This window comes from Varanus komodoensis, unplaced genomic scaffold, assembly GCF_004798865.1.
Source record: "Varanus komodoensis strain SLA01 unplaced genomic scaffold, ASM479886v1 scaffold126, whole genome shotgun sequence".
Lineage (NCBI taxonomy): Eukaryota > Metazoa > Chordata > Lepidosauria > Squamata > Varanidae > Varanus > Varanus komodoensis.
The window spans coordinates 378,671-581,006 of NW_025335363.1; the positions used below are offsets into that span (position 1 = coordinate 378,671).

The following is a 202,336-nucleotide window of genomic DNA, read 5'->3' on the forward strand; positions in this document are numbered from 1 at the left end:
ATTTATATCCCACCTTTTCTCCTCTTCCAAGAAACCCAAAGCAGTCTACAATTATATTCTCAAAACAACAACCCCATGAGGTAGGCTATGCCAAGAATGAGCAATTGGTGCAAAGTCACCCAGTGAGCTTCATGGGAAAGAAAGAACTAGACCAGTCCAACACTCTAACCACTATACCACATGCCCTGCTTGTGGCCTTTCCACATCCATCTGGCTGACCACTACGAGAACAGCACACCAGACTAGATGGGCCTTTGGCCTGATGCAGCATGGTTATAAGAATCATTAAAACACAATTAATTAGGGGCACAAGATTTTAGCTGATGGACGATGTAGCTGAGCTGTCTCCTCAACCCACCAATTAATCAAAGAAGGATGGTAAGGGGCAAGTTATATGAAAGGGCCCATCTCTCTTTAAGATAAGGGCTAGGGTTAGGGTTACCCTAACCCATAGCCAGAACTCTGGAAGGGGGCCATGTTCAAAAGCAGAGCACCAGAGTTGTAAGAAGAAGGTGCCAGGTTCAATATCCAGGTAGGGCGTGGAAGCCACTATCAGCGCCACTGCTTCTGGGCGAGTTGAGTCAAGGGCCTTTCTTCCTACATTCCTGACACAGGACAGGGATTGCTCCATTCAGAGCAATCAGGCAAACCATTTCCTTCCTGGCAGCTCTAAATGAAGCCCCCAAATAGCCTGAATTGCCTGATCCCGCCTAATCTTAGAAGCTAAGCAGGGTCCAGCCTGTTGAAGTAAGGATGGGGGACTGAAATGTTCTGAACCTCCCAGAGAGCTTCAGCTACAGGCTGTATAAAAAGGTAATGTAATAATAAATAGTTTGGGCAAACTCCTCCAATCTAGTGCCCTCTGGATTATCAGTGGCTGCACCAGCTGAAGATGATGCGAGATGTTCCCTGACACATGAGGAAGGCAACTAGGTTGGAGAAACCAGATGTTGCTACAGTGGGGTTGCAGAGCATCATCTGAACCTGACTACTGTGGGTTATCTGATGGTCAAACAATAGGATTTATTTATTTATTTATTCAGGCATTTCTATACCATTTGATTAGCACAACACTCTCAGAACAATGTACGGAAGGCAATTAACAACAATGTACAACAGAACATCCGATTTAAAAATGGGTTCAAAGCAATACATCTGGTGTTCACTGTGGATTAAACAACCACACATGGCGAGCACAGGATGTCATGCAAAACATGCCTCTCTCCAAAGGTCTCTCAGGTCACACAGTCTTGCACAACCTCTCCTGGTTCAGTTCACAACGTTCTTCACACCTAACTATTAGCATCGCTCCTTAATCCTCAGCCACTGCCTTTGCTTTCCACATTACATTGCGGTGAGGTGTCTACAAACGAGTGCAGGGCCATGTTCCTCCTACGCCATCCCTGAATTCCAGTTCCCTGCAAAAGACTTGCATGTAAAAGAAGAATTGTCCCCAGCGATTTAAAGTGGGGACACAGGTACCAAAGGCAAGAGATTAGGCTGCAAGGCGCCACGACAGATGCTGGATTGATTTCCCAAAGAGGTGACCACAGAGGAAGAAATGATGGTTTGACAGGCCCAGACCCAAGAAGGCCTCTCTCCGGTGCAATGCTATATCCTTACCATGAAAGCAGGGTGGATAAAAATAAATGATTTTTAAAAAATTGATTTCTAAAATTTGAAATGGATTTTTCAAATAAAATGTGGTTTTTTTGGTGAAAAAATAATCTAAAGATAGTTTTCTGTTTACGATACATTATAGTCCAAAGGTATTCATCATGATATAAGGATTAGTTTTTAATCATGTAGCATGAGGCTGTATTGTTGTTGTTGTTAGTCGCGAAGTAATGTCCGACCCATCATGACCCCATGGACAACATTCCTCCAGGCCTTCCTGTCCTCCACCATCCCCCGGAGTCCACTCAAGCTCACACCAACTGCTTCAGTGACTCCATCCAGCCACCTCATCCTCTGCCTTCCCCTTCCTCTTTTGCCATCCATTGTTCCCAGCATCAGGCTCTTCTCCAGGGAGTCCTTCCTTCTCGTTAGGTGACCAAAGTATTTGAGCTTCATCTTCAGTACCTGGCCTTCTAAAGAGCAGTCAGGGTTGATCTCCTCCAGGACTGACCGGTTTGATCGCCTTGTGGTCCAAGGGACTCATAGGAGTCTCCTCCAGCACCACAATTCAAAGGTCTCAATCCTTTGGCACTCAGCCTTCCTTATGGTCCAGCTTTCACAGCCATACATTGCAATGAGGCTGTATACTCATGCAGTATTTATTTTTGATAAATGACTTTCATTAATCCATTCACAATGGCACTCTCTTCCAGAGGTTTACATAAGATTGAGCAAATTTTCTCTTAGACGATATTGGCACAAATGCTTGGTTTCACAACTTTCAAAATGTGAACTTGTGTCTACGGAGACTGCCTCTTCTTTACAGCAAAAATGTTGTAAAATAAACAGAGTAAAAAAGTTTAATCCATTGTTCCTTTGCAAATCAATGTACAAAGACTCAACCTCTTACATCTTTTAAATGCTAAGTTTCACACAATTCAATAAATGGGAGAAGATTGTTGGGAGTGGAATAGATCTGCACAAAAAGCAAAGTATGAGGAGCAGGGCAAACAATAAAAATGAAAGTGAAACCTATTGAGCAGAATATTCCACAAGTCTTCTGGTCTTTGTGTAGCCTGAGGTTTATCATATTATTCTTTCGCTGGAGGAATAAACCTATAAAGGCAGCAGGCTGCAAAAGAGAGCTAACTTGGGAATATTTTACAGCCCGAAGTCCAAACATGCAAAAGTGATAACAACACTCATTACCTCCATGCCCAAGAAGTTTCACTCAATGATCTTAGAGACTAAAGCAGGACATTGTTCAGGACTCTGGACAAACGGGCTTTTTATACTTGGTCACTGAACAACCCCAGGCCCTGCTCTGGATACCTGGCTCAGTTTGGTCCTTTTAGACCCTGGGCACAGGGCATATTTGCATACCATATATATTGGCATATAAGATGACCTTTGAAACCAAAAACAGAAAAGCAAAAATTGGGGCTTGACTTATATGTGGGACATATGATAAAAAACAGAAAAAGAGCCCCACATAATGACCTCACCTTATATTCTGATATATACGGTATTTAGATGGCAATATCCTGCAACCATGAGCATTTCCCAGCCAGTGTCCATAGCCTATTTTGGATTTCCCGCTCCAAGGTCAGAAATGGCAGTCCAGCCTTGAAGCTTGGAGAGGTATTTCACTGGGTTGAGAAGGGAGTTCAGGATACAAGCCATCCCAAGGCCTCTCCAACTTCTCTTTGTCCCCCTCCAAGACTCCCCAACTAGGCAGGCTAATAAACTGGTGAAATACACAGGAAGGTCTCCCCCACTGCCCTGCAATCTCAATCTGGCTGTCTAAAGAGAGGCCCTCACAGTGCTTAGAAGCCCCAAACCCAGAATTACCTGGCTGAACCTCTGGAAGGGCAATGGCTACGACTCAATGGCTTCCCCTTCTCTGAGAGTGGATGAAACCAAACCTTTTGTTAACAAGGGAAATCTGGTCCACTGATTGTATCCTTCTGTATGATGACAGTACTGCTGTTGCTACTGTTGTATACTGTCAAGGTGTAAACTCTTTGCCCAAGTTTTTAAAAGTAACTATCGACAAGTAATGAGGCCCTGTGGATTTCCTGCAGTATTCCACACCCTCCAGATGTTTTGGAGTACAACTGCCATCATTCCTGACCCTTGGACCTGATGGGGAGTCCTCCTCCAAAATATCTGCAGCATGCCAGGGATGACTACCCAGGTTGAGAATACCGAGGACCGAACGTTCTCAACATTTTCCTATGCAAACATTTTTAACCACACATAACACGGATTTGTCATACCGAAAGCCCAGTTTCTGTCCACACACCTACCCTGCCTTTTTTAGCTAATCCAAGTTCCTCAGACCAGGAAAAACCGTGGGCTGCTTTTGCACTTCCAGCGGGCTGAACGCATTCCCATGACTCGTTGAAGCCAAGCTGAGTGCCCTGGGAAGGGGTGTGTGGTCAAAATGGGGGAAGCAGGCCTTCTTGGCTACAAGCCTGAGGACTGCCACGGAATGGCAGGGTCACCAGGGCAAGTAGGATTGGGAGTGAAATGGGGATTCGGGAGCAAGCGGAGGCGAAGGTCCGTTTACCGGCAGCAGTGGCGGCCACACCTTACATGAGCAAACAGAGCGCTTTCAGGGGGCGGCACTCAAAAGCACCCAGACCAGGCCCGCACGGCTTGCTGGATGCAGAAACAATCCTCCAACAGCCCTACAAGCCCATGGGCTATTTGAGGGCAGTTTTCCTCTCTGACAAGCCAGGCTGCTCCGGGTCGGATGGCATTACCACGCCCAGAAGCGACACTTGGCTGCACGCCTGGGCACGCCGCGCGAACACGCGCAGGAGGAGCGCCCGCGGGCTTCCCACGGAGGCTTAGGCAGCGGGCGACCACAAGGCCGTCGCTCTGCCCAGCGCAGCGGCCCCTCTGGCCCGCTCCCCCTCTGCGCTCCCCGGCAGCGGCTCCCTTACCCTCCCCTCCCACCAGGAAGCGAACCCTTCTTGCCGGGGATGCGCCGGCAAAGGCTGCCCAGCAGGATGGCGGCAGCTCCGACCTTAAGTGCAACTTCCCCTCCCGCGGGGAGGCGGTGCAGCCCGACGTCGCGGAAGCGCCGCCTGCCGCCCACGGGGTCTCCAGCGGCGCTCCCCGAGTCCCCGAAAAGGCTCTCCGGAGCTGCGGAAGCGCACACCGGCCCTTTCCCTGACACGGAAGCGAGCGCACAGGCGCTGCCCGGAGCCTGGACTTCGTCTGGCAGGCGTGGCCGCGAGGCGAGGGCGGGGGAATCGTGGCAACCGGCGATCAAGCTCCCGGCGTGGCGTAGCACCGCGGGAGGCAGAGGAGAGGCCGGGCGCCCGGGCACGGAACCCAGGAGTCCTGCCGCTGCGCCCTTGTAAAAGCTCTCGGGAGCCCCGGGTCGCTCTGAGCGCCCCGCCTTGAAGTGCTCCCATTGATGGTAGGGTCGTGCTCCGTGCCCCACCGGAACCCCCTATAGGTGAGACGGGGCGAACGGATCCCCACTTCCACCCCATCCCGAATCGTAATTACATGCCATTTATTTTATTTGGAAGGTAAAGCTGCCCTGCTTATTCCATCACACTCCGTGGCAGCCTAGGGAAGGCCTGCATCCCCTAATTTTCTTTTCCCCTATTACTTTCTTTTAAAAGAAAATTGAAAAATGCACAGTTTCATTAGTAAAAGGCCCCCAAAGCAAAAGAAATGCCCCATCTGAATTTTTATTTTTGCAGTCCCCCACTTCTAGGCCCGGCAGGAACAATCTACCTTGTCCTTTCCCAACCTCCTGTCCTACAGAAGTATGGAAGACCTCCAGAAGTGCCACAGTCTCAACATTGCCCACGTTCGATCACAGATAGGACAACATCACTTCCCCGTGGAATCCATTCCTCGCTCCTTATAAAGTATTCAGAACAACGCCTGTGATAAAGTAACGTTTAATCAACTTAAGCAGAGTGAGCTGAACATGGGCAGAAAAAAACTATAAACCTCGGGGTTTAAAGGATAAGGTTCACATCGCTCCTTCATCTCCTTTCCAGTGAGTTAGATTTCACAACGCTTATTTTGCATATACATTTAAGGTGAAATCCAATGCAAGTTTAGACTGAAAAAAGGGCCTGCAAGCACACTGGATTGTACCTTGAACTGCCAGTATTTAAACATCTGAACTCTTCCTGTCCAGCCTAGGAACTCACTTTCTGGGTAACGGCCTTTTATTGTTGAGCTTTCACAATTTGCAGGGCTTTTGTTGTGTTATTTGTCTAAACCTAACATACTAAGTTTCTGCATGTCAAAGACAAAGCCACACCCCTGCACCAGGCTAATAAACTGATGCAGTCAGATATGTCAACTGATAGATAAAATTTTATTAGGGTCAAAGATCAGCTCGATTCAAATAAATAAATGGATTTTAAAAAAAGAAGATACATTAAAGGTTATCTGTCACAAAATCTGGATTGCAAGGCTGCCTGTTGACTAGGAACATACATAATTAAATAAATTTCATGAGCTAACATCTTTTAATCATTGTTTGATAGACATGAATCAGCAGTTTTGGGTTTCACTGCTTGTGTCTGCAGATTAGGCTGTTATTAAAGGCACAGCTACAGTGGATATCTGAAAAGTTGGCAACCCTAAAGTCATGTGCCTTACACATTGCATTCACTCCAATTACATGCCTAAAACAATTCAAATACACCCTACAATAATTTATTTTTAAAAGCAAAATAGGTTAGAGGCCATAGTTCACAGGCTTTATGTAACCTGCTCATTAATACTTTGCAGCTTAGCTTAGCTGAAAGGCGGTGCTCATGCCAACTTTCTCGATTTGGATTGTTTAATTTCTTGTTAACTTGCTTAAGATACCACAGCCAAAAGGGGGGCAGAAAACCCACCCCATCTTATTTGACAAGTTTACTTCTTCCTCACAGAGCCTCTGTCCCTTTAACAGCTATAGAACAGGCAGAAATTTAACAGATACAGTTTGACAAGGCAGTGAAGGGGAAAACTATTTTATTTCTGATTCCTATGCCTTTGTTAAAAGCAGGGCTGGTTCACACATGTTATGATTGCCAGTTGATGCCTGCAATATCGGCTGGTGGTTGATGTTTGCAATGGGGCTGCCCTAGATAAAGAACCACAAGCAGAATCTGGACATCCAATGCTTCTTCTTTGCAACTGCAGAGAAATGATACAAGCGATCTAAAACCTCTGAACGCATTGAAGTTTTCTGCAAAGTAGCAGCTGGGGAGCCTTAACTGTGGCTTGGATGTGGGGATTCAGCTGAAGGATCCGGAGGGATTTGCAGGCTGGGGATCTCGGAAGGCAAGGCCTCCTTTCCCCGCAGGGAGGAAGGGACGTCCAAGATGCAGGCCCTGAGGTCAGCATAAGCCTGGGGTAAAGTCCCCACATTGACCCACCGGTCGTGGCTTGGGTTGTAGCAGTGGATCAGGTGTGTGTCGCGATAGGTGTTGTGGCTGTATCCGCCCAGCAGGTACAGCTCCCCCTGCAGGACCGCAGAGCCAGCAATGACATGGGCCTGCGGAAGAGGGCTGAGGGCAACCCAGACGTCCAGGCCGGGGCTGTAGACTTCGCACGCCAGCTGATCCGCGTAGCCCCCATGGCCGTCCCGCCATCGCAGGCCGCCAGCCACGTAGAGCCGCCCGTCCAGCGCTTCCATGGCGTGTCCCGCACGCTCCTCTCGCATGGCGGCCAGCGGGGTGGGCGGGCCGCCCGGGTGATACTGGAACAGGGTCGTGCGGCAGCGGCAGGTACCGTCGCTGCCCCCGGAGATGTAGAGGGATCCGTCCAGGACGCAAGCCGCATGGCCACAGAGTGGGGTGGGCAGAGGTGTGCACAGCCTGGGATAAAGGAGGGGGGGCACAGAGGAAGGAAGAACGTACGATTAGGAACACAAGAACATCAGCCTACAGGTGTAACTGCTTTGGATGGACCTGAGCAAAGGTGTTTAGTCCATAGAATGACCAAGAAAGAGGAAGCATCAGGGCCCAAAAGAGGTGTGATGAATCTGCTTTGGGGGTAGGAATCTGTCCGCTTCCTCAGCTCCTGGCCTCTGGGGTGCCGTGTGTCTCCTCTGGGGCCAAGCACACCATGCATTCCCATGGATATCTACCAGGAATCTAGGTTATGTAAACATGGTGCAACCGAGTCTCTCTTCCACACATGTGACTTGCGGGTTTTGTGGGTCCTGCACATGCTGTGGAGGAAGATGGCTAGGCTGTGCAACAGGACTTTGGCTAATGTTTGTGGACTTCATCTTGTGTTGGCTTGCTTCCTAAGCCAGGGCTGAGCATGAGAAGGAAGTCCAGCAAGCAGAAGAGAGCTGGATTCATTGTAACCCTAGTCACACATCATTTGCCAAACGTGTGTACATGCTAATCTATAGACATCCTGCTCCCTAAGATCGGCAGCAGAGGCCCTCCTCCGGGAACCCTCTTTGAAAGAGGTCAGGAGACAGTCCTTGGAGGAGAGCCTTCTCTGCGGTGGCGCCCCGACTATGGAATGCGCTCCCTAGAGAGGTCCGCCTGGTGCCATCATTATATGCTTTTCGGCGCCAGGTCAAGACCTTTTTATTTAACCAATATTTTAGAGTTAATTCATTTTAATGGTATATTTATTTATTTAATTCATTTTAACCATGTTATTTTATACTCGGTCGTGGTGTAGCCAATTTATTTATTTTAGGATTGGTGGGGTTTTAATGTTTGTAAACCACTCAGAGAGCCCTCTGGCCTATTGGAGTGGTATATAAATGCAATAAATAAATAAATAAATAAAACATGCACTTTTAAAAATAATAGCTAAAGTTTAACTAGAAATAGAAGACACTTCACTGTAGTAGGTAGGAATAGTGTGACTGCCTGTGTCATCTACCAGCTCAGCTTCGACCTAATGACTGCTAGCTTAGTCCGCTGTCCAGGGGTTAACTGTGGTTGGGAAGAGGCAAAGCCCCTGCCACTTTCTCCACGTGCCACTGGGACACTTGGGGAGTGGTTGGCACAAGCACTTCTCCTGCCCTTGCCAACTGGCCTGCTAGTGGTTTGGGCTGACCCACAATGGGTCACATTGTCCATGTTCAGTCAACCTGACAACCCATCCTGGGTGAAAGAAACCCATCTACAAGCCAAGGATGGTCAGGGTGTTTTATAACCAGACTTAAGCCCGAGAAACCTATTGTGGGTTCAGACAATACTATAACCCATAGTGGTTTATCAGCCATGGTAGGTTGTCATGTCATGCAAGCCTAGTCAGATGATTCAACTAGGTGACCTGAGAGGAAAAAAGGTAGCAGGAAATGGTATACTATTCAGAATAACACAAATCAGAACAGGGTAGTTGGTAGGGCTTGGGAGGCCACCGAGCCCAGTGCCCCTCTTGGTACAGGGAACCCAGAGCTAAAGTATCCCAACAAATAACTACCCAGCAACCTCCAGTGAGGAAGAGATTCTTCCCAGCCTCCCCAAATAAATGGTTCCGTTATCAAATGGTTTTTATGCTGAAGTCACCTGTCCCGATGTTCAGGTGCAATCTACGCCCCTATGATGTTAGACCATGGTGCATGTGCTGTTGCTTTCCAGGACAACAGAGACCAAGTCTTTGCCCTCTTCTGATATGAGAAGAATGTGTTCCTGTCCTTTGCCCTGCTGTTCTCTTCTCAAGCTACCCCAATCCAGTTCCTTCACCCTCCTTCCAATGCAGCGTTCCTCATTCGGCACAGCAGTCCAGATGAGGTCTGGGGCAGGAAGTCCCCCATCCCTCACCTCCAGGCATTGCTCTGGGGCTCATAGCACTCGACTGAATCCAGGCAGTAAGCATCATTGGAGCTGCCCCCCAGAGCATAGAAAAAGCCATCCAGAAAGACTGCTGGGAAGTAGCTCCGGTAATTGGTCATGTCAGCCAGTCTCTCCCAGGTGCCACAGAAGGGGTCATACCTGCAACAAGGGAAGAGTCAGAGAAGAGTGATGCTTCAAGGAGGCAAAGGCCACCGATTCTTCCTCCATTCCTAAAACAAAGGGACAGACGTATTCCTCTGAATACTTGCCCATCTTTCCACTTTTTTCTCTCTGCGTTTGAAACGGATGATGCTTTGGCTTAGGGTTCCCATGGCCTAGTCAGCATAGCCAGTGGTATGACTGATGGGGACGGTAGGCTCAAGCATCTGATGGGCCGCCCCTGGTTTACAGTATGCACCACCCATAGATCTCAAAGTCCTAGACAGTCAAACATTGCAAAATGTTCCATTTGGTTGGAGAAGCCTGACCAAAGAGTCAGGAATTCCTAGAAAGGTAAGGCAATCACATTGCATTTTTCGTTCTCCTGGGCCCATGCATTTCTATCAACAGGCACCTCAGATGCCAGAACCTGCAGGACCAAAGCCAAATACAGCAGCCCCCAGATGCTTAGATCTTAATGGCAGAACCATGGCCGGTAACCATTTGTAAGAAGACTCCAAAGGAACCTTCTGTCTTTCCACTGAGATGGAAAATCCAGATTGTTCTTTCCCATTCCCATCCAAAGCTCTTCTCACCAAATGCAACTAGGTGGCTCCCCATCCCTTCCTCCCCCAATGTAAGTGGCAAGACCCCCATCTCACTTGAACACGGAGCAGATGGTGTCCCTGATCCCATAGTAGTGCTTCCCCCCAAAGATGTACATCACGTTGTCCTTGACCACCACAGCATGCCGGAAGCGGGGCCCTTCGGGGAGCTCCCCAAGACGCCGCCACTCCACCTGCTTGACCAACCCGATGCCACTGAGGAAGCGGTGGCTGAACCAGAGGTCCTGGCTGGGTCTGCGAGTGGCCATATTCACAGCCAGGGTATCTCCACCACTAATGACAATCACCTTCTCAGGGTACCTCACCCGGCAAGGGAGTTGCTCCATCTTGGAAGGGCCTGGAGGGAGGCGTGCTAAAGATTCAACCATGAGGTTATAAAAGCGGCCTGGGGAGGCCATCATGTCTTCTGCCCGCACCTGCTTGAGTTCCCGAGTAGACATCAAAGGGAACCTGATACAGCACAAGACCTTCTCAGCATAATGCATCCGGCCTGCCCGGTCAACATCCAGCCAGCGAATAGCTCCTTGGAAGGCCTCCAGTTCATTGAGGATGTAGAGAGCATCCGAACTGAGGAAGTCCACTAACTCATTGACGGGGAGGTCCAGGAACTTGGGTGTGCACATGACATGAGCAAAGTTCCTTAACACAAAATTCTCCGCGGTGTTTTCCAGATCATGGAGGCCATAGGCCCGGGCAAAGGAGAGGACATCCAAGCAGGCTTCAGGATTCAGCTTGTGATGGAAGTGATCCAGGCAGAGTTCCAAGATGCCGGAGACCTGGTATTGCAGGGCAGCCTGGGCAGCATCAAAGAGATAATCCCATCCACCCACCAGCATTCCTGAATATGCAAAGGAGATGACCAGGCCCAGGTCAGTGGAGGTGAAGTGGGTGCAGAGAGGGGCACCCCCCTGCCGAGATTCCTTCATGCCGCTGGTGAACATGCCATGGAAGAACTCACAGCCGCAAGCCAGAGCTAGGCGGTGAACTGGAAGGAGGGAAGCTGAGGTCAGAGGATCCAGTAACCATGTCTCAGTCAAGACGCCACAGCCCCAACCCCCAAGCATCTGCCAACCCAAACATGGACCTCCTATTTAAACCCAAACCACAGACCCCTTTCTATCTGTATGGTGGACTTCCCACCAACATTGCCTTGTTCACCTTGGTAGGTATCTCCCTCAGCTTTAAGCTCCAGGTCCCAGCCAATGGCTTCTTCATAAAACTGCTCCAAGCTCCGTAGGGTCTCCCATTTTTCTTCTGCTGGACTCAGTCTGTCCTCTGTCTTGGTCCCAGTCAATACCAACTTGCAAATCACAGCCACGCGAGGGACACCCAGTGCTTCAGCTGCATCCAAGACCTCCTCCGCTGTCTCTGATGTAGCTTCTAACTCCCCAGTGTAGGCAAAATTCAGAATGGCCTCCCAGCCACGTGGTGTGGTCACACCATCGAGCTCCATCACACCTGGCTCCCCTCGTTCTAAGCGCTGTCGGAAGACGGAACTCACTGCGGCAAGGAGGACGGCGTGGCCTTCATAGTTCCTTTGGCCTAGGGTCACGGTCAGGTCCACAAGATGGTGCTGTTCTCTCAGCTCCAAAGCTGCAGCAAAGAACCGTTCCACATGGGCCTCGTTCCGCAGCTCCAAATGCTGCTCCCTTGGGGATTCCGAAGGACCTTCTGGGATGGTGTCCATGTGTGACGTTGTCCCCTGGAAAAAAGATACCTGTAGGATGAAAGAACATGAAAGCTGGGAGACAAAACAGGAGAAGGAATGTGGTCAAGCTGGAGGAGAAGGTGCACAAAGGACACCCTAGAGTTACCCAACCGAAAACATACCCAGAGGGCTGAGACCACTCTTATGTCAAGTGATCATCTGAATGCGCACAGAGCAACTCCTTTTTCATAGCAGCAGCAATTTTGAATGCTTAGAAAAACTGAAGCATCAGGTGGCGACTTCTATATGTTATTTAATTTATTATTATTAGGCATACCTAGTCCTCTTCCTCTCCATGTAATCCTCACAAAAACGTTCCTGTGAGGTAGGCTAGCCTGAGAACCAATGACTGTCTCAGAGTCAACCAAGGAGCTTTACAGCTGAGTGGGGACCAGAACCTGGATCTCCCAGCTTCCCAGTCCAACGCTCTAACCACCATGCCACACTGGTCCTTATAGGATGGAGATCTTTTTTGGTGGTATGGATATGTCATTTTAGCACCTGCTTAATGGTCTTAGCCTGTCCCACCTCCCAGCTGAGAAGGCTATGGAGCACGCAATTTCACCTCTGTCTTTGCTCCCCGACACCACTCTGTGCACTTCCGCTGCTTCTGCAGCCCCAGTGTGTGAGAACGACCACCACAAAACCATTTGTCAATCCCAGTATTAAAAAGGACAATATCCTCAGTAAGAAACACTTTGCTTTTGCTGTCCACTGAAATCCAAGCAATATCTGATTCCAGGAATGCCATAAAGTTGGCTTCTGCTGCCCAGATCATCCCGGGTAGTCATCTGCAGTGGGGCTGTGCTATGGGACAAAGAGGGAGAGAGCAGCACAGACTTGCAGGCCTGAGATGACAGCTCCCCGCTCCATGAACCTTCCCAGCCCACCCAGCCCTGCTGACCCTCACTGAAGCCCACCAGAGACCCCAATCAAAACCTCTCACCTTTTGGGCTCGCTCAGTGTGGGCCTTTCTTGAGCCTGCGGGGAATCGTAGCTGCAGTGTGACCTCGGGGGAATGTCAACCCGGGTGCCAGGGAGTGAAGTTAATTATAGCCAGGCTGAAGGTCTCAGGGATGACGATGTGGCAACAAGGAACCAAACCATTTGGATAATTTTTACAGACGTGGCCTGCACAACTTCAGAAAGCAAAGAAGGGCTTAACTGATTGTGCCTGCATATAAAAACATCCCTGGCTTTCAAAAGATTAAAATATCAAGGGCCATGGCACACTAGTTTTCTATGACAAACAAGATTCTGTGCGCAGGGATTTGGTTTATGCATCTGTGTGAGCGTGTGCATTGACAAGAGAAGCAGAGAGCAGGTCACTGGGAGTGTACAATTTAAAAAATACAGTTTATTCAGACATACAAATACGTGCATCACGTAGGCAGTCCCCAAAAGGACTACCAAGATGGGGTCTGTACAAGAAGCTTTTATAACCTGTTAGCTACATGCAAGGTTTGGCAGAGGGGGAGGGTGGGGACCATGTGGGAGATCACATTATGGTAGAAGCATATTGAATAAAACAATAGGGATGGATGGGATTAAGGCAGCACAATACAAAAAGAACCTTCAGGACAGGTAAACAATTAGCAAATCTAAGAATGTTCCTGAGCAGGACTGGAAACATTAGCATGCATAAGGTGTATGTGGGAAGCAAGACTTGCAACATGGATTCCTTTAAGTCTAACGTTGTTCATACAGTGTCAGGCTTTTGGCAGCCATGTTATGGCAGAGTTTGGCTCATTTTGTCTCGACACCTTGCACCCCTACAGGCACATCCCAATTCCTGAGCCCACTTGCAGGCTGTCAGGAAATCTTGAGTAGCAGAACCAGGAGAATGTACACTCGGATTCACAGGAAGACACTGCACTTAGTCCCAGCGGTTTATTGACAGAACACCCAGGAATCCTGCTCTGACAAAGAAAAAAACATCAGCCCTGCTGGGTAGCCAGTATACCAAACTGGCTACAAGTTTCCAGAGCACAGAGTTTTTTATAAGTTGTGGGTCATGTACACAGTTTCAGGGCAGTGATGAGATTCTGAATGGGTGAGAAGGCGCGGACAATGGGGAATAATACAGAAACATTGAGAAATCGTTATAGGCATCAGGAATGACATTGTGTCCCATGAAAAGCTTGAGTAACAGATAACAAAACAGTCTGTAGTAATACAAATCTGACAGGTTTAAAATGTGGTTTTTGCAATCAGAGATACAGAATTCTTTAAGACAAAGCATGAGCTCCCTTTGTGTTTTTACATTGCAAAGGAAGCCCGGCTGGTGATCAGCCAGCAACATTGTCTAAACTGTTTGGGCTGGACAATCAGAAGCTGAGAGCTCTTAGATCATTTGCATAGCTGGGGGCTGTTTTTCCTCCCTCCCCTCCCCACAAGGAATTAGGAAGGAAAAACCCTGCAGTTGGGGAAGGAGAGTAAGGGTACTGCTTCCAGATTTTACATCAAAGGACAAGCAAAAGCATAACTTTTTATTTTAACTTTCCCAACAAGGCATACCTGTGCATTTGAGCCTCAGGTCTCTGCGAGGCCACCTGCCACATCAACCTGCACATGGGCAGGGACTGAAAGGAAGGTCCAGGAGCCCAGTGGTTCTCTGTTGCGCTGGATCCTCCTAGCTGAGCTGGCTTTTTGCCCCCACAGGCTTCACCACCTGCTGTTTCCCCCATCTTTCTGCCTGAGGTTTTATCCTAAAATGAAATGCCTTCTTTTTCCCTACCCTACCTGTACATCCTTTTTACAAGCGGGGTGGGCTTAAGAGAACAGATAACACTGGGGCATATGGAAATAAATATGCAAATTTGTCCTTTTTGTCATCCTGTGGGCCTGAACCCTGGATCTTTCTGGTACCTCACACAACCCCTAGTAACAGGGATGCCTTATTACCCAACATCTGGCCAGCCAATGAGGAGACCCGACCACACACAACAGCCATGGCAGGATCACTTCCCGTCTCATTTGTCCTCACTCTGCAACCTCTAAAAGATGAGGGCACCCAGAAGACGGGGTGCTCCAAGGGAATAAAATAACTTCCACTAGACGTTGTTTTACTGTTTTTAGCCCAGAATACTGTGCTATTCAAACAAAACATACGTAAAACAAACTTAATAAATAAATAAATAAAATACGTAAAGACTGGCAGTTTCTCCAGGACTCCACACCAGCAGAAGCAAACTATTTTATAACCGTATTTTATTTCTGTCATCATACTATGTTATCATTTAAATGAGTTTAAAAGGCAAAACTGCACATGCTTAACATATTTCTTCCTTTTTAAAACTGGGGGCTGGCAGACAGGTTTTTGTTTCGTTGCTCTAACATACCCGGAAGATAGCGCCAGTTATGATACATGGAACGTGGAGGAGAGAAACGTGTTTCATAACTGAGTAGACATGACCGTTGAAAGGGAGTTCGGTAAGAATTATGACGTCCATGGTTGAAAATAATTGAACGGTATCGCTTCAGACAAGGCTTTGACGGCATCATCACTACCTCATTCATGCCATGTTATGAGGTGGCCCAAATGCTGCCTTCCACTCTTTTTTCCTGCTGCCCTTTCCTGCTGTTCCTTCCATCCCTTTTTCTTACTGTAGAGTTTCCTTTCTGAGTTGCAGAAATGGAATGGGGTGTTTCCCTTAAGGACAGGGCAACACCCTTCGAAAAGGGTACTTTAATCCCTTATTTCTAGGCCTGATTGCATCTCAGGGGAATCCCCACGATGGTCTCGGAAAACTTTTGTTCAGACTGGTTTTTCCACTGGACCATAAAGAAAATGGGAGGGGAAGAAAGGGGTTTACAGGGGTAGCTGAGCTTTGAGGTGAATGGCCAATGGGGAAAGGGAAAGAGTCGGGGGACCCCTTGCCAGCCTTTGGAATTACAACTCAGTTCCTTGCTCCTTCCACATGCTGATGCCCAGGCATTGTGAAACAGCAGGAGCCATGCTTCCAAGCAGTGGGTGGGTGTTGCTGAGGCTGAGCCTAATCTATGGCACGCATGAAATGCCAATCGACTGAGATGCTTTTCTTCAGGGTGACAGCTTTCCCTGTGGCCTACGAGTTCAGTCCAGTAGTCTTGGAGTGCAGAAGTTTCTATGGGGGATTCCATCCCTTTTAGCTCCAACTGTAAGCCATCCAGAGACATGTAGTAATTGGACAGGTTAGGAAACCCGAATGAATGAATGTTTTCATCGTTCCCTTATTATTTTGGAGTCGGGTTTGGATACTATCAGAAACAGCACCGTGGATTGCTGGGTGTGGAACCACACAACGCATGGTTTCAAAATCTTGGAGATACAGCAAGTAAATCACCCGTTGGATGTCCATACTCTCTAAGATCTACCTATTGAATGGTATCTATTTTTCCCATTCATGGATGTTTCAGCCCCCTTTCCCCACTCTGCCTATGATTACCATCAGTGCTCTGCATTCTTGGGAACTTCCTGGGGAACACACCAGAGTGGGGGAGCCACGGATGTCTTGACCTCCAGCCCTGCTCTCCCCTCTTTGAGCATGCAAACGGGGACAAGAGCGAGGAAGGACATCCCAGCCCTATTCAGCAGATGGGGTTTTCAAAGGGAAAGAGCAAGCAAACCATGTTGCTAAAGGCCCTGGGACACCATACTATCTAGAGCTGATACCGGTCCTGTTAAATATTGCACAGACACCTACAGCACCATTTTCTTTCTCCCAATTATTAATGAACTCCTGACACCCCTTTAAGGCTGAGCTTTCCCCACCACCACCTTTCATACCTAGCAAAGTTCAGCCAAGGTGCTTGGAAGCATTTGGGTCTCATAAAAACAGAGAGCGTGTGTGGTTAGCACCAAGCAAATGCCAGCAAGGCATTCTCCACCTCCTGTTTTGCAGAGTCATTACAGTTAACGCAGCAAATTGTTCTCTCTGTACCTGTCCAGGCATCGAGTCTTCTGCAACCCTGAATGTCCAAGTGGATGTTGTAAGAAGGAAGCCTCGACTTGCTCGGGTGGGGCTGGAGTTTCGATGGTACATGCGGTGGCTGGCGCATGGCCTGGTACATGGCTTTGTGCAAGAGCATGGTAGGGGAGGAGATTCAGTGCAGGATGAGGCATTGCTGCATGCATTTATCAGCTGGCACCGAGCGCATCAACTGGGAACACGTTGCCATTTGTCCCTCTGGATCAGAGTGCAGCAGCTCAAGGAGAGGAACCAACGCCGAGCGGTGACCTGTGTGGCATCTCGTGAGTGAGAAAAGAGGTGGCTTGGGGTGCAGCTTCTGGTTCTTGTTCAACTAAGGCCAGGCTTGGAAGTGTGTTCCTCCCTGGACATTGCAGCTACAAGGCAGGGAAAGGGGCCTCTTGTTTGCAGAGCCACATGGTAAATTTGCATCTTCCCTGAGGAATTTAAAAGCTGGTGCTTATGAAAGGGAAGCGGGCGTGCATCTTTCTCTCTGTTCTTTCCCTCTGTTATGTTTCTGCACGGGAGGCAGAAACGTAACTCAGTGGTGTGCTGAGGAAAGCTGAACCTGATCAACTTGAGCCGGTTGTGCAGCTCTTGGAAGCAAAGGAGCCCGAGCAGAAAACATGTGAGGTCATGGGAACCTGGAGTGTTCACGTGCCCTGGAGTAGTCCTTAGCGCTCTCTCTGCCAGGGCCTGTCTTTTCTTGGTTTTGGCTTATTTGGATTCTTGGTTTTGGATTATGCACCACGACTCATCGTGGTGCATGGTTTGCCCATTTCTCCATAAGGAGTAAAAGGGTGCCTATTAAAGGCTGCTCACATCGACGGGGGCGCATCGTATGAAGGTGCCCTTTCTCTTGGTTTCTAGAAGCCATAAAATCCCTTCTAGCTGGGAAGGCAAAAATATGCTTTTGTGCATGGCAGGGACAGAATAGACTGTACGGCTGCCAATCGGCCAAAAGCTGCTGGTTTCTTCTGTGCTTTAATAAGAGTTCGGTACACAGAGGAGTCACCAGGTTGACAATCTTAGACAGCATAAGGATAATTAGTGCTATCACCTGCTCCTGTCTGCAGAACAAGTTCTTGTTCAAAATAGTCCTGCAGGCACCTTTCCAATTCCCAGGATTTTAGAGGAAATTCAAATGACTTGGAACCCTCCCATGTTTCCCCAGAGCTGCTTCTGCCTTTTTTCTTACTATGGAAAACCTGTTCAGAGGGCCGGGAGAGAGAAGATGGAATGGTTCATAATGTGTTCTATTTGTGCAAAGAGCCGTACGGTGCTGTGATTTAAGTGAATTTTACTGTGAAACAGTATGTGCTCAGGGGGTTTGAATCAGTGTTGGCAAACAGCTTTTTGTTTGGTTGGCTTGCTCTAAGATAACAGGAATGTAGCAGCAGTTGTAAAGCATCAAAGGCAGGGACAGAAGGAAAGGTGAGCTGTGTGTTTCATAAGTAATGCGCACAGAAGTATAAATGCACAGGACCATTAAGACCTGGGTCGAACACTTGACCGAGCGTCTCCCCAGCTGCAGTCTGCTCAGACATTGCAGTCAACACCCAGGGCCTTCCTCCAAGGGCCAGCTCCAAGGGAGGCTTGGGAAGCAGCAACAAGGAAGAGGGCCTTCTCCATGGTAGCCCCCAACTTTTGAAAAATTTCCTAACTGCAGCCCACCTGGTGCTGACTTGTCATCCATTGTGCGTCAGATTAAGAAAGCCCTTTATGCCAAGGCATTTAAAGGCACAGAAGGATATTCAAAAGCAGGGCTGCACTGTATAATGTGCGTAGCTGGCTTTAGTTGGATTTTAAATGTTTGCATTTTGGGAAATATTACTGTGTTTTCCTATATTGCCTGTTCTATTAACTACTGTAACCTGTTCAAAGTGCTTTGGCTTTTAGATGGTAGAGAAATGAAACAGGTGAAGAAATAAATATTATTACCTAACACAGCACTGCATGGGAAGTACAGGAACAGATGCCAGAGGAGTTGACAGTCTTATATCTACGCCTTCCAGTTCATAGTAAACACACTCCGAGTAAGGTTATTGTTATTACTGTAAATGCTGCTTTCAGTTACATCACTAGCTGGTATACATCTCATCCTGGAACAAATATCATCAGCTCGCTGCTTTGCATACGATTGCAATAGGAAGCAAACACGTTTGCTTCCGTGCGGCCGTGCTAGCAATTAGCAGGATCTTCTGTCTCAAACAACAGATCCTGCAGATGTTGGCAGAAGGTAATACGCATCTGCAGACCCAGAAAAGCTTTACTGGGTGATTCTTCCATTGGCAATACTACTACTACTACTGGAGCGCCAGTGTGGTGTAGTGGTTAAGAGCATGGGACTGGGACTCAGACGATCTGGGTTCTAGTCCCCGCTCAGCCATGGAGCCAACTGGGTGACTTTGGGCCAGTCACAGACTCTCAGCCCAACCTACCTCACAGGGTTGTTGTTGTGGGGATAAGATGGGGAGGGGAATGAGGTAAGCTGCCTTGAGCCCTTTGTAGACAAAAGGCAGGATATAAATCGAAAAATAAATAAAAATGAAAAAATAAATAAAATACTACTACTAATAATAAAGGCAAACCTGGTTCTAAAGGAGAAATATTCCACAAGAGCAGAAGATATAAAAACAGTTGACTGGAATTGTTGTCTGGGGGTAATAAAATGCTAGGATGGTGTCACTCTGATTTGATTTATATCCTGCTTTTTTCTTACAAAGACCTCAAAGCGGCTTACATCATTCTCCTCTCCTGCTCTCAATCTTATACCCACAACAACCACCCTGTGAGGTAGGCTGGGCTGAGAGTCTGTGACTGGCCCAAAGCCTCCCAGTTGGCTCCGTGGCTGAGCGGGGACCAGAACCCAGATCACCTGAGTCCCAGTTCCACGTTCTTAACCACTACACCCCACTGGCTCTCTGATTTAAAAAACCACACTTGATTTTCTTTATTTGTACAAGTTCACTTCAAACCTTTCTCCCATGGACGGTGCATGCTTTATCCTCCTGGGGTGGGAACATACAACCAAAGAACATTGACCTGTATAGAATTTGCACAGGCTAATTGCTGTCTCTGTGTTCATTTAGAAACAATTGCTATCATTTAAGCAGTAAATCTAAGACCAGTGTACCCTTTCAGTTTGCTGTCCAGGTACTTGCTGTTGACCAGTGACTTTAAGCTCCCTGCATTCCTTCCTCACGGGTCTTTCCTGTTAAACTGGACTTAGATTAGATGACCCGTCAAGCAATGACAGGTCATCTTCGTTCTTTTACTGGAACCCCAAATTTCACCACGGGGCCCAATGAAAACCAGTTACCACCTGCTGCTACTGGGAGGGCCAGTGTAGACAAATGCAAAATTAACGTCTATGAGTGATGTAGTTTTTATGCCGTGATATACCTGCAAGCAGCAACCATGTTGGTAAATACTTTTCTTTTTGGTAAATACTTCTATTAATGATAATGATCTTGCTTAAAAAGTGTTGCCCCATTAAGAGGGGGCAACTTTCTAGTCCATCAAAATGGCTTTGATCCATGCATTTAACTAATTAATCAATGCACAAAAACTGCAAGGCTTCATCCCAGGAACATTTGCATGGGATTTCAGCCTGTGACCCTCTTGCTGGCATCTGCTGGATCGGTTGTACTGTAAGTCCCATCATCCCCAACCAGAACTGGTCACAACTGTGGTCTAACACATTAAGAGTGGGGCATCAAAGAGTCTGTGCATTGCCCTTGTTTCTGAGTGGTGTAAATGGCACACAAAAGCAGAACCCGGAGCAGCTTTCTGACAAAGAAACATTGTGAATTCTTGCATTACATGGTTGTGTTTACAAGTGAAATTTTATTTATTTATTTATTTATTTATTTATTTATTTATTTATTTATTTATTTATGGAACTTGTATGCTGCCCCATTCACTGAAGCGGCTCACAAACATAAATATAATAATTAAGAGACATAGTCTTGCTATAGTTTTCCGAAGAGATCTTTCCAAGCAGTCAGTGGACCTACTATGGAGATCAATATGCTCCAGATTCCCTCTCTCATGTTTTATTCTGAATCTTCTTGAATGAACGACAGTCCATATTTCTGAATACACAGACATTCCCAAAAGATTATCAAGCTGATGGGTGAGAGGTTTAGGACAGATCAAAGGAAGGACTTCTTCACACAGTATGTAGCTAAACTATGGAATTTGCTGCCACGTCAAGTGGTGGCAGCTGCCCATCTGGATAGCTTTTAAAGGAGACTGGACGGACTTATGAGAGAAAAGGCTACCCGTGGCTACTGGCCTTGCTGGCCATGTGTTTCCTCCTTCACCAAAAGCAGCGTGCCCCCATGCAGCGGTTGCTGGGGAGCTGGGCAGGGAGGTCTTGCATGGATCCTCTGGCAGCTGGATTACCACTGTGGGTACAGACTGCTGGACTGGATGGACTCTTGGCCAGATCCAGCACGGCTTTTCTTACGTTCTTAGGATTCCTATTATTTGAGTGTTTATTATACTTTTGTTCTGCCTGATGGCAAAAATCCTAGCATTGTTCCTTTCAAGTTAGGAGAAATGCTCTACCTGTGTGCAGAAATGCTCTACACACACACACATACACACAGAGTCTCTCTCTCTCTCTCTCTCTCTCTCTCTCTCTCTCTCTATATATATATATATATATATATATATATATGCATTATATAATTTAAAAGATATGCATGCTACTTTTCACTGTCAAAGTCCACAGCAGGGTACAGAAATGAAAAATAGCCCAACCTTAGTAAAGAGTTCAATGTAACTAAAAACTAGAAATGATCACCAACTCTGTCTACTCAGAAACACCGGCTACTAAAGGTGTGATGAAAAATCGTCAACTCGTTTCTGCAAGTTGGAAGGGGAATGTGCAGGCCTTCCCGGGAGAGCACTGAAGAGATCGGGGGCTGTAACAGAAAAGACCCTGCTCCTTATGATGGCAAACTTGGCCTCCCCAGAAGAGGAAACTTTAAGTGGGGCTCCTGGTTAGTTCTTAAAGGCAGTGATTAAAAAAGCATTAACAGCAGCACTAAAGAGGGAATTCAGCAGGGGACCGTCTTTGTCCTTCCTAAATATGGAAGTTAAAAGCCAGAACCTATAACAATCACGCACATCTGAGCTCCACAAAGCATCCCAGGTCTGACATCTGAATGTTCTATTTTCCCCTTGAGAAAGAAGCAAGCCTCCGGCTCTAACACAGACAGAAATATCAGGAAAAATCCTTGGGGTTCTATTCTCCCAGGTGTACTGTAAGAAATAAACCTATTACAGGTTTCTACGGAGTAATAAGCACAAAAGCATTGGTGTTATTGAAAAACTCATCACCAACAGTTTAAAAGAAACCATGTTGTTAAAATCGTATTTGATAGAAGCTGTTACTTAACTTTTATTTTACCATTTTACCTAACCCTAACGGGGAACCTGAAGATCTGGGTTCTAGTCCCCACTCAGCCATGAAGCTCACAGGGTGAGTTTGGGCCAGTCACTCCTTCTCAGCTCGTGCAACCTTACAGGGTTGTTGTTGTGAGGATAAACCTGGAGAGGAGGACTAATGGCTTGGATTCTTTGAAAGAGGAACATGGTAGGATATAAATTCTGGCTGGCCACTGTTTGAACCGGACTCTGGGCAAGATGGTTTTACACAGTTACATTTTTTTTTCACAATTTCCTGCTCCTCTACCTTTTACCACTGCTTTGCTTGAGGGCAGAGTTAGGGTCGCCCCAAAGAGCTTCCCCCAAGGACGTCTCCTTACCAAACAGGCCAGGTTTTTGCAGCTTTTTGCTGCAGGCAATTGGCTACCGCTACACTTTGGATGACTGGGCCTTCCAAATATCCCACTTTTGGGGAATGGGAGACTGCTTTTTGTCGCTCTTTGCCATGGCACCCCGATCCTCTTTTGAGGAAGATTCTGGGGCCCACTAGACCTCATCACTGCCCTGTTTGAATGAGGTGCACCCCAGCTAAGCCTTTGTTAATAGACTGCTTGGGAATCTGTCAAGTTTGCAAATTGTTGCAAAGCGGCCAACGTTTTCATTATCCCGCCTTCCGATTCTGTAACATGAGCTACAACAAGAGCAAAGCTGTTAAAAAAAGTCTCAATTAAAACGTGTAAGTAGAATTGCTCTTGCATGTGCATTGTTGTTGCTCCATTGCAGCTATGTCTTTTTTCCTCTTGCAAGAAACCCAAATTGGCTTACAAATTTCTCCCCTGAGTGGGTTGGGCTGAGAGTCTGTGGCTGGCCCAAGCAGTGCAGTGGGGACTAGAACCCGAATCTCCCGAGTCCCAGTCTAACCAGTACATCGCACTGGCTCTTTGTGGCTTATGGGATGCAATGGGAGGTAACTGATTCCAGCCCGTGCTGTCACGTTGTGGCTGGTGGCAAAGATGGCCCACACGGTCCTAGTGAAATATGTGTGCATATTTGCAGATCCCGCAAGCCTGACCTGGAACAACGCACTGTTCGCATTTCTGTTGCAAGATAAAGTTGGCTGGCAGAGAGGGGAGAAAGTGTCCCGCCTCCTTTCCCATTGCAAATTCCCTGCGTGGGTTTCTGTGTGCCCCAGGGCGCCCGAACTAAGTCTGCATCCTGCTGCACTGTTGCATTTAGCCGTACCAAGCCTCTTCCATCACTTCACCGGATATTTGGCTTAGTCGTGGCATTGAATTGAAATTGCAAGGCCAACCCATCTGAAGCAAGGTTCAGCTCGAGGCTGACCCCTTGCCCGCTGGTCACCTTACTCAGGGACACCGGTGACCTTCGCCCTTCCGCCGGTCCGTCTGCACGGGCCCAGCATGTGCATAGCCAGAGAGATCCCTGTGGCTCCGGGCTCCCCATTGTGTTCTCAAGTTTCCATTGTCCTGTGCAAACTGGCCAGTGGAAAGAACCCTACGGGGGGCAGAAGATAAGCCGAGCAAACAGGCCGCTGGGGATGTTCTTGCAAACTCCACCCATCCCCCCGCTGGGCCCTTGGAAAGTTTGTCTGTTTGGAGAAAGAGGAGGAGAGGGAGGGGATGGATGGAGGGATGGATGGGCCGGAGGGAGGGAGCGGGGCGGCAACGGGCTGCTAGGTCCAGTTCTGGAGAGCCGGGCCTGGCTTATCTGGAGCCTTTATAAGGCAAGGGGGAAAGAGTTGAACCTGTGGCCTGGAGAGAGATAAGATACCAAGGGCCGGTGGAGACACACGGGAGGAGCAGGTACAAAGGCCGCAGGGATGGCTACTCATCCACCTGTCCGTCCATCTCTCCTTCTTTCCATGTATCCGTCTTCCTTGTCTCGTTCCCCGTTGTTGCATCCTGCAGCTTGGTCCGTTTTGTCCGCCACCTACCCATTCCTTCCCGCCTGTCTTGAGCCTTTCCAGCCAGTGTGATACTGCCTCTTGCACCATGCCTTGGGCTGGGACCTCTCTTCTAGCCCAGGCTTTGGAGCAGCACGCCAACCCTGTGAGGAAAGCCAGATCTGATCTCTTGTCATGCCTATTTACGCATTGATGTTCTGACTTCCTAAATTCTGGAGCTGGTTGCATGGGTTAGATACAACGGAAGATGCACTACTTTGTCTCTGCTGGGTTTTTGGTTTGGTTTCTTAGGTTTTGGCCCTAAGATGTAGGGCATAGAAAGGAATAGGAAGATGTAGCTTTTTCGAGTTAAAACTAGAAAATTAATGTGTAAGATGTGCTGCCCATCAGAATTCATTGGAGGAGGAGATGTTGGCTTGCAAACAGAGGTAACCGATCGTGAGAACATAAGAATTGCTTTTGCTTGTTGGATCTGGGGTCTTCCAAAGTGTTCTTTTTCTGGCAGGAAAAAACCAAATGTTTTGGGAGGTTTGCAACCCTAATAGGGTCTTTGAAAGTACCAATACGCACATGGGCAGGGGTGAACAGTTAGGCACTTCTGGACTTCTAAAAGTCTTGATGGGACCTCACCAAAGGCTCTTGAGCGAGCTAAGCAGTCAAGGGATAAAGCCACCGGAGGACCTCTTATGGATCAGTAACTGGTTAAAAAATAGAAGGCAGAGAGTGGAAATCAATGATAATTTCTCCCAATGGAGGGATGCAAGACCAAAACTTAGGACCAAAGCTTTTCAACCTATTCATAAAAGATCTGAAATTAGGAGAAAGCAGTCAAGTGGCCAAGTTTGCTGATGACAACAAACTATTTAGCGCAGTTAAAAACAAAAGGGATTGTGAAGAACTCCAAGGAGATCTCTCCAAGATGGGAGAATCGGCATCAAAATGACAATGCAATGTAAGCAAGTGTAGAGCAATGCATATTGGGGCAAAAATCCCAATTGCAAGGACAGGCTGATGGGATCTGAGCTAGCAGTGATGGAAGAAGAAAAGGATCTTGCCTGGGGGGGGGGGCGGTGTTTGAGGACAGCTCAGGCAGCCCAGTGTGCAGCTGTTCTAGCAGAAAACAGACCTTCCAAGATTGTCCACCCTGCATGCACCAGTTGCTGAGGAGCTGGGCAGGCCGAGCTGGAGGGATCCTCTGGGTAGCTGGGCTGGATGATCCATGAGTCTGATCCCGCATGGCCGTTCTCTTCTTACGCAAATAGGGAATGAGGGTGATGGATAAGCTCCCCTTGTTGTCTGTCCCCAGCACCTGATGCTCAGAGGTGTCTCACCTCTGTAGGTGGGGATTCCATTCTTAACTATCAAAGGGCAGCCGGCCATGTTAACTTGCTGCAGCCAAAACAACAAGGAGGTTCTTTGGCACCTTGAAGATTAAGGGATTTATCACTGACAGATGCTTTTGTGGGCCCAGAAGCTTAGGGGCATGCAGATGGCAGATCAAGATCTACTGGTAGAGTCCTATGGCAGACCAGCAAGGATTTCTGGCTCCCAAAGGAATGAATAAAGTAGATCCTTCAAGGCTGAAGTATGCCCAGTCCTGAATGATCCCAAAATAGATGTGTGTAGTCTTTAAGGCTGAGTAGGATGCCTGAAAGTACTAATAAAATGGAGCTAGGTCAGCTGCCTTGGACTCATCACAAGGATATAAAAGCAAGGTAAGAACACTAATACTGATGATGGCAATAATAATAGCCATCGAATCTGTGGCATTAATCTGTCTGGATTTAAATTTTTCCAAAGAGCTGTAAGTAAACCTGGGAAACTTAGAAAAAATTTAGCATTGTGCAGAGTTCCATTATGCCGTTGTGTAGAGAACTTTGTCCTCTGTGTAATTAGCTGTTTGGGTTTCATTTGAAATAGCCATGTTGCTAGCTCTTAAATCCTCAAAGAAAGGGTGTGTGAGATGCCAGGTTCCTTCCACCTCCCCAAACTGAATCAGCAGCAAAAATGCAAATATGACTTTGAATGCGCTTTTAATTTTCCTTCACCAGTACACCTATTTCTGTTTTAATATGTTTTTATTTTTATAAGTAAAACAGAAAAAAACAAAAAAGACCTAGAAAAGTAACCTGGGAAAGATACTAAGGGACCTTACAGAAAAATTACAACCCAGTCCACCTATTTCTTGGTGCAGAATTCACAGTACATCTTTAGTAAAAAACTTAAAAGCACAAAATCTTCTTTCCTCCAAACTGTTTCCTGTTCCAAGATTGGGACTCTAGATTGGTAAGGATGAGGCATCTGCATAAAATCAGGGATACTCATGTCTTGCTTATGAATTCACTTATTCTTCAGCTGAAGCTCTTAATGAAAGCATCATTTCTGGGTACCAAAATGTATTCCATGACCCGTGACTAGAACTAAGCTCTGCCATAACTGTGTAAAGCTAGCATATTTTCTTCTTTGTGCCCACCAGGTGAGAACAATCCAATTGGACAATGGAGGATTCCTCCTCATATAAGACCGTCTTTTCAATCGGGAGGTTCAAGATCCGGAAGCTACAGAGTGGGGTCTCCTCTGAACAAGCCCCTGGTACCAATAAAAGCCTATCAGGGGTGACAGCTCACTCACAAGCGGCGGAGGAGAATGGATCTCTTTCAGCCCCACCGGACTATGAGACCACGATTGATGCTTTGCCACGATATGAATTCTATGCCCTCTCGGCACCGCCTGGACGTCGGAAGATCCGGCCCTCACTGGACATGCTCAGAAATGCAGACCCGGTGAGATACCTTGCTAGCAGGTGCCCTTCCGTGAATTAGCTTTCTTTGCCGTGATCAGCATGGACTGGAGGAAAGCTGTGGTCACGGTGTGAGCTACCTTGGGGCTCTTTTCTCTATGCAGCACAGAAGGGAGTTGAATCCCGAAGTGGCAAGGCCTGGCTGCTTTGCGAACGGGTATATGTGAATATCACTTTTGCTTGCAAAATGGGCAAGTGTGCCCTGTTCAAAGTGCCAGAGTTGAACACGAGTGTGAGCACATGTCCGTCAAAAATGTTTGCCCATATTCATTTGTGCAGAGCTCCTCCGTGGACTGAATCAGCCGTGAGGTTTGCTCAAATGTCAGTGGCTGTTCAGTTTGTGCAATTTTACGGTTTGCACAGAGAGAGTAACAATTGGAAATGCAAACAGGAATCGGGTATGAGACAAGTGGCAAGATGGTGCCTAGGGAACCCTGGTGATTGCAAACAATGCTTGTTTGCTTCTCTTAGCTTTGCAGTACTGGAGGCTGCAGGGAACGGCTTTGCGTTCAGATGTCCCCCAAGTGGAATAAAACAAGCAAAAAACCTTAGAAGTAAAAGAAGAAGAGGGTTGTCTCCAATAGAAATGGTTCTAAGCCATCTCTCCCACTCCTCTTTTTTAACACTAGTGCAATAGGGCAGGGGGAAGTGGTTCCCCCGCTTTTGTGTTAAAATGGTACCATCCCTCCTTAGCACCTCAGGACTTGAATGCTCGCATGAGCACTCATTCTGCCGCGTGGGTGGAAGAGGACTAAGATTTGTGCTAGCAATAAATTGCCACGACACTTGTTTGAAAGGCTGCAACGAGGCTTCATTTATGCCAGCTGTGGGGAAGCTTTGACCATCCAGATGTTCACCTCTCAGCTTCATCAGGCCCAGCGGGCATGACCAGTGGCTGCTGGGAAATAGAATGCAACTATATCTAGGGATGGCCCAGTTTCCCATGCCTAGGAGCCAATTCACCAGCAGATCCATGGCCAAAACATGGGACTGCCTGTAGGAAGTAAGAAGTACAATGTCCCCAGTAAATATAGAGACTGGAGAAATATATTGTCATGTATTTGGGGGTCATTTAATGTTTATATTTATTGTAATTTATAATTACTTTTATTTATTGTAAGCCGCCCCGAGGCTTCTGCGAATGGGGCGGCATAAAAATGTTTTAATAAATAAATAAATTCAGTATGACTTTCCAGGGATCCCTTACAGCCTAATAGTTAGGATTGCAAAGAGATTTGGGATCCTTTCCAGCTACATCTTTCTTGATGCTTGTTATGCATGTGCCCAGCTCTTTATTTTCACCTGTGCATTGTTGGAGCATGTGAATATAAAACTAATAGGTGGAAAATGCAAAGAGTAGTAAAAAGGAAAAATAGGAAACACAAGACTGAAGCCTGACCACCGCTAGAGTTCTGGACACCCTCCTTTGCTTTCTGTGTAGTCCAAAGTGGGTTGCTTTCTCCCTGGGATTTGAGCAAAGGGTGTTTATTCCCAGGAGAAACCAGTGGCCAGCTAAGTGTCAACCAATCTCCCAAGCTCGGCTCTTCTGGTTGTCAAGTCAGCTTCCCCTATCCTGGTGTGTGTTGGACTACAAGGCCCAGGCCTCTAGCCAGGTGGATGGGTATGTTGGGAATTGCAGTCCAACATGTGTAAAGCGTGTGAAGTTGGGAAAAAGCTGCATGCAAGAGTTACAAAACAGCCGAGTTTTCCTCCAAAATGTGAGAAATGTCATACTGCCCACAAATTAAAAATAATGGCTTTAGCATTTTTCTTCCTCTGTGTTATTTATTCAGGGCAAGGGGCAAACATTTCCTGGAAGTTCGGACTCTGGAGATCCAGGTGCGGAACCTGGTACGAAGGATGGGGAGGAGAAGGACGTGGAAGCGGACGAGCCAGAAGCAGAACCTGTCCGGTTCGGCTGGGTGACGGGTGTCATGGTAAAGTCAGAGAATGAAACCAGTGGATGACCCAGAGGGGTGGAGTGCTCATCCTCTTCCAGAAATACGAAGCACCTCTGGGAAGAAGCACGTTGGGGCAGCCATCTCTTTGCTGGTCTTTTCTCCTTCAAGTAAAAGTACACATGATTATTATGAGTAAGTGCCTCCTTTCTCAAGTTTTCGCTTCTGTTTCCCAAGATCCGGTGCATGTTGAATATCTGGGGTGTGATCCTTTATCTACGTCTTCCATGGATAACCGCACAAGCTGGAATAGGTAAGATGATTTTTCTGCACATGGGTAGCTGGGGGCCGAAATTAAAGCCATGGATGGGAACCTTCCTTTTTTTTTTTTTTTTGTGGGAACCATTTTTAATGCTTGTTGTTAGAGAGGGCTGCCTGGTGCTGTCATTATATGCTTTTCAGCACCAGGTCAAGACCTTTTTATTTAACCAATATTTAAAGTTAGTTAATTTTAATGCTATATTTATTTATTTAATTCATTTAACTATGTTATTTTATACTGCCGTGGTATAGCCAATTATTTATTTGTTTAGGATTGGTAGGTTTTAATGTTTGTAAACCTACCCAGAGAGCCCTCTGGGCTACTAGGGTGGTATATAAATGCAAAGAAAGAAAGAAAGAAAGAAAGAAAGAAAGAAAGAAAGAAAGAAAGAAAAGGAAAAAGCAAAGCAAAAAAGCACAGTTGAGCTTGGTGGACTGAGACATCACACATAATAACAACATTAACAAGGTGGTTCTGGGTTCAAGACCCTCACCTAGTTAATTTCCTGTAAACACACACATTTTTGCCTGTACTCTGACTGCTGAGGGTGCTCAGTCCTGATTAGGGGGTTTGTGCCTCCCTTGGCACCCGCTTTATGCATGTTAGGACAGAAATAAGTCCTGGGCTTCCAGCCAGCTTTGCTGGACTTTGCAGACTTTCTTCGGCCTGAGCTTGCATCGAATTGAGCCTTTAGAGAGTTTTTCCCCTAAAAGTGCTGCATGGCTGTAATTTTTGCATCGCTTGGACTTTGTGAAAGGGTGGTTCTCTTTCGGATGGATTTTGCTTGAACGACGGAAATTGAACAAGTTGGATCCAAGATCTGCTTGCATGCCAACTCACTCCATTCAGCAGGTTCTGTTGACTTTCTGTGTAGCATTTTTAGGGGCATAAAGGGGCTGCTGTAGGAAGGAGGAGATGGGACGAGTTACCCCCTTTGTGTGTGTGTGTGTGTGTGTGTGTGTGTGTGTGTGTGTGTGTGTGTGTGAGAGAGGGAGGGAGGGAGGGAGGGAGGGAGGGAGAGAGAGAGAGAGAGAGAGAGAGAGAGAGAGAGAAATTAAAAATGACTAAATCCAAACTATGACCAGCCTCCTATGCCTACTTATTTATAAGGCATGCCTAGGGTTGCAGTGCAAATTACTTTAACATAATTCCTGCCAAAATCAAAATGACAGTTCACAATTAATGACCTGCACTGGTTTCAGTGAGTTCTCAGTTTGTTTAAGTTAGGATACTTCCAGGCAAAGGGGTATTACTAACAATCAAAAAATCTTGTGCACAGAAATCTGCAGCAGAATCAGACTTGTTTGAATTTCTAAGAATCCAAACTGCAGATTTTGTGGAGGACCAGTTTTTCCCCGTGTTGCTGTAGATTTACAGACTGTTGGGCTTTTAAACATTTTTCCATAGTTTTATGCAAATTTAGTTGTAGAGAAGTATGAAAAACTAAAAAGCACTGACCAAAAATGTATCTTTCTGCCAAAGGCTGACACAAAGCATTTTTCAGGGATTTGTGCATTTTGGATGCGTGCACACATTTTTGAGAGTGTGAATATGCACAAGTGCATAGGAATGCATTTGTGTGAAATCCAGTGGCATTAGTGGACAGATGATGGAACAAAAGCAGCCTGGTCATTCACAAAAGATAGATATAATGGGTTTTACAATGTCTGAACATCCTTATGCAGATACTCCTTTTTGTCTTCCTTAATTTATTCTTTCCTAGGCAAGAAAAATGAGGAAAAAGCAGTAGGGAAACAGCATTGTCTCAACTCCTGGTAAAATGTGGCACATAAGGCAGTTCAATTGCACAATGAAAGCCTTATTCACCAGATTCCGGGTAATCTATATCCAAGCTGATAACATTATTGCGTTATTCATCAACAATTAATATCCATGTCTCCCCAGCGAAGCTTGCCTCATGCTTACATCATTATTTTTCATGTGCTTGGTGTGAAAGATTAAAAACAGAATCCATGGCTTTAATGGTTGAAGTTTCTTAACAGATACTTCTAGTCTTGCTAAGGGATTTCTGGTTTTGCCTACCAATTTAACATGTCCACTTTTGTATTGTGTATTTTACTTCTTTTTAGTGTTTTGCACCATCCTCTCTGAAGGTTTGTATCAAAAGGCTACATTTAAGAACTCTTTAAGGCACAATCCTATGCTTGTTTAGACAGGAAACAAATTGCAACACTCCCAGCATTCCCCAGCCAGCTGGGCTAGCTGGGGCATTCTGGGAATTGTAGGCCTTTTTTCTGTCTTAACACGCATGGGATTGTATCCTTAAAAAGAAATAAACCAAAGGAAATGATATGGTTTTGCATGTACCCCTTACAAACAAATCTCTGAAGCAAAGATTTAAAAGGATTTTCAGATACAGAGAATCTGACTATATGAAAGTCTGTTGTTTCAAATCTTTCTGTGAAATGTTGCTACTTTTTTATTTTTATTTATTTATTAAAACATTTTTATGCCGCCCCATTCGCCGAAGCCTCAGGGCAGCTCACATCAATAAATTAAAATAATTATAATATAAATTAAAATATAAATATAAAATTAAAATACAGCAATACAGTATAAAATAAGCCGCCCTGGCCAGATAAAACCAATAATGTTAACAGTTAAAATGCCGCTTGATACTTCTCCATCCTTTACTCCTCTACTGAGTTTTCCAGTAACTTTTTTTTCTTCTCAGTCACATTTGAGTGTACATGTTCACCCACTTTCTACAGGAAAGAAAAATATCACACAAAACAGTTTAGCTAGTTACATATCTGGCAAAACAAGAAGTGGTGGAAGGGGTTGAAACATCTAGGCCTCCAGGATCACGGATATTTGGAGACGGCTGCTGAATGATGCCACAAGCTTCTAACTCGCATGGCTGTCTCTTGCCTCCTCAGGGCTGACCTGGCTGATCATTCTGATGTCCTCTGTGGTGACCAGTATCACTGGCCTTTCCATCTCGGCCATCTCCACCAACGGCAAGGTCAAATCGGGTAAGCGATCTTTTCCTACTCAGCAGCCCGTCCTTGTGCTCCCAGCAAGGTCTGGACTGTATCCAGTGAAAAAGGAGGAGAGGTGATTCGGTGGGAATTCTAAAGGCCTGAAACCAGTATTTGCATGTGTATTGAGTGTGAGGAGCTGTGAGGTCATTATGCAGAGCTACACGGACACATGCTGGGGCCTCCATCCCCGTGCTCATGCACACCGACCCTCTGGCCCTGCTCCTCCTCCTCCTCCTCCTCCTCCTCCTCGCTGTTTTTGCCTGTCCTCCAACCCTCTCTTAGCTGCAGGAGCCAAATGGAGGACTTCCGCCTTTACTTGCTGTGCGTTCCCCTTTGCGGCAGTGACCCAGGTTGTGTCTGCTGGGACAGGGAAACGAAGTGTGACAGTGACAAGGAGGTGGGGCTGCTCAGCAAGGGCTCCCCACCAAGACTGTCATGTCCACGGGCTCCCCAGAACTCAGAGCCAACCCTGGGCTGTGAATCCTAGAAACTGCATGGCAAAAGCCTTTGGTACCTTCACGGGAGGAGATGATGGATATGGATCTAGTTCTGGAATTCCCATAAGGCGGTTCATAATGGGAGCTTTTGGCAGACGGCAGGCAATGGGACCTCCTGGTTCAGATCAGGATGATGCAGGGAACCAAACCTTCAAGCCCCTTCCTCCATCCTTCCAGAGCCTCAGTTTAGTTTGCCCCCAAGGCTAGCTTTTCAAAAACAGCAGCCACGCAGGGTCCAGGATGTGCAAGCGTCACATCTCATTCTGCACGGAGCCGTGACTCGCACGTGCCTCGTGGCCGGCCCGGCCCTGAGGAGTAGACGGCATCTCTCGAATCGCTACAGACCCCCCAGAGGGCTTGGCAAGGGGTGGTGCAGAAATGAAATCAAGGACAGGAACCTGAATCGTCGCTGTTGTGTCTGACACAGGGGGCACCTACTTCCTCATCTCCCGCAGCCTGGGCCCGGAGCTCGGGGGCTCCATTGGGCTCCTCTTCTCCTTCGCCAATGCCGTCGCTGTCGCCATGCACGTGGTGGGCTTCTCCGAGACCGTCAAGGACCTCCTGGTGGTAGGCGTGGCCTCGCTCCCTCCCTCCCCACCCTCAGAAATCAGCCCCCGTAGCCATTCCCTTCAACACGACTCAGCCGTTCCCGGGTGGCCCTGACGTGCTTCCCAGTGCGAAAAGGCGTCTTTGCCACTGATTTCTGCCCGTCTGATCTCTGCCAAAGCGAGAGGCCAGGTCGTTGCCACAGAGGCCGTGCGAGTTGTTTCCTTGCGGGCCGAGTTGGCCTCACTGCACAGGCCTGCTGCCTTCCTAAACCCGCAGTCAGCACCCACCCCAGCCTTCCCGAGCTGGGAATAACAGGAGGAGGAAACGAAACGCAGGTGGAGGTGGGACGGAAGCAGCAGGCCTTCGGATGTTCTAGTGGGCACGCGTCGGTTGGAGGCGATCCCTGGGTGACACAGCGCTGCTTCACGTTCGTGTGCGCCGTTGTGTTCGCTTGCTAGGCCTGCTTCTCAGCATCGTGCCACGTCCCGCAGGCCACGCTCCTCTCCACGAAGGTTGGACGGCCTCCCCGGCCAGCTTTTGCCTGTGGAGTGGGAGCGGGGCCGCCGACTCGGCAGTGGGCAGTGAGCTGAAGGCCAGTGAAGCGAGCCCCGAGCCCTGGGGGAAGGCACTGCTGGGGACGTCGCCCGCATTTCTCCGCGTCCCTCTGTTCCCCAACAGGAATTCGATGCCGTGATGACTGACCCGGTGAACGACATCCGGATTGTGGGCGTGATCACGATCACCGTCCTGCTTGGCATCGCCTTGGCTGGCATGGAGTGGGAGGCGAAGGTAATGGGAGGAAGGCAGCGGTTGGGTTCTGGCCCACTCTCAAGAAGGAAGTGGAGCTGAGCGGTTAGAGCCGGGCAGAATCAGGATTCCAGTCCTTGAAGCGGTGAAGAGAGCGTATGGGCAGTGCCTGTTAAGGCTTGCCAAGTGACTGGGGAAAACACAACAGGCTGGGCTGCTTTTGTGGCATTAGTAGCAGTCTGAGCTGCAGATAATCATCAGGGCAAGCGTTTTGTAGCCAGAGCGAGGTGTTATCATTTGCTTGCACATCAGATCAAGCTGCCATTCACAGGACAGGAGCAGGGAGCAAGAAAGAAATTGGCAGCCCTAATTCCTGGCAGGAAGGAAAGAGGTTGTGCAAGATTGCTAGGTGCATTTGTTAATTTCTTGTTCCTTCCAAAGTAGAATCAATTATGCAAAGCGGATTAAAATCTGCACCACTAATTGCTGTTGTTTTGCTTTTTTCTGAACTCCCTGTGATGCAAGTCTTAGTTTTAGGAGAGAGGAAGGATCAGAGTGCTAGCTTGTTCTAGCCCATAGCCATGCCTGCTGGGGATGAGGGGAACTGTAGCCCAACACATCCAGAGGGTGACAAGTTTGGGAAGGCTGCTATAGACTCGACTACCTATGCTGTCTGCCCTGGGGACCCCGGGAATTGCAGTTTTGTGAATTGTGTGTCTTGCATGGAACAGGAAAGATTTCTAACAGTACCATACTAAACTACAAGCCCCAAGATTCCTGATTGGCCACGGCTACCTAAAGTCTCCTAACAGAGGAGAAGCCAAGGGTTGAGAACATGGCAATGTTTGCTGTCCCACTGAGCTTTGGCCTTTGTGGTGGTTAAAGGGGAGGAAAACCAAGATAGTGTGGATAAATTGCTGAGAACCGGGATCCGAGTTGGCATCCCGCTAGGTCAAGAAACAGATTGCTCCCTCCTTTCGCATTGGCTGCCCACTCTCTCCTCTCCTCTCAGGCTCAAGTGGTCTTCTTCTTCGTTATCATGATCTCCTTCATCAACTACTTCATTGGGACGTTCATCCCCGCCACGCCAGAGAAAATGGCCAAGGGCTACTTCAGCTATCGTGGTAAGGGCCAGATGCCCCATGATCCTTTTGGGGAGCAGTTGCAGAGCAGTTGTGCTCCAGTCCAGGAAAGGTCCCACTCAGTAGCAGAAAGGCAGAAAGGTCCCATTTTCGATTCCTGACTTTCCCAGGAAGAGCTAGAAAGAAATCCCAGAGTGCTTCTGCCAATCCAAGCACACAATACTGACCTGGTTAGACCAATCAGAGAGTCTTTGGACTAGTTATAGTGGAATATAAGTTGGGTGGGTGGATGAATAGATAGATAGATAGCCTCACTCCAAGTAAGACAATGTCATGAATCTAGTTTCAGTCCGCATTTAAAAAAAGCCCCCAAATTGGGATGGGTACTTGCAACTCCTCAAAAACAAAGAAATGCATCACCAGGAGAGGGAAACAAGAGGATATCAGTTTCAATACAGGCTCAGAAGCGGACAGGAATATCGGTGTGCTAATGGATATGCAGAGATGCATCTTTAGAAATAATGATTTTAATTGAAATACAAGTGCAGCACCTCTCCATACAGTGTGGAAGACGCGGCCAGTTTTCCTTTTCAGTCTGTTGCTTAACTGCGGAAGGACAACGCTTTTTATGGTTCTAGATCTAGGCAGGACACCCTTTCAAGTAGGGGACAGTCCTCTGGCAGCCCTTCCAAGAGAGGATTGTCCTATGTGAAAGAGTAAACATGGCCACCCTGTGAATGCACCACTCTGCTCTTCCTCCATTTCATCTGGGTAGATCGCCAGACTAATTTCCTCCCCTTTTTGAAGGTGACATCTTCTTGGAGAATATCGGGCCTGAATGGCGAGGCGAGTCCGGGAGTTTCTTCGGCATGTTCTCCATTTTCTTCCCATCAGCCACAGGGATCTTGGCTGGAGCTAATATTTCAGGAGACCTCAAGGTGGGTGGTTTGGGCCCCCTGTGATCTTCCTGCATGGGGGAGACTGATCACGGGCTGCACCAAAGTGCTGGAGGGGACCTGCTGGAGACATTCTTCCCTCAAGTGGATTTATTTTAAAGATTTCCGTGCCACCCTTCAGTAAAATACTTCCAGGATGGCTTAAATGAAATGAGAAAAAAAACCTGAACAAAAAGCAGCATAAACCATACAGGCAACAGTAAAATCAAAATGGAAGAAAGCAGTGTTAGAAAGAATGCAGTCGGATTGGTTAAAATGGTGGGAAAACAGAAAGCCTGCTCCCGGCCTTCACAAGTCTTCAGAGAAGGTGCCAGACTTGCAGAACGGCAGCCCGGCTGGTGATGAGGCTGGCAAGTCCCATTTGGCCCTCTCAAGCAGCCCAGAGGGAAGCCCTTGAGCCACCCCGAGGCCGTGGCAGGTGCAGGACGGAAGGCAGCTGGGGGTGGTCCCTCATTTGCCCTTTGCTTTCCAGGACCCGGCTGTGGCCATTCCCCAGGGGACACTGATGGCCATCTTCTTGACCACCTTGACGTACCTGGCCATCGCTGCCACCATAGGTAAAGAATGCGCAGTTCAGCACACGGGGCCATCATGCTCACGCCAGGTATTCCGCTCTGCCATTGTTTTCCGAACCTCTCCCTCCCTTTTGCCAGGGACTTGTGTGATCCGGGATGCCAGTGGCAGCATGAATGACACTCTGGGGACCTCCAACTTCACAGGCGGGGACTGTGTCGGCCTGGGCTGTCTGTCTGGGTGGAATTTCACAGAGTGCACCGAGGCCGGGACCTGCGAATACGGCCTTGCCAATGACTACCAGGTAGGAGAAGCTGGCACTCCTGGGTCCTCTCCCTCTGCCGTTGGCGGTGTGGCTGAAGAGCCCCTATCATAAAGTTATCAAGATCTCCCCCCAGTTGTAGAAAGAGGCTGCAGCGTGGAGAAGGCCCTGAAGGTTCAGCTGAGCCTGTTTGACGGGTTCCACCACCATGGACAAAGGCCAGAGGGTTCCTGCACAGTATTTTCTGGCCAGATGGTCACTGCAGGACGTGGTCTGATGGTACACGATGCAGCAGCTTTGCAGAAGCTAAGCAGGTCCAAGCTTGGCCAGTGCCTGTCTGGGAGACTATAGTGGGTCCACATCCATGCTCACTCCCCACTGGAGTTGCATAGGATGGATGGTGGGATAGAAAGAGGTCAAGTCGGCTGGCAGATGATGAACCCTGTGAGCACTGTGGCTAGTGGTCAGGGAAGATGAGACTGGGAGTCAAACTGCAGCAAGTGAAGGGACAGAGATTCCCCACCACCAGAACACTCACACAGCTTGGGACCTCAGTACCTGAGCAAGCACCACTTCCGGCCACAAACGTCCCACGTACAATCATCAGGAACTGGGGCCTGCCTCTGATTGCCACCTCCAAGGGAGGCTAACTTGGTGGCAACAAGGAGAAGGGCCTTTTCAGTGGCAGCCTCCCAGTTATGGAACAGGGTGCCCACTGAGGCCCACCTGCTGCCAACCTTAACAGCTTTCTGGCTTTTGGCTGAGACATCCTCTACCTCAGGGCATTTAGTTAGTGTCCTGAGAGACGGTTAGCTGCTTAGATAGGTCTTAATATTTACTTTGTTTAACTACTGGAATTGTTTTATATTTTGTTGGCTTTAAATGTTTGTATGGTGTTGTTTTGATGATGTTTTAATGTGGCTTGTATTTTATACTGCATTTTTAATGGGTTGCTGTTAACTGCCCAGAAAGCTTCAGCTATGAGCAATATAGAAATCCTCATCCTCATCCTCATCCTCATCTCCCTGCTTGTCTCTTAGACCATGAGCATGGTGTCGGCATTCAGCCCCCTCATCACAGCTGGCATTTTTGCGGCCACGCTGTCTTCCGCCTTGGCCTGCCTTGTTTCTGCTCCCAAAGTCTTCCAGGTATGTTGGGATGGGGAAATGGGTGCCGATGCCCCTTCTGCCCAGACTATCCCTGTTCGGAACAAGGCAATTCAGGCCAGAAAATGCCCAAGTTCCCAGTCTCTGCTGTCACTTCTTCCCGTGAAGCCACAGATCGTCTGAGGGCTGCAGAACTGTTTTCTCAGTCTAGGGGCTAAATTCCCATTCCAAAAACCTTTGGAAGTCTCAGTCCAATAACAGGACTGGGCTGAAGCCAAAAAGGGGCTGACCCAGAATGCCAGAAAGTACGGCATGTTTCAGCTCAAAGCTCTTAGTGTTGTGATGCACAAATCAATGGGTAGAGCTTTCATTGGTTAAATCGGGCAATTGTGGACACATAACCAGGCCGGAGGAAGACCCTTTTTCCTAGAATGAAAGAAAAATGTAATGTACGTTGCAAATGTACATTTGCAATGTAGCTGACACTGACCAGGCACCAATCCAGAGAAGGACAGTCGGACAGAGAACAGCAGCTCAAACACAGGGCACCAGCCCACCCCATCCACCTCCTCCCCTCTCCTTCAGAGAATCTTTGGCATGCAAGTGGGGAAGATCACAGCTTTGCAACTTTTCACTTCTGTAACCTGTTGGAACGTGTGGGCTGTGTTACGTGAAACTCTGAAATGATCAATGTATAAAAGGGCCAACTGAGGACTGCTCAGATCCTCCGTCCGGAAGGATTCGTCGGTTGCCGGTTATTCTCAAGAATAAATCCTTGAGAGGAAAACCTTCCCCTGTTGTGTATTTTGGGCATATGCACACCAGGGCACGGACCTTTTGCTGAGCAGCTAGTAAGCTGCTTTGAGTTCTTTGTGAGAAAAAAGGCGGGATATAAATCTAATAAATAACTCAAACGAAGCCTTTGGAGAGGTGTTTCGGCCTTGTGTAGCTAGCTGGGAAACCATCCAATGAGTTGTGCTCAGAGAGGGGGGAATGGGCCAGGGGAACAGGGGGGCCTTTGGGGGACTCCAGACAGCCAGATTGGGACCCCCCATTGGCCAGGCCTCTCCCGGGGTTGCTATAGTAACAACTCCAGCAACTCCTGTGTCAGTCAAGCTTCACTTATGGGGCCTGGCTTCCGGGTAGACTGTTGGTTCAGGAGGCCACGTCTTCATCCTTCCCATGTTCCAAAAGTGAAACAACGTCTTTTACAACCCGAAGAGAGCACACGCTTCAGGGGGAGATGCCTGCCTATGTGGCAAGACCTCCCCTCTGTTGCCTCTGCCGAGCAGCCAAAACGGCTTGGCATGCTGCTTCTGAAGACTGTGTGTCCGCTGAAGCATCATGACTGATTGCCGGCCGGGCCCCAGTTTGGGGAAGGGGCCTCTCAGAGGAAGACCCTCCCATCCCATGGCTGCAAATTCCTTAAGTTAATTAGGGTTAATTGTGGAAAAATGCTTTCTTTTTTCAGTCCTGAATCTGCTGCCTGGGCCAGGGATGCTGGAGAAATCCACACAGAGTCAAAGGAGTCCAGATGTTAGAAAGCCAACCTATGGTGGACTGCTTTTTGATTTCTGTGTTGAGATTCGCTGGTGCTGAAGTGTGTTAGCACTAATTCTCATGGGTGCGCGTGTCTGTTCGTGTGTCAGCGTAAGTGCGAATTAGCACACGTGCAGCCAAATTCTGCCATTTCCCTAAAAATAATAAAAATGCATTGATGAGCAGATGACGAGCGAGACACAAAGAAGGAATTTGGCAAGCTCCAGATGCCCCTCCTTGGTCCCCAGTGAGAGAGGGAGTAAAAGTGCTTTCTACCCCACTCGAGCTGAGTATTTGCAAATTGGAGCTCGGAGCATCTGCTGACCCCAAGGCTGGAGGAAGGTTTGATGTGGAATCAGGACATTTTAAAACTGCTCCTTTGATGCGCACACTGAAACAGCACTCCTCTGGGCTTCTTTCACCGAGTTCCTTTCCTCCCTTCAGTGCCTCTGCCAGGATAATCTGTACCCCCTCATCGGCTTCTTTGCAAAGGGGTATGGAAAGAACCAGGAGCCTCTGCGGGCTTATGCCCTGACCTTCATCCTGGCCATTGCCTTCATCCTCATTGGTAAGTGAGGGCAGCTTTCCCCATCAGCCGGGTAACCCACCCTCCATGCCCAAAACATGAATGGCTTTTCAGACGAGGTCAAAGATAAGAATATGTCGAATGGAGGTGGTTTGAGAGGGTGGAGCTGGAGCAAAAGTGCATCTTGCCAATGAATGTGAATGAAATTACTGCACAGCCTTAAATAAGCCAGGAATTAACATTGGTGAAATTGACTTAGCGTGGAAGTGAGACCCCTGAGGACTAGCCTCTTGAGTGGAGCACCCAAGACCTCACCGTGCTCTGTGCTAGTATATGAGGCGGCTTTGGCTAACTCTCTCCTTTGCATCTGCAGCCGAGCTGAACACCATTGCACCCATCATCTCCAACTTCTTTCTGTGCTCCTACGCCCTCATCAATTTCAGCTGCTTCCATGCCACCATCACCAACTCCCCCGGTAAGGAGGACGGGGCAGATGCCCCATGGAGGATGCAGGGAAGAAACATGCATGCATGCTGGGGCAGTGCTGCCTATCGGACTAGTGATCAGACTTGGCTTTGCACAGCTTGGAAAATTCCTTAGTATTAGACACTGACGCTGCCTTGCAAATTACGGAGTTGTCAGGTTGAGGCATTGTGCTGGCCCAGTCGGAATTCAGCCATTCCATTCCCGTTGGCTGGACTCTCTCCTGCTGTGGGGCAGACCTGCAGCCCCCACAGCCCCCGCTCTGTTCCCTGGTGGCTTACCTGGAGGTGGGCAGGTGCAGAGCTCTGTACTTTGTCCTTCTAGTCTCTTGTGGGTCAGGCTGCAGAGACTGCAAAGTTAAGGAAGTTTGCTGCTCCAGGCTGATGCAGTTCCTGATGCTTTGCTCCCAGAAACACATATAAATTAAAATGGATGAATGCGTTTTAAAAGTAAAGTAACTCCAAGGTGCATCTTAGAGCGCCCTCCATATGTGTGCCGTATTTCGGGTGCTCTGTGCTCTAACAGATGGATTCTCCCAATGCTCTTTGTGCCATCATTTGTTGTTCTTCTTATACTGGAGTTATACTGTCCTGCAGGACAAGTAAAACCCTCAAATATTTGGTGCTCCAAATGTGCGCGGTATATGTTAGGTCATCGATGGGGTTCCTCACACCTGGTTCGGGGCTTCCTACGCCTGCCGCTTTTCACACGATCCTCCTCCTCCACCCCGCCCAGGCTGGAGGCCTTCGTTCCGCTACTTCAGCAAATGGACGGCCCTCTTTGGCTCCGTCGTCTCTGTGGTCATCATGTTCCTGCTGACCTGGTGGGCCGCCCTCATTGTCGTCGGCATAATCATCGTGAGTCTGGCGTACGTCACCTACAAGAAACCAGGTAGGGCTCCTGGGCTTCCCCCGGGGGGCTGGGTGGGGGCCCGAGCCAGAGCGGCTGGAGCTTGCCTGGAGTTCTTGTGCATTTCGCTAGCAAAACGACCTGTCAGGTACAAGCCCCCAGTTCAGTTCCTCTCAGACTTGCCCTCTTCAAGGTGCTCATCACAGTGGCGTGGCATCAGCCAACCAAGCTGTGGAGAATTTGCTTCTTAAGCTGTTTGCCCCTGCCTTTGGAGCCCGCGGAATCTCAAAGGCGAATCGCAACTGCTGGGTTAGGATTTGGGGCATTTTCAGAAGTTCCATGAGTGGGGGGTGAGCAGACTTCTGGGATGGGAGAGACCGTAGCTCAGCGAGAGAGCCCTGCGTGGCATGCAGGAAGTCCTGGGTTTGGTCTTCTGGTAGACGGAAGGACTCCAGGCAGAAGCCCTGGGCAGCCCCTGCCAGCCAGAGTCAACAATACAGAGCTAGGCAGACCAAGGGCCTGGCCTGAGGATAAGGCAGCTTCCCAGGAGATCCCTTGTCCTTTACCTGGAGCCCTGGAAGTCACCACTCCGCAAATCTTCAGTTGGGATGATAGAGCCAAATGCAAAAGAGCAGCTCAGGGTGGGGCCAGGTCCCTCTTGCATGGTGCCCCCCCCCCCCCCCCCGTGGCTTGCATCTCCCTCAGTTTGCTGGAATGGAGAAAACCAGGACTGGCTTTTACGTGTGGAAGGGCTGTGAGCTCTTGCCATCATGGGCACGTTTAGGCAGGAGAAAGGTCTTCAGCCCCCAGCATGACCCAGCCGACAGTCGCTTCTCGAACCAGTGCAAGGGAGCCAGCTACGTAGGGATGGAGCCCACCTCCCCTTCCTATGCTCCCCATCTCCTCAACGTTCTCCCCCCTGCAGAGGTGAACTGGGGCTCCTCCGTGCAGGCGGGCACCTACAACATGGCGCTGTCGAACGCAATGAACCTGACGAATGTGGAGGACCACGTCAAGAACTTCCGGTGAGGCAGATGCTGGTGCTTCTTGAGGGGAAGCAGGGGGCCCTCGGAGAGAGAGATGCGCCTGGTTTCTCTGTGCCACCTTCTTTTGAGGGGCTGGTAAGGACCAGGGAGGGACAACCCCATCACAGGGACACAGCTCCCACCATGCTGAATGGCAGCTGTTGTCCTCTTGCTACCGGTGTTTCGGTCTTCCATGCAAACGCTCTCTTGGAGCAACAGTCTCGATGGGTGCAAACTTTCAGATGTAACCCCTTGATTGCCCAGAATTTTTTGTGGGCGCACAGGGGGATTCACACATGCAGATGTGTTGCCTGTCATGTCAAGCTGTGGCAGGTCAGCCTTCCCCAAGCTGGTGTCCTCTAGAATTGTTGGACTACAAGCCCCATCAATGCCAGCAAGTACAGCCACGGTGCCTGGGTCTACTGCCTGGGAGGTTGTGGGGCAGGAAAGTGCAAGGTCCCGAGTTTGGGGAACGCTCCTTCAGATGACCCCAACCATCCAGGAGTTGAGCACAGCACTGGTAATTGCCTGGAACTCAGTCCTGTAAACATGCCACTGCGCAATGAATCAAGCATTACAGATCCTTCCAGAACAGCTTTTCCAGCTTGGAATTTCATCGGCTGCAGGGATCAGGCCCATTTCTCCAGCAAAATTGCCTGCTCGGAACGTGGGAACAGATTCTCATTCCAATGAAGAGCAGGGATTGGAACCTGCAGCTGGGATGCCAAGGCCAGGGGACCCTGAAGGAGCCAATGTATTTCAGATTTTGTGGGAAGCCATATGAATCTGTAAAGAGGAGACGGGAGGACCACCATCACGAATCCTGGGCCCAGCATCAGTGAAAGAGGGGAGAGACCTCCGTCTAGCCTAGCAATCGGCTCCAAGACACATCTTTGAAGTGCACGTGTAAACTGGAAGGGAAGAGAGATGTTTGTTTTGGGAACAGTTTCACAGCCTTGTCGCACTTCCTGAATATTTATTTATGTACTTAGTTACAAAATGTGTATGCCGTCCGATTTCTTCTCTGGACAGCTTACAACATAAACTATAGCTAGTATGCTTTTGTTACGGGCTTCTGCAGTACATTTCCTTTGCACTTTGAAGCCACTCTGATTGGCTTGCACTAACTCAAGAAATCTTCCACTTGGAAAGTCATTGTTGCGGCCAACTTGGAAGGAGAGAGAGCCTTGATAGCAGAGAAGAAGTTGAGGGAACTCCTCAATACGGAAGTTCCCAAATGTTATCCCCATACCCTCAGACTAAGCTGTAGATGTTCAGGCTTTGAGTATTTTCTGGTCACCTCGGCCTGGTGGGAGAATGCATGTGCGGAGAATGGCAATTAGTGCCAATTCTGGGAAGACTCGGGATGTTGTCAATCACATCTCTGTGATAACCCAGGATGGTGTTACAGGTGCCTGTTACAGCTCACCTTCTGCTTTGATGACAGAAGGGAGTCTGCCGGTTGTAAATTAACATCAAAGCAAGCAGATAAGATCTGCTTTTGTTAATGGGTGTACCTGCCGTTGCTGGCACTGCATTCAGTGGTAATTGGATAGGTTTCAACTTCACTCTGTATAACCCAGGAATACTATTCAAGCAAGGGGCTTTTCTGGGTGCAGCGAGACGATCGTTGCTTTCGGGGGACGCTCGGATAGCGTCAGTTCTCCCTCTGCCTTCCTTGGGTGAATTCAGGTGCAGCGTGAAGCTCCATTTCTTCAACAGTTCCAGAGAAGGCTGTGAAACCAGATTGGCTGTTTTGAGTGGGCACTTCAGTTGCAGAATGATACTAGGTTGGGTGGACAAACAGATCAAGGCACGGGGAGGGCAGCATTGCATTATTGTGTGTGTGTGTGTGTGCACTGCATTATTGTGTGTGTGGATTGTTGCGAACTGCCAAGTGAGGTTCAGCCAGTGGGTGGAAGAGAAATGCGACAGTCAATAAAAGCACTACGCCGTGTAGTAAAACCTCCACATCTAGTAAAATCTCAACCAAGTGTAAACACTCGGCCTGTGGCATCGCAGCTTCTGCCATCCCTGCCATTCTGGCCACGTGCGCCGTGCCAAATTGAATCGCATTTCCCAGCGAGGCTCCGGTGTGCACACAACTTGCATTGAGGTTCACTAGAGGCTCACGATAGGACCCCAAGTTTGGAATTCACACTGGAAACACTTGTAAAGACTGAGCCGATTCCGAATCAAGCTGAAGGAGGTCATTTACCTGCCGCTGGGGCCCACAAATCAGGTGGTGTTGCAGGTGGGAAGAGCTATCCCATAATGACACGGCTCTCCCCCGCCGCAGGCCACAGTGTTTGGTCCTCTCCGGCCCGCCCAGCTTCCGCCCAGCCCTGGTGGATTTCGTTGGCGCTTTCACCAAGGACGTGAGCCTCATGATATGTGGGAACGTGGCCGAGGTGAGCGCTCGCGGCCGGAGCGGGGCCTTGTGGGGGGGTGGAAAGGCAGTGCTGGGGGGCCAGTCTGCAGCACGGGGAGCCGTCCTTTCAGCGGAGCCCCTTTTTGCGCCGGCAGATTCGGGAAGCGGCGTGTGCCGAGAACTACACCGAGCAGCTGCAGTGGCTCAAGGCACGCAAGGTGCGCGCCTTCTACAACTTCATCACCGTCGGGGACCTCCGATCCGGGGCCAGGAGCCTCATGCAGGTACAGCCCGTGCAGAGCCGGCTGCAGCTCTGGCTGGGCGAGGCTGGGAAACGCTCTTCTTGTGGAGGGCCTTTAATTTTGGGGGAGGGTGTTCTTGGGGGAGGCTGGGGCGGTTGGGGGCAGAAGAGTGCAAGAGGCCCGCAACTGAGAACATGGCCCTGAGCCTCCAGCACGTGGTCCGTTCGGGCCAAAGATGGCGCCTCCTCTGATGGTGTCGGGGCCAAGATGACAGCGAAGACCCAAGGTGGTTCTGTGTCCTGGGTGGGCCCTTCTCTTTCTTGCCTTTTGGTTTGTTTTAAACTTCTGGGTGTCAACTCTCAACATTTCAGTGAGGTTTCTAAGGACCACTTTGACCCTGGCTTCCCCCAGAGAAGCACCGCAGTGGGGCAAGTCCGTGTCATGCAGAGCAGATAATAATGCCTTCTGCCCTGGCTGAGTTGCCTCCTCCTGGGTGACGGGACAAGCCATTCCGAGGCTCAAGCCAGCCTGGGAACATCTCACCGTCTGTCTTGGAAGTCCTGCCCCTAACCCCAGATGGATGGGGAAGGCCCTCTGCAGGACCCAGGAAGGGGCTGTGCCACATTGGCAGAAGACATCCTTGGCATGCAAGAAGTCCATTTCCTAGGAGCTCTCAAACCTTCAGAGCTCAGATAGGAAGGCTGGGCAAGGCTCTGGAGAGCCATTGCTGCTCTCAGTTTAAAATACCTGGCCTGGATGCAGTAACCATCCATCTCAGTCCAGAGACATTTTAGTAATGGGACGGCATAGAAAAACTTTAAATAAACAAACAAACAAAGCCCTAGGTGTTCACCATTTGGGGCCCTATCATTATTCTTGACTTAAGATTTGATGCCTTCAAAACAGGTTTCCCGGCGAAACTCTGGCTCAGATTAAGCCCTGGTTTTATTCCAGCCCAGCTGGTCATTATACAAATTGTAGTTCTGAGCTTGACTCTTTCCTCCTCCCTCTTCCTCCCCCTATCCTTGTGTGTCCCGTCTTTTAGATTCTGGATCAGCCTACAGGGACTGCTTTCTCTTGTTCTTTGGGAGCTTTTCTGGATCAAGAGCAAAATGCTCTGAAATGCACTTGTAACTGTAGGGTTGTTGGCCTCTGGTGGCCAGAACAAGTCTTGTTGACCTGATTGATTTCCTGCACAGTATCTTTCTTGCGTGTCAAGGTAACAATGGTTTATCTCTGCAGGTCTCGGGCCTGGGGCGCCTCAGACCCAACACTGTAGTTCTGGGTTACAAGCAGAATTGGCAGACCGACTCTCCCCACAATCTGGAGAATTATGTCAGCATAATACAGTAAGGACTCCTTGCATGTGGGGCAAAGAGAGCTAGAAAGGGGATTGTATATAAGGGTTGTGTGAAATGGCATTTGGCCAGTTTGGGGCAGAGATGCTGAAAGTTCGTGCAAAAGTGGCCAAAGAGATTGACAACTGTATACCAGACATAAAAAGGAATGATGTAAACATAAAGACAGTTTTGGGCTTGCATATCTGAAGGAGCATCTCCTTCCATATACACCTGCCTGAAGTTTTAAGATCTTCCACTGAGGTCCTTCTCTTGGAGCCCTCTTAGAAAGAGGCTAGACGAGCAGCTATCGGGCTTTTCTGTGGTAGCATCCCAGCTTTGGAATCTGCTCCCCAGAGAGGTGTTCCTGGTGCCAATGCTTTATTCTTTTCGGTGCCAGACCAAAACCTTTTTATTCACCCAGTATTTTGATGGTTGAATAGTTTTTTACTGTATATTTCCATATATTGAAAACTATGCTTTATGTATGTAATGGTTTTTTTTATTTTTTATTTTTATTTATTAAAACATTTTTATGCCGCCCCATTCGCCGAAGCCTCGGGGCGGCTTTTTGTCCTTTTGTAAGTCATCTACAAATCTGTTCCAGATAAAAAACAGTATAAAAATGTTTTAAATAAACCAATGAATAAAATCTGTAAGTTGCAGGCAGGCCAGAGAGCACCAGAACTCATTGGATAGAAGATACTTTGCACATGTTCAGAAACACCCTCTACCTGCCTCACTCAGTACAGAAAGAGCTCCTTGTCAACTGTGTCAGATGGAAGATTTGGATATCTTGTGTTGGCTGGGAAATATGGTTAAGGCACAATCCTATATAAGTTCAGACCAAAGATGCCTGTAATTCTAAGCATTCCCCTGCCATGTCTGCTGGGAGTTACAGCCCCTTTTCAGGTTTAAACCTGCAAGGGATGGTGCCCCTATAATCTTTGAAGTGCCACAAGGTTCCTTCTTGTTTTGGATGCCACAGCCCAGTGCAACCACCCCCAGAATTTCTTTCGGGATCTCCTGGGAGGACTCGGATCCACATGAAAGGCTAACCTTTTTCCCCCTTGCAGTGACGCTTTTGACTTCAGCGCTGGAGTCTGTGTCCTCCGGATGCGAGATGGACTGGATATGTCCCGGAGAGTGAAGGCCCAAGGTAGGTGTGTGTGTGTGGAGGAAAGGAGCTGGGTGGACAGGGATGTGGGAATGCCGGAAGCTACATCTGTACGTGGCACCAGTTCTGGGAGAAGGGAGCGGGGCCCATGGACAAATATGGCTGCGTTTCAGAGAGCTGTGACCGCAATGCAAAAAATTGAAAACCTGTTTTTGCGCATGCACAAAAAGGCACACAGCCCTAACTAACCTCCTCCTCTCTCCTGAGCAGTGAACTTGGGCTTTGAGGATCCAGAAGCGGCTCTGAGCAGAGAGAAACCACAGCGTAAGTTTGTGGCTGGAGTGTGGGTTAACACGGCCTTCCCCAACCTGGAATCTGCCAGATGTATTGGACTGCAGCTCACAGCATTGCAGGCCACTGGATATGCAGACTGGGGCTGATGGGAGTTCTAGTCCAGACCCTCGGAAGAGCATCAGGTTGCGGGAGACTGGGTTGAAAGGACAAGACAGGACGATGCCAACCCAGTAGCCGCCACCTCCTGCCAAGGACCTTTTCGTGCTCTGGCTGGGCAGGGATCTGAACGAAACCGTTGCAGGTTCACACCTACGGAGCTTCCAGACTTGAGGCCCGGAAGCTCGCAAGCAATATGGGAACCCTAGCCAAGACTCGCTGTTGACTCTTGCCCACAGGTGACGCGTTCAGAGTAGTTGGGGCCGAGCCACACCTGGAGACGGTGTTCCAGGGCAAGCAGAAGAAGAAAAATATTGACATCTACTGGCTCTTTGATGACGGCGGTAGGGGTCTTTCTTTCCTAGAGGAAGGTGGCGACCTCTGGAAGAGGGGAGGGCCTCTGCTGTTTTAGGCTGGGCAGGCACTGAGAGCAGCTCCACTGCACGAAGCACCAAGTGTGTGTGTGTGTGTGTGGCCATCACTTCTTTGCCAACCAGCCAGCCCCTCTGACTCGCTTCTCCTGCTCCTGCAGGCCTGACCCTCCTCATACCCTACCTGCTCACCCGCCGGAAACGCTGGAGCTGCTGCAAGGTCCGAGTCTTCATCAGCGGGCAGATCGCCGACGCGGAGCAGCACAGGGAAGAGTAAGGGAGCCGAGCTGCAGCGGGAGTCGCGAGCAAAACCGCGGGGATCCCGGGCGCGGGCTGGGAACGTTCTAATCGGGGTTGGATGAGAAGGTCACAAGCGGCGGATGTGCTGTGCGGAGAAGAGCCCTGGCACCCGCGGCTGGATTCCTCACAGGCCCAATGAGAGCGCTGGGGGAGAGGGAGGGGCCGTGGCACAGTGGCCCTTAAATTAAATGCACCCAAAGCCTGCCCAGCGGAAGGCAAAATACAGCCTGAAGTGCCAGTGCCTGCCCAGTCTTGGAAGCTAAGCAGGGTCCAGCCTGGCTGAAATCTGGATGGGTGACTTAGACATTGTGAACCACCCACAGAGCTTCGGCTATGGGCAGTATAGAAATGTAATAATAATAACATTCCCATGTTCCTATATCCCTGTTGAGAAAGGAAGCCCAGCTAGTCTGGCTGGAGCTTTTGGGAGCTGCAGTCCAGCACAGCTGATCCGGAACCTCCTTTGAGGTTCTTCTGTATGATAAAATCACAGAGTAATGACTTGCTGAATTAAATCGGTAACAACCAGCTTGCTGTTCTGTCTTCTCCCTCAATGGTTGGTAGGGGAATGTTCGCAGCTTGCTTTTTCCCACCCCTACAATCTTTTTCTCCCCACCCTGGGCCTGCAGGATCCAGTTTTTGTTGAACAAATTCCGCCTGGGCTTCAACGAGGTCGTGGTGCTGCCTGAGATCATGTGGAAGCCAGAAGAGACAAGGTACACCTCCTGAACTCCCTCTCTTAGAGGTCTCAGTCCCATCATCCCCCATCTCCAGCCTCTAATAGACTCTCCTTTTAGTGTGGATACCTGAAATCCACATTTGTAGTTTGAGTTACTGTTCTGAGTTCTGAAACTATCCCTGACCTGTGCTGGGAGTGTAAATCCCACTGTGCCGGCTGAGGCTGATGGAGGCTATAGTCTAGCACATCTGGAAGGCCCCCATTTGCAGCTGTGGTGTCACAGCTGGCACTGAGCACTCCACTCAGAAGCTTTTCCTCACTGCTGTCCCTGGAGAATAAAAGCATTTCAGGATCCATTTCTTAGGTGAAATACCAGATTCCCTCAAATTCAACCTGCTGCTTTCTTCCCTGGTGCCCATGGTTAATTCCGCCTCTGGACTTAATGGTCTTTACCAACATCCCAGCTCTTTTGATGGAAATGTGTACATGCTTCACCGATTTCAGAATATGTTAAGCCATCCTGTTGTATTCGGGTGTTCTCCTGCCCACTCCGCCAACTGAACCCCCAGACATCTGCCCTCACATCCTGCCCAGTGGCACCACTGCAGTTTTCTAACAATACTTCTTAGATGAGCCAGGACAGGAAAAAAAATCCTGTTTAATGAAAGATACCAGGATCATTCTCATCAATCACAAGCTAGTCAGAGGTAGCCACTGTGGATTCCTGCAATCCCCAAACAGTGCATTTGGCCTTTCTTTCTTAGGGGGCTGATCAGCTGGCTATGAAATGCTCTTAAAATAATTCCACCAATATTGGCTTGTGCCCATGCTTTCTGCCTTATCTCAGAGTCCCTTATCACCTACAACCCCTCCCTCCTATTCCTCTTTGCGGCTTCGTGCCCCTTTCCTGCTTTCAGCTTGACTTCTTTATTTCCCGCCCATGCCAGTCAGAAAGAATTTGAGGACCTCATAGCCCCGTATAGGCTCCATGAGGGCCAGAAAGGTCCAGAAGCCACGGAAGGGTTGGAAAAGGAATCCCCTTGGAAGATCTCCAGTGAGGACCTCAGAGTCTACAGGAAAAAGGTGAGAGGTTTGGGAGAAGAGAGGTAACATCTTATCATGCAATGCTAGCTCAGTAAGCCTTTCAGGGAGGAGAGCTATGGCAGATCTAGACAGCATACTAAAAAGCAAAGGCATCACCCTGCCGACAAAAGTGCGTGTAGTCAAGGCGATGGTTTTCCCAGTTGCAATGTATGGCTGTGAAAGCTGGACCATAAGGAAGGCTGAGTGCAAAAGGATTGAGGCCTTTGAATTGTGGTCCTGGAGAAGACTCCTGTGAGTCCCTTGGACCGCAAGGCGATCAAACTGGTCAGTCCCAGGGGAGATCAACCCTGACTGCTCTTTAGAAGGCCAGATCTTGAAGATGAAACTCAAATCCTTTGGCCACCTAATGAGAAGGAAGGACTCTCTGGAGAAGAGCCTAATGCTGGGAACAATAGATGGCAAAAGAAGAAGGGAATGGCAGAGGATGAGGTGGCTGGATGGAGTCACTGAAGCAGTTGGTCTGAGCTTAAGTGGACTCCGGGGGATGGTGGAGGACAGGAAGGCCTGGAGGAATGTTGTCCATGGGGCCGCGATGGGCAGACACGACTTCGCGACTAACAGCAACAACAATTTTAGATTGTTGACAAAGCTCTCCCAATTAACTAGACTGGTTTCTTTTAATACTGTTTTGAATTGCTTTTAGCTCAAAGACTAATAAATACTGCAAGGAGAAAGCAGGAGCAAAAATTCCATTCTTGAGAGATAATACTTTTGTTCATGCAATATATCCTTCCCTAAACTGCTATGACAACTCCCATCATGGCAGTGGATGATTGTTTCTAGGTTTCCAGGTCACAGCAGTAAACACACACATTTGTAGCTTTTAAAATTCTCTGCTAAACTGAGGAGTTTGGAGAACTGTTCCTAGGGTGTTTCAAGGTGCACACAAGCTCTCCGGGTGGCGAGCGAATGGGAGGTGGGGCTGGAGCAGAAATGGTGAGCGAGGCGGGCGCAGCCGATTGCCCGTTCTGGTTGCAAGTGTCTGTTGGAGTAAAACAGAGGCATTGAAGATCTCCTCCATGCATCTCTTGTCCTTGTTTCCCACCTGCTTCAGTCTGAACAGCACATGCGTCTCCATGAGATTCTACAGGACCATTCCCGCAACGCAGCCCTCATAGTCATGTGAGTCACTCCCCGCTTCTCTTTCAAGGCGTGGGCATTTTGGGATGGGTAGCTGGCAATCTCATATAGCTTCCTGTTTCTCTTCCTTTCTAAAATAAATTTCACGCCAGCTGGAAGGGGATCGTTAGGAAATGGTGCCAGTCACCTAGGAAAGCCAAACTTGGCTTTACAGCCTCGTTCGCTTGCTGCTGTCATCAGAATTCTGCAGCCAGTGGTGCAGCAGCTCCCGGGGGACTGAAATGAGCCCCCAGAGTTATGAAAGAGGCCCTGCTGCACAGCAGAGCAAGCCTGGCTTAAGGCACCTTTGGGATTTCGCGGGCACTCGCAGCTGCGAACCACGGCTCAAAAGCGTTTCCCCACTTTCCCTCTGCGCCCCGCTCCCTGATCATGCAGGAGCCTCCCCGTGGTGCGGAAAGGGGCCTGCCCCAGCGCCCTCTACATGGCCTGGCTGGAGACCGTCTCCAGGGACCTGCACCCGCCTGTCGCCTTCATCCGAGGGAACCAAGAGGACGCGCTCACTTTCTACTGCCAGTAGAAGGCAGGGCTCCGAAGAGCGGGCGATGCAAGAGGCTGCGGGCAGCACCGGATTTGACAGGAAAGCCGCACGGGAACGTGGCTCCTTGCCCGAGCCGGTCGGTCCCCGGCTGCAGCCGGGTCCCCACTCCCTGCCCTGCCCTGCCTGGTCGTGAGCCCAGGGGCCGCCTTCCAGGGCAAGGGATGCTCACACACTGCAGGACTGTTGTGCAACTGTGCTGCATTTTTCCACGTTTTGCTGCATTGTACCCGATGGAGCGATGCAGTGCAGATTCCTCTAGTTGGTGTTGTTTAAGTTTGAGCCTATCTGTAAATATTAAAATTTTAATAATGTTGTTTAATATCAGTGCTCGTGACATTTGTGTTAAAGCTGCTGAACCTCCTGCACTGTAACTGAGATGGACTGTGTGGTGTGGTGGGTACAGCATTGGGCTGGGGATCAGGGTCCTAGTCCCCACTCAGCTATGAAGTTCACACTGGCTGACTTTGGCCCAGCTGAGCCTACCTCACAAGGTCATTGTTATGAGGATGAAATGGAGCTATGTAGCCACCTCGGGCTCCTCACAGGGAAAAAAAGGTGGGATATAAATTCAATGTAGTGGCACTAATAATTTCCCGCAGTTCTCTTATTCCCATCATGTGTTTAGTACAGTTTTAGTGTAAAGGTCAAGAATACAATGCAGAAATTGCAGCTGGGAGACTTGTATAGCAAAGTGGAGAGAAAGCTGAGTTTGGCAAGAACGTTCAAGTCAACCGAAAGGGCTGTGACTTGCTCCCATTTAAGAGAAGAAAAAAATGGGAATCCAGGAAATTTGCCGATGCCTCACAAAGAGCCCATTCCCTCTTTACCTCCATACTTAAATTTGGTGTGTCTCCCCCCGCCAGGCCTTCCCGCATTTGCCTCCCCCCTGCAAGTCACACATCTGCCTTCCACAAGCAAGAAAAAGTTGATTCCAGCCTAGCGGCTTTAGGTTAGCACCCAAACACTGCAGCCCTCTAAAAAAGCAGTGCCTTTTATTCCAGCTCAATAAATTTGCCATCAAACACCCACTGGCATTCCAGAAACCTTGGAAGTGCTTCCGCATCGCCACTGGCTGCCTCCAAGGAAAGGGATTAGTCACGCCACGTCACCTCCACTTCATCTGTACGATACCTGCAGGGGGGAAAGCACCCAGCGATGGTGTGATCCTTCCCAGAACACCTGAGAAGAACCTTCACATTAATGCAATGGAACTTAGCCTGAGTTAACATGCTAGGATTGGCCATATTGGCAGAGGATGCTGGGAATTCGACAGCTAGGCAATTTTTAGACTCTGGGCTGGATGGTCTTAAGGGAGGTGGTAGATTTTAGGTATGTATCATTCAAGTTGTAAAGCATGGCACTGGTGGGGTTTAGATGCTTTGCAACAGTTTCGACGTTGCTCAGCTGTTAAAATGTTTGGCAACCCTGATTAGAAAAAACACTTGGTATGTGCGGTTTTGCATTTACAGCCAACTGAAATCACTGCAGCTTCAGAACACCAGGAACTTACCGTACTTTTCCATCTATAAGACACCTCCATGTATAGGATGCCCCCCACTTTTCTTACCCAAAATTCAGAAATGAATATTTTTAACATTAAATAGAAGACATAAATAGAAACCCGAGTGCACCTGTGATCGCGCCAATCTCCCCCGTCTCCTGAGCGCACCCACGATCGCACCAGTCTCCCCCTGGCGCGCCTGTGATCCTAACCCGAACCCTTTCAACTAGCCCCCTGTTGAAAAAGTTTGAGGACCCCCAAGCTACACGCTCTCTGCAGCATCAGCTGAAGTCAGTTACATAAGGCTCATGACTGGAGGAAACCTGCTGGCTTGTCTCCGCAATTGGAAGTTTAGCTGGTGAGTCTAGTTTGCAGAGATAAGGTATTGGCAGTTTCACAACTGGTTCTCCTCTGCCCCCGCCCCGTCCCGTGTATAAGACGCCCCTCCCTTTTTAGGAAAGTATTTTAAAGAAAAAAGTATCATCGTTATACACAGAAAAATACGGTAATCCTGTAAGTCTGTCCTAAGGCTCTTGCTGCCAGACACTCTCTGGCTGGCCATTTGGGCCTGGGCCTCCCTTGGACTGCACCCCCAGAGCTGTCGGTCAGCCCATCCAGAACATACCAGATAAGGGAAGTCTGGGTTAGATCCACCTGCTATAAGAAGGTGCCTTGTATCAAGCAACAGATTCCCCTGAAATAATATTGTTACTAGAAATCATGCTTTTTAAAACCTCCAACATGGCAAGCACTACCTTAAAAGACATTTCTCCCCCTTTCTCTTACAACTGTATTGGCACCTGCAGTAATTTGCTGTCTCAGCCCAATTTATTTAAATATTCAACATAAATAGGCTGTTGGTTCCTCTTCCACTTCGTGGAAGCAGGGAGAGCATACCAGAAATGCGCATGCTTGGAGTGATGTTTGAACCCCGGTTTTTCTCTTGTTGCTCCCAAACAAGCCAAGATGCAGAAGCCATGCGAGTGTTAGCTTACAAAACCCCTCTTGTTTGGGAGCAACAAACCAGGATCCTGGACTTGGCCATTGTGTGAAGCTTTCCAATCCTGGTTAGTCTGCCTTGTTTGGGCAAACTGACTCGCTTACAATAAGCTAGCTGACGCCAGCCATTCCACTGATTACACGCAGGTGCAATCATGCCTCTCCCGAGATGCTGCTTTGCACGATCCATGCATCCACTGGAAGCAGAGAAAGCATGCTTTTCCCTTCCAAAACTGGTTTTTACTCACGAGCACATTTGAGCTACAAGTCCTCATTAAGATTTCAACAGGGAGGTAGCCTTAATAGATTTATAGCCCACAACAGAAAATTATGTGGCATTGCAAAATGGAAGGTGTGACTCAAACACACATCAAACACCAACCCCTCTGCAGCAGCCTTCTCCTGTCTTGCACACCCAGGTACAAGCTCCCTGCACCCTCAGCCCTTGCTTCCGATCGGTGACCATCTCTCCTTTGTCCAGAAAACACAAAAGAATCACCTCTGCGTGATCCACGAGTCCTCAAGCGCAGTGACTTGCCCTGATCGGAACATTTCCCAGCCAGCTTGCGCGATCATGGCCCCATTGTCGATACAGAACCTTTTGGGTGCAAAAGAGGTCGTGAGGAAGAACAGCTAGCAGAGCAGTGGGGAGACTCGCACAGACTCTCCCTGTAGCACTGAGTTCTGCTCTCCTTAGGCAGTAAACAGCCAGGCCAAAAAGCCATAAAATCCAGAATGTACAGCCTGTGATGCTGCTTCACACTGAAATAACATGTTCAAAGAGCTTTGATCTTGAGAGGTGGTGTGGTATAGTGGTTAAGAGCACGGGGCTGGAGCTCAGGCAATTTGGGTTCTAGTCCCTGCTCAGCCAGACTCTCATTGCAACCTATCCCGTAGGGTTAGTGTGGGGATATAATGGAGAGCAGCAGGAGAATTATATGAGCCGCTTTGAGTTCTTTAAAAAAAGCAAATGGTGGGATAGAAATCTAATAAATGGATTTGCAGTAACATCTTCCTAGCTCATTATGCTACCTCAGCACTTCTAGTGGGAGAGGAAACCCTTATCTCAATCAAGGCCCAGATAAATAGAATCAAAGTTAAGTCTACACTTCATGCACCTGCAAATGAGTGTCCAAATTCATGAAAGATACTGCCCCAAAAAATGCCAGGTTTTGAGATGCCACAAGACAACTGTGCCAGTTATTAACACAGCTCTCTCAATCAAAGCTATATTGCATGTGTGGGAAGGTGAATGGGAAGGGACAGAAGTCCCAGTCTGAGAGGGTCTTCGGAGGAAGGCGAAATGGGCAGAGAAAATCTTACCTCTCATCTGTGGCAAAAAGCTTTGCTCCTCTCTCTTTGCACATGATCTCCATCATTTTCTGCAGACGTTCATTACCTGGAGAAACACTACGTGGTGAATACATGCTAAGAGACTATCTCATTCAAACAGCATTCAGCAAAAGTTGACAAAGAACATTGCCGAAAAGCAAAGACGCCTTTGTATGTTGGCATCAGCCATTGGTTCATCCCCAACCGGGAAAGATTGTCACTTTTTGGGTGGGAAGCAGGGTGGTTGGCAATTTATGGTTTGGGGGAAGATTGTAATTCCCCCACCCACAAGTTCTTCCCAGCAAGTCCACCCTCCTTCCTTTAAAATCACACCTCCAAATATTCTGTCTGAAAAAGCAGGTTGAGAGACACAGAGGAAAATCTCTGAATTAAAAAGGGGGGTATTCAGAATTGACAAAAAATACTCTGGATGGTTTGGAAACTGACAGAATGGAGATGAGAAGGTAGGACTGCGAATAGGGAAGAGCGGAAGGGGGATGACGGAGGCATCATTTAGGGGAAGTTGAAAGTGGTCTTTGGTTCTGGGTGTCTTCTGTGAGCAAAGAATAGGCAGCGGTGGGGGTCGCAGCACCGTGTGGATCAAATAGTTCGAAAACCTGCTTGTGGAAGAACAGCACGGGCAGAAACGTCAGTCCTTCCCACCTCGTGCACTTACAGCCAACGCCACCCACGATCAGTGCCTCATGGGAGCCGGTGTGCGCCATGGCCCGCTCGGTGATCTCCACCAGCATCGCGAACACGGTCTCCTGGAGGAAAGATCAAAAACAAAATCAACGTCAGGCCCTGTGTGGAATCCCTTTGGATTTTCCCAGTGGCCCCCAGTTTTGAAGCGACCAATCCATGTCAGAATGTGGAGGGGGGGACACACCATCCTAAGAGCCTGTTGTCACACCCACCCTCCCTCCTTGTCCAGGTGAAGGCCAAATGGGGAAAGAGACCATTCGCCCTTGCTAGACAACCTCACAACAGCCCATCAGCCATTTCCGGGGGCTGTTAAGCCTCTTTCAGCAAGAGGGCTGGGCTGCATTCTGAAAAGTTCTCGAGGGCCACATCCATCGGTTGGGGAGGGCTGGAGGCAAGACGGAGGTGGCCAGAATGCCCCGGTCACCATTTTATTTGAGCCTGGAACACTCCCTGCCAGTGATGAAACCCTGGGAGAAACCACAGAAAGGGCGCGAAGTGCACACGTGCCAGAAAGCCACCAAAAGATCAGACGCGGAGGGGAAGGGGCAGGCTTCTCTGCAGCAAGCCCGGGCGCTGGGATGCGGCTCCGGATGGGCCAGGTTGGATCTGCACACCTGAGAACCTGAATTCAGCACCCTGGGGTCTAGAGTAGCCAAGGAAACTGGTATTGTGATTACTGCACTGCACTTACATCCCAGCTTTTTTCCTTATATAACAACAACCCGGTGAGGTAGGCTGGCTGGGAGCCAGTGGCTGGCCCCAGATCACCCAGTGAGCTACATGGCCAAGCGGGGACTCGAACTCGGATCTACTGCATCCCAGACCTGTGTTCTTAACCACTGTGCCACACTGGCTCTCGGTCACAATGTCGCCTGTTGCCCCTCATGAGGCCAGGCAGAACAGCCACTGAACGGATGACGCAGGAGAGGCTGGCCCACCTCTTGCCCAAGAGCCGGCAGCCCGGCCCCATCGCAGAGGCTGGTCCAGCGGGTTCCTCACCTGGAGGGAGAAGCAGAGGTCTTCCGGGGTGCACTCCTTGGCAGCCAGCATTCGGTGTGCCACTTCCTGCACCAGCGGGAGAGGAGGTGGTGAAATTCTGCAAACTCATTTTGCTTCCCTGGACATCATGTAGCTCTTCGCACCAAAGAAGGGCCTGGCTGGGTCAGACCAAAGTGGTGGAGGCCAGAACCCCCCGCATTAGTGGGGCAGTGGTCCATGCCAGGTGGCAGGCTGGATGTTCAAGGAGCTGTCCATAGTGCTAAAGATTTCGGCCTCAAAACTACGGATTGCTCTTTTTGAGCTCGGACTAAAACCCAGAGTGGCTACACTGCCCTTCTGACATTAGACCTGCCCACCTCCAGTTCTGCCTATCTAGTCTACACTGGCCCATCAGACCCCTCTTGGAAGCCCACAGGCAAGCGCCGGAGCACCTTCCCAGTTGCATTTCTAGCAGGCAACATTTCAACCAGGGAAACTTCCTACCTGAGTTCAATGCAGGGGAGAGATCCCCCTGTTGAACTTCTACCTGTTGTGTTGTAGCAGCTCAGGGCAAATTGTGTTGGCGAGAGGGAAAACAAGAGAGAAACCAAGTGCCCACCTCACACGGCACAGAAGAAAACTGGACAGGACCATACCTCTATATGGGATAAGATCCCAGAAAAGGACACGTCCATGCCTTTCACTGTATACGGAAGCTCAACCAGCTTTTGACCCCTGCAAAGGAAGGACACTGCGTTGGGCCCTTTTCTCCCACGCCAGGTGCACCGCAGAGTCTGGTTGCCCTTGGAGCTCCGTGTGCCGCATGACCCTTCCTGGAGATTAGACGAGCTACACGGATGCACACTCTGGCAATCGCGCGTTCAGATTTTCGCTGCCTTTATGTGGGGCTGCTGTTGAAAAGGGTCGGCTGGTCAAAAACAGAGCAGGTGAGATGGTATGAAGCTCTAAACCCCTCAACCACTGGGGCTGGGCTACCTCCCATACCTGAAGACCATCTGCAGACATCCTTTTCTGGGTACCCCCACCCACTGAGGTCAGGTGGGCGGCTGAATAAGAGAGGGCCTTTCCAGTGGTGGCACCGTCGTTGTGTGACAAGCCCTCCCCAGGGTGGCTTGCCTGGTGCCTATGCTGTGGTCCATCTGGGCCATTTTATTCTCCCAGGCTCTTCCGTCATTCCAGTTTTCAGTGTTGTTTCATATCGGTTTCATTTTGCTTTAAGCTTTTTAAAAACATATCGCTTTTTGCCTCTCAAGGGCCATGTGTGTGCATCCCACAACCCACTGAGAGTAAAATAGCTGATGCAAACTACGCACAACTTTTGCAAAATTACTCACTTCTTGGCCATCTGTTCGATGTTGTAACCTGGGCTGGGATCGTTTGAGATCTGGGCCAAGAGATGCAAGAGAGCTGTCAGAAAGCCAAGGGACTCCCATCACCCTCCCACTCATCGCAAAAGCAACCATTCGGAATCGGTTCCAGAGCCAGACTACCTGTGACGCCCCCCCATGGGGACAGACCCACTCAGTGAGACCCTCCCTATTGAAACAGACTGGAAAAAAAAGAGAGAGAGATGGAGGAGCCTGAAATCGCACAGCTAGGTCACCTGTCAAGCAGAGTGACCTACCAGGGAGAAATGAAAACAGGAAAAGCAGAGTGGGCCTTTCCCTCTCTGTGTCTCCTCTACCTCATTTTCTGCAGTGTTAAAGATGCAGAGTTGCCAGCAAGACTGGAAAAAAGAGTCTGGCCTGCACTTGTGGCTTTAGCAAGAGCCTGGGATGGACAGATTTCCAGGCGAAGGAGAATGTGCAGGGAATGTTTCAGAACAATGCACATCATCTCCACTTTTGTCTGGACAAAGAGCTGCTGTGAAAGGCACAGGCACAAAAGCTACTAACCGAAGTTGGCAGCCAGTTGTGGCAGACGCCACGTGCAACGAGGAAGCTAAATTTGCAGATGGCATCGGTTACGCACACAGTAATCACTCCAGATTTTCTTTTACTGTATGCAGAAACAGAGCACAACTGCACTGGACAAAAGCACAAGAAAGGACTTGACTTTAGAGAGGAACGAGTGGGACCAGAAATAAGACGTTGTTCTACTGAGCAATCCAATTCATGCTTCCAGCCAGCAACGCCCAGTTCCAGAACATTCTGTTCTGTTCCATTCCGTTCTCCTCCCCAGCCCAAAGTTCCCCCTGCTCTTCCCAATATTCCACTCAGTTTTCATTGGCTGGAGGGAGAGGTTCTCTGCTTCTTTAGAATTCCTCCTAGATATTTTTTGGTATTTTTGCCAATCCCTTCTCAGCTGCTTACCTTCAGCACTCGGGCAAAGCGATCCAGGCAGTTCCCCACAGCAATGTCAATGGTTTCCCCAAATATTCGGTATCGGCGTTCAGAGTATGCAATGACCTGGTGGGAGAGAAGATACGAGTTCTTTTCCAATTCACTTTTATTAGGAAGTTCATCAAAACAAAACAAAGCCATAAGAAAATAATGCAATTTTATTGCATACATTGAAAGGAATTGCTTACAAAAGGTGCATATGAAATGCGTACCTACAAACATATATACATATACACAAATCCAGCTATTGTTAAACACAGTAACGCATAAGCTTCAAGAAAGGCATACCAAGTATCTATTTATTAGGCATTTGCTGGTAGCAGAAGACAGCATAAAAACACTCATGTTTCTTATATTTCATACCATGGGCCCATTTAATCCTGGATTATTACAGCCAAACAGAGAAAGAAGCCATGTGCTGACTTTGCCCAACCTTGGCTCATCTTTTAAATAAATACACAAAAATTATTGTTCTGCTGCAACATCTGAAACATAACGAGACTCCACTGGGATCATGGAGATGCATTGGGATGCTGCGTTTCATTTTATTTTTTGTCTTACTGTTAAACTGTCCTGAGACTTCAGTAAGGGGTGGTCTAAAAAAGATTTAAATAAAATAATGTGAAATGGCCAGGAAGCTCCTATGCCATAAAAAGATTTAAAGGGGGCTCAGCTGCAAAAACCACAGAATGAGATCCCTTAAAATATGCTGGTTTCCAGGAACAGTGGCAAGCACAAGAGACTCTCCGCAGAGGGAAGGCTGCAGCACGGAACAAGGCTCTGCTCTCACCTGAGTGTTTCCGCCGCTGACGTACAGCACTGTCGGGTTCTGGGCACCGGTCACTAGCCGCCCCATCTCAATGTGCCCCACACAGTGATTCACCCCCAGGAGAGGTTTCCCCCACAACTGGGCCACCGTTCGGGCCACGACCGCCACCGTCACCAGTGGGGCACCCATGCCTGGACCTGATGAGGAGGGAAAGAAGCTTAAAGCAGGAGAACAAGGCATTACGGCTTGGAGAATGCAGCCCTCTCGGATCAAAGCTCTTCCTCATCCTGAAGTCTGTTTACAACGCGGGTCAGCTGATGCAAAGTTCACCAGGCACAGAACTGGAAGGTATCTTGGGGTTCCTCCAGTCCAACCTTTTGAAACCAAATGAAGTTTCAGGGATGCTCTGGGAGGGCTGCCTTTCCATAGCCAGTGGAGTTAAAAAGGGGGAAGAGCCAAAATACCAAAATATTTTATTGTTAAGCTCTTATTGCCTCTGGAGTGGCATTTCGGCCTTTGGCAAAGAGGAGGGAAAAAACACGCAAAACTGGGAACTATCAAACATTTGGCAGTTGGGGGAAATCAGAAGGGAACACGGTAATTTACAGAAAACCTGAGAGACCAGAGTGGGCCTCCAAGGGGCCTGAAGGAAGACCTCCAGCTTCGATGGCATTTTTTCCATTGAGGATCATCTCTTCCCATCTAGAAGTTCCTCCTGATGTCTAACCAAACTCAGTTTCCCTGAAATTTCTGTGCAGTGGCTCTAATTTCTCTGCTGCAGAGAAAACAGGGATGCGCCGGCTTTGGCATGATAGACATTCGAAGACAGCAAAATGGGAAGGCAATGGTCACTCCGTATCAGCTACTCTCCTTCAAGCTGGAGGCGCTGTTCCTGGTTATTGTAGCAATCAGCCATTGACAAATTACTCTCTATAAATATGCCTCATCCCCTTTTAAAGCTACTTCTATGCTAATTATAGCAAACTCCACCCATCGTGCATGAGCTGAAAGGTATACTCTTTCATTTGTCCAGTATCTGCTGACAATTACTGTTATAGGATGACCCCAAGTTCTAAAATGTCTTAGAGATGGAGAAACATGTCTCCGTTTTAACCTTCTATCAAGCTCCTTCTTAACAACTATGCATCTAAATTAAACTGAGCTGAAAAGATGACTTTATTTGGCCTTGCAGCAGCAAAAACCCCTTTCCAGCCTGTGCAAAACATTATTTTAATGACCAGTTGGGTATATTTTGAAAGTTTGTGCCCAGCTGATTTTCTCATAGCTGTTATTGATGCTGTTTTATTTTGTATTGGTATCTTGGTTTTGTGAGGGTTTACAGCTGAATATGTAAAGTTTTCTTGCCCTTAAAGAACTGCACGGGTCACCAGCCAAAACATCTCCTTGAAGAAGAAAATTGTGCTTTCAAAACACTTCCCATCATCTGATGTAAGGGGGCACCCAAGGGACCCACCTTTAGTGAATGCCACAGCATCAATGTCCTGTGGTTTCAGTCCAGCCTCACGTAGCGCCTCCTGCAGGACAGCAAGGATACAAGAGCGGTGGTGACGTGCTGTGTCCCCCGGTAGGAAACCTAAAACAGGACAAAAGTAATGGAGAAAAGTAATGCTTTTAAGTAGGAGCATGCCTTCTCTTCTCTATATGTCCCTTTTTCTCTCTCACACACACAAATGGCAACAGAAGAAAAAACATGGAGAATGTTCATACAGTTGAATCGTAAGCTGTAATGTAGACCTCTAATGACATGGAAGACATGCTGTAGGCAAAAATGTGGAGAAACTGGAAGGAGGGGAGGGATATGCTTGGACTGGCTGTTTATACTGAGCACAAAGGTGTGAATAAGCACAAAATTCAGCTTCTTGCAAATCAGAGATTTCTGCAAAAAAGTGCAATGTTTCTAGGCCTTATGGTTGGAAGTGGTACATGAAAATGGGGACCACCTACTGAAATCCTGGAAGCAAAATGAAATCTAAGGGGTTGGAGGCTGGGTTTGACTTTCTGCAAAGCAAGCAGACCATCCCATAACTAGCCAAACCAGACTAAATTATGCAAATGAAACCATGCAGAGATGTTCCATTTACAGTCCTGCTTCTCTTTGCATGCAATTTGGACTGAACATGGAATGTTTCTTTTTTTTCAGCAAGGCGCATTTGATGCATAGGATACTTACCCTGCCCTGGAGGGGTGACATATGTCCGCCGGGGGTTGCTCAACACCTCTCCATCCCGCACAATCCCCACTCCAATTTTGTTGGCACTGCCCTCAAAGCCGATCACAACAGGCATCGCCTCCTGGAGCAACAGGGAGAGAGAAAAAGCTCTGATCCCCTGGCAGAAACAGAATGCCACTGCCTGACCTGTGAAGGGAAAGATCAAGTCCATGTATCCCATTGTAAGCAATCTAGACCGACCATAATGCCTAACTCTGTGTGAACACGGATCAGAGGCTCTATCCCGTCATGCCTCTAATGACATCCATGACGTTGTCAGCGATTTGGAAGAGAAAGGAGCAAATTTTGTTGGGACCACAGAAAAAGCACTCGAAAGGCAGGTATCCCTGGCTTTCGAGTGATCCCAGGTATCTCTCCCTATGCAGGAGAGAAGAGAAGCTGCACCTGTGAATGCAGCACGTGCGGGGGATCCCGGTCCTCTAGAATTGCTAGGCAACGCTGGTTTGCATCCAAGGATAGCCATACAGTGAGTCAACCCACTGCAAGGATGAGACTTAAGTGCCAGTCCTTTCAGGGGATCGGCTCAAAGTGGATTAACATAGTTAACCCCCATTTGCTGAGTGCCATGTGCGAGGCGCTGTACATTGCACAGCCAACGCCTTACGACCCACCTCGTCTGCCAGGGGCGGAAGAGGGCGCAGGGTTGCTCATGCTTAGGGCAGCCTTCCCCAACCCGGTGGCATCAAAACTTTTTTGACGCCAACTCCCACCATCCCTGCATCGCGCATGCTAGCTGGGGCTTATGGGAGTAGTAGTTCTAGACATCAGGACGGCACCAGGGAGGGGAAGCCTGGCTTGGGGGCCCCACCTCTGCAGGTCTCCCACTGCGTGTCCCGGCTGTGCTGCGGGTTCCGCCCCTCCCAAATTTGCTACTCCAGGTATCTTGCGCCCATCAGCCCGCGATGCTCTTCATTATCATAATATTAATAACAATAATCATTGGAAAGGGGAGAAACGGCCACTTGGAGCAGGGGAGGGAATCTTGCTAATCGGAAAAAAGGGGGAGGGTCTAGAGAGCGAAAAAGAGAAGCGCTACCTGCAACCACCACTTCGGGTTATCATTCAGCAGTCAACCTGTGAGGAGAAAGATAATAAGTCAAACATAGAAACAAAAAAGGATTTTAAGGTTTTTTCCTATCTCTATGAATGCAAGGGGGGAAAACGGGGCCACTCTCACCCTCACGTCCCTCTCCCACTCTGCGGTACCCTGCTCTCCTTTTCCTTTGTGGCGGTCGGCACTAGAACCGAAAGTGTTGACCCAGCCAAAGCTTCACTGAACGTGCAGACCCCCTTTGGCAAGAGAGAATTCCCCCACCCCGTCCGCGCCAAACTCCCTCTCCACGTGATGGGGAGGGGCTCGCACGCTTCCCTCTCTTTAACCCCTTCCTTGCTTAACTGTCCTAGAACTACCGCCGGAAACCGCAACATGTTCTCCCTGCAACTTTAACGTAGGGCCCTCCCTCTGCACGTGATCAGTCACCTCGCCCCGCCCACCCGCACCACGTGACACAAATCCACTCCACGTGCTTCTTTCTCTCTCCATTCTATTCTGCTCGTGGGTGAATTCCGGAGCCTCCGTCATTGTCTCCAGGGCGCGTTAGCGGCGTGCTGCGGTAAGGGCGGCGGCGGCGGCAGCAGCAAAACAGCTTCAGGCGAGATGGCCCGCTCGCTCTTTTTTTAATTGAGTTACGAGTGCAAAGATGAAAGGAGCTCTTGGCCTTCCATCTGTGCAGAACGGAGCGCGAGATGAGGTTGCGTCTCTTCCTTTTTGCCCTCCCCCCTCCCCCTCCGGCGCCTTTAAAAGTTGCGCGGCAGGCAGAAATTCCACAGGAGCAGCCTCGGCCCGTGATTGCAGCTTAGCGCTGCCACTCTTCTTCCCCCACCCCCAGAAAACGACTTTGCGCGGCAGGCAGGCATTGGGCGGGCTGGCGACGCCCCTCACTCGGCATGATTCAGAGGGAAAGCAACAGCCGGATTTTATTCCCAAAAGCGATGGATCCGTAGATTAGCTGGCGCGGATGCGGGGCAAATGATCGAGGGGGGTGCTCAGCACGAAGTGTGGTGCGTTGGTTCATTATAATTAATTACCATTAATTTCATTTTTATACCTCCCCCTAGCCAATTCCCAAAAATCACAAACCACGAATACATTCGGTTTGTGATGAGCCAGGATATGTAAGGCAGAATCTCGTGCGTGTTTCAAGAGGAAAAAAGTCCTACAGTTCCCAGCATTCCTCAGCCAACATGGCTGGCTGGGAAATGTGGAGGGATGCTGGACTCGTTCTGAAAACATGCATCGGATTGCACGCTTTTTACACATGCCACTATCTCATGCGCTTTGCTTCTGCACTGAGGAAGTGGCCCTTTCTTGTGGAACCGTTTCTTTAGGAAAGGCTTTTAAGGGTAGTGGTCAATTGTTCAACCCGTGGAGGATGAGGCAGGGAAAGACCCCTTTCCCTAAGGGCTCACCACCTGCCAGGATTGATATCAGGAGCAGATTTTGGCAGTGGTCTCATCTTACTTCAGGTTTGATAATGGAAGTTTTATATAGCTCAGGAAGGGGAATTCTGATCAGGAAATTACAGTCACACCTGCAGGGGTCCCAGAGTTGGTACAGGAAGGAGCAGGTTGGCTATCCCTAAACTGCCCCCCTCCAGATGTTTTGGATTGCAACACCCATCATTCCCAGCCAACATAGCCAACGGTCTTGGAATTGCAGTCCAACGCATCAGGAGGGTGCAGAGCTGGGGAAGGTCGGAGGCTGCTTTTATGGAACGGGAAGGTGGGTGCAGATGCTGTTTTCTGTGATACTGCCAGGGCAGTCGTCCTTGAATGGGATATTATGGGATGGGGTGCAGGTGATTGCAGTCATACTTCTCCCTCCCCAGGAGACGTTGCTGCTCAGGAGCCTGCGGCCTGCAATCCCGACCTACCAGCTGCTTAGGGTAGCACCCAGGTGGGGACTTGAGATGCCCAAGCGAGGGAAGAAGAAAGAAGATGGAGCCATCCCAGAGGAGAAGGAAGCAGCAGGTGAGTGTCTCAGGCATGCCGAAAATGGTGGAATCAACTGGGGACTGAGAGCATCCACATGTTAAGCTGTTGTGCCTCCTTCCACCTACTGAGTTCTCCTCTCTGCTGGACATCGTTGCCTTTGCTACCTCTCTCTCCCTTCCCTAAAGTCACCCTTAATCAGCCTAGCAAACCTATTTAAGTCAAAGAAGTAGACTGTTGTTGTTGTTGTTACATATCTATACTGCCTGTAGCCAAAGCTCTCTGGGTGGTTCAGAACATTTAAGGTCCCCTATCCAGATTTCAACCAGGCCCACCTCTGCTTAGCTTCCAAGATGGCAGGATCTGGCAGGATCAGGCACTTCAGGCTATGTGGAAGCGACAGAAGATTATATTCATGTCTTATTAACCTTGCTTCCTGGTTGGATGTGGATCACTCTGCCTCACCAGGGGGAAGCCACTTACATGCCTACACAGAACGTCATTCTCTGACTTGGAAAAGGCTTTTGCTACTGATCCTGCATTTTCACGTGCGTGCTGTCTTTCTTTCTGTTAGAACCAGAGCCCAAGAAGGCTAAGAAAGGTGAAACAAAAGCCGGGAAGGAAGCTGATGGCCCGATCATGTATCAGGATCCTCCTGATAAACTCACCTCTCCTAGCGGCAAGAAATACACATTGAAGGTCACTTCCTGGAACGTAGATGGGATCCGAGCCTGGTTCAAGAAGAAAGGCCTGGAGGTAACCAGCACCACTGATTCTGAAACGGCCAGTCAGTTGTTCCAACCAGGATGCAATAGTTGCTTCCCACCCTTAGCAGCTCATCTTCAGAGATACACTGTCTTGAAACATGGAGGCTCTGTTTAGCCTTTGGAGCTACGTGTGTAGCACAGCAGTCAGAGTATTGGACAAGGCGGTTGTCCCTCATCAAGCGCAAGGGGCACGTTCTGTGTTCCAGAAGAAGTGGGCCATTTTATTATTATTTATTATTATTAGGGGAACTTCTGTGCCACCCCATTCGCCGAAGCCTTGGGGCGGCTCACAACCATAAATAAATAGAATCCTATAAAACAATATAAATTAAATATACATTTTCAGTGGCAGGCAAGGATCAATTCCATTTAGGAGTTCCTGTAGTGGTATGGTTAGTCAAAAAGCCAGGCATATTTTAGTGGATCAGTGGCTAAGCCTTAGCAGCAGAATTTTGACATGATTTTTAAAAAAGCAAAAGAGATCAGAAAGCACCAAAGGAGTTTAGCTGGAGTAAAGCTGCAGCTGGATTTGGCCCTTAGGCCAGAGAAATCCCCTTCTGGAAGAAGCAGATTCAAACCCCCACTTTTTCAGGCAGTTCAAAGGGGATCTTTGAGACAATCGCCCTCTTGCAGCTGAGCCTCCATCACAGGGTTGTTCTGAAGGTGAAATTATGCCACCTGTGGGATAAGTTGACTAGAAATAGAACTGCAAATGCAGTACGTTGGCCTGCTCCCCTTTGTTTCTTTCCTTTTCAAAGCCTTCTTAGAAGCGCTTGCCATTTCTGGAGGCTGTGAGCTTCAGACTCCAGTTGTACGAGCAATGGAAAGAAAGCCTTCCATTCATTTATCCTGAATTTGCAGACTAGTCAATTTCTTGGGATGAGAAGATGGGGAAAGCCGTTGGCCGTCTCCCCTTTTCCCCTGCTGTGCATCACTTTGCAGTCTTCCCCCTGCTTTTAAACCAAAAATTCACAGGTGCTTTAGCTTAGCTCTTCCATGTTGAGAGAATCGCTGCCATACCTGGATAGCTTCAGCAGGCACTTGGGGGTAGCTATGCCGGACCTAGAGCCGCCCACCCCCTTCATTTTCTGCAGCACTCGTTCCAGTCCTGGGCCCTTCCGTCTGCGTTGGACTGGAACTCCCACCATGGCTGTGATGACTGGGCATGGGGAGAGTCCATCACGTCGGCTTTGAGTTTACAGCTATGTGATCTCACGTTTTACTTCATTATGGCAACCTGCTGAGCAATTAGAAGACTAATGCCATGGAGGAAAGGAACACTGTACATCTGGGGCTGCACACAGCTCGGGGGGGACTGTCACAGTCAGCTCTGGGGGCTCCAGGGCGATAGCTGGCGTGACCCACTCCTGGTGGCTTTCCAAGGGATTAGACAGATTCTGAAGCTGGCCGTGGGTGCACCTCACCCCCAGTGCCGCCGTGCCTGTGACCAGCTGCCCCTTGCTCCTTCCCTTTCTCAGCAGGAACACAGGAACGTGGGCACTGGGCTTTCTCTACTGGGCAGATGACTAGTCTGTCTCGCTGTGGTCCATCTGAATGAAGTGGCGGTACTTCCTTGTGGCCTCGGGAGGCAAACCTTTCCCAGCCCTGTCTGGAGATGCCGGGGAGCGAACCAGAGACCTTTTGCAGGCAGAGCAGGTTCTCAGCTACTGTGCGGTGCTCGCTGTTGATTTAGTGGATTGTGTAACATGAGAGCTGGAACCTGCGTTTGCTTCTTGTCTTCCCTTCTGGTTCCCTTTTGAGTTGTACATTTCCCAGCCTGAGCCTTTGTTTTCTAATTATCAGCTGCCGTCAGGGGCTTGAGGGAAGGCTGCTAAGCAAGCAAAGAGTTTTCTACCTTCACCTCAGCAACCTGCCACCAGGGAGCTCTGTAGCAGGGGAAGAGTTGAACCCAGGTCTCCATGGTCTTTTCCCAACACCCTAACCGCCAGGCCGTGCACGGTATACCTTTGGCCACTTCTGCCAACAGACCAAATTAACTTCTATCAGCTTTGTGCTGTTTGTCCTGCAGTAAATGCCGACATCCCGTTTTTCTGATTTGCAACGAGTGAGAGGGCCTGATCCAAAGTCGTATCTCCCTGCAGTGGTTGTCCGAGGAGAACCCCGATGTCCTCTGCCTTCAGGAAACCAAGTGTGCAGAAAAGCAGCTTCCTGCAGAAATCCGGGACCTGGCTGAATACCCCCACAAGTACTGGGCCTGCTCTGACGACAAGGAAGGCTACAGCGGTGTGGCCCTGCTCTCGAAGCGCAAGCCCGACCATGTGGCGTACGGCATCGGTAAGGACTCCCAATCCCCACTGCTGGTGCCACTTTCCCGGGCTTCTGATCTGCTCTGCACAGTGCAACTCGGCCTGGGGGCAGGCTGGCTGAAGGGCCACATGCTCCCACTGAGCCGGCTCTCACAAAGGGCCCTTCTTCGAGATGGCTGACTTGGCCAGCGGAAACACAAAGGCGGCTTGGTCAGCGGCCCTTCTGGTGGTGGATCTCATTGCCAAGGAAGGCTCTGTTTACCTCCTCTTCGTACCAGCAAACACAACCGCTCTACTTGGGCAGGCCTTGGGTATGTGAGTGGGCGAGTTTGGCTAGAGGGCTGTGTAGTGTTTGTGCCAAAGTTAGTGAATGGAGGCTGCCCGGAAAGTCATTTCTGGCAAGAGCGCAGCTTTTTCCTGTGGAAATGATGGGTTGGTGGGAACAGTGTGGAACTGAGCCAGATCGCTTCTGTTGAAGGTGGGGACAGCCTTGCTCGTGGCTGATATCTGTGACATGCAAACTGGGGAGGGGGCAACTCAGATTTGGAACTGTAACTGGGCAGTGGGAGAGGTGTTAAACTTCACTTTCTCCAGCATTTGAAATGTTAAGATCTGACATTAAGATGTCTCCTGTTTGCAAGTGTTGGAGCATTCTTGTTAAAAATGAACTCAAAAGAAATTTGTGTATGGATTGCCCACATTCAGAACATACAACTATTTCCAGGAGGGAGGGGGCCATGCTGGCCCCTCCCAGCCTGTAGCTATTAAGGTTTAGAAATTATCAGCAAAGAAGTGGAAGCAATAGATCCCACAGCCTTCTTGACTAAAAGCTCCAAGTCTGGATTGACAGAGCGTTCCATGCCTCCCATGCTGGATTTTATTTTAGTCTCAAGCTTTTTGCCCCAAATATGGAGAACGTTGCAAACGCTGGCAAATCCTGAAAAAGAAGCCGAAACAACCTTCTCACCCATGTCCTGGGACCAGTTCCTGATCCCGTTGTCGGTTTTCTTCCCCCCACAGGGGAGGAGGAGCATGACAAGGAGGGCCGTGTGATCACGGCCGAGTTCCCCTCCTACTTCCTGGTGACGGCCTACGTGCCCAACGCCGGCCGGGGGCTGGTGCGCCTGGAGTACCGCCAGCGCTGGGACACGGCCTTCCGCTCTTACCTGCAAGGCTTGGCCGCCCGCAAGCCCCTCATCCTGTGCGGCGACCTCAACGTGGCACATGGAGAGATCGACCTGAAGAACCCCAAGGGCAACAAGAAGAACGCGGGCTTCACCCCCGAGGAGCGCGCCGGCTTCAGCAAGCTGCTGGAAGCCGGCTTCGTCGACACCTTCCGGCACCTGTACCCCGACACGGCCTACGCCTACACCTTCTGGACCTACATGATGAACGCCCGGGCCAAGAACGTGGGCTGGCGCCTTGACTACTTCGTGGTCTCCCAGGATCTGCTGGACAGCCTCTGCGACAGCAAGATCCGCTCCACGGCCCTGGGGAGCGACCACTGTCCCATCACCCTGTACATGGCCGTGTGATGTGGCACACGGGGAGGGAGGGAGGGTGGTCTTTCCGCCGCCCCACCCCATGGCCACCTTTGGGGGTGGTCAGAGGTGGCTGGAGGAAACGTGACATCTCTTTTCTACCGTATGCAAACATAGGGGCAGGCATGTCGCTGGCATGTGCCTTTAGGGGAGGGGTTGGAATTTGTGTTTTGCCCCCTTTGTAGGGAACAGTTGGTGCAACATAGCCAGCTTCTGACACGAGAAATCGCCTCTTGCGATTTTCCAAGGCCAGTCTGGGCTAGCAAAATAGCTTGTCCCCCCCGCTCTCCCCAGCCTGTTCCAGCAAGCGAGTTTCATTCCAGAGTAGAACAGACCCATGTAGACAAGCCATATTGCTCCCCCTTTCTTTCCTTGCCGTCGGGGCTGTTAAAACAGGTGGGGTTTCCGGTTCGCTGCTGGCAACTCTATGCACGGGTGTTCTCAAAAGGGGGATTTTAGGGGAAAGGTGTGTGCCCTCTTCTTCCAACCCTGCCTGATACCCCTGTAACTGTCCATCTTGCCCGCTTTTCTCCTCCAAGCAACCATTTCTCCTTTGAATCAGCCTTCCTCCTTCCACACTCTGCCCTGTCCCTGCTTTCTGCTCTTTCAAAGCTGTGGTCCTCCGAGTTGTAACCATTTAGTAAGTACATTAAACTTCCCTTTTAAAAAAATACTCTCGAGAACACTGATGTTTTTTTCTTGAAGAACTTCATTCTCGGTGCAGAGCCACTAGACTTTCAGCAGGACTCTATATTGTTTTAAAAATCTACTCTTAAGTGGCCAGGAGGCCAAGCAGTTTCTTCCATGCCCGTTGAATCCTCATAGTGACCCTGTGAAGGAGGTTAACTCAGCTTCTCAGAAAGATGATTTCCCTACTGCCCGGAAAATCAGAGCATTTAGGGCTACTTCCTTTCACGCTCCACTGTGCATTGAAGTCGGGCTGGTCTTCTCGAAAGCACCTGCTTCTTCACTCTAATGCTTACCTATCCTCTTGAATAGCTGGGCGCCACCTCCGCTGCATCCCGGAAGTGTTCACAGGACTGCACCACAAGCCTGCTTTAAGATGCTAGTCTCTCCTTGGGTGAAGCAAAACTGTTCTCTCCACCAGGAATTTGGGTTTGGCTTCCTTTCAGGTGAGTCTCTCCTACAAGGAGTTCCACCCAGCCTGGTGCCTTCGAGGTGTGTTAAGCTGCCATTCTGCCAGCTCTTGGCATGTTGCCTTCCCTCTAACATCACTGGACTCAGGCAAAATAGGCACTATAGGGGTGGGGTGGGGTGGGGTGGGGTGGGGTGGGGCAGGGCAGCAGTGGGAATCGCTGCTGCCGAAAGGACTAGGATGCCTTGCTCGTTTCTCTGGACTAAGCTTCATGAAAAAGCCTGACCCAGAATCGTCTTTGGAATGCACAAGGCAGGCTTCTGCACCCATTCGCACATCCTCGGTGTGGCTCAGGAGAGCTCCCCGTTGCCCAACTGCTACTTCCTTCTCCGCTGAGCCATCAACTTGCTGCAAGATACTGCAATTCCTTTGGCAGGAGGCTGAAAATTCCCCGGCAAAGCAGATTGGTCTCTGCGATACTCGCCACAGTGCAACTCCTTAAGGAGCTCCCCCAGATGCATTTTAAACACTTGGCCCTGCTCCCAGTCAGGAGGGGTCCCTGGTGGCCTCTCTCTCCAAATCACCTCCTTCCCAAGCCATGGCTGCAGAAGGAAGAGGGATTCACATCAAGCAGCAGATGCAGGGAACCAAACCGCAAGCAGTCTGTGCCAGCGCTCCTGAACGGACTGTGACCCCATCCTCGAGGAGAGCAGGCACTGGGGGACAGAACAGTGACTGGCATGCGGGGGGTTAAAAGGTGGCACTTCTGTGTGAGAGCGCCTCACACAGCAGCTGCTCCCAGCCAGTGCTGGGCTAGGAAGACCAGCAGTTCGAAATAGGCAGACTAGAGGGATATCAATTAGATCTTCTACCCCAGGCCCCCCAAAATAGCCCCACATCAGACTCTGAGGAGTGAAGAGAACAAGATATTCAGTGGGAAAAGGATGAAGTCACAAGTGCCCGAAACCTATTGAGACAGTTTAGAAAGGGATGTGACCTGTGTAGAATGTACAGGTGTCATTTCTGTAGTAAGACCCAAGGCACACTGCAAAACAAAAATCATGACGTTATCTCGTCCCCCAAAAACTCGGGTCAGTGTATGGAATATCTACTTTATTTACAACCAGCCAGTCATTTCTTTGTTCCTCCTTTGGCTGTGGGGAAAAGGAAGAAGGTAGCAGACACGTTTCATTATGACTGAAGAAAGGGGGGAGACAGGAGAAAGTACAGGCACCCAGGCCAAAGGACACAGGCAGGCAGGCAGGCAAGCCACCACAGGGGAGAGGGAGTTTAAATAGCGCTATTTACACACAGAGCATCTTTATATACAAGCTGCAGCTGCAACACATTCGAGGCTACAAGCTCAAAGCCAGGGGGTTCAGAAAGAAGTAGAGGCAGGGGCTGAAGCTGAGGGCTTGCCACCCCACTGATAAAGGCCCAGACAGACTTATAGGAAAGGCTGTGAAGAGAGATTTCCAGTCACCAGCATACTTCCTGCCAGGATGCCCCTCCTTATGCACCTTACAGCAGAGGCGAGTTTCTGTACCGTAAGCATCTCACGCAGACTTCAAATGGTTGAGGCAAAGGACAGGTTTAAACCATGTAGCATCTCCAGGGGAGGAGGAAGGAAAAAAACAGCAGAGACTAAAATGAAGGCCAAAATCAAGCTGGAAAGGAAAAGCAGACTTTTTCCCCAACCTGGCCTTCCTCCTGGCATGCTGAGTACAACTCCCATCACTGGGGGTGATAGGAGCTGTAGTCCAACAGATTTGGAGGGTTCCAAGTTGTAGAAGCCAGGCACAGACAAGTTGACAATTTGAGAGTGGAAAGGGCTTGGTTGTCCAGTGTCAAACCACCGACAGGGAAGGGAAAGGAAATTCAACCCCAGCATATGTGGGTTTAAGCTCAGCAGTCTCAGGGCACAGTGGATTTCAAGGCATGTCCAAATCAGTGGCATTGGTCCCTCATCCAAATGTCTAAGAAAAATTTTGGTTTTTGCTGGGTGCAAGGGAAGGTTCCTTCACCAGGGACCTGGCAAAGAAAGGAGGACAGAGGGAAATAAAAGCAAACAAAAAAGTCCCTGGAGAGAAAAGTTCTCAGAGAACCTTGGATTCTTTTGGATTTTGGGACAGTTGCTGGTCACGGAACAGGTGGGATGGGACACAGAGGTCAACTCCATACGCGTTAAGTGGCAAGAGTTTTTTGGATGGGAGAAACCCAGAACTGGGAGAGGAGTCAGAGCGCCAGAGGTCACAGTGCATGGTTACGGGCAGTCAAGTGACGGCGTTCTCTAAGAACCAGCAAACGGTATGTTAATTTCCGACACGTCTTGCTCCAACTCACCATGGAAGGAATGTACAAGATGCCTCAACTCGCAAAGCTTCAGCCATCTCGACAGCTGCCTCAAATCACAAAGCATGTGCAAGAAACTGAGAAGAGAACGAATCGATGCAGCGGTGAGCCCTTGGAGCTCATTTTGCCTTCAGCTCCGGCCAGGAACGTAGAAGTAGGAACCGCTAACAAATCGTACGGCATCACCTTGTCAAGTATCCCAGCTGAATCATTGTAGTGTATCCACAAAGAGTCAAGCTCATCACAGTAGGGATTTCCATTTGGGACTGACCCCTCTCCAGCTAAGCACCTGTCTTGTACCTCCTGTCCCCTGTTGTGCACAGACCCCAGCACAGTCACCGTGGTTTCCACGTCTCCCCCAGGAAAGAAGCACTAAGCCACAAACCAGCACCGATTTCTTGGCCCCAGTACAACCAGGCACACCCAAGCTCCTCTTGGAATTGGTCCCGTCGGGTTTTTGCTGCCTCTGCGCTTCAGCAGGAGCTCTGCCAGCACTGGGGTAGCCCCCGGTTTCCGCGTTCAGAGTTCTTTGGGATCCCAGCCGGTAGGTTTCAACGCCACCCCGGCCCACCTCGCAGGCAGGGACTGCAGCAGCCGTGGAGATGACAACGTGGGATGCTTGGCACAGTGGGAAAGGGGCACGGACGGTGCCAGCCCTGAAGTGGAGACACAAGAAAAAAAAAACGGGGGGCAGGCAGGGCTAGGTCTTGGCATGTGATGTGCTGGGAGCAGCAGCAGCTGGAACTGCGGGGGCGCTCAGGAGAAGTTCTGGACGGGGTGGCTGACCCTCATGCAGGCCCAGTACGTCGCTCTGCCAAGGCAGACCAAAGCCAAAAAGATCACGAGCGCCCAAGCTGCGTAGATGCCACCGTACTGCTGAGCTTTCTTCCAGGTGCCGAACTAAAGAGACAGGAGGAGAGAGGCGTCAGCACGCGGGGATGTCTCCCTGTACACCTGCATGGCTGTGAAAGTTGCTTAGGGCAGTTGCTGCAAAAGAGGAGGAGGAGGAACCACCCAGGGATAAATGAAGCAGGTCGCTCACTGGGCAGTGCTAAACACATCCCGATGCCGAGCAGACCCATCTCGTGGTCGACGGGAACTTCCAACCCGGTGCCTCCCAGACGTCCCAGATGGCACTCCCCAGCATTCCCCGGCAGTGTGGCCTTTGAAGGGAAACTCAACAGCAGCTGGAAAGAAAACTTTTCTATTTGCATGTAGCTGCCTTCCACCTGACACCTTCCAGAAGGCTGGATTGCAATTTCTACCTTCTCTTAAAAAATAAATAAATAAATCTGAGGCAGCGGCATAATTCTATTTGTTTCTGCAGGGGGTACCACAAACCATACAGAGAAGAATTTAGAGAGAAGTTCTAAAGCCATACTCTGCTCATAAAAAGCTTGTGAAACCCAGAAAAGTTATTCTGTTTATTCTGTTTCCTGATAGGGAGTTTGTTGTAATGAGAAAACAGCAGCTTGCAAACGGATTAAAGTGGATTTGGAATCCAGAGATCCAAATGTAAACTTAACCCTGCTGTCTGTGCCCCCAGCCCCAATACCCAGCCAGCTGTGGGATGCGGCTGTTGTACTCATACAGAAAAAGTTTGGAGGGACCGACAGCCTCAAAATGTGCACAACCACAAGACCAGAAGGATGCAGAGTGATGTTGCTCTAGCACAGGGATGCAGAACCCCTGGGCCAGAGGCCAAATCCGGCCCTTCAAGCATCCCAGATGGCCATGCCTGCTCGCCCTGTTCTCCCAACCGTTCTCCTCGCTGTTAAAATGGCAAAAATCTCTCAGTTATTGGAAGGAGCAGCTGCACGCTAAAAGAGGCAGGGCTGTTAAGCCCTCCGTGGACTGAGCGAGGGTGTGCAGCGCTAGCTTTAGACCTTTGCACAGATTCTAGCTCTTTTGGCCTGGGAGGGGAAGAACCCAAGTGCTCCAAGGCCAGGCGGCGGGTGCCAATGCCTGGACTGTGACTCCCCCCCCCCATGCCCCGCGCATACTCACCGCAAGCCCCGTTGCTGTCACAGCCATTAGGACACCTAACAGGAAGCAGCAGAAGCATCTCTTTCGGGGGTAGCGGCGCCCAATGGAGGAGCTGTGGGAGGAAGGAGGACAGCAGAAGTCCATCAGACTCTTTCAGATCCACCCCGCTGCAGTGCCTCTACTCCCGGGGGTCAAGGGAGGAATGAGCTCTCGGGGAGGTAGTGGATCATGGCCCTGGCCACTCAGACTCCGGCGGCAGCAACCCATGGGACCCACATCCTTTTATCTGGGCTGGAGAAGCAGAGCTAGCATCCTCCTCCCTCCTGCACCAACCCAGCAACTAGTGCAGGGCACGCCCAAGGCAGCGTCTCAGACCCTCGGTTCCTCTGTTTGTGCTGCCTCCCTGGGCAAATCCCAGGGCAGCCTTTCTGGTTAAGGAGGAGCAAGATCACTTACACTTTACGGCAGTGCGGACATCGGGCTAAGGTGCGGTCTGTGAATTCTGTCCACTGGAGGAAGAGAGGGAGAGAAAGGATGAAGGAAAGCCAGGCCTAGAGGAAGGATCCTTTCCCCAGCCCCAGATGTGCCTGACTATCAAGTAAATTGAATTCCCCTAAAGCCACAGATGGGTGACATCACAGCGTAACCATCTCAGAAAGAAGGCTGAAAGGCAACAAGGATCTTCTCACCTCTTAGCTGCCACATGTAGGCCAATTAAGTGATTAATTACACTTTTATCTGGCCCCTTCTCCAGTTCAAAGCATGTATATTTCAGCTCCTCTCTTCAGGTTCACAACAATCCTGCAGGGTACGCCGGACTGAGTGATCCGTGAAGCTCACCTTTGACCCTGTGTGCCCTCCTTGATTTTAGTCTGACACGTCACCTGCTAAACTGCTCTCAGTGAGCAGTTTGCCACAGGACAATGTTCTGGAGGTGACCTCAGAAGAACAGACATTTCAGGTCCAGAGGCACCGCCCGGCAGCAATTGTCCAAACATCAAACATCACCCACAGTGGGAAACAAGAACTGCCCCCTTCTCGTCACCTTCGCCCCTCCCCCCACAAAAAAAACCCTTACCAGGAAGTTGTTCTTGCAGTGCCCACAGTTGACGCGCACACCAACGGGCTGGGGCTCAGGACTCCGAGGCCCAGGGTGCACCGGGCCCAGGTTAATAACCCTCTTGCTGGGAAGAAAGCAAAACCACGTTAGATGACTCTGCCTGTGAGCCTCTTCCAGCCAGCGAAGCCTGGACACTCTCCACTGGGTTGCTGTGCTGAGTGGACTACACTGCAAGAATGTCAGGGGGTTATTAACAGATATGACACTTTCACAGCATTCAGGACGCAGGATGGAGTCTCCCAGGCCTGCACATGCCTTACGTACGGCCTTAGCTTGCATCCGTTAGGAAGAACACCAGAGATAACGACCTTGAAGCTGCCTTCCCTGGTCATATCCCTTAGATAATTCGGTAAGGGCTGCTTGGCTGTGAGAAATGAAGCTGCTGGCTGTGGACTGTGTCCTCATTACAAACAGCTTTGTACACACACATACACATGCTCGTGTGTTTAGATCTCCCAGGACAAGAAGTGGGTCAGCCTGTGTCTTTCTTACACCCTCTGAAGCAGGGAAAGAGGCCTATAAAATATCCCTGCAGAGAACTTTTTCCTGTGCTGTGTCCTTGGGGAGAAGCTCTGATGGAGGAACCACTCACCCAGACAACTTTGGAGGGGCACAGAGCATGCATGACATACCAGGGAACCAATATGGCCACAAGCAACCAAAGGGTGAGCCTTCTTTTTCATTTTTTTTATTTTGTTTCCTTCAATTTTGTGATCCGTACACTTGGTCATTCTTCCACATAAGCGGGCTTGCTTCATCAAGGCCACTGATGGCGAGCCTTTTACAGACCGAGTGCCGAAACTGCAACCCAAAACCCACTTATTTATCGCAAAGTGCCAACACTGCACTCAAACTTAAATACTGAGGTTTAAGTTTAGAAAAAACAACTCACAGCCAATCCAAGCAAATATCCATCCATCCATCCATCCATCCTTGGCAGCGTACTGACCAGCCAGGCGAAAACTTGGATGAGACACAGCTAATGAGTCTCGGCACGTGACATCATGGCCTGGCGCCACTACTCCTTTCCGAGCATGCGCATGACCCCTGTATGCGCTGTTATCCGATGCTCGGCTGTAGGGTGATGCTGGGGTGACTTGGCTCACATGCCAACAAAGAGGGCTCTGCAGGCACACTGGAATGCGTGCCATGGGTTCGCCACCACTGGCCTAACCCGACCCTGGTGCACTCCACTGACCCTAATAGGGGGCTAAAGTTCCATAGAAAAGAGGGAGATTTTGAAAAAGCCTTCCTTGAGTAGCTTTTTCTGCGCAGCTCATCATTTCTGCCCATTCTAAACACATTCCAACCATCAAAATCATTCCAGGACACCTCGTTTTTCTAACCCTAACCCTACCCTGGTGCACACCCCTAACCTTAATACAGGGCTAAAGTTCCATTGAAAAGAGGGTGATTTTGAAAAAGCCTTCCTTGAGTAGCTCTTTCTGCACTGCTCATCATTTCTGCCCATTCTAAAGACATCCCAGCCATCAAAATCATACCGGGACAGCACATTTTTGTAACCCTAACCCAGTGATGGTGAACCTTTTAGAGACTGAGTGCCGAAACTGCAACCCAAAACCCACTTACTTATCACAATGTGCCAACACTGCAATCAAACCTGAAAACCAAGGTTTTAGTTTAGAAAAAGCAACTCACAGCCAGTCCAAGCAAATATCCGTCCGTCCGTCCTTGGCAGCGCACTGAGCAGCCATGCGAAAGCTTGGATGAGTCATGGCTAATGAGTCGCGGCTCTTGGTGTTATTGCCTGGTGCCACTACTCTTTCCCGAGCATATGCATGGGCCCCGTGTCCGCTGTTATCCAATGCTCGGCTGCTGGGGCAATGCTGGGGCGCCCTCGCTCGCGTGCCAATAGAGAGGTCTCTGCGTGCCCGCTGTGGCACGCGTGCCATGGTTTCACCACTACTGATCTAGGCAATCCCCTGAATCGCGAAGCAGATTTTTGTATTGATCTTTGCCCTTCAGATCAATACAGCTGCTGATCCAGTCTTGGCACAGACTGTCGCCATCTGCCACGCAGACAATGTCCTCCAACAGGCCCAGGTTTGACCTGCTCTCCCAGTCCTACCGCACTGGCCAGCAACACCGCCACTGCTTTCAGTATCAAAGTATGACCCTCTTGCCCAAGGACACTCCTGGCTTACGCACCACAGCATTCTGCAAGGGCCGCTCTTCCCATTTCCCTCTTTTCAGCCGCAGCTTCATGTATTTCCACACAGTTATTTCTCTGTGTTCAGCTGCTTTCTGACAATATTTGCCCTGCTAAACACTCCCAAAGTTTGCAGACATGACCTAATCGGCTTATTAACTCCAAACATGTGCCTTTTGAGTTGCTCGGCTTTTTGCAAGCGGCAATTCTCTGTCCAGCGGAATGCGGCCACCGCCCAGTCACAGTGCCCCTCCGCCCATCCCCTTACCAGTACGTCCGAGGACAGGCGATCCGCTGTGACGTCACCTTGCAGATCAAGAGGCAGTTGCAGGGGCACCTCACGTATTTTTTACCCGCTGGGGCATTTTTGATTGGCTGGAGCAGAGAAAAGGGAGAAAGGATACCATTACTGGAAGCCCCATGGTCAGAACAGGCATCTAGGCAGCACAGAAGGCAGAGCAGAGCAAACGGTCCGGTCTGCACGCACAAGCCAGTCCAAGATGATGGTTCTGCTCCTTCAGGCTGCTCGTGTGTCACAGACACCCCAACCATTCCAAGTGAGATGAGGCTTTTAGAAGCAGTGTTGCCTTCTGCAAGGAAAATGAAAAGTCAGATCAGTGAAGGAAAAGCTTGTGGAATTGTGACTTTGGTGGGCTGGGAAAGGAAAGGCAGTGTGTGAGGGTTTCATGAATGCCTCACAGAGGATCCCAAACAGCTGAGTGAGGTCTGTGGGGAAAGACCTAGGGTGGGGGAAGTGAGAAAGACAAAATGAGCAATCTCACTTACTGATTTTAGAGTAACCATCCAGACATTTGAGTCTAAGGTCTTTAAAAAGTTGCATGGGAAGCAAGGACCAGTGTTACACAGAAGTACAGTGCAGCTGTTCCAGATGTGGAGGGGATCAAAAATGGCCTCAGGTCACTGTCAAATTGTTCACTGATTTACCTCAAACTAAACGGAAAGAGTTGCAAAGTGTTTTATGCAAGGAGCAAATAGCCATGCCACCAAATTCAAAAGGACTACAAGAAGAAAAGTGATGAAGGAATGCTAATACACCTGCATATATTACTTGGGATATTGAAAAAGCACAGTGGACTGAAGCATGGAGGAATCCAATGAATTACTTTATATTCAAGACAGAAACTCTGTCCTTAAGTTAAGAACATACAATATATAGACTGAATTCACATGGCACAGCAACTCATCATGGGTAAATAACCACAAGATGGGTTGCTGTGTCATTTGTGCCCAGACCACTTCCCAGAGGTCACCTTGTTTTGTGATAACAAGCCACCCTGACAACCCGTGGCTTGTTCTAGGGGTTGTTCCACCCACAATGGGTTGACATGTTGTTTGCCCCTGGCAATTTTATTGTGGGTTCCGGGGGGATCAACTAGCGAGGTGCTCAGGAAGAGAAGCAAACCCCGCTCCCCAGGCTTCATGATCTGGGCAATGACCGCCCCTCTACCGATGCCCAAGTGGCACTTGCGCTTGGTTTGTCACCATTTTTAAAGTACTTCTGCACCAGAAATGTTTGCAAAAATATCTTTGCATCCCCCCTCTCAGTCTTTGGAGGTGTGCACTTGCCACTGTCACATATGGGGTCCTGTCCACTCAATGCCCTTGCCAGCTCCAGTTGTCAAACAATATGAGTGAGGTGGCCAATTGCATCCAGCTATCAACTGTTCAGCTTAGCCTATTAGTTGCCCAGTGGCCAATTGCAAAGCACCCACAAAAAGAAAAAAAATGAAGTAAATGGATTGGTAACTGGCATTATATTTTCCATTTATTTCCCAACCTTGTCATCTTCCTATATTCCCCAGCAACGGAAAAATGTGCAAATTTCCAAGAGAGTTAGAAGAAACCCTTAAGAGGTGATCTAATGGGGCAAATCAAAGGAACTACCCCCTCAGTGTTGCCCCATTCAGCCACCTTCTTTGACAGCTGTCAAAGGTTTTTTTTTTTTTTTTTTTTGGCTAGCTATCAAGAAATCACAGCAACAGCTCCAAAACGGTGCAGCAAAAAGGAGGTGGCCTTAAGATCTCCCCTTTCAAGGCTTACTGCAGACTTGGGGAAGTTCAGAAATGTGGGCGGCATTAAAAAGTGCCACGTCAAAAGCAGAAATGGAAAGAACAACATTAAAAAGAGGAAGGTTTTAATGCCACACACCTGCCACTTTTTCCTCTTTGCAGGTGCTTTCCAACTGACAGTGGTCAACTGTCTTCAACTTTGCCTCTATGCAGTCTGGCCTTGTCCATCTGTTAACCTTCTGACGGCTGAAATGGACAAGCGACAGCTATAAGCATGCTCTTGTGCCCCTCTGAACCCCAACTGCACTTTTGTGATGCGTGTGAGTCGGGGGTGACATGATGGGTCGTGCTGCAAGGGGCAAACGGGGGCCGCTGGAACAGCAAGAAGAAAGGAAAGAACAGCTCGCGGTGAACCTGCTCATTAGTCGAGTTCACTGCAGGTCGTTCCAAGAACCGCCTATAGTGCATAGTTGAATTGCAGGGTGAGTTGCAGTTTCATGCAAAACCAGCCACATCCTTCTACAGCTAAGAATCAAGGTGCATTTCTGGACAGTGCTGCTTCCCAGAGGATACGTGCAGGCAAGGCTTATATAACCAAGAAAATCTGATGCACAAAGCAAATTGGCACGAGGCAAGGCTATGACCTATGATATACTAGTTTACTTTAAACCGGGATTTTGGAATTGGTTTTATTTAGTACATATGGAAGGAGGCTCTGAAATGAGCACCCCTCACCACCCAGGGTCATTTGGTTTAGCCTTTGCCACCCTCCTTGTGGTTTAACCTCCAACCGCTGTTAGCCTTAACGAGCATAGCAAGCGATGAGACCCAGTGGGAGCTATGCGCTCAAACACCTGAAGGTTCACTCTGGTCAAAGGGTATGATTCTTCCTTTTTGTGCAAAAAGCTCTGGATTCAAAGTCCGGATAAACTTTTCAGAAATGGGCCACAGCCCCGTGGCAAACCCAAACTTCGCATGAAGGTCCCCGGTTCAATCCCTGGCTGGCAGGACTCGGTAGCAGGTTGCAGGAGAGACCTTTTTCTGCAAGAGGTCCCTGAGAGGAGCTGCCACTCAAGAGTAGGCCACGCTGGGCTAAATCAACACAGTCTGACTTTGCGTAAGAACCAACTTCCAGGAAGCCTGAAGTGGGACCAGCATTACCCACGGGGGCACTGCCAGCACTACGGACTCAGCATGATGCCACATGGGGTATCTGGGATGCAGGGCCTTATTTTAGCATCCAACCCTGCAAGGCCCCTTCTCCATCTGGCAGGCTTCGAACCTACACTGGACAATACCGGCACAAGGGGAGCAGAACAATTACTGGTGGCAAGTGGTATGAAAGGTGCAGAGAAGCCTGCCATTTCCTTGAGAACTCTGTGAGCTGATTATCTTGCAGAGGGAAGGCCGGGAGAAAGACACCCTGCAAAGAATTATTCAGTCCATAATAAATGTGAGGCATGAACCCAAATTCAACACCTGATAGTCTTGTTCTTTAACACAAAGGTGTGGTTCTAAACACCCATAAATGTGCTGGTCTTTCTGTCAGACAGGTTTATCCAGGATTTTTTTTAAGCATCCAGTTAACCTCAGGTACCTATGCTGGAAAAAGAATGAAACACTACTTAGCTGGGTGTGTAAACACATCTAACCTGGGAAGACGCCCAGGGACCAGTGCATCAGTTCAGCTCTTGCAGCGTACGTAAATGAGGATTACAACTACTGCAGGAAGGCAACATCCAAGAGTTGTATTGTGTAAGATTTTGTACACCCGGACTGAGTGCTCTCTAATTCTTCAGACTGAAGGGATCACTTCAAAGTATAGATGCTGTGGGATAACACAGGTTAGATTTAACTCAGCAAAAACTGATGTTTTGGATATACTGGATGCCACAACTTCTTTAGCAAGGGCTTAATAAAATCAGGCAGTTGCCGCAGATGCAAAGCGGCTACAGTTTCTCTTGTTCTGTGTTTGACCAATGTCCAATGGCTTCCTTTTGGGAGGTGGTGATAATTCAGAGGACTTTTATAATGTAAAGCTCTTTAATATTTTTAGAGACATGTGTTCTTATCTGGTTGTCCCTTGGAAATCAAAACAAGGGCAACATAGATGGATAATATATGCCTTTTATCCATGCCTTTTTGACAGCTAAAAGACTCTTGCTACAGGACTGAACGAATAAACAGCCACCTCAAATATTTCTATGGCTGGAAGTCTTGCCAAACTTTTCTTTCTGAATGGGCTATTTTAGCTATAATGAATAAGCAAATGTATTATTAAATATATTCATATACAGACTATATCCATCACAGATAGGATATCTAATAAACATGTATGCAATAGATTTACTTAAATCTCATTGAAATGTTTTTTCACTTTATTTCCTCTTGTTTTGGCTTTGATTTTGACATTCACTGTAAACATAAGCCTTAAAAAAGATGAACAGGGAACAGCAAAACCTGGTAAGCTAGCGTTCCCCGAGAATAGTCCCCAACTTAACCAGACTTTGCATCCACGGGTTATTTAACTTTGCATATTTAACGGAGTACATATGCATTATCATCACAGTAGGCTTTACAACAACCCTTTGGTTCACACCCACCACAAGTTGAGATCTACTAGGAACTGGATTGAGAGAAGCCACTGCTACTCTCCACTGCAAGCACTGTCACAGGGGGTGGGTGCGGGTGCAGTTAATTCCCCCCCCCCGCCATACTGGATACCTGGCAGGCAGAACTGAGGTCACAGATGGGTACGGCCATCCAACATCCCTTTAAGCCAGGGGTCTCAAACTCAACTTACCTGGGGGCTGCTGCAAGTAGAGTCTGGGTGAAGCTGGGCCGCATCAGGTATTCCACCACCGCGGTAACTGGCCCGCGGGCCATGAGTTTGAGACCCCTGCTTTAAGCTGTAAAGGTGACAGACCACTTTAAAGGATCCTGGAAGGATTCCTATGACCCACATTACTCTGCCAAGCTTGTCAAAGCCTTGGTGGATCAGGCCAAATGGTTCAGGTAACCCAGTGACCATTTATTTATCCATTGTTGCCAACCATCTCCAGGAAGCTCACAACCAAGTCCAAAAGACTAATAGCTCTCTACATTTGGTTCTCCCCAGTAACTCCATCTCAGGGGTACTCTGGCCCCAAAACCCCCATATTGCTATCAAACAATCCACAGACTGGTCCTCCTCCAGAGAAAAGGGGCAATCCTATGAATGTTTTGATAGAAAAAGGCCTATAATTCCAACTGGGGCATTTTGAGAGTTGTAAGTCTGTTTTTGCCTAACGATGTATAGGACTGAGCCATAAAGCAATGATTCGCACTTGGCTGAGCCATCACTTTAACTGCAGGATGTATGAAGCAGCATTTCACTTTTGTCCAGCTAGTAAGTTTCACCAGATGACCCTGAGTTCCAGTGTTATAAGAGAGAGGAAAGATGTTTGATTCACTTCCTTCTTTTCCCAGGAGACCCATGCTGAAGAAATGCAAATTCATCAGCTACAGCAAGTTATTTATTTACATTACTTGCCAGCCACCTTTTAGGGTAGAAACGGCAGTTTCTAGCATCTAGAAATAGACTGTAAAAACAAACTTCACAAACCAGAGACCAGGAGTGATATTAACTCCAAATATCCACCCCAGGGAAACCTTAAAATTGCAGCTAAAGTCATCATCATCATCAAATATATGCAGCTACCCACTAAAATTCCTCTTCAGGTCCATTTTAGGAAGCTGCGATACACAAAATCAAACCACTGGTTCCACTGGGTTGGAAGTCACGCTGACATGTCACGGCTCAGCAGGGTCTCCAGAACCAACCCTGGAAAAACAGGCCTCCCCCATCTTTCCAGGTGGTCCCAATGTACTATCATAATGGTTGACACAAAGCCATAGCTTTGCCATCACCGGAAATTATACCACAGAGAGCCGATGGGGCAAATGAGGCAGAGAGAGAACAGCATGCCTCAGGCTGCCCAGCTTGTCTACAGGGGTGGTTTGGCATGGCTGAAGCCCAGAAGCTCCTCCTGGCTCACAGCTCACCCTCTCCATCATCATTTCCCCAAGCTCCCCTCTGGATAGCACCGTACGGCCCGGCCACCCACACCCTGCCTGCCCTTCCAGCAGCGCTCACCGTGGCCTCGTTGCAGACACTGCATTTCACTACATGCTGATGCATCTTGCCTTCCACATTGATGGGGCTCTGGCAGACCCGGCAAGTGATCATGGGAGCGCTACCACTCTCTGGAGATGCCATGGGCGAGTAGGGTGGGGGATCCTCTCCGGGCAACACGGCCGCTTGGCCTGCATCGTTGACCCCACCGAAGGAAGGAAACCCTTGCACGAGAGAGAGGGAACACTTATGGAAACAGAGCTTCAGCCCCCAACCCTTCCAAGCTGCCTGCCCTCCCACCACCCCATGAGCTTCTGCTTGGTCATCTTTTTCACCACTGTCCTACCCTAAGCCAAAAACCACTGAAAAATGTAGATAAAGGAGTGAAAGTACACCAACACTATGTAGATTTGTTTGATCTATTTATTTTTGACCATTCAATGGCAGTGGGAGGGGGAGACAAACTGCAGCCAAATATTGTGGAAAGCAGTGAGAATTCCATGGACATTTTTCAGGGCTTCAGTGGCTTACTTTGCTGTCAGGAGACAGCTGAGAGGTGCATGCATTCTTTACCATTCAGTCCCTGTTCTGTCCTTGCAATCTCTCTGGCTGCTCCAGCTGCTTGAAAGCTTCCTCCTTTGGGACTCTCCAGTGCTGCTGCCTGCCGAGTGCCTGGAAGCTGACAGAGTTGTTATTCTTTCTGTGCTTGTTGCTGTTGTTAAAAGGGCTTTTAACAAAAATGAAGCAAAACTAAAAATACAGCTTTCAGGCACTCAGCAGGCAGAAGTGCCAGAAAACCCGAGGCAGAAAGTCCTGGCCAAGTCCTCTAGGAGGCTTTCCAAGAAGCTGGAGCAGCTAGACAGCCTGCTAGGAGAAAAAGTGGAGGAGAGCGAATTGCAAAATGAAAAATATCCCTCTTCTTTACAGAGACATAAACACCAAAGCCCTGCACCCGGAGAAATTTCCTCAAAATTCTCAGCATCACAACAATACAGGCAAAGCAATGACAGCTTTTACCAAAGAGAAACAAAGAGGTTATGAAAGGGCAGGCAGCATTTCAGCGGAGAACAAAGCAGCATATATGGGAAAGCACAAATATTTGCTAGGATCAATGCCTCCAAATGCCATTCAATGCATCACAGCATCTTGAAAAGGCTCGTGCTCAGGTTTTGCAAGCTTGCACGGACTAATCCACATCTCTAATGTGCTGGTTCTCTCAACACTCCCAAGCCTAAATGTGCCCTCACCCTCCTTCCCCAAACTTTCATCCCTCCACTCATTCGCCGAACCCTGACGCCGGCGCGAGCACCCATCCCCTCCCACCCCGCGGTCTGTAGCACCCTCCTGGCGGGGCACAGCCGTGCCCACGCTGCACAAGCCCCGCCCCGGGCGGTCCACCACCGCGCCCCCCGCCCAGGAGGCTCTCCCGGCCCATTCCCCCGACGACCCTCCTTTGACGGCTCCTCCGGAGCCCCCTTTCCAGCGGCCTCGTTTGCATATTAATGAGGGGGCGTGGCTCACCCTGGGGCGGGTTTGGCTTCCCGGGCGGGTTCGAAGAGGGGCCCGACACGAGCCCCGCGGGGCCCACCAACCCTGCAGGGCCGAGGCCGCCTCCATCCCCGGAGTCGACGGGGAGCAGCGGGGACCGTTCACCGTCCGCAGCCATCGCTGCTCCTGGCGCGACTGCAACCACCCTGCTCTGCGTCCCTCTCGGCCTCCGTAGCCGACGGCCCCGCCCCTCACTCCCGACTTCTCCTGTCACGTGACCAGTGACGGAGATGTCCGCGGACGGCTGCAAACCAGCGTGGATGAGTGAGTCACATGATGAGGGATTCGCCCGGTTACGAACTATTCGTTTTCTAATTGGTTAATGGCGGCAGAGCAATTTACCATCCGCTCACATTGATTGGTCAGAAAACATGACTCTCATTTACGTTCCGCCAGGACTTCGCATTTCCCTCGTCCCGTGATCTTCTGGAGAGCTTTTTATTGGCCGTTTCTATGGCTATCTGCCTGCTCTCTGAGTCATCCTTTTTTCTCTATTGGCAGCAGCGCAGTTCTCATTGGGATAAGAAGGGAGTTCACCCTCATGACAAGGAGATGCTTATTCTCATTGGCTAAAACCAGCCCCTGTTCCATAGTATGATCCCAGGTCTCCACACTCATTGGCCAAGAGAAGGAGTCCTTTCTCACGTGATGAAAACATTTCCTCTCATTGGATAGTCTCCAATACATCCCTCTCCCTCTCCCAAGATAGCTCCGCCCCTGCCTTGGACTCGAACTCCTTGCCCCGCCCCCCGGATGATTGATATCTCCGTCAGGCGCTGGGAAGATCCCATGAGCAAAGGAGGTTTGTTTGCATAAACGTTGATATATTCAAATATATGCAAATCTAGATGTTGCACGTGAAGCAGAGACTGGGGGCAGCGTGAGGATAATATACTTGAAGACTTGGTTTGGCTTGCGATCGGGGTTTAGAAATGTTGCTGCTGAATAAGTAAGATAGGAAGGACCATAGGAAGCAAGAATGGAATAACCAGCTCGCCCCATGAATGGATTGTTGCCCTGGCCTCTGTTCAGAAGGGCTAACAGGGCTTACATTATCTTAAATTCAGCAAAAAAAAGTAAATTGAACGCCCCAATATCTAGCTAGCTATTAAATTTATATCTCACTTCTTTCTCACAATGAACTCAGAGCACCTGACATCATTCTGCTGCTGCTTTCAGTCATAACCCCACAACAACAACCCTGTGAGGTAGGTAGGGCTGATTCCATGGAGACTAGAACTCAGATCTCCAGACCAATGCTTTTTTTTCTCCCCCCTTTTTAATTTTTTTTTGACAGAAAAAACCATAAATACAATTACAACAACAATAATATAACAAGAACACGATAATTCAAAAAGAATAAATGAAGGAGTGCACCCACCACCCCGGAGACAAACCAATGCTTTTCACCAGTGCTCGGCACTGGCTCTCTCACACTGCTTCACCCATTTGTTTTGGCAAAGTCAAAGAGACAATAATAGGGATAAACTGTGTGATGGAAAGTTCTTTCATGTTTACTGAGGTGCATGTTCTTCTCAGTTACTGTCCTGCTTGAAGGTCAATGTAAATGGATTTTCCACAGACTTTGGACAGCTATAAGACTAATATTACAACTTCAGAAGAATAAATAGCCACCTTTGATAATGCAATGGTCTGAGGGTCTGATGATGCTTTCAATTTTTGAATGTGTAATCTTTAGGTGTAATCCATAAGTGGGCAAATTTATAGATATTTGATCTGCTTGTGTTGAATCTCTGCATCCTCATGCCCCAGAACAGTAGAATATCTTGTCCTATATGAAATATATAGGGGAATATGCTGCATATGTATCTATTATTGCAGATGTATTCAAACCTCATGTTTTATTTCATTATGGTTTTTAAACTCTTTGATTTATTGACATTCATAATAAAATTGGTGAAAAAACATAACATAGCATATGCACCTGAGCACATATTAATTTAAATATAAATTATATTTTGTCAAAATGCTAAAACATGCTATCTAAGCATAACAATGAATTCCTCTGTTGGACGCACCATGATACATTCTATTGCAGAATCAAGCAAAATGTGGCCTTCCTAATGCTGGATTGTAGCCACCATCTTCCCTGGTTGGGGATGATGGGCAGTGGAATTCAACAACATCCGGAAGGCTCCTCATCCCCATTCTAGTGGTCAGTTTCAAGCCGCATAGGCAGGGGGTAACCTTTGAGTCACAGAGCCTATTGTTCTTGTGGATACCTGCCATCAAGTTCGGCCTAAGTTCCCGATTGCTAATCATAGGACACAGCCTTGCTACGGTCCTGAAGGAAACCAGGAAATGCTTTATGGGTCAACCCGTTGCTCATTGAATAAAATGTAGCACGAGAGACTGAATTCCTGCAGCAGAACATTAAATTCACGAGGAATCATGAGATTTGTATTTGCTACTTCCAAAGGTCTCTTGTTCACAGGACAAGAATTCGGAATGTTCTGTTTCCTCGCTTTGAGATGTCAGACTAAGAGGAACTATCAATATGGTCACCGTGTTCGAGCGGCTGCCACGATGGGGCTGAGGACAGGGATACCACGTTCCAGTTGTTGCTCATCCAGAATGTTTGCTAGCCCAGTTCATCCCTCATGCCAGCCAGTGGTTTAGCATGGCCTTCCCCAGCCTGGTACCCTCCAGAAGAAGAGTTGTACAGCAGCTGTTATTCACAGGAAGCACATCCATTGGCTATTTTGGTTGGGGGTTATGGGGAGTGTAGTCCAACTCATTTGGAGTGTGCTGGGTTGGGGAAGTCTTACCTAGTGCAGTTTGCAAAAGCCTCCAGATTTGCCTGCGTGCCCATTCCCTCTTCTAGCACAGCTATGACAAGGATATTGGGAGTTTTCTCCTTTCAACTAACCATGGCTGCTTGTTATGTCTGAATAGCTAAACATCAAGCCAGCATGTCAAGTCACCTTTGCTAAGCTGGAAAGGCACTGGGCCTGCAGTTGGATGGGAGACCACATGTGGAGGTGGAGCAGGGGTTGGACTCAGGAGCCATGCAATTCTTTTTCTATTCCATCCTAAAAAATTCTTTTAAAAACCCTTCTGTATATATTATAAAATACACCGACAGTATTAAAATATATCCACCAATTGCATGAACCTTCAAAAAGCTGCATTTGTTCTTAACTATCTGGCCAGGGCGGCTTATTTTATATTGGTATTTTTGTATTTTTAACTTAATGTTTATATTTTTTAATTTAATGTTATAATTATTTTTTCACTTATTGTTGTACGCCGCCCCGAGGCTTCGGCGAATGGGGCGGCATAAAAATGTTTTAATAAACAAACAAACAAACAATGATTTAGGGCAGCTGTGGACCCCTTGTGGCCTTCCAGATGATTTGGCCTACATGTTCCACCATCCTCCACCATCAAGTACACTAAGGTGGCTAGGGCTGATGGGAACTGTAGGCCCAAACATCGGGAAGGCCATAATATAGGTGCCCGGCAATCCTGCTTTGCTAAGAAAACCGTGGAAAGCCTGATAGAGGACGGTCAGGTATTTGCAAGTGTCTTTTATTCAGTGGGATGCACAGTGTGAGTCTGATTTGAAGCTGAGGAACCACAAGGATGGTGAACAAGGGCGGGCCTTGAAGCTGTCCGTCAAGAGTTAGCACCTGGTCAGCAGACTGAACAACAGGTACTTGGTTACCTGGTTTATCTTCTGCTTTATCTTGTATTTCTAGTTAAGCAACTTATTTCTCAATTTGCAAGTATACCTCTAAATGCGCATTTGCTAGTGTCACTAAGATCCGAGTCCTTTATGGCCACTTCTTGGGAGACACATTTCCTCTTTTTTGACAGTGCACAAGAGGGGAGTCCAGCCACAATTTGCTCGCCTTTGGTTTAGGGAAGCACTGCCTTCAACCCTGATTCCTGTTCCTGGCTTGTTCTCCTAAACCAGGAGTGGGCGATCAGTGGCATCTCCAGCAGGTGCTGCCCGAGCCTTCCTTGTCAGAGAAGAGAGTGCTTAGAAGCACAGGTCCAAAACCACCTGAGCTCATCATGGTAACACCAGAGAAAGAGCAGCGCCTGCATTGGAGGCATGCCTACGTCCAAAGCTGGCATCCCTGTGACTGTGCTAGTCACCATCCCTGTGCAAAACCTACCTCACAAGGTTGTTGCCAAGTTAAAACTGGATACCATCCACAGCTGCACACTTCCCTAGATGTAATGCTATGCACGAAACTCGTCTTTTTAATTAATTTTTTGATGGGGAGGGAGAGGAGGAAAGCGTTCGTCCGTGCCCTTGCTATGCAATAGAGCTGCAATTGCTCTTGCGCAAATGTTCCGCAACCTATTTGAAGAGCTTGATTTCCTTTGACCACCCAGCTGTCCAATCCCATGGGGCTACTGCCCCCCTGCCCCTCACCTGTCCCCTGGTCAACCCCCATGGCATATGATTATCGGCTTGGCACTGTTAGCACTGACGCTTTCCGTTACTCTTCCAAGAACACTGTGGACGCAATCAAACTGCAGCGCATTTTTGTGCTCTTTACTGAAAGGTTTTTTTCAGATTTGTCGCTATCCTCTTTTTTGCAGCCCCGTCCCTGCTCTGGTATCTTTATTGACTTAGGTTTCCTCACTGTAATAAAATAAGCAAGATGTTATATAAAGCTGAATAAATAAGATGAACAAGTAATCTCTGTTTGGCTGCATGCCTGCTGATAAAGGGTCCACATTTTTTTTACTGAATAAGCAAATTAATGTCATGCTTCTTATCTTTCTCCCTGGTAAAAATGGAGTATGTGTTCCGTTTTCCTTTTGCAAACTGCATGCACACCCCAGCTTTCTCCAAACACAAGTAGCTGCTTTGATGCTAAAGAAAAAGGCCCTCCCCAAAACAGAGCAGACTTGCCTTTGATATATTGGGTCTACTCTGAGCAACACAGTGGCCTGTACTGAGTGAAGGCCAAGACACTGAAACAAAAGAGAACAGTGTTATGGGACAGAGTAGTTGAGGAAAGGTGATTCTCTCTTTGCCAAACCTGCCTTGTTGTTGTACGGGGAAAAGTAAGGAAGACTTACATGCCACTATTAGCTCCTTGGAGCAAGGGTAAAAAAAGGAGACATTGCATAAGTGGAGCCCAGGGGAAGCGGGGACAAATTGCTCTTAACGTGAATATTGGCGCCTCTGGCATGGTAGCCCTGGACATGTTTCTTGGTATCCACCAGCTTATTTAGATTTATGGGCTTCTAGCCAGTCAGTGAGCTTTAGAGGAGACATTTCAGCCTTTTAGGGTCCAGTACTGAGGTAGTTTTGAGAGAAAAATGGGTTACAATTCCCAGCTGTAAGCGTTACAGGAATGAAGTTCTGATGTAAGACACTGGAGAACTCCTAATCGTAATAGAATTACACTGTGCTATACTTCTCTCATATAGGCCTGTCTGTTCATTACCAACCACAGATCAGAGCCTCTGGCTCTTTCTTTGCCCTTGCAGGAATATGTGATGGCAATTAGTGGGGAGGCCTTTTTAATCATGGCACCCCATTCTCACTGCATCCCACTTGCACTGTAACAGGCACAAACCCGCAAGGTTTTTGGGTGACTGTTAAAGACACATTTGTAGTACCAAGCATTTGCTGACTTTTGTTCCTAGCTTAGGCAGACTTTTGTTTCATTGGGGATTTTAATTTCAGCTGTAATCATCATTTTGATGTGTTTGACACACCACCATAGAGTTGATTCATGAAAAACCACACTGATAAGGCTAGAAGGACCATTGATGTCTCTTGGAACCAAGCTACACAATGTAATTCCATTAATCTTTTAAAAACACTTTCTTAATTTGGATATTTCTGGTTTAACGGGAAGGTGGGTGGGTAGAAGATGGGAAAGCAGGAGTGGGTCCTTCATCCACAGTTTGTGTCTCCCCAGATCAGAGCTCAGCACCAGTTTATTTATTTGGGTATTTTTACCCCGTCCAATTACATTGTGGTTCTCTGAATGGCTTACAAGTCAACATCCAATATATAAACCCAAATAATACAAAATAATTCAGGACTGAGCATAAAACATAGTTAAAACATTAGACATTAAAATTACAGAAAAATAAAAATTTCTTGCCACATAGCGCACAAGGTGCCTTTGCTGAAAGCCATACATCTGGGGACCAATCTACCATGGGGGTGGAGGTGCCCCTGGGTACCCCCTGGTGCCCGCTCCCCATCCAGATTGAACACACCAATCTCCATCTGTTTTCTACTTCCAGAAAAAAAATGGCCAGTTCATACTTCTTTGAAAAAATGAAGTCTAACATAATAAGTAGCTGGCTCCTCAAATACAAAGTCAGGGTCATATTTTCAAGGCTCTGCTATCCTGGCCTGATCAACAGCCATGTTTTGATGAAACAAACACTTGATTAAGTTTGCAAGCTTGGAGAGATTACCACTTCACTAGAGCAGAGAAGAAGTTCAGATTTCATTGGGAAGCTTTCCAAGTGGTGTGAGATAGGAGAATATGAACTGCCATGCAGAGTTTACGAATCAATGCCATCATGGGCAAACTGTAGATAAACCTGTGACTGTTATCTGAAAGTGCACGTGACCTCCAATATGATGTGTACTGCACTTTGTCCATCAAAGGGGAAACAGGCAAGGTTTCTGTGCTACCTTCACTTTGAATATGAAAAGTAGGTGGTCTGGGATAAGAGGAAGGAGTGGGTGAATAGAAAACAGGTTGGGTACCCACCTGTATCCCCCCACTCGTGAATGTTTGGTTCTAAAAGCTGCCATTAATTTTCCCACAATGCTCCTGAGTGATGCAATGTCAAGGGCACCGTGGGGAGCTTGAACCTGGAGCCTCTGCTATGTAGATCATTTGCTCCAGCGATGCATGATCCGCCTTTCCTTTAAAGCCATTTTTTTCAACCTTGGGCCCCCAGCTGGGGTTGATATTGTCTCTAGACATTGACCACATTGTCGAGTTGCGATTTGACAACATGTGGGGGACACCGTTTTGTTCAAGGCTGCGGTTCAATCCAAGATGGGCAACCGAGGACGCTAGGGGGCCATTGTAAGGCTGAACAAAATGCTTGCTCCAACTCTCCCATCTGAATAGAAGCAGCTCCATTTTCTGACTCCTTGTTCCTGTAGCGTCCCTACTTTCTGGGATATTCCTTCCAGTTAGTGTGAATTGCTGCAGTTGCTCTTCTTCTTGGTTCGCCTCTGCCCAGAGAGTCTGTTTGAGATAAATCCCAGAGGGAAAGCAAAATGCTGTTTGGAGGTACAGAACTGCACACACACATGAAGTCTAGGGCATCATGGGATTTGCACGTCACCAGTTCACACATTCAGGCCTGAGTACCACTGTACATTTTGCATTGTTGATACCAAGATATCACCAAGCAATGATCATGTATGAGAAACATGCATGACTAATCATAGATCTGTAATCAGACAAGAGAACAAAGTGGCTCCTTTGCTTTCAGAGCCACAGGTGACAGATGACTACAGCATAAACTTATTCAACGTGTGGGACAGGGACACAGCAGTGCATGTGCAGCAAGATCTTCGCACAAGCGGGACTAGCTGAACATGCCGCCCAGCTTTGTGCTCATAAACCCACCAAAATAATTTACATTCCCGGGATCCAGCCTGCTTTTGCTCTCTCTTTCTCCCCTCCTTGGCCTCCCTTTCCTCTCCCACAATCCTCTCTGGTGGGAGACCCTTGTCACCCCACTTCAGCATTCCGTATCTTCATGTCCTCCCACAATCCTCCCTGTTGGGCCTCCTTTTGCACTTCTGCCATCCTTCTGGTCTAATCCCTGATGCACCATTTTCCTGAGAGGTTTCTCTGTGTCCTGGTATGAAGAGGGCAGATAGCTGCAGATCAGTACTGTCTTGGGGAGTTTCCCAAGGGGGAGGACCAAAACTGTGGGCCACGGGCCAGATGCTGAAGGAAGACTGTGGTGTGCTCAGATCCTTTCTGAGGTTAAAAGAAGAAATGAGCCAGTGCAAAGTTGCAAATCAGGGCTCTATGGAAGCACTGGCTATAACAGCTCAGGGAGAAAGAGATGGCCATTCCATTCCATGGAGCAAGTGGGATCCATCTTTTCCTATAATCCTCCCTATACCAAAAGCCAAACACCTGACAAAACCTCCCACGCTCATCATACAGTGATTCACCTCTCCTTTAGTTCCAGTAGTCTGAGCTTCTCAGGGGATTTTTTCCCCTCTAATAAGTGTTGATGATCAAATAACGAGTGATCTTCCCATTTAATTACAAGCAGCACATGGTAGTGCTGGTGCTAGGTGCCAGGAATCTGGTCCACAGGCCTATAAATAAATAATAAAAGTACATATCCCAATTTAATTTACACATGCTCTAAAGTCTCTGCCTGTATCTTTAAAGACCCTATCTTTCTTTTAAGGATACCCCTATTTGTAAAAAGGAATGTATGGACAGAATGGGGCAGGGGGAATTTATTTCAGGGGAAAAAATGAGGCAGAAAGATTCAAGGGAGCCAGCAGGAGGTGAAGCCCACGGGGGCAAAAAGCTAGCTAAACCAGAGGGGTCAGATACAACAGAAAACGTGAGGGCCCCTGAGCCTATACTTCCACAAGTGCCCAGGGTGGTGAGCAGATGACCTCCTGGAGATTTGGGACTGGCATCATTTAGCTGGCATTCTGGTGCAGCTACCTGGGCCCCAGGTGATGCTCTCTCCGTCATTTTTTCTGGCCTGGCTAATTTCCACTCCCGCCCCTGTGGTGTGATTCTGGGGCATGCAGGAAATTTAAATGGTGAGCAGACACCACTGTCTGCATTGCTCCGAGCACTGCTACCACTGGGTAGGGATGATGGGAGCTGTGATCCACAGCAATCTGGAGGGCACCAGAGCAGGGAAAGCTGATTGAGCCTTTGAGACAGTCATTCATGGTGGTTGCTGATTTTTAAAACCTCTGGTTGTTTTCTGCTTTATTGTTGCATTATAACTTTTGATTTTCTAAACCAGCCTTCCCCAGTCTTGTGCCTTCCAGACACGTTTGGACTGCAACACCTTTAAATTCACCTTTAAAGGTGGCTTAAATAAATAAATGAACAAACGAATTTTAGGTTTGTTTGATAGATATCTTGTTCAAACCCAGAGCTCCGAACAGCTTAAAGCAATTTAAAACGAATTAACAGTTTTGCCTCCAAGAGACTCCCCATTTATTATGGTTAGGATTTATTGATGAATTATGCTGGTTTTTATTAATAATCAATTTATTTATGAATCACTTATATTAAAGAAATTCCTAATTGATGTAGAAAGGACAGGATTACCTTCATAGGAATGCTAGATGGAAAAGGTTTGTAGGAAGTGAAAATCCTGGAAGGTTGGCCCCTGCCTAATCTGTAGTGAAAAGAAGGTGTAAACAGGGGGCGCTATGGCACTAAAGGCTGGGTTCCGAGTCGGATGGCCAGAAAATCCAAAATCTTGGGTTATACCAGAAGCATTTGTCCCCATATCCCAGCAACCAAGCAGACCAGCAGGGAATCCGGGGATCTCTTCAGAAAGTTAATGAGCGCAAATGATTTGGTAGATAAAAAGGCCACATCAAATGCTTAAAAATGGCACTGTATAGATTCAAACGGGGGATAGAAACATACAAACTTTCATCTAGAAATAAAACCCCGTAAATTCAGCGAGACTACTTCTCAATACACACGTGTAGGATTGCTTGGTTAGATTTTGACCCATTGAAATCAATGGGGCAGGTTAATCATGTCAAAAAGAGATCCTGCCATTGGATTTCAGTGGAACCAAATCACAAAGCTGCTCTGGTCTGTATGGCGGGCGGGGGAGAACCAGAGACAAGGGCTGGTATTTCCAGAAATATTCAACAAGCCTTTGGATTTTGAGGAAAGCCTTACTAACATCATTATCAACAACAACAACTTTGGTCTGTCTAGATTTAACTCCCCCAACCAAGTATTCTTCAAATGTCTTGGGCTACAAGAAGAACAATGCATTATCCGCCCCCCCCCCCCCATGCGTGGTGTCAGTACGAAACTGTATCTAACATAAGGGGGATTTCTGATCGTCTTCCTAACGATAGAGGAGTTAATGTGTGTGCCACACACAAATGTGTGCGTGCGTGCGTGTGTATGTATGATAGTTGTACTCTAGCTTTTTCTTGCAAGGAACCCAAGTTTGCTTATATAAGCCTCCTCTCCATGTTTTGTCCTCACAGCAACCTTATGAGGTAGGTTAAGCTGAGAGTGGCCCAAAGTTACGCAGGGAACTTCATGGCCAAGTGGGGACCAGAACCCAACTTTTCAAGGTCCCCGATCCAGTACAACAAACCCCCTCTCTCTACACACACACACACACACAGAGAGAGAGAGAGAGAGAGTGCGCGTGCGTGCGTGCGTGCTGGGATGTAATAGAGCATATCTAACTCCCACAACTCACAAAACTAAAAAAGGAGCGTAGGCGCGAGCACATTGACGAATGATATCATGGACAACATCAGTTTCCGCCGGGCCGTGTCACGCGGGGATGTCTCAATGGCCTCCCCGGTCCTCACCCTCGGGTACGCACTCGCCGCCGTCGCCACACCTTTGTTCCCCGTCCAGGGGCCGGGCTGCAGCCGCCGGCGACGAACGCGCATGAATGGAGCGGGCGGGGCCGAAGCGGTCCAAGGCGATGACGATAACCTGGCATTGCCGTGGCAACCTTTGTTGCCGGCGGAGCAGGCGTTCTATTGGCTGACGCGGCGGTGACGACATGCTTCTAGCTACAAGAAGGCCGGTAAAGCCTTTAGCCTCCCGCGGGAAGCGCGATTCGCTCGAGAATAGACCGACCGACCGACCGGAGAAAAAAGGGAGAAGGGACCTCGCCGGTGTTCCTCGTGAGGAGTCGTGATGGCGTGCCAGGGAGAAAAGAGGTCAGGAGCGTGTGGTGGGGTTTTGGGGTGAGGCTGCCGGTTCGCGCCAGCCTACGCCGGGAAATCCTTGCCGGCACGTGGCTCCTGGGTGAATTGTAGCAAAAATTTAGGGACTCCCGGGAGACGGGGGAAAGGACCCCCCCCCCCGCACACCCCTTTTCTGCATTTCTTCCTCGGCAGAGTGTCCCGATGGCGCACCTGATGATGAAGCGGACTGTAGTCTGCGATACTTTATTCTGTAAACTGCGTGCTAAGCCTTGAGTGTGCCCCAGAACTTATTATTTAAAAAGCGAGCCATTAATTACACGGAGGTTTCATATCGCGCTTTTTCTGAGGCAGGCAGAATGATGGGGCTTGAGGCTGTGAAAAAGAGGCTTGCCTCATCTTGATTCTGTTTTATATCTGATATTTTATTTTTAAGTTTATATTCTGCTGTTTCACTCTTACTTGTAAAAAAGTCAAAGTGGCAAACATGATCCTTTTTCTCAACCTTTTATCTTCACAACAACCCTGTGAGGTAGGTTAGGCTGACAGTCAGTGTGAGCAAGTAGAAACTGAAACCATGTCTCCTGAGTCCCAGCCCAGGGTCCTAACCACTACACCACATTCATTTTTACCTTAGGCTGGGGTTGCTTTGCAACTCCCTCCACTTCTGGGGCCTCTCCAGGCTTTTCCTATTCCCCTTAACTATGGCAGTTCCCACAAATGTGATACCTGAACACTCACAAGCCAGATCTGTGCTCTGGAACCAAAGATTCTGGGTGAGAAGGATACGAAGAGAGATGTTAGAGCAGGTCTAAGAGTGGCGCGTTCTTCAAAGAGGTGTGAGGACAGGCAACCAGAACGGATGAACTGCAGCGTTATGATGGGAACATGCGGTGGTTTTCACAACTTCCTCCTCCTCCTCCTCCTCCTCCTCCTGTGAAGTGTTCAGAACTCTAATCACGTAGCGTTTTGTTTGGATGGGTCTAATTGTTCAGCAAACAGCTCAGGTTAGCTGTATCTGGCTCCCACCCTCCACATTTTTATGCTCACAACAGTCCTGTGAGATTGGATAAACATCTGAGAGAGAGGGAGAGAAACTGGCCCAAGGTCAAGCAATAAGTTGTGTGGCCAAGTCTGTTCTCCAATAAACCAGGATTTGTAAGCCAAGAACAAACTTTCATGTGTGATCCTGGCTTATAATAGGGCCAGCAAGCCAGGATTCAGTGTTCAGGCAGCATACTTAGTGTGCCACCTGGTTTACTGCAATGCCCTATGATTGCCGTCAGCCGTTGCCAATGTAGCCAGCAGCACGGAACCATGAATTTTGCAGATGAAAACGTCTGGAAGGCCGCGATTGCCCGGCCCTGTTTTAGCAGCTTGTGCTTGCAGGAGGAGCCCAGTGGAAATGCAGCCTATAATTGTGCTAAAAGAAAGACCTTGTAAAGTAAGGAAGCTTGCAACACTTTGAAAACAACCTGTATGATTCGTAAGAAATACGTGTTCTTTGGGAGGAAACTTGATTCAATAAGGGTGATTATTCTCCTGTGAAGAGCTAGGTGAGGGTTCGGGATTTATCCTCTGATGGCGCAAGAGCCTCATTTTCTTCTCTAACAGCCCCTGGTAAAGAATGAGGGAATCTAGTTCCTCTGGTTCAGAACCCTGGACTTCTTTCTATAGTAGTGTTCAGATAACACACAAATAGGTGAAGTTTATTCTTTGCAATGGTGGGGTGGAGGTTTCGATATTCATTTGTCTATGCTAAAAGCAATATTTTTCTACCCAGTTGATCATGATGAATGAATCAGAATCCAGTTTTCTTTTTGTGGTACTTTGGACTCTGCTTGGCTGGATGAATGCTGGAGTTTGCTGATCTAAAGGATTCGAAAACAGGGGACTGGGGCTTCCCGGAAGTTGCTGGTGTTGATCCAAACTTAGGTCAGGTGTTTGTGTGTCCTTTTTTCATAAAGGGCAGGTGTGGCCCAGAGGCGTCAGCTTCAGTCTGAGCTCAGAAAGTTCTGGAGTTCAGGTACCAACAGTGACATCCAGTAGGTGACCTTGGGCTCGTTGTGTGTCAGTAGGCCCTGCATGTATTAAAAAGGTTCTTGGAGCAATAGGTAAGCAGTGCTGGAGGAAGGTGTCTGTTTCACACAGTGAAGGAACTGGAATTGTTCCTTCTGACCTTGGGAGAAGGAATGTGGGGACCTCTCTGGATTGATCAGAGGAATGGGGCTGTAACAGACCATACATCTCTAGAACAGGGAAGCAGGCTTTCTGCTTTCCCTTCTCAAAGTAGTGTGCAGAATAAAGCGAAGAACGAGCTTCTCAATGCTTTGGATATCATTTGGAAACAATTTTCTGTGTGTGTTTGTGGAGGCCTGGAAGAGGATTCTTTTAGTTCACCATTATTGGTATTCTTCATGTTGATAACTTAAAAACCAACATCATTTCTGATGTATTTGGGAAGAACCAGACCGGGCAACACTATTTTATTAACTGGCCTTCCTGCCAAAAATGATGAAAAGATCAAAAGCAAACTTTAATTAAAGGCAATGTAAAAGCAAATCAGGGGAAAAAGCGTCAATGAAAGGGATGGGATCCATCCGGTTAAAACATTCTCAGCAGCAGAACAGCTAAGAATTATCTACATTGTCCAAAGAAAATACGATTCAAGGAAAAACTGGAGAAGGCAAATGGGTTATCAAGTTTTTCCTAAAGGCCTGTTTGGAAGGATTGTGTTGTTCCTACCTGCTTCTGAAGATGGGCAAGTGAGCAAGACCTCTGTTACTGACTGGAGTTAACTAAGAACTGTGGGGACCTCTTATTTTAATTGCAGTCAACGCTGTTTAAAAAATGTGGGATCATTGCATCGATGTAAAATTTCTGTTTAGCATTTGGGCTATGGATTTCAACTATTCAAAAGAAGATGATGAAAAATTCTGTGTGAACAAAAAGGGAATTCTGTACCCTGTGTGCATTTATGCAAAGGGAGGCAAATATATGCTGCTTTCTTGGCATTTATACTGCTTCCAGTAAACACAAAATAAGAGAATTTCCGAATTTTGTTACTTAAAACTAATATCCTGCACTTGGCACATTGCAGTATAAAACTCTGGTGCCTGTCCAACCTTGGCATTTATCTTCCTTGTTCCTTATAATGTCAAGCACACTGTTGATTTAAGAGCCGTCACTTACAAGCCAACTCCCTGAGAACTATTCAAGGTCAATCACAACAACTTTATGGGATAGTTTCTAGCTGTGTCCATTTTACGCAAGGGGGAACTGAGACTGAGAGTTAAAGGCTGGCTCCGTTGCATCAAGCACTGCATTGCATTTCCCTTTTCATCAGCTTGCAACACTGCTTCTTCCACAGTGCATCGTTGCCAAATCAGTTACGTCTTGAGTTCTCAGTTGCGCAGGAATCCTAAGGTCCTAAGTCTGTCCCCAGCCGAGATGTCTCCTAGCTGTAGTCTTGGTCAGGTTGGACCCCCAGTGAGTCCTGCATTGAGCAGGGGGTTGGACCTGATGACCCTCTGGCCCCTTCCAACTATAATTCTATGATTCCAATAGTGCGGAGCAGCCCAGTAGATACAGGAGACTGATGTGTGGATGATGGGTATCCCCTTCGGATTGTCCCCTGCACTCAGCCTTCAGAGGCATGCTTCCCGAAACACTGTTAATTAGCCTTTAGGAGTGGGACACTGCAACAGAATGTTGCAGCGTATCTTCATGCAACAATAAGGTTCTAGCCGTATATGCCATTTGGGGCTGGTTCTAGCCATATATTTGAGGCTGCCTGGTCCTCATCGGGCTGTTTGGGCTTGTGTGTGCTTTGTTGTGTGTGCTGTCTTTTAGAAAGCACCATGTTTCTGCCTTTTGGGAGTTCAGGTAGAGCATTCTGGTCTTCCTCTTTTCTCTCCTGGCCTCCTTGTGACCCCAGTTCTGGCATCTGAATCCCCGATTTTGCCGTTAGAGGGAGCAGCCCTGTATTGTTTGTGGACAGGCCCAAACTGGCCTGCATTCATCCAACATTTTGCTGGATCAGGCCAAAGGTCCTTTATGCTCAGTGTCATGACTTCAGTGGGCGCTCTCTGGTTGCTTCTGGAAGCCACAGACAGAACAGCCCCGGGGCAATGTCTGCTCGTCTGCGGTTTGTCCGAGAGTCAGGCGGGATGCTGACACAGGCACCCGGCGGGCCCGGTTCAGTCCAGTTAGGAACCGTGTGTTGTGTTCCCGTCCTTTCCTGTTCAGCTTGGAAGAGGAGCGTGACATAAAAGTGGCATTGCAATGACGGTGGTTGGCCAACATCCTGTTGCAAAAAAAAAAAAAAAAAAAACGATGCCCCGGACCGCAAAGGGTAAAGAATCCGGACCGTGCACATACTCGCTGCGTGGCTCAGTTCCGTTCCTGCTCGCTTCTCCTTTGGCACAGCTCGTTTCTCCGCAGCGGCTAATTTTCCGCTCGGCCCCGCCCCCTCCGCCTGGTGCCCGTTGCATCGCAGCCCTGCCCACAGGGGGGTGGCCAATGAGGGCATGCCCTGGCTCACACACCCCTCCACAGAGCGGCCAATCAGAAGCCGGAGATGCTGGTGCAGCCCCCCCCCCCCTTTACCTTCCTCCCAAGCCGTGCAGGTGAAGCCTCTGGGGGCAACTGGGCTCGGGTCTCTGAGCTGGTGCGTTTTTTTCCTCGGAGTTCCCCCCATGCCCTCGATCCGAATCCAGCACCTCCTGTTTCCAGTGTCCTCCCGGATACCTTTTAATGACCTTCCCAGGCACGGGTCCCAACTGACCTCACTTACCGGGGCAAACCCTACTTTCTATTACCAGTGCTTGGTAAATCATTGCCTTTCTTTTGCCTTGTTGGCCATGGGGAGGGCAAGTCTTTTTGTGGGTGGGGGGGGGGGTGCCAAGATGCAGTTACTGTGCTACTCACTGTCTCTCCAGACATCTATATTAAGTTTTGCATATTTAGTTTACCTTTCCTCCAGGATGGTTAGGGAGGCATTATTTATCATTAATGATAAATAAATGAGTATATTTATATAAATAAATTTATATTCTGCAGACCAAGAACCCAACTGGACTGAATATTTATTTATTAAAAGTTTTTCTAACCCGTCCACCATTAGTATCTCGGGACAGCTTACAATAATCAGGACAGCTTACGGTAAACCAATGGTATAAACAAAACATTGATGGCAAAAGGAGAAGGGACGGCAGAGGATGAGGGGGCTGGATGGAGTCACTGGGGCAGTAGGTGTGGGCTTAGGTGGACTCCGGGGGATGGTGGAGGACAGGAGGAGGACAGGCCATTAAGTGCCTGACTGGCTGCTGGTCCAGAACCAGGAGGGTGAATGACCCTGCCATACGGAGCAGAGTGCCTGGACTTCGCATCTGTGTGCAAAAAGAACAGGACAGTCATGGCAAGCGGCCAGCAACCTGTCAGCCATTAACCTGGGGGTTTTTCTGGCAAAATCCCCTGAAGCCAGGTGGCTAAGCGAACCGCTCTCCCCTCTGTGCGTGCCTTTTGAGGATGCGCAGGCCTGCTGAGGCTGCTTTCCAAATCGGGCAGATCTGGAAGGAAATGCATGCCAATGGACATGACTAGTTTTATTTCCCTGGCCAATTGGATGCCCCGCCTGGTGAGGATGGAAGTGATGAATGCAGTTTCCCAGGGGTTTATCTGTTGTTTAACTGAACAGACAAAAAAATTGCCTTTAGCAGGGCAGAAGTCCCATCATCATGAATATAGGTTTTTTTTCTCACTGCTTTCCTTTTGGTACAATAGTCCAGTGCAGGCAATGTACATCATGGATCATAAAAGCATGCAGAGATATTGTGTGTGTGTGTGTGTGTGTGAGAGAGAGAGAGAGAGAGAGAGAGAGAGAGACAGAGACAGAGAGTAGAGTCTCTGGTTGCCAGGGGTTTCCTGTCTTCTTCCAGTGAAGGGAAATTCTTTGTGGGACTCTGCTGCAAACAGCTTTTCCATTTCTCTAGCGGAAGCTGCCACAAAGCTTTTTGCTGCCCGCCTGTGCAAGCGTGTGAGTCAGCTTGGGCAACGTGCCGTTTTGCCCGATCAGGGTTGCCCCTGCTCCCACAGTGGAGAAAATGGGGGCCATTGTCACATGTCACTGAATGGGGGGGGGGCAACAGACCGCCCCACTTCGGGGCACAGGCGTTGGAGGGAGTTTCCATGGTTTTGTAAATGTTTCCCCCATTGCAATGCTGCCTTTCTTAGAAAGTAAAAACAAAACCCAGCAAAACTTGCACTTTGAGGCAAGCGTTCTGGGTCCATCCCAAAGTCTCATGCTGCCATGCGTGAGCCCTGGGCTCGATTCTGGTGATTTGGGGCTAAAGGTAACAAGGTGAGGAAAAGTTTCCTGCCTTGTCTGGATAATCAATCAAGGCAGGGAGGCCAAGCTCAAATTAAACCTTCCTCACCTAAATCGAAAGTAAATCTCTCTGCAGAGGGACGTGTTTTATCAGTGCAGGCAGCCAGCTTGGTCACACCCAGGCCACACTTGGCTTTGGAGGAACCGGGGAGAAATGCTAGTTAAACTCTGTTTTTCATTTAATACAGCCAACAGAAATTTGCAGAGAAAAACTAACAGGTAACAGAGATCCAATAATATTAACGGACCAGTTATACATGCCCAATAAGCAGATAGACTCTAACCTGATGTCAAAATGTCAGAAGTTGCAATCCTATGTATATTTAGCTGGAGAACAACTCTTATAACTCCCATGCTAAGAGTTGGAGAGTGGTTTTTTCCTGTTTGAGCATGCATAGGGTTGCCTGTAAAGCATTCATCTCAGTTGAGGGTATTTTGGAATTGGGGTGCCACCACAGAGAAGGCTCTGTCTCATGTCAAAACTTGGTGGGCATAATGGGATAGACTTCTCTCCCAGATTGAAGGATATGCACAGACTTGTAAAGGGAGAAGCATTGCTTCAGATCTCTGGAACACAAAATAATTTTAGGCTTTCTAGGTCAATAGTGATCTAGGCAACAGAGAAAGTGAATGTTAAAGCCTGCCCCAAAGACAATATTATTTCTTTGTTCATGCTCCCATCGCCTTTCTCGGAATTCATGAATAGCAAAGGGTTCAGGATAGCTAGAAGGAAGGATGTCAATCCAAAGCCGAGAGAAAGGTCTGTTCAGAAACAGCCAGGCAAGGTTTGCCGTCTCTCCACATGCCCGGGATCAAGGGATTTGTCTACTTTTGACCCCGGTTGTCTACCAGCCTATTCTTTCAAAGCACGAGCTGTTCCAGCCCTGGCACAATGAGGCTGTGGGTGTTGGATAAGGACATCCCTGACTGTCTGGACGCTCCTCCGAGTCATGTGCCACTCATGCTGATCCGGCATCAGACGGCGAGGTTCCAGCTGGCCAGCTGCTTGAAGGGGGAATGGGACCCCTCTCTTTGTTTCTGCACCTAGCAGGGTCACTCGCATCCAGGCTGGAAAAAAACAGGCCTCCTTGCAGGAAGAAGGACACGCTCTAAGGATCAGCTTAACCTGCCCTTTGTTTCTGTAATGGTCCGTTGTACCCTTCCCAGGAGCAGAGCATTCCTGGCCAGTGAGCCAGGAAATCTCCAGTCTGAGGGATCAGCCTATTCACTGCAGAGTATGGGGGGCCTGCGGTTAGGGAGGGGGTCTGGAAATGTTACAGAGCAATCTAGAGGGGCCTCTCCCCCCCACCCCCAAATCACTTGGGAAGCCCGATCCTTTCTGGTAAACTGCTTTCCTCAGCATTCATAAGCAGGTGGACTCTATTTGAAGGGTCCAAAAGGTGTCTCTGCACCTAGTGGGAAAATGCACTTGGCACATGCTCAGAGCTTCTTCTTCGTCTCATTGTTTAAAACACAGGGGGAAGCTTTAAAAGAAAAGGATCCTGTGAGGATATAGGATATATACAGAGTCATCCCTCTTGAGTTGTGTGGTGTAGTGGTTAGAGTGAGGAACTAGGACCGAGAGAGCTGGGTTGTAGACCCCACTCAGCCGTGAAATTTAAATTCACTGGGTGACTTTGTGTGCCAGTCATGGAGTCTCAGCCTAACCTACCTCACAGGGTTGCTGGGAGGATAGAATGGAGAGGAAGACTATGCCAGGCGTCTTGTGTTCCTTGCAGAAGGGGAAATAGTGGGAGAGGTATAATAAGGAAAAGGGAGATCTTTAAAAAGTAGTTGAGGACTTAAAACCATTGGAACATATGTTGTGTACAGCATAATAATTGTTTCCTGAACTCCCATAGAGTGCTGAATGACAGAACAATAGATAAATTTGTGGGTTTGAATGTATCTGTTGTACTTTTTAAAAATTGCTTGGCAACTTTATTCTACTTTACCTTATTTTACATATACTTTTCTTCTTTTTGTACTCTGCTTATGTTAAGAAAAAAACAACATAATAAGGAAGTAAACAATTGGCTCCCGGCAATCTTCCAGTGCAGTTGGTCTCCTAGTCCCTACCTGAGGGTTGGGCCTGGAGCTTGCGTTGAGCAGCATTTAACAAGCGGGTGGATGAGAACAGAAAGTGGCTTGTTTGGCGAGCCGGAGGGACTCCCCTGCCGGTGCCTGGCGCCTTGGCAGCCAATGGGCCCAGTGAGGGGCTAAGCACAAAAGCTCTTGAGCCGAGCAAAACTAATCCCTCCTGGCTGAACTCTCTCCCTTCCTCTGAGACATTGTGCATCCTGTTCTTGCTGCGGTGTTGCCAAAGGGTGCTTCAGGTGGCCGCAAAGATGCCCCTGCTTCCAAGATGGCGTTTTAATAGGTTTAAGCAACAGATTAGAGGGTGACGTCAGCAGGCACCGCTTGAGACACGCTAATTTTCATGTGCCTCTGAAAAGCCTTCCTATTTCCCAGCCAGATTCTGGAGGGGCCTTTTCCATTTCTATTTACTTGCCTCCCAACCGTGACCACTGCTGGGATGAAGGTGCCAGCTCTGGTTATCTGTCTCTCCTTGGCGCTGGGTTAACGTTGCCAAGATTGCTGGTTCCTTGTATATTTGAAGAGCTTGGACAGAAGGGAGAAAGGAACCAGGAGTGTCCGACCCCCTGCCTATAGCATGATTGCCCCATTTTCTGCCTGGTCCAAACCAGGCGTGAGAGTTCTCCTGGCTCTTTTACCTCCCTCCGTGTTATTTTCTCTGCTGTGTGCTAATCACAAGGAAGTCCTTCCACATCGTAAAGGGTTCTGGGAACACAAGGGACATTCTGGGTCAGGGTGCCGAACCTCTTTAAGTCCCAGGACTGAATTCCTTTTGAGAGAAGCCCTCAGGACTGTTTTGATGGTGGGCATGGCCATAAATGAAATAGAATGGGGCCGAAATACAAAAAAGCAGAGTATTTTAGCTTAAGGCCATTTAGAACAGGGGGGAAAACTGCACCAAACAGTTAGCAGCTGAGAGAAGAGGCTAAAGGTGGTCTGAATTGTTTTCAGTACCAGAACTGGAGCTCATACACCCATCTGCCCCTCCCGCCAGCCTCAATATTTGTTAATTTCAGCAGCCTAGTTTAGGGGAGTCCCAGGGGTTTTTCTGCAGCTGCTTTTGAGTGAGGGAGAGTCAGAGAAACCCTTGCCCATCTACCGTAAATCATTTGGCCATCTGCTGGAAGTCCCTGTCCCCAGTCAACTTTCTGGCATACTCCTTTGCATGTAATGCACTTAATACTCCCTGGAGTCTGGCTTGGAGCCCAAAGCCAAGATGCTGAATTTCCTGCAGTGTCTCGCCCTCCCTGAACATGTTATTGTTATGACTGTGATTTCCTGTCATTGTACGTGGAGGGTTTTGCATATGCAACTCCTGCAAGGAATTTGCAGCCCAGATTTGGAAGACGCTCTTGGCCTCTCTGGCTTTGTTATCAGATGCAGCATTTTGCCCGTGTCCAGAGCTGCTGAGCAGCCGGGCGGAAGGAAGTTGTGCTTGCACTCATCCTGCTCAAGGGATCCTGTGGTTTGCCATCGTGTGAAAGGAGTGCTGGACTGGATGGACCTTGGGTCTGATCCAGCACGGTTGTTCTTATGTTTTTATTTCATTGGAGAATCCCCAAGGCTCCTATGGAAATCTATGGTCCCCATCAACACAGCTTGAAAACCATATATTGCTCAGTGCTGGCTTAAAATAAACTCAATTTTGAGTTCTTTCCTGTCTCTTGACTTTTTCTGTATGGTCAAGATGGGGAAACCTTATTTTCTGGGAAGACTTTTTCACTTACTGGGAATTTAATTTTCTTTCTTCCGCTTCTTCATGCTTCAGTGAAGTCAACTGTTATGCATGTGGCACAAACATATTTTGTGTAATCTGGTGTGGAGATTTGGCATAACAGCTGACCCCGAGCAAGTGTTTGAGTAAGTTCCTGCTACAGGAATTGTGTTTTTCCTCAGAAGTAGCAACATTTCCAGTTTATTTCTGTCTTCCCTTGAGGGAACTCTTCCATTTTTGAGCTAAGGTGGGTCCTGAAATACATGGGTGCTCCAGCACTTGACCATCTCGAGGACTAACCTGTATAGTGGACAAGAAGCTACTGTTAGGACAGAATTTGGAAAAACAAAATGCTTTCCTGCAAGCGAAGACATCTGAAAAGTGTGTATATTTATCTCCCTTTCTGTCCAATCTGTATGCAGAATATACGAGGTGTGTCCAGAAAGTAATGAGAATGAAGTCCCTACACTTGGGACTGTGAAGGGAGAAGCTGGCCAAGGTCACTTGGGGTGGGGTGCCAGGAATACGTGAGAACACGGATCAGTTGCATTCCAGCCCCGTCAGTCGAGACATTCTCTTTTGTGGCACCCAGTTCAAGTGCCTTGGATTAAGAATAATGCGAGCGAGTTTGGAACAGCGGCACGTGATAGAATGGGTGAAATTGGGAAAAGTGCACCAGAAACTTTGGAAATGGTGAGGAAAGCTTACGGAGAAGCTGCGCTGTCATCTGCCCAAGTGTAGCACTGGCACAAGTTGAGATCGGCTCAGCTTGGATCCTTCATCACAACAACACACCGAGTCACAGTGCTTTGCCCATCAGAGAGCTTTTGGCTGAGAAACACACCACGGGGCTCCCCCATCCACCCTACAGCCCCGACTTGGCTCCTGGTGTCTTTTTCATCTTTCCAAAGATGAAGAATGGTTTGAAAGGACCCCAGTTTGGTAGTGTGGATAATGTCCAAAGAGCCACTGTGCAGGCTCTGAACGCCATCCCACTTGAAGCCTTCCAGGGATGCTATGAAGAATGGAAAAATCGCTGGGGGCGTTGTGTACACTCACAAGGTGCATACTTTGAAGGAGACAATGTTTGACTGTAAAACTTTTCAATGAAAATGTTTAAAATATTGTCATTACTTTCTGGACACTTGTCATATCACAGAGAAAGCTGGGTTTGTAGTTTTACTTCTCCGAGGAAGCAGAAGTGAAAATTGGTGGACGGTACATCAGTAATTTAAGATGTTCAGGTGACAATATATTTTGGCAGAAAGCAACAATGAACTGAAATGACTCCTGATGAAACAGAATGTGCCAAAGCAGGAGTACAGCTGAACATGAAGAAAGCAAAAATCAGGACTACAGAAGACTCTCGCAACTTTAATGTCAACAAGGAAGATATTGAAATTGTGAAAGATTTTGCATATCCTGGGCCAAAAATCAGTTCAAGCAGAGACTTCAGCCACGAAATTTGAAGATCAACACTTGGAAGGGCAGCAGTGAAAGAACTAGAAAAGATAATCAAGTGTAAGGATGTTTCATCAGAGTCCGAGGCCAAGATTATGCACACTAAAATATCCCGGACCATTGGGCATGGGTAGGAAAGCTGGGCAGCGAAGAAAGCTGCCGGGAAGAAAACTGATGCATTTGAAATACGGTGCTGGAGGAGGTGCTTTGCAAATACCCTGGATGGCCCGAAAGATGAACAAGTGAGTCCTACGTAGATCAAACGTAGAATTACCTGCAAGCAAAAATGATGAAACTGAAGCTGTTGTACTTCAAGTTCAGCATGAGAAGGCAAGACTCTCTGGAGAAGAAACTCATGGTAGGGAAAGTCGAAGGCGGAAAGGAGGAAGACCAACTCTGGGATGGAGCGATTCCATAATGAAGCCACAAGCAAGAGCTGAGCTGTGTTGTCGGGGGGGGGGATTTGGCAGGGCCCCCCATTCATAGTCTCACGCACGCTGACCCCCAATAGATTCAGCACCATGGACAGTTCAGGCTGAAGCTCAGATGGCAAACCCACTCCATGACCGGTGGAGCAATAAGGCTCTGCTGCATCATTCTCTGTTCCCATCGCACCCACACAACAGCCCTGCAGTGTAGGTTAGGCCAGCAAGGAACGACAGGATCACCTGGTGAACTTCACAGCTGAGCAGGTGGCTCTGTTCTTGGATCTACCCCAGCCCTGTTCTGACATTCTAACCAAGAGGTGATCCATCCGGCGGCTATCTGTGTGGGACTACAAATCCCTTCAGCCCCAACCAGCATGACCAATGGTCACGAATGCTGAGGAATGGAGTCCAAAACCTCGCGGGGAGCACTGGGTTGCTTCTTACATCAAATCAGCACTACCCTAGCTCTCATGAGATCTGGCGTCTTGCCTGGATTTTCATCCCACAGACGTCAGTGGCAGGGAGGAGCAGAAGCAAAGACTCTGAGTCATGTCATGGTGATTGTCCACAGAGTGATTTCCTTGATGGAAAACCGCAAAGGTGGTTGCTGCTTAACCTGTTCACCAAGTGGAAATTTTTAGCTTCCAAAGAACTGCTTTGCATATTGAAATAGTCCAAAGAAGGGGAAAACACCAGTTGCAGGAACACCAGTTGCTGCAACACCAGTTGCAGGAAGTTACTCTGGCCTAGTGGTTATAGTGTTGGACTGGAACTCAGGGAATCTCAGTTCCAGCCCCTTCTTGGCTCTGAGGACTTTGGGCCAATCCCTTCCTTCGCCTAATTTACCTCACAGGATTGTTGTGAGGATAAATGGGAGAGGAGGAGTTTCTGCATAAGTTGGATGGGATATGAGTAGGATTAATAGAGAAAGAATAGCACGGCTGGATGAGGAGTGTTTCAAAATCTTGTAGCTCGACTGGTGTGTGTAAGTTCAGTGGATCCATATTCTGAAGAAGCAAATCTTTGCATAAAAGGGGAACTGAATATGTTGATGATTAATGGGGGATCTATGCTCACCCCACATTCATGGCTGATGGATTTCGGTAGCCTTGCCTACTCTGCAGGGCTGTTTTACATGCTTGCTTGTTTTGTGCTTAACAAGGGCTGCCTACTTTGTCATGATGGGATGCAAACCTGGTAAATCAGTAAATAAGATGCACCACTGTTTCTGTGGATCCCATAACTGCTAATATAGGAGGGGGAATAATAGGACTCTACCTTACAGGGCTGTTGGAAGGTCTACGGGTATAATGTGTGGAACTGGCATTTATTTTAAGCCATCCCAAGACATTTGTAAGGGACAGGATAGAAAAGCTTTTAAAAATAAATAAACAAACAGTTGAGGCATATTATAAATACTTTTGCTTTATTCTGGAGCGTTAGTCATGTTTTCAAAGCCCCATGAATCTATGACAGTACAAAATCCTTTCTGTTTGTGTATCTCTGTGCTTGTATGTACTTATGAGTGTGTGCTCACTGCCCTCTAGTGGCAAAAGGTCAGTCCTGCAACGGTTGCATTTTCTCCTAGAATCGCTCTCTGTCACCCACCCACACGTTTCTTCTTCTCACAGGTACACATATGAGGACTGCAAGCGGACAGCGGACTGGCTACTCTCCAACACCAAGCACCGGCCCAGGGTGGCCATCATCTGTGGCTCAGGCCTTGGCGGGCTGGCTGACCTCCTCAAGGACCAAGTCGCGTTTGAATATGGCAGGATTCCCAACTTCCCCCAGAGCACAGGTAAAAAGTGAGGGCCAAGGACAGGTGTGGTGCTTGCTGGGGAGCTGTGTGGGGAGAAGATGCTTCTGTAGTACTTCATTGCGGCCACTGGGGGGCACCAGCGAGTGATTTAACCCTTTTCTTGTTTCAATCCAGTTGTAGGCCATGCTGGGAGACTGGTGTTTGGGAACCTCAGCGGGACGCCATGCGTGGTGATGCAAGGGCGCTTCCACATGTATGAAGGTTACCCGCTCTGGAAGGTAAATAATTAACAGCAGTAAAGAAGAGGACAGTGCCTCTGAGCGTATGCAAAGTTCTGTTTCATCACCACTGGGTGCCTGCCTCTGGGGCTGGGCTGAGGGAAGGCTTGCATGTCTGAGGGCACAGGATACACCCAGCCTGAGCATCATCCATCTCCTCTCCTGTAGAATTCGAGGGCCTGCGGAGTGTAGTGTAGTGGTTAGAGTAACTAGGACACGGGAGTCCAAACGTGCACTCCCTTAGGCAGCTTCCTGAGGGACTGTGAGCCAGCCTTGGCCTCCCAGCCTAACCTACCTCACAGGGCTGGTGTGAAGATGACAGGAGAGGATAAAGTATGCCACGCTTTTTGGTGTGGCAGACTGAGCACCTTGAGCTGGAGAAGGGCTGTCATGGGGCTTTGGAAGGAGATGCTCTGGGGAACCCAGCAAGGCCCCCCTCTGTGTTCATTAGGAAGCACCTCGGGGGGTTCAGGTGTTTGATATCATCACAAAGAAATTTGCAAGAATTTGCCCTGCAGCTGTGGGCGGACATAGGGCTGCGTTTGGGAGAAAACCCACAGCTGGCATCTCTCGGCCCACTCTGACTTTGCACGCACAAAGCTCACGCCCTCTCTTCAATCCTGGTTCTGCCTCCCTTCCCAGGTGACCTTCCCCGTCCGGATCTTCCACCTCCTCGGTGTGGAGACCCTCATAGTCACCAATGCAGCCGGGGGCCTGAACCCCGAGTACGAAGTGGGGGACATCATGGTGATCCAGGACCACATCAACATGCCCGGCTTTGCTGGCCAGAACCCCCTGGTGGGGCCCAATGACGATAGGTAAGGAGGTCTCCCCGTGCTTTTGGACACGCGGAGAAGGGCTCTTCCGGGGGGCAGCGGGGTGGAAGCAAGGCAGCAGAGGGCAGGCCCCGTCCCAAATTGGGTGGGCACCCATTTTCTCTCCCTTCCTGCCAATGCCTTCTCTTCCTCTCTCAGCCACTTCCTTCTCTCAATCTCCCTCTTTCTCTTTCTGCACCACCCGCTCTCCCTCTTCCTCTCTTTGCCACCCCTTCCTTCCGTCCTCCCTTCCGTCTTCCTTTCCTCTCCTTCTGTCACTCCTCTCTCGCTTGTCTTACTGCCATCCCCCTCGTTCATTCTGTCACCCCTTTCTTTCTGCAACACTCCCTTTCCCCTCTTTTACCCCCATAGCAACGCTTAGAGACCGGGCCTTCATATCAGACCCTGAGGCCTTGTCCTCATCCAACCATGTGCCCTTTCTGCCTCCGTTCCCTCGCCCGTTCTCGCTTCACAGATTTGGGGTCCGCTTCCCGGCCATGTCGGATGCCTACAACCAGGACCTGAGGAAGCTCGCGCACACGGTGGCCTCTGAGATGGGCTGCTCCAAGACTGTGCGCGAGGGCGTCTACTGTGCCTTGGGAGGCCCGAATTACGAGACCATTGCCGAATGCCGCTTTCTCCAGCGACTGGGAGCGGATGCTGTAGGTCCGTCGGGGGCTGAATTAAGGGATTGAGGAGGGGAAAGAGTTCTTTAATTGTAGCCCCATGCCATCCCTAGGTAGTGGTTTGGTCTCCTAGCTGTTCAGCCACGCTGCAAGGTTACAATATGAAATATAGGGGGCGGTCTTTTTATGTTGTGGTATCCGTATCGTGTGTGTGTCCTACATCTCAGCTATTCTGTAGCCTCAATGTTTTTTCAAAAGTTCAGCCATTGAGAAAGTGCTTCTTAAGCACTGGAGCGCTTCCCTTCTGCAGTTCAAAATGGCCACCCTCACGTCAACTGAGCGGGACGAACTCAGTGGATGAATTTTTCTGCCAGTTTCAGTGCAAACATATTTAGGCTCCAGCCTCGACTGAAACAGAAAGGGGAACAGCGGCACTTTGTAGAAAGGCTGGTCTGTGTGGAAGAAAAACCATTCCGTGAAAAGAGAAACCCAAAACAATGGCTGAGATTGAGACCATGAGTCCTGCATTAGAAAGTACCTGACAGTGCTCTGGAAGGCTGGGTCAACAAGAGGGGGGAAAGTGCAGGAATCTTGACTGGGCCTGGTAGCCAACCACTCCTTCTGGTAGCCAGTCAGAGCCTTTCTCTCTTCCTGCTTCCCTTCTGTGCCCGCCCGGAGGAGAAGGCTTTGTGGAGAAGGGCTGTTGGACTATATCCATGTGTCCTTTGCAGTCCCTCCAGCCCAGTTTAGGACACTCTTCCATGCCAGTGGAAGAGTCAGCCAGCAACCAGGCTTCCGAAACTTTGCTCCCAGTTAGTTTTTGCTGCATATCCAGACATACCTGTACAACAGGTAGGGCCCTGGAGCTGCAGGAAGTGATGTGGATAAATCCTCCAAGAGAAGACACGGTGGGCTGGCAAAATGCAAGGGCGGGGGAGAGATAGCAAGACTTGAACACTTCTATCACTTAAAAACTTCTTGTCTTAGGATGGCCAGTTGATGAGGAAGAAGGTTGCTAGCCGTACCACAAGTTTTCTTTTTTGTGGGGAGGGGAGAGTTTTGGGGCAAATCCAGTTGTGCAACCCCTCCCTCTCGACCTGAAGTGGTAAGGTCCTAGAGGAGCCCTACCGCTTCAGGGTTTGGACATTCATGCCTGTGGGCCAGATCCAGCCATCGAACGAACATGTTCCCATCCCCTCCAATGGCAGTTTTCAGCAGCTTGCTGGCTTTTCCATTCTTCAACCAACCCTATTCTAAAAAGTTGAAACAATTCCCCGAAGAGCTTTAAGCTAAAATGTTTAGGTATGTATAGTATTCCAGCCCTGCCCCAACTTGCCTTTGGCCTCACCCACCTGCCCCAATTTGCCTTTGGCCTCACCCACCCCTCTGAAACGAAACTCTCCCCTCGGGCTGGGAGAAGTTCGGAGCTGACTGGATAAGGCTTTTGCACATGCCCCACTAACTCTTCCCGTCTCTCCCACACCAGGCATGAGCACGGTGCCAGAGGTGATTGTGGCCCGCCACTGCGGCATGCGCGTCTTCGGGTTCTCCCTCATTACGAACAAGGCCGTCCTGGACTACGAGAGCAAGGAGAAGGCCAACCATGCCGAGGTGCTGGAGGCCAGCCGCCAGAGCGCCCGCATGCTGGAAAAATTGGTCTCCCTGATGGTGCAGCGCATTGAGCGCAACAACAACCTGGCCTAGCCACGCCGCCAGTGCCAGCGCGCACCACTTCTGCCACGCCGCTCCTTGTGCGAGGGACCCACAGTCTCTGTGCAGCCGAGGCTCGTTCACGCATTCCCTAGAAGAAAAGCACGCTGACTTTCCCAGATGTTCCCCCAACAATTCCTCCTCCTCCTCATCTCCTGCTGCTTGGGTCTCCGTTGCCAGAGGAAGTCCTGGATGCGTGTCCTGATGTTCTGCCCGACAGTCTTGACCTCCAGCGAGACTGTCCCCCTCTCCCTGCTTCTGTTGCAGCCGCTGTCCGTCGCTAAGCACATGTGTGCGTATTGGTGTCTCCCCGTCGGCTAGCGTCTCACTTTTCCGTGGCCTTTGGCTTTGAAAAGTTTAGGATGTACAGAGTGTGCTTCTCACATTCTGGAGGACCTGCTTCCCTTTTCAAAATGGCTGTGCTCTCATCAATGGGCTCTTTTCTGCAGAGCTGCTGGCTTGTTCTAGAAAGCTTGTAATCTCCCAAGCCATGAAGTTGGACAGTCGTTTTGGCAGTCATCTAGTCCATCCTGGATGCTCCTGTTTCCACATTGTATGGGGTGTCCTTTGTACGATCTCTAGTGGGAGCTTGTTTGCCCAACACCCAAATTTTGACCTGTGCTCTTCAAAGTGATAGCCGTGTCTCCTTCATGAGGGTCTACATCTTGTCCCCTGTTTGTCTGTTTTGGATGACTTGTTAGTTTCTTTACCTCCACCACCTGTTTTTCATCTATTCATTGAGCACCTTAGGGAAACAAACTCTGTTGTCCCTACCTCTAAAATGGGTAAACGTTTAAACTCTTCCTCTTCTGCCATAAGCAAATGACACAAATGGTAAAACTGGTCTGCTTCAGACAGTGAATGGGAGCATATGTGTTTGAATGCATGCCCCATTGGAGATCTTTAAAATCATCTCCCTGCTTGTAAAAAGATAGCACATCAGGGAGAAGGTTGGACTAGAACCTTGACAAGTTGGTTTTCTACTTGTGGTTATGTTTTTGTTCGGTTATATGGCAGGGGATTTAGTGGTGTGAGTCCTTGCACACAGTCTGAAACAATGTTCTTGCCTTACCTGTTGGTGAGACATAGGCTTATGTTTTCAGGTGAAGGCCCATTGTGGGCCCAGCCTTTCTTGTCTTGTTTCCTGCTGCCTCAGCATTCAGGGGTGGTGTTCTAGACTTTCGAACCCAGAAGCCTTCCAGCTAGATTTCCACAGAAAGTAGGCAGCAGTGGGACTCGCTAAGAGATTCCTGCCAGTGAGGTATCTTCAGTCCTTCTAGAATGGACCATTTATTTGCATTCCAAATCTTGGAACTTGGAGACCAGCAGATGAGCAGAGTATGCCATGACACACACATTATCCACTTGCATCTTTCTGATGCAGGCATCTGGGTTGCCTCTCCGTGTTCAGGCATCTCAGCACTCTGCTGGAGGCAGAAGGATTTAAGCAGGAGCAGGTGAACAATCGGAGCTCGGCTCCATCCGTGATTCTCTGTGGGGCCATGCTGCAGTCAACAGGGCTTAACCTTCCGCTCTGTCCCTGCGCAGAAGGAAAAATACTCTTGGTTTTGTGACAGCTGTCACATACCAGGGATGTTTAAAAAATTGGACCTAAGGCTTGGGAATCCATGGGCAGCTGCATGGGTGTGAATGACTGCAGGCTCACACTGGCCTGATGGAGTGTGATTTCACAGAGGTGTGTGTGTAATGCTCCCCCCCCCCCCAGTTAACACACGTAGGTGCAGAGGCTTCCCTGCTGTCCTTGCCCCCCCACCCCAATTTTGCTTGCAGTGCCCCTTTCTCGCCTCCCATTCTGTTTTTACCCCTACAGCTCATCTGTCATGGACCAAGAAGCTGGTAGCCTTGCCATGGCTTAGTAACGAAGGCCGAAAAATGGGAAGAGACGTAGAGAGAAAAAGTCAGCGAGTGAAAGTCAGTGGCTCATATCTATTCAGTGCCTCTGAAGGGTTTGGCAGGTGTAGAAATATATATATTAAATATCTATATTTTTTTAGAGGCGCATCCATATTCTGCACTTTTTATTTAAATTAAGTTAATAGAACCCCAATTTAATAAAGAAACAATAAAGAAAGTTGGAATGAACACTTTGAACCTGGTTGGTATTTTGCCTGTTTCTGTTCTGTGGGGCTGCAGGATTCCCTTCATTCTGGGGGCCGCATTTTGGTTGAGAGACACTCTCAGGGGCTACAATAATGCCAGCAATGTTAGCTTTTATGGCCAACAATTCAGCTTCAGGAGAGGCATTCTAGCCTTTAAGAATGGGGGGAAATGCACAAAGGCCAAGCACAAAGCTGGTGGGAAAGGAAGAGTGAAGGGTTGTGGCTGTTTAGGACACTTTGGGGGTCTGGCCCCCGGGAGAGCTGGAACTGGGCTCTGTAGCTTGAGCTTGTCTCAGTAAAATTGTGAGTCCTGGTGGGTGATGTTCATGTAAAAGGATTGCCAGATGGATTGGAAGAACTGTGGAGCCCTGGCTAACTCTGCCCCAGAGTGGGTCCAGGGTGTGCCAGTCAATGGGTGGATTCACACAACACAGCAAGCCATGGTAGATTCCCATGCAGGATGGTCTCCAAACCTGTCGTCGTATTTCAGCATGGTAAGTTTGCTTCTTAGAAACCAAAATAGAAACAACAGTTTGTTCAGAGAAAACTGAGGGGGGACATGATTTCCCTCTAGAAGGACCTCAAAGGCTGTCACAAAGAGGAAGACCGAGATCTCTTCTTGCTGGTGCCAGAGTGTAGGGCACAGACTAATCAACACAAGCTGCAACAACCCAGACTCAGGCCAGACATCAGGAAAATCTTCCTCACTGTCAGAGCAATATGACGGTGGAACCAGCTGCCTAGAGAGGTGGTGGGCTCTCCCACACTGGAGACATTCAAACAGAAACTGGACAGCCATCTGAGTGGGGTGGTGTAACATGGTGTCCTGCAACAGCAGGGGTTGAGCTTGATGACCTTCATGGCCCCTTCCAACTCTGCTATTCTCTGATTCTATGTTTCCCATGCTTAGCTGTGTTTTCTCTGATCGTCCAAGTCTGGCATCATGGTTTCCACGATGCTTCGACCAAATTCCCTGCAAAGAGTGGCAGCTGCTGTAGGGGCTGCTCCAGCCATCCAGCATGGGATCAAATTCCAGGTGTGGTGGTTGATGGGATATGTGCCAACAGCAGGAGGCCTGAGCAAAGAAGGTACAAGCCACACTCGCATGGAAACCGCTTAATAATTTACCATGCACATCTGGGCAAAAAACTCTACACCACGGAAAATGAGCAGGATTGCTTGTCATGACATGCATTTATACCCTGATCTTTTTTCCTCTTGTGAGGATGGCAGTGTGGTTACATTGTTCTGTTTCATCTTCACAACAACAACCCTGTGAGGTAGGTTGGGCTGAGAGTTTATGACTGGCCCAAAGTCAGCCAAGTCGCTCCATGGCCAAGCGGGGACTAGAACTCACATCTCCCAGGTCCCCAGTCCAACACTGACCAGCACACCACACTGGCTCTCGTGTAACATTAATCGGGTACCTTCCAGGTGTGATAGACTGCAACTTCTTGTGAGCTGGTTTTTCTGGGTTTTTCACACATTCAAGGCAACAGACCATTCTTTGGAAAAAGTTATTTATTCACCAAAACATGCCCAGTCAACTCAATCACTGCAGAATGTATCTCTGAGCATGCACAGAGCGGTTTGTGGAACCCAATCTAAATCTTCCTTTTGAGTATGTCTGGGCCGGTCTCCAAAATCAGACACAGCAAGCATGTGGGACAAGAGTGCTCATTGTCCTAAGAACATGTCCCCACTGAGAAGCAGGGTGAGGAGCATGTCCCCACTGAGAAGCATCATGTTGTGGGGAAGCTCTTCCTCAGCAGGGACTAGAAAATTGCACAGGATGGATGGAGCCAAAGACAGGACAATTCTGGGGGAATACCTGTTTCAGTCTAGAGGACCTGGGACTGGGCTGAAAGTTCATCCTCCAACCTGGTTGACCTGAAATGCACAGCCAAAATATCACAAGAGTGGCTTAAAAACTAGAGCCTGAAAGTCTTAGAAATTTCAAACTGTCTGAGAATCTGTGGCAAGGTTTGAAAGACACTGCTCATCCACAGTCCCCATCCAACCTGACAGAGCTGGAGTAGTTTGCCAGCAAAAGTGGAAAAATCTTTCAAGATTCAGAAGCACACAGCTGGTATCAGATTAGAAAGAAGACTTACAGCTGTAATTATTTGTTAAAGGTGCTTCTGCCAACTGCTAGCTTATTTATTTATTTAGAATATTTATATGCCATCCTTTCGCAGAACCTCAGGACAGCTTACATAAATAAATAATAATAATATAAAACATGATACAAACAAATATTTGTAAATATCAGATTTAAGGGTGAATGTTGCTGCTACCAACAGATGCCAATTTCTTTTTGTTTTACCTAACTTCTCTGCCCTCGAGGAATGAGAAAGAAGTCCCAGCGCTCAAGCAGGCCAAGGTCACTTGGGGTGGGGTGCCAGGAATACGTGAGAACACGGATCAGTTGCATTCCAGCCCCGTCAGAGTCGAGACATTCTCTTTTGTGGCACCCAGTTCAAGTGCCTTGGATTAAGAATAATGCGAGTGAGTTTGGAACAGCGGCACGTGATAGAATTGGTGAAATTGGGAAAAGTGCACCAGAAACTTTGGAAATGGTGAGGAAAGCTTACGGAGAAACTGCACGGTCATCTGCCCAAGTGTAGCACTGGCACAAGTTGAGATCGGCTCAGCTTGGATCCTTCATCACAACAACGCACCGAGTCACACTGCTTTGGCCATCAGAGAGCTTTTGGCTGAGAAACACACCACAGGGCTCCCCCATCCACCCTACAGCCCCGACTTGGCTCCTGGTGTCTTTTTCATCTTTCCAAAGATGAAGAATGGTTTGAAAGGACCCCAGTTTGGTAGTGTGGATAATGTCCAAAGAGCCACTGTGCAGGCTCTGAACGCCATCCCGCTTGAAGCCTTCCAGGGATGCTATGAAGAATGGAAAAATCGCTGGGGGCGTTGTGTACACTCACAAGGTGCATACTTTGAAGGAGACAATGCTCGATTGTAAAACTTTTCAATAAAAGAATGTTTAAAATATCATTCTCATTATTTTCTGGACACACCTCATATATAGCACCCTCAGAGCATTAGATAACTTTTGCACATCAAGTGACAACAATGCCAATTAAATCCATTTCAGTTCCAGGCTGTAACACAGCAAAATGTGGAAAAGTCAAAGGGTGTGTGTGAATACTTCTGCATGGCATTGTATGGCTCGACTGGAGTCTACCCAGAGAAGAGACATCACTGTGGTGGCCCCTTTTCTCAGGAAGCTCCTGCCTCCGGAGGCCAGGCAAGGGTCAACATTGTGCTGTTTTTGGCACCTCCTGAAAATGCTTTTATTTCAGGGACGCTTCCTGAAATAATCAGCCATGGTATTATTGATTTTGTTTTTAAGATTTTTTATTATTTTATCTCTCCTTGTTCACTAGTCCATCAGTCTACTAGAGTAAACTTTACCGGTTGGATTTCAGATTGTTGACACATCTATTAAAGGCACCTTACTGAACGAAAAGGCAGCTCTCTGTTAGAAAATCAGCCCCTTACCTATTAAATTGACACCAGAGAAGGGCAAAGATTACAAATGGAGCTGGATGGAGGTTTAACTGAATATGGATAGATAACTAATTTTTCTTAGATCAAGTTTCAGCAAATGGGAAACCAACACAAGAGAAGCACCTCAGAATCAGCATGTATCTGCACGAGAACGATAAGGCCAGAAAGAGATTTAAGGGCATCTTGGGCCACATATTCGAAATACTTTTTTTCAATGACCTTGAAAACCAGCGACAATTGAAAAAATGAAACGGAATTATCCCGGATATAGACAGGAATCCCTCAGTACCACTAGGTGGCGCTAACATCGTCACACGTGCCGTAGGACATTTGCTATCCTGCAAGTCAACGTGGCACAGAATTTTAGAGCTTGGTATGTAAATGCTACAGAACGAACTTTCTTTCGACCGGCTCGTTGGTCTAGGGGTATGATTCTCGCTTAGGGTGCGAGAGGTCCCGGGTTCAAATCCCGGACGAGCCCTACTTTTTTTTTTCTGGTAATAGAAAAAGATGCTCCTTGTTTCCTTTACAAAGTGTCACAATGCTCTGTCAAATACATCTAAAACTAAAAGGGTTGAAGGATGGAGGAAACAGGTTTTTTTTTCCAAAAAATAAAACCAACACAGTATCTAATCTACAGTGAAAAATGCTGCATGTATTTAGAAACTCATCCATCACTTCACTAAAAATGACATGCAGAGATTATAGCACTGAGTTAAGAGTGTGACTCTTAAAAATAGAGCCTCTTGTGTTCCTTTTATTTCATTGAATGCTTTCTTGTCAGCCCTTCCAACAGCAAATGCAATACTTTTTCTTCCTATCTCTCCCTCTCTCCAGTTACCATAGGAGAAAATTGTATTTTCTAAACAGAAAGACTGACCTTCCGTCTTTCTAGGGGAATGCTCATTACTTAGGGGTAACTTGGTCTCATCCTGCTCCATTAAAAGCAACTTTAAATTAGTTAGGTGAAGTTTTAACCATCCCTTGAATACCACAAAACCTTTCATGGACTACATTTCTAAACATCAGTCACTGTTAAGAGTTCAATAGCGGAATCAGGATTTCTTTTTCTTTTTAATAAAAACAGAAACTGGCCAAGTCGTTTTTCAGCTATCCTAGCTGAGAAAGAGCCGGATGGACATGTTCTTAGTGATGCGGCTCGACCAGCAGGGGGAATTAGAAAGCTCACCTCTGAGCATGAAGGCATGTGTTAACCCACACTGCAATTTCCGCCTGCCTCTACCTGTCATTACTGCATTGTGATTATGTGGCTGACTTTTGCTGCAGGAAGGAGCTCTGGCTGCCTTCTCATGGAGATTCCTCCATCCCTTCCCTGCTGGCCGCCTCAGTTGCTCCTCAGCCCTGCCATTAGCCCAATTAGAGATTCCCTGGAGGTGGGAGGATGCCAGGGGCAGAATTTCCCAGAAGGCCGCCCGGCCACAAGCGAGCACTTTGCCCAGAGTGGCGATCATGCCTGCCGCGCCTTCACAAGAGGCTTGTCTGGGCCTGCCTATTCAGCTGCCAATTCCTGGGCCCTCTCTGGAGAGACTTTGCCACAGGTGGACACAAAATTGCCACAGTCCGCCCGCCAGGCAAGCTGCGCAACCGTCAAGGGGGGTTCAGTCGCAATTGAGTCATGAAGCCGGACTCAAAGTTAACAAAGCGAGAATTTGGGCAGGCCCTCTTGGTTCTGGCAGGATGACTCTTTGTAGCTGATCTCCCGCTTCTGGTTCCGATTTGTGTGCGTGACTTTCTTCCAGTCCCGGTTAGGTTTGCAGTCGCTGACATGCACACCATTTGTGAATGGGTGCTGGTGTTGTAAATTGTGATAATGGCCACAACAGCAGTGCCCCCGATCCAGGCAGTGTTGTTGCCAATTTACACAAGCAAAATGTTTGTTCTCTAGGGCAGCTCTGATTTGATCTTGCGGCCAAAGTCCAGGGCCCCACGAATCAGGGGATCCCCAAATTACCCCATAGTGCAACAGGGGATGAGAGCAATGGAAGCAAATTCCATTTTATCCCTGCTGCCATGACTGCAATGCTTTAAGTGAGCTCACAACTGCACATGCTCAGGTGCTTTTTTCCCTTTATGAAATCAGGATGGGCAGTTATTATCAATATAATTCTATTCCTGCTGTCAAGCAGCATTGAAATAAAGAACGATTATTAGTACTACATTGCATTTCTATCCTGCCTTTTCCCCTCAAGCTCTATTTTATCCTCACAGCAACAACCCTGCGAGGTAGGCTAGGCAGTATGTGAGTGACTGGCCCAAAGTCACCCAGTGAGCTTCATGGCTGAGCGGGGACTAGAACTTGGCCTCCAGCTGGTCTAACGTATCAGAACTGTAGAAAAGCATGTAGAAAAAGCATGTTGTTGTACAGGGAACAGAAATGTTTGTAGTGTCTCCCAAAACTGACTACACGGCCACTTAAAGCTTCTTTTCTAGAAGGACTGCTAAGTCCGGGGTTTAAACTTCTTAGCTCCATCACTGCTTATATGGAGGGTTAAATATCTCTGACAGACGTCCCTCTGTCCTTAAATCTGTTTCTGTGTGTGCACCAAAAAAGCATAGCAAAAAGGTCACAACTGAGCTGCATACTTTGAAATTCGGCATTTCTTTCTTCCTCTATTCTGCAGTCACAACACAATGACAGCCGTCTGGGAAACTTTGAGGGTATTTTAAGGTTACACAGTTTCAAACCAGGGGCAGGGTGCCAAGTTTTTGCGACAATTGAAAAACAACAGCCAGCAAACTGATTTTTTTCCATTCCCTGAAGAAAGCAGCCCTATACCCAGGCAGAGGAAGGCTCGAGGAGCTGCAATTACATAGCGACAGCAGCTGCTGCTTTCATCGGTTTTCTCCCAGGGGGATCGTGGGAACGGCGGTTCTGTAAAAAATACGAGCACCTTCTCTGCACCATTGCTAAGCGACGCAGGTTCCCACGACTCTCTGGAGAGTTGGTGGCAGGGGGTGTGTGTGTGTGAGTCGTGAAAGTTAAACTGGCAGAATCTAAAATGCAAATGTGAGATGCACAGACCTGCTGTAAGGAATAAAACCCCGTTGTGTGGATATTTCTTCAGCAGCCAGTGTCAGTCTGTAGCAGCTGCATTTAGAAGAAGGGAAGGACACCTTTGGCCTCTTTTAAAGGCTTAGGCTGGTGTTCCCCTATGGGCTGCCCTTGTGCTGTGGTGGACTGCCAAGTCCCATCATCCCCAGCCAGGACTTGACTATGGGGCTGAAAGCATAACCTTGCCAGATGACCTGAACAAACCAGACTGGTCTCACGTAGACCAGCGAGCCTTTAAATGCAGAGGCCGCCCTCCCAGATCAGGCCAAAAGCCCTTTTCCATTGCTGACAGTTTTCCTCTGGGTCTGGAGCTCTCCTCCGATCACTGTGACAAGCAGCCACTGACGGCCCAATTTCCTATGAGAGGTTGTAGCTCAGTGGCAGAACAGCTGCTTCGTATTCCAAAGGTCCCAGGTTCGATCCCCAGCAGCACCAACCAGGGCTGAGAAAGAGTCTTGCTTGAAATGCTGGTATGGCTGGGTTCAGCCAACACAGCAATCCTCCCTTGCAGGTTGAATGTGGACCCCCACTGAATGGGGGGTTGTTGCTGAAACATGGGCTACTGTGTCGTCTGTAGCCAGGTATGCTAGCAAGCCCTGGAGTGTGAACTGCAAAAATCCATGAAGAGAACCCATGTTTGTTGTTGGGTTGGTCACCAGGGTTTGCCACCTGGCTGGGTTCAGAACCCACGGTGCAACAACAACCTCAGAATTCAAGTGCGAAGTGTGTTATTGTGTTGTCTGAATCCAGTGGGTGTCAATAATAGTAGACTACATGGACCATGATAAAAGGCAGCTTCTGATATTTCTGATTTATCAAATTCCTTTAAAAAACCATCCGATCCAGAGGTTATTGTTCCCCACATTGTGGCAATAAATTCCATCAGACAATTATGCTTTGTATGAACATGTGCTTTTATAAGAGAAGAAATCTGTTTTTTCTACACTGTGCGTTATTTTATGAACCTTTATCACCTCTATCTCCCCTCCTTAAAAATAAATCCTCAACAATGAACCCTTTTCTCATTGCTGCAGCAAGACCCTTCCTGGTTAGAGATATTGCTAAAGATGCATCTAAAAAAGGGTATTCCTAACTTGGCACGTCTAAAGTTGGCAACTCTAGTCAAAGGTTTTGTTATGCTACTGAGGGCCTCTTTATAAGTCACCCTGCCAGCACATCCTTAAATGCATGTTTGTGTTGATTTATTTATATTATATTAATGCGCTGCCCAGCAGTCCAATGGGCTGCCTAGGCAGTTTCCAAGAAGAGCGTCAGAGGGCTAGATGTGTCACACGCTCTCCCATCACCGCAAACATCCTCAAAACTCACATTTTCTCCCAGAACATGCTCTGTACACAGGCTTTTTCAAGCACTTCAAGGGGTGATTGCTGCTGAGCATTTAACAGCAACCTGGAAAAAAAAGTTGGCGACTCCACGTATAGATCAGTTGTCCCCAGGAATTCAATTTCTGCCCAAGAATAATTAAAATTCTTACTCTCGCCTTTCACCTGCCAATCAAACTTGGCTCGCCAGGCATCCCTGGTGGCAGGGTCACATGATCTAGGCTCGAGCAATAACACACTGTGCTCTAAAACTATCCCCAGTGCTACAAAGTTTCCTGACAAACTTTTGCAAGATTTAATGAGGTCCCCTGGCTGTCATGAGGGCACCTGCTTAGACACGGGATCATAATTAGGTGCATGATATTCCCGGCGGGACGTAGTTAACAGGAGTACCAATTATCTCTGCTCAGCACACTCCAAGGGTGTCATTAAAGCCATGTGCCTGGTTCATTTCTGTGGGGAATTTCGGGAGCTGACGAGAAGGCTGGCGAGATTGTTAGCTGCACTGCTGTGTCCCTTGGGTGCCCATTACTCTGGTTGTCTCTTTGGGAAGGCAGAGGGAATGCCGTTACTGCAAGAAATTGTGGGGACGCAGGAAGGGGCCCTATGCAAAATCAGACCTTCGGTCCAGCTAGCTCATGGTCCTTTCTGACTCTGGAAGATGCGGGACCTCAGCTGTTGAGGACCAGCACCTGACAGCTCCCAGCTCCGGTACTTGCACTGGGTTCCCTTTTGAAAAAGTTGTTGGGTCTTGGAAGGGGAAGTCAGTCCTGGTGTTGTTATTGCAGATCTTCAGCTGGAAACACAACCCAAGGTATATGAGTGGATGGGGCAAAGGACAAGATGGGGGCTCCCCTTGTCCCCATTGCTAACTGGACCGGCAGCAGCTAAACCTTGGGTGCCAGGCAGTGTCCTGCATCAAACTAAGGGCAGCAGTCCAGAACTGGAGACAATTCTAAGACACATCAAAAACAAGGGAATGTTAATGCCAAAGATCTAGGAGGTGCCATTTCGATTTTCCACAATGCCCTGGAAGGTTGCTATGCAGACAGCACTGAGAGACGTTTAAATGGCAGCTCCCCTATCCAGCCAGCTTATGGTGGCCACATATCCTTTTTGGTAGAGGAAACTGGCAGTCTGAAGGGCTGCCAGAGGAATATCCTTTATTTGAAAAGCTGCCTAGGCCAAGTTTGGGATATGGTCTGAAGGCACGTGCGGCATCCACAATGCTGAAGCTAAGCAGATCTGGGACTGGCCTGGGCTTGGAGGGGAGACTAGATCTAGCCGCCCTGAGTTCTACAATGGGAGAAAGGTGGGATATAAAGGTAATACCAAAATAAATCCAGCGTAAAGAAAAAGAACTCTAAAGTGATTGTAAAAGATCCTTAGCTAGACACTAAACCCAGAGCCTTCTCTGGGCTGGCCCAAGATACCAGACTAGTCCACATACATAAGTCTGGTGATGAGGCAGACTAGAAACTCTGCTTCTGACACATCAAATCCAAGAAAACTCTCACACCAGAGGTTGTTGGCAACCAAGGTGAGCTACCATCTATCTTCTTTGAGAACATCTATTTCTAATTCTAATTCTTCTGGTTTTTAACCTCAGAAAAGGAGCAACAAAATATAGGAATTTGTTGGAACAGTTCAGACAATACTGTAACCCACAGTTAAGTGAGGGGTTGTCACTGAAATGTGCTTCATAGGGTTGTCTGAACTGAACTGAGATAACTCATCATGGTGAATAGCTGACAAGAAACCATGGTTCTATTCATGGATTGTTCATGGACGACAAGCCATGGTTTGTTAGTAGCTGGATTCAGACATGACAAAACAAGTTTCAGCTGCAATCCATATTTAACCCTTGAATGTGGCTTATCATGTTGTCCGAACTTGGTATATAAATATGCACCCACACGCCAAAGGGCATCAATACATAGCATAAAAACCATTTTCTTCTTCTTTCTTTCTCTTTTTAGGACCTGGATGTTGGCCAAATTTCAGATCACCACCTGGAGTAAGCTCCCTTGGACTCATAAGCACAGACTTCTGACTGCCTATAAATTCCATTTTGCTTGGTAGGCACAGATCAAATTAATATAGAGATATTTGAGATCATCTTGCGAATATATGCTGACTCTGATCTGTCTATGCTTTATAGCCTACTGCAAGGCCCTTAACTATGTGGATCATGAGAAGCTATGGATGGTCCTGAAAGACATGGGGGTGTCCCGGCAGTTAATTGTCCTGATGCATAACCCGAATTGCAGGCAAAAAGCTATTGTTAGGATAGAATATGGAGAAACAGAATGGTTTCCTGTAGTCAGTGGGGTCCAACGAGGGGTGTTTTGAGGATTGAAACCCTGGGCAGGCAACTTGGGTCTTTCCAGATGTGGTTGAACTACAGCTATTCACCATTGGCTTTAAAGGTGTGATTACTCAGAAAATGGTCTTGTGGAAGCATCTCCCTTGTGATGGAACAGGCTTATCAGAATGGTTTTTGTGATACTCTGTTGAGGTTTCATTGGCATTGGGTAAAGACCTTTTTGTTACCTGGGATAATCAAATAATCAGTGTAGTCATGCGGAAGGGGGGAGGGACATTCTTAAAATCTGTTTAATTTGGGGGCACTGTGAATGTTGTTTTGTTGTTGTATTTCATTTCGCTTTTGCTTATTGTGTTTTATGAACTATTTTCTTTCGAAATTATTTTCATCTTTCTTTAGTACAAGTCATAAAAGTGTCGTGTTACAGGACAGCGTATGTCATAAATAAATGGTATACATCAGGTCTTCCCTATAACACATGGTGAGTAAATTGCAATCTGCACATTCGCAGAGGCACTATTCTTAATTACTACTTTGCAACCTCTCATGCTTCTTATATGCCTCACTTTCAGTTCAAGTTCCAGCCAGGGTCAGGCACTTGTTCCATGAAAGCCATGGGGTACTTGGCTTCCCACTGGACGGTGGGTAACTATTTTGGGAGCTGTGGGGAAGATGCTTCTGCTTATGGGGCAGTACTGGGGACTGAGATAGGTCCAGCATGAATTCATAGGTTGTAATGACAAAACTGAAGCTGTCATACTCCATGCTCATCATGAGGAGACAAGACTGGCTGGAGAAGACAATCTTGCTAGGGAAGGTTGAAGGTAGAAGAAGAAAAGATAGGTCAAATGGATGGATCGACTCCATAAAGGAAGTCACATCCTTGGAATTACAAGAGCTGAGCAGGGCTGTCAAGGACAAACAATAGAGGACACTCATAGGAAGTTGCAGATGACCTGATGGCAGGTCAAGTTTAAAAAATGGTGCTGTTGGTAGAAGGACATTAAATCCATGTATTTCATCATTTGGCATGGACCGTGGATGGGTAATGGCAGAATAGAATACTGTGTAGAAAACGTTCCAGCATTGCTAGGAAAATGAAATTACGCTCAGCAGCTCCATTTAAACTGGGAACACAATCTATGATGGTGTATATCCCATGCAAAAAACTAACCATGCTGTGGGGGTGGTGGATGGTAAGAAGTTAATGGGAGGAAACTAATAGCAAGCACGGGCCGAATTTGTGCTAGATTTTAATTGCTACTTTGGTTTTCTTCCAACATCCCTTGAATGTTCACATTAACCCCACTCCCCCTCCTCACTGTTGCTCAGGACTGGATTTATTTTTAAAGCAAGATCTTTACTGCCAGGTTTATTGATATTACAGATTCATTATAATTTTGATTCCCTGCATTTATTCTTCCAACGTTACCAAACCTTGTGAACGAGACTTTAATTCTCAGGACAAGGCCAATTTGCAGCCAAGAAAAAAAGGGGGAGATTCTATGCATGTTTGGGTAGGAAAAAGTCCTAGAACCGCCCGGGATGGCATCCTGGGGTGTGCTTAGAATTGTTCCTGAGAGCGGAGACAGGCAAATTCAAACGCAGCTTTTTTTCCTTGGATACTTTTTCAGAGGGAACTTCAAATTCCTGCCAGTAAGCAGCAGCTCTGGCAGAGAGCGCACATGTGTAACGTGACCAGCTTGTCAACTTCAAATCCAGTTTGGAGAACGTCTTCTCCAGCTGGCTCGTTGGTCTAGGGGTATGATTCTCGCTTTGGGTGCGAGAGGTCCCGGGTTCAAATCCCGGACGAGCCCTTCTTTTCTCTCCTGCTTTGCAAATACTTTTACATAGGGTGCTGGGAAAAAATGAAGAGGGCGCTTAAGATCACGCTTATCGAAGGCAAAAGCGGCGTTTTCGCTCTGCAATGGAAGAGGGTAGATCGCGGACTGCTTTGCCTGGGAATGTTTCCAAACACACAGCGAGGAGGAACCCCGGTGGACTCGGTGGGACTTCGCGGAAAAACTGCACGCGTCTCCGCCCCAGGAATCAGGGGCTGAGGTTTGCACGCAGGTTTGTAATTCTTCAACACGCAACTCCGAAGTTCTGCATACTGCAGAAGTAGTGGGCCTTGGTGGGGGGAGGTTACTTTTCATTCGCTTTCTCGTATGCACTGCTGGATTAATTTATCTGTTGCTTACGATGCTTTTGTGCGCTCTCTCTCTCTCTCTCTCTCTCTCTCTCTCTCTCTCTCTATATATATATATATATATATATGAGCACTACGGTGCTTTTGTGCTCTCTCTCTCTCTCTCTCTCTCTATATATATATATATATATGAGCACTACGGTGCTTTTGTGCTTTCTCTCTCTCCCTATGAAGCACTGTTTTTCATATTGCATGGATAGCCGCTTTGGGGGAGTATTTGCATAGGAAAGGTTCGCCGATGTAACTTTAGTAATAAATACACAATCAGATGGAGAATATCATTCTTAGCTAACTCAATCTTCACACTCGGCTGCCCCGCCGGGACATTTCTAGGGCGTTGTGTGAGGCACAAATCCTGTGCAAGGCTCCATAGCTCAGGGGTTAGAGCACTGGTCTTGTAAACCAGGGGTCGCGAGTTCAAATCTCGCTGGGGCCTTTGTTATGTTTGCGCCTGGAATAAATAAAAAGGCCCGAAGTTCTCACGCTGATTTATTACCACCCAAGGACTCGCGTCTTGCTTGCGTTGGATTACAAAGGCGGGCGGCCAAAACTTTCCTTGCGGCTCGTCTTTTGGAGATCGCTTTACGCGACTGCGGAGGTGGGCTCCGAGCGGCGCTAAGGCATCTGCCGCGATGAGCCTGCAATTTGAAGGCAGCCTCAGCAAGGGCGAGCAGGCAGTTGTCGGCGTTTGAAGGTGCAATCCCAGGCATGTTAGAAAGAAATAAAGAAAGAAATCCTACAATTCCCAGCACTCCTCGGTCAGCCATGGTGCCTGGGGGCTGTAGGACTTTGCTTCCTTCGAAATATGCATCGCCTTGCAGTTTGAAATTCCTACTGAGTTAGTCGTGGCTCCCTTTTTTCCGCTCTGCTGCCGGCCTTTTTCCTCGTTCCCCCAGCAATGAAGGCATCGAGACCCAGAACTGGCTTTGGGCGCCATACTATCTATGGAAGGTTAGGCAGAAAAAATTCCTGCCGCTCTCAGCATGCCCAGCCAACAGGGGCTGTTTAGGGCGCATTTCAATGCAGTATCCCCTTTCGCCCCTTATAACTCTCAGCACGGCTGGCTGGCGCCCGCTGGGATCCCTAGGGGTATTTCCCTCTGCTGTCCAGTCCTGCAAAAGATCGCAACCTAAATTATCCAGCGATATAGAGGAGGAAATCAGAGCCCTTCCTTCCCTCCAACCGGGAACAGGGAGAAAGTTTTACAGTGCAATCATTCTGTGCATATCTACTCCGGAGTAAGCTTTATCAAATGGATAGGATCTTCCTTCCGGGCAACGAGATATGTACGCACTCGGCAGGGAGTGAATTCCGCGCGACTCAACAGGATCTTTTTTCGCTTAAACGTGCATGGTATTTTGCTCTTAATTTCAATCCATATAATTTTTAGAATATCTCTGTCTATGAAGGTAGATGAAGACTTCTTTCAATCTTCTATTTTTGAATAAAGAAACATAACTGAGAAGGAGAAAGTTTGATCCAAAAACAGCTGCTTTACAGAAGAGGAACATTGGTAAGAAATCCACGAAGCGCTGAGCAGAACTGGCTACCACTAGATGGCACTGAAACAGAAAAAGATTGGGCGGCGTGTGTAGCAACTGGCTCGTTGGTCTAGGGGTATGATTCTCGCTTAGGGTGCGAGAGGTCCCGGGTTCAAATCCCGGACGAGCCCTGTTTTTATCTTCCTACGTGACCAAATATTATAATCACCTTGGAAAGGTTATTTATTTTTAATTTCTAAGTGAACAGGTTGCATGAATTCCTTATATGGGAAACATAACTTATTTTAAAGAAGCACACTGCAGATAGAATTTCCTTCTTTTCCCAGTTTTGCATTGTTGGATCAGTACATTTTCTAAAACTTGTCTCACAAGTGTGGAAGGAAAGCAAAACGTTGAATGATTAACAAGAAATAAAAAAGAAAAGAGAAGAGAAGAGAAGAGAAGAGAAAAGAAAAAGAAAAGGAAGCATTATTCCAAGTATTGCATGCAGCTTAAATTTATTTCCAAGACTGACATATATGAATTGAAATAAGATTTTATTCTTGGTAAATATAAGATAAAATGTGTGTGTGTATATATTAGAGACAGAGAGAGAGAGAGAGAGAGAGGAAGGAAAATGCATGAATGAACAGAGTATAACTGGGTTGCTTTCTTGGCATTGCACTTCATATGTCAAACCCTCCGTAATTTGGGACTTCTGTCTCCAAATGGACGGGATATCCATCTTCACAGGCTATGATGATCCTTTCAGTATTGTTGATTTCTTCATATCTGCAGTTGGGTGCCCAGGAACCTCTCTGAAGCTTACACAGCGTGAGAGGGAAGCTTGTGTCGCTTTCTCGAAGGTCACCGGTGGTGGGTTCCCCTCCTTGGCCGCACACGGCTTGGATCTGGGAAACGTCCGCATGGAGAAAAGTGTTGAGATGTTTGCAGTGGTAAGGGTTCGCCATATGGCGCCGTTTCATCATGATGTCACAGTAGCCTGCGAAGGCGGGAACCTCCGTCATTGGGTAGTCGACATGTTCCCTCAGAAACTTCTGGTAACTTTTCGCCCTGGTCATGACCAACCAGACCGCCAGCAGGACAAAGGCTGTGGTCAGCCGTGGACACGTGTTTCTCTCCACCATTGTTACCTCGTTCAGTCTGTGATGGAGAGCAAGGGGTGGGGGGAAGCAGAACTGGATAGAAACGGAGATGAGTTTGGGTGGTTTGATGCCTGAGACAGAAAAGCAAAATAGAAGGTTTTGGATGGTGATAAAAATAGGAAAAGACAATGATGGTAAACTATGAAAAAGGCATTATCCTGGGATTTATCTATTTAGTGGCACACCCAGAAATCTACGCAATTTATTTATTTATTTAAAACATGCTGCCATCGCAACAAAGCCTCGGGGCGCCTCACAAAGAATACCTAAAAACATACATAAATAATAATAATATAACAATTTAAAAGAAAAAAAAGCACAACACTTAAAAACCGCCAGTGCATTCTTGACTAAAAATTTTAAAATCCTAATTAATACAATAATTTAGCAATTAAAATAAGTTTTGAATAAAAAGATCTTAGCCTGGCGCCAAAAAACAAATAACGACGGCACCAGGCGGACCTCTCTGGGGAACACATTTCATAGATGGGGTGCCACCTCAGAGAAAGCCCTCCTCTGGGTACTCACCCTCCTAATATCATTCACAGAGGGTTCCCGGAGAAGGGCATCCCTTGCTGATCTCAAGGGGCGGGAGGGCATATATGGGCGCAAGCGTTCCTTTAGATATCCAGGTGCCAAGCCGTTTAGGGCTTTATAGGTCATAACCAACACCTTGAATTGGGCCCGGACTTCAATCGGGAGCCAGTGGAGCTGACGGAGAACTGGGGTTATATGAGAACAATGCCCAGTCCCCGTCAGCAGCCTGGCAGCTCTATTCTGCACCAATTGAAGTATCCGGACTGTCTTCAAGGGTAGCCCCATGTAGAGCGCGTTACAGAAATCTAATTGGGAAGTTACCAGCGCGTGTGTCACTGTCGCCAGACAGTCATTCTCCAGGAAGGGATGCAGCTGATATATCGGCCGAAGCTGAAGGAAGACGCTCCTCGCCACCGCCGTCACCTGAGCTTCTAGAGACAGCTCAGGGTCAAGGAGCACTCCTAAGGTGCGAACCCTGTCCCTCAGAGGGAGTGCAACCCCATTTAGGACAAGGTCCAAGTCCCCCATCCCGAGGCCCGAGCCACCCACCAACAGGACCTCCGTCTTGTCTGGATTGAGCTTCAGCTTATTGGCCCTCATCCAGCTCATTACCTCGGCCAGGCACCGGTTCAGCACAGCCACTGCCTCACCTGGATTGGTGGAAAACGAGAGGTAGAGCTGGGTATCATCAGCGTACTGATGATTCCGCAGCCCACACCTCCTGATGACCTCTCCCAGCGGTTTCGTGTAGATGTTGAGACCAGCCTTTGCGCTTGGCACAAAAGACATTTAGATTGGGTTGCTTCCCCATTGGAAAATACAGAGTATGACATACTCAGCTTTTGTTGAAACAGAAACTCACAATGTCAGGTTTTGATAGTGCAGTGTTTGAGAAGATGAGGGGGAGTGGAAACTTGCCTAGGAATGGGGTGAGGAACCTGCGCTAGGATATTCCCAAGGACACTATTCCTTTCCTACAACCCCCCACTCATTTGTTAGCCAGTGAAAGTGCTCGAGGGACTTCATATTTTTGTTGGCATCCTTGAAATGGACAGAATATCAGCTCCACTTGGTAAGTCACACACGGGAAGGCCTTTCTCTGTTGAAGGCTGCATTCCTTCAGAAGTAATATGTGTGCGGGGCTTGCTAGATGCCAGTGGTGGATGGAAACGCCCCATTCCTGACATGGAACCAACCTGAGAACCAACCTTGGTTCTCTCTTTCTCACACCCTCCTCTTCTCTCTCTGTCTCCTCTTCCTGCCCAAGCATCTTCAGGGGAAGCAGTAAAGGGCTCTCACCTGAATGTATTGCATCAAGAGGGAATTAGAAAGTAGGCTGAGGGCCACAGGGTGTCCCACTGCTTCTGTCAAGGGGGGGACAAGGTTTGCTGTAGACCAAATCCCTCTCCCCACAATGACCGTTCCAGGTGAGGCGATACTGGTGACCACCCTGTGAGCTATGGCCGAATCGTCCATTGCCCTCCATCACAACCTCTGAGGTTGAAGTCTCAGCCTTCCAGGACTGGAGGCTCCTGCTGGGAACCGGGGGAATTTCCCCTGCAAAAGTGACTTTGCCAGCTTTAAAGGAGACGGCCCCATCTGCATGGTGCCAATGAAGCTTTCAAAGCAAACCCCACAAAAGACTAAGATAAGCTTCTCAATAGCTTACAAGGGGACACAAGTGTTTCTAGAATACATGAAATGTATGCATCTCAAACTCTGACCCCACCCTTGGATGACCCTCACAGACCATTACCTACTTCCATATTTATTAGCATTTCCAGTCCATCCTATTTGCTGAAAAGTGACAATGTGAGGCAACACATGCAAAGGCACCTTTCATAAAGTAAGTATTGTGATGTTGCATTATAGTTAGAATTGGTAATGAGCCAGGGAAGTTAGAAAGCTCAGTGCATTTGGTTTCAGCTTAACGCAGGAGCTTTCTGAACTCATGGCCGTAGCAAAGCCTTTCATCAAGGCCTTAACCCAACAGGACGAGAGCTGGGCAGTAGCCTAAGCCGGAATGGATGAAGTCTAGGAATGTTCCTAAGCAACCATTGAAGGAGGAAGTTTATTTAGTAAGAGGAGAAAATTATTTTGAGCAGGTCATCTATGCAAAAGTCATCTGCTCAGGTTCTCTTTTTTGGGTCATCTTTGAGTTTTGTCACCAGCTATTCTGACCAACAAATAGAACTCATGAAAATGGTTCCTGGAAGAGAGGAGAGAGACATTGGCTGGCCCTCGACATAAAAAGGGGCATCGGAGTAGAACTGAATATTGAGCCACAGACAAACTGTAACACCTTCTTTCTCCTCCTAAGTTACTCCTAGGAACTAGTAAAGTTTTCTCTTTCCATCCCTAGCTACCATGGAAACTTCCACGTTTTTGCCAGCCTGGAAATATTGGGTTGATTCCAGATTTAAGCCTTACTTAGGGTAGACCCACTGAAATCAGTGGGGATTAACTCATTCACAATGAATATATCTGGAACCAATCTCCACTCCTGCATTTTGCTATTTTTCCAGATCATGTGATCTGTCATCCATTGTTAGGGTCCTGGGATCTGTAAGTTTTTCTTTGAAAGGTTTGCCAGTAAGTTTAGTGAATCTGTGATGACAAGTTTTCCCAAAAGAAAAGAGGATTGAAATTAATAATATCCTTCCTTGCCTAGAATTAGGGAATAGTAACCCCTTTTGGCTATCCTATCCCTAAAATTACAATAAAAGATGCTCAGATATATATGTTTAACCCACTTATTTTTCAAAGCCTACCTTTATATTAAGATGCAGCTCCTGTCTCTTCTAACACCTTCCTGGATATGAAAACAAAGAAGCTAATTCTCCAGCGTGTGGGAAGCATATCATTATTACTGGTAAGTAAGTTATGCAGGCAGCCCAGCAGGAAATACCGGAGATGTTTCCAAGCTGTAGCATAATGCACCAGGAAACTGCCAGAGGCTTACTTACATTGCCAAGCATTTCTGTCATCATGAGGACTAGAAACCTTACTGTGAAATTGAAAGGTAAAGTAGAGCTTGCACAAATAGAGGGGGTATATGGGAGAGAAATGGACCTTGGTACATCTGTGAGGTTTATTTAATCCAGATGTTTGTGTAACAATTAGGAGAAGAGTGCTTGGGGCCTGTTGATTTAGAGCATCACTTATTTGAGCTCAGTATCATTGTCGTTATTGGCAGTCATTTTCCACGAAAGCTGCTCACACCATCAGTCCAGACTCTTTCTGTCTTTCCTTCCCTGCCTCTTTAAGCACCATTCCCTCCATTTCTGATGCTCAGGCACCAAGCTTTTCAACATGAGGCTGTTCACCTGCTGCTTACCTGTTGTGTCTACTTTTGGGTTTGTCTTGGAGCGCTTGAGATCCAAGCACTGCGAGAGAAGCGATTCCTTTCCTGCATTTCCAAGACAGAAGCTCTAGATGGCAGTGTGGTATAGCAGAGGAATGCAACACCCCAGTTTAGAAAAGCATTTTCTTCTGGTTTTTAAATTAAAGCCTACCATTTCCATGCTCCGAAAAAACCAAAATCAAATCAAGAAAATGCCTAAAAGTGCTTAAGTATCCAAAACTGCAACACACCATAGATTTAGAGAAATTCTGAGGTGTGTGGAAACACAAGAGTGGCACAAGAATCGTCTGGAAGGATACAAACACACCAAGAAATTTATGCATAAGGAGAGGGTTTATTGGTTTTTCACTGTGCTGCAGCCATTAGCAAAGGTCAGGAGGGGGACCCCTGAGGCAGCTCCTCCAAGACTGAAATTTGGAAGAGCATGTGTGGACTCCATGTTTCACTTTGCAAGATGTCACTCTATCAGCTGATCTCACATGGATGGATCCAGCAGGCACAGTTGGAGCTGGGATCTTCTCTAGAGTGTGTGCTTGCAGATGTAGGCGTTGAGTTTCTTGCAAGGAATATCATTCCACTGTTTGAATCCTAAAATGCAAAATAGAGCTCAAAAATTATCTCTCTGTAGGCCTTAAAAATAATTCATTCTTGTCTCAGTGGGTGCTAGCTGCAAGATGTTTCAACCTTTGAAGGCCTTTGATTTTCATCCATCAAAAGAAAAACTTCTAGTCCTCATGCTTCTAAAAGTTTTCATGACAGAAAAGATGGATACATGGGTTCAAATCAAAGCAGGTAAGTAAACTGAAGGAGTTCCTTCTTCCTGTTTTTTTGTTCTGTAAGAACGTAAGAAGTTCCATGCTGGATTCGACCAAAGGTCCATCTAGTCTAGCATTCCATTCACATAGTGGCCAAGCAGCCGCTCACAGAATCCCTCAAGCAGGATAAGCGCCCAAGTTCCTTGTAACTGGTGTGCACCAGAGTAGCACATGGGCAATGAAACTAGTAGCCATTGGTTGGTTCCTGCTCTGTGAATTTGTCCAATCCTCTTTTAAAGCCACCCAAATTGGTGGCATCACTGCATCCTGCAGCAGTGAATTCCACAGTTTAACTGTGCACTGTGTAAAGAATTATTTCCTTTATCTGTCCTAAATCTTCCCACTAAACAGCTTCATGACATGACCCCTTTGGATCCTAGTATGATGTTTACTTGCATCACACCATGGATTATTTTAAACAACATATCATGTTTCCCCTTACTCGCCTTTTTTGCCCTAAGCTAAAGAATCCCAGCTGTGGTTACTATTCCTCACAGGGGAGTTATTCCAAACCCTGAATTTATTTTTAAAGTTTGCTCCTTTCTGGGCTTCTTCCAACTCACTGTTGTCCTCTTGGAGATGTACTGATCAGAACTGTGCACAATATAGTGTCAAAGATATGTATAAAGGTTGTACAATCTTGGCAGTTTTCTTTTTAGTTCCTTTCCTAAATACCCCTAGCAAGGAGCTGGCCATCTTCACCGCAGGTGCACAGGGGGTCAATGTTTTCATGAAGCTGCCCAGATCATTCACTGCTAGCTCAGATCCCAGCCTGAGGAGATCCCTCATAATCCCTTTTGGTTTTAACCACCCTGAATAGTTTGCTATCATCAGCAATCGTGGCCGCTTCACTGCTTACTCCTAATCCCAGGTCAGTTTTGAATAGGTTGAAAAACTTTGGTCCTAATATAGAACGCTGTGAGACCCCATTGTTCACACTCTTCCAATGGGAAAATGGCCATTTATTCCTCCTCTTGGCATTCTGTTCGTTAATCAAGTACTGATCCATGAGGGGACCTCCACCCTTTTATTCTGTGGCTGCTAATTTTGCTGAGGAGCTTTGACAAAGTTTGCTAATGAACGTTGTCAAAAGCCTTCTGGAAGTCCTTGTAAATAAAGTCTACTGGATCAACCTTTATTAATGTGCTTGTCTTGGTACCTCCCCATACCAAGTTTTTCCACATCCAAGGCCAACCTTTTCTTTTTAAAGATTCTTTAGAAACAAAGCATATCCCCATGGGTGCGGCATGGAAAATATCTGGCTCAGAACAATTATACATAAAGTTATGGCAATCATGTGCAAATGATATAGATTAAGTGTAGTTCTCTAGCTTGGGGATCTATCTTGGAAGCGGCCGGACTTTCTGCAGCACCTGAGGATGGGCTGGCTCACCTGTGGATCGACGGAGCTCCACGCAGTGCTCATTGTTGTGATAGTTGTCGGGCTGCTGGCTCATCCAGGACACGTAGTTGTAGACCGATTCATCAGCCCACCTCCATTTCCTGGTCTGCAGAAACGGGACGTGCAGATCATGTGGTTAGCGAAGGAAGAGCCCAGGAAGGAGAAGAGATCTTTTGATTTTGATCTTTGAGAGAGTTTGATTGCCAGCGTGATGGAGGTAGCCAAGGTGGATTCCAAGAGAACATGATGGAGAGGTAGCACATGGGATTCGGTGTAGAACATTTCTGAGACAAGTCTACAAGGCTACCTTAGCAGGAACGGCTTGCTAAGGAATGGAGCAAGTGGGAGACGCTCACCTGACGGACATCATGGAGCCCGATCCAGACATCACTTAGTTTCCGCTGGTAAGTGGAGATGTGTTCGGCCACCAGGAGGGTCTCTGCGTTGGTCAGGATGGAGGCAAGGTGGGCTCCACGGCCATAGCTCTGGCATTCAATCTGAGGATGAACAACCCTGAGTTCATAAAACCAACTATAAACCATGGCTTCTTTTTCTGGATTGTTCATGGTTAGCAACCTCTAGTTAAACCATAGTGCAATCCACAATTCACCGACCCTACTCTGGGTTGTCATTGTATGTGGACTGGGAAGAGCCTCAGAATGCAGAGTGGTGATGAAAAAGATGACATTTAGGGATTGTTATGAAAGGAGCAGAAAGAGGTTGAATGGGATTCACTTTCATGTAAAATGGTGATGAGAATGAGCTTAGTTTTCTTGAAGGAAGGGCTGGGAAACTTGTGGCTGGATGTTTTGACCTAATGCTCACATAAGCCTTAGCACTCTCAGTGATGGCTGATGGGAGTTGTAGGCTAAAACATTCTCTCCTCTGTTACATTCCCTAAATTAAGAAGGATTCCTGCTAGTATGTTGAAAAGGCTTCAAATGAAGAGAATAGAAATTCTGAGATTTTGCATGGAACCCAATCTTGGGATATTTGCTTCAGAATTTCTAATTCATTTGCAGTCAAACCTGGTAACCTGGATGATTGGTGTTCAGTGCAAACTCTTGATTTTTCTCTGCATTGTAAGCACCATGAAATAATATATCAGAACTTGCCTGGTTGGGTAAGGAGCGCTTCTTACCTCAGCCTCTTGCCAGGTCAGCTTGTTATCGAAATACGCATAACAGTTTCCCTGATTCTGCAGCCACTCTCTTGCACAGGTGTCTGCCTCAGCTGCAGGGACAGAAGAGGGCCAGAAAGAAGACAAGAGAAGCCATGTTGTTTAGTATTAAAGCATCTTTATTCTTAAGGAAAACAATCCTACTATACCTTGGCTGGAGGTGAAGAAACGGTGGCCTCCCAGATGTTGTAGGACTCCTCTTCCTTTCACCCCAGCCAGCATGGCCAGTGGTCTGGGATGATGGGAACTGAAGTCCAACAACTTCCAGAGTGCTACAAGGTCACCTCCCCTGACCTAAACAATGCTGGAATGGGCATTTGAGAGCTGGTGGATCACCATGTTTGCAGTTGGAGCCGTAATCTGGTGGTCTGTGTTGGAACTGCTCCACCTTGCTTCAGTGGATTGCCATTGGTCCTAGGACAGCTCTATATATCTGGGGGATAAACCTTCTCTCTAGTAGGCCACCTTCAGCAAAACCATTTTTCTTGGCATTATGTACACCAGTTGTTTTTCAGACCATGCTACTGGATGTCCTGGGAACAGTTGGTGTAACCCATAGATGAAGCTCTTCATTTGAGTTGTGCCTCCTGGTTTTCCCAGAGGCAAGTCAATACTAACATGGTTTTCTTGCATGCTAACAACTCCAAGGGAGAGGTGAGAGCATTTACACAAGGATACATATACACCAGCATAAGCACCTCTGTCTGGCTTTCTAAGCAGCGAATGGGCTCCAGGAACTATAACTAGATGAGGAATAAATTGGTTTCCAGAACAGGATGAATAGAACATGAACATTCTTGAATAAGAAGGCCTATTTGGCCTATGTTCTTCAAATTCCATGTGTATTGGATCCAGCTTTAGCCCTATCTAGAGTAAACCCATTGAAATCAATGGGACAACTCAGTCATGAAGACTAACATGCCCATTTAATTTCAGTGGATTTATGGAGCAGGGCTAAACTTGGGTTCAACCCACTTGACTTCAAGAAACCTTTCAGATGGATGGCAAAAAATCAATATCTAGCCAAGAACTTCTAGCTCTTCCACCACTTAACCGCTTTGGACTGCATTTATTTATTTCATTTTTAAGCTGCCCCATAGCTGAAGCTCTACATGTGGGACACAGCAATGTAAAAAATTTTAAACATAAAATACATTATGACATTTTTAAAAAGTTAAGACTACGGTATAAAATGGGAGTAAGAACTAGAATAAAACCCAGCAGCAGCACAAAGATTCAAAATACATTACAAAATTTAAAACAGACTGAAACTAAAATTCCTGAGCCAATTCCTGGGAAAATAAGAAGCCTTCAACAGGTGCTGGAAGGCAGTGCAATGCATCCAATCTTAGTCAAAGTTCACTCATTCATTGTATTGGATCTACTCTAAGTAGGACTGAGGTTTAGCTCAATTAATATCAGCTCAATTCAAGGCATGCTATTCATTTCTTCTAGAGTCATAGACTTGCTAGATCTTACTGGGTTACACTACTTGAAAAGGTGGCACCTGTTTGTTTTCATTACCACTCAAGCCTGAAAAAGATTTCAGGATGAGTCACTTTCAATATCTTTTAAAAACCCTAACTGGTCAATCAAGCATATTGAAAGATTGCTGTTATTTATCCAGGTTCTGTTATTAATTGTCCATAAAATGTCAGTATTTCTTGAAGAAACTTACCTCCTAGGAAAGGATTGGCAACCAGGATGCTGAGAAGGCAAATACCGAAATAGGTGATCAGTTCCATCTTTACCTTTGCGAGGAAAGGACAATAAGTTCAAGAAAAGTGTAGAGTGAGTGGCATTTGTTCAAAGTCAAAATATGAAGGAAGGAAGGAAGGAAGGAAGGAAGGAAGGAAGGAAGGAAGGAAGGAAGGGAAGGAAGGAGATTATTGAAGGAGAATGCCTCAGAATGGAAATGCCATGCTTCTTCTGGATGCAATCGGATCAGAAAAGTGCTCGTGGTGTTTTGTTTTCATCTGATAAAGTGACACAAAGAGTGTTTTCTTTAACAGGTCACTTTAACTTCTTTAACAGGTCACTTTAACTTCACTCATTGCATTCAAAGAAACCCAAATTTGTCACCAAGTGTGCATTTGGAAGAGATCTCGTGTACTCTGACAAATGTATCTCTGTGATACATACATATTTTTGGAAACTCACTTCTGTCAAATGCTTGATGTTGTTAGCTGTACACTGAAATTACGTCACATGTGAAGAGGACCTGTGAAACCCCAACCCCATGAAGCAGCGCTTGTTTTCCAATAATTTTACTCTGCATCAGTGACAACAGCAACACATTAATTAAGCATTATTCTTCTGCACAAAAGTTTCAAGCACCTTATCCATTCTGATGTATCTTTCCTATGACTGGGGCTTAACTCTCATTCTTTTGCTTTAATTTAAGAGTTATTCCTACCTTCTCGTAAGTCCTTGTTCACAAATCCATCACCTTATCTCAAAGTCCAAGACTGGACTCAGCTCTTCTGCCACTCACCTTGTGGTGCTCCTCTGGTGGATGGTTGATCTAGAGGTCTCTCTGATGGTTCCTTGCTTTCTGGCCGACTGTTTTATAGACCCCAAGAAGCCCTGGTGCAATCCTGAGATGCACTAAACGCTTTGAGGATATCCTGGTCTGCTCTTTCTTCCATTTTGCATAATCTAGAGTCAAATGGGTGGAAAGGAGCTCATATTGCCATCCATCAGTGGGGCTGGGCAGGTGAGGAAAACAGTATTGATTATCAACATGACAAAATACGTTCATCTTCCTTCTGCCATTGGCTTTTAATTCCAAACACTGGCCTGGTTTGAGCAAAATCTTTCACAAGACTTCCTTAACTTGCCAATTCCCATCCAAAGCCTTCATCTCCCCAAATCATCTAAAAGGCACCAGGCTGGGGAAGGGTGGATTTAAACTAATGAACAGAATTATTTTTTGTAGTTAGCACCCACATGAGCTGTAGAACTTGGGAAAGTAGTCAAAGATACTTGGCAGTTTCTTTCAGCCTAATTCACTGAGCTATTTCCCTCCTCAAATGTTTATTTTCTCCAAAGAGATTTGGTATATCTGCACACTTAGAGGTTCCCGAACTCTCCTATTTCTCTCTTATATGTTGAAGATGCAATATTTGTTACACAAATATTCACACTAGGACAACGAGTTCACCATTATCATTTCCGTTACTCCAATTCAGCAAGTGCTGTCACAGAATCATAGAATCATAGAATAGTACAGTTGGAAGGGGTCAGAGGGCCATTGGGCCCAATCCTCTGCTCAGTTAGTGCAGGACTCCAAGGTAAACCATCCCTTTAACTTTTTTTTGTGTTGGCCTTGAGGTGCTAGTGGAAAGATGGGGGTGCCAGGGCTCCGACTGCCAGCTCCGAAGTTGGAGTGCTGCCCCTGACCTCAGAGATGGGAATGCAAATTATCCTATGGCCCCTCAGAAAATGATTAGAGTGCATAGGATCTTTCTCTAAATAATCAACAGGTTTTTATGGTAAAAAAGACAGAAGAGGTGGTGGAAAAACATCAGAAGATTATGAGTGGAAAAATACAATGGCTGGACTTCTTGTAAATTTGGTGAGTAAGGCAGGGGAATAGCTTCATAAAACCTTATCTGGAAGCACCCTTTGTGCTGGAAATCTTAGGATTTTCCATCTTTTCAAGGCTTATTGACATACATACTAAAAGTAGGAATGTGTGAAGAACCCTTTTGGGGCTGAGCATTCGTTGGTTTCCTTGGGCTCTGGATTTCTTTGCAGCTGCCCTAAGTCCAAGGTCCCGCTGAGCATGGCCAGTGTGTTTGGGGCCCTCACCAGGGACTGAGCCCATGTGCCGCACAAGCAGAGTCCCAGAAGGTTGCTGGTGGCTCAACCTTGTTCCTCAAGTGTTTGAGGACTTCCTCTCCACTGGGCTTGCTTTGGGTGCAGCATGAGAGCAAGCCCACGAAATGATAGAGGAATGGACCCTGTGAGGTTTCATCCCAACCCTAATTATAAGTGAGCTCTATTCTCTGAGTGCAATTGCTAATGGAGACCAAAAGTCACCATCCATGAACAAGACCAAGTATCAGTAGAGATTTGCAACAGTAGGGGAAGCTCTCCTAAGGTGGGGACCCCCAAAAAGAGCCCAGTGAAGACTGAGAGTGCTGAGTGGCCCCCAGAGACTAAATGAATGTGGCGCTAGGAGAAGAAAAAACTAGGTGGAACAGGGGAAGCACAGTTGCTAGCAAGAAGAATTGAGCCCTGCAGTATTTGGTCATAGGCTCAGAGTATGTTCTGAAGGCACTTAAGGCATCCAACATGCTAAAGCTAAGCAGGTCTGGGGCTGGCCTGAGCTTGGAGGGGAGACCACCTGGGGACTCCATGTAGCCACCTTGAGTTCTGCAATGGGAGAAAGATGGGATATAAATGGATGGGCTTCTTGGCTGGAGAAATTTCACTTGCCACTTTACTGAGGCTTCTGCTTCTGGAATCTTTATGGAATTCAGATTGTTTTTCCACCCTGTTTTTATTCCTTTCCCCTTCTGCATGTTCCTTTGCACAACCACAAGATGGCGCTGCAGCATAGTGGAATTGTAAAACTACACAGATTTCATTCCAGTTCATCCCCCCTTTTCAGATAATACTACACTTTCCTTGCTCAAAAAAACAAAAAACTGGAGAAATGCTTGGAAAACATGGGAGACACCCCTCAGGATGAGAGCATTGTGTAAAGCTCCCCCAAAATTCTATAAGTGAGGAATTGTGAGTGTACAATAAATGCCCAGAGGGACATAAATCCCCTCACTCTCCAGAGGTTCCACTTCTAAGAGTAAATGACTGGTCTGCAGCTACATGACACCATTGTAAGCAAATCAGGTCTGGCCCAGTAAGCTCTGTCTGGAAGGGGATACAGCCTGGGAAACAAGCACACTTGAACTGCCCCAAGCAATTCCTAAGTACAGCGGCATCCAAGTCTAATCCATCAGATGTATGTGATGTGACATTTAAAGGTTCAGAAGCAATGGCCACCTTGCCCAGAGCACCTCGCATCTGGTTTTTGTGAGCACAGCTTCAGTCCCCACATCAATGAGAAGGAAATATCACACGTCCTTCCTGTTTCCCCTTGTTCCAGGGACAGCCCCCATTTCTGGCTCTTGGTTTTGGTTAATCACTGCCCTTCTTTTGTCCTTAGTTTGTATGGCACAACCAGACCTGATGGTTTAATCTGAGCCGGGACCTCTGCTTTTCCCCCATCCTTCACTGAGCACTGAATTGTGGAGAATGAGGGGTTCCTAAAAAAATAAGCAAACAAACCCTTCATTAGTGTGATGTGACTTATCATGTCCCCAATCCCCCACCCCACCTACACACACATCCATACACTCTGCAATGGCGAATCCAAATAGCCAGTGCTGAGTGGTGCATTTGGAGCAGCTTTTGCAGGAAAAGTAAGAAGAGATTTAAATAACCCTCTGCTAAATGAGTCTTTTTTAAAAAATGATAATGTTAAGGAAATGATCATACATATTTCAAAGGCAAAGTTGACACAAAAGGAAGTACCTGATTTTATTTAATGTTTTCTTTCACCTTCTCTCCCCAGCTGCAAGAGTGATTAGAATTCAGGTGGTCATCTAAGGGACATCCAGTCCCATGGAAATGTCTCCCTATCCTCCTCATGCCCTGAAAGCCCTTATTAGCCTAATAAAGGAAGTTTCCTCTGGCACTAATTGGAACTTTTATGCTAAGGCAAACAGCTGTGAGTATAGAGGAAGAGTTAACCCATTTTCAGACATCTGGTCCCAGTTCTGTTTCATGAACACCTAAATACACACTTGCATGGCGGATACTTAGAATAAAAGGCACATCAAATATGGATCAGCTTCGCACATCTAGTTTGGCTCTTTGAAGGCAGTGGGGTTCAATGTGGCACAGTGTCCCATGGCAGAGAAGAATATTTGACAGTGAATAGGCATGGAGGGTAAGTGAGATGCTTATGCATTAGTTTAATGGCACCAGGGACTAGTGGACACCTCCAGCAATAGCTAAAGAACATACATTTTTCCTGATGACCACACAACAGGGCTCAGTTTCTTTGGGTTTGATCGGAGAGGCACAAGAAGGTTGAAAATCTAAAAGAAATTCTGTCAGCAAGGTCAGAATGTGTAAAAATAAGCCTGGAGGCAGATGTTTTGACACCAAATGTCCTAAAAGGAAGTGTCGGTCAAGAGAACCATGTACAAAATGTAGCTGAATCTTTCCTGCTGGTTATGTTTTCCCCTTTTTTATGCATGTGTCCTTTTATTGAGCAATGTTTCCTGCTGTGACATTTTCCGTTACTAATCATTGCAAAAAGCTAAATGCATAAATTTGCTGTGCATGAAAACTGTAGCAGCTGGTGTTGACTGAGACGGGCTCCCTCTTTATTAGTGTATGTATATTGTTAGTGTACAATAAAGAGGTTGTTTAATATGAAAAATTGCTGGCGTTGCCTGTCTCGCTCATGGTCAGACAACAAACAAGATGGACTCCAACATAGCCAAATACTATAGAACCTCCAAGCACTGTGGTAGGATATCTTGGAAGCTGATGCTTCCTGCTGTGATGATTGGGGTTTGGACAACATGATAACCCACACTCAAGATTTAAGTATGGAACTGTGGGTTGTTGCTGAAATGCAGGTTATTGTGTTGTCTGAACCCAGCCAAGATAACAAGCCCTGGTGAACAACCCACAGTTCACATCCCCAAACCAAACCACAGGTTCTCTTCATGGGTTGTTCATGGTTAACTGGCTAAGGCTCCCATAGGATAGTGGGGTTCAGACAACACAACCCATGTTTCAACAACAACCATCCACATTTCAGTGACAACCCACACTCACCTCATGATTGTAGGTTAGCATATCGTCTGAACCCAGTCAATGTAGCTTTTAACAGGTGAGACTGGCTTCAGCCAGGTGGCTTCTGGCACTTGGCCAGTCTTTGCTGCATGCTGAATCCAAGCCTTCTACAGGGAATAATCCACAATAAATAGAGACAGTCGCCACTTATGCTTCAGGATGGCTTGAGTTCAGACCTCACTTGGTTGGATGGCTATCTATTCATAGGGTTGCATCTCAACTAAATCTTACAGCTGACCCAGTGAAATCAAAGGGACTTGAATTATCCATAACTAACTTAAGTTCCACTTGTTTCAATGGCCCTACTTAAATTACATCTAGATCTGGATGCATTGTCTGTAGGCTGGAGATAGCCACAACCTTGCCAACGTTACAGAGCTCTGACTCTGGTCACTACAGGGATGGGTAACAGCTTATAATTCCATGTATGCTACCTGGATTCCTTGGAACAAAGGAAAGGGGTGCAAATAAATTAAATAGTTACCAAAATAAAGGAATAAATCTGCACACAGAAAAATAGCAAGCCAGAATGTGGGACAGGCTGGATTCATTTTTCTTGACACGCTGTTTTCTATGTGAACTGATGTTTGTTTTGAATGGAAATGGAACAAGCATGAAACCTCCATTTGGAACTTGAAGGAGACCACCAAGTGGCTTTATGATGAATTGGCAATGTTGTTTGCTTCTTCTTTCCCATCAGGACATAGATACTTAAATGTCCTATTGTTTCAGTTAGGTTTTCTCTACCTAAATAAAGGGTGGTATGATATTTTTGAAATGCTGATGACTGGCAATATGAGCTGTTTTATATTAGTTTGGCCCTAGATTATGCAAAACTGAAGAGTCTAAAATTCCTTGAAGCCTTGAGCTCATCTTGGTATTGAGCCTTCCAGCTCTGAAGTCCACCACATTTGTCCACTCATGAGAAGAACATCATCACAGAGTGAGAAATGGAGATGATTCATATGCCTTGATCAAAAGGTTCCCACAAGCTGAAGCGGCTGCAGAATGAAAGGTTTTCAGAACTTTGATACGGTATTTTGCATCCATGTCCCTAAGTGAAGTGTTAATTAAGGTGTTGAGGTAATTTCAATATACAGCAAAATGTAGAGTATGAAACGCTTGTATTTGTAAACACATGCCTTGAAAAAAAAAAAAAAACAAGCCAGGGTGAAACTCCTTCTTAAATGCAGACTGGGTGGCAAAACAAGATTTCTTGTAATGCAATGTGGGAAGTGAGCCTTTAAGGATCCCTCTTTGCTTCCATGTATCAGATGAAAACAGATGAAAACACACGTTTTCCTTCGATGCAGTTCTACTTCTCACAAGAAGGGCCCGAGGCAACTGAAGTACATGGTTCTCGGCAACTTCCTTCCTTCCTAGTTTGGCACTGGGCAAATGCCATTCACTCTACGCTCTTCTTGAATGTTTTGTTCTTTCCCCTTCAAAGAGCAAAACATTAGGTGGGGCTCGTCACCTGCTTTGCCCTTTGCTCTCTAGTCTCATTTCCAATCCTTTCATGTGAGCTGAGTTCCTTCAAGAAATATCGACCTTTTGCACACAGTTACTAACAGGACCTTGATGAATAACTGCTACCTTCCTTTACTCTTGGTTAACCAGTTGGGGTTTTAAAAAGATTTTGAAAGTGAATTATCCTGAAATCTTTTTCAGGCTAGAGCAGGAAGCAAGAAGCAAAGTCAGTTTTCAACGCCACAGATTTTATCCAAATGTGGAAGGTGTTAGCTCTGCAGCAATTTTGCTGAAGTGTGATACTGAAGGCAGTGCTCTTGGGTACCAGAGCTGTGGCCACGGGGCCTCGGTCCTCAGCAAGACAGAGACATTCTTGGAGGCTAAAGGAGTCCATACTTGCAGCAAGCACTCAGCGATGCTCGGCTTATGCTCTGCGATGTCTGTCAGGCGAGGCTCTCTCACTGCCTCCCTTGCCATTTGTTGGCACTGAGGCCTCATTTATTCATTTCCACTGGGGCCTCAGTGGCTGAGAGAGGAGGTGGACAGAAAATATATAGTTCATACTTAACTATGGAATTCACTTCCACAAGATATCCAGATGGCCAACATTTGGATGGCTTTAAAGAGAGATTTGACAATTTTATGGAGCTACAGTACCAGGGCCACAAATCCCAGTCACTCTATGCAAACTCCAGTATGCTCAGACATGCCAGTTGCTGGGGAATGTGGTGCGAAGAGGCCCTTGTCCCCTTTTCTATATTTAGCACCAGAGCTCTGATTCCATTTTGGTTCAGCTGGAGCCTGTCCTCTTATACTGGCCTGGTTTGTCCCCGATGTCCCTCAGTGCCTAGCTCATCTAAAGTCTCTACCCCTAACGATGAAACCCGAGCCCCTTCTCCCTGCACCAGCATCTCATCCATGCATGGACACCTGTCGGCATCACCACCTAGTTGGCACTGCATGTGGAAGAGGTAGCATTTCAGAGAACGCCACCCTGGTGGTCTTGGATTTCAACCTTCAAGGTAGCACCTTAAATTTGGCTTCCAGGACCTCACAGCTGCTTTCTCCTCTCCATCTCTGGTGCCTTCATGGACCACAACCACGGAATCCATTCCAGCACTATTTACAAAGCTGTCCAGATGGCAAGTGGTACCCACAACCTGTGCAGCAGGCAGCTAATCTGACTTGTGGCCCACAACCAGCCTAATGATTGAATGCCACATGCCACATGGATTCCATACTTGGAATAATATCGCAGAACAATTCTGTTTCTCTACCGTATCAACTGTGGTCAATTTTGCAGCAAATCATGACAAAATTCCCACAGCCTCCAGTGCGGAGTCACCCAAAAGGAATTCAGAGCCAGGTGGTGCACAGAACAGCTCAGTGCCCGAGGAATGAGGAGCAGGTAACAGGGTGTTTAAATTTGTGTGACTTTGCATGTGAGCAAAAAAGCTCATTGCAAAGCAAAGTGCAGCTCTGCTCACATGGACTGAGCTCTTGGTTCTACCAACAGTTCCTCGCTGTTCAGGCCCAAGGTGGAGGCAGCACTCAGGTGGAATGCTATCTCTGGAAACCCATGATGCCAGCAGATCCTGGCTGTGTTGACAGTCGACACCCGCAACATTTTCTGTCTGATCAGGGAGGGAAGTACAATCCCAATAGCTAACTTTCACTGTTTTGCCTGAGCATGGAGCTGAAAGGAAGTTGGACTGGGCTTGTTTCATGCTTAAACATTTTTATGCCTTTAAACATTTAATTTAATCAGCATGGATTGTTCCAAACCCTCTATTCATCTCTCTCTCTCTCTCTCTCTGCATGTATGTGTGTGTTTTAAATGTCCCTGGGTTAGCTTGCCTTTGCCTTGTGCAATGAGGGAACTCGTCCATCAGGTAGTCCCTTGACTTTACTGCCCCAGGTTTTAGCCAGTTTTCGACAAGGTTCCAGGTAAAAGCAGCTCAGCATGCGATGACCTCAGCAGGACACGGACAATGTAGCCGCATGTCAAAGAGAAAAACAGACCTGAGTGAGTATATCAATACTTCTGTTTGATGATCTGCAATGTAGAGGTTGGAGAGCTTCAGGACCTTATCTTAGGATTTGTAGGGAGCATGCAAGTTGAGTGTTATTGTGTGTGTGTAAATCTGTATTCTGATAAAATGCACTCAAAGAGCTGAGTGCTAGTGTAAAGCCCGCACAGTCTAGGAATCAGAGAAATGAGAGTGCAATTCTCACCAGGACAAATTGGGTACAGATAACTTCTTGATCATAAAACTTCTCAAATGACTAAGGACTAATCATTGACTCTCCCAAGGTGCTACCTTTATAGAACTGTTGTGAGGATAAAGATTCAACTAGATAGGACAACAGCAGGACTTAAGTTAAGGAGAGGGTGCTGGAGATATGAAGGACAGGAGAAGGAGTAGACACTTTTCTCTAAACACTTTTCAGCCTCCTTTTCCCCAAGAGGGAATAAGAACCACCTTCCTACCTGTTGTAACAGATGCCCAAGCAAAAAAATCTGCTAGGTTTGCAGGCATTCTAACACAGACCGAACTGATCTTGATCTTCCAGACTGACCTATGAGGAAGGACTTGATTATCCATCAGCATTTCTGTTTTCTGAATGTCTCTGACACAGTGCTCAGCATTAAAATTTGTATTTTATGTGTGCGTGAGAGAACTTCCATTTAGAACCGCATATTTTTGGTGAACGTACATTTAAAATACCCACGGAATTTGTACACAGCCCGCCTGGTCTGTGTGGGAGAAACTCCCCTGCTCTGGGTCCATTCCCACTCGCTCTACACCCTGGTTATTCCAGGGACAGCCTGCCCACCTGGGGAGTCTCATCTTGACACAGGCGCCTCCGCTTCTCTCACCTCGGTGTCCCTGCAGGACCTCAGTCCTAGGCTCCCCACGCTACTGCTTTGCATTCTGAGCCTGATTCTTCTGAGGCCCAGCCAGCAGTCCTGGAGAACGGGCGCCCAAAGCCTCCATCCTTCTCACTCCCAGAGTCCTAGAAGCCCCAGTGACTAATGAGCGTGACATGTCAAAAGCCAGGCTTCCCAAGCGGCCCTGGCAGCCTGCCCATCTTTTCATACAGGGATGTTTCCGGATCTCTCCTTAGATGACAAAGGGGAGAAAATGGGGCCGTTGACCTGCACTAGCCTGTGGCTGCTCGGCTTCTTCCTGACAGGTGAGTCCCTCTGTCCAGACTTGGTTTCATGAGAAGGAATCCATCTGGTGGGCATGTCATGAGCGGAGCCAGCTGGTGCTGGAGGTCAGACTAGATGGCCCGGGAGACCCCTTCTGACTCGCTCTGTTTCTATGTTTCTATGATCATTCATATCTCTCCCTCCCTCTCTCCCTCCCTCTCTCTCTGTTTCTCTGTAAATGGTTTTTATTATGTACTTTCATAGAATTATATAATAGTCGACTTGGAAGGGGTCAAAGGCCACTGGGTCCAACCCCTTGCTCAGTGCAGGACTCCAAATTAAACCAATCCTCTCAGATGGCTGCCCAGCTGCGTCTTGAATGCCCCTAGTGTGGAAGAGCCCAAAACCTCCCTAGGTCATCGGTTCCTTTGTCTTACTGCAGTTACAGTCAGGAAACTTTTCTTGATAACTAGCTGCAGCCTGGCTTCCTGTAACTTGAGCCTGTTATTCCATGTCCTGCACTCTGAGATGATTGAGAGGAGATCTTGGCCTTCCTCTTTGTGACAACACTTCAAGTACTTATATCAGTCTTCCCTTCCCTTCCCTTCCCGAGGCTAAATATGTCCTGGTCTTTCAACCTTTCCCCACAGGACTTTGTTTCAAGTCCCCCAAAGCTTCAGTTTTTGTAAACTGCCCAGAAAATTTCGGCTATTGGGTGATATCACAGTGCAGTAAATGAATGAATGATTTCACATGAAATAACAATACCCACAAAACAGGAAATGCTGAAATAGATGTGTCCACACCAGGCCCCTTCCCTTGTCCTTCCAGGCAGCTCCTAGGTGTTACCTCCTTAATCTATGACTTGGGTTGCTGGCATCTTTTTCCTGGCAGGGATCCTGTGCCTTTAGAAGCTCCAGAACAGTCAGGAAACCAGCAGGTGGCGTATTCGCTCCATACCAGTAGAAACTTCTCGGACAGAAGATCAATGCCAAGAGATTAGGAAATCTCTTGTAGATGTAGGAACGGGGAGGGAACCCTACTAATGCATTAAAGACTCTTCTAGTATTCTCTACTATGTACTAACTTTGCTTTCCCTCAAATTTCACTTCTCTGAATTTTGTATCCATGTCTACAAGCCACTGAAGCTGATCCTTGCCCAAGAGCATGGCTGCAATACCAGGGCAACTGCTATGGATTTTTTCACAAGAAGCTGACCTGGCATGAAGCAGAGGTAAAGCAAGGGATGAACAAATCTGTCCAGTTTGATCCCATTCAGTATCTCATTTTCCCAACAATGATTTTGTTGCTTTTTGCCTTTGTATCACTTTACAGTGGTGCCCTTTCCCCTGAAAAAGTATGCAGAAAAACGGGATGTATTTTCAGACACATTTGGGGGAAAATGCACAGTTTTGCATGTAGTTTCCCAAATGTAGACCCAAGAACTTTTTGCAAGCAAATTATACCCTTTCATATTGTATTTTGTGTGCACTTTTCCTAAATGAAAATGTACAATAAATAACATTTTTTTGAGTTGCAAGCTATTTTGTAAACTTTGGGAAAGTGCAGTTAGGGCTGCAATATTTTATTCCCATTCATGTGCAGATTCAGGAGGTGTGGCTTTGTAAAGTTCAGATCAAAATGATCCTTTTCATCCCTCCATGAACAGGTTGTAGTCAATGCGATATGGGAGGCTGAAGGCCAGGGCTGGCTGCAGATGTTTCAGCCTAAAGCTCCCACCATCTTGGTCAATATGGTGAAAGGTCAAAACATCTGGAGAACCACAAGTCACATGTCCCTGGTGAGAACTCCTGTTGTGTTTTTGTCCCTTCCCCAGATTGAATGTCAGAGTTATGGCCGCGGGACCCACCTCACGTCCATCCTCACTTGGCCAGAAACTCTTATCGTGTCCAAGCATATCTCCACCTACAAGAAAGAAGAGGGGGTGGATGTCTGGATTGGACTCCATGACACTCACCAAGTAAGTCTGAGCCTCTCTAATCATAAGCAGCTATCAGTCTAACCTTGCTTTGGGTACCATCGATTTAGGAATGCTTGAGCAATTCTATTGTTGCAAATTCTGCAGCAAATTCTGCATTGCCCAGATGAATGTGCCAATCAGAACTTACTCATTTGTGTTGTGTACCAACCGCAACATTCAGCACGGACCCTACTAAGATGATTCCAAAAATATCCAGCTTTGACAGTGCTTGATTTGGATGCTGCCCAGTTCAACATGGGGCTGAATTTGACTCCCAACATGATGCAGGAAACCAACAAACGAGGGACTAACATTTCTTTGCTGTTTAACAAAATTAGACTGTATCTGTGAAATCGTACATCTGCTATAAAAGTCCTTCCTCCAAATCTCCAAGCTGAGAGAACACTGAGAAACCTACTCGCTGAGATTAGAAGTTGGAGCTGTCAGTTGCAAATCTAAGAACACTTTTGACCCCCTTCCTCCCACCTTGACATTTTCCTCGAATGGAGAATGTGGGATACTTTTGCAGACACTTTGCTGGCTAGATGTGTGATTAATCCTAATCCCTAATGAATCTCTCTTAACCCTAATCTCTAACGAAGTGTCAGCAGGGTGCAGATTCAGATTAAGACCACTTGGAGAAGCCATGTTTTGATTTGGGTGTTTCTGAAATCAGAGCAGTTTGGTCGGAGGTTCCCCTGAATCTGAAACCTCATCCTATGCAATTAAATGTTTGTTTTAAAGATATTATTATGAATTATAGATCTTTGCAACTGTTAGCCATACTGGCTAAACAAAACCTTCACAGTGTGATTTAGGGCTCTTTTTATTTCCTCTGTCACTGCAGAATGGCCGCTGGAGGTGGTCTGATGAATCTACGTATAACTACAAGAACTGGATGCATGGAGAGCCCAACAACCTTTGGAATTCTGAATACTGTGTGGCTTTAAGGGCCTCGACAGGTGAGCACGTGGCCTTTGCCCATTGAAGTTGGGGAGTTCTTGAGACACATTACAAATTGACTGGTCTCTCCCTTTCGGTGGGTGATTATTCAGCCTTTTTTTGACAGCCAAGATCTGTTATACAGCAAAGGTGCAGCCTTCCCCCCTAACATGCATATAGGGCCCAACTGATTCGAAGGAGCAGGAGGTGGAGACCTCCAAGCTCCAACCCGAGGCTCCTCCACTGTCAAGTGGGAGGGCTGGCGGAGGCAGTCTTTGGGCTGTGTAGAGAAGCCATTTCAGAATGGGAGGGAAGGAGGTTGGATTGAGCAACCCTGTCTCCTTCCCTCCCTGACTGCCAAATATCCTTTGTAGCCCCTCTTTGAGGTCATTTTTCTGAGCTCAGAGAGCAGCCAGCAAGATTTTTCTGCACAAGCTGCAAGGGGCCAAGGAGGGGGATTGGAGCTGAGGTCAGAATGCCATTTTTCAGAGCTGGGAATCCAAGTTATCCTGTCCCCCTCCCCCAGTGATGCTTTCAGGGCATGGGATCATTACTTTAGGTTGTTGCCCCCTTTTCAGATCTCTGACTGGCTACAGGTTTGTTGCCACTGTGGGGTTGTTCGCTAGGAAACCCTTTCTTCCTATAACAGGGAAGTTGTTATACAACCCACATCTGGTTGGCCATGTGATGGCAACACTGTTGCTTAGGTGGGCTGCATTTTAAACAAAACAACCCTCCAAGGTTGGATCTTTCTCCTTTCTCTACGAGGTGGAAGCCAATCAAGCCAAGCACCCCTAGGACCAGCAAACTGCATCCTCCCAGAGCCACTGAATTGCAAACTCAAACTGGTGTGAAGACACCCTATGTTTTGTGATATCCTGGAAAGCATTTTGCTCCCACCCTGGACCCCCTTTCCTCTGGAGGATAAAATGACAACAAGGGATTCCAGAAGAAAGTCACACATCAATAAGAAATATCAGTTTCATTAAGTATGGTGGAAAAGATAAAGAAGGGGGGAAATGCTCATATATGAATCAATATAATTGTGGCACAAGTAAATGAAGTGGTCTGGTCCTGGGTTTAAGCCCTCATCTGGGCTTGAGAAAGACAGCTGCTTGAATTATTGGCAGCCAGCTAGAGTACAAACTTTAAGATTAGCATAAAGCACCTTTGCATTTGCACGTGCTAATCAAGATGCAACACATCACAAACTTCCCCATCAGATGAGTTGGACTACCATTCCTATTGCCCCCAGCCAGCAGGGCCCTTGGCTGTGGTGGAGGGGGATGTTAGGAGTTGTAGGCCGACACATCCAAAGGGCACCTGATTGGAGGAATCAAGTAGAATTGACAAAATGGGATGGAGGTACCCAACGGCATGAACTCGAGTTTGTGTTTTGCATTTCAAAGTTTCCATCCAAATTTGGACGTGCTCTGCAAATGAACCACGATGTTGCTAGTTTGGGCAGGTTGTTGGACATGCTTTTGTCTTAACTGTGAGATTTGCAGCAGTTAGACTGGCTTGACTGCCCTGAAGGGCCGGAGCAAATATGCCAAAAATGGACCACTGTCCCTCATGCCTGCAGGCATTCCACCAGCATGCGGAAAAGACAAAGGCTAAAACCAAAGCCTGGCTTTTTTTTCTGCTTACAGAATATAAGGGATGGATTGATGCTGTTTGCAAGAAATTGAAAGCCTACATCTGCAAACATGAACTCTAGACAAGAGTGAAGACAATTGCTGCACACAAAATGCAACTCCTTGGGAAGAAGAAAATGTAGCAACATTATTATACCCAACCTGGAACTTCTGACACATCAGTCGACCCTTTTCTCCTCTTCTGTCTTCTCTGTCTTTGCCTGTGACCCTGTCTATTGCTTATGTCCTTGCCCCAGGCAGTGGAACGATATTAAACTTTTCTCATGGGTGTCTCCATCACTCTAGCTTGCCACCTTACCCTCAGGTTGTTCTGATCCAGAGCTGGGTGCAAATGGTCCCTCCAACCCCTCCACGCTGTCTGTGGGGAGTGAACCTGGTCAGGAGAAATGTCCCCAGTGGTTTCAGTAGGGCTGTGACCCATCTGTTCTTCTCGAGTTCATGGACTTCCTCTTGCCTTCAGCCCCATCTTGGGAGAGTCTGCGAACAGTTGCAGAAGCCCGGTTGTGCAACCGGCTTCCTTCTTCCTTGCCATGTGCAGCACAAGTAGTGCAGATCACACACACTACTGGCAGAGTGGCCTTGTGGGGCTTGATGCCTATCAAGTGCCTTGCAAATGCTTGCCAGGAAATTGTACTCACAGCCACAGGAAAGTGGGCCGGGCTTCAGGAAGTTTGGCCCAGGGAATCTGATGGATTCCCACCCCCCAAAATGGAATCTTCACACATCTCTAGGCTGGGCAGTTTGGTAAGGGAGACAGTGCTCTCTTTGGTAGCCTGGTCCCAAGTAATTTAGGCTTTGTAAACCAGTGCCAGAACATTAAGCCTGGCACCATAACCAAGTGAGTTCAGTACACTTCCGTCAGCAACGGAACTGCATGCTGAGAATATCCTTTGAGGCTGGTTCCACAGAAATTCCAGCTCTTGGAGCAGCTTAAAGGCAGCTCCACATAAAACCCATTGCAGTAATCCAGGCTGGGAGTTACTAGTGCTTGTATCACTGTAGTGAAGCCATCCCTTTCCAGGTGGGAGAAGGTATAGAGGGACTGTTGGTAGAAGGCCGGGTGATTTGCAGAAGATTGACAAAGGGTCTCACTTCCCAATTGTTCCAGAAGAGGAACATCGGAAAAGAACCCTTGCCTGAGTTAGTCGCAACAAACCAGTTTCCAATGTCCAAGGCATTCTTGCCTTTTCAAATATTAAATAAGAAACACTGGTGAACATTCAACCTGATCTAAAGGGGGCTGCATCTGAGGCCATTTGCAATGTGAAAATCCGTCCCACCATGACCTAGAGAATAGTATTGCATCCCAAGACCTGAGGTATGTCTCAAGATCACCAAACATGGGTGGTGCCTCTCATGCCAGTGGAGTAAAGGAACCACTCCAGGTTCTAGTTGGAACTTCTAAGGAGCTATCCATGATGACTATTTTGGCATGTGGCTCATCACCATGGATTGCTCTTTAAATGCTCAGGAATCTGTTGACATACAACATCTGGTTCTGCGAGAGATTTGGGATGTCCTGCACGCAGCAGGAGAAGTGAAGTTTCAAATAGAAGATCTTGAAAATTGGTATGGTGGAGTAACTTTTGCTTTCATAGTTTCACAAAGAAAATGTGAGGCTCAAAGAGCTTACATTTCTTAGTACAACTTAAGTCTGTTGATGAGCCAAAAGGAAAGGGTGGGAGTTGATAAAGCTTGCTCAGTTGGATCTCTGAGTAATGCCCAGAGATCTAAATCAAGAAGTCTCCTGTCCAGGTTAATGAAGTGGAACATGAAGGAAAGAAATCTGGTCAAAGGTATGAAAAGCGGGTTCTTACTACATCAAGATTTCTCCATCCAAATCGTGCAGAATATTTCTCCTGAAACATTCTCAGAAGCAGATAGCAGAATGAAAGCATGTGTTACCAAACTCAGCCAGTCAACAGCTAGGGCAAACCCGGGTGAACCCCAGACCCGAGTCAAAAGGAGCCCGAGATGAGACTAAGAGCCAAAACCAGCTTTATTCTAGTGCACTATAGAATAAAGGGAGACAAAAGGGGACATTCAGCCCAAAGCAGTCTCTCGAAAGTTGCACCCCGGTACATGCATTTTATACCCTAGGTAACCCATTAGGTCACCTAATACACTTCTAATGCATTGATACATCAATGTATGCACCCCCTCCCCTGCTGGAGAAAGAGTCCTTTCTTCTGTCAAGGACCAGACATTTCCCATATCTTTTTCTTATCTGCTCGAGATTCACACAGCCTTGCCATGTTCTTACTCCCTGCACATTTGCAACTTTCATGGCGGCTGGAACCAGTTTGTACTGTCCCTTTGATTACTGTATTCGAGGTCAGGCTAGTGTGTTAGCTGTGGGTTACACAAAGTTCATTTTGTTCTTATCCCCCCTCCCTTCTGAGTTAGTATAACTGTGGTGTTTTTACTTTGTGGCCTCCCTCTGGCCAACTACCTTTGGGGTGTTTTAGGGTGTTGCAATTGTCAACACATGGAATCATTTCAAAAATGTGATCTCCTTTACAAATGAGGCAAAAATAAATGTTCTGCAGGTGTTTTAGAGATCAAACAAGCAAGTCGCTAATTTATGTAAATGGAAGCTTTCTTCTCCCAACAGGCAGATTATGTGGCCACCCTGTTTCTGGGCTAATTCCAACCATTGTTTCAATTGTTCAAGAATCCTGTGCAGTCCCAACCGCCATGCTCATGTGGGAGCACCTTCTAGAATTGTTCTAATGAAAAGCAATAACAAGCTGAAAGTTCCTATTCCCAGAAGCACAAAAATTTAGCTTCCACTGCACAATTGGAAGCTGCCCAGCTGCACATTAGAAAACCCCCCGATTTGTTCCTCTGGGTTGTACCATTTCCAACTGTCTGGAGGAGCATCTTGGCTCTGCCCCTTTCAGTTGGTGTCATACTCAGGATGACACTTCTGAGAAGGTCTCCCCTTTGATGCTTTCCTCTGACGTGGTTCTCCCATTCCCAGGCTGTAAATCAGAGGTGTCCATCCTTCCAGGTCACATCTTGCACTTCTAGCTGAAAGGGAGTCTTCTTGCAGCTTGCAATCTGATGGAAAACTAAGCAGAGAGATGGTCCCAGTTCCTAAGAATCTTACATTGGACTGGTTACCAACCATTTTGCTCTAGGCTGAAATCAGCTTAAAGCCATGGGACCCACAGTGGTGTGGGGGCTAGGTGTAAACAGTTTTGGTGGCCACACTGGGCAGGGAAATAATTTCTTTCCTTGCCCTTTCCTCTATCTTTCTTCCCTCCATCAGCTGGGGAATCTGACGACAAGAGAGAGGGCATTGTGTAGTTGCCGTGTGACTCCTTAACCTGACTGCATGAATAGACACATCCCTTCCTGGTGGAGTTTCCATACAATGAAATGCAATATTTGGGGAAGGATGGGGAACAAAGGATGAATGTGAAGAGCTGCGTTTACTCATTGTTTGTGCAATGGACATCAAAACTTAGAGAGGGGGACAAATCAAGCATCTCACCAAGAATGGTAGATTTTTGGGGAGAGCGGAGATCTGTGAGGCTAGACTGTCACTACGTGGAATTTAAGGTCAATGGGATGAATCCATGGTTCCAGTATCTTCATGATGGATATTCATTGCCCCTCAGTGCCTCTTTCTGAAGGATACAGTGCAGTTTCCCCCCAGTACCTCTTTCTCTGCCTAAATAAAGAGCAGATTGAGATGCCATTTCTACAGTGCTGATGGCTTGTGATAGAAGCTGCCTTCTTCCAGTTTGGCCCTAGATTATGCAAAACTGGAAGCAGTGGACCAGGATTTCCTTGAAGCATTTTGAATTGCACCACAGCTCCTCCGGGTCTATATAGTGTCACGCAGAAAGCAAGAGGCCATCAGAGAAGCTCCAGATACAGCCATCCATCACGTCTATCCACCCAGGAGACAAGCAGCACAAGGTCTGTAGCTGAGGTGAGGAGTCGTACATCTTGGGTGGAAGGTTCTTGAAAGTTGTGGAGTGTGCACGGTAAAATGGCTTGAAAGGCTTTGAGAGAAAGAGAGAGAGAAAGTGATGAACAAGGGCTTACAATGAAGGACTTAGGGAAAACTTAGCTGGATGTGTTATAGGGAACAATAGTTTGCAACCCTGATCATAAACCAAGTGTTAAGATAAAGCAATGTGATGAAAGTCTTATTAAGCAGTTTGATAGTTCTACATGGCTATAAAGTAGGACATATCAGTTTCTTCATCTTTCTACTCATTTCTTCTTTTTCCAATCTTGAGTTCAGTTCATATTTAACCTTAAACATTTCTTCAGTCCTAAGTTTGATTCATCCCAAACTCAGAATTTTGGAAGTTCACCAGAAAATGCACAAACAGTTTTGTGCACATTTTTCAGAATGCATGCATTTTTGCAGACAATTTTTCTAATATAATCCATTGTTGAACATTTTCCCCCAAGTAAACCTACTTTTCTATGCTGTTTTTGAAGATTCCAAAGAATTTGGAGAAGTGCAAATGTTGATGGACCACTAAAGTTTGGTTCTCATAGCCTGGTTCTTTGAAAATATCAAATTAGCAAATTCACATGAGAAATTCACACCTCCAGCTCTACTTAAAGTAGGGTGGCAAAATCTTAATTGACAGATCTGTGGAAAATTTGGCCAGTGATGAATTGATTAGCAAGTACAAAAGCAAAGGATTTAGGGGTTTTGGAGTCTTTACACACTTCATGTGTTATGTTTTTACATAACAATCATGTATGTTGCACACTTTTCAGAGCTAGGATTGCATGGAACTCTGTCAGGTCAGGTCTGTTTCCGTTGATGGACCATCATGTGTATTCGCCTTCTTGCTGCGATCGATCTGATTAAAAATGAAATGCAGAAAGGACTATTCCTTACAGTATATCCAAAACCAGCACACAGCTCACCCCTCCAAGGAAATATTGCTAACATTCCTTGCAAGAGGAAAGACTTGAAGTTCCCGTAGCAGAAGTTGCTCAGGTTAAATCAACCTGCTGCTTGAATCAGCACCTTTCTGCTTTCCCAGTGTGGCCCAGTTCTCCAAAGTTCGAGCAAAAGAGCAGAAATGAACAGAACAAGCAGAATTAGAATGGTTAAGGGGAAGTTCTGTGACCCCCAAGATGGTGTCTGAGGGGCCATAGGATATTTCAGATTCCCAGCTCTGAGGTGTGGAAGACAATGCAGGTGCCAGGAAGTTGAGGCCTCTCCAACTTCCTTTCCCTCATCTGGAAACTCTTCTACCAGATGTGCTAATGGCCCACCTAGTGAAAGGACAGGCACTCTGCTTCTCCCATCCTGCACAGGATACTTGTAAACCTCTGTGCCTGGGGAGGGGGGTGGCAGGGTGAGAAGCATTACAGACACAAAAGTCAGGTGAAAGTGCAGCTTCAGTTTCTTTCCTCTACACAGTGGGTGTGTGGAAATCACTTGGTGTGCCTTTAACTTGACTGGTATGGATCCAAATTCATCCTCCTTAGAACAAGTCAGTTGGGACTCAAGTTAGTCCTAAGTAGCTTGGCCTCATTGATTTCAGTTGGTGTATTCTTATGCATGACTGCTTTTCTTTCCCTTCAAAGGTCAAGCAGAAGATGAGATTTCTCACCTCCTTGAGCCTTTGCCTTTTGGGTATCTTGATCTCTGATCTTTTCCTAGAAGGTGCGTCTCTTCATAGTTCTCTACACGATACACAGCTAATTAAGGAACCTGCATGAATAAGGCTCAGTCTTTATTGCAGTGCCGGCTTTACTGGTTTAAGATTTAATAGAGACCATTAAAGACAGCTTTGTCATTACTTTGTTCCCCTTTCCCCCCCCTTCTTATTCCCCTCTCTGCAAACAGCTGAGGCTGACACCTGCGCCAGGGAATGGCTTCAAAACCAGGGCAACTGCTATGCATATTTTGATACTAAGGTGACATGGCATGAGGCTGAGGTAAGAAGCTGTTCTCCCCAATCCAAGTGCAATGTGACGTTTGACATCTCCAGGTTAAACGAACCCTTGTGAAAGGAAGAGAATGTTGGGGAGTTTGATGGGATAATAATATGGGCCATTGTCTTCTCCTCAAAATGTCAATTATATAGTCTTCGATGGAGAATCTTTTAATATTTCTGTTGAAAGTCAAGCTAGATACATTGAGTACAATCCAGGACCCTCTTTCCATGAGAGGAAGGGATGTTCTGTTGGAGTAAAAGAGGAAGGGCTCTCCTTGTAAATATCCCTTTACCTGAAATTTGGGAATCCCCTTGCCCAGGCAGTGTAATTCACACCATTCAGCATGGTCTCCTGACTCAGTTTCAGGAGACAAGGTGGGTGGGGCTACCCTGAGAAGGAAGAACTGTGATGTCTATCAGTACACTTGATCTAGTGTGTATCTGGATCCAACCCTGCTAGCTTCTCTTTTCAGAAAGCAACTGCATCAGTAGTGAGGAAATTTGGACCTGGTCCATGACAGTTTAGTCCTTCACTGTGCGTTGTTTTTCTGACTCTAATTGTTCTTTCATGGCTGCTTTTTATGGAACACACAGGCCGTGGCTGCTCCGCTGTGTCAAACCATCCCCTCCTCATTCTTTTTGCAATATAATACTAGTTCTTTTTGCAATATAATACTAGTTCTTTTTGCAATATAATACTAGTAAGCGTAATGAAAAGCTCACTAGGAATTGTACCCTTATGTCACAACTAGGTTGGAACTAACTTTAGATCTTTTAAGAAAAGAAATGCAGCAGTAAACAAAGCAACGACACTTTCCAATTCATTGTACAAGCTTACATTTCTTGAAAGTATCCCTTGGATTAGAATTCCAGACCAGAGTTCAAACTGTTTGCGTTCACCAATAAGTTGAAATTTGGAACACTTTAGCTCAGCACTCATCCCCCTGTTGGAAGCTGATAATGAGCCAACATCTTTGTTCTTCTCCTTCACTAGATTGAGTGCCAGAGCTATGGACGTGGAGCCCATCTTGCCTCTGTCCTCACCAGGGCAGAGACTCTTCTGGTGGCTGAATTCATCTTCACTTACCAGAAAACAAGAAGTGATGTTTGGATTGGGCTTCATGATAGCCGTCTGGTAAATCTTTTTCTCTTGCTCCATTTCTGGTTATCCTCAGATATACTAATCCAGCCTTGTCTCAGTATCCCCCATCACAAACCCATGTGCCATCACTTGATTCATTTTTTGGGAGGTCTCCTTGACCATCTCTATCACAACCTGAGACTGATCTCTGTCATTCAACTTCTCTCCACTTCATCTTTGTACTGAAAATATCCTGAGGATATTTATCTGCTTCTGTCTCCGAGTCATCTTTTTCTTAGGTATTATCCAATGTTGTCCCTAGATGGGATAGACTGAATGAAATGAATGGGATTTAAGTTCATTGGGATTTAAGTTAGGTTGGATCTGCCTTCCATGAAAATAAATGTTCTGTTGGAAAAAAAGAGAGGAAGAGTTCCACTTGAGGAAGATCTTTCTTCCTGAATTTTGGAGATTCCCTTGCCCAGGAACCATAATTCACCGCATGGGTTACTACTCTACATTGGACTGCCACTGGATACTACCCTTTATTCACATGATCTGTTATGTCCTGTCTCTGCAGACCAGAAAATGGAGGTGGGCTGATGAATCACCCTACAATTACAAGTCCTGGATGCCAGGAGAGCCAAACAACTTGGGCAACATGGAATACTGTGTAGAGCTGAGACAATCCACAGGTAAGCAAGCTATTTTCAGGGTCTGAGAAAGGATGCAGACACTACTAGTAGTTGGTTTCTCTATGTGCCAGACCAAAAGTAAGACACTTGTTCAGCTGTAAGGACCACCTCCAAGTTGAACTGTGAAAGGCAGTCAGGTATAGTGGTTATATTGTTTGGGTGGCCAAACCGACATTACTTTGGATCTACTTGAGATTGAAAAAGAAAGAAAGACATGATTGCTAGCTATGCCTTGCTTTCATTTTTACTCTAGAGTGGACACAAGGGGTCTCATTCTGATTGAGCTCAAAGTGGGTGAATGGAAAGGCTTAACTCTATATTAAGGTTGAATCTACTGTAAATTAAACACAAAAGAAATACATAACTGCTAAGTATGGCTTTAAAGCAGGGGTCCTCAAACTTTTTCAATAGGGGGCCAGTTGAAAGTCGGTGGCTACATGCGCGGACCATCGAGGTGGAGGTGCCTGGGTAGTGGGCCGGTGAGGCGTTGTCGGGTGTGTGCGAGGTGGCATTGGGTGCGCACAGCAGCGACTCGCTTGCTTGGAGATCCACCAGCGAGTTCAAAACCATCTCCAAGTGAGCAAGCCACCGGTGAACACGTGTGTGCGGGGGAGGTGGGCGACAGCGGCAGCTTGCTCTCTCGGAGATGGTTTTGAACTCCCTGGGAGATCTCCCAATGAGTCCAAAACCATCTCCGAGTGAGCAAGCCCCTGCTTCCAGCCCGTGCGGTGGTGTGGGCTGGATGAAAGGGCATGACAAGCTGGATCCGTCCCACGGGCCATAGTTTGAGGACCCATGCTTTAAAGCAATACTTATTTTGGTTCTTAGACTTGGGCTCAATGACTGTGTGATCCTGAAGCTGACAACTAATCTGCATCAATTAATTTATTAAAATTATTGCACCTCACATAGCATTTTTCTAAGTATGGTGACTGCTAAAAAAGCACTCTTGGCATTCATGATGGTGGCGATATTTCAGTGTTCCTAATGAGTTGGCTGGTGGTTAGGGAACTGAAAGTTCTTGCTGTAAGAATCTGAAAATGAATCAGAAATTGAATCGATCTGGTCGTGTGTGTGTTTTTTTTACTTGGCTTCTTATTTCTGAACCCGAAAATATGCTTCTGTTTTCTCTCTGCCAAAGATTAAAATAATACTAATACTAATAGAAGAGGAACAGAAACAAATAAAATCACAAGGACAAGAAGCTTCTCTTTTGAATCAATGAAACTTGAGATCCCTAAGAGATTTTTCAAGCCATACAGAGTCACTTTGGAATGTATGATTATGAAAAAAGTATCTACAGTGAGCTAATATTTGCCTTCTCTGTTGCATTTTAGCTTTTAAACAATGGAATGATGTTCCATGTAAGAAACGAAATGCCTACATTTGCAAGCACTTCCTCTAGAGGGGGCTCTAACTTCCAACCTGCTGGGATGCAACAACACCTAACAGATCGATGGATGTCTCTTTGATGCCATTTCCTTTGGTAACCTCCCAAGCAAAGAATCAACTCCCATTCACACTCTTCACGAACCATTTCTGAAGAGCTGTCCTTGGGGTCTCTCTCATCTTCTAATCCATGTTTATGGCTGCAAGAAAGTGACATTTTAATAAACTCCGTCTGATATATGGACTTCCTGGTGTTTTTCTATTTTTCTAGGACAGGGATAGCAAAACATTTGGACGGGTGGGTACATTTGGAATTTGAGTGCAGCACCACAATTTTTAAAATTATTAGTATTAGCAGTACAATAAATTTATATCTGGCCCTCGTTCCTCTTGTGACAAATCGAAGATGAGTTACAGAAGTCTCCTCCACTCCATTTTTATCTTTACAACAATAACCCTGTGAGAGGGTAGGGCCAGGAGTTGGCATGTGTCCCAAAGTCACCCAGTGGGCTTCATGGCTGAGTAGGGACTAGAACCAGACCTCCCAAGTCCCCAGTCCAACACAATAGGCAAAAATGTTTGTATCTATTGGATTCTGCAATGTATTTTGAATAAAGAATTGCCTAATTCAGCTCATTGCTGGTGGTACAACTCATGTTCCTTTTTAACATACATTTTGGCACTGCCCAATGAGTGCTTCCCTTTGGAAGGAGGTTATTATACAGATAAAATTTGTATAGGGAAGTATTTCTGTGAACTTACAATAAATCTTAATCTTGTATTATGTAATGGACATGGACTAGGGTAGTGAAGGTGAAACTTTTAGAGACTGAGTGGCCAAACTGCAACCCAAAACCCACTTATTTATCACAAAGTGCCAACACTGCAAACAAACCTGAATACTGAGGTTTTAATTTAGAATAAACAACTCACAGCCTGTCCAACCAAAAGTATATATATCCTTGGCAGCTCACTGACTGTCCACATGAAAGCTCAGATGAATTGCACCTAATAAGTTGTGGCTCATGACATCATCATCTGGTGCCACTACTCCTGTCCAAGCATGCGCATGGCCCCGATGTGCACTGTTATCCAACGCTCAGCTGTTGGGTGATGCTGGGCCGACTTGGCTTGCGTGCTGACAGAAACGCTATGTGTGACCGCTGTGGCATGATTGGCATAAGTTTGCTACCATTGGCCTGACCCTACGCTGGTGAACTCCCGCAACCCTAATAAAGCGGTAAAATGCAATAAAGCGATTTTGAAAAGAGGGTGATTTTGAAAAAGCCCTCCTTGCGTAGCTTTTTCTGCACAACTCATCATTTCTACCCATTCTAAACACATTCCAACCATCAAAATCATGCCAGGACTCCTCCTTTTTCTAACCCTAACCCTACCCTGGTGCACATCCTTAACCCTAATAGAGGGCTGAAGTTCCATTGCAAAGAGGGCAATTTTGAGAAAGCCTTCCTTGAGTAGCTTTTTCTGCACAGCTCATCATTTTTGCCCATTCTAAACACATTCCAACCATCAAAATCATGCCTAGACACCTCGTTTTTCTAACCCTAACCCTACCCTGGTGCACATGCCTAACCCTAATATAGGGCTAAAGTTCCATTGAAAAGAGGGCGATTTTGAAAAAACCCCTCCTTGGGTAGCTTTTTCTGCACAGCTCATCATTTCTACCCATTCTAAACACATTCCAACCATCAAAATCATGCCAGGACTCCTCCTTTTTCTAACCCTAACCCTACCCTGGTGCACATCCTTAACCCTAATAGAGGGCTGAAGTTCCATTGCAAAGAGGGCAATTTTGAGAAAGCCTTCCTTGAGTAGCTTTTTCTGCACAGCTCATCATTTCTGCCCATTCTAAACACATTCCAACCATCAAAATCATGCCTAGACACCTCGTTTTTCTAATCCTAACCCTACCCTGGTGCACATCCTTAACCCTAATAGAGGGCTGAAGTTCCATTGCAAAGAGGGCAATTTTGAGAAAGCCTTCCTTGAGTAGCTTTTTCTGCACAACTCATCATTTCTGCCCATTCTAAACACATTCCAACCATCAAAATCATGCCAGGACACCTCGTTTTTCTAACCCTAACCCTACCCTGGTGCATACCCCTAACCCTAATATAGGGCTGAAGTTCCATTGCAAAGAAGTTCCCTTGCAATTTTGAGAACAAGATCTTGGTCTCTTCCAAATTAGTAACATTAAATGAGGAAATTCTATCAGAAACAAGTTGAAGATAAAAGCCTTGCCAGTAAATTCTAATAAGACACAGGTTGCTATGTTTGGGAAATATCCTGAAAGCATCTTTGGCTTTTGGATGTAAATGCTATAAAACAAATAAAACATTTAAATGTTTGGGACTGGTCTGCACAGAAAGACCAGTCTTTCTCTTGGCATATAAAATCACCAAATAGTAAATTGCAAGCCTTTTGAACAGCCAAAGCCATTCTGAAATGTGCTGCATCTTAAGGTGGAAACTTGGTAAACCTAGTTCTAGCTGTTTATAAAGGCAAAATAGTGGCTCAAACTCTATGTGGGGCATAGGTTTGGAGTTCCTGAAAGGTTTTGGGTTTGGAACCCACCATTTCTTTAGTGTCTTGATAGTTTTATCCAAAGACATGTTATCTACTCTGGTTAGGTTAAAGACCAGTCTGCTGAGTATGGAGAGTCAAATAGAATAATTTTATGCTACTGATTTAAGGTGCAACAAATGGATGGCAGATTTCCTAAAAAACGTTTGATTGAGCTGGCCAGGTGGTTGCCTATTAAGAACTGGGTCCATCGTGCTTCTCAGCTTCTAGTTAAATATGGTCACTTGCCGATTGTGGTTAAGAACCTCTCATTATTAATATTATTAGTATTAATCATTATTAATACATCATTATTAAGTATTGTAAATGACCTATATAGGAGGCTGTTACTAAAAAGACAAATTCTGCTTCTATGTCCACATATGCACCATAAAATGTTAAATTTAAAAAGGTTCATGAACATGTGGAATCTTTTTCCAAATTTATGGAACATGAACAAGTGACATATAAATACTACCTTCAAAGAGATACTTATTAGGCTCTTTGGTCTGCTTGTGTTGATGCCTATGTGGAATTGCTAGAAGTTTTATGTATGTCATATAAATTCTTCCCCCTCTTTTTATTTTTTTTTAAATCAGAAAAAATAACATAAATACAATACATCACAGCAATGATAATATAGCAAAAACACAATAATTAAAAATAAATGATAAAGTGCCCCCACCACCCCGGAGACCAATGCTACCACCACTTAATTCACATATTATAACAATTAATAATATTTAATATACTTCAATTGCACTTTAAATTCTTTTCTATATATTTTTGGCTTTCTTTCAAATCTATTTTATTTCCCTTATATAATTTGTCAAAAAACCTTTGAAAAATTAAAAGGTTTTCTTTCACCTTATTACATCTTTCCCCTTTTTTGTTCTTTATTACTCCAATTAATTTTTTTTGCTTTTTTGACTTTATGTCATACATATTTTTGAACATATATTTAAAATGGGAAAATTAATTTTTTTAAAAGAAGAAGATTGGGTATTTGTGGGCACCAGGCTGGAGATCTCTGTTCTAAGAAGTTCTCACTCCATTGCATTTCCCTCTCACATGGACAAATAAGGAGAAGACCAAAGCTTGTTCTACACCTTTAACTTAGGTAGAAAAGGGAGAATTTGACAAGACACACTCCTCCAAGTTCTCTCTTTTTTCATAACTGTTAAAGGCAAAGGAGGCCTAACTTATTTTGAAACTGGGGGCCATTCTAAATTTCTCAAAGTATCTTTCAAAAGAGTCAATTCACTGCACAAGAATTGCTGAATTTCTTGTATAGTACAAGAAATGCACCTGTGGGCAAAGGCCAGGCATGTAAAGTGAAACTGCTGCCAAAGAGTTTTTGAACTGGTTGGGTGCTGTTCCTTCCTTTTCCTTGAAAATTTATATAGAGCCACCTATTGTAATGCAAATGGTTTTGTGGAATTTGGTCTTGAATGGGCTGTGAAGACCTACGTATTAGTTCTAGAAAAGAGCTGCTTCTAGTGGAAATTAGAACTGCTAGAACTGTTCCTTTGGCCTGGATCAACACAACAGCTCAAGTTCTGGCTTTCCTTGGGGGCACAGATATGGAGACTGACAAGATAATAAGCATTTGCATTTCAGAATGTACTGCAGCAACCCTGTTCACAGCTACAGTGCAGGTGGGCAGCATAAACGGCAAGTGACAGGGAGGCCAAGCATATGGGGACCGTCTGGGGCATGCTGGCAGTTGTACAGCTTGTTCAGTCTAAATGTACATAGGACTGTGCCCTTAGAGAGCTTATGGCAATTAGCAGATGCAAAGGGAGACATGTTGCTTTCATGATGTATTTAATGTATTTTGTATTCGATGTTGTAAGCCGCCCCGAGGCCTTGGCAAGGGGCGGCATAGAAATGTTTTAATAAATAAATAAAATAAATAAAAAATGATTGCGAACAGCAGGGAATTTAGGCAGGAACTGCTTCTTCTGCAGGGCTGAGTGAAGCTGCATCTAGTGACATCTTCTGTCCTGCACAATTTCTGAAGGGACCAAAGAAGATGCTGACTGTTCTCATTTGAATTCAGTAACCTTGAATATGTGGATGAGAATGAACACACCAGGAAATAATATGCATTAAAACAAGTTTATTAAGGTTATACTGTATTACAGTGTAAGAAAGCTTCAGAGAAAGAGAAAGGGCCTTTAGGTAATTCTTTGGAGATGGCATTCTGAAGGGGATGGAACACAGCTGGACCGTCACTTTGTTTGATGAGAAAGATGGTAATGACATGAGAAGGGGTGAAAAGGCATCCACCAAAGCTCAGTCTTCTCTAGAGTTTGTGCTTGCAGATGTAGGCATTGCGCTTCTTGCACTGATTATCATTCCACTGTATAAAACCTAAAATGAAAAGACATGCCAACCATGAGATCTTCTTCATTTCCCTTTTCTATTGGCCAGATGGGCACGGTGTACAGCAAAACATGGTAGACATTTGGAAGCACGTAAAAACAAGGAGCAATCCAGATTTAATTCTGTTTTCTGATCCTGTGCTCCTTTCATCCCTTTCATCAAGACTTTTCCCCAGTAATCCATATCTGGGCCTTACAATTTCACACAGAAAATGAAGTGCGGGACTCAAAGAATTGTTTGGAAACCAGAAGAATACGGTGATTGTGATGGACATTAATTCACCCTGTGGCTATGTGCTCTAGCTCCTGGTATATCTTGGAGGTGGCCTCACAGCTCAAGGAGGCCACTGCTAGACTGGTACACAGCGTAACTGGCATATGGACTTGGCTAAGTCTAGATAGCATACTAAAAAGCAGAGACAACACCCTGCCGACAAAAGTGCGTATAGTCAAGGCTATGGTTTTCCCAGTTGCAATGTATGGCTGTGAAAGCTGGACCATAAGGAAGGCTGAGTGCAAAAGGATTGAGGCCTTTGTATTGTGGTGCTGGAAGAGACTCCTGTGAGTCCCTTGGACCACAAGGCGATCCAACCGGTCTGTCCTAGAGGAGATCAACCCTGACTGCTCTTTAGAAGGCCAGATCCTGAAGATGAAACTCAAATACTTTGGCCACCTAATGAGAAGGAAGGACTCCCTGGGGAAGAGCCTGATGCTGGGAACAATTGACGGGAAAAGAAGAAGGGGACGGCAGAGGATGAGGTGGCTAGATGGGGTCACTGAAGCAGTTGGTGTGAGCTTGGGTGGACTCTGAGGGATGGTAGAAGACAGGAAGGCCTGGAGGAACGTTGTCCATGGGGTTGCGATGGGTCAGACATGACTTCGCAACTAACAACAACAAGACAAGTTGAAAGCTCATGGAGAACTAGGTGTCCCTAAGATACGTTTGTCCTTCCTTGGTCCCTGAGAAAAGGCTTGCTTACCTGTGGAAAGTCGAAGCTCTACACAGTGCTCATCATTGCGATAGTTGTCTGGCTGGTGGACCATCCAGGATTTGTAGTTGTACACAGATTCATCAGCCCACCTCCATTTCCTGGTCTGTGGAAATGAGATAGAAAAGAGCATGTGGAGAAAGAAATGAGGACTCCAATGAAGTGATCATTTGAGGGTGGAGAAGTATTGGAAGACACCAGTTTATAATAAGAAAAGAGTCTACATATCTGTATATATAGATATCTGTATATACAGATGCATGAACTATGCACAGAAAATGGAATTCGGGGCTTAGTGTCTTGTGGCCATCACTATTTCCAGAAAGTTTTACAGGTGCTTAATTATTGAGGTGATATTTTATTTTATATTGTTAACTAGTTTATATTTTATTGTATTATATTTTAATTGATATCTTTGTGAGCCGTCCCGAGGCTTCGGCGAATGGGGCGGCATAGAAATTTTCTAAATAAAATAAATAAATAAAGAGCCACCTGACATTGAACACAGGCAGAATGAACCAGGAATGGAACAAGGTAGAGAGTCGCACCTGACGGACATCATGGAGCCCAATCCAGACGTTACTCCGTTCTCGCTGGTAGGTGGAGATGTGCTCAGCCACCAGAAGAGTCTCCGCCTTGGTGAGGATAGAGGAGAGGTGGGCCCCACGGCCGTAGCTCTGGCACTCAATCTGAGGAAGGACAGAAGCAAAGGCTTTTTTCAAGGAAACAATCAAAGACCAAGAAGATTAAAAAACCAGATAAAATAGCAGGAATTAAAAATTAAAGCACAGTTGAAACAAATGCAATTCACTTACACTGGTGATCACATGCTTCCTACATGTCAGTGTCAATTTAATTACATGAAAGTCTGTTTTTACATGTTTCAAAATTTAGGAGAATTTTTATTAGAACTGTTTAAAAAGTTTCAAATTAAGAGAATATACATTTGAGTGTTTGCAAGGATGCTTAAGATTTAGGAATTGCATTGGGAATTTCCAACTGGAGCTCTGTAACTTAGTTGAGCAGCATGCCCACCAAATGGCCTCATGGCCTTCCCAGCTCTTGCAACTTCCATCTCACCCATTGCATCTCAGTGGGACTGGGGAGAACGGCTTCTTACCTCAGCCTCTTGCCATGTCAACTTATTATCGAAATATGCATAGCAGTTGCCCTGGTTTTGCAGCCATTCCCTGGCACAGGTGTCAGCCTCCGCTGCATAGAGAAGGAGCATGAGGAAAATTAATATGAGAGAGAGAGAGAGAGAGAGAGAGAGAGAGAGAGAGAGAGAGAGAGAGGACAGAATGGAAAGGTGACTTTTTATTTACGTTGCTCGAGATCCCACATTACTCCTGCAGGTTGGATTCAAGTCCTGCACATTATTTTAAGACCAATTAATATAGGCTTAGTTAAATGAACCTACTGTTGTTTAAGAAATAATAACCTTAGCAGGGTCACCATCCCTTGAACATCTAACAGGTGCTTCTGTATGGAATTTATTCGGTCCTGTAGAAGATTTCTGGGTGATTCTCACTTCCAGTGTCTTTTTAAAAGACTGGATGGTATATGGAGACAATTATTCAGGCAAGCTCTTTTACTGATTGTGTATATAACTGTGGATATTTAAGATTCTCACCTCCAAGGAAAGGATTAGCAAGCAGGATTCCAAGAAGGCAAAGGGAGAAATAGGTGAGGAGTCCCATCTTTTGGTTGACCTTTGAGGAAGAAATGTTCACTCAATTCAAGACATACATCCACTTATTGACATTCATGTAATTTAGGGAAGAAAAGAAGGAAATCTTGTGCTTTTCCTCTTACAATCTTACCTTCAAAGGACTGGGAAGTTTAGAGAAAGAAAAGAGGCTCTGAAGTTTAAATTCCCAGTGGTGTAATCATGCTAGTCTATCACAGCAAAGATAATAAAGTGTTTTGTGGCATTTTAAGACTGATCAATTTAATATGGTATAAATTTCATGGACTAGACAATCTAGTCCATTAAAATTTATTCCATAATGAATGTGTTACACGTTAAGGTGCCACAAAACTGGCTGAAATGTGTACCTTGTTAGTGTTGTGGAAGTTTGAGACTTCCAAGGATATATTGGCCATAGATTCTCCTGACTTTATTCATTCTAAAGCTGATCCATTGAAAGCAATGGAACTTTATTGTATTAATGCATTTACAGCCCATTGATCTCAAGGATATTCTTTTAAGTATGCCCATCAGGATCCAGCTCATTTTATTCCAACTGAGCACCATCTACTCCAGTTGCTTCAAGCCCTTCCTCTCAGGTGGGATTTACAGCAATTTCATCCTGTGAAATAGCGAGCTTCTTCTGAGTATGAATTGGAAGGGAAATGCACCTCTCCATTGTATATTTATGTTTAAAGCAATCTTGTTCATTGCAGTAAGTAGGGAAGGAGCTCCTGTATGGTCCATGTTGCATATCGTTTGGACTCAAATATCAGCAAGATCCTTGTGATTACACCCAAGCAACATCTCCAGCCAAACTCAGCTCCCTGCCATGCAGATCCGTATGACAGAAACACATTCAACTTTTTCCCTGTCACATTCTAAAACCACATATTAAGAGGACCTCAAGTTGATTGTTTTCCACTGCACTTATTAACCGGGGGTCAAACAACTTGCCAACAGATCAAGCAATAGAAAATTGTCATTCCTTATAACCTATTTTACCCTCTCTGCCAAATCAGTGAAAAGCTTGTTAAATAATAGGGTTATAAATCCTTGTTTCCCTTTCTTTAATTTCTTCCTGTTGCATTTTCCACAAGTCCCCATCCACAAACCCATCACCTTATCTCAAAGCCTCTGAAGCATCGTATTCTGCACATAAAGGAGCCTGCAGGAGCTTTTGAATCAAGACTTTGGACACATCGTTTCTGTCACTCACCTTGCGATGCTGTTTCCCTGGGTGGACAGGTGTGTTGGACAGCTGAGCCAGAAGCTTCTCGGATGGTTTCTTCTTCTCTGGACATCTGTTATATAGACCATGAGCAAGAATGAAGCAATACCAAATGAGCAAAATGCTTCAAGGATATCCTGGTCTAAACATCTTCAGTTTTGCATAATCTAAAGCAAAATTGGTGGAAAGCAGCTTGCAAAAACAGCCAGTGGCATTTCAGAAAGGGCATGCTTTGCCGTATGATATCTAGGTGGGGAAACACATGATGAAAAAGTAGCTGAAATCTCTATATCCGTAGCCTTAAGAGATGGGGAGGACCTTGGGGAAGCATCATGGAGTAGCAACCATTAGAATGCCTTCTCATTTTTCTTATTTCATTGGCCTTACATTCCAGGGAATGGCTTGATCCAAGCCTGGGGTTCCCCATCCTTCAAGATCCAGATTCTTTGAATTTTCGAATAACCAGTGGTATAGAGTGAAATGGAGTACTCTCCAAAGTGAGGGTGTAGTTGCTAAATATGGAAAGAGTCCAGTTTTCACAGTGTTAGCAGGAGATCTTTTTGTGGTGTCCCATGGCCTGTAGACAACAACTCTCCCTCTCCCTCTCCCCCCACCTCTCTGTGTGAGAGAGTGAGAGGAGTCTAAGATAATTCAGAACCCAGTTTATGAATTTTGGATGCCTGAACAGGGCTTATGTGAGAGCTTTATTGGGGCCAATGTTTTATTGAACTAGTGGTCAGCCTTCTAAAGCTATAACCTGTCATTTGCTCCATCCTTGCCTTTCTCTTGGGAAATCTAATTCCACTAGTGCCAGTTCACACTGCAATCCTGTAGGAGTCTCTGAAGCAAATCTGAGCCAGTGACTGGGTTCAGATAGCACAAGAACCCATGCTCAAAGATTGAGTATGGGTTGAGTGTGGGCTGTTGTTGGATTGTGGGTTGTTTCTGAACTGTGGACTATCATGTTCTTTGAACTGAGCTATGCTAACAAACCCATGCTTTTTAATCATAAGTCTCCTTAAACCCATGATGGAAATGCATGGTTCGTTGATAGTGGTCAATTGTGGGTTGTTCACAGTGAACAAACCAAGGGTTGTTGATGTGGCAGGGTTCAGGCTACATGATAACCAGTGTTTCACCAACCACTCATGGTTCCACCCATACTCAATCTGCATGTGTGGTTGACTCATCTGAATTCAACCCATGTTTCCAGATGTTCTCTTGATGTCCAGGTTATCTCAGGACTGAGCTGCCATTGAGTCCAGCTGGTGAACTGGTGTCTTCAAAAGCAACTAGTTCATGAGAGCAACATCCATAAAGGGAAGCAGCCCATGTTAAAGATGCTTTCTTGGCAACAACCAGAAAAGCATCTTCAGGGCTGCCACATTTATCATAGCAGAAGGTGTTTTTTTATGGCCAGAGCGTGTTTCATCAAATCCTTATGCCAAAATTAATCTGTTCATGTTGATAAGATGTTGTGAGACTTTACATTGATTTGGTAAGACTATCGCATTCCAGACCTTCATATGCTTCTGTAGATCCATCATACTTATTGTGTAGCTGGCCAAGTGACCAAGGACTTCTTCTTGAATCTCTTGAACAGCAGTGGTTGAGGCATGGTCCTGCTAATGATGCAGATTAACCACATTACTGGGATGCATGGCCTTTATATCACTTTATATTTATTTTTATTATCATCTACCTTTTTTCTCTATGGAACCCACAATAGATTACAGAATCCCCTTCTACCTTTCCATTTTATCAGCACAAGAACCCTGTGAGGTATATTAGGCTGAGAGTCAGTGAATGGCCTGAACTCACCCAGTGAATGCATGGCCAATATCTAGAACCCGGATCTCTTGAGTCCAAATCCAACACCCTAACCACTATACCATACTGGCCTTCTGGCTTTAATTATCAGAATCTATCCTTCAAAGCCTCTTTAATAAGATAACTTAGTTTACTGTGCCTCTGAATGCCTCTTCCACAAGTTTCCTTCTAAAGAGTAGAACTTATTTATTAGATCTATATCCCACCTTATTTCCTTTTTAAGAACTCAAAGCAGTTTACATCATTCTCTTCCTCCTGCTCTTGATCTTATCCTCACAACTACCCTGTTGTTTAATTTGTTGTATGCTGCTTACAGTCCTGCTGGACAATTGTAGCACTTAAATTTAAAAATAAATAACTAAGTAAAACTCTGGGAGGTAGATTGGGTTGAGAGGCTGTGACTGGTCCAAAGTCAACCAGTTGGCTGCATGGATGAGCTGGGACTAGAACCAAGGTCACCTAAGTCCCAGACCTCTGTTCTTAACTACTGTACCACACTGGCTCTCCAAACTTCCTTGTCTCTTGCATCTCATCCTTTAGGACATTTCCACAGTACTACAGGCCAGACATTGCTACGGGCACAAGCATCCGTACAGGAGAACTGCCCCATGAGGAACTCAAATTTCACAAAAATGTCATCCAAAGGCCATATCAAGCCCTGAGCAATGGTCTGTGAAAGCGCTGTCTTTTAGCAGGGTTGAGCGGACTCCCCGAGGCCTGTCTTTCTTCAAAGAAAGAGCTTAAGCAGGGAAAAGCTATTCAATTCAAGAAGAATATGGGCATTTATAATGGTCTTTTGACAGCTCAGCCTTTCAAAAGCCCAACTTGCTACAGCTCAGTTGCATTTGCCTTGATTTATGTGTGATAGTGCAAGAGCAGCAAACTCAGATATGAACCCACGAGTGTGATAATGGCAGTCAGAGCTGATTTCCAGAGAGGGTGAGGAGCTCACTGCATCTGTCTTCTGCAAAATGGGTCATGTGGCAGCCCTCCAGACGAACATATTCAGGATGGGAGGAGAAGCATCTTTGGTGGATTCAAGCAAGCATCCATACCCCATTGTCCTTAATGATAAAGGAACTCCTTCGAGGTGTCCTTCCCTGAACAGATTGTTGGTCTGCAGTTTCAATCCTGTTCATGGATGAAAGGAAAAGGTGAAGGCTACACTCTGTGAGCTAAGGACATGTTTCTAAGTGACCTTTGATGAGTCGTTTTGGCTAAGTTGCCAATGGAACTGTGATAAACATCAAGGCCTCTGCTGGCTGGGACAACTGTGGTGCAACGTTGCCAGCGGCAAATCAAGACATTTCCTTGAACCTCTTGCCCCGAAAGTTTCATCATGTCTGTCTGGTCTATATTACGGCCATGGATGGACCCGGAGCTCATCACAGAGCCCACCAAATTCAGCAAACAGCCTCAGACCATCTTCCAAGGAAAGAGAACCAGCAGAAAGACTCAGATGACCAGGTAATCTTTGGCCAGGTGTTGCTTAAGAGTAGGGATGGATAAACCTGTCAATTTCAGTTTCTCTCATTGTCTCATTTTCCCTGTCTTTAAGTTCAGCTCATCCCCAACTTTGAGAAGCTTTCCAGACTGTTTAAATTCATATTAATCATTTTAAACAAAAAGTTTCACACACTAAAATCATACACATTTTGGGTGCATATCTTCTAATCCATGCATTTTTGCATGGATTTTCTCTAATAGGCAGAAGGCTTGCACTTTGAATGTTATTTTCATGGATATGTGCATTTATTTATTTAAAGTTTTTATATGTAAGCCGTCCTGAGGCCTTCGCGACAGGACAGCATATAAATAAATAATGCCCTGAATGGCTTACAACAAACAAAAATCCAAAAAACAACTTTTGGAATTTCTGTGTACACTTCCTTCTCATATCCACATTTTTGTACACATATGGTACATTGCGAAATTTGGTGGAGTGTGAATTTCGAGAGATAACTGAGATGCATTTCACATATTAGCCTGAACGTACAAAATTAGGAATATTGGCATTCAATGCAAAATTCAGCTGAGGTACCACCACTGAGAAGGCCCTTCTTGTTGTAACAGCACTCCTCACTTCCTTCAAGGAGGGCTCTCGGAGAAGTTGCTTTAGAGACGATCTTAAGGACTGGGCAGGTATAAGTGGAAGGAGGCATCCCTTTAGATACCCAGGCCCTAAACCATTTAGGATGTTACATGGCATTGTCAACACCTTAAATTGGATCTGGCCTTCAATTGGTAGCCAGTGCAGATAGTACAGGACTGGTGTTATGTGGTCACGTCTGCCAGACCCTGTCAGTAACCTAGCTGCTCTATTTTGTACCAACTGAACTATCCAGATCGTATTCAAGTGTAGCCCCACGTAAAGTACATTGCAATAGTCCAAACAGGAGGTTGCTCTGCCTATCCAGGGAGGGATGCAACTGATGGACCAGCTTCAGCTGATGGAAGGCATTCCTTGCCACAGAAGCCACCTGGAATTCCATGGAAAACTCCCAAGGAATACTTGAGGAATACCCCCAAGCTACACACCCTGTCCCTTGAGGGGAGCGCCCTTCAGAAAAGGGCTGGTCTCACTTATCTGAATCAACAATCCACCCACCAGTGCTAAGCTCTGAGGCTGGGAAATCCTGGGAAATCATCAGGTCTAGTGGCTTTCCCTGAAATGTTTCAGGCCCAGAAAAAAGTATGATTGTGTGATTTTGGCCCATGTGGTTGGTAGGAAGTACGAGACTTCTGGATTGGCTGGTTGTGGTTTAAGTAGTAAGAGCTTGGTGTTTTTCCTTTTTCTGGCCAACAGAGCAGGTCTTTCCCCACCTGGTGTCCTTCAAGTCCCAGCAGCTGATCACAGGGACCCCAGGTTAGAGAAGTCATGCTGTAGGTTTGATGTTGGTTATGAATGCCTGTGGAGTCAGGCTCATTCTGACATGCAGCCTGGTGATTCTCATTGCAAATTTGTGTGTTTTCAGGTGACCCAAGAAAATGAGGTCTTTTGCTTATCAAAGTGCCTTCCTTGCTTTCTTCCTTGCTTCAAGCTCCTTAGAGGGAGGTGAGTTTCCCTTGAGCTTCTTGGCAGTGTTGAAATAAGGAATTGGGAAAGATGCTGAGATGTGGTCTGAGAGGAGTTGTGGGGTAATTAATATGATGGGCACAGCTATTGGACTCCAGTGCTAAAAGAAGAACATAGCCATAGTTGGCATTTCATGAGAGCATCGGCCTCTCCTGTGGACTTCAGTCTGTCCCTGCCCATCCTGATTTTAACCAGGTGCCTCTTGATGCCTGTGATTTGGAAAGGAAGCTTCTCTCTGTCCATGTCTCACTCTTCCATCCTTTCTGTTTTTCTGTCTCCCCCATTGAGCAGTGAATGCCAACTCCTGTGCCAGAAAATGGCTGCAATACCAGGGCAACTGCTATGGATATTTTGAGATGAAGTTGACCTGGCAAGAAGCTGAGGTAAGAGGCTAGTCCTCATGAATATTTCCCCATCACAGCCAACAGTGGGGCATAGCTCCCAACTTAGGAAAGTCCAGAAGAGCAACCAGGTCTTTTGTGTCTCTCTTCTCTCCACCTAGTGAGGACTTGTGGCAGAGAGAGAGGAACAGCTTATGAAGCTGCCTCTGCCGGGTGCTCAGAAGCTTCCCAGGACCAGATGGAATCCTCCTGACCCCTTGTGTTGATCTGGTAGTCACCATGCCACCTTCTGCCTCCCTACAGAGGTGACACCACTGCAGCTCCCACTTCCGGCTTGCTGTCCTGGTGTCAAAAGCACGGACCTGCCAAGGTCCCTGAGCTGAGACCCCTCCTCCTTCGAGATGCTGAGTGGCCACTCAAGCATAGCCAAGGAAGAGGAAACACATCCTCAAGAAGGAGGGCTGAAGAGGACATCGATTTGCATTAGAAGTTAATTCATAGGGTATAGTTTGAATGAGCAATAAAATTGGATTAGAAATGCAAGACAGGGGAAGCATAGTGGGGAAGACCTGGGATCAAGGCATCAGGTTGCCTCCTCAGTCTGCCACCCAGGCACACATTGTTCCTGCTTCAAGGTTTTCCTTTGATGTCCCTTCTTATAATTATTTAGCAGCGTAAACTGTACTAGGACTGGGCAGCCCTTCAAACAGAGGACTTTCCTTTGACAGCTCTTCATATACCAAAATTCTCTTCTCTAGAGCAGAGTACCTGATCACTTTATAAGACTAAGAATAATTCTCAAGCCAGTGAAGGGTAGAGTATTTTGCTAGTAACTACTAGCACTACTAGTAGTGATTCCATTACTTATACATGACTTTAGAGTTTTCAAAATATGATACTTCAGCTGTGCTCACAACACCCCTGGAAGGACTGTCAGCATGGTTCATATCTCAGATGATGATGATGATGATGATGATGATTTTCATTTCTCTACCTCCCCATAGCTGAAGTTCTTTGGATGGCGGTGGAGGAGCTCGATAAAGGAAGGCAAATATTCAAAGGCAATCTTGAAAAGCTAAGGGACTAGGAAGCCCCAATAACTTCCTAGTTTCCAGCTGTCTCTCCACCTTGAGTCCCTGGCAGTATCCGAGGAAGGGAGCTGCTGAATTTTAAACACCCCTTTATTATTTCCCTTGCCCAGATTGAGTGTCAGAGCTACCACCGTGGGGCCCACCTCGTTTCTCTTCTCACCCCCGCCGAGACCCTTGTTGTTGCTGACCACATCTCTGCTTACCAGACCGAAGTCAGTGATGTCTGGATCAGGCTGCATGATATCCGGCATGTAAGTATCCCCCAAACCTCTCTAGAATCTCTCCTGTATGCAGCGCTTGGGACACCCACATATCAAGGGGAAATCTAGTACACATACTGCAGAGTCCTCACATTGGCATTCACTCTGTCTCCAGGTTTTAATTGTAGTGACTTTGCAGAAATGTGTGAAAGCAGTTAGAAGAGTTCTCGAGCAAAGTAGGGCTTAATTTAAATGGTGTTTGCTCAGGGTGCAAAAGCCAACCCTTGGCAGCTGTGGGCAAGGGTGACGCCTAGAAGAGAATCATGCGAATCAAGCAGTTGGAGGGGCCTGGCTGGTCATTGGGTCCAACCCCTTGCTCAGTGCAGGACTCCAGTCTCCCATCCAAATACTAACCAGGACTCACCTTGCTTAGCTTCCAAGATTAAGCAGAATCAGGCACTCCAGGTTATATGGAAGGTAAGGGGTAATGCCACACCTCCTCAAACTAAGTGCTCTCTGCTGGAGAACCACCCTGGTGCTCAAATGGAAATGATGGGCCAAGTGGCTGCTCTGATCAGCATCCCCCCCAATTCCTCCAGTTCCTGGTGTAGCTATGGCAGAAAATGGCATTCCTTGATGTGATTGCTGACATTTCCACACAGAAGACAAAGTCAAGGGGTTGCTTTTCAGTCCATCTTAGAGGTCAATGTGGACTGCAGCAGCAATTGTGACTATAATGCCACCCAGTTCATTGACGGCTGTAGACATGAGATCTACACAAGTTGTTGTCCAATTTCTAGCCCATCTTGTATGCCTCGTGGCCCCTTCTGTCTTTGGTGGGAAGCAAAACAAGGTTTATCAAGGGCTGGCCTTAGTGGGCCATCATTATATAGCTGATGGGCCAAATTTGCTTTGATCTTTTGTGGATTGCACAGATCTAGTGTGAAGGCCATCATCAGAGTGAGGCAACAGAGAACCTGTGGGTCCAAAGTCACACCATCCTGTGATATTTCACCTGGGCATTTCTTACTTAATCCTACAGAATGGGAAATGGAGGTGGTCAGATGAGTCGACCTACAACTACAAAGCTTGGATGGTGGGGGCACCCAGTAACCCTAAAAAAAAGGAGTACTGTGTTGAGCTGAGGCATTCTGTGAGCCTGGCAAATGCCTCTGCTGATGGCCTCCTTGAACAACTGCTAATAAGAGCCCACAGGGGCAAAGTGCTGAACACCAAATGCCTTTCAGAGGAAAGAGTCCGCAGCCAACCTGCAGGTAAGGAGTCTCCCACTTCCAGAAGGATGACTTTCCTATTCAGTTACAGATCTGCTCGGCTCCAGCCATATGTAGAAAAGAAATGTGGATTCTGATGTCCCAATTAAAATGGCAGGAGATGTGGTCCAGGGCTATTCCATATACTACCTGAGTACACCTGTCTGTGGTATTGTGGTAAATATGGAAGCTCAGGGCTCATTGTAGCAGTCCCTAGCACCATGCCTCCAAGATGACTCCAAAAACTCAGGCCGCTGTGTTGGTCCACTTCTTTCTCTCTCTGTGAAATATATCTTTTGCTAAGCTAATGGGCTTAGTTACCCATCCCAGACCAGGCTCTCCCAAAATATCTTGCATTACTGTAGGGATAGCTCATAGGACTATGTTGTTGCTAGAAATTTCCCTTCCTCACCCCAGGATATTGCAAGGTTTTCAGGGAAGTTCAGAGGAAACAGGGGTCTCATGGTGGTAGAATATGTCCTGGACCTTGGTCATCAAAAAGTCCATGTGCTTCCACCCTGTGGGCCCTGCTGCCACTATGTCACCAGTGCCATAATCTACAGACAAAAATGAAAGGAATGTAGGTGGCAGAATACTATTTGTTTCTGAAGCTGTGAAGCTCTATTTTCAGCTCATCAAACCTTAATGTAATGCACATTAATGCAAGAAGATCTGCAAGCAAATCAGACCAAGTCTGTATTCACAACCTACTGATGCTGATTCTGGGTTTCCTGCTTCATGCATTCAAAAGCCAGAGACATTTTTCCTTGCAAAGAGTTCTTTATTCACCAAAAATCACAAAACACCCTGAGGGAATCTCTGAGCATCCACTGAGTGGTTTGCTGAACCTATTTGAGTAATAGGTTCACCTCCAGGAACTCTCCTTATGAGCGTGCCTGCACACGGCACTTTGGGAGAGGCCTTCTGAAAGTGGGCACTCCTCCTCTCTGCATGCCGAACCTCTAATTGGGCCACCCTCCTCTGCTAACTCTGAGTCTTGGGTCAAGAGAGGGGGCTACCTCATCTTTGTCTGAGAAACTCCCCAGCTTCCAGCTCCCTCCCACCAACATTACATCTTAATTCCCAGAGATTGCTTGACCATGTGAGAAGTCTGGCTTTGAGATAAGCACCTCCACTTCTCTCATCTCGGTGTCTTGACTTGGCCCCCTTTCTCCTTCAGATTCTGGTTCCTCTGAAGCCAGAAGTCCTTGAGAATGACCCCCCCCCCAAAAAAAAAGCAGCCATCCTTCTCACTCCCAAGAATTTCAGTGTAAGGTTAAATCTGCCCTCTTTGCCCAGGCATTTAACACCCCTTAATTGTATTCTTTGCCATGATGGGCCATCCATGTCCATTGCGGTTAGTAAATAAATGGTCTTTAACCTTTGTGTATTGAAAATATAGGTGGCATTTTATCTGTGGTCAGTGTTTTTGTATATTGCCATGAACTGCCCAGAGCGCTTTGGCTATTGGGTGATATAGACATGGGATAAAATGAATTTTTTTTCTCCTTCAGCTGAGTAGGCAAAAACCCAATGGGGACCCCTGGTCAGCTTGCATTCTCTTTGTAGATTTCTGCAGGTGAAACCTATCTTTCATACTATGACGAGCTAAAATTTAGTTATTAAAAAGCTTAGCTATGTAGCATGCCATATTACCTACTGAATTCTACATTCTGAATTTACACAGTGAAACAGGAGTGCAATATGAACAACTCTAGGACTGCCTGGAGGGAATATGTTGCTGTCTTGGGTGTGGGAAAGGAGAGGAATCTATCGCTCGATGGTTGGACTTTTATTTTGTTTCATAGGATTCACACAGTGGAACGATGCCAAGTGCCACAAACTGAATGCCTACATCTGCAAGCATGAACTGTCAAGGGGCTGGTGATTTGACTGTGGCTGCAAGGTACATGTGATTCAGATGGCTCAAACTCCTGGTGGTGTTCCTGAATTCTTCAGTGCCTCCTGGTGGCTCACCCTTGCAATCGGATGCTCTTTTTGGGGCAACCATCACAGATCCCACTCAGCCCAAATGGCACCACCCTTTATGAAAAGAATCACACTGTAAATTATGTAGCAGTCTTTCTTTCCCAGGAAACTCTGGGATCTAAAATTCTGTGAGCAAGTCTGGTGATCTCTCCCCAGGAAAGAGTTCTCCATACCCTCATCAAACTGCAATGCCTAAGCTCCTTCAGGAGGCCAAGACAATCAAAGTGGCTTAGAACCTATGAAAGTGTGTAGTGTGGACATACTTTTGAAATTAAACCCTATGTTTTCTCAGCACCAACTGCAATGGTTTTAAGCATAAAAACTAAATGCTCACATTACCCTCCTTATGAGGATGAATTTTGGAGGGAGTAAATGGAGGGCTGCTTTATTTCATTTGGATCTTAAAAGACCACACATTATGATATACTATTTATTGATTTTGATAATACAGACCTAACACAGCCCATCTCAAAGGGATACTCAAGCTTAGGGCTTTTCTATACAAGGAATTTACTGTGTGCTTGTCATTTGCAACTCATGGAGTTTTACATGTTCTTTAGCCAATGATTCTTAGAGTTCTTTAGCCTTTCAAGTTTGCTTCTATGTCTTACTAGCACTTTTAGCAAGTTATTATTTAGAACAGGGAAAGTACAACATTAAACTATAAAGCTGAAAGAAAGCATGATTTCCTCATGTGTAATTGCATCATTCTGCCATACCACAGTGCCACCTAGAGGTTATCTAGCAGAAAAGCAAGAAAGAAACATTCCTCATGTTGTACTTGGATCTCAGTTGTGGGATGAAACAAAAAGTAGAACCAGTGGCTTAGCAGCCCAGCACAGAAAAACTCTTCCACTCTTGAAGAACAATGCAAGACAAAAGCACCAAAATCAGAGAGAGAATTGAAGCGGTCATTATTTGCTCTTAAAGCAACGAATGTTTCTCTCCCTTTGCTTAGATAGCATTCCTTGGTTATGCAGAAGGAACTAGAATCCCTATGCAATTACTATGGAATGCAAATGACAGCAATTGCAGATGCATCAATTCACAAACCCCCATTTGCTTGCTTTGATGTTGATTTACAAGAAGCCCAGACTTCTAGTGTCCAAAACTGTGCACTAATTGCTTTCTCAGCACAAGCACATGCTTTACTTTTCCACCAGGTCTGGCTGACTAGAAAATATTTAAAACCTGGACATCTTTTTAATCTTATTATTATTATTTCAATATATATAAATGTAAATTTATTTAAAATAGATTTTCTTTAAAATAAATAAATAAATTTATATATTATATTATAGTAATATTATATTTGATATAATAAAATATATTATTTTATTATTAAATACTTCCTCTACATTAGGCATGACTAGTTCTCACTGGGCTTTCTTTGAGGAGTGGGAGTTTCTCCTCGACCACTTTTCCTAAAAAATGTGGGAGGAAGAAAGACCAATGTAGCTTGGGTGCTTCACAGCTGACCTGCAAAGCATGTTTGCTTGAAGCTTCCCCCTGTGTCTGGTAGGTGGAAGGTCTGAAGCAGCCTTCCCCAACCTTGTTCCCTCCAGACACTTTTGGACTGCAGCATCCAGAATTCTCAGTCAAAGGCCTGCTGGATGGGAATTCTGGGAATTGTGGTCCAAGTGCCTCTGAAGGTCACCAGGTTGGGGAAGGCTGGTCTAAAGTGACTGGTTGTGCATTGAATGACAGTCATTCCTATAATGCTAACTTGCCACTAGATGGCAGCAGAAGAAAGGAATTCAACTCCACACAGGAAACTTGAAGGAATGTTGGAAACTTCTTCTCCCGCTTGGGCATCCCTTGTGCAAGAGGTGCAGGGATTCAGCCACGTTCCTGTGAGTGACAGCATTAAGCCAAACAATATTCGGAATCAGCCACATTAAGGATGTCTGCTGAGCTTATTCCAGAGGGCATCTTCTAACTCTCAGCCACTCAGCCATGTTTTATGTACAGGACTATTTCCCCTGCACGAAGAGCATGTTCAGTAAAATCACAGGAGTCAGGGTGAGGGTCCATGGTGCTCCTGTATTCCTAAACCGAGGAATTTTCAGCCTCTTTTGGGGGTGGATGGGAGACCTTCAAGAAGTGCCCATTCAAGCTGCAATCAGCTTTCTGAAAGGAGATTATGAGGACAGCTTGCATGGTTCTTTCCCTGTCAGCTTTTGAAGGGTCAGGGCAGATCTCTTTGATATAGGATATATAAACTACTCCACATCCAAAGAGTTCAGAGCCGTGTGTCAGCTGAAACCCCAAGTACAAACCCCAGTGGAAAAGGCTAGATCAACAAAAGGGTGGTTGGAATTTGATCATCAGGGAAGAATGCTTGCTGGAAAGAATTCTGTAAATAAAATAAATATGCTGGAAGGGGATTCTATAGGACAGGGGTTGGCACACTAACTGCCCTGTTTCTGGTGGCTTCCAAGCAGATCTTCAGTGCATTTGGGATTTCCTGGAGCACTTTCTGTGTTGTGGGGAATGCCATTTGTGGGACTCAGGAGTGTGAGCGTGGTTAGTGACGGATCCTTTGGACTCATCCGGCAGGTATTTTTCCATGCGGCCACTATCTGCTGGCACTGACACTGGAGGGAGAGGACTGGCATGAACCCTGCTCTGCCCAGTCATGTACTTGCTTGTGTGGACTTTGTGCATCCCTATGGCTGGTTGGGGAGTGGCTAATGCAACATGCAAATGATGCAGCCCAGTATTCCATTTCCATCACTGTTTATGCAGCTACTTTTGTGAAGATCACAAGCAAGGGCATTTCCTTATTATTTTTTATAGACAGGTTTCTCTTCCTTTTGCAAGAACCCACAGCAGCTGGCATGGTCCTTCTCCACTCTATTTCATCCTCGCAACAACCCTGCAAAGTAGGTTTAGCTGAGAGTCCGTGACTGACTCTCAGAGCTACTCAGTCAGCATCAGGGCCAAGCAGAGACCACAGCCTGGATCTCCCAAGTCCTGGCCCAGCACTGTAACCACTACACCACGCTGCACAAAAACATACGGACATTGTGATGAGACTGCAAGTTTTTTCTCTGTGTCATCAGGATTTTAATCACTTCAGCACATCACCAGCATTCAGACACACATGCTTTGCATTTGCAAGATTTTGCTTTATTGAGAGAACAGCATGCATTTCTATGTAAATACACAATTCCCGGATTTCTTTTCCTATTAGCTACCTGTGGGGAAAATAAAGGCCCCAAAGGAAAGAGGTCAAGAGTGTCCTTTCCCCATTAGAACCCCACACCCCCTCCTTTCAAAGCTAAAATTCCCAGGGCTCCTTAGAAAGAACACGTGACTGGGAAAGAAAGTGATGCAGCTCAGTAGCAGAGCTCAAAAGGCCAATACAGCTTTAAGCAAAATGGAGCTGAATCATTTCCAAAGTGCCTTATGGCAGAAGTTGCTGCAAATGAACGGGGAGGTGATTGCTACAGGCCACGCGAATACGGCGCAACAAGTCCCTTCCTGTGTATCTGCAGTCGCTGGGAGCGGTGCCACCTCTGCCGTGGCAGTCAACCATCACCAAGTATTGTTTGCTGTCGTACAAGTTCCTGCTAAAATGCGTCCCTCCAGGGCCACAGACAAGCTGGATAGTTGTAGTGGCATTGTTGATGAAGGTGTTGTGGCTTTTGCAAACCTGGGGATTCAGGTGCCTCCGCACCATCATCTGGTTGCAGTAGGCATTGAGGTTCGGCGCTTTGCTTCTTGGAAAATCAATGTGCTTGTTTTGGAAAGCTGCCCAGGTTTGCCCTCTGCAGGATCGCGGCGAGAGCAGTGGGAGGAGGATGGCCAAGCGCATTAGTAGGAAGGAGGTTTGCATGGCAGTGCCTTAGCAGCTGTGGAGAAGATGAGGAGGATTAGGAAAGGAAATTTAAAAGTGATGCCTGTTCCTTAATGATGAAAATGAGAGCCAGTCTACAATTTCGGGGAATTCTGGGAATAGATGCTCCCATTAAGCTGTTGATATGGGAGTTCTTCTCCAACTCAGGGATTAGGCACAGGGTCTATGGGATCCGGATCTGGCCCCTGCCTGGGTTAGTACTGCAGCCAGGGCTGTGTGGCCAGAGACAACAAGGCTAGTCCCATGAATATTTAGCCGGAAACAAGTCCCACAGATCCCATCATTCCCCAGCCAGCCATACCAGGTTTGTCAACATTGTATCATAAATCTAACCTTGCCTGGTATGGTGTGGACACTCTCAGATATTGGGCATAGAAGATCAGAAAAGTCAAACAACAAAGGCTCTTGTCAGCAAGTACTGTCTGATATCAGGTGCTAGATAATGACTTTCAGAATCATAAAATTCTGTAAACTTTGCCTGACTGGGGAGATGTGATTTGGGTTAGAGCTGTGTAGAAACCCCATGAAGTTCTTAGGACTGCTCACCAGCAGGACATGAACCCCTGAGAGTTTTGCTTCAAAAGACAAGCAGGATAAATGCCCTATCTCAATCTGTTAGTAAACCTGGGCTTCACTCCAAGTCAGAAGCAATATTCTCTCTTGAAGCAGTCAACCCCCCCAGAATATTTAATGAGTTAAGAGTAATCTATCCAACTTTTAATAGCTTTCCAGGGGGAATCCCTGTACATTTCAGGGATTCTTGTTACATTTCAGTTTCTTGATACTGTCTCCTATCTCTTCCACCACTATCGGCTCTTCTAAATATACATTATATGCTAATGTGAATGACTGCCCATGCTCCCTGATGCACATCTATTCATAATCAAGCCACAGTCTCTTCAGGTCTGCCAACTTATGGAACGCCCCAACAGCTCCTGTGTAGGATCATCTGAAAAAGGAAGGTCAGCACAGGCCCTTCTGGTTTGAGTGAATTCAAACCAAGTGGAAAGATGCTTGACTGTTAACTTTTGTGTTACTGGTCATAGCAAGGCCATTAAAACTCCAGTCCTATGTACAACTTACTAGAAAGTAAGCATGTCCCATGGAATATGCAGGGCCTGAGTAAATGCATATAGACTCAAATGCATATGGACGCAAATGCATATGCATACAGCAAGGGCAAGACCCTATGTATGTTTAGACAGAAACAAAGGCTTATGGATGTCAGCTTTGCCCAGATGCAGGACATTTTCCTGCCAAAATATGTATAGGCTCGCACCTTAAACCATTGCACACATAATGGGGTACTTGCATTTTGGCTGTAGCATTTCACCACCGATTTCCTTCTTCTGCAATGTACCCTTACCACACTCTCCCCACTGCCTGGTTAGCAGACAGATGTCAACATCTGTATAATGTTGAAGGCACTTGAGCGGGCCGGATTCCCTTCAGGTCTACCCTCTGAAGAAAGATGAGAGGGTCCTCCTGTTTCCCCAGACGTGTGAAGGAGCTCATTTCAGTTTGCGCAAAGGGAAGATAAGGCGCTCCAGTGGCAGAACCCAGAAGGTGGTTTCCTCCAACTTACCCAAGTTCGGTTCTGTCTTGAGAGATGGACACCACTTCCTGCAGGGTCAAATTCTCTTTCTAAAGTGGCTGGCTTGCTTGGGCCAGGATCGGGGGGAGCGGGGGGGGGGAAGAGGAAGCACACTCAGCCCCTTGCCAAATATGGGAGTAAAGTTTAAGAAGAAACGGCCATGTAAATGTGGAAATGCAACTGAACGTTTGTAATTATGTAACTGAAAATTACACAATTGGCTGCATGTTCCTGAAGTCTGCAGGCAGGGATGTAACAGCAAGGTGAAAGGTTTGTAGGGGGAGGGGGGGTGAGCAGCTGATGACATTTATTTCATGGGTTCATCATAATTTGATTTCTGCAGATTATGAAGCTGCTAAAGGCACAGGCCAAACTACTTTTTTTTCTGGTTATGTTGGTGACCATTTGTCATGGATAGCTGGGTGAGGAAAGCTATTCAGAACAAGAGATTAGGATATTTTCATGGTTACCCTTTAAACAGAAGAAATGCCAGAGTTCCTTGGCTGACAGCAAGGACAAGTCCTCTGGTTTACTCCTGATTTGCTGTGCTACTTTTAGTTTGGCAGATTCCATTCAATCTGGTGGGACCTGGATCTTCTAGGGTCCAGACAGATGGGGGCAGAAGAAGGCCATGGTTGGTGATATTCGTTCAGGGGAAGCAGCAGGCTTATATTCCCCAACACAGGACATCTACCAGGGCAGTCAAAGTTGTGTCTCGACCAAAATGCAATTGCTACTGTTTTTCTGCAATAGCAGTTGTGTTTTTTGTGCACAAAATTGACTCAACTCCTGGGCATTGTGGAGGAGAAACACTGAAGCTACTACTTGTAAAAACAGTCATCCCTCTTACAAATCTGAGTGGGACTCAGGGAGTTTTATTCTGCAAAAAGGACTGGGCTTATGTGCGTTGTTGGTGGGGTGAAAGGCTCTGTGTTTCTCCCGGCATCAGCCACTTTTCTTCTGTGAATTGGATATTTGGTTGTGCAAACATACAATGAAGACTCCACCTCTGCCTTGTCCTCCTTTTCAAGTTATTTTCCCCCGAGTCCTCTCAGTTTGCAGTCTGTGAAATGGGTGCTGCTTCAGAAAAGCATGAGCTCCAAAGAGGGTTTTTGTGTTCTGATGCTCAGACCCCACTTCTGCCTCACACTGGGCAAGTTGCTTCTCTCTGAGCTCACCAGTCTGTCTTCAGGGAAATCGGGGTTTTGTTACTGGCTGCACTCAGCTTAGCTATTCTGTGAGGTGCCCATGATATTCCCTCGAATTCCACATGTGTCTGTACTAGCCAAAATGGCTGGGAGACCCTGATCTAAGTCTTTCTCTATGTGAGGTTTTTAATCTCCACTTTACTGAGGCTTCTTCCGGTTTCCTCCTTGCTGGATTAAGATTAGCTCTTTTCCATGTGTTTTTCCTGGCTCTCCCCTTGCCCACTTTTCTTAGTTTGCTAGCACTGACTCCTGGTTAAGTATGAAAATAAGACTGCCAACTTCAGGAATGCCCCAGTATCCTTCTCCTTAAGTTTGCCTACATTATGAAGATCAGCACAGTACAAACCAAAGACTGTTTTGGCTTGAGTCAGTGCTAATATTTGTGGAAAGCGCTTGACTGTTAATTTGTCCAGGACATGATGAGAAGGGTAGGACTGTCTTAGGTCCAAATGTGGATTGCACCCTTAGTGAGTCCCAGATGAAGTCAGTAGGGCTTCCTTCTGAATAGACACATATCTCCTTGCCTGATTCCTTGGCAAATAGTGTGTACAGATAAATGAAGAAAGGACATATTTATCATCTTTTTCCTTTAGTAAACATGCCTTGTGCAAGAAAATGACTCTTTAGAAAGGCACTTGAAAGGAATTTAAGGCATCTGCCACATTCTGAACCAAATGGGACTCTTTTGGCTTTAACAGTTATGCAGAAGAGGGAAATGCAGCCAGTGCAGGCAGAAGCTGCACCATTGAAACTCTTCCTTTTCCACAGCCAGCAAAGGTGCAGGACAAGCTCTGCTGTCTTTGTCCCCATATCCCCAAGCTCTGTGTGGAGTGAGTGCTTTCTAGAATAACAGAGAACCCATAGGAAATGCATGCATCAGGAAGAATGTATTTAGAATATATCGACTAGCAGCAATGATAATGTCTCAGCAGAAAAGCCAGGTGCAAAGCAGCTCTTTGGAGATGAGTTTTGAAGATTGCAGGCAGGAACGGGTCTTGAGAGGCTGTGCCATCTATTCAGCCTGTCTGTAGATGTAGTTCCATTCTGGCAGAGATGGATGGAGGCTAGAAAATTCTCTAGTATTGAATCTTGCAAATGTAGGCATTCTTTTTACTACATGAAACGTCATTCCATTGTTTAAAATCTGCAATACAAAACACAAGACAAACCATTGTTCTTATTAGGTGCTTTTTGTAGTTGCACATTCCATTGAGGCCTGAAAGATCTTCTCTTAAGGCTCTCAAAAGAAAAGCTTCTCATCAACATGATTTTGGGAGCAGGGGGAGTATAGAAATGATTAGAATGTAAGAAGTCAAGTAAAGAAAGAGTCCAGATTAATTCAGTTTTCCAGTGTCATGATCCACAACCAAGAACTTTTTGCTTTCCTTTCCACATCTCATTAAGAACACGGTCAAACATCGCTACTACCATTGCAAAGAATGTTGTTTGGCAGTCACCTTAATTAGAAAAATAAGGTTTGAGAATTTCAAGTAATGAATTCATGCAGATTAGCTGCCAGCTTCTGATTCATGGCATTCATTTGCTTATTATGCCTTTACCCTGCCATTTTTGGAGCACAAGAGAATTCCCCTCCCCCCTGTCCTAGCACCATCTTATGCTTATTCCCACTCTGTGAGATAGCATGAACTGAAAGAACATGCCCACACAGTGGGCTTCATAGCTGAGGGAAGACTGGACCCCATCTAAAAGCCAAAAGGGACATGTCTAGTCCATGTCTTAAGCAAATTAGCAAAAAGTGGACTAAATAGAAAATCTATTAGGTGGATCCAAAATTGGCTGCTAAATAGGACACAAAGAGTGCTCATCAATGGCACCTTCTCAAACTGGAGGGAGGTCACTAGTGGGATGCCACCGGGGTCAGTCCTGGGCCCATCTTTATTAATGATTTAGATGAAGAAGTGCAAGGAAAGATAATCACATTTGCAGACTATGCAAAACTAGGTGGAATTGTGAACAACCCAGAAGACAGAATGAAGACCCAGGGTGATCTTGATAAACTTGAATACTGGGCTGAAAGCAACAGAATGGGATTCAATAGGGACAAGTGTCAAGTCCTTCACCTAGGAAAAAGAACTGAATGCATTGGGACAAGAACTGAAAAGAAAAAGATCTCAGAGTAACTGTGGACAACAGGCTAAATATGAGCCAACAATGTGATGCAGCTGCAAAAAGGACAAATACTATTTTAGCATGCATTAATAGAAGTATAGAACATACTTCTAGAATAGAAGCATAGAGGAGGGCAACAAAAATAATCCAGGGTTTGGAAATATAGGTGTTTGAGAAGGGACTGAGAGAACTGGGTATGTTCAGCCTTGAGAAGAAAAGATTGAGGGGGGCATGATATTATTCTGAAGTATCTCAAAGGCTGTCACAAAGAGGAAGGTGTCTTTTCGCTAACACCAGAATGTAGGACACGGAATAATCTATTCAAGTTGCAACAACCCAGATTCAGGCTGGACATCAGGAAAAGCTTCCTCACTGTCAGAGCAATATGATGGTGGAACCAGCTGCCTAGAGAGGTCATGGGCTGTCCCACACTGAAGACATTTGTAAAGAAACTGGACAGTCATTTGAGTGGGATATTGTAAACTGGTGTCCTGCAACAGCAGGTGGTTGGACCTGATGACCATCTTGGCCCCTTCCAACTCTACCATTCTATGATTCTATGTCTTTAAAGTTGTGCCTGGCTTTAAAGACATAGAATCATCAGATCAGGGGGTAGGAGAGGCTCACTTAGTGTCTTGTAGTACCTAAGTATCCTTTCTCAGACCCTGGAAAAGGTTTCTTTACCTGTGCTTTTCCTCAGTTCCACGCAGTGTTCCATCTTGCCTTGATTGTTTGGCTCTCCTGGCAACCAGGCCTTGTAATTATAGGCTGATCTATCAGCCCACCTCCATCTCTGATTCTGTAGAGACAGAACAGCAGGTCATGTGATTAAGGGGTAGTATCCAATGATAGTTCCATATAGATCAGAGCTATTGAAATGGTTGGGACTTAGGTTAATTGCAACAAACTTCTGTGCCTTTTTTTTTCAATGAGCAACATGAAATATCATCCAAGGAAAGGATGAACTCAGAGGGAGAGAGGGGAAGATATTTGTCATCAGATGACACCAATGCAGGAGAAAGGTTGGATGATAGAGATCAATCACAAGCTATGATGTTAGGAGAGGATTCCCAGGAAAATGGATGAAGAAATAGGACATTGATTGTGGGATGGGGCACATGGAGATAAGGCTGGATTAGCATCACTAGGCAGGCAATATTCAGAGATAATAGGATAACCAGGAATGGATCAAGAAAGTCTCACCCAAAAGGGATCATGAAGCCCGATCCAGACATCACTTCGTGTTTGCTGGAATCTGGAGATGTATTCAGCCACTATAGCAGACTCTGCCGCATTGAGGATAGAGGCAAGATGAGCCCCAAAGCCATAGGTCTGGCAATCAACCTGATGATGGAGAAGGAAAACCATTTTGGTCCAATATCAATTCCCAATGCGGGGTTAGGTGCAGAACGAAAGCTTTCCAAATTTCTACTTATGTGGAAAGACAAACATTTTAAACTGGTGCTTCAGAACTGTAATCCAAGGGATACTTTTGAGAAACTTTAGTGTGGCTGATAGATATTGAAGTAGTGTTTTAAGATATTGTTTTCTTCAGCACTACATTTTTGCCTCTTAAAACCCTCAAATTTAGTGCCAACTCAGACGTGACATAAGAGTAGAATTCCTAGTGGGGTTTTGTAAAAACTGCTTTGCAAACAACCCTAGGGATTTGTGAAGATGGTTTAGACTGAGGCCATCCAAACAGCTCCTGCCAATATGCCTTCTCACCTGTGAATAACAGCAGTTTGGGGAGAACCATTAATGCTTGAGAATCAAGGTAAGCAATGGGCTAAACTTTCCCTCCCCCATGTCATGGCTGCAACCCAAATCCTACTACCACTGATGCAGTTGCTTTTGGAAAAGGAAAGAGGGTAGGAACAGCTCTAGACATCAGACTGGGTCCAGATTTGCAGTGAATCAGTTCTGCTGGTGCAAGCAGACTTCCTCATGCCTCCCTCCCATGGTGGTTCCTCCAGATCCCTGAAAATGCTATGTAGAGTTAGGAGACCCTAGTGAATGGGGCCAGCGATGGGGCATGGACAAAGTGGATCCTCAAAACTGAGGTGGAGAGATCTTCCAAGTGGAACCTTTCCTCTCACACAAAGTCTTTTCCTCTTACCTCAGCCTGTTGCCACGTCACCTTGGAATCAAAATATGCATAGCAGTTGTATAGGTACCGCAGCCACCTCCTGGGACAATGCTGTGCCATAGCTGTATGTGGAGGGGAAGGCCAGAAATGAAGAAAAGAACAATGTTGACCATTTTCTCATCCGAGTTCTAGATTCCATATTATCTCTTTGAAGTAGCCTCAGTAATAAAGATGCAGTTGTATTGGCCCAGCTCCCCTAATTCACAGTGGACATCGTGTATAGATCAATGAAGGGACCCACCTTCTAGAAAATGATGGGAGAGCAGAATAGCCACAAGGCAAAAACTCCTGGAGGTGAGGAGCTGCATCTTCTGCCTGGTCTTTGAAGGGAAACAACAGAAGTCGGGAGCCAGAATGAGTCATAGAGAAGAGAGATGCAGTGAAATCAAAGAGGCCAGAGCTGATGACAGCTGACTTGAGTCCCATTGACCTGATGAACCCTGAATCCATCCCAGTAAGCCCAGAGGCAGGTTTAGTGATTTCTGATCATCCAAGGTAGAAAAGGAAGGAAGGAAGGAAAGTCATGCTATTCCTTCCCAAGGGTGCAATTCTGTGGGCTACCTCCTTATTGCCTGTAAACATGGAAGATTTTGAGCATCCCATCTAAGGTGGGGAACAAAGGACAATGCTGCAGTTATGCTAGATGGGCTAGGCTTGGCTTTCTGCCAGGTACTCACCCTTGGAGTACTTACCCCCAAATTTTTATAGAGTTCTCCATTGAGACTGTCATGACAACTTCTCCTATTAGATTCCAGTTTTGTATACTGCCCTGTGCCTCTTCCACATCAATGAGTCCTTCCAAAGATCCAGTATACCTCAATGGTAACGGCTGACATTGCAATCCTATGTATGCTCAGTTGATAGCTAAGCACTATTAACTTCAGTGACACTGACTTCTTGGCATCTTTCTCACTAGGATTATTGGATTAAGATTGCTTGAGGCAATATAAGTACTTGCTGAAAAGCCCAGGGGTGTTATCCTGTTGATTGTTTGCTGTACTAAGAAAATTGAGGGCATAATTCTCTGCATTTTTAGACAGAATATCTGGATGAGAATGAGAAGAGTTTTCCTGTCTAAACCTGCAAGGCATAACACCTTTAAGACTCAAGCTGTCCCCCTTGCTAACTGGGAAAAAGCCCCATTGATTTCTCTAGGACTTACTTCTGAGTAGACCCTTATCATTGACATAAGTCTTTGGCTTTGCATATGTTAAACTAGCTGAACTAGGTTCTAACAGTTCTGTAATGATTTCCTTCTTATGCAGTGTGCCCTTAGTTTCTCCTGATCACAAAAGCCTGGCCAACTCCATGACATCAACAACTGCATGAACCTGAGGACCTTTTCGGAGCTGAATGTACTTCATCGGAGCTGAATGTACCTACCTTGTGCAGAAAGGTGAAAAAGCCTTAATTTTCTCAAACTTGACACTTCCTTACTCAAGGTTTGTCCAAGTGTAAAACAGCAGCTTCAATGACAGAAGCCAGGAATGGCCTCCTCCAACTTACCTAGCTGAGTCCTGCAGCACAACACGGCCTGCAGACAAATTGTTTTGACTGAGTGGCTGCTACCGTTTTTCAATGAGGGACCAGTTAGAAAGAGGAAGCACATTCAAGCTCTTGCCAAACATGGTGGAAAAATTTATGAAGAAAATCAGGTGATGTGTTTGAAATCCAACGGAAGATTTGTCATGTTGTAACAGAAAATAAAACAATTAGCTACACAATCCTAAACTTCATGGTGAACTATAGTCAGGGAAACAACACTGAGCAGAAGAGTGTGTCGTGGCAGGCCTGGTTTATTTTCATGGCTTCTGAACAATGGGCTGTTGTTGAAATGTGGGTTATATCGTCTGAGCATAGGTGAGTTCATCGATCATGGCTTGTTAATCATGAACAACCATGAACAGAACCCATGGCTTGTTTCTGGGTTGTGAGCTGTGGGCTGCTTGGTTATCTCTGCTTGGGCTAGAAGCAGCACCCAAGTGCTGCGAGGGAGGACAGAGGAGAAATATGAGAAATAGGGTGTCCCTGGTTCCTTCCTGCACCTACCAGCACGAGAGACATGTCTTTAAGAAAGCAAAAGAGGCTTGGGAGGGCAAAGTCACCTCCAGCTCACTTCCATTCTGCTGGTAGCCCTGCGCAGGATCTTGGGCACCTGCCCTGTCCGATGGGAGCACAACCCCTGGGATTTTGCTCTCAGCCAGGAGGGGCATGCCTGCTCCCACATCCGGCTTCAGCTTCCAAAGTGAAATGGAATGATCACATTCTAAGAACGTACTTACCCAGCCCCAGATGTGGCATCACAACAGCCTGGCCTTCTCTCTTGAAGCGCTCCAGCCACTTGGCCTGCATTTTGTTATTACTACCACTGGAGTATTGTGCTCAGTTTTGGGCCCCTCATTACAGAAAGGATATAGTCAGGTTAGAGTCAGTGCAGTGTAGGGCCACAAGGTTGGTGGCCGGTTTGCAGGGGATGCCGTATGAGGCGAGACTGAGGGAACTGGATCTCTTCAGCCTGGAGAAGAGCAGACTCAGAGGGGATATGTTGGCGACATACAGGTATGTGAGGGGATGTCACATGGAGATGGGTAGAGACCTGTTCTTCCCTGCAGAGGAAGGCAGAACGCGCTCCAACCAAGCCAAGCTCAGGGAGCCAAGGTTCCATTTGGATGCCAGGAAGCACTTCCTGACAGTCAGGACCCCGAGGGTGCGGAATGGGCTCCCACAAGAGGTCGTTGAGGCCCCATCGGTGCGGGTGTTCAAGGATAGGCTGGACGTGCACATGGTGGGCATGTCGTGAGTGGAGCCGGCTGGTGCTGGAGGTCAGACTAGATGGTCTGGGAGGCCCCTTCTGACTTGCTCTGTTTCTATGTTTCTATGTTCTGCGTTTGTTCCCCAACCAACAGCTTCCCTGGCTGGCTTTGCAGCCTCAGGGGACTCTCATTTTTAGAAATGTTGCCCTGCACATGAATGGCAAGTGTGTAAATGAAGACACAGTGGTTGGCTCTTGGGTGTGAACCAGCTCCATGTGTTGACCAGTATTTCTTCCAACTTTGTACAGAACACTGTGAAGTCCCTCCTGATGTCCCTTATTCATTTATTTTTATTATATTTCTATCTTTTTAAAGAACCAAAGCAGCTAATGTCAGTCTCCTCCCCCACTCTCAATCTTATTCCCACAACAACAACCCTGTGAGGTGGGTTGGGCTGAGAGTCTAGGACTGGCCCAAATTCATCCACTTGGCTCCATGGCCAAGCAGGGACTAGAACCCAGATTGCTGGAGTCCCATTCCTGTTCTCTTCACCACCACACCGCTGTGGCTCTAGATGTTAGTATGCAGGTTCCTGAGCCACTGGGCCACTTGATGGCTGATGGTGCTGTGATGCAGGTGGTACATTTTAACAGGAGTGACTGGCAGGCCATGTCCATTCAGAAGTCAGTCCCACAGAACTCAATGAGACTGACTGCCAGGTAAGTGAGAATGTACATATTCAGAATTCTTGATCTAGGGCAGTGATGGTGAACCTTTAAGAAACCGAGTGCCCAAACTGCAACCCAAAACCCACTTATTTATCGCAAAGTGCCAACACTACAATCAAACCTGAAAACTGAGGTTTTAGTTTAGAAAAAACAACTCACAGTCAGTCCAAGCATATGTGTGTGTGTGTGTGTGTGTGTGTGTGTAGGCAATGCACTGACCAGCCATGCGAAAGCTCGGAGGAGTCGTGGCAAATGAGTCATGGCTCATGATGTCATCGCCTGGCTCCATTACTCCTTTCTGAGCATGGGCATGGCCCTGTGTGCTCTGTTAACTGATGCTTGGCTGCAAGGGAGATGCTGGGGTGACTTGGCTAGAGGGCCGACAGAGAGGACTCTGTGTGTCTGCTGTGGCATGCGTGCCATAGGTTCAGCACCACTGCCCTAACCCTATTCTGGTGCACTCCCCTAACCCTAATATGGGGTAAAGTTCCATTGAAAAGAGGGCAGTTTGGAAAAAGTCTCCCTTAAGCAGCTTTTTCTGCACTGCTCATCATTTCTGCCCATCCTGAACACATTCCAACCATCAAAATCATGCCAGGACAGCTCCTTTTTCTAACCCTAACCCTACCCTGGTGCACACCCCTAACCCTAATAAGGGGCTGAAGTTCCATTGAAAAGAGGGCGATCTTGGAAAAGCCCTCCTTGAGCAGCTTTTTCTGTACTGCTCATCATTTCTGCCCATCCTAAACACATTCCACCCATCAAAATCATGCCGGGACACCTCATTTATTACAATCCAGGGCACTTCTGCTTTGATCCAATATCTATTCTGACCCAATTTGAAACCTTTTGAAGATGCTCTTGATTCCCATAAGTTATTCAAGTGGGGATTTTTAAAAACAATGAGAGAAATACATTACTTCAACTGTTTGCATTTGCAGGAATCTGGTTTATTCACAGGATTGGCAAGCATATTTACGCAAGTGACAGGAGTAAAAAAAACACCCTTTGAGAGCCCACTGGGGGTACCCAATCCAATGAACATAGAAGAAATGCATGAGGCATGTAGGTAGCCCGTGAAGGGACTGCCAAGATGGAGTGGATACAAGCTGCTTTTATAACCTCTCAGTTGCAAAGCTTGAAGGAGGGGTGGGTTAGGGTGGGGGATCACAATGTGGCAGAGGAACATTAGGGTAAAACAACAGGGATTAAGACACACAAAGAGAAGAATCTTCAGGAAAAGGTATACAATTAGCACATCTAAGAGTGTACCTCCAAAGGAAAACCTTTCAGGGACTTTAGCGTTTCTAAGACATATATGGGAAGCAAGACTTGCCCCAGAGATTCTTGATCAGATCAGGAATCCCTCCTTAAGTCTAAAGCTGTTCCTACAGTGTCAGGCTTTTAGCAGCCATTTTATGGCAAAGCTTTCGCTCATTTTGTCCTGATACAAGAAAGGGCTGCTCCAGGTCAGCAGTGCCAGGTAATCGTCACTAAGCTTAGGAAAGGAAAAAAGGATTGATGATGTGCCTGACAGAGGAATCAGTTCACCTGTACAGCTTCTCATTGCAGGACCTGTTGAGGTTGGGGCCTTAGAGGCTTGTTGGAGAAGAACTCCTAACATGCTCTGTGTGATGCCCCTGCTGGTCTGGAGGGCACCAGGTTGGGGAAGGCTGAGATGGAACAGGCTGGAAATGAATGTGGCTTTTCCTGGGTGAATGAAGAAGCTTGAAAAGTGTGGTGTGTATGATGAGCACCCCTGCGTGAACCAGCCCTGGCCTTCACGGCCTTTGGCTACTCAGTGGGCATGTTGCAGCCGAGGGTTGTGATTCAGGGATGGCCCAGAATTAGTCACAGAGGAGGAATTAGGTCATTCCCAAGTGTTTTCCCTGGGAGCAAGATACATCAGAGGAGAATTTCCCTTGGAAAGCATCCCCCTCAAGAAATTAAGTGTGACATTTCAGTTAGGAGCCCGCAAATCTCTCAGAAGCCTGATTTGAAAGGTACTCTGGGACAGCAAATGGGGGTCAAAGCGAGGAAATCCAGTAAAGCAGAGACATAAGCAGAGGGAGGTTCAGGAGCAAGCACGAAGTCAAAGAGAAGCAAATGGTGGCCAACTACATATTCAGATGTTGGTGAATGGAAGCTGAGTCGCATCGGTGCCTGCTCACTACACGAGACGCAGCAAGTAAATGGGTTTATATCGAAAGCACATCACCTTGATTCTTTTCATTAGAGACCTGCCACTGTACATGCAGTCTGGATAATGAGTGTCCTTTTCATGAGTGCATTGGACTACCGGGAAGTGCTGTGGGCTGGTGATAGTTCCAAACCATGTGTGGCTGCACACTAGACGGATTACTCTGGCGGTGTAGTTGATGAACGTGTTTGTGGATTTGCAGGGTTGCTGCATCAGCTGTCTATCCCTCATCCGAATCTCGCAGTAGGCGTGGAGGCTCGTGAGAGGTTTTTCTGCATTGTCGATGTGCTTGTTTTGGAAAGCGGTCCAGCTCTGCCCATCACAGGATTGTACCAGCAGGACCCCGAGAAGGATGGCTGCGCAGACCAAGAAGCGGCCGGAGATCTTGGAGGTCGGCATGGCTGTGCCGTGGAATCTGCAGGGAAGAAGAAGAGAGAAAAGAAGGAGAGCGTGAAAGTGGTGACTGCTTCTTAAGGGTGAAACTGGGAGCTGCTCTGCCAGGGTTGAAGAATGAGCGGGCGGCATAGCCTGGCTTGCACCAGCTCAGTTTGCCACGGTGGCACATTGCCACATTGTGAAATGTTCTCCCGGAAACAGCTACAGCCGTTCCTGTGGGCAAGGGGGGCCCTGTGCATGGATTAATGGGCATATCTAGGGGGAACTTGAACCTTTCTCCCCTCCCAAAACTTGCTGAATGTGTGCTGAGCTGGGCATCCTACTGAGCTGCCATGAACCACCCTTTGGAGAAGAATCTGGCTGCCTGATGCTCCCAGCAGGCCAGCGCCAGGCAGGACACAGGAAGGGCTGGAGCAACTTAGAGATGGAGGCAACTGCCGGCTTGGTCCCCAGTAACTGAACGTGCTGATCAGTTCGTCCATATTCAATTGCGTGGAAATTCAAGCAACTCATGTGTCATTGCAGTCAATGGGATCTGCCAGGCTGAGTCATGCCAAGATTTAATTGAAATGGTAACTCTCATGATGGCAACTCAGATGCACATTAGGAGGCACTCAGTGTGCATTCTGCAAAATGGGTATTTTGCGAATGCCCCTCAAAGCAGCAGCCCTGCTTTGAAACTTTGACCAACTTTCCAAGGGCAGTTCACCAAAATTACAGTATTCCAAAGTGAGCGAGAAGTGACTGGTCCCTTGCTCTAAAGAAGTGGGATGGGTGCAGCACTGAGCAAAATCCCTCTTCTTGCAGGTGCTTCTACAGCCTTCACAGAGAAGGTGGGCTGCCGGGCAGAAACATGCAGAGATGAGTCCCTGAATGAACCTGCACTGCCATTGCAGGCTGAAAATTGTCGGGCTTTGAAGGGTGAGGACTGATAAGCTGGCGGTGCTCTCCAGTGCTCTTCTGGCAAGACTGGAAACCATGCTGAGTAAATCAGGAGCACCAAGCCTCCCTCTGGGTGGCCAGAGAAACTGGGTGCCAATCCAGCTGGCTGAGCAGCGTGGGAATCGGCGCTTTCTTGGGAGCAACGCTGAGACCTCCGTTCTGCAATCAGCAGATCTGAGGTGGAGGAGAAGGCCTCTGGTGGGAGGCAGGCCAAGGTTTGGAATATATGGGAAGGACTTGACAGTTTTCTCTCTATGAAGACATAGAGCTCCTTCTGCGAAAAAATATAAAGGGTGGACAAGAGTACATGCAGACATCCATGATGCAACACTAGCAATTAAGGAGATTCAAATTGCGACAGCCTCGATTCAGGCTGGTCGTCAGGAAAAGGTTCCTTACTGTGAGAGCAATATGATGGCGGAATCAGCTGCTTAGGAAGTTGCTGGGCTCTCCCATACTAGGGACATTCAAAAAGAAACTGGGCAGCCGCCTGAGTGGGATGGTGTAACATGGTGCCCTGCATCAGCAGGGGTTGGACTGATGGCCTTCATGGCCCCTTCCACCACTACTGTTTTATGATTCCGTAAGGCACTAATGCTCCAGAGTCAATTTGGAGCATACCTCTTGCTCAGATAGATGTTGCAAGTAGTCGTGAGCCTTCTCCGAGGAAGGTGCCTAAGGAGCTTAACACAGCAGCATCACAACTTGGAAGCAAACCCCAGGGAGTTTAGTGGGACTGACTCCCAGCAAAGAGATCCTGGGATGCAAAACTGCCCGTCCCACAGAGTTTCTCCCCTTATTTGCTAGTGTTAATTGGGCTGCATGTTACAAAGGGGGCCATGGATGGATTTCCTCAGATCATGCCGCTCTTCAAAGTGCCAGGGCAGTGCATGCTGGATATTTCTTGGCCATTGCAAGTTCTCCCTCACAGCCCTTGTGAGC

The 202,336-nt window shown here is 47.0% G+C and overlaps 13 protein-coding genes and 4 non-coding genes across 26 annotated transcripts in view; 9 read left to right on the top strand and 8 right to left on the bottom strand.

The window, feature by feature from the left end:
- The window catches only part of TEP1 (telomerase associated protein 1), a 55,751-nt gene extending 51,001 nt beyond the window's left edge, over nt 1-4,750 (bottom strand). For 4 of the 7 annotated variants that reach the window (XM_044422362.1, XM_044422360.1, XM_044422361.1 and 1 more), the window contains exon 1: nt 3,897-4,308. The gene's annotated coding sequence lies outside the window, so the exon portion shown is untranslated. Of the gene's footprint in view, nt 1-3,896; nt 4,309-4,651 lie in introns of those variants that run through there. The other 3 variants (XM_044422357.1, XM_044422359.1, XM_044422358.1) reach the window with 3 other exon arrangements.
- A 1,978-nt stretch (nt 4,751-6,728) lies between these two features.
- Nucleotides 6,729-11,873, bottom strand: KLHL33 (kelch like family member 33). Its single transcript, XM_044422399.1, has 4 exons — nt 11,345-11,873; nt 10,223-11,171; nt 9,390-9,560; nt 6,729-7,469 (listed from the first exon to the last, which is right to left on the bottom strand). Exons 1-4 carry the CDS (start codon nt 11,871-11,873, stop codon nt 6,863-6,865), a joined length of 2,256 nt encoding a protein of 751 aa, XP_044278334.1. The 3' UTR covers nt 6,729-6,862.
- Nucleotides 11,874-26,665: 14,792 nt separating this feature from the next.
- LOC123019456 (solute carrier family 12 member 3-like) lies at nt 26,666-52,077 on the top strand. The gene is made up of 27 exons (XM_044422344.1): nt 26,666-26,950; nt 28,323-28,326; nt 28,807-28,904; nt 29,103-29,178; nt 32,088-32,183; nt 33,117-33,256; nt 33,917-34,027; nt 34,998-35,109; nt 35,875-36,005; nt 36,496-36,580; nt 36,677-36,840; nt 37,839-37,946; nt 39,888-40,011; nt 40,343-40,444; nt 41,188-41,343; nt 42,227-42,326; nt 44,626-44,737; nt 44,853-44,981; nt 46,182-46,288; nt 47,353-47,435; nt 47,664-47,717; nt 48,083-48,187; nt 48,376-48,487; nt 49,144-49,230; nt 50,141-50,276; nt 51,352-51,419; nt 51,813-52,077. Exons 1-27 carry the CDS (start codon nt 26,666-26,668, stop codon nt 51,952-51,954), a joined length of 3,027 nt encoding a protein of 1,008 aa, XP_044278279.1. The 3' UTR covers nt 51,955-52,077.
- Nucleotides 52,078-52,950: 873 nt separating this feature from the next.
- LOC123019494 (O-sialoglycoprotein endopeptidase) lies at nt 52,951-64,191 on the bottom strand. 4 transcript variants are annotated; one of them, XM_044422407.1, is made up of 13 exons: nt 64,051-64,187; nt 63,910-63,947; nt 62,814-62,934; nt 62,097-62,216; nt 60,644-60,819; nt 59,824-59,919; nt 58,846-58,895; nt 58,147-58,225; nt 57,512-57,577; nt 56,484-56,574; nt 55,799-55,874; nt 54,975-55,073; nt 52,951-53,106 (listed from the first exon to the last, which is right to left on the bottom strand). In XM_044422407.1, the coding sequence occupies exons 3-13, from the start codon at nt 62,926-62,928 to the stop codon at nt 53,067-53,069; spliced, it is 1,008 nt and encodes a 335-aa protein (XP_044278342.1). In that variant the 5' UTR covers nt 62,929-62,934; nt 63,910-63,947; nt 64,051-64,187; the 3' UTR covers nt 52,951-53,066. The 4 variants fall into 4 exon arrangements, with proteins under 4 accessions (XP_044278342.1, XP_044278344.1, XP_044278343.1 ...); XM_044422409.1 differs by having other exon boundaries at nt 64,080-64,186; XM_044422408.1 differs by lacking the exons at nt 63,910-63,947; nt 64,051-64,187 and adding an exon at nt 63,682-63,858.
- A 205-nt stretch (nt 64,192-64,396) lies between these two features.
- On the top strand, nt 64,397-71,304 carry APEX1 (apurinic/apyrimidinic endodeoxyribonuclease 1). The gene is made up of 5 exons (XM_044422411.1): nt 64,397-64,486; nt 65,762-65,903; nt 66,439-66,620; nt 68,734-68,926; nt 69,919-71,304. The coding sequence occupies exons 2-5, from the start codon at nt 65,843-65,845 to the stop codon at nt 70,431-70,433; spliced, it is 951 nt and encodes a 316-aa protein (XP_044278346.1). The 5' UTR covers nt 64,397-64,486; nt 65,762-65,842; the 3' UTR covers nt 70,434-71,304.
- Nucleotides 71,305-72,633: 1,329 nt separating this feature from the next.
- Nucleotides 72,634-87,008, bottom strand: PIP4P1 (phosphatidylinositol-4,5-bisphosphate 4-phosphatase 1). The gene is made up of 7 exons (XM_044422406.1): nt 86,829-87,008; nt 85,329-85,531; nt 79,432-79,538; nt 76,952-77,057; nt 76,330-76,382; nt 75,895-75,985; nt 72,634-74,787 (listed from the first exon to the last, which is right to left on the bottom strand). The coding sequence occupies exons 1-7, from the start codon at nt 86,971-86,973 to the stop codon at nt 74,644-74,646; spliced, it is 849 nt and encodes a 282-aa protein (XP_044278341.1). The 5' UTR covers nt 86,974-87,008; the 3' UTR covers nt 72,634-74,643.
- A 10,633-nt stretch (nt 87,009-97,641) lies between these two features.
- On the top strand, nt 97,642-117,140 carry LOC123019491 (purine nucleoside phosphorylase). Its single transcript, XM_044422404.1, has 6 exons — nt 97,642-97,764; nt 111,469-111,638; nt 111,774-111,877; nt 112,520-112,695; nt 113,168-113,358; nt 114,805-117,140. The coding sequence occupies exons 1-6, from the start codon at nt 97,742-97,744 to the stop codon at nt 115,020-115,022; spliced, it is 882 nt and encodes a 293-aa protein (XP_044278339.1). The 5' UTR covers nt 97,642-97,741; the 3' UTR covers nt 115,023-117,140.
- A 3,948-nt stretch (nt 117,141-121,088) lies between these two features.
- Nucleotides 121,089-121,160, top strand: TRNAP-AGG. The gene has a single exon. It is a non-coding gene; the product is annotated as a tRNA-Pro (tRNA).
- Nucleotides 121,161-129,166: 8,006 nt separating this feature from the next.
- On the top strand, nt 129,167-129,238 carry TRNAP-UGG. Its single transcript has one exon. It is a non-coding gene; the product is annotated as a tRNA-Pro (tRNA).
- A 755-nt stretch (nt 129,239-129,993) lies between these two features.
- On the top strand, nt 129,994-130,066 carry TRNAT-UGU. Its single transcript has one exon. It is a non-coding gene; the product is annotated as a tRNA-Thr (tRNA).
- Nucleotides 130,067-131,230: 1,164 nt separating this feature from the next.
- Nucleotides 131,231-131,302, top strand: TRNAP-AGG. The gene has a single exon. It is a non-coding gene; the product is annotated as a tRNA-Pro (tRNA).
- A 494-nt stretch (nt 131,303-131,796) lies between these two features.
- On the bottom strand, nt 131,797-132,321 carry RNASE12 (ribonuclease A family member 12 (inactive)). Its single transcript, XM_044422414.1, has one exon. The coding sequence runs from the start codon at nt 132,257-132,259 to the stop codon at nt 131,798-131,800; it is 462 nt and encodes a 153-aa protein (XP_044278349.1). The 5' UTR covers nt 132,260-132,321; the 3' UTR covers nt 131,797.
- Nucleotides 132,322-136,512: 4,191 nt separating this feature from the next.
- LOC123019462 (C-type lectin BpLec-like) lies at nt 136,513-141,320 on the bottom strand. The gene is made up of 5 exons (XM_044422368.1): nt 141,254-141,320; nt 139,537-139,628; nt 138,752-138,892; nt 138,387-138,501; nt 136,513-136,766 (listed from the first exon to the last, which is right to left on the bottom strand). Exons 1-5 carry the CDS (start codon nt 141,318-141,320, stop codon nt 136,699-136,701), a joined length of 483 nt encoding a protein of 160 aa, XP_044278303.1. The 3' UTR covers nt 136,513-136,698.
- Nucleotides 141,321-151,031: 9,711 nt separating this feature from the next.
- Nucleotides 151,032-164,770, top strand: LOC123019488 (C-type mannose receptor 2-like). The gene is made up of 10 exons (XM_044422400.1): nt 151,032-151,122; nt 152,221-152,315; nt 152,919-153,062; nt 153,910-154,024; nt 155,657-155,715; nt 161,237-161,315; nt 161,499-161,590; nt 162,584-162,724; nt 163,251-163,365; nt 164,703-164,770. The coding sequence occupies exons 1-10, from the start codon at nt 151,032-151,034 to the stop codon at nt 164,768-164,770; spliced, it is 999 nt and encodes a 332-aa protein (XP_044278335.1).
- A 4,875-nt stretch (nt 164,771-169,645) lies between these two features.
- On the bottom strand, nt 169,646-172,434 carry LOC123019463 (C-type lectin-like). The gene is made up of 5 exons (XM_044422369.1): nt 172,347-172,434; nt 171,834-171,925; nt 171,262-171,402; nt 170,705-170,819; nt 169,646-169,713 (listed from the first exon to the last, which is right to left on the bottom strand). The coding sequence occupies exons 1-5, from the start codon at nt 172,411-172,413 to the stop codon at nt 169,646-169,648; spliced, it is 483 nt and encodes a 160-aa protein (XP_044278304.1). The 5' UTR covers nt 172,414-172,434.
- A 4,395-nt stretch (nt 172,435-176,829) lies between these two features.
- LOC123019489 (C-type lectin BpLec-like) lies at nt 176,830-183,331 on the top strand. Its single transcript, XM_044422401.1, has 6 exons — nt 176,830-176,959; nt 178,271-178,330; nt 178,832-178,923; nt 180,083-180,223; nt 181,215-181,317; nt 183,240-183,331. The coding sequence occupies exons 1-6, from the start codon at nt 176,830-176,832 to the stop codon at nt 183,329-183,331; spliced, it is 618 nt and encodes a 205-aa protein (XP_044278336.1).
- Nucleotides 183,332-191,172: 7,841 nt separating this feature from the next.
- The window catches only part of LOC123019490 (C-type lectin-like), a gene marked incomplete at its 5' end in the record, with an annotated part of 12,023 nt that continues 859 nt past the window's right edge, over nt 191,173-202,336 (bottom strand). The window contains 6 exons of the mRNA XM_044422402.1: nt 191,173-191,240; nt 192,911-193,025; nt 193,430-193,570; nt 194,346-194,437; nt 194,617-194,695; nt 195,191-195,264. Coding sequence (XP_044278337.1) covers nt 191,173-191,240; nt 192,911-193,025; nt 193,430-193,570; nt 194,346-194,437; nt 194,617-194,695; nt 195,191-195,264 — 569 coding nt within the window. The remainder of the gene's footprint in view (nt 191,241-192,910; nt 193,026-193,429; nt 193,571-194,345; nt 194,438-194,616; nt 194,696-195,190; nt 195,265-202,336) is intronic.

What these genes read in the sequence shown, in the direction of transcription:
- LOC123019491 (XM_044422404.1), top strand. Translation starts at nt 97,742, where the DNA reads ATGGCGTGCCAGGGAGAAAAGAG. An exon ending in CAACTTCCCCCAGAGCACAG is followed by an intron (nt 111,639 to 111,773) that starts GTAAAAAGTGAG and finishes GTTTCAATCCAG; the next exon opens with TTGTAGGCCATGCTGGGAGA. An exon ending in ACTGGGAGCGGATGCTGTAG is followed by an intron (nt 113,359 to 114,804) that starts GTCCGTCGGGGG and finishes CTCCCACACCAG; the next exon opens with GCATGAGCACGGTGCCAGAG.
- LOC123019456 (XM_044422344.1), top strand. Translation starts at nt 26,666, where the DNA reads ATGGAGGATTCCTCCTCATATAAGACCGTCTTTTCAATCGGGAGGTTC. An exon ending in GGCCATCGCTGCCACCATAG is followed by an intron (nt 36,581 to 36,676) that starts GTAAAGAATGCG and finishes CCCTTTTGCCAG; the next exon opens with GGACTTGTGTGATCCGGGAT. An exon ending in AATTATGTCAGCATAATACA is followed by an intron (nt 46,289 to 47,352) that starts GTAAGGACTCCT and finishes TCCCCCTTGCAG; the next exon opens with TGACGCTTTTGACTTCAGCG.
- LOC123019462 (XM_044422368.1), bottom strand. Translation starts at nt 141,320, where the DNA reads ATGGAACTGATCACCTATTTCGGTATTTGCCTTCTCAGCATCCTGGTT. An exon ending in TGACCTGGCAAGAGGCTGAG is followed by an intron (nt 138,893 to 139,536) that starts GTAAGAAGCGCT and finishes GTTCATCCTCAG; the next exon opens with ATTGAATGCCAGAGCTATGG. An exon ending in GGAGCTCCGTCGATCCACAG is followed by an intron (nt 136,767 to 138,386) that starts GTGAGCCAGCCC and finishes TTTGCATTTTAG; the next exon opens with GATTCAAACAGTGGAATGAT.
- LOC123019463 (XM_044422369.1), bottom strand. Translation starts at nt 172,413, where the DNA reads ATGGGACTCCTCACCTATTTCTCCCTTTGCCTTCTTGGAATCCTGCTT. An exon ending in TGCTAATCCTTTCCTTGGAG is followed by an intron (nt 171,926 to 172,346) that starts GTGAGAATCTTA and finishes TTCTCTATGCAG; the next exon opens with CGGAGGCTGACACCTGTGCC. An exon ending in GGCTCCATGATGTCCGTCAG is followed by an intron (nt 170,820 to 171,261) that starts GTGCGACTCTCT and finishes TCATTTCCACAG; the next exon opens with ACCAGGAAATGGAGGTGGGC.
- LOC123019494 (XM_044422407.1), bottom strand. Translation starts at nt 62,928, where the DNA reads ATGCCTGTTGTGATCGGCTTTGAGGGCAGTGCCAACAAAATTGGAGTG. An exon ending in TCAGCGGCGGAAACACTCAG is followed by an intron (nt 59,920 to 60,643) that starts GTGAGAGCAGAG and finishes CTCTCCCACCAG; the next exon opens with GTCATTGCATACTCTGAACG. An exon ending in GATCGTGGGTGGCGTTGGCT is followed by an intron (nt 55,875 to 56,483) that starts GTAAGTGCACGA and finishes GTGTTTCTCCAG; the next exon opens with GTAATGAACGTCTGCAGAAA.
- LOC123019489 (XM_044422401.1), top strand. Translation starts at nt 176,830, where the DNA reads ATGGATGGACCCGGAGCTCATCACAGAGCCCACCAAATTCAGCAAACA. An exon ending in TGGCCAGGTGTTGCTTAAGA is followed by an intron (nt 176,960 to 178,270) that starts GTAGGGATGGAT and finishes TCTGGCCAACAG; the next exon opens with AGCAGGTCTTTCCCCACCTG. An exon ending in TGACCTGGCAAGAAGCTGAG is followed by an intron (nt 178,924 to 180,082) that starts GTAAGAGGCTAG and finishes TCCCTTGCCCAG; the next exon opens with ATTGAGTGTCAGAGCTACCA.
- RNASE12 (XM_044422414.1), bottom strand. Translation starts at nt 132,259, where the DNA reads ATGGTGGAGAGAAACACGTGTCCACGGCTGACCACAGCCTTTGTCCTG.
- KLHL33 (XM_044422399.1), bottom strand. Translation starts at nt 11,873, where the DNA reads ATGGACACCATCCCAGAAGGTCCTTCGGAATCCCCAAGGGAGCAGCAT. An exon ending in TGAGGGAGATACCTACCAAG is followed by an intron (nt 11,172 to 11,344) that starts GTGAACAAGGCA and finishes CCCTCCTTCCAG; the next exon opens with TTCACCGCCTAGCTCTGGCT. An exon ending in CCCCAGAGCAATGCCTGGAG is followed by an intron (nt 7,470 to 9,389) that starts GTGAGGGATGGG and finishes CCTTTATCCCAG; the next exon opens with GCTGTGCACACCTCTGCCCA.
- PIP4P1 (XM_044422406.1), bottom strand. Translation starts at nt 86,973, where the DNA reads ATGGCTGCGGACGGTGAACGGTCCCCGCTGCTCCCCGTCGACTCCGGG. An exon ending in GTGTCTGCAACGAGGCCACG is followed by an intron (nt 79,539 to 85,328) that starts GTGAGCGCTGCT and finishes TCTCTGCTCCAG; the next exon opens with CCAATCAAAAATGCCCCAGC. An exon ending in TGTCCGCACTGCCGTAAAGT is followed by an intron (nt 75,986 to 76,329) that starts GTAAGTGATCTT and finishes TTCCTCCCACAG; the next exon opens with CTCCTCCATTGGGCGCCGCT.
- LOC123019488 (XM_044422400.1), top strand. Translation starts at nt 151,032, where the DNA reads ATGTTTCCGGATCTCTCCTTAGATGACAAAGGGGAGAAAATGGGGCCG. An exon ending in TGACCTGGCATGAAGCAGAG is followed by an intron (nt 152,316 to 152,918) that starts GTAAAGCAAGGG and finishes TCCCTTCCCCAG; the next exon opens with ATTGAATGTCAGAGTTATGG. An exon ending in CTCTGATCTTTTCCTAGAAG is followed by an intron (nt 161,316 to 161,498) that starts GTGCGTCTCTTC and finishes CTCTGCAAACAG; the next exon opens with CTGAGGCTGACACCTGCGCC.
- APEX1 (XM_044422411.1), top strand. Translation starts at nt 65,843, where the DNA reads ATGCCCAAGCGAGGGAAGAAGAAAGAAGATGGAGCCATCCCAGAGGAG. An exon ending in TCAAGAAGAAAGGCCTGGAG is followed by an intron (nt 66,621 to 68,733) that starts GTAACCAGCACC and finishes ATCTCCCTGCAG; the next exon opens with TGGTTGTCCGAGGAGAACCC. An exon ending in CCATGTGGCGTACGGCATCG is followed by an intron (nt 68,927 to 69,918) that starts GTAAGGACTCCC and finishes TTCCCCCCACAG; the next exon opens with GGGAGGAGGAGCATGACAAG.